Source organism: Schistocerca piceifrons, chromosome 5 (genome assembly GCF_021461385.2).
Source record: "Schistocerca piceifrons isolate TAMUIC-IGC-003096 chromosome 5, iqSchPice1.1, whole genome shotgun sequence".
NCBI lineage: Eukaryota > Metazoa > Arthropoda > Insecta > Orthoptera > Acrididae > Schistocerca > Schistocerca piceifrons.
In genome coordinates this window covers 74,216,290-74,504,647 of record NC_060142.1, presented here as the reverse complement: position 1 = coordinate 74,504,647, position 288,358 = coordinate 74,216,290, and the positions used below count along the sequence as shown (strand labels likewise).

The 288,358-nt window shown below is 42.5% G+C and overlaps 1 protein-coding gene and 1 pseudogene across 1 annotated transcript; both read left to right on the top strand.

Moving 5' to 3' along the window:
- The first annotated feature begins 85,420 nt into the window (after nt 1-85,420).
- On the top strand, nt 85,421-215,114 carry LOC124798276 (UDP-glycosyltransferase UGT5-like). Its single transcript, XM_047261597.1, has 6 exons — nt 85,421-85,672; nt 98,296-98,550; nt 147,649-147,969; nt 163,349-163,571; nt 172,736-172,955; nt 214,651-215,114. Exons 1-6 carry the CDS (start codon nt 85,430-85,432, stop codon nt 214,937-214,939), a joined length of 1,551 nt encoding a protein of 516 aa, XP_047117553.1. The 5' UTR covers nt 85,421-85,429; the 3' UTR covers nt 214,940-215,114.
- LOC124799494 lies at nt 198,999-199,115 on the top strand (annotated as a pseudogene).
- Nucleotides 215,115-288,358: the final 73,244 nt, after the last annotated feature.

The window sequence follows — 288,358 nt, the reverse complement described above, 5'->3', positions numbered from 1 at the left end:
GTGATAAATGATCAGGACTGTCTTTATGGACTGTGAGAAAATCTTTGCTTTTGACCAACAGTGTATCAATAAGTGTGTGCATTGGATATTTTTGTTATTGTAATTATGAAAAATTTTATCAAATCATTATTGGCCACTGCCCAAAACAATTTGTAAAACTTTTTTGTGGTTAGCATGGGGGCTATGTAAGTAGGCTGTTTAGGTTTTTATATTGGTAACACTACGTAGCGCTCTGTATGAAAATCACTGGCTGTGCTGTGTGCAGTCTGTGGCTAGTTTGCATTGTTGTCTGCCATTGTAGTGTTGGGCAGCTGGATGTTAACAGCACGTAGCGTTGCGCAGTTGGAGGTGAGCCGCCAACAGTGGTGGATGTGGGGAGAGAGATGGCGGAGTTTTGAAATTTGTAAGACTCCCGGAACCGTGCGACTGCTACGGTCGCAGGTTCGAATCCTGCCTCGGGCATGGATGTGTGTGATGTCCTTAGGTTAGCTAGGTTTAAGTAGTTCTAAGTTCTAGGGGACTGATAACCACAGCAGTTGAGTCCCATAGTGCTCAGAGCCATTTGAACCATTTTTGTAAGACTGGATGTCATGAACTGCTATATGTATTATGACTATTAAGGTAAATACATTGTTTGTTCTCTATTAAAATCTTTCATTTGCTGACTATGCCTATCAGTAGTTAGTGCCTTCCGTAGTTTGAATCTTTTATTTAGCTGGCAGTAGTGGCGCTCGCGGTAGTGCAGTAGTTCGAATAACGAAGATTTTTGGTGAGGTAAGTGATTTGTGAAAGGTATAGGTTAATGCTAGTCAGGGCCATTCTTTTGTAGGGATTTTTGAAAGTCAGATTGCGTTGCGCTGAAAATATTGTGTGTCAGTTTAAACACAGTCATGTATAATTTTTCAAAGGGGACGTTTCACCAGTTTTCAAGACAGTCTGTAGGAGAGATGCACCCAACTATTTGCCAATAATCGGTCTGTTTTGGAATTATGGAGCATGTTTCATACTCACTCATTACGTTGTTTCTGGAGAACGGAAAGCTCCACTAAAAAATTAACAAGGATTCAAAAACACAAATCCTGCGAAACACAGCTCGCTCCGTTCGTCCAGGAAATCCAGAATCCATAAACGAAGCAGCCCTGGTTCATGCTGTGTTCCTTGAGTTCCGAGAAGTATTCGATATGTTGCCATATCTCATGAACCCATAGAGTATCGGACCCTGTTTGTGACTGGACTGAGGAATTCCTGCAGACGGAAGTCATCACTTTGTTCGTAACGGGACGAAATCGACAGATGAAAAGCAATTTGAGGAGTAGTCGAAGGCAGTGTTATAGATCTCTTGCTGTTCACAATAGACAAGGAGAAAATGAAATGATAATTAAATCAAGATCTTAAGCTGACGACAGGCGTTGATAGATATCGACGGGGACAGTTGAAAATGTGTGCCTCGACCGGGACTTGAACTCGGGATCTCCTGCTTACATGGTAGACGCTTTATCCATCTTTTTCTTTTGTTCGGTGCAGACGTCGCAAGACACCCGTTTCAGTTGGTCGTTGATCCATTAACTCAGTTTTTTTATTACAGAGGGCAGCTAAACCTCTGACCGAACACACTGAGTTACCGTGCCGGCTAACCACCAAGAGCACAGCGGATACAGAGACTGCAGGGACTTATCCCTTGCACGCTCCCCGTGAGACCCACATTCCCAACTTAATGCTCACACACTACATTCGTTGTGCCCCTGCCCATTACACTCATTACTCGCGGCAGAAAATCTTACCGAGTCCCGTAAGAGTTCGGGCAATTCGTGTGCATCGGCACAGAAGAAGAAGGTCAATGGCCGGTTAGCCTTAACTATATGAAGATGGTATCTGTTCTTTCGGACATGACATAGGCAGGGAGATGCCGTGATGACGTTGCACTGATTCAGGGATGATGGAGAAGGGTAAATGTATCAGTTTGAGGTAGTGGACGTTGGTCTGGGAACGACCGAGTCAAAAGTTATAAGCGAAAATCGCTCTAATACCTCTGACAGTGGAATACTTACACTAGTACTGTTGTTAAGATTGTAGCTGGTATGGACCAAAGCAAGAACTAAAATGAATTCCTTATGAGCTATTAGCGCTTGATCGTCTTCGATACTGTGAAACACATTTCCTCTACTGCAAGCACTTCGATTTCCATACCTTTGGAGGAGATACTCTGGACTAAAACAAAAAAAGAAAAAGTAGTAAATATGAACTCTAGGATGTACACTTCAAGGGGTACGGGCACTACCCTTTCTTCAGTAGAAGAGATGTATTTTACGGTAGCGAAGATAACCAAGTCCTTATAGCTCTTGAGATATGCACCTTAGAGGACATGTTTACTAGACAATTTTTTCTTGTTTTGGTACATACCGCCACCTCTGAAATTTGTCTACTCTGCAACCATAACAATAACAGTAGCGGTACAAATATTCCGCTGTCGAATGTATCAGAACGATTTTCAGTTATAGCTTTCGACTCGACCAGGCCAGGATTCGTTACATCAAATAGATACAGCTAACCTTTCCCATCACCTGTGAAAGCTTGTAACACCATCACGGAATCATCCTGTATATAGGTGTTTCTGTGGATAACCTCCGTAGCTTAAGGCTGTATGAAAATACACTTCGGTGACAAAAGTCATGCCGGCCGCTGTGGCCGAGCGGTTCTAGGTGCTTAAGTCTGGAACCGCGCGACCGTTACGGTCGCAGATTTGAAACCTGCCTTGGGCATGGATGTTTGTGAAGTCCTTAGGTTAGTTAGGTTTAAGTAGTTCTAAGTCTAGGGGACTGAGGACCTCAGAAGTTAAGTCCGATAGTGCTCAGAGCCATTTGAACCCTGCAACAATACAGATGTTCGGAAATTCCCGTAACAGACTTGTAGGATTTGTGGAGGAGAGTGTGTAGACAATATTTTGAGCTGGAACCCATGCCCGGAAATGTACCCTGTCCGTGTTACAACCTTCAGAAAATGTAATGGTAACTGTCTACTTTTACAAATAATTGATAAGGTGTGGGACAGTCCGTCACTTGTTTTACATATCCACACATTAATATCAAAAGAAATTGCCCGTGTTCTATTTGACGGGTTCTCTTCAACGTGATGCAATACGGCCTCTTCCTATTCGGATGTGCGGCGTCTCCTTGGAACACCAGTCACACCTGCTGATGGAGAGTTGTACCTTTTCTTGAAGCCGTTGCAGAATTGTGGGGAAAAGCGTATGCAATGGGGTCGGACGTTGTGGAGAACGATCTTGATAAAGGCGACGAGCAGTTCTTCCATTACCGGAGCTTCACCATACAGGAGCATCATGTCGTTGTACTCAGTCATATTGCTCTAACACTTACAGGCACACGAATGAGGATCGATCCAAGTCCGGGAGGGTAAGCCGGCCGAAGTGGCCGACCGGTTCTAGGCGCTACAGTCTGGAGCTGCGCGACCGCTGCGGTCGCAGGTTCGAATCCTGTCTCGGGCATGGATATGTGTGATGTCCTTAAGTTAGTTAGGTTTAAGTAGTTCTAAGTTCTAGGGGATTGATGACCTCAGAAGTTAAGTCCCATAGTGCTCAAAGCCATTTGAACCATTTTTGAACCGGAAGGGTAAAAGTTAAATGACATCAGCCGATCCGACGTAAGCAGCCTCCATCCCCCTACTCCCCCCCCCCCCCCCTCAAGACGACACTGTTGCATACGTATTACCTACGTAGCGAACATCTTTTCAAACGGCTGTATCACTGAAACCCTGTACGTACGTCTCCTGACATGGGTTTCAATTAAAAATACTAGGCGTATTTTTTAAGTAAGTACCGTTTTGCCACAACGCGGCCGCAGCGCTGCAGTCGGCGTTCTGCGCATACGCACTGGGTACCTACATCTGTTGTCTACGCACTGACGCCATTACAGTCTGTTTCTTCCTTGTTTACGTTGTGTACTGAGTGTTTAAGATGCCTCCGATAATCGTGAGTCCCGCCGACTGTGAACTACGGGCTGTTATAAGATTTCTTAGTCCTAAAGGCCTAAAAGCGATCGTTATTCATCGTGAGATCTGTGCAGTTTACGGAGTAAACATTATGAGTGATGGAATGGTAAGAAAGTGGGTGAGAGCATTTAAAAATGACCGCACAAATGTGCATGACGAACAACAGAGTGGGCGTCCTTTGGTCGTTAATGAAAGTTTGGTTCAGGAAGTGGGCAATAAGGTGAGAGAAAACAGATGCTTTACGATTTCCTCCTTGTGGTATGACTTTCCTGGTGTTTCTCGTAGTGTTTTGTATGGCAATGTGGCCGAGCACTTGAATTACCGAAAATTGTGCACACGTTGGGCACCGAAAATGTTGACTGACGTGCACAAAACCAAACGTTTAGACAGTGCACTGACTTTCATTGAGCGGTAACACAACGTCGGTAATGATTTCTTAAGGCAAATTGTTACAGGCGATGAGACATGGGTGGCCTACGTCACACCAGGATCAAAGCAACAGTCCATGGAATGGCGGCATTCACCCAGAAAAGTGAAGTTTAAACAAACCAATTCTGCCCGGAAAATCATGTGCACAGTTTTTTGGGACAGAAAAGGAGTATTGCTTGTGGCGTTTCTGCCTCGTAATGAGACAATCAATGCAGCAGCTTACTGTAAGACATTGCACAATCTGCGCCATTCAGTTCAGAACAAAAGACGTGGCAAGTTGAGCAAGGGCATCGTTTTGCTGCAAGACAACGCCCGCCCGCATGTGGCGAATCAGACCAAAGATCTCATCACATCTTTTCGATGGGAAACTCTACATCATCCTCCGTACAGCCCCGATCTTGCGCCCAGTGACTACCATCTGTTCCTGCATTTGAAGAAACACCTGGGCGGTCAGCGTCTTCAAGACGGTGACGATGTCAAAACAGTAGTGATGCAGTGGTTAACAAGTCAGGCAGCAGATTTCTACGAGGAAGGTATTCAAAAACTGGTACAACGTTATGACAAGTGCCTCAATATTGACGGAAATTATGTAGAAAAGTAGATTTAGGTACAGGCATTCATGTAAAAATAAAATTATTGTGATATCTTAGCACGTCTTTTTATTAAATTTCAAAACGGTACTTACTTAAAAAACACGCCTCGTATTATGTTAACACTCCCCTTTGCAAGTCCTGGTTGTTTGTAACACGAATTTACTAACACGTGTACTGATCCATGCTGCCTCTATAGCTGTCCATAATTGCAGAAGTGTTGAGGGTGCAGGAATTTGTGCACAAACAAACCTCTCGATTATGTCCGATAAATGCTTCATGGGTCGCCAAATCATTAGCTCGAACTGTCCAGAATGTTTTTCAAACCAATCGCGAACAACTGTGACCGGGTAACATGGCACATTGCCATCCATAAAAATTCTATCGCTGTTTTGGAGAGTGAAGTCCATGAACGGCTACAGCGATATCCAAGTAACCGAACGTAACTATCTCCACTCAACGATCTGTCCAATTGGACCAGAGGACCCAGCCCACTCCGTTTCAACACAGCCCACACGGTTAGGGAGCCACAGCCAGCCTGCACAGTGCCTTGTTGCCAACTATGTGGGGTCTGCGCCACACGCCGACCCTAAATCAGCTCTCACCTGACCAGGTGACGGTTTCCCACAGGCCCCAGGTCCAACCGACACGTTCACGAAATCAGGAGAGGCGCTGCAGGCGATGTTGTGCAGTTTGTAAAAGAACTGGCGTCGTTCGTCTGCTGCCATAGCCCATTAATAGCAAATTTCACCTCACTGTCCTAATGGATACTTTCGTGGTGCATCCCACATTGATTTCTGCGGTTATTTCACATCGTGTTGCTTGTCTGTTAGCACCGACAGCTCTACCCAAACGCCGCTACTCTCAGTCGTTAAACTCAGGCTGTAGGCCACTGCGTTGAAACTGACGGTCTCGGAATGTTGAAGTCCCTAACGATTTCCGAAATGAAATATCCCATACGCCTAACTGGAACTACCATTCAGTGTTCAGAGTCTGTTGATTCGCATCGTGCGGCCATGGTCACGACAGAAACGTGTTCGCAAGAATCATCTGGTTACAAATGACAGCTCCACCAATGCACTGTCCTTTCATTCCTTGGTACGCGGTACTACCGTCATCTGTGTGTGTGCGTACCACTACACCATGATTTTTGTCATTTCAGTGTAATGCTGTTGGCTGCAATGCCAGAAGATGAAGAAAGACCTGCAGAGGTTCGGTGAGTGACCTTACGGCTTGCAGATGTCCATCAAAGTAAATAGTATGTGTAATCTATTGTGCATATTTTGTAACATCCCCTTAGAAAAATTATGAATGACGTTATTTGTTTTTCAAACAGCTGAGCAAAAACTGAACGTACTCAGACATTTCTCTCTTTACTTATTCCTGATCATCACTAAACTGACCCACAATATTTTTAGCGCAACGCAATCTGACTTTCAATAATCCCCACAAAAGAATGGCCCTGACTATACCTTTCATGAATTACTTACCTCACAAAAATCTTCGTTACTTGAACTACTGCAATCCAGTGAGCGCCAATACTGCCAGCTAAATAAAAGATTCTAACTACTGAAGGCACTAACTACTGATAGGCGTAGTTAGCAAATGAAAGATTTTGATAGAGAACAATGTTTTTACGTTAATAGCGTTTAAAAGTCATTGTATATATATATATATATATATATATATATATATATATATATATATATATATATATATATATATATAGCGTTCAAAAGTCATTATATATATACGTTAATAGCGTTCAAAAGTCTATAATTTTGTGACATCCAACTAAACAAATTTCCTTTTTCTGACGGACACACGTCCGCTCTAAACTCTGGCATCTCTCTCGACATCCACCACTGCTGGCGGCTCACCTCCAACTGCACAACACTACACAAGCGAATATTCCAACAATGAGTCCAACCAGCCACAGACTACGCACAGCACAGTCAGTGATTTTCATACAGAGCGCTACGTGGCGTTACCAACATAAAAAGCTAAACTGCCTACTTACAATATAAGCGAAGAGATGTGTTACTCGATTGTGCTCTTAGTAATAAATCATTAGAAAAAGTAACCACCATAAAATACGTGAGGTAACAGTCCGTAATGGCCTGAAGTGACGGTCATATAAAACGGGCTGTAGGAAAAGCTGAGATTCACTGGGAGAATCTAATGAAAATTAAATCTATGGACGAAAAAAATAGTTGAAATGGCTCTGAGCACTATGGGACTTAACATCTGAGGTCATCAGTCCCCTAGAACTTAAAACTACTTAAACCTAACTGAGGACATCACACACATCCATGCCCGAGGCAGGATTCGAACCTGCGATCGTAGCGGTCGCGCGGTTCCAGACTGAAGCGCCGAGCACCGCTCGACCACACCGGCCGGCCCCATGGACGAAAGTAGGGCTCACAAAACACTTGGCTGTTGCTTATGAGTCTAGGTCCTTATCAAGTTGGATAAATAGAAGAGCTGGAGGAGATCCTACGATGAGCGACGAGTTTCGTCACGGTAAGTTTTAGGAAGCGCAAGAGCCTTCGGGAGATACACAACAAACTCAAGTAGTAGACGCCGAAAGAGAGGCGTTGTGCATCACGGAGAGGTCTTCTGTTGAAATTCCGCGAGCTTATGTCCCAAGAAGAGTTGGGCAACACGTTATTTCTTTCCATGTATGTCTCGTAAAATGACCAAGATGAGGAAAACAGGAATGTTCGAATTCATACGGAGATTTGTAGCTAGTAGATGTTTATATTCAGCATTCGAAAATGGAACAAGTAAGGTGAAAAACGACAGGTGTACGAGAAATTCCTTACACTACACACCGTAAGATGCCTTGCTAAATGCCAACGTTAATATAACTCGCATCGTCAACCAGTGCGAGTACTCGTTTTCTGCTCTGGCGGTCGTCAGTGAAGGTATTATGAACGCAGCTTTTGCGATGTATAATGCGCCGTAACGCGTGAAGTTTCCCTGCCCGGCTGTTGAACTCCGCCCCCTCCGCTCAGAGCACACTGCATGCCAGTCGACCTTCGCTCTGCTGTGGCATGAGGCGGCAGCTGGCAGCTGGTATCGGCTGGTATCTCCGGACAGCTGATAAGACTAGTGGAAGCGCTACGCCGGTGGGAGTCGCACGCTGTCCACGTCCTCTGCAGCTCTCCTCTGTCGTGACGTGACGCGCTTCTCCTGTAAGTTGTAACACAGCCAGCTGTAGTTGTTTCCTTCCTCAGATTAACAGATCATCAACATCGAGAAAAGAAATAATATAGGGACACAGTTTTACAGATGAAACCTGGGCCTTACTTCCAACTCAACGCGCGACGGTAACAGCGTGTAATACGAGCCTAATCAAGACATCATTTTTCACTGTCAGTGTTAGATTTCTCGAATTTAGTGTATGGACTTCTCAACAGCCTTATTTCTTTTCGCAAAACTTTTTCACGAGACATTTCTAACTGTGCAAAGACTTCTGTTTAACAAGACTTTTTTTTGTACATTTTCACAATGTAAATTTTGATTCGTGATTGCTTGTTTGTATTATTTTAGAATTTTCCATGCTCTTCTTCACGTCGGTACACAGTAAAGTGCTTTTACTTATTTTATTTCAAATGACTTCAGACAATAGTCCTTTGAACAAAATTTAATTATAGTTATTGAAATTAAATGTTACATGATTACGATGAAATTTATAAAATTAATATTCTCCACTTTTCATGTATATATATACTAACATCGAACTTCGTGTCATTCAGTCAATTTTTAGCGTAAACAAACTGAAGACCCAATCGGGTAACAGCTGGAAACTATAGTGTTTTTTTAAAGACCTGACGAACTTATAAAGACGTTTCCAGTTTTGATAGTTCAAAGAACATAAAACTCATCGGAATGGGACGCAATCAACACTTTTAGTTCCTTTTATACATTTCCACCCTTTTTACGATTCGGTACCTCAATCTCTAAAAAATGAAAGCCTTTTACGATCACTATCTGTCCGTTTCTCTGCCTGTCCGCCCGTCTGCTAACACCCCTTTTTCTCTGGAACGGGCAGAGATATCAAGTTGAAATTTATATCCAGTGCTAAGGTCTATGCTCCCTTGGCGGTGTACATAATTTAAGCTTCTAAGTCAGTGCAATTAAAAGACACTACCATATATGCCACATAATTTGATATCCGTAAACTCACTCACCAAAACCTGTAGATGAATTATTTAAATACATTAAAATTGGAAATTGTGAATATGGACAACCATCAACTGTAGAAAGGAATGACGGCAGTGAAAATTTGTGCCAGATCAGGTGTCGGACCCGGACTACCCACGAACGTTTTTCTCGCCATTTTTTTCTCTTTTTTTTTTCGATCGCCTTACCATCTTTTTTCCCTAAAGGAACCTTTCTGGCTCCCAAAGGGGTGGGTGCTGACAAAGTGGGCAGGGGTCGTAACCTGAGGCCTGGCCACCATTTTCCATTCCCTCCCACAGGACACAAGGAAAGTTTAGGGAACATGGAGTAGCGTTACATAGAAAATCAGTTATTTATTTAGCATTTGCTTTGTTTTTTGTTATTGTTTTTTGTAAACATTCCGATGACAAAAAAATAACCTGATCTAAGAGTGGAAACGCCGTGGATCAACTCCTCATTGCAGTAACACCAAAACTCTGGGGTGGGTTAAGAAAAACACTACGAAAGAAATTCGAGAAAAATTGCCTGTATTTGGGTGTTTCCGGCAATTGCACAATGGCGTTATTTAAAGAAGTGCCAAAAGTCAAGGATATATTTCTCGCTGTCAGATAACAAGTAGTAAACTGCGTGTCCACAATTCCACTTCACAAAGTTCTCCACGCTTGCGGGAAGTATCCCGAGTCCCGAAAGAGAAGCAGTAGAGGAGTCATCTGATGAGGAGTCGTGTGGGTAATTAGGACTGGCACCTGTAGCACCAAGAACGGCACACCAGGCGATGCTCCTCTGTGTCCAGAACATCACTGGCGACACACAATGGGGTGTCTGCGAGGTGAATCCCGTAAACGTCTGATCGGTATACTTGCTTGCCATTGACCGTAAGTTACCTTGCAAACGATACGCCAGTCGACGTGGGGATGCTGCCCCTTAACCACATTCGATGACTATTGCGACTGAAGAAAGCCGTTGATCGCCTGCCTGGATATCAAGTGCGTTGGCAGTATGGCAGTATCGCTGTATGGACGTAGCCCAGTTCGAGGAAAAATCGGCGGAAGTAAAAGAACGGCGGTGGGACGTCCGAAAGCTGGGTAGGCGCCGAGAGACAGTGTGGTGCTAGGGCTGATAAGGGACGTAGGACAACGGCCTCACAGCGCCATGTGACGGCTGATGAAAAGGGCTATAGCTCTGCCAGGGACGTGATACAGGCCTAAACCTCCCCTGTACCGCGGGAGGGCGAGGGTCTCGTCCTCATGTTGAACAGCAAGCCGTGGCAAACATACGAACCCAATGCCGCCAGCATGCGGCGGTCCATGGACGGAAGAATAGGAAGTGTCTGCGTCAAGTGGAGGACAACCATTTGGATATCCGTGCACGACTCACGGCCAGATCCAAACTACCATATATCGTCAACCATGCGTCTACATCCTGTACTCGTACATCCATTCGTTTTTTGGTAGCGGTATGTCCTGCTCTTATACCGTTAATGGTGACAATCTCCTTTTGATCACGACCAGAATGATATGCTTTTCAACTTTTTATTGTCTTATACTTTTTTTTCACGAGGTGGATGATGTCACGATTAGGTGTATATGTGTAACAGGTACTTCTTGTGACTTTGGAATCGACAGGCTACCGACTTTTAAAAAAGTAATTGGAGGAAAACAGTCGTCGATTGAAAAATCAACAACGAAAATTTTGTTCGCCAGCTCCAACTATTATTTAAGAGATAAGTACAAATATAACATGTCTCATTCAATCGGATACTGTCTTGTTTCGTTGATAAACAGTACACAAAAGCTTTTGACCACAACACTGCCTGTGCATATGTAATTGTTATTGTTGTCGTTGCTGTCTTCAGTCCAAGGACTGCATTGATGCAGCTGTCCACACTAGCCTATCCAGTGCGAGACTCTTCGTGTCTTCATCTTTCAACACGTTGGTTCAGTTACAGCAAGAATCGACCAAACCCGTTCTAAGAATGATATCAGTCCCATATATCGACCATAAGGAACAATGAGGAACCTTTGACTCCATACACCTGGGTTCGATCGCATTCCATGTGAAAGTAGAAAATTTTACACCATTCAGACCTAGCGCTGTGACTCCCTACGTCCTGCTGAACATGTACGCAATGTGAGACTCACACAGGGAAATAAACCCGCTTTGCCAGAGCACAGCTTGACGGAAAAGCACACCCACACCTAAGTCTGTATCTATACTCAGCGAAACATTGTGAAGCTCAATGGCAGAGAGCTCTACCCCTTGTACCCGTTATTAGGGCTTCTTCCCGTTCCATTTACGTACGGAGCGCAGGAAAAATGTTTAATGCCTCTGAACATGCTGCAATTAATCGGATCTTGTCCTCACGATCCGTACAGGAGCAATATGCAGGGGTTATGCTATATTTCTACATTCGCTATGTGAATGCTGTGCAATATCAATTCATTTTTGATCCACTATTTTAAAATCACATATGTAGACACTGAAAATGTGTGCCAAAAGAAGAAGCTTATTGCGCTCCTAGTGTTACAGCTGGATCATAGTCCCAGTCTCCTTTGTCGGCAGAGGGCAGTCTGTGAGTCTCTTTAGATCGAGCACTCCTCCCTGCATTGTTGAGCACGCTGCCATTGTATGAGTAGGGGCAGTGTCGGTCCACGTACTGGAGGTGAACGCCTGGTGGGCCCCGGGAAATAACGAACACGGCATTTTTGCTTTCGCCGCTAACTTCAAAGACCCAGACACGGCTAAACCCCTCGGCTACCATGGGAGCGTCAGTTCCGTTTCGCTCCAAATATTTGGTTTATCCAATGAGACTGCGTAGTCCCACCAAGCGCATTGTGCACACAGTCCGACCAATCAATGCGACACCGCTTCAGTCCAGCGCCAACCTCGTGATGGTCAATTGTGGGTCTTGTACACAAAAAGTGGGAAGTTTGCTGTCCTTTCCCAAATTATTCGTAACTTTTGTTTCATTTCTCATCCGTCACATTTGCAATAGCTTGGAGATATCCCCTCCACACTCAATTTTTGAAAGTTTGGAAGTTGGGCAGATGGAAATAAAATCTTTTTTTTGGGAGGGCGGCGGGGATGTGTTCTGGGTTGGAGCGACGGAGGAGATAGGACCTGAGCACACTTTGCTGAGTTTGAGGAAATGTGAGTTTCTGCAATTCACTATAGCACGGTCTGCAATCTGAGCAGTTCGCTTCCCTTACGTTTCTGGCATGCAATTATTGTTACTAATCTAATTTCAGTTTGTATTATGTTTTCATATTCTCATATCTGTGAGCTGCACAGATAAGGATACCTTGGTGTTTCATTCTCCATACAGTCTTCCTTTCACGTTGGTATGTCCCATACGTCCCACAGTGTAAGCGTCAAGTTTTATTGATTGAATTTATTATTCAATTAATCTTATTCCTTTGACACCTTTTTAACTTTTGTGGAACTTACGAGTAAATAAAATTCAGTTAAAGGCAACCTTGATTTCCATTTCACGATCCTAAAATTGAAATACAACCTTGCTGGTCAGACGACCCATTAAAAAATAAATTTAACCAGATGTACTACCAAGTTGTCGGTTTCCTTGTCGGTGCTGTCCTTATGTATGATGCCGAAGCACAAGGATAATTTATCTGTTATTATGAACGGGAATTGTGTACGCTCAGATTATGTAGCACGATACTGCTACACAGCACTTATAAGAAATACAAACTTTCCACTACTTAAAGGTATTTGATACTTTGTAAGTATGCATTTCCAGGGTAGTTTGCATATATCCTCAAGTGTCAGCCAGTTCAGTTTCTTCAGTATCTCCCTGACATTCTCCCATAAGTAAAACAAACCTATGACACTCATGCTGCTCTTCTCTAATGTTCAATATGTTCAATACCCACTGCAGATGACGTTTGGTGCACGTCTTACAAAGTTGAGTAATATTATAAAATGAGTCTCACGAGTGTTTTGTATGCAGTCGCCTTTGTATACTTAGTGCTTTTCCTCAGTATTCTGTCAATGAACTGAAGTCTGCCACGTGCTTTGTCTACGTTGAGCCTATGTGATCCATCCATTTCATGTCCTTACGAACTGTTACAGCTGGGTGCTTGTACGAGTTGACTGATTCCAGTTCCAACTCGTTGATGATGTCGTCATAGAATACTACGATTTTTGGTTTTTTGAAGTTCACAATTTTACATTTCTGAGCGTTTAATGCAAAATTTCAATAAATGTAGCACTTTGAAATCTTATGAAGACCCGAGTCCATATTTGTGCAGCTTTTTTCAAACACTGCTTTATTACAGGTAACTGCATCACCCGCGAAAAGTCTGAGATTATTGTTAACATTGTCTGCAAGGTCATTAATATAAAACATGAACAGCAAGGGTCTCGTAGGGCATCCGAAGTTACTTCTGCTCCCGTCGATGACACTCCATCAAAGATGAAAATGAAATGTCGTGTGACGAGGGCCTCCCGTCGGGTAGACCGTTCGCCTGGTGCAAGTCTTTCGATTTGACGACACTTCGGCGACTTGCGCGTCGATGGGGATGAAATGATGATGATTAGGACAACACAAAACCCAGTCCCTGAGCGGAGAAAATCTCCGACCCAGCCGGGAATCGAACCCGGGCCCTTTGGATTGACAGTCTGTCGCGCTGACCATTTTTTTTCTTTTCTTTTTTTTTTTATGGAACTAAAAAAATAAATAAATAAAAAATAAGAAAATAAAAAAGAAACCTAAGTGCCACCGCCACTTGTCATCCTATAACAAAAAAAATCTGATCCACTTCAGGCGTTGGCTCCTGAGTAAGCCCACCCCAGAGAGCTGCTTATAGACCAGGGGAAGTATGGGAATCAAGGTTAGGGCTATTCGTTGCCACTTTTTCTTATTTTTTTATATGATTACATTTAGGGAGCGTGTACAAATGAGAATTCTAGTAACTAAGTGTTACAACCATTCAGCTACCGGGGGCGGACTCCATCAAAGATAACATGTGGCGTCCTCCCTATAAAAAAATCCTTCATCCAGTCACAAAATAATTTCGCTCGATACCCCACACGATTGAACTTCCGATAATAAGAGCACGTGTGGTATTGAGTCAAGCGCTTTTCAGAAATGAAAAAATACTGCATCTTCATTACTGCCTTGACCTATAACATTTAGGATTTCACGCGAGTTTGGTTTCACAAGATAGATGTTTTCGGTATCAGTGCTAGCTGGTAGGTAGGATATCATTCTGTTCCAGATATCTCATTACTTTTGAACTCATCATATGTTTTAGGAGTCTGTAACAAGTTGATGTCAAGATTACTAGGCAGTAGTTTTGTGGAGAAACGTTGCTGCCTTTCTAGTGTATGGGTGTGACCTGTGCTTTCGTCCAGCTTTTGAAGAACGAGGTTTTCTTACAGTCCATCTGGTCCAGCTCCACTGGCGCCAATTCCATCCTCAGCTTTCCACAACTAGATAGCGTAATTTCACGTGGTGTCTCTGAAATGACTGGCTAAGTCATTGCAAGCTTGCCCATTGCCTCGCGATACCAGATAATTAGGAAAGTTCATATGGCTGCAGCATTGCGCCAATACATAGTTTGGGGAGTATAATCACCTGTTGTAACTTTTGTGTCTCTGGGGATGGCCTCGAGGTCGTGAGTGACTACTGGCCACTAGCTTCTAATAGGTACCTTTTCATTTGATCAAACAGATAACACTGAGGTGACTAAAGTCATCGAACAGCGATATGCACACATACAGATGACCTATTATTCTCCAGACATCTACTCAATGAAGAACAGCGCACTTACTAACACCAGGTAGCAGCTCAGTTTGTTCTTTATTTATTTCACACAAAATCTCATGCATTCACGTGGATCATTCGATGCACCATCAACCTGCTAGGCTACGTCATTTTCTCGTGTGGTTACTCGATTCTCGAGTTAGTTGGCAAGGACTCTTTGACTGTTACTAATGCCTTTGACTTTCTCACATATTTCTTCCTGCCACAGGTTATCCAGTGCCAAATTTGACCTCTTTCCATACTTCCTGCGCAGTACCCTGGTTTTTTCCAATAATAACATCTAACTAATCCTTCAGATCCGTTGTTCGTCACTTTCTTATTCAGATTCGCATTCTGTTCGTCAATTTTCCTTCTGACTCGCACTCAGATAATCTTTTCTTATTTTGAGCTTGGAGCTGCTGCATCATTAGTGTCTGGAAATCGTTCATGTTGAATGCTACTGTCGATATGAGGCTCGCCTTCATCGCCATTGTTCAGGCACCTGGCGCCATGAGGGCAACATTGTCCTCCACTTATCCCGTCAGCTAGGCGCCGTGTAACGGTTGCTGTGAGGCGGGAGGGGATGGGGGAGGGCAAACCGTACTCATTCTTTGTGTAACGCCTCCATCTGTGTTCGTTTCACCCAAAAGTTCAGCCACTGGCTCATCTGTACTGCCGACCTGACTACTGGTCCATCTAAAGTATCTCCTACGAAAACATCCCCTTGCAAATCACTAATCTTTACTGAAAGTTTTTCGCTAGAGTGCGTAATCATATTCATCACCTACTTAATTGTCCGCCCCCGATAGTTGAGTGGTCAGCTTGAGAGACTGTCAATCCTACGGTCCCGGGTTCGATTCCCGGCTGGGTCGGAGATTTTCCACGCTCAGGGACTGGGTGTTGTCCTAATCAGCATCATTTCATCCCCATCGACGCACAAGTCGCCGAAATGGCGTCAAATCGAAAGACTTGCACCGGGCGAACTGTCTACCCGATGGGAGGCCCTAGTCACACGACATTTACATTTTAGCTACTTAACTCTATATCTTGAAGACCAGGGCAGCCCCACCAGAAATTTTGTGACATGAATTTATTCGGTGTGTTTTTTCGGAATTATATCAAACAGTTTGAGTATGATATGAGTTCGAAGTAGTACGAGTGTCACGCGCCGTAGGTTATGAGGCACGGTTTCCACATCTGAGTTGCAGAGACGCGATGTTACTCTGTGCTGCCTGCAGTCGGGAAGTGGCCCCTAGTCCCACCCCACCCCCAACTCGTACTTCAGTCGCAGTGACCTGGCCAAGGTGCTCTCCGCTTCACCCCAAGCCACATGGCTTGGGACCAGCTCGGGTGGATCCGCTGAAGGAACGACCTCGCGCATACACCCGCCCCCCTTTCCCCGCAAGCCGGAGAATCCTCTTGTCCTTCCTCCCCCCCCCCCCCCATTTGCACCCTGTCCACTCCTCTACACAATACTTGGGGCCAGCCGGCTAGGGGCAGTAGGCAGAGTGGAGGCGATCCTGCGTCCCTGGCAAAACTGTCAAAGCTCCACCATTCCACCCCTCCCCCCTTAGCATGTCATAAAAACTTCCTTTCTGCTATTATTTTCCACAGCTATAAGAATGTTGTAATTTTAAGGCAGGTTTAATAAAAGTGAAGCGTTATTGAAAAATATTATTTAAATGAGCTATATACACGAAAAATATTGCACACAACAAATTAAGTGTATCATTGTAGTAACTGCCGTCTGTGTCACGTCTGCTGTGCAGCGAGCAACGTTAATATAAGTATTAACTGTATTTTTCTTACTTGTCACTTCTTCTTCCGTGTGTTTTTGCTTTTAGGAAGCTTTAATTGTCGAGTGCTAGTAATAGTGTTCCATAGATTTCGTGTTTGTTTTGAATACAGTCAGAGTCCCTTTAGGCAGCCACAGTGCCAGTAGTGCTAGTGTTCGTTTTGAATACAGTCCAGAGACAGGTAGTGCTATTTTCATTGTTTTCTACAAGAAGTGTCTAGTAACCACAGTTTAGTCAACTATCAGCCGCCTTTAGTGAATTAGCAGTCTGGTTAAAGGTTGATTAACTCTCTACAGTAAATTGATTTCTTAGGATGGATAAGATGTGTGACTGCTGTGTACGCACGCAGGAGGAGCTGGCCACAGTTCGCGAACAGCTGAACGTGTTGATCGCCGCGGTCAGCCGTCTTCAGGCTGCGGCCTCGGAGTGTAGCGGCAGTGGGGAGTTTGGTGCGTCGCATGGTAGATGCTTCACCCACTGTCCCTGCTGTCGAGACATCTTCGCGGGTACCAGGCGCGGTTGGGCCACCCTCTCCCCAAGGGGAGTGGCGGGTTCAGCGGCGTTCGCGGCGCACGAGGCGGAGGGTCAATGTGAAGGCTGGCCGTGTGGCATCGCCCGCTCTGACTGAGTGGACACGTGGCTGCTCCTTCAGCAAGGTCCGAGCAGGCACACAGGGGGAGGGGTTTATTAGTGTTTGGGAGCTCCAACGTTAGGCGGGTGATGGAGCCCCTTAGGGAAATAGCGGAAAGGTCGGGGAAGAAGGCCAGTGTCCACTCTGTCTGCTTGCCGGGGGGTCTCATCCAAGATGTGGAGGAGGCCCTGCAGGCGGCGATAGAGAGCACTGGGTGCACCCGACTGCAAATTGTTGCTCATGTCGGCACCAGTGACTCCTGCCGTCTGGGTTCTGAGGTCATCTTCAGTTCGTACAGGCGGTTGGCGGAGTTGGAAAAGGCGGAAAGCCTCGCTCGCGGGGTAGAATCTGAGCTAACTACTTGTAGTATCGTTCCCAGAACCGATCGCGGTCCTCTGGTTTGGAGCCGAGTGGAAGGCGTAAACAAGAGGCTCAGACGATTCTGCGGAGATCTGGGGTGGAAATTTCTCGACCTCCGCTATCGGGTGGAGAAATGTAGGGTCCCCCTGAACAGGTCAGGCGTGCACTACACGCAGGAAGCGGCTACAAGGGTAGCGGAGTACGTGTGGAGTGCACATGTGGCTTTTTTAGGCTAGAGAATTCCCTCCCTAGGCTGGACAAGACGCCTCCTGAGACGCGGAAAGGTAGGAGTAGGCAAAATGCAGCAGGGAATAACATTATTAATCTGCTAATAGTAACCTGCAGGACCGTCAATAGAAAGGTCCCAGAACTGCTCTCATTAATAAACGGTCACTATGCCCACATAGTACTAGGGACAGATAGTTGGCTGAAACCAGATGTAAGCAGTAATGAAATTCTAGACTCAGATTGGAATGTATACCGCAGAGACAGGCTGGACAGTGAAGGGGGAGGCGTGATTATAGCGATAAGAAGTGCAATAGTATCGAAGGAAATTGACGGAGATCCGAAATGTGAAATCATTTGGGTGAAGGTCACGGTTAAAGCAGGCTCAGACATGGTAATTGGATGTCTCTATAGGCCCCCGGGCTCAGCAGCTGTTGTGGCTGAGCACCTGAAGGATAATTTGGAAAATATTTCGAGTAGATTTCCCCACCATGTTATAGTTCTGGGTGGAGATTTTAAGTTTCCAGATATAGACTGGGAGACTCAAACGTTCATAACGGGTGGCAGGGACACAGACTTCAGTGAAATTTTTTTAAGTGCTTTGTCTGAAAACTACCTTGAGCAGTTAAACAGAGAACCTACTCGTGGCGATAACATATTAGACCTTCTGGTGACAAACAGACCCGAACTATTTGAAACAGTTAACGCAGAACAGGGAATCAGCGATCATAAAGTGGTTACTGCATCGATGATTTCAGCCGTAAATAGAAATATAAAAAAAAGGTAGGAAGATTTTTCTGTTTAGCAAAAGTGACAAAAAGCAGATTTCAGAGTACCTGATGGCTCAACACAAAAGTTCTGTCTCAAGTACAGATAGTGTTGAGGATCAGTGGACAAAGTTCAAAACCATCGTACAATATGTGTTAGATGAGAATGTGCCAAGCAAGATCGTAAGAGATGGAAAAGAGCCACCGTGGTACAACAACCGAGTTAGAAAACTGCTGCGGAAGCAAAGGGAACTTCACAGCAAACAAACATAGCCAAAGCCTTGCAGACAAACAAAAATTACGCGAAGCGAAATGTAGTGTGAGGAGGGCTATGCGAGAGGCGTTCCGTGAATTCGAAAGTAAAGTTCTATGTACTGACTTCGCAGAAAATACTAAGAAATTTTGGTCTTATGTCAAAGCGGTAGGTGGATCAAAACAAAATGTCCAGACACTCTGTGACCAAAATGGTACTTAAACAGAGGATGACAGACTAAATGCCGAAATACTAAATGTCTTTTTCCAAAGTTGTTTCACAGAGGAAGACTGCACTGTAGTTCCTTCTCTAGATTGTCGCACAGATGACAAAATGGTAGATATCGAAAAAGACGACAGAGGATAGAGAAACAATTAAAATCGCTAAAAAGAGGAAAAGCCGCTGGACCTGATGGGATACCAGATCGATTTTACACAGAGTACGCAAACGAAATTGCCCCCCTTCTTGCAGCGGTGTACCGTAAGTCTCTATAAGAGCGTAGTGTTCCAAAGGATTGGAAAAGGGCACAGGTCATCCCCGTTTTCAAGAAGGGACGTCGAACAGATGAGCAGAACTATAGATCTGCATCTCTAACGTCTATCAGTTGTAGAATTTTGGAACACGTATTATGTTCCAGTATAATGGCTTTTCTGGAGACTAGAATTCTACTCTGTAGGAATCAGCAAGGGTTTCGAAAAAGAGGATCGTGTGAAACCCAGGTCGCGCTATTCGTCCACGAGACTCAGACGGCCATAGACACGGGTTCCCAGAGAGATGCCGTGTTTCTTGACTTCCGCAAGGCGTTTGATACAGTTCCCCACAGACGTTTAATGAACAAAGTAAGAGCATATGGACTATCAGACCAATTGTGTGATTGGATTGAAGAGTTCCTAGGCAACAGAACGCAGCATGTCATTCTCAATGGAGAGAAGTCTTCCGAAGTAAGAGTGATTTCAGGTGTGCTGCAGGGGAGTGTCGTAGGACCGTTGTTATTCACAATATACATAAATGACCTTGTGGATGACATCGGAAGTTCACTGAGGCTTTTTGCGGATGATGCTGTCGTATGTCGAGACGTTGTAACAATGGAAAATTATACTGAAATGCAGGAGGATCTGCAGCGAATTGACGCATGGTGCAGGGAATGGCAATTGAATCTCAATTTAGACAAGTGTAATGTGCTGCGAATACATAGAAAGAAAGATCCCTTATCATTTAGCTACAATATAGCAGGTCAGCAACTGGAAGCAGTTAATTCCATAAATTATCTGGGAGTACGCATTAGGAGTGGTTTAAAATGGAATGATCATATAAAGTTGATCGTCGGTAAAGCAGATGCCAGACAGATTCATTGGAAGAATCCTAAGGAAATGCAGTCCGAAAACGAAGGAAGTGGTTGACAGTGCACTACTTGAATACTGCTCACCGGAGTCGGATCCGTACCAGATAGGGTTGATAGAAGAGATAGAGAAGATCCAACGGAGAGCAGCGCGCTTCGTAACAGGATCATTTAGTAATCGCGAAAGCGTTAGGGAGATGATACATAAATTTCAGTGGAAGACTCTGCAGGAGAGACGCTCAGCAGCTCGGTACGGGCTTTTGTTGAAGTTTCGAGAACATACCTTCACCGAGGAGCCAAGCAGTATATTGCTGCCTCCTGTGTATATCTCGCGAAGAGACCATGAGTATAAAACCAGAGAGATTAGAGCCCACACAGAGGCATACCGACAATCCTTTCCACGAACAATACGAGACTGGAATAGAAGGGAGAACCGATAGAGGTACTCAAGGTACCCTCCGCCACACACCGTCAGGTGGCTTGCGAGTATGGATGTAGATGTAGATGTAGAAATTGCAAATTGGACAAACTTTCTAAGAGAATTTAAAGTAAAGCAAAATCTAGGTCTTACTGTTTGTGGTACCTACTGTACATTGATTTTATCAATTTTCTATTAAAGGAGAGGTTTTGTCTGCTCCTATTAAATTATTAACAGTGTATGAATCATTGATAGGAAATATGGCTTTGCGCTGAGAACACATTTCTGTCCAAGAACTGTGTTTTTATTATAACTTTACTTTTCGTTACCTTGCTTTGAGCCCAGCAGACTCACTGATAATGTCACTGAAGTAAAATGTAGCAGCTGTGTCATATTCCATGGTCAAGATTGCTAAATTTGACGGTCTTCTTCACCTGCACTCGACCACAAGTAGTTTCTCATTATCTTTAATTTGCTGAAATTGCGTTGAAATTGTCATAAATATCCTCAAAGTAATTTCGGTGTTTGGATAAGTGTCTCGTAAACCCAACATCGAAAACAAAAGTTTCAACATATGCAAATGGGAATGTGTTAGTGCTCTTCATCAGGTCTTTCTATTGGTTATCAGTGTTAGCATTCAACCGCGATTCTTATACATATATTTTAACAACGCGTTTCAAGAGACAATGCTCTCATCATCAGGTTGTAAAGTCTATGTCATGAAATTAAACGGACTAAAAAGACAAAATACCATCACAAATAGTTGGGAAGTCCATAGAGTAAAACAGAGTTAAAAATATATTGGACTGTGGGTCCTCGTCTTACATAGAATTTGTTGACACAAGTCGATGGCCGTCCCATAGCTACCAAGTATGCTGTCGCACTGTGCCGGCTCGGGAGCTGTTGTGGACTGACGTGCCTAGGTGTCGTGGCGCGGTTACAGCCGTGTGCTTGACGGTAACGCTATGCTATTGGGCGCCTTATTTCCTTATTGCATTGGTCTGCCATCGTTAGCCTCTCGCAACTCCGTCAGTGACATGCTACAATTTTAAAGTCGCATACCTGCCCTAAAATAATTCTAAAAACCCGCTAAGAAATCTCATTTCTTTAAAATTATCTTGTGCATTTAGAATATTGCTTTGTTTCTTTTCACGGATAGCTATCTCGAATTCCTCTAGTAAATCAAGTTTCCTCCCTTTCTTTTCTACATGCAATATTTCTACGTTATCTTCTATGCTATTAAGGGGATGGCATGTTTCATATATATGGTTCGCAACAGCTGATTTGCCATAATTTCCTAACCTGAACGCATCTTTATGTTCTTTATACCGGATCGCGAATGATCTTCCTGTCTGCCCTATATATTTTGCATCACAAGTTCTGCACTGAATCTTATAAACTCCCTATCTTTCAAACTTATTTCTCTTCTCGCCAATATCGTGCTTAAGGCTATACCTCACTAGGTTATTAGTCTGAAAAACTATTTTAACATCGTATGACTTAAAAATATTTGCTATGTTTTGTGTGAGTGTTCCGTAGTATGGCATCGTGATAATTTTCACTTTCTCTCCATCAGGTTTTTTCTTTTTGCGCTTATTACTTTTCCGTAACAGTTTTTTAACCATATCTATTCTGTAACCGTTATTCATCGCTATTCTCTTAACGGTATCAATTTCAGTCTCCATATCTTTTTCGCTCATAGGTATATTGACTGCCCTATGCACGAGACTACGGAAAGCAGCTTCTTTATAAGCCTGCGGATGGCATGAATCATTCAGGATCACGGCATCAGTCGTAGTTTGTTTTCTATAAACGGAGAACGCATGTTTGTTGCCCTGCTTTTTTATATTCAGGTCCAGGAACTGTAAACAATTGTCAGTTTCATACTCCACCGTAAATTCTATTTTATTATGTGCGTCGTTATATTAAATCTTTCTATTGAAATTTGAAAGCAGCTGTTTCATTAACTAGCAGTGCTGTATCGATACTTCTGTTATATTTGGCACCAAAATCTGCAGCATATTTTTCAAAATAAGATACAGAGCTTTCACTGAATTCTTTCCTGGCAGGAAATTAAACTGAGATGAAATGATGTGTTATATTTCAGATACATTTCCGGTTCACTGTTTAGTCCATCAAATATTTTGAAGCAGTCTAGCTTAAACAGTTTCAGTTCAGTCTTCAGTTGGCTGAAATCTGTAAAAATAGGTAGCCTACCTTTAAACAGGTGCAACATCCGGTGGCCAGACTTCGAGATCCTACAGTACCGTACCGAAGTACCAACAAAAACTCTGTTGCTGAAGTGAGCTAGCTGTGTAGGGACACACAACAGAAGTGACGCATGTTCGATCCTACATTCCAACCCCGTCCCTCCACTCTTACCGCCATTATCAACGAGAAATGTTGCAAACAGCAAACGGGCAGATCTCTCGGCAGTGTTCCGTATTCTGGACCTGTGTGGTTGAAACTCGAGTATTCTTACATTGATTTTAAAAAAAACTGAGGAAAATTTTTTGCTGAAAAGACCCTAGAAAAAAACCACTTCGGTATATACAGGGTGATTCAAAAAGAATACCACAACTTTAGGAATTTAAAACTCTGCAACGACAAAAGGCAGAGCTAAGCACTATCAGTCGGCGAATTAAGGGAGCTATTAAGTTTCATTTAGTTGTACATTTGTTCGCTTGAGGCGCTGTTGACTAAGCGTCAGCGTCAGTTATTGCTAAGATGGCGACCGCTCAACAGAAAGCTTTTTGTGTTATTGAGTATGGCAGAAGTGAATCGACGACAGTTTTCAGCGTGCATTTCGAACGAAGAATGGTGTTAAACCTCCTGATAGGTGGTGTATTAAACGTTGGTATAAACAGTTTACAGAGAATGGGTGTTTGTGCAAAGGGAAAAGTTCTGGACGGCCGAGAACGAGTGATGAAAATGTAGCACGCATCCAGCAAGCATTTGTTCGCAGCCCAGGAAAATCGACTCGCAGAGCTAGCAGAGAGCTGCATATTTCAGCAGGATGGAACGCCACCACATTGGCACTTATCTGTCCGTAACTACCTGAACGTCAACTACCCGAGGCGATGGATCGGCCGCCAGGCGGCCCGTGACAGAGCACTTCATCACTGGCCTCCAAGAAGCCCTGATCTTACCCCCTGCGATTTTTTCTTATGGGGGTATGTTAAGGATATGGTGTTTCGGCCACCTCTCCCAGCCACCATTGATGATTTGAAACGAGAAATAGCAGCAGTTATCCAAACTGTTACGCCTGATATGCCACAGAGAGTGTGGAACGAGTTGGAGTATCGGGTTGATATTGCTCGAGTGTCTGGAGGGGGCCATATTGAACATCTCTGAACTTGTTTTTGCGTGAAAAAAAAACCTTTTTAAATACTCTTTGTAATGACGTATAACAGAAGGTTATATTATGTTTCTTTCATTAAATATACATTTTTAAAGTTGTGGTATTCTTTTTGAATCACCCTGTACTTTATTATTAGCTTCAGTATTTCTTGGATTAAGCCTATATTTACAACTGTATATTTACTATTTTTCTAGTGTCTTTAAGCAGTATGATATAAATGAAGGTGATGTAACAAAGAATTCGCAGCAATTCCGTTATAAAGTGTACTGACTTTTTCTGGGCCCCATAAACGAAAATTATCAACAGCCTCCACTGCCCTATCATAGTAGCATTACGAGAGACTCATCATCAAAGGCACTTCTAAATTAAATTATAAAGTGAGAGTAACGAGACAAACAATGAAACGAAACATATTACGTCTCCCCTCAAAAGAAATATATTCCAAGGACACAAAAAAGTTATTTACCCTCCAAAACACACCATCATCAATAACAAAGAATACAACAGCGCCATTCTGCAGTGTAGTTAACTGTGTAAAAACAAGCAGAATTACATGCTCGCCGAAAAGAAGATTTGATTTATTTGGACCACTCATAAAACTAACTGCTTCATCAGAAAAACTACAGTAATTCGCATCATGGGAGGGCTAATTGCAAGAGAACTACTACTACTACAAAAAAAAAAAAAAAAAAAAAAAAAAACACCTTAATCTTGACTGAAGTATTTGCAAGCTTCTTGATTTGTTTACAGTGTGACAGGAGGAATGAAATGCTGGCTTACTGTTGTGTTGGCAGAAGAGCCACCACCGTGTTACTAGTAGATTGCCGAAATGCACGCGTTTTAGCTCACGCAGGCTGGCGTTAGGAGGGAAGGACTATACTGACGTGAGGTCTGGAACATGACAAGGAATTAGAATTCAGAAAGCAGACGTAATTAGTTTGATACTTAACTTTAATCCATTAATGATGAACGTCGCCCTTGACGGTACATGATTCACGATATTAACTGTTCAGAATACATTCTAGTAACTGAATATGGCGCCTTGCTAGGTCGTAGCAAATGACGTAGCTGAAGGCTATGCTAAACTGTCGTCTCTGCAAATGAGAGCGTAAGTAGACAGCGAATCTTCGCTAGCAAAGTCGGCTGTACAACTGGGGCGAGTGCTAGGACGTCTCTCTAGACCTGCCGTGTGGCGACGCTCGGACTGCAGTCACTGATAGTGGCGACACGCGGGTCCGACGTATACTAACGGACCGCGGCCGATTTAATGGCTACCACCTAGCAAGTATGGTGTCTGGCGGTGACACCACAGTTACTCTATTACTTTCGTATAACTTTGACCTCATTATACATGAACTGATTAATCCAGGAGGACTGCCTATTATTATGCATCGGTAGTAATGCAATTTGCCATATCCCATTAACTTTGATGCTTGTTCTGCAGTGCTGAAAGGCAGGAAGCAAGTAAACTGATGTAATTTTCGTTTCACCCTTGGCCAATGTGTGTGCGATTTCGATCGACTGGAACACTTTACAACCTTTATCTAGCCCCTAATATTAAACTGTGCAACAGTTAGGTCCCTGTACTATTGATCGACTGCATGGTGCCGGAGTTCACATTACACAAACCTCCACTATGCGTAAAATTCTTATTGGAGGTGGTTCTGAGTAGGGACTGACATGATCTCTTCATCTTTGAAGTAACAAACTAGAGGATGTGGGAGTGCCTGGTGACAGGCATTCTGATTAAACTGACGGTATATTAAAATGACCAATAAGCCACACGAAACACATTACGTAACATAAAACTAATATTAAAGTCGTACAGTCCCTTACTTGCAGGTAGCCAGTCTTAAATAGAATTACAGCAGAACAGCCAGCGTGAAAAATTTCAGAGACAAGGGCATAAAAGCTGGGAATTCACGCAAAGGTTGGGACAGAAACACGCAACGTAGTAATAAGAGGAAAAGTCCTTTCTCCGCCCCTACTGAACCACACTGGAGCAAGGGGCTGTGCTACAGAGTGACTTAAACTGATGTCAAAGCCTTCCCACCAAAATGAATAAATTCCATAATTATCATGGTATTTGAAAATCATCGCACAAATTGGATTCATTCTGCGTTGACTCATTTATCCCACTCATTAGGAAGCCCTCAGCGCCCGATATCTTCATTTGGTGCCGACATGGTGCTCGACCCGTGTAACGGTCTCTATGGCAGTAACAGAGGAACAATTTCAAATCTCATGATCGAAATCACGTAAACTACTTCAAGACAACGAATCACTCGCTGATGCTGATCGCTTTGGCTGTGCAGTTGAAAACTTCACCTTGCTTCTGCAAGAGGCCCATCAATTGCAATCATCAGTCCACTTCTTCCGAGAAATCAGTTTATGTTGCCAACATCCTTGCCGTGAACTGAGGAACGCGCTGCTTTTAAACAAAAGAGAGGTGAGTAAAGAAACATCACTGCTGATGGCACGTGGTCGATTTTGGTACAAACAAAGGGTGATAAAAAATTCGCTTGACTCCTTCTTGAGAGATAATCTCCACTCCTTCCAGATTAACACTGTCAGTGTAGACCAGATGTGGCTTCAATCAAGAAAATAATATCGACAGCAACTGAGAGATTTATATCAAACAAATTAACAAATGACGGAGCTAATATCCCGTGGTGCATACAACGGGTCAGAACACTTTTGCAGAAACAACGAAGAGGTCACAGTTCATAGTAATTGACGGAAAGCCTTCGAGTAAGAGAGAAGCAATTTCTGGCATTCCCCAAGGTAGCGTTATACACTCTCTGTCGTTCCCTATCTAGAGTAAAGTCGTCAGAAGATCAAAACCAATTGCAAAACGATGCAGAAAAGATACATGTATGGTGTGAAAACTGGCAGTTGACCCTAAATAATGAGAAATGTGACGTCATCCACGTGGGTGCTAAAAGGAATCCGTTAAACTTCTGTTAGACGATAAATTAATTAAATCTAAAGGCCGTAAATTCAACAAATTATCTAGGAAATACAATTACGAACAGCTTAAATTGGAAAGGACGAAAAGAAAATGTTGTGGGGAAGCCAAACCAAAGGCTGCCTTTTATAGACAGAACACTTGGAAGATGCAACAGGTCTACAGAAGAGACTGCCTACATTACGCTTGTCCGTCCTCTTTTGGAAATCTGCCGCGCGATCTGGAATCCTTACTAGACAGGATTAATGGAGTACATCGAGAAAGTTCAAAGAAAGGCAGTAGGTTATGTCTTATCGATAATCAGGACAGAGAGTGTTACGGACACGTTGCAGGGTTTGGGGTGGACATCATTAAAACAAAGACGTTTTTCGTTGCGATGAGAACTTCTTACGAAATTTCAATCGCCAACCTTCTCTCCGGAAAGCAAAAACATTTTGTTGGCGCCGACCTAAATAGGGTACATAGGGAGAAACGATCACCATAATGAAATAAAGGAAATCAGTGATCGCAGAGATAGATTTAAGTGTTCGTTTTCTCCGACGCTGTTCGAGATGGAATGACAGAATTATTGTGAAGGTGGATCGACAAACCTTCTGCCAAGCACTTAGTTGTAATTTGCAGAATAGTCATGTGGCTGGTGTTGCTGTAGACGAACTCAAATGCAGAAATCACTCGCGTGCGTTACTCGAAATAACTCCACGATTCGAAATGAAAAACGCTCCGGAACACTTAGTGAAATTAAGGAAGCAGTTTCCTAACAGAAAGACAAATTATGTGCCTTCACCAACCGAAACATAAAATGTACGAAACTAGGTTGCAAAGAACATCCATTTATGCCACATCGGCATCTAGACCAAGAGTGAGTTTCCAAAGATGTTAGCTGTAGCTGTTGCCCAGAGGAGAGACTGTTTTTTTAAGAGAATGGGGAAGAGGGGGTGGACAGCCAATGGTTCGGGGAGATGGAAGAGTGAGAAACACTCTAATTCCCAGAGAATTAACTTTGTCAACAATTCGAATAGGCCAACAAATAATAGTCACCGTGAAGGATGTGAAGGGAACGGGGGTGGTTCTCACTTCCAGTCTTGCAGAGAGACATAAATGGGAACGCTTTCACGCGAAAATAAGCCTTTTGCTCTGCCTCGTTGGAGAACTTGAGGAGGGTAGCACCTGCGACATGACAGCCACTTGTCACTGTGCGATATTTAGTTATTTTCCTGCTTATTTCTTGGCTATTTTTGAGGAGAGTAGAAGGCTTTCTAACTCAGGAAGAAGACACTGAAAGGAACACTCAAACAAAGAAAAATATATTGAGGTGCTGAATTGTTGGTAAAACTGATTGAGAGTCCAGTTGGTTGCGTTAGCTGTTTTGTTGCAGTCGCTCAGAGACCGGTACTGTCAGTTTCGTTACATGCTGTTACGTCCTCAGGTGTACTCGTATTTCTGTGTAAAAAATATTTATACCAAACATTATAGAGCCTTACTACCGACTTACTTACATCAGAATTCTTAATGCTAAAAAATTAAAACCAAGGAACGAAAATTAGTAACAGAAGACATGAGCCGCTATCATAAAATTACTTACATGGTCTAATGTTCCATATTATCTAAATGCGTGTTGTGTGAGTTAGTTCTCCTAACTGCACCAAGGTGAGGAAGGTCCAACAAGGGCTGTAAGTAAACCCAAATGAAAAAATAAGTAAAACAGTAATGTCGAAGTCACATGTGGTAACCTGAAACCGTGTAGACTGTTGAACAGCTGAGTTTTGAGATGACAGCGGAGAATACACCTGTGTCTACGACCCCCTTTTTCACCATACATGTGTATATCGTCAGAGTTGGTAGGTACGGTCCTAAAATGGAAGCCTATGTGAAGTGAAATTTCTCACCGTACTAAATAACAAGAAGGAAAGAAGACCCAAGGACGGCACTTACCAGAAAGTGATGCCATGCATGTGTGTGCGGAACGAAAATTCATTCAAAATGGCCGTCAAAATTGGCTTCCTGCGTTGTAGGACGACTTAGCCTCCGTGACGAACATGCGGAGACCAGGCAACAGCAGAACACTGAAACGGCAAGGCGTGCTCCTGCAATGACTGTGAGGTTCCAAGAGAGCAGTGCGCTGTTCTGCCTTGGAACTCGCTTACAGAATAGATAGAAAACGTCAACATATGTGTCGCCGTAGATAATGGTATAAATATAAAAGAGGATGCTGTTGACCCAAAACACATGACCACCTGCTTAGTAACTTGTTTTTCCATGTTTGGAACGAAATACATAGCTTAATCTGCGTATCGTGGATCAGACAGTTAGTTGTCAGGTTTGTGGAGCTATGTGGCATTAGATCTCTACGCCCAGGCCATGTAATTCGCGCAAGTAACGGGCCGCTGATTTGCGTACGCGGTGATGGCACCCGATAGCGACCCTGATAGGTTCCATAGGATTTACATCAGGCGAATTTGGTCGCCGAAACATGAGTTCACTGTAAAGCTCCTCAAAACACTGTAGCACGGTTCTGTTTCTTAGACACTGACAATTTATACTGCTGAAAGATGACATCGCCGTCGGGGAAGACGCCAACTTTGAAAGAACGCAAATGGTTCGCGGCTGTCTTCGATTACTACAAGTCCCGTGCTATGGGAGAATGTCTCCCATAACATAATACTGTTCCCACCATCCTATACCCGTGGCGCGCTGTATGTTTCAAGACGCCGTTCTGCTCGATGACGGTGTTTATGGAGACGACCATCGATCTAATGTGGCAAATATTTAATTCACCCGAAGAGCCGACACGTTTGCATTAATTGACAGTCGAATCCCGATGGTCCCATGCCCAGTGCAATCGTAACTGACGATGCCATTGGGTCAGCACGTGAACACGTGGGAATGATCTGCTGCGGTGCTCCGTTTCCAACAACGTACGATCAACGATGTGCTCCAAAACTCTTTTGTGTCCACCAGCAGTGAGCTCTTTCGGCAGAGATGCCACTGATAACCATGTATCCTACTTTACAGAGCAGACAAGCCTCCAACTATTCAGCGCCTTGTGGTAGTTCCACTGTCCTTCTACCTCTTTCCGTAGATGCTCACCACAGTAGAACGTGAACATTCATCTAGCTTCAGCGTTTTCGAGATACTCGTTCGCGGGCTCTGCGTAATAATAACATACCTTTTGTCAAAGTCACTTACCTCAATGGATTTCCCCATCTGCAGCACATATCTTGCCTAGGGTGATCCCCCGTCCGTGTCCGCTCCACTTACATACTTTTGCTACCTCGTCACGTGCCCACAGTGCCACAAGGTGGCATCCAACTTCGTGTTGGGCAGTGGTCTTCATATTCTGGCTTGTCAGTGTACATAAGATACGATCAATGGGAGCAAGGTTCTGACGTAAACTAGTAGTCCTAAGAGAAAGATAGAAGAGTGGAGAATAGGGGGAGAAAAAGGGGAGAGGAGGAAGAGGTGATGGTTTGTGAGAGGACTGGAAAGGAAAAAAGGTAAGAAGAGAGAGGAAGGGGAATAACGAGGACAGGGGAGGGTGGTACTGGAAAGAGGGGATGAGTGGATGAGCAGGCAGAATGTAACGGGTTATAAGAAATCTTCAGCCTAATTTTACAGCGACCCCATCATTAAAGTTAGTCGAAAGACCGTAAGTAACCAAAATTCAATAATGTTTCAGGACTGTTTGATTGTTCAGTTCTTGCGTAGGTGTCTGCTTACTCGATCTTATAATACATACCTCTCCTAAAATATTCAACACTGTTCCTTTTCTTTCCATGAGTGAAATCTCCATATTGTGTTCTACTTCATAATTGATTAGCCACAATCCTGTGGGTGCGTTGCCTTGGCAGATCTGGTATTGTTCAAATTAAGATTATCTTTGAACCGTGTCTCAAAACCCCTTCCTGTTTGCCCTATGCACTTACTCTGACGGTCGTTACAATTCATTGCATATACCCCGTACCCTTATAGGTATTGGCATTAGATCGTTCCCTGTGTCTACATCTAATTTCCTAACTCCAACGCTTTTTAATGTGAAAAATGGCGGCATTACGTTTTTTTTTTCAAATGGCTGCCTGTTTGCTCTGAAATTTTGCGTTGACACGGTAAACGGTGATACCTAACCGTGTTGGCTTGTACAGGTGTTAAAGTCATGAGAAAAAAAATACAGGATGGACGGAGGAAGAATACGGTCTCCCTTCTGATACCAGTATTTCTCTATAAATGTTCTGGACAAAGCTGACATTGTATCCATTTGCTATAGAAAATCTGTTCTATGATATTATATTACCGATCTAAGGCTGCTCGGTATAAGGGGACATTGTAAAGGTGAAGTAAAAAGGATCTAAAACTGGCTGTTTTATAGCTTGGGGTGTGACTAAAAGACTGATGAATGACGTAGTCAGTGGACGAAGGTTTACGGTAAATGCGAAAAGAAAATAAATACCGTTTGTCAAATAAATAAAAAAACCAAGGTAGAAGAGTGTATCAACAGACCTATGATCAACGGTAAACTGGATGTTAGTATGATGTGAATTAAGGTACGCAACAAAAGTGTCGCAAATTGTTTTAGGACCCTTATATAGTAATAAAACATCGTCATCATAACAAAACCATCCGACAATATTCTTACCATACGACGATTGCTGTTGTACATAATCACACTCTAATTTGGGCATATAGATATTGGCCAAACAATATGAAAGAGTCGATGCCATTGCCAGACCTCGTTTCTCCAAAGCAGAAATAATTATGTTGGTGTACTAGCGCCAGAAGCTGTAATACTTCATTTACAACGAGGGTGCAAATCCTGAGAGACTATGTGTACTATTTGGTCTGTTGGGATGTTGTACATATTCTTGATATCTAAAGAAGCTAGCTTGGACTTTGGTGGTACCGCCAGTTCAGTTAGGAAAGAAACTAAATGGGCACTATTGAATAGTGCAAACCACGAGGGATGGGCATATTGTTTCGTTAGGTACCGTACAATAATTTTTTTTCAAACCACATTCCACGCCATTTCTGGCATTAACTATCAGACGCGTAGGAAAATCCTTTTTGTGTACCTTTTATTACCACCCTTAAACGTGAAACTTCTAGTTTCATGAGTATTAAGGACCTCCTTCGGAAGGAATCTGGATAAGCGGTTGCGGTTTTTAAGTATTTTATTATCTGTGTCACGTATTTAGCAGTAGGGCCGTATCTACACCGCATCACATTGTTTTCAGTGAAAAAGTCATGTGCTTAACCATGTACTGGTCTTCTTTAGTAACGACTACAGCCTTATCCGACCTAACAATGATGGACTGATGGTCGTCAAGTTTTTTGTTGATATTACGTTCTATCATTACTTTGCATTAGTCCCTTATGTGCCCTGCTGTGTTAACGGACATGACCTTTGATGAATTTGTTGATATTAGTGACACCTTCATCCCGTTCTGGTGTAATGAGTAATATTACGTCCAAGGCGGAAACATTGTGAACTATGTAATACTCTAGTTGGTCCCAAGATAGAGACTGGTTTTCTACTGTCAAACGTAACATCCTTTAAATTACAAATATTTGGAGCAAACTGGAAAGAATTACTTACTGTAAACATTTCCTTTAGTTTTTAAAACATTCATCGATATGTTCTAAGGCCAAATCAAAGGATTCTGCACTTATTACACCTCCTAACCTTGAGTGGGCAACGTAAGGGGCTTTATTGATCATGTCCTTGCTGACACACGAGGGCTATTCGGACAGTAAGGTCCGATGGCGCGTGAAATGGAAACCACAGAGAAAATCCGGTGAAGCTTTGCACAGATATGTTGGCCGGTGTCTCTAGTACGGTCGTCGATCGTGTCACGTCAATTCTGAGAGCGCAGTGAGCATGTAAAGGAGCCCAGAAAATAGTTTCTCCCGCCAAGTATAAGAGCCTGGTAACTGTCATTCGTTCCATTCTTCGTGGCATTCTGCAGGGGTAATGAAGGTGATCCTGCTGCGTTTTCGATGGGAAGCTTTGATCAGCCACAATGCAGACCGTAACTGGCTTCTCGTGAGTTTCACCTCTGCTCATATGAACCGCTGGTTATGAACACAACGTTCTGACACAGACAAAGAGCTGTAGACCAGACCAGCGTAGAGATTTGGCTGAAAGCACAGGTGGCTGCCTTCTATGACGAGAGTATTGGAAAGTCGATACAACGTTACGACGAATGTCTTATGTTGGAGAGGCGACTATGTAGAGGAGAAGCTGGAAGGTGCAGCTAACTACCGCAAATAAACCCATTTTATTTTCACATGGTTTTCATTTCGCGACCGATCGGATGTCAGTTCCCAGTTCCCGAGTAGACCTCGCATAAATTACACATTTCATTATGTAAACAAAAGATCATGATGTGACTGCTCGACGTACTAGATAACGGGGCTCGAATATTAACTGTGTTTCTTATATACTTAAGGAACACACAATGCGTAAGGCAAGTCTTATTAAATCAGATGTGCATAGCAATTTTAAGCACAGTTTTCTTATAACTGAAAACTGATAAAATGCTCTCTTTGCCATACCAGGCAAGTTATCGCAAACAATCCTATAAATAGTCTTTCACAGCTGAAGTAATATACATACTGAAAGGAACACTCAAGCAAATTAAAATATATTGAGGTGTTGAATTGCTGGTAAAACTGACTGAGAGTCCAAATTGCCGCATTAGCTGTGTTATTGTAGTTGCTCAAAGACTAGAACAACTTGTTTCATGCCATGCAGGAAGCAGGCTGCAGATTGTCGTGTTAGAAACGAATTGGCCCCGGTGTTTGTCCTGTGGTCCGGCTAGACCACAGAGGATCAGTGAGAAAGGGTCTAGGGAAGGGGCGTGGGTACCAAACACACTACAGTTTGTGGAAGTCAGGTGCAGAAAGCCCCTGCTCCGTGCTTTCTTGACAAATGCGGTTTTTTTTTTCATTTGAAGGCAGTCCGCTAGTGTATCACTGAGTGTGACCAATTCACCTCTCTGCAGATCTAAGAACGACTCGCCGCAGTTCTGATCGGCCACCGTGAGGAAGTTCGTAGCATTACACTCCACGTTTTGTTATCCAATCAAATACGTCTTACCTGCCAACGGGCCTGGGTGTGAAGGTATCGACCAAAGAGTGGAACAAGGCTGGCGGCCGATGTCAAGGTCCTGCATGAGATAATGTGTTCTGCAAGCCAAGACTGGGAAATTTCTCCAAGGTTCCCCTGTATTCGCGAAACCAAAACGAAATTCTCGTTGGTCACTTTAGCAATGTCTGGCAGGTCCTCCTTATAGGAGAAATTTTGGATACTCTTTGTCCCGCCATAGAGGGAGAGCGGTCCAGGCGCCGAGTGGGGTACACGCTTACTGCGCCGACTTGGGCGGTCTTTAAACGGTGGTGATCAACGCGGTCTGGCGTACGTTTCCTGCATTAGAGCCATCCACTTCCTGAGTAGCTCACAATTTGCGGGATTTGCTACGCAACTTGTGTTTCCTGATTAAGGGGCTCCGGAACGCCCTATACTTGCAATGTTAAAATAACGCTTATAAATTACATCTTTCCTCACAAAGTATTTGAGGTAGGAAGTTGAACTTTTTACAGATTATTTATTGGAATATGGGCTACAACTTAACACAGGGATTTTACAAAATTTTAGTTCAGTTATTAAAGATGATTTTTTTTTTCAATTGTAATGAAAATTCACAACATTTGTTTGCAATTTTTTATTTATATATTCAAAAATATACAGTTTTTTTGGAAAAAGGCTGTGTTAAATTATGCAGAAGGTACTGTGTAACATTTACTGAAAGTTTGAAACAAATATGTATGGAAGATCCTTAGAAAACATGTAATTAGTATGAGAAAATAAAAGTTTTGGGAATCGAGCGACAAGGATTGGATTAACTTTTTAGTGCATTCCAGGTCCATAGGATGGATTATCTTCATCCTCTGCAAACTCCTCCTCCAGCTTCCTCTTGTTCCTCCTCCTGTTTACTCTTGCTTGTATTTCTAGACCCTTTACAGCCCTGTCTGCAGCCCGAAGGCGTTCCTTGTCTAAGGCGAGCATCGCTCGTTGTTGTGTTCGTAGATTTTGCTACCATTTTCTTCAGTTGCAGTTACTGCAACACTGTTCCAAAAGGTGGTCATGTATGAACACTTATCACATTTCAGTTGTATTTCACTAGCAAGTCCTACGTGCTTTATTATGGAGAGTTCCAGACCAACTTCACTACAATGAATACATCTTACACAGTTTGAAAAAATTCCTTTGAGAACCGACATATCAAATATTTCATTCACATCCGATTCGCCCATAAAACATTCATAGTTTTCACTCATTGAACCAAGCTTCTTCTGTGAAGTATTTTCTTTCCCACTTTGACTGCTATGGGCAGGTGTACTTGATAGTTTAGGTTCACTCACTTTGTTATCGTCTATATTGTTTACAGTAATAACACATACCTTTGGCTTTCCAACATTTCTCCTTTTCTTAAAAGCCTTCAGAGAATTTCTAATAACTTTACTTTTACTCATTATTACACTTCAACAAAACAGAGACTCAAGAAACAGAATTAATTACGAATATTTTCGAGATAACGACAGAGTAAATAAACATGAAACAATCGACAATCACACCAGCGATATATATTGAACCATCACAGGTTAGCCACAACACATACTTTATCTCACATCACTAAAATGTACGTGATGAACACGGACGTTAATAATAACACCATTTGACAGCAGTTTAACAGCGCCACAGTGGGTCACGCCCATGTAGAACACATTTCAAAAAAAATTTAAAAATAGTTGTAGTCTTCGGAATTGAGTAAATTATTTATCTATTAAAAGGTAATAGTCTGCAGATTCAGAAAACGCAAAAAAGTAAAAATTGAACTTTTCATGATTTTGAGCCTTTCCGGAGCCCCTTAACTGTGCACAGTGGTGACAAAAAGTCATCCTATAGCGATGACCAAATGTACATGTGGCGGTAGTATCGCGTACAGAAGGTATAAAAGACAGTGCATTGGCGGAGCTGTCAATTTCACTCGGATGATTCAAGTGAAAAGATTTCCGTGATTACGACCGCATGACGGAAATTAAGGGACTTCGAAAGCGGAATGGTAGTTGGAGCTAGCCGCTTAGGACATTCCATTTTGGAAATCGATAGGGAATACTGTTCAATATGCTGAGATCCACAGTCTCGAGAGTATGCCGAGAATACCACGTTGCAGGCATTATTTCTCACCACAGGCAACGCTGTGACCGACGGCCTTCGCTTAACGACAGAGAGCAGCGGCGTATGCGTAGAGTTGTCAGTGCTAACAGACAAGCAACACTGCGTGAAATAATCGCAGACGTCAGTGTGGGACGTATGACGAACGCATCCGTGAGGACAGTGCGGCGAAACTTGGGGTTAATGGGCCGTGGCAGCGTACGACTGACGCGAGTGCCTTTGCTAGCAGCACGACATTGCCTGCAGCACCTCTCCTTGGCTAGGGACCGTATCCACTCGACCCTAGACGACTGGGAAATCGTAGCCTTGTCAGATGAGATCCTATTTCAGTTGCTAAGAGGTGATGGTAGGTTTCGACTGTGGCGCAGACGCCATGAAACCATGGACCCAACTTGTCAACAAGGCACTGTGCAAGCTGGTGGTGGCTCCATCAAGATGTCGGCTGTGTTTGCTCAGGGCCGTTTGAGTCCGTTCATGAACTTCATGTTCCCAAACAATGATGGTATTTGTGGTGAGCGTACTGTAAGACCTTCAGTACACACACCATCAGATTATTTGACTTGTCGCTCTAACGAAGAAGGCGAGTGTTGGCAATATGTGTCGTGGTCTTATCGTGGCGTGTTTATTTTCTGCCGTTAGGTCAGACGGTAGAAATGCCACTTGCACGCTTAGTGTAGCAGATTGACGATGACCAACTTTAAACAGAACTTGATTAATTTTCACACATACTTATTAAAAGGCCCACATCTCGTGGTCGTGCGGTAGCGTTCTCGCTTCCCACACCCGGGTTCCCGGGTTCGATCCCAGTGGGGTCAGGGATTTTCTCTGCCTCGTGATGGCTGGGTGTTGTGTTCTAAGTTCTAGGGGACTTATGACCACAGCAGTTGAGTCCCATAGTGCTCAGAGCCATTTGAACCATTTTGAACTTATTAAAATAATAAAAATCATAGATATTACGTAACTTGATTCTGGATACTGTTTACAATTGACAATCAGAAGTTCCTTTGGTCTTAGCACGTTAGTCTTATTCTCACATATCTCTGATACTTGACAAAGAGTCTATACACATCTCATCATGGCTATGTACAGGAATATGATAATCTTATTAGGCGCAGACTGAAACTTGACTATAGACTAATGCAGAGTAATGCAGACTGATGCAGACTGACTAATCGGAGGTCTGTACACTCGTTATAACACCGCGCGCGTTCATGTATCACTGCGTGAGTGTGATCCGTGAGGAGAAAAGGTTCTACGTTAGCAGCAGTCTCATTGGCTGCGTTACATATTAATACGTGGCTCAGCGCAAGCAGAATTTGGTCTGTCTCTGTGGCAGCGCCATCTCGTAGTGCGGAGACGAACGAGCGCTGCGCCTGCGCTGTTGTGCTTAGCGGGGCGCACTCTAGTGGGAAAGTTGTGTACTCGCTGACGCTGACTACGTGGAACTACGTACACAACAGAATTTTTGCGGAGGACAATTTGCCATGTCAGCGGATCACAACTGTTCGCGCTTTGTTTGAAGAACATTCTGGACAATTCGAGGGAATGATTTAGCCATCCAGATCTTCCGACGTGAATCACATCGAACATTTACCGGACATAATCGAGAGGGCAGTTCCTTCACAAAGTCCTTCACCGGCACACTTTCGCAGTTACGCACAGCTATAGAGGCAGTAGAGGACTTCCAATGACTTGTTGAATCCATGTCACGTCGAGTTACTGCGAGTTACTGCACTACGCCGGGCGAAAAGAGGTCCAACACGATATTAGAAAGCATCCCATAACTTTTGTGCCCCCCCAGTGTACCGTTTCAAGGGTTTTGGACTCGTTTATTTTTCATTTGCGAGTTTCACAGACCAGGGAAGCTTTCAGCAATTCGCAAGCAGTCTTACACGTAAATGAGGTATCTTTCCACAATGCTTGCAGGAATTCTCGATTAAATTGAGCTTATAGAGAGCTTTGTGTTTCAATATCATATATCAATTTATGCTACTTGTGGTTTGGAGCAATTTCTCAGACAATTTTACGACACTTTATGCTAATTTCGATGGAAACTCATTCTTCGTTATTTGAAGGTGGTATGTGTCGAGATCTTAGGGTAAATAAATAGCTTATTAAACTCAAACTTGGCCGGCCGCAGTGGCCGTGCGGTTCTATGCGCTTCAGTCCGGAACCGCGCGACTGCTACGGTCGCAGGTTCGAATCTTGCCTCGGGCATGGATGTGTGTGATGTCCTTAGGTTAGTTAGGTTTAAGTAGTTCTAAGTTCTAGGGGACTGATGACCTCAGATGTTAAGTCCCGTAGTGCTCAGAACCATTTGAACCATAAACTCAAACTTGTTTTGAGTCTCAGAACCAAATTATTGCCCTACAACTGATCCTGGTGAGGTGACCCTCTAAATTTAAATATAAGTAGTTTAGATGCATTTGTAATTTTTTTATTTCATTGTGATTGTGTTCTGTTGCAGTATAGCGGCCAAACCTTCTAATACTTCAGTTTATAGACAGATATTGTGAACCGTTGTTTAATTACATTCCCTCGTTTAACATGCCACTTGTAAAGTTAGATATAATACCACATGCAACAGACAGAAACATGCGTCGCATACGGTTCACACAACACAATTAGAAACACAAGAAAACCTCTGTTTCTCCAAGATTTGAACTACACAACCCAAACATTTATACTTGCAGAAATTATTCTTGGATAAAGAGGGGATGAGGAGAGGATGCTGGTTGTTACATAAAATAAATATTGTTGTACAACTTGTATTCTCTTCCATGCGGGCTACAATACACAAGAAAACCATCTATGCAGTAAATGACCCAGTTTTCCAGACAACATATGCAGGAAAAATGAAAGTGGGCTTTAAGAGCTGTCTTTCAACGTTAGAAAAACGACAGTCTAAAGAAATAATTAAATTAGTGATAGTTAAAAAATTAATGTAGAGTCATCAGTAAACTATAATCGGACATTCTTTTTACAGTTCAGAAAGATTCATTTCACTGCCCAGCCCAGGTTGGAAACCACAGGTCTCAATGACGAAAGTTTCCATTACAGACTTGAAATGCTACGAGCGGCAGATCAAAACGAATACTTTCAAGATTGAATTGCACGATTTGCAGAATGTTTACGTACTCGAATGTGATATTTCTGCTTTTAGATTAGGTTCGTGTTCTGGCAAATATTTCTCCCTTTAGATTTGATTCGCGTTGGGGCAGTAGGAAATTCATGCGGCATCAGAAACGGTCACTCTTTGGACATAATGAAAATCATCCTACATAGATTAGATACAGAAGCTGCAATGGAATTGTGCAAACGAGGGAGACAGGAGTAGGTGGACGAGAGTGAGTATGAGAGATGGGAGAGGAAGACAGTGCGAGAGGAGGAAGAAAGAGAGGAAGAGAGAACTGTAACAAAGTAGTGGTCTGTTTACAAGAGAGCATAAATAGTCTACAAAAGTTGTTAAGTTGTGTTTCCGGAATCATTTGCAAGGTGATAATAGTTGCAGTTGCAATACATTCAGCGTCGATACAACGGGGGAACACCTCAAAGACCACATTAGTGGCCGGCGCTACTGTCTGGAATCGTGCCACCGCTACAGTCGCAGGTTCGAATCCTGCCTCGGGCATGGATGTGTGTGATGTCCTTAGGTTGGTTAGGTTTAAGTAGTTCTAAGTTCTAGGGGACTGATGACCTCAGAAGTTGAGTTCCATAGTGTTCAGAGCCATTTGAGCCATTTTTTGAACCACATTAGTGGTCGGAAATGAACATCTCAGGCGATATAAGGTGTTGAATGAGTGTTGAACGAGCCACGCCCGCGAGTTGCATGTTTGTAAGTCGCTAGTGTTATATAAGCCCACCGGACAATGCAGTTGTATTACGCACCCCATCAAAAGAGCTCACCGCTCGCTTTGGAGCGCGCGGATGGTCTGGAATCGGTGCCAGGCGGTCATGCCAGCCTGCACCGCTGGCTTAAGGTCCGGCAGTGAAGTAGTCTGTATGCGCCAGTCGGTAGTATCGAATCAGCGAGATCTGATGCGTCACGTGGAGACGTGACAAAATGGCAGAAAGGACCTGTTGTCTTTGGACGTGCCTATGACTACATCTTGAGTGGAGTTGCCCAGTTTGCTGGTGTGTCAACGCAAACTGTCGAAGTAACCGGAGGAAATGGGGTATCACGCACAGTCATGTGACAAGATGTAATGACGGTGGTCAGCAAGGACCAGAGACGACTGTTACGCCGTCTCAGTGACAATCGATTTCAAACCCGCCAGGAATTGTTGTTGCCAGTGAATGCAGGACTATGCCAACCGCCGCGAGGGGTAGCCGCGTGGTTTTGGGCGCCTTGCCACGGTTCGAGCGGTTCCTCCCGTCGGAGGTTCGAGTCCTCCCTCGGGCACTTATGTGCGTGTTGTCCTTAGCGTAAGTTAGTTTAAGTTAGATTAAGTAGTGTGTAAGCCTAGGGAACGACGACCTCATCAATTTGGTCACATAGGAGCTTACCACAATGTATAATGTACTACCTCAACCAGTCTCCGAATGAACACTGCAAAGGGAACTGCATGTGGTGCAGGCTACCTCGCGAAACGCCATTACTCACAACTGAACATAAAGTTACAGGTCTTCAATGGGCCAAACAACACAGCTAACTACAGGCATATAGAAATGCCTGATGAGATGCCATTTCGCCTCTTTCTCAAATGCAGTGTGCAAATGATCCAACACGGCGGTTAAATCGCAGTGTGTGGAAGGCGCATCTGAGACTAGAGGTGATCCCCTGGAATTTTGGGAGCGATGTTCGTACCATTACTCGGGCTCACCCACTCATGTTACCATGAACATGAACCAGGATGTATATTTCAAGATTATCACTGACCAAAGTTTGCCCTTTTTTTTCTACATCTTCATGACGAGTGTGCTGTGGACACTCGCGTCTTCCATGATGACTGCGGCCGTGTTAATAGGGCGTCATGCGCCCATTCCTGCTTTGACGAACACCTGTCACAGCTCGACTGGTCAGCTAAATCACTCGATCCTAATCCCACAGATAGGGCTAGGGACTATTTGGAACACTAAGTGATAACAGCGACCAACATATCTGCGATTTGGTGACTTACGACATCCAGTAATCAACGAGTAGTTTCCCCTGGATCCGGCATGCCAGAAGAAACTAATGTGGATTCTCTTCCTCGCAACATTTAGACGTTTATCAAGGCGAGAGGTGATGTCGCCCCCGTGTCTCACGTCTCCTGGGGAAGCGGCCAGTTTTCTCTCCCATCTTCCCCAATCCAAACTTGCGCTGATGACTCCGTCACTAGACGGATATTCAACCTTAAACGTAAAACACAGCACTGTGGAACAGCTCTGCTGTATAGTTATGGTTTTTAATATTGGAGTATTGCAGAGCGGACAGACCGATAGTAATGTGGCATATCCACAAGTAGGCTTGGTCAGCTATGCATACTGCTCCATTACACTACGCTTTGATTACCTAGCTGAAATTAGACACCTGTACTTCACGACGAATGAAGGAAGAACATAGGACAACACAGCAGCTTCTCTTTTGGGAAAATGTGAATCTGTAATTGCTGCTTAAGCAAACGTTTAGCCGATTTTTTTTAACAACGTGTGAAAAACCCGACATTGTTGACGATCTTGCAACTGTACTAAACGTATGAAATTTATTCTGACGTTAGCTGCTTAAGGTACGAAGATATTTCCTATTGGTGAAACACGAATGTTTGTTGGTTGATTGGGGTTGAAGGCACCAAACAGCAAGGTCATCAGTCTCTTGTTTCAAATGTGGTCCATTCAGACAGATTTACATCTCAGAAAAGTCAAAACGATAAAAGGTAAAAGGCTAAAAAAACGTAGAAGTGCAGTCGTGCTGTCAATGATGAAAACAAAATGAGGGAAGTCAAGAAGTGAGCAACCCCAAGGCTATGCTAGTGGCAGGGAATATCCTACATCTGATGCAGTACAGGCAAGACCACCTGCTACTCAAAAGCGTTCAACCTCTAGAATGTAGAAATGCGTATTGTAAAAGGAGACTAACCAATTCTAAAAAGTGATAAAAACAGAGTAAAAGGAAAAGAAAAGAGGATTTTGGCCAGGGAGCGGAGTCAGGAATCTCCAAACACAGCTTACAGTGGCAGACACCCCAACCCTCACCGCCCTGCCCCTACTCAAGAGTGAGATTAAAAACCTTAAAACTGAGAATAAAAACCACTTTCACAGAGGATCCTGAGAACCAGTTCAACCATCTGGGAATCGTCCGCCCATATTAAAGGTAAAGTGCGGGGAAGTCAGTACGCAGAGCCAAAACAAGGGGGCATTCCACCAAAATGTGGGCTACTGACTGGAAGGCTCCACAACCACAAAGTGGGGGCGACTCATTACGCAAACGAAAACCGTGGGTCAGCCTGGTCTGGCCGATGCAGAGACGACACAGGGTGGTCAAGTCCTTTCGGAAGAGGCGGAAGTAAGAACGCCACGGGACAGGTGGCACCTTAATCGCACGAAGTTTGTTAGATAGGGAAGTAGCCTCCCAAGAGTTGGCCCATGATTGTGCGAAGTGGAATATGATGTGAAACCGTAATTCCGCTGCAGGATGGGTTACAGAGAAGGGGGGGCGGTAAGTGACTGCTCCCTCAGACAAACGATCAGCATGCTCATTACCTGGGGTACCCACATGGCCATGGACCGAAAGGAAGTCAACGGAACAAGCAGCACGGTGAAGATCAGAGAGACGGTCATGGATGGCTGAGACCAAGGGATGGTGGGAAAAACAACCGTCAATAGCCTGAACACCACTCATTGAGTCTGTACATAGCAAAACGCGGTGGAGTTGGCCTTTGAAATTGCCATAAATTCTGCAGTAAACACCCCACATGTAGTAGGCAGGAGATAATTTTCCTTGCCAACAGAGGACATGAAGGCATATCCCACACGATCAGCAAATTTAGAGCCATCGGTGTAAAAAACAACAGCATCCCGAAACTCCCATAAAATTCGACGGAAAAAAATCACGGAACATCATCGGGAAACGGAATCTTTCGGACCTCGGCGGAGATCCATCCAAGTCCGGGGCCGAGGAACTAAGGAATTAACCAGAGGGGGGGGGGGGGGGGGTTGGGGAGGGAAAGTGGGAAACAAGACAAAGAAGAAAGCTGAAAATCACGGTCTGGGAACAGGATAGAATAGAATAGGAAGGATGAGTGGGAGAGGAATGGGCAGCGATTGCATAAGAAACCAGAAGCTGGGACTGCCGAACAGAAAAGGGGGGGGGGATCCCAGCTTCAACCAGGAGACTATCAACAGGGCTAGTAGGGAAGGCACTGGTGGCCAAACGTAAACCACGATGGTGGACTAGATCCAGGAGGTGCAGTGTGGAAGGAGCAGCCGAACCATAAACTTTGCAACCATAGTCCAAGTGAGACAGCACTAAAGCCCGATAAAGGCAGAGTAGGATGGAGCGGTCCGCACCCCAATAGGTGTGGGCAAGGAAGCAGAGGACATTGAGTTTACGGAAACATCCTACCTTCAGAAGTCTGATATGAGGCAGCCAAGTGTGCTTGTTGTCGAAAAGGAGACCTAGGAAGCGAAACTGTTGGACCACAGGTAATCGTTGCACATCAAGGTAGAGCTCCAGATCAGGGTGGACCGTAGTTTGGTGACAGAAGTGGACCACACGCGATTTTAAAGGAGAGAATTGAAACCTGTGTGAGAGGGTCCATGCAGAGGCACGACATATAGCTCCCTGGAGCTGCCGCTCTGCAGAGGCCATCGAAGAGGAACTAACCCAAATACAGAAATCATCCACATACAGAGCAGGAGTGACCAAAGGACGACGGACGCCACAAGTCCATCTATAGCAATAAGGAAAAGAAGTACACTCAATACAGAACCCTGTGGGATGCCATTCTCCGGGGTCCATGGAGAACTAAAAACAGTATCAATCCGAAACCTGAGCGACCGATGGAACAGGAACTGGCGGATAAAAATCGGGAGTGGGCCCTGGAGACGCCACTCATGAAGAGTAAGTAAGATGTGATGGCGCCAAGCCTTGTCATAGGCCTTATGAACGTCGAAACATACTGCAACCAAATGGCGGCGCTGGGAAAAAGCCTGCTGAACTGCAGATTCCAAACGAAGTAAATGATAGATCGGAGACTGTCCCTCTCGGAAGCCACTCTGGTAAGGGGACAATATATCCCGAGATTCGAGGACCCAACTGAACCGACGGGCTACCATCCGTTCAAGTAACTTGCAAACAACGTTTGTCAGATTAATTGGTCGATAGCTGTCCACAAACAGGGGTTCTTACCAGGCTTAAGGACAGGAACCACGATGCTCTCTCTCCATTGAGAAGGGAAGTCATCCTGGAGCCAAATACAGTTAAACAACTGGAGAAGATGTTGCTGCTGCGGAGCACTGGGATGTTGAAGCAGTTGCTTATGAATGGAGTCTGGGCCAGCGGCCGTATCATGAGAAGAAGAAAGTACAGACAGAAGTTCCCATTCAGTAAAAGGTTCGTCGTAAGATTATGACTGACAAGGGGTAAAACATAAGGCGGAAGCTTTGGCCTGCTGTTTTTTCTGATGAAGGAAAGCAGCCGGATAGGAGGCTGATGCTGATGCTGTTGCAAAATGGGTCGCAAGATGTTCCGTGAGAAACAATGGGTCCGTGCAAAGGCCATGCGGGAGGTGAAGGCCTGGGAGGGTAGACTGCTGATGGCAACCTTGGAGAGAGAAAAGTGTAGCGCATACCCATAACATAGGGAGAGTAGAACTGAGGGAAGAAAGAAACATCCGTTTGCTCTGTTTGATTAAATAACGATCTTTAGCGCGAAGGCGTTTAAAGGTAATAAGGTTGGCAACTGATGGGTGCCTCTTAAGGTGTTGCAAAGCTCGACGGCGATCACGGATGGCAATGGCAATGGCCGTACTCCACCACGGGACTTGCCGGCGGCGAAATGGTCCACATGAGCGCGGGATACCGAGGCTCGCAGCGCGAACAATCGGGTCAGACACGTCACGTAGAACGTCATCAATACAACCCGACAAATAGGGAGAAAAAACGACCTGTGCAGTATATAGAGGCCAATCGGCGCGTTGGAAAGACCAATGAGGTAACCTGTCAATTGGGGAGCGGGAAGGCAGCGACAGAATCAACAGGAAATGATCACTATCACAAAGGTCGTCGTCTGGCGACCAGTGTAATGAAGGGAGGAGGGAGGGAGTAGAAAGAGAAAGGTCAATGGCAGAAAAGGTACCATGACCGGCACTGAAATGAGTAGGGGGGCCATCATTAAGAAAACACAAGTCGTGGTCTGCAAGAAACTGGTCTATGAGAAGACCCCCACTAGATGGAAATGCACTGCCACACAAGGGATGATGAGCATTAAAGTCCCAAAAGAAGGAGGAAGGGAGGAGGAAGTTGCTTAAGAAGGGCAGTGACGACAGCAGGTGTAAGAGTCCTGTCAGGATGGAGATAAAGATTGCAAACCGTGAGCTCAGAGTCCAGGTGGACTCTAACAACAACCACTTCCAATGTAGTTTGAAGAGGAATCCACATGCTAGCAATGTCCATACGGACCAAAGTACCAACGCCACCAGAGGCCTGCAGGGGGCCAACCCAATTGCGACAGAAAGCACGGAACCCACAGAGGGTCGGTGAGTGATCAGTAAAATGAGATTCCTGTAGAATCACAGAAGCTGCAGAGTAAAACGAAATAAGGGATTTCAACTCTGGAAGGTGACAGTAATGTCCATTACAATTCCATTGGATAATCACAAGATGATGATTCAAATGGGGGGTGAACAGGCTAAAGTCAGTCATGCTGCCAGGTCACCACCTGTCACCGACAAGGAGGGGGCGACATCCATGAACAAGTCAGAATCAGGTTGCGAAGGTGAGGACGGGACCTCCGGCGACACCAGATGCTCCTTCTCCCAGGACTTGTGTTTCATTTTCTTTTCTGTTAGAGATCGAGGAGGGCTGTACGGCAAAAACGAGCCAGCTGCAGCAAGATCTGGGACAGAAAGAGATCAGGCGACCTGGGGGCCCACAGACCATGTTTCTCATGGTCATCGTGTGGCATCAGACCTTTGGCCTGGAAGGTGCTGGGAAGGGAGATCCCGGGAGAGGTTCCCTTGACCAGCAGAAGCCGAAGAAGTGGGACACTTCTCCGGCTGGGGAGAGGGAGAGTCGCCCAGTGGGGAGGGTGTGGGAACCGCAGGGGAGAGGGGTGGAGACGGGTTCGAGACTGGGGTAAGGAAGGTGGAGGAAGGGGTGAAGATGTAACTAAAGCATAGCTAGACGTCATGGACACAGTATGAAGACGTGCATACTTCTTACGAGCCTCAGTGTAGATTAGACGATCAAGGGACTTATACTCCTGTAACTTCTTTTCCTTCTTATAAACTGGGCAATCCGGTGAACGTGGAGAATGATCGCCATGACAGTTAACACACACAGGAGGGGGAACACAGGAACTCCCCTCATGGAGTCAAGGTCCACAGTCACCACAGAGAGGGGCGTGCGAACAGAGGGAAGACATGTGTCCAAAACACAAACACTTCAAACATCTCATATGTGGTGGGATGTACGGCTTCACATCACACCAATAAACCATAATCTTGACCTTCTCAGGGAGGGTATCCCCTTCACAGGCCAGGATAAAGGCACCAGTATCAATGTGATTGTCCTTCGGATCCTTCTGAACATTCCGAACAAAGTGAACACACTGCCATCCAAGACTGTCCCAAAGTTCCTCATCGGTTTGAAGGATTAGGTGATTGTGAACAATTACACCTTGAACCATAGTCAAAGACTGGTGGGGGTGATGGACACAGGAATTGTGCCAAGATGGTTACAGGCACAAAGGGCCGCAGACTGGGCAGCTGAGGCACTTTTGATCAACAACAAACCTGACCGCATCTTACTCAGAGAGCCCACTTCACCAAACTTGTCTTCAATGTGTTCCACAAAAAATAAAGGTTTGTTATTGGAAAAAGTATCCCCTTCAGTCCTGGTGCAAACCAGATAGCAGGGGAAAGATATTGACCCTACCCAAACGAGCATGACCCTCCTCCCAGGGGGTAGCCATGGAAGGGAAGGCCAAAGGGGCAGAAGAAGCAGCACTAAAAGAATCATTTCCATGCAAAGAGACGGCCGCAGAAGAACGGCCAGAGTTCTGGACCCATATGCGTTTCATTTGCATATCGTCCACCCTGGTACCACCCACTCTGATCATGGGCTCTCCCCATGGGTACCACCCAGCCACAGCAAGGGCCATCTGGCACGGTGGCCATTGCCGGGAGTACAGATGCTCCAGGACAACAACCAACTACTCCTAGGCTTACATGAGGAGGTCACAGCTCAGGTATCAGAAGTGTGACCCCTGTGTTTTCAGGGGGCTCAACCAAAAGAGTACATAGTGACCCAACCACACAGGCCGGCTACCGTGCTGGCTATGCACCCTGGCATCAGACAACGACATGAAGGAAAAGGTGGAAGGAACTAGGAGGGCACATGTTGGAGACACTATATAAGGTGCTCTTCCCCAAATGGCTCACACTACAGAATAGAAATTTAGTAATGGAGGTCAAACCCCAGAGGAGAACCAGAGAATGTCAAAACCAAATTGCAAAGCCAACATAACCAGGAGGATAGCGGGGCCAACATCAACAAGGACACCAAGAGAGTGAGAGAAGAGGGCGAAGGGGAAGGAGCAAGGACAGGAAACGAGGGGAAGGGCAAGGAAATGCCGCCCGGGAAAGAAGGAAGGCTGCAATAGCTCGGGGCCCCGTGCTCACCACACACGAACTTCGAAAGCACCGTGAGCTCCCTGGGGGAACGAATATTTGTGCTGGACCAGGATTAGAAACTGGATTTCCTGCTTGTCGCAGTCGCCTTAACAACTTCCACTATGCCAGTATGCTTCTGGGACTGAACTAAACTTCCACGTGTCTCACTGTCTACAACCCCATCGCCCGCACACAAGATTACTTGGAGTCCCACCATGGGGTTTCATGGAGACAAACATATTTAATGTCAGAATTACGACCATCATTTTGCCCGTAGAGGCTTATAATACGTATTTACATGTGTTATTGGTAGGTTACATCTTCATACCTATTGCAGCTAATGTCAGAAAAGAATTCACAATAGCGAATACATTTCATAAATTTAGCTAATTTTCAAATAATACCTCATTTGTGACTCTTACGCATCTGAAATCATCTTTCCGGAACGAATTTCTACACTGCAGCGGACTTGTTCTGTCACGATGTCAAGGTTGTTACAAAAAACCGTTCCATGTTATGAGAAGTGGTAGCATGGACCAAAATAAGACAAAAATGTCCAGTAAACATGGGCCCTGCAATGGGTACCTCACGAACTATGAGCACCTGCTCGGCCGGCCGAGGTGGCCGAGCGGTTCTAGGCGCTACAGCCTGGAACCGCGCGACCGCTACGGTCGCAGGTTCGAATACTCCCTCGGGCATGGGTGTGTGTGATGTCCTTAGGTTAGTTAGGCTGAAGTAGTTCTAAGTTCTAGGGGACTGATGACTCAGAAGTTAAGTCCCATAGTGTTCAGAGCCATTTGAACCATTTGAACCAAGCACCCGCCATCTTCGCTAAGGTGTAAACACACTCTTCTGTTGAGCAAGAGTTCGTAGCTCTTAGGTATTCTTTACTAAACTTTTTTTCTTGTTTTGCTTCATACTACAACCTGTCAAAGTATGGACTACTTTTTTAACACCCTGTGTATGAAAGTAGTCTGCAGAACTTCAGCGGAACTGTTTCTCTGGGAGTTGTACACCTTGTTACTGACATGATCACAAGAATCTTGAGCCGTTTCTAGAGCGTACTACCGAAACTGATAGCTCTATTACGATTGTGAGAACTGGGGCAGAGCAGTCGCCTATTTTACTGCGATGTAGGCCATGCTGAACGAATGAGAATTTCGTCAAGAAATTATGTTTTCATCTACTTAATGATGATTATTCCTCCATGAACGTCTACCTTATCTAGATATACGAGTGGGGAAAGTAGAAATAAGATTTCAAAATGGTTAGCATGGCGAATTTTCATAGCCAAATGACGAGTGGGAAATGGACAAATGGAGTATCAAATTGACCAGCACGAAGTCTAGAGTTGAAAAAAAAAAAAATTCTTCAAGTAATCATGATACTTAAGGAAAAAATAGTTAGTGATCTGAGGGAAAAATGAGGTATTTCACGAACAGTTGCTTCTGTGTATATGGAGTGTCAAAAAACATCAAATCACAGTACAAATTGAAACTTATCTGGTTTCTCTTGTACCGTATAGGCTACTCTCAGTACTTATGGAGTAGCAATAAATATCCAAATATATTATATTTCATCTGTACTGAAAAAAATTGAAAATGAGAAGAAATTTTGGAAAAAAAAGACAAATGTTAAATGATTTGTGTGTTACATTTTATTTTCATATGGGACATATGTTATCAATTTCTTGATATAAAGTGCCCACTTTCATCCATTGCTGAATGTGTAGATGTATATCTATCAAATTTGTTAACAAACAAGTAATTTTTTAACATTTAGGTACCTGTAGGTAGTTGCATAGCTCTGACTCGTAGTTGAGTTAATGTCAATAATGTGATGAAAAAATTTAAATTTGAATGTGAACTCGTCAGAAATGTCAGAGACCACAAATCTGTCTTCGCAAATTGTTCTGATTGTACAAGGTTTTTGCCTCCTCTAAAAAGGAGCTAACGAATGATCCTAGTGTTGAATTAATTTATCAACCAGCACTAGCAGTGCTCTGTTGTGAGAACAGAAACTCAGTGAACAAGCATTTTGGCAGCAGATGGTCCTCTGAAGAGTTCTGCTGCCAGAGCTGCGAGGGGAGGGGCAAGTTCGACGGCCAAGGTCTACCAAGTTTGGAGACTGAAAGTTAATTCGTCGCTAAAAAGAAAGAGCTGTTTTCAAATTTTACCCGCTATTATCGATCAGTTCAAAAGTCTTAAGTTACACATGCATAACACAGAAGTCTGGTTGTAGTCAATGTGTATACATATATAGGCTCTACCTATTGCATATTTGTGCTCAGCATATTGTTATAACACAAAATGTCTAAAATAGTATGAAAGGCAGCTTTCTTCCTAGTTTTCTTGTCGAATTCTTCCCCCCCCCCCTCCACCACCACCAATAAGAAACAAATAGGAATGAAGGAAAACTTATATTTTTGCATTATTAGTTTTTTTTATTATCATCGATTACTAGGATTGAATAGCAAAGAATTTCAGATTCCTGATATAAAAGTGCCGATGTCTAAATGGTTATTAAACTATCTATAGTGCGTAAAAATTTCACACTTCCAGTTTTAAGCAATTCTTAATTTGCTTCAAAAAATGTAAATGTCATGTCACCGCTGAGACTAATAACGAGCTGTAAAACTGAAAAAATAGCACAATCGTTCCGTTGATGTACAAATGCTATGTGAGAAATGTGGATGGTTTTGTCGCTATAGTGCTCTTTATTTCATAACTGGAACCCAATTTCGAACTATTTAAAGATCCGACGAGAGGCACGTTTGTTTTATTTCGCTTCATGAGGACGATGGTGATTCCGCAGAACAACAGGTGTGAGGTTGGCAGCGTGCAGGAGTGTTATTGTTTACATGCTTCTGCAGACGACATTTCGTCGCATGAGAATCAAGATTTGTGAGTGAAGAAAATTTCACATTGGTGATATGCACCATTTGTAACAGAAAAGTATTTATACCGCTAAAATAAAATCTTCGCCTTGATTTACAGCATCGAATATCAAATATTTCAGCTAATGTCGGAGTCGTGCAATACTGTTTGGATATTCACCGGGTACTGGTATAGGAAACAAACAAAATTCTGTATACTGATACATTTGTGTGAAATAACGGTAGTAATGTTTTTGAAGCATAGTTGCTAAAACTGAAGTATCGGAGAACTTGTTCAAAACGTAATGCGTACTGCAAAAAAGGCAAATTAATTTTTTTTGCGTAAGCATTGATCAGTGTTTGATAATAAGTTATTGTTATCGCAAAGTGCTTAAAGTGTGTAGTACTTAGTCTGGTAGTAACGTACAGCTTCGTTTATTCTTGGTCTTGAGGACCCGTTTAGGATTGCTGTTTTTCCTGTAATTCCTGAGCTGCTATTGGCTATCGTTAGGCTGATTAATTTTCTACAGCTACACTCTACAAACCGCATGGCAGAGGGTAAGTCTCATTGTGCCAGGACATCATTCCACCCACATATGGATCGCGTGAAGAAAGATTTTTTAAATGCATATGAGCGTGCTGTCATTAGTGTAATCTTGTCTTTGCGATCCCTATAGGCGCGACACGTAGGGAACAAATATGTTCCGAGAAACATCACTTGCAGCTGGTCCTAAAAACTTTGTAAGTATTAAGAAACTACCTACATAGGTTCTCACGGGATAGTTTGCGTTTGTATGTAAGCACCTGCTAGTTCAATCGATGTAAGATATTTATTTCTTCAGAATTCTAAAGGATTCTCATGGGAATAAATTAACAACACAACAGAAATTGGTATTTTGAGTGAACCATTCCTATTGGAGATGACTAGTGAATGGCTAGTGCGTGTCTGCATTCCTGGATTTGGGCTATGGTGACAGGCTGCTCTGCACCATAGGCCGAGATCTAGGTTTGTTTGGAAGGTGACAGCTTTTTTGCACTATTAATTTGTCCAAGTGTTTTGTCCGTTTTTTTTTTTTTCGCCATCAGTTCTTCGTGCTTTTGTGTGTGTTTCTGTGTCATGGTCATTGTATGATCAACAGCAGTTCTGCCTTACTTTCTACGTATTGATAATTTACGTACACTTTTTGTACATATTGTATTGTGTATATTGCTTAATTAAAATTTTGACTTGAATAATATTTTAGTGGCAATATTTTCCTGTTATTAATAATCTGGTTAATGTTTTTCATCTCATGTCATTCATTTGCCATGGTTCACATCATTTTGTGATGTGTGAATTCTCCATTGACATTTTTGCTGTTTTTCTAAATCTGGCAACAAAAAAGGTTTTTTTCACTGAGTAGGATGGACATCATCTTGGAGGAAATAATAATTCTATTGGTTAGTTGGACAGTTGAAGACCTATCTCATTATAACATTAAGATGAAGTAGCTAATTTCAAAAGAGAGAACACTTTTTTGCCTGTTTCACAAGAATTTGTGCAACATAGAAAAATGAGTTTTTTGTGTAATTATTAACAGTGTGTCACTAACAATGCACAATCAGATCATTTAAAGTATTAAACAACCTTTGGTATGAATAAAATCTTTCTTTAGTGAGAGCTAGTAATATCTTATTAACAATGTGATGTCATTCTTACCTGGTGTATAGTAAGCACTAGTTTATTTTAGCACATGTTTTTCGTTGGAGGCAGTCACTGTTTGGCAGATTTGTGAGGATTATTATACACCTAAAAAGCTATACTCTTAGAACTTGATGCTTTTTACAAGTCCAGTGTCCACTGACACCGGGATGCCGGGACATTCGTGTTACAAACATAAGCAGCAATTTAAAAATGCAGAACTGCCCTATTGAAAATAGCTCAGTCATAAACAGTAAGCTTAGTAAAGCTATTCTCTTTATGGGCATATATCTTGGGCTTACCACTTAGCGTATGTGTATCAAATGTAACCTTGATCATGTTCACTATTTTAAAGAAATATGTGTTGACTTCGGACAAAGACTGTGTTGCAGTGGTGGTTATCACTGATGGTCAGACTCCAACAGTCAGTAATATGTTGGACATTTATATGCCTATTAACTGCCTCACTACTAGCTGTAAGTGGAAAGCAATCTCTTTGTTGTGAAATGTTAATCCTGCTGATACCATCCATCTACTCTGACTTATGAAATCAAAATGTTGAACATAAACCATTCATCAAAATTCAGTATGTGTAATATACCCACCATAACAAGAATGGCTATTGTATCTCTGTACAAATGACATCACATCCCAATTCATCTTTATTTCACAGATCTGAGCCAATGTGTGGTTGATAGGTCAAATTCTTCCTTTTACTGAATTGTTAGTTACTTCAGGTTTCTTGAAACAGCAAAGTTCTCACTCCAAGGAAATGACCAGTAGCCACAAATAATACTGAGTGCTATGCACAGTAAATTTATGCTTGTGTGAATTCCAGCACCAATATGCTTTGTTACATTTTGGGAAATTTTATTATCTTTCTTTAGAGAGTATATAATGTTAAAAGACAGAGTTGTCAAACAATAATTGAACATCTTAAAAACACATATTACAGAGCTGTGTAGGAAGGGCTGCTTCTAGATCTGCGCAAAGACCTATGGTGAAGATAAGTAAGAAACTTGTTGAAATATCATTCCAAAATGAATATATTACTCACCTGCTTTCCACAGAAGGATTCATCAGTGCAACTAGGTGAGAACGCCTGTATTCACTCTCCTTTTAGGGTCACATTATGTTAAGCTCAGACAGAATATTGTGACTTAACAATAGTCAACTGTTAATGCCGTCTATGGAATTACTTTTTAAAAACTTGTTTCATCTGTACATGTATGCTTCAGTTTGTTTCATGTCTTTCACAATGGAAGACAGGCAATTGCTGAATAATAATTTTCAGTGGGAAACTGTACTAAACCAGTCACAAGGTTAAGAGAACAAAAAACTTATAATTTGTATTAGGTTGTGTTTGCAACCACAATAGATATTATGTTAGGATTTAGATATTTTGTTATGGTGATCACCCAGTGAGAAAAAGAAATATGATGAATTCCCAGAGTATAAGGAAGCAGCAAAATGTAATTTTGCTTCGGATGTTATTTAGTGATCAACTTCTTGTAAAATTAATTGCAAAAAGTCTTGTAGACCATAATATGCTAGAAAGTATCAAAGCAAGAAATAGATATTTCATTGTTATTGTCCATGTGTAACACCCAAAGTAAGGTGGCTTGGGTGGGGGCCAAAGGGGGGGGGGGAGGTTGCATGGGGGAGGATGCTAGTTCAAACCCCCTCAAGCCATCTAGGTCTAGGTTTTCCAGGATTTCTCTAAGTAACTTAATATGGATTCCAGGATAGTTCCTATGAAAGGGCATGACTGTTTTGCTTCTCCATGCTTTTCCAATTCTAACTTGTGTCCAACTCTAATGAACATGTTTCTGTCAGAATGAAAACCATAATCTTCTTTCCTTTCTGGTGTAACACTGTCATAATAAATTTTTCATTTTGACTAGTGGACAGTCTATGAAGAATTGGGTAACTTATATTTTCCTAGAAATATTGGCAGTTTCTTTGAAAACTTTTCCTCAACATAGTCAAAAGTATTATATTTAATGAGTAACCATCATGAATAATCAAGGAGAATAAGGAATTAATGATTATAGATGTAGTACGATAAAACTGTTAGAAACATTATTGCAGAGATCTGAAGGGTATGTGGCTACATGAATTTTTGTATAAAAGTAACATAACATATCATCAGAAAAGTCACTACTATAAGAAATGAGAATCAGCAATGAGCCACTTACACTTTCAGAATATATCCCTGAAGTTAGTTAAAACAGATTGTAGCTTGCAGAAAGCAAATGTAGAATCAATCTCCAGAGTAGAGTTGTATCAAAGCTCAGTCCTGTGTCGTTATGGAAAATGCTTTACCAACTGAACCATTTGTTTTTACCTTGCAGTTTATTCCACATCTTCAACCTGCCGTTTCTCTCCTGCATGCAGTGGAAGAGATACTGACTCCATACATACACTTTAACTGCTCTATATAAGGTAAGTTGTTGCAGAAATACCATTAGAATACAGAGAGCCAGTGTGACTCTTAAATTACATCAAAGTTTTGACAAGTGAGACCTTCAGGAAAAAAATACCAATCTGACCAACTATGAAATGTGGAGACATACTATTTTCATTAATACAAATGATCTGAAGATGGCCATTTAATTTCACTGAATCTAGCAATCATTGATTATATTTATGTGACCTGGTCAAATAGACTTCTGTAATAAGGAGAGCAGTTGTGTTTAGATTCTGAGATCACCTCCAATGCAGTTGATAGTATGAAGTAATCATCAGAATGTCCACAGAGCGTGGACTTTGCCATGATGGGGTGGTGTATGCATGTCAGTGATACAGGTAACCGAATGGTGGGTGCACCCACATTCAGGGATTTATGTGGAGAGGCCAGACTAACACATGGTTCCTGAAGAAGAAGAAGAAGAAGAAGCAGCAACCGACTTAAGTAGTTGCAGAGGCAATAGTCTGATTGACTGATCTCCTTAGCAACATGGCCTTCCTTTTTTCGTACAGCAGGCAGCTGAAAGCAAGAATGAACTACAGACGTTATACTCCCCAAGGACTTGAAGTGCCACTGTTCAGTTTAATTATGCTGTCATCTTCTTGTACAAAATTCTGGAGGTACAAAAAATTCTCCATGAGGATCTCCAGCTGGGACCTTTTCAGAAAGATATCACCTATCCCCATAAGCCATGGAGCTGGCCGTTGGTGGGGAGGATTGCGTGCCTCAGCGATACAGATGGCCGTACCGTAGGTGCAACCACAACGGAGGGATATCTGTTGAGAGGCCAGACAAACGTGTGGTTCCTGAAGAGGGGCAGCAGCCTTTTCAGTAGTTGCAGGGGCAACAGTCTAGATGATTGACTGATCTGGCCTTGCAACACTAACCAAAACGGCCTTGCTGTGCTGGTACTGTGAATGGCTGAAAGCAAGGGGAAACTACAGCCATAATTTTTCCCGAGGGCATGCAGCTTTACTGTAGAGCTGCATCAAACCAGTCTCAGGACTGAAGACAACAACAACAACAACAACAACAACAACAACAACAACATCACCAGAGAACTGGCAACCTATAGGTCATAGCATGGAATGTTGCATTCCTTAATTGGGGAGATAATTTAGGGAACTTGGATACAGAAATACAGAGGATGAAGCTGTAGGGGCAGTTCATGAAATGTGGCTGTAAAAAGAACAGAATTTGTGATGAGCTGAGTACAGGGTTATCAATGCAAAATCAAATAGTGGTAACACGAGTAGGTCGCATAATGGTTAAGAAAACAGCAATGTGAGTGAAATACTGTGACTAAACTATTGCATCCTACATCCACTTGACATCCAGTCAAGCCTGATCCTTTATTTAAGTCAACTTTATCCCCAGTTCAAATTAGTACCTTTTCATTAGTTATTCTAGCATTCTTCTGTAGCATCACAGACCAAAAGCTTCTTCAGGACTGCAGTGCTCATTGCTCACATTTCACTTCCGTATGAGATTGTATTCCAAACAAATACTTTCAGAAAAGACTTCTTAACACTTATAGTTACATTACATGTTAAAACATTTGTCTTTTACAGAAACTCTTTTTTTTTGCTATTGCCAGTCTGCATTTTGTATCCTCTATGCATTAGCCATTATCAGTTATCACACTGCTAGATAGCATATCTCATGTACCACTTTTAATGTCTGTTTCCTGATTTAATTCATTCAGCATTGACTGATTTAATTCGGCTGCATTCCATTATCCTTGTTTTACTTTTGTTACCATTTCCCATATAATCTCTCTAAGCCGACGGGAGGCCCTCATCACATGACATTATTATTATTATTATTATTATTATTATTATCCATTCTATTAAGATTAGGTCAGATTCAGTTTCTATAGACCCAAAAATGAGATGATTCTCATGGGTGTGGAACATGTCAGAAAGTATAACATAAAAATATAAAACATTTGAATATAATACTTAGTACCTTGATCATTTCTCAGTAGATTGTCAAAAGAGGTGAATACATTATAGTAAAATTGAACAGTTAATATTTACAGAATTAATACACTGTCAGAATGAAACATTGTTATGCACTTTTAGTGAATTTATCATATACAAAATACTTAATCTTGGCTGCTGTGACCAAGTGCTGTCAAAACTGTAATATAACAGACATTTTTACTTAATCAGGTCTAACAGTCCTTGTTAAGATATTTATCTATAGAGTAGAAGGAGTTGCCTATCAAAAAGCCTTTCAAACTCTGTTTAAACCATGCTTAACCTGAAACCGAGTTTTTAATGGTTTAAACTGATACTGTAGTCCTTTGCTATCGTGGAGAGAATTACAGTATCATTTCCGAATCTTAAAAGATTTTATTTATTTTCTTCAATCTGTAATTAACTTTATTAGTTTTTTTTCTTTGGTTGCTCAACATACAGTTCAAATAAACTGGGGGACAGGTTACAGTGCTGTCCCATGCCCATCTGAACTACTCTTCCCACACTCCCCCTCCCACCGCCTTCCCTTTCATGTGCTGTGACACTGATTCGAGCCTATCTTGTGTACAACTTGTAGATAACCTGTCACCCACGCTTGTGTTTATTCCTCAACATTGTTAAAATCTTTCTCTAAATCTACAAATGCTAAAATGTAGGTTTGCTGTTTTTAAATCCATCTTCTAACATAAGTTGTAAGGTCAGTATTACCTTGCATGTACTTACTTTTCTCTTGACACCAAACTGAACTTATCCAAGATTGGCATCTGCCAATCTTGCCATTCTTCACTAGATAATTTGAATTAGTATTTTCCAACTATGATTTATTAAGCTCATGATTTGCTAATGCATATACACTCCTGACTTGTTTGGTACCGGGATTATTACATTTTTCTCAAAGTTTGAGTGCATGTTGCGTGTCTCATATATCTTGGATACCAGGTGGAACAGATTTGTCATGGCTGGTTCACCGAAGGCTCTGAATAATTTTAAGGGCACATCATCTGCCCAAAGTGCTTTGACTTAAGTCTTTCAGTGATGTGTCACATCTTTCTCTCAGGGTGACTTCTGCTATCTCATCATCATTTACTTCATTTTCTTTCCACAATAAGTTTAATAAAGTGTGAGACAGATTTTCTAATTAGTAAGTTCTCAAATATACTTAAGAGGCATAATGTGTCAAATGAGACACATTAAAGTGATGCTCTTCTTAGCTTTTGGAGCAAGTAGTTGCTTTATTGAGGAGGAAACAGAAAGAAAAGGGTGGGCAAGTCACACTAATGTTAGGATGAAGGGACTCACTTGTGGATAGGATGAGGGAAGAGGGTAGACAGAGATCTGTCTCATAATTTACTAATTTTATGAACTGAATTTTCCTTTGATATCCATGTAAGTTTAATTCCCTTGTTTATCTCTGCTACAGCTTCCTTCCCCATTTCACTTGTACTTGTTTGCCATGTGAGATCTTGATATTCATGGAGCTGCATTTCTTTTCTACAAAGGTTTTTATAATTTTCTTGTACATGGCATTGTCTTTCTCATAGTCAGGCATACTACAGCATATTTATCCCACTGCCATGCCAGTTTTGCCATTTTACACTTTCTGTCAATTTCTTTTTTTAACTGCATTCTTTGCTGCCAGCTCCATTTTCTAAAAGTATTTTCTTCTGTCACCAGATATGTTCAGCATCTCATGTGTTATATAAGGATTTTTCTAGGATTTGTGTTTTTGTCTATCTGATCATCTGCTGCCTTCATTATTGTGTTTCTTAAACCTTTCCATTTGTCTCCTATTGTGTTTCTTCCTCCTGTGTCAGTCAATCATTTCTTCCTAGTCTGTTTGAAACTCTTGGTGACTACTGTTCTTTTAAATTTATCCACATCCCATCTCCTTAATTTCCCATCTTTCTGCAATTTCTTCAGATTTATCTGTACCTCATGACCAATAAATTACGGCCAGAATCTACATCTGTCCTGGTAATGTTTTTCAGTTTAATATCTGAATTCATAATCTCTGTCTCGCTGTTATACAATCCATCTAAAACCTTCTGGTGTCCACAGGCCTTTCCCACCTCTACAACTTTCTTTTCTGATTCTTAAACTGATTGTCTGCAGTGGTTAAATTGTGCTCTGTGCAAATGTTTACCAGGTGGCTTCTCTTCCTTTCTTCTTCCCCTCCAGCCCATGTCCTTGTTGTACTACTTCTCCTTTTCTTCTCATTCCCACTATCAAATTACAGTTGAATTGTCATCTCCTTTAGTGAACTGAATAATTTCTTAGATTTTATCATTATTTTACCCAATCTTTTCATCATCTGGGATGATTGGGGGGGGGGGGGGGGGCTTAGCTCTTTGTGTCTTCATTGGTTATGATAATGTGTTCACTATGCTTATCATAGTAGTTTACCAGCATTTCTGTTCTGTTATTCATTATGAATCCTGATTGTGTGTTTCCCCTATTTGCTTTATTGCTGTGGTAAAGTGCCAAACTATGGGTTGGAAAAGCTCAGCTTCAGTCTTTTGTCATTCCTAGGTTTTTTATATGTCCCTTTTAACTTCTTTCACCTTCGGGAGCACTTATCAATGTGAAAATTGCCTAGTTGCACATTGGTTTGAAATCTATATTAAACTGTAGGATCCCCATAATTGTGAGTACATCTGTTCAGAGATTAGAGGAAGGCAATGGTGTACCATCTCTCATGGGACCATACCCATTAAAGAACTGTTGTTTAAACCAATCTTTAGGACAATGACAACTACACCTTTCTTTTTATAATCTTGTACTCACATTACCACAAATCCTTTTCTTCCTGCTAGTGCATTTCTCTAATTCCCACTAAACCTAATTTCAATTATTTACTTCTCTTTTCAAATTCTAGAACTTACCTAGTTAAGTAATCTAACATTCCACACTCCTGCCCGTGGAATGCCAGATTTCTTTTTATGATAACAAAGTGAACAGCATATTGAAAGCATTATCACAGCCAAGACAGACAAAAGCCTAGACCCACCACAGCAAACTCACGTAGTTCAAGTGTATATCCTTATTTACATTGAAGATAATGAAGAGCTTTAAAGAATTTATGATGATCTAAACAAAGTTATTCAGTTTATTAAGGGAGATGAAAATTTGAACGTAATGAGAGACTTCGGTTGTAGGGAAAGGAAGGTGAGTAAAAATAATATGACAACATGGACTAGGTAAAAGAAAAGAAATCTGGACACACTCATTTCAGATAGATATATAATGATTGTTCAGAGATCTTAAACTGGTAAATAGTTCTAGGGGCAGATGTGCCATGTAATGATAGCAAGGAACAAACAACAGTCACTAATGGCATACACAAGGGTCACTATGCAGATGGATCCAGAACTTCACCTGGTAGATACCACACTTCACATTTCACCATATGTACACGTAATTGGTATAAAATTACACTGATAATTTTTTGGAATAACTATGACATTTATGGAATATGCTACTTCATACATTGTAGAACCATGTTAACACAAAATTGCTAAATTACTGTTTCAACGAGATATGCCAGCTTTCTCACTGTCTAGAAATGAGTTACATAGTAATAAAGTGTGACATAACATCTGCATATTTATAATGTACAATAATGACATAACACTCCAGCTAATATGTCAGAGAAAATAGTTTAATATTATTGGAACATATTGCAGTCTGTTGCTCTGCTGTAGTCAGTAAACACCAGAAATACATCACATTTATCCTCATCATATCTTCGGTTATCATCTCATACTGTTTCATTTGTCTGGAATCAACATTGTTTTATGCGACACAATTGGTAAACCATATGTATAAATAATAACACACAAAACAGCTCATTGGAGTGCTTTCAGATACAACATTCATGACTAACATTATTGACTAGTTAGAAAACTTAACTTTTTCAGTTGTCAAACATTTGCATTAATTAATGCATATGATTTGCAGTTAAAGCAGTAAGACACCTGATATGTGAAAGTGTGTGCTGGCTGCTGCTGGAGAGATGTTTCATCTGTATGAGTAGTGGGTTAATAATCAGAATTACATAAAAAAAGAAAAAGCCCATTGGTTGTAGCATTAGCGGTGCTGATAATACATTTACCAGCCAGTCACTGCAGACTTGAAGTAGATGCATTATTTAGAACATGGAATAATTAAAGGAAAGTAGTTCCAAGGAAAACAGGAGGGAAAATATGCAAATATGTGCAACCTCATTATGTATTAATCCTTTAGTATTTTTTTGTACAAAACTGCACAAAAACAAAGTATAAAAATGAAGTAAAGTTTACACGTTTGATACTGAAAATGAAGTGTGTGTGTATATATATTACAGGTTCTTTCTTTAACAATTATGGAAAAAGGTATATTATGATTATTAATTTCTAAGAATGCTTCAAGTGAGCAAGATTTTCTCCACTTTGGTCAGTTTTATAATGCTTTCTACTATTCAGTATTGACACTAAATGACCAGAGTATTTGCCTGTTTTCAAAATGTGGAAGTCTTATTGAGTGTTTAACCCACAGTATGTGGAATGTGTAGTTCAGCATGGAGATGTTTCTCTTACATTGTTGGGACCACTCCTTCAGGTATATTTATTTAAACAGTCTCATTGATATATTGCTGTATTCTAAAAGCCAGTTTCATAGGCCTCCATGTATCTGTTTCTGGTTTGACAAATGCTGGGCCAACGTATTGCAATATGACTGGCCTATTAAGTCACCCTGTCTTAATCCCATAGAAAACATATGGAACTATTTGGAACATTGAGTGAAATGTATTAATCAGTATCCCCACAATTTGGTAGCTTCATGGGCTCTAATCATTTATGTGTGGCTTCATCTCTATGTGGCATTATTAAATAAATTTGTTAACGCTCTTCACTACCACGTTGAGGCCTCCAAAAAATATAGAACTGGTGTTCCATAGTATTACTATGATTTCTGATGGGGGCGACAAATTTTTTTGTCCAGTCCACTTATGATTTTTATGGCCCATGAAGAAAGCAAATCCAGCAAGTTACTGTTTCTAGTAGGCTACTGTGTATATGCTTGTAACATCTCATGTTAAATATGTTCATATTTTTGTGTACCATATATTAAACAAAGTGCTGTCATTATATAAGACAATAGTTTCAAACTGCCCAGATAGCTGTGCTTTATAGTACACTGCATCTAGGATTCTGGTAGGCATGTGGGTCCCAGATTGAACCTACCTGGTGGATTAACAATGAGAGCTGTTGTGCTCGCTAGCCTGGATGTGGTTTTCAGGTGGCTTCTCGTGACTACATTTGGGGTCACAGACAAAGACAGTCGTGTTTAGGCTTGTTCTGTGCAGCTGATGTCATGCACTCACTCTCTGGCAGCCAGTGAGTAGTAATCTTAGCACTCTGCTGTGAACGTGACCATAGTGAGATATTTAGTGAATTTTTATTCCCTCTGCAGAGACATGTCAGTACTGATGATGTTGGTAGGCTACAGATTCTACATAAACATGTGAGAGATGTAATTTGCAGGATACATGATTTCTTCAAATGTAGAGCACCTCTATGTGCTTATAGCAACTGCCATTTGGAACCAGTTATGCTGCAACCCTGCCTGTGCCCTGACCTGACGTTTGTGAATCGAACACACTGGCTGCCACATCCCTCCTCAGTTACACGATCCACAAAATTTTCTAAAACTTTCTTCCACTTTCACATCTCCACTGGATGAAGACATACTATAGTACACAAATTTCCATTTGAAGGGGTGGAATGTGGTGGCAAAAGGAAGGGCATCCAGTCACCCTCAATTATTAACATTGCCAAATCCAAATTAACATATCAGTAATTTTCTGGGCTGTTTCTGGTGAAAAGTGTCATCGATGAGTAAAAGGATTTCTCCACCCCTCCACCATCCCCCCCCCCCCCCCCTTTAACTGTTTGACAAGGCCCCCCTTGCCCAATGTATAAAATGGCAGAAAATTAAAAAAAAAATCGTAGGAAATTAGAAAAAGGCAGGGTATTCAAAAATAGTGGCAAATTCAAAACCATGCCCTACTGTGCTAGTGTGTTTCTTATAGAAGCAGGGTTATCATCATGAATATAAACTGGCACAGAATCCAAGATGGTGCATTGTCACGCTGGCTGACCTGGAGTACTGACTCTGGTTTTTTGATCTCATAATCTGAAACTTGGAACAGTGGCACAGCCGTAGTATGATGTCAAAATCCAAGATGGCTGTGGAACATGACGACCATAGTACATTGACATAGCTTTATGACGTCAGAATCCAAAACTTGGAATACTATCAATGGCTGGGGCCAACAAGATATACAGGTCGTGTAACAAAGTTATGACATCATACTAGTTGGCTCGTCCACCATACTTCGTGAACGCTCAGCACCATGCAAAGCCCACAGGAAATCAATATGTAATTGAAAAGGTAACTGCCAGCCGCGGTGGCCAAGTGGTTCTAGGCGCTTCAGTCCGGAACCACGCTGCTGCTACGGTCGCGGGTTTGAATCCTGCCTTGGGCATGGATGTGTGTGAGGTCCTTGTGCTAGTTAGGTTTAAGTAGTTCTAAGTCTAGGGGACTGATGACCTCAGATGTAAAGTCCCATAGTGCTTGGAGCCATTTGAAAAGGTAACTACTAAATGTGTTATCTTTGTCTTTTCCAATTGAGAGCTTGTGTGCATTTAAATGTGCAGTCAAGAATTATTAAACTCGTCTGAAATAGTTACTCGCTCCTTGCCAGTATTGGCTGCTGGCACTTGTAAGATCTGCAGTTTCATGTGCTGTGACATACCCACCATGGCCTGTCTTTCTCATGGGCCTCGGGCAATGGCTCTATGATGTCATCATCCAGCTCAGACATGTCAGGCTACTTATAAAAGTGTAGAATGAAGATATACAAGTGCAGCTCTGGGCATACTGGCACTGACTCTATGATGTCAGAATTCAAGTTCTGGTATACTGGCACTCTGACATAAGTGGCAGAGGATGTTTATGCAGGTGCAGGTGTTTCTGCTGGACAAAGGATGTTCTACTTGACATGTTTCCCTGAAGTACTATTCACTGAGTGGGGTACAGTCACTGCGTACTGCTTCCCTTGACTCTTAATTTTGGATCTCTCACTTTGTGTCTTTAAAGAAACACATGCTGCCACTCCAACTTATTCCCCTAAGATAAGTCCACACTAGATGTACAGAGGTACCACATGTAGTGTTACAATAACGTACATAATTCCTACAACAAACCTGAAATCAACTCGGCAGTTGCAGCGTAAGATGTATTGGAGAAAGATGCAAAACTGGTTCCCGACAGTTTCTGTGACACATTGGAGGAGGACACATAGAAATGTTTCCAGACTTTGCTTTGATGAAGCATGCTATTTTTAGTCAACATCTCCTTATATCTTTACCCTATGGGTAGTGACCAACATGGGCCTGTCTAAACCAGAAGCACTATCCATCAGCAAGTTGTAGATGTCCTACTCCCACCCCAATAACTGTTTAAAGTCTACAGACATTTTTCAAGCACGTGGAATGTAAAACAGTAAAGCACATAGCAGTGTATTGGTTTTATATGATATGCCTCTGCAGGTATTAGCCGGCAATGGACCTGTCTCATTGAAGTGTGCTATAGCCCCAACAATAATGACAGTGACCAATGCACTTTATCTCGTAAGATAGATGAGTAGTACTCCCACGTGCCATGTAATATTGTAAAACAAATCTTCAAGTATTTTATAAATAATATGCAACACAAACACAGTACTTGTATTGTCATGAAATGAAAGGTCTAAGAGATAGGTTTCCTGGTACAGTTTCTGGCAGTTTATTCCAACATACGGCTATTACCAAGTATTTTCCTACCATATTTCTGCAGTGGTGGCAAGAGTCTGCAACAAATTCGACTGTCAAGAAGGTAGATTTCAGATGAGGCAGTGAAAAGATGTTTGAAATTGTAAGAAAAATAAACATAGCTTATAGAGGAAATATTGTAATAAATGAGATAGGCTATAGAAAAATCTGTCTGTGTGTGTGTGTGTGTGTGTGTGTGTGTGTGTGTGTGATATAAACTGCACTTTTGATTATCTTATCGGACTGTGTTGGAACATAAAGCTAGCATTCCTGACTTCTGGTCAGTTTTAAATACAGACCCGTGATGGCACCACATGAGCAAAATACAGAATATCATGTCTGATTTATGAGTGGATCGAATAGGGCACCTATATTTGTCAAAATGTGTGTGGAGCTGCCAGTTTCCTTGTTGTCATGGCTTTGGATCTATGTCATACATGGGAACACCTTAATGTGATAATTCAGTGGCTAGTACTGCAACACGTTACTTGGTATATGGTCAATGTTTTTCTCCATGCATGTCAGCTGTGTCCATTTACAAACCCTATGGGGACATCTGATGTCACATGCTCAGCATGGAGATGTAGACTGTGTAACAATGTCCATGAGGTGTTATGAGAAGCCCACATTGTGCATATGGAAGCTGGGAAGCAGTTTTCAGATTTTTTAAAAACTGGTGGAATAACTTAAATTAACAACAGTTTGTTTGCTATAATGGCTAACTTACATATAGATTGCATGGAACTCGATTACATAGACTACAAAACTACACTCCTGGAAATTGAAATAAGAACACCGTGAATTCATCGTCCCAGGAAGGGGAAACTTTATTGACACATTCCTGGGGTCAGATACATCACATGATCACACTGACAGAACCACAGGCACATAGACACAGGCAACAGAGCATGCACAATGTCGGCACTAGTACAGTGTATATCCACCTTTCGCAGCAATGCAGGCTGCTATTCTCCCATGGAGACGATCGTAGAGATGCTGGATGTAGTCCTGTGGAACGGCTTGCCATGCCATTTTCACCTGGCACCTCAGTTGGACCAGCGTTCATGCTGGACGTGCAGACCGCGTGAGACGACGCTTCATCCAGTCCCAAACATGTTCAATGGGGGACAGATCCGGAGATCTTGCTGGCCAGGGTAGTTGACTTACACCTTCTAGAGCACGTTGGGTGGCACGGGATACATGGGGACGTGCATTGTCCTGTTGGAACAGCAAGTTCCCTTGCCGGTCTAGGAATGGTAGAACGATGGGTTCGATGACGGTTTGGATGTACCGTGCACTATTCAGTGTCCCCTCGACGATCACCAGTGGTGTACGGCCAGTGTAGGAGATCGCTCCCCACACCATGATGCCGGGTGTTGGCCCTGTGTGCCTCGGTCGTATGCAGTCCTGATTGTGGCGCTCACCTGCACGGCGCCAAACACGCATACGACCATCATTGGCACCAAGGCAGAAGCGACTCTCATCGCTGAAGACGACACGTCTCCATTCGTCCCTCCATTCACGCCTCTCGCGATACCACTGGAGGCGGGCTGCACGATGTTGGGGCGTGAGCGGAAGACGGTCTAACGGTGTGCGGGACCGTAGCCCAGCTTCATGGAGACGGTTGCGAATGGTCCTCGCCGATACCCCAGGAGCAACAGTGTCCCTAATTTGCTGGGAAGTGGCGGTGCGGTCCCCTACGGCACTGCGTAGGATCCTACGGTCTTGGTGTGCATCCGTGCGTCGCTGCGGTCCGGTCCCAGGTCGACGGGCACGTGCACCTTCCGCCGACCACTGGCGACAACATCGATGTACTGTGGAGACCTCACGCCCCACGTGTTGAGCAATTCGGCGGTACGTCCACCCGGCCTCCCGCATGCCCACTATACGCCCTCGCTCAAAGTCCGTCAACTGCACATACGGTTCACGTCCACGCTGTCGCGGCATGCTACCAGTGTTAAAGACTGCGATGGAGCTGCGTATGCCACGGCAAACTGGCTGACACTGACGGCGGCGGTGCACAAATGCTGCGCAGCTAGCGCCATTCGACGGCCAACACCGCAGTTCCTGGTGTGTCCGCTGTGCCGTGCATGTGATCATTGCTTGTACAGCCCTCTCGCAGTGTCCGGAGCAAGTATGGTGGGTCTGACACACCGGTGTCAATGTGTTCTTTTTTCCATTTCCAGGAGTGTATTTATGACTTTGTAGTCAACTTACCAAATTTTTAAAGTGCCTGAGTAAAGAATGAGAGGGCCTCTAGATTAAATAATCAGGTGCCCTCTACATAAACATTATGTTAACAGAGTCTTCAGAAACGTTAGTGATAGTTGCAGGAAAGGAAGGAAGGGAGACTGGGTTTAATGCCCTGCCAACATTGAGGTCATTAGAGGTGGTGGGACAGATGCAATTCCTACAACTGCCTGATGAGGGAACGAATACCAAGGTTTTCCTATCCATAGAGTGGTTAGAGTTGAATTATTCTTCAGTTTCGTAAAGTACATGAGAAGTGGACAGAAGGCTTAGATTTCTGCAAAACATCAACAAGTGTGTTCGTAGTAGTTGTGGTTTTTGATCTGTAGCATGGATGGGAACACCTTAACATGACAGTTCAATGGATAATACTGCCACATGCTACTCAACATACATTCAACGATTTTCTGTATGCTGTCAGCTGTCTCAGTTTACAAATTCTAAGGACATGTCTGATGTCATGTGTGCATTGTGGAACGCATGGTGAGCTGGGAACCATTTGACATGAAATTCAATCATGTGATTGCTATCATGCGTCATTTGCTGAGTAGATTTGATATAGTGATGACATACATTTTGATGTGGAAATTCTCTGATTTATATGAAAATAGATTGTTTTGTAATATATTTGCAGATTTCAGAACAAGATTCAGTGTTGTCATTACAATATTCTTTGATACCGTTACTATATTCAATGGTTTAAAAATTGTTTCGGTGTCTTCCTAACCGATGTGATGTGGGGCACCCTTGTGTTCTCTAACTGCAGTCCACTGCGGCTGACATGCGCTGTGGGTTGTCAGAGGCGAGCTGTCCACAGCACAACTCTGGCAGGCCGGCAGTCGGTGGCGAGTCCCGTGAGCCGCAGAGTATGTACGAGGGTGGTTTGAAAAGTTCTTGGAACGGAATAGAAAATAGTACTTAAATCACTGAACCTCTTTTTTTTTTTTTATTTTTCAATGTAGTCTCCTTGTAGATTAATGCACTTGGTCCAATCTGTGCCTTGATCCCATCTCGATAATGAGTTTCCTCCAGACCTGCAAAATAGTGGTTAACTCCGGCTATCAGTTCTTCGTTTGAAGTGAATCTTCGTCCACCAAGAAAAATTTTCAATTGTGGGAAGAGATGGAAATCTGACGGAGCCATATCAGGCGAATATGGCGGGTGTGACAAAAATTCATACCTTAGTTCGTGTAATTTTGCCATGGCGACGGCACAAGTGTCTGAGCGCGCATGAAGAGTCGCGACACACATCTTGCAGAAATTTTTTTCATTTCTAATTATTCAATTAAAATGTGATATTCCCTTTCAGATGACGTCTGGCAAGCGTGAGCAGTTTCACGCACTTTCAATTGGCGATCCTCTATGACCATTTTATTCACTTTTGCAATGATTTCTGGAGTAGTGACACATCTTGGCCGACAACTGCGCAGAACATAATCTAAGCTCTTCCGACCAAATTTAAATTCATTTGCCCAGTTGCAGCCGGCTGGTGTGGCCGTGCGGTTCTAGGCGCTTCAGTCTGGAGCCGCGTGACTGCTTCGGTCGCAGGTTCGAATCCTGCCTCGGGCATGGATGTGTGATGTCCTTAGGTTATATTGGAACAAATAAGCCCTCGGTCACAAATATTAAGTCAAAATTGACCTGGTTTCGACGCTACTATGAGCATCGTCCTCAGAATTAGAGTAACTGTTCTAAAACATATTAGGTATATAGTACATTAATAAAATTAAAGTTTGTACTGACTGGAAAAGATGCAGTACTTACAAGTCGCATATTAACAAGATTTAAGCCGGAAAGGCTATCTATTTTAACAAGCAGTGTGAAAAAAGGGACTTGTCCCGACTTATACAAAAGCCTACATCAATTTTTCTCCATGTATGAAAAATCCAAAGTCCTTTATACCTATCATTAAGAACATTATTTGTAATAGGATAAAAGAGCTATACGCTAAAAAAGACAATCTTGACGAAGAAGCATACCATTTGTACTTACATATCACAAACACTTATCGTGTTAACTATAATTTTAATATTGACGACATGTGGACGCAAATTAACGAACATCTAGAGATTTGTAAAATAGGTATAATGCAGATACACGAGAATAAGCTCAGCAATCTTTTTTGTCTGCTTTCTATTGAAAAATGCCCTCAGAATACATTTCAAATAAGCAGTCACGTCTTTCACGAAAGAATTTTAAATAAAACCAACATCGTCTTTGCTGAGAATGAAAAAATCCTGTTAGGAAAAGGACTAAAATACAGTGTCAGGCCTAATCTGTCAGACATAAATGAGAGAGAAAATATGCTTGTTGATTTAAAAATCGGTCTCGATTATAATAAGAAAACACAAGAAACATGCTTGGTGGAATGAAAACTGTGATCATGCAATCAAAGCCAGACGAGAGACATTTAAAGCATGGAATAGCAACAAGACAGAAGACACATATGATACATTCCTGACAACTATGAGCATCGTCCTCAGAATTAGACTAACTGTTCTAAAACATATTAGGTATATAGAAAAGACACTTCAAAACTAATTAGACAAACAAAAAGACAATATGAGAATAGTCAACTCTTAGAAATTGAAGAAGATTTTCAGAAATACAATACCAGAAATTTTTATAAAACTTTTAAAACCAAAATAAAGGGGTACCAACCCCAGAATCTTTGCTTCAAGAAGCAAAATTGCAAAGAACTTTCTAAATATTTTAAGAATCTTCTAAATTGCCCCGAGCCCACAGAAAGATTTCCACCAAAAATTCCCCAACAATGCAATCCAGTTTCACTTGCACCAAATGAAGAGGAAATCATTAAAGAAATTCATAGGTTGAAAAACAACAAAGCATCTGGTGAAGATGGAATTGTTGCAGAACTTTTAAAGGCAGCTGGTCCAAAAACCGTTAAAGAAATTACTTCAATCATGCAAAACATTTGGCAAACTGAAAAAATTTCTGATGAATGGAAAACCGCCTTGATTCACCCACTTCATAAGAAGGGAGACAAAACTGATGTTAATAATTACAGAGGAATTTCTCTTCTTCCAGTCACATACAAAATCCTCTCTCAATGTCTTCTGAACTGAGCACAACAACAACTTGAATGGAAAATTGGCGAATATCAAGCAGGTTTCAGGCCAAATAGATCTTGCCCAGAACAGATTTTAGTCCTCAAACTAATTCTCAGACATCAAAAAATTTACAATAAAAACTAGTTTGTACCTTTGTAGATTTTAGAAAGGCTTATGACTCAGTGGATCGTGAATCTCTTTTCCAAATTGTGAAAGAACAAGGCCTGGATCCTAAAACCACGGCAATTATCAGAGACACGCTAACTGGTACAAAATCAAAAGTAAAGTTCAGAGGAGAAATTTCAGAATCCTTTGAAATAAAAACAGGCGTGAGGCAAGGTGATGGACTCTCTCCGTTGCTATTTAACTGCGTTCTAGAAAAAGTAATACAAGAGTGGCGCGAACGAAAATTGGAGTTCAAAATTGACCAACCAGTGAAATTAGGACGAACAAATATTCGAATAGACTGTTTGGCCTTTGCAGACGACTTGGTTATTCTAACGCAGGACATCCAAATTGCTCAGAAACAAATAGAAATTCTTAAAGAAACAGCAGAAAGAGTAGGTCTCCAAATCTCATTTGAAAAAACACAGTATATGACTAGCAACAAACTGACACCCAAACTTTTGGAAACTAAGTATGGAAAAATCAAAAGAGTTTCGCAATTCAAATATTTAGGTGAAACAATCTCAGAGACTGGTCTAGAAAAAATTGGAAATGAAATTCGTTGTCAAAAGATGGAGACAGCTTTTAGACTTACAAAAGACATCTACAACAAAAAATGTCTCTCGAGGTACTCTAAATTGAGACATTACAACACGGTCATAAAACCAGAGTGCCTTTATGGGGCTGAAACACTAATTTTAAACAGAAAAAAGGACATTCAAGAAATCCAAAAAAGAGAAAGAAAAGTAATCAGAAAAATTCTAGGTCCAAAATATACTGAAGAAGGAACATACAGGCTAAGAGCAAATAGTGAAATTCAACAATACACCAGCATATATTCGGATATGAAAAAACGCAGATTAAAATTTTATGGGCATATTAAAAGAATGGATGCTACCAGACTAACTAAACAAGTAGTGGAATTCTACGAAAATCGAAGTAAAGCTAAACTTGAGACAATAAAATGGATTGCTGCTATAAAAGAGGACATGAAAGAGGCAGATATAAAACAAGATGAAATTCAAGACAGAAAATTATTTGGGCAAAAAATTCATGACTGGGTAGTTGGTCAAGCTGAAAGACCAAAGAAAACTGGAACCACATGGTCTGATGAAAGGAAAAGAGCTCATTCCGAGAGAATGAAAACAATTTGGGCAGAGAGAAAGTCTAAAAGAAAATAACTGAATGCCCCGTGATTGTACTTCGCGTGGTCCAGTAGGGCCCAAACGTGAATAATAATAAGATAGATAATGCGTCTCAAGCCAGAATTGCGTATGATGTAACCCGCATGCTAGAGAAAAATGCAACTTTTTGTCTAATGCTACGCATAACGACAGAATTTTAGTAACTTCCATTAATAATAAACTTAAAACAGAAAATGCGTTAATAACTAAATCCGGTAAAGGTTGTTGTCTAGTCACTGCTTATATTTCTGAGTATATTTCTAAAACTGAAGATTTCTTCAGTGAAAACAACATATCGGAGCTGCATGATGATCCGACTCCTAAACTACAGAAAGAAGTAAGGTCAGCCATTAACAATGCAAAATTTCTTATAAAGCATTTCCAAAAGAAACTACTCATCAATATGAACCCTCAGCCCCCAAAACTTCAGCCCCCTAAACTTCGGTCCCAGTTCAAAATTTATAAACCTAATCATCCAATACGTCCAATCTCCAATAGCATGAATAGCGCATATCACGATTTGGCCCGATTTATACACGAAACTTCGAAAAAATCCTTCGTTTTCGAAAATAATTATTCCGTTCCTAACAGCCACGTTTTGCTCCAAAATATTAAAAACTTAGTATGCAGTTCAGACACCAAGCTTTTCTCCTTAAATATTAAAAATCTTTATACCAATGTCCCGGTACATGAGACGCTCATCATTGTGGAAGAAAACTTACGTCAATTTAAAAAAGATCTATCAGATGAACAGATACCGACTTTATGAATCTCATTAATGTCGTTGTCAAGTACAACTACTTTGAATTCAACGGACAACTGTACCAGCAGTCTGATGGGCTCGCTGTGGGCAACCCTGTAGCCGACATCCTCGCCGACATCTTTACCAATTAATTGGAAAAAAAGCTGTTTAACCGTGTCGCAGCCGCTTCACTAGGTATCCTTTCTTAAACAAGATAGGTTGATGATATTCTACTCATCTATAGCGGACCCGCCGATATAATTGATCATATATTTAAACTTTTTAACGACCTCCATGAAAAAATTTCTTTCACTATTGAACTCGAAAACGAAAACCGCCAATCACATTATTTAGACTTGACGCTTACAATAGAAGACAATAACATCACTTTCAATATCTTTCGAAAAGAAACGTATACTGACCAAATCGTGCCTGCTTCCTCTTTTCATCCACAGTCCCAAAAAATGGCCTTCTTTCACTCTGCCGTCCACCGAGCCACCTCCATACCACTTTCAACAGAAAAGTTTAATGAGGAGATTAATTTACTTAAAACCATAGCAGTCAATAATGAATATACGCCTAACATAGTGGACGATATCCTAAAAAAAGAAAACTGCAAGAACTACCACGCTCAACACCTCATGCACTGAAATTAACCCAAAGAAAACGTTTTTCTATTCCTTTCATAGGACCCATTTCGTATCAGATTCGGCGCATGCTTCGCAACAAATACAACTGCAATGTTGCCTTCTCTACTAATAATAATCTAAAGAGAAACTTCATTCATAATTTGAAATCCGTTCGCTCCACTACAAAAAGTCGGATCATCTTTATAAGATCATCTGCGGTATATGGTCTTCCTATTATATAGGGCAAACTGGACGTGCTTTCACCATCAGATATAAAGAACATCTTTTGAGAAAGAACGGCACCAGTCCCCTAAATTCATTCTTTGCCGATCATCTCTTAATTACTGGACACGTGCCTAAGGCCATAGGCGATAACAATATTATGCATACCGAAAATAAGGGGCGTAGGTTAGATGTCTTAGAGGAATTGGAGATTTTCAAACATCTCACTCGTCATGATGGCCTCATTCTCAACAGCTGCGAAATAAAAACTTTTTTGACTGTATAAAGCCATTGCTTGATCTTTGATTCAGACTTCCTCATGCAGTTTACCGAAATGTTGTTTTCCTGTCACACCTTTGCTGTTTTCTTGTATGTCATGGCTAACGTTTTCTACGTTACAAAATGTACCTCTATTTAAAACAGATAAATATGTAACTTCATCCTGTTATTATTAATGCTTACGTTATGCCTGAAACAGCTGCATCACAATTTCATGTGTGTAATTTTGAATGTACAGTAGCCTAGTTGTTTCTGCGGCTACTAGATGGCGCTCGTAGCAACACCATGTTTACTTGCCCACATTTTCTAAAGTCTTGTTGCAACCCTCGTTCACAGTACGAGCAGCCCTTAGCGGCTCGCCATCTCACAACTGTTCATGACGTCGCATTTCCGGCTTAAATCTTTTTTTAATATGCGACTTGTAAGTACTGCATCTTTTCCAGTCAGTACAAACTTTAATTTTATTAATGTACTATATACCTAATATGTTTTAGAACAGTTAGTTCAATTGTGAAGACGACGCTCATAGTAGCGTCGAAACCAGGTCAATTTTGACTTAATACTTGTGACCGAGGGCTTATTTGTTCCAATATAATTCTGACACGGTCACTGAATCTTAGCAGGTATGTTCAAAGTCCTTAGCTTAGTTAGGTTTACGTAGTCCTAAGTTATAGGGGACTGATGACCTCAGATGTTAAGTCCCATAGTGCTCAGAGCCATTTGAACCATTTTTGTCCAGTTGCAACAGTTGAATATGAAGGAGCAGAGTCCCCCAGTGTACTCTGATAATCGGTATAAATGTCCTTTGCTTTCGTACCTTTCTTTACGAAGTACTTAATCACTGCGTGAATCTCGATTTTTTCCATCTTCGCAAATCACTACAGGGGAAATAATAACAGAACCACGTCACCGCCACAGCTCTCTTCCAAGAGCACTGACGTGGCACGTGGTTACAGGCAACAGTCCAATGAATATCACGTGAACAACACGTTGCGCTAGCGCTGACCTCTCTTGGTGATTCCTTTCGCCAGGCGAAGGTAGCAGAGTGTGGTGTTTCGCTGGCGGTGCTACAGTCGTCAGGCATCATTTGGAGCTACATGGAGACGATAGATCCGTTTTTCTTCTTGAAATGTCGTGTACTAGTGTGATATTGAACACTGTTCTTGTGGGAAATATCATACTTTCCCATAATATTTATTTGCTGCGTTTTCGACGTGTGCGATTAGTCTTGTAAATAAATTTAAGCATGTTTCATACTGAAATGTTACCGTTACACGCCTGGTGCATGGAAGTTCGCGTGTTTGATGGCTCTGTGATGGTTGCTTATGTTACTGCCAATGAAATAACCACCTTCCATTCCACACACAAATTTTAGTAGTGAACTGTACAAGCGTAGTACTTCGATTTTGTACTTAAGAGCCATTGCACAGGTGTCCATTAATGACCATCTCTAGATTTTTCAGTTTCCATACAGAAAGTACGTGTGGGTTATAGGCCATTTCCAATTTATGTGAATTTTGACCCTCTCATATGCTTTAAAGCACCAGGATGGTTCCTGCATTTTTCATGTTTCCTATCATTTTAATTCGAATCATGCAGGCAGTAGCTGCAGTGCTCTCTCAAAAGCATACTAGCGCTCGGAATCGAAATTTCTGTACTCCACTTCACATTAGTTTCGAGTCGGCAGTACGCGTGTGGTTTCTCCTTGAACGGAGCTGTGACCGGTACGTGATGGCACAACTCAAGGGCGACTTGGCTCTTAAGAGGGGATCCCGCGGCTGGGGGCATTTGCGGACTTCTCGACCAATCTGGTGATCACGAACTTCGCGACCGCAGAGTAGGGAATTCTCCCTGGGAAGGTATTTGTTTAAATATAGACACAAGTGTTCCTACGACACAGCATACAGTTTGACTTTAATTTAGGGGAATAAGTAGGGTTGGCGGCACAGATGTGTGTCCAGAATGCACTATCCCTCCACCGTTTCTTTTAAGAAAGACTCAAGTTGAGAGATCCAAACTTAGAGTTAAGAGAAGCAATATGCAGTGATTGTACACCTCTGAATGAATAGTAGCTTGGGGAAACATGCCAAGTAGGTCATTCTTTGTCCAGCCTGGACCTGCACAAACATCCTTTGCCTCTTACAGCATAGTACCAGTATTCCAGAACTTGGATTCTGACGTCATAGAGTCACTGTCAATACGCCCAGAGTTGCACCCGTATAACTGAATGCTACACTGCTATAAATAGCTCAACAGATCTGAGATGGATTGTGACATCATACAGCCAGTGCCAGTGAATTGGATTCTGACGTCATAGAGCTACACAAGTATGCCATGGTCGCCATGTTCGATCGGCGTTTTGTATTCCAGGCAAGCCATCTTGGATTCTGATGTCACCAGTATCTCAAGTCTTGGACTGTGACATCATAGAGCCAGGACCATTATTCCAGGTCAGCCAGCATGACAATGCATCTTCTTCGATTCTCTGGCAACTTATACATAGGACGACAACCTTTCTTATGTAGGAAATACACTACCACAACTGGGCTATGTGTTTACTTTACTGGCATTTTTAATTTGTTGCATTTATTTTAATTTCTCGCCAATTTACACATAGGGTTCAAATGGCTCTGAGCACTATGGGACTCAACTGCTGAGGTTATTAGTTCCCTAGAACTTAGAACTAGTTAAACCTAACTAACCTAAGGACATCACAAACATCTATGCCCGAGGCAGGATTCGAACCTGCGACCGTAGCGGTCTTGCGGTTCCAGACTGCAGCGCCTTTAACCGCACGGCCACTTCGGCCGGCTACACATAGGGAAACTGACCTTTGTCAGGTAGGGTAATAAGAGGGTTTAGGGGAATCCCATTACTCATCGATACATGATCGACGATACTTTGTGTCAGAAATGACTTAGAATACGTACCCATACCAAACCAATGGAGATCATGGGATAAGTCAGGAAAATTATTTGTAAGTGGGATCTACAGGACTCTTTGATGCTTATCGTAATAAGCGTCTAATTTCTGTCCGCTGCCATCTGAAAATACACTTCGCTTCCGAGTGATTTAATTATAGCAATATTCCCTGCTACAGATGTGCTTGAAAGAAAACAAAAGAGCAATGTAATGACCACGTTTTGACTCTGCTACTTAATGAATGCAATTAAAAAATTGTGAGCAAGTTTTCTCTGCTAATAATACATGTATCCTTCCCAGCAGAGATTCTGTTGCTTGGAAATAGCTAATTGTTTTTTCCTTCTTTGCCTTTCTCTCGATATAGTCTTATTTTCATAGTTACCTCAGAGGCAGCTGTTGCTTCAGCAGTATGGGTGATTGGCTCACCGCACGTATGGACAACACAATCTTAGTTACCTCGCGCACCGCATGGTCAGAAAAGAATTAGTTCCAATAATTAATTAGAATTACTTCCAGTAATTTATTGCCTCATATTTACGTACAGGGTTGTCAGAAACATCTGAAAAGCTTGTAATGGTATTACAGGGTAGGCAGTGCTGGGAAATAATTGTTAAGAAAAAGACTCGATACGTTGCGCCGTTTCTGAGTTAATTAGCATTGAAGTTAGCCAGTGCGGCCGTTGCGCACACAAATTCAAATAGCTCGCCAGAGATGGTGTTGCTAAACAAGTTCGCCGTTTGGTTTCCTAAAACCGAATGACAGAGCGGTACAAAAGTTGGACGTGGGGCGGTAGTAAAGATCGAACCTGAGCTAAAGTCTGAGCAGCCTGGTGTGCCATCATCAACACTACAACAGCTTACACTAATTGTACGTGGCGGGCCTGATTGGTTAACTTAAATGCTAATTAACTCGGAAATGGCACAACGTATCGAATTTTTTTAATTCTTAACATTTATTTTTCAGCACAACCTACCCTGCAACAGCCTTATAAGCTTTTCAGACCGTTTCTGGTCACCTTGCAGATGAAGACGAGGAAAAGAATCATAGGCGGTAGTTTTTTTTTTTCTGACCATGTGCTGCGCGAGGTATAACCTTTAACAGAGGAAGGGACAGGTTAGTGGGACATCAGATACGTTGTCCAAGCCCTAGGACGAGCAGACTAAAATTATTATGTGCAGTTGTAGTTTAAATGTAGAGATGAAAATGTTAGCAGAAGATAGGGAAAGATGAAGGCCAGAATTAAACCAGTCAAAGACTGATAAGCTGGAAGAAAAGAATAAAACCGACGAATACGACTAGGAATCGCACTCTGAAGGTTCATCGCGAACTTTTATGTAGATAGCTCATCCGTATGGAGAATTGAGAATCTCGACGATTTTTGCCTGTTATCGATATTGATACTGGCAGGATACTGGTTGTGGGAATTCAAAGACTTTCAAGGATGTTTTAATTTCAGATTTTAAATATGAATTTTTTTGTGTTTTTCACATTCGCGATTTTCATTTATTTTTTTTAATTTTGGGGCTATATTAACGTCCTTTGCAATTTGAGATGTGTTGACTACATCTGCTATCGTCCCTGTTGCTATTGCAGGTAACGTTGACAGAAGTAGCAAGAGAAGAGAACGCACAACCGGCCATAGGGCTACTGCCGTTACGCAAAACTCAAATTGTTCAGTGGAATGCTTCAACGAATATTTAATGGAATGTCGGAGCTACATCCCAAACAATGGAAGTGCAATCCTGCAATATCACCAGTATTACTTTGACACATTACCAGATGCTGTACATGTCATGGGCATAGACTGTCAGGGAAGGTTTGTATGGGGAATGAGCAGTTCGTGAAGGACCCCCAAAGATAGTGTCTTATGCCTGTCATCGCCAGACGGTAGAGGCATCGCTTTCGCAGCGACAGGGCATTTCATTTCATCGTAGCTCAGGCGGTTAGTCCGAAATATTTGTGTATTACACACACAAACTTTCGTCGTGAATCACTCTACTTATTAATGAAAACCAGAATCAAAATCTCTACATCAGTTCCTGAGATATTTTACGAAATGCGAACACAGTGTAAGTTTGTTATGGCAAATAATATTTTTTATGTCATACAATTACAAATTAATTTTTTTTGTTGGACTTGTACTTCATGCAAATATTTATGATTCTAGTTAAACGGAAAATACCGTGTAGGTTGCGATTAGTCAGTCTGCGAATTTCAAAAAATGGCCGTATCTCATAGACTTAGAAGCTAAATTATTTACGTCGCCTAGAGGCCATAGACGTTAGTACGAGGGTCGTTCAATAAGTAACTCTCCATATTTAAAAAAAAACCATTAATATACACAGACAAACGTCCTTGTTGGTGCTTTACATTTGATGTTTGTTCTGTGCGCCGGTGAAATTTCGAACCGTTCTGGTAGATGGCAGAGCCGTAGTACAGCGTCAAAATGGCGTCTACATATGACTCACGTTACAAGCAGTGTGCTGTTTCTGAATTCTTTTATGCAGAAAAAGAGACCGTGGTGAACGTCCATAAACGTTTGTGTGCAGTGTAGGACCATGCTACAGTTGGGCGATGGATAAAGAAAGTTACAGCCTCAGGAAATGGAGAAACAGAGCTCACTGATCAGCCACGCTCGAGACGTCCTGTCACAGCTACTGTTCCAGACGTACTGAATAGTGCGGATGCCACTATTCGTGCCGACTACCTCTTTGGGCCGCTTAAAGGTTCTGTACGGGGAACACACTCTGAAGATGTCGAGAGTGCAGTGAAAACATGGCTACGCCTACAGAACAAGAGCTTGTACCAGAGGGGAATACATGCTCTTCCACAACGTTGGCGTACGGCTGCAGAACGTGATGGAAACTACGTGGAAAAATAGGACGTGGACAAGACATGTTGATATATATGACAAGACATACTGATGTATATTGTCACCAAATTGTGACACTCTGCAATAAATAAGTTCCGAGAAAAAAATGTGGGGCAACGACCCTCGATTTGTGACATAAATTTCAACTTTAGACATGTAGCCCTTCATGAGGAAAATGGGTCTTAACAGTCGGACAGACGTACAACAAAGTTATCGTCTAACGGTTCCGTATGTATCGATTGAGCTACGGAACACTGAAAAGAATTCTTCGTGTACTTGTGTCTATATACATATTTTTGACGCAAGAATACTAGAGTAATTCCGTTAGAACAATCTTACATTCTCAGTTTTCGAAAGACACTGGTCCTTCACGAGCACGATAACTTGTGACGAATAAGATCTGAAGTCCTATTTTACATCTCAAATCTCTCGTAAAATGGCAAAGAGTTTTAAATTTCAGTACGTCGAATGATATATGAAATTCGAACTGTTGTTTTGTTACTCCGTGCAAACAAAAAAGTCACTTGGAAACGTAAGGTGCAGAGGAGACTGCTTTTGTCATTTTGAGTTCTTCTGATATTGACAATAGTTTCCTTTTGTTGCAACACGCCGAGATCTTCACCGCCTGAACGTTCAGCTGAGTGATTTTTCCATGAAGGTCTAATTGAATTCCACTGTTGTGGTAGTTCTGGGAGTGGGCTCACATTCAGGAGGGATTGGGTTCAAATCCTCGTCTGGCCATTGGGGTTTAAGTTTTCCACAAGAAACAATGCGGAAAACTTTTGCGAAGTCCAGGGCCGATTTCCTGCCCGATCATCGGCCAATTCGATCATTAGACGTAGTGCTTCACCTGCAGTGATCTCGACGTCGACGGCACATTGGTATCTAACATTTCGTCTTCTCATATTTAATGGAATTCGTATTGGTGGAACGTCGTCTGTTATCGTTATTTCTTGTCACGTCTGTCAGTTAACGATCGGTGTTGACGAGATATTCTGTTCGCTTGTTTCCTCTGTGACACTGGAGACCTAGATATTTCTTTGATCAGAAAATGTTGCCCTTATTTCTTCTGTAGCCCATGTAATGTACACTGAAACATGGGGTCATGTATATGGTGGACTGTAGGCCGTCCTGTGGCGACGTGTCCAAGTACGCCGCGGCCAGCACAACCGCAGAGTTCACCTTTGGCCTCGGGATGTTTTCCCACTGTTTCCGTCTATGTGAGTGAATGTACTGTGGTACTCAGTCATTGCAATTGCATTCATTGTGTATTTTGTTACATGTAACAAGGTTTCTGACAATGTGATTGTTTAGTTTCCCCGCACGTATTCCTCTAGTACAATGAATCCGGCGTTGATTGAGTTGTTACAACAACAGCAGCAGCAACAGCTACACTCCCTTTGTCATTTGGTTACGACTTCGCAGCGTGCCACGGTCCTTCCGCAGTCAGCCTCGCTACACCCATCTCTTCCTCCAGCATTTCCACTGCTCCAGGAGGCGAAGGAAGAGTGGATCTCATACGTCCGACATTTGCAACAGGATTTCGCAGTGAGGGACCCTGCGAAATTGTCATTTCTTCGACTGTGGTAGTTGCTCAGTACTTATTTCCCTTATCAGACCTTCGTTGTGGCTTCCCATATGGGCTTTCACCAGCAACAAAAGAAACCGTGCCAGTCCTATCAGCATGGGTAGCCGACCTCTGTGTTTTAAGTCAGAGGTACGGATTTACTTGTGTTCATTGTCAACAGGCCTATGCCGACTCTGATATGCGACATCGTTGTCTGTTCTGCTCCGGACAGTGAGGTGTGTAAGGACGTGCTGCGTTTAAAAGATCCCACAGTCGAGGAGATCCTGATGATGACTCATGCGTTCGAAGTGTCACAGGCTGCATCTGAACAATTTGAGTACATAGTGGAAGTAGCGTTGGTGTGTTCAGTGCCCCAGTAATGTCATCGTTGCCTGGCACCCTCGTCGTTTTCTTCTTGCTTGCATCATTCGCCGTTGGACCGTGGCTCTTCCTGACAATTTCTCCTTGTTTCCCGATTACGTCCGACAAACGTCCGTAGTCGCTGCCAACAATTGCATGCACGGTCTGCGGCTTGCTGTAAATGAGGCCACCTGGTGACTGCTTCCATGGATGCCCACGCGGCCAGTCTTCAGACGTGGATGTGGAGTTCTGGAGGTTCATAGTGTCACGCCGGTGCTCAGCCAGAAGTTCAATATTACCATCAACATTTATATTTCGCTGCAGATTCGGCAACTGCCATTCCGTTTTCCAGGCTGTGTGTCTCTCGTCAATCTTGAAATGTGTCACTGTTGAGTCACCCTTCTTTTTCCTCCTCCAATCGTCATATGGTCATTGGCCAAGGCCAGTTCAGTCGACGTTCAGTATCAGCCTGTCACACATCTGTCATACTTTTGTCCACCGAAAGTATTATGCCAGTAAACATATGTGTCGACAAGTTCACAGTTCTCGGATTTCAGTTTCGGGATGTTGTGTACGTCATTTCTGACTCCATCCCACTTCAGGTGTTACACGATATCCGTCACGAGTTTGGGTGACTGTTTCCGCTGGGACTGGGTGCTGTAAAATACTAGCAGACTCACATCACCGTTAACCCGATAGTCGTTCCCAAATTTTGTCATGTCTTGCCTATTGTTTGCCAGCCTGTGGGCTACATCTCTGCTTGTTATCTGGAAGTGTACGGGAACGCTTCTTTTGTGTGGGGATTTTAAGTTACCATAAACGTCCAACCTGTAGCTATGCTATTCCTCACCCTGAAGAAATACTCATACAACTTTCTGGTAGTGAGTGTTTCTCAAAAACTGATTGGCAGAATCATCCCTACAGTTTCGGCTCGATACCACCTCTCAACCCAGTTTGCTCGTCAACACCCCCTTCAATTGTACAACGGACCATGCCTGCGGTTCAGCATCGTATGTTTCTGACCATTTAGCAAAGATTTTTTGAACCGTTAATGCAAGATGTTCTGTGCTATGCAAACTGTCTTGATGACATGATCGACATGACTTCCTCACCATAGCAATATATTGTCAATCTTCGAATTGTGTTCACTACATTTCAAGGGATGGGCCCTAAGTAAATCAGCAAAAGTCAAAGTTTTTCAGAAAGAAATGGACTATTTAGGCCACCTTCTTTCGAAGGACGGCATCAAACTTACGGGGCACCATGTAGCGGCGACCGATAACCTGTCTAAACCGCGAAAGCAGAACGAACTACAGTCGCTTCTGGACAAAGTTAGTTATTATTCGAAGTTTTCCCTAATGCAGTGGATACAATTCATCCACAGAACAAGTTACGAAAAGCAGATATTCCTTTCGTTTGGTCAGGAGTCTGCAATAGAATGTTCATCCACTCTTGCTACTTTTGCGCTGGGCAAAAGCTTGTACTAGCAGTGGACGCTTCCCAGTGTGAGGATGGAATGGGTTTAGCTCATAGAAGACTGATGGCTCTAAACAGCATATCGCAGCTTCAAAAAGGTGACAGCCTCTCGACACAGTTGTTATCATTTGGAAAAGGGTGCTTTAGTCACTATGTTCATAGTCCAAAAGTGCCATGGTTTCTTCTATGGCCCCAAATCCTATTTCATCATCAACCATAAGCCATTTGTAGCACTGTTTGGCTCCTGTTCGCAACTTCCTGACAGGACAGCAAAACGATTCCAGTTTGCGTTTTATCAGTGTGTACCACTATGAAATTCATTACAGATCCATGGCACAGCATGCTAATGTGGGCACATAGTCACACCTACTCGTAGGACCTGACCTGGCCTTCAAGGAAACCAAAGTGGTGTATGTCCAGATCTATCCTCAGTTGCAGCACATGGGGAATTGACATCTGGTGACAGTCCAGTACACTCAGCAAGATACCGCGCTCTGACAGGTTGTCAATTTTATGTGCAATGCTTGGCTCTAGTGCCTAACCACCAAGCAGTCTGGTCTATTCTGCTCCTATTTTCTCCACCGTTGGCTGACAGTAGTTGGCACACTCCTCCGTAGCACCAACTCGAGCAACTGCCAGATCATCACCCCTCTGGCCCTTGGGGTTTGTTTCTTTTCTCTCTAACACCATGGTCCCTGGGGTATGACCCGAATGAAGCTCCTTCCGCGATGTTTTATCTGCTGGCCTGGAGCTGAATTGGTGTTTGAAAAGATCGTCCACAAATGCCATACAGAAAGCAGTGGCGCCAAAAACTTTGGCTCTATGACATATGCCCCGTCAGCCATGGGGCTGAATTCACATCGATTTTTCAGACCCCGTCTGCCATTTTATGTGTGGTTTGTGGTGATTGATGCAGTGTCAAATTGCACGTATATCCTCCATGTGTGTTCCACTTCCACAGAAGGTATAGTGTGGGCTCTCACCCTGGTCTTTGTCATTGAAGGATTCCCCAGATGATCACTTCTGATAATGGCCTATGTTCACATCGCCGCTGTTTACAGATTTCTGCACCCACAGTGGTATTGCCGCTGCACGTTAGCGCCATTTCACCTGGAATCGAATCACCTGGAATCGAATGGGTAGGCAGAGCATATTACGTGAATCTTTAAGACACAGTTCAAAAAAATGTTTAGCGGATTCATTGACAGACTTGACATTGGTTATGTTTCTCAGCACCTACATGACAGCACTGCTGCATGGGAGAAGCCTGGCAGGGATCCTCCACAGCTGACAGGTCTTTGCTGCATCCGCTCTGCAGTCTGAGGTAAGCTTGCAGCCTTTGTGATGTACCCCAGGCACCTCTGAGTGGGCATGTATTTTGGTCAGTATCTGGTACAGTTATTGGCGAAGGTGTTAGTGATGTGTGGCTGGTGAATGTTCATCCTGGACCCTTACGACATATTGCTCTCTTACCATTAGTACCAGCTGCGACCTCAGTTGGGTACTGATCCGCTGCACCCACGAACGTGGCAGACACTGGCAGGGAGTCCATCTGCAATCACCGCACCATTACGTGTGCCGAGCACCAAAAGGGCACCTTGGCAGGGAGTCCACCTGCAAGCACCGCAACATTCCATGTTGTTCCTTCGTTTGTGGAGCTATTGAGCACTGACGACTTCAACACAACGCCACCGGCTGCGCCAGGCGCTCTGCCAATGATAGATGGTGGCTGCCTAGACGCCACCATCCCTAGTCATCAACTGCACCCATCTGTCGCCACCAATGACAGTTTCCATGCCACTGGAATCCACGATGTCTTTTCCCACACTGATTCAACACCGTCTGGGTCACTTAGTCTGTATGCTGCTACTAGGCTGGAGACACTGACTATCCAGTGCTGCAACATGATGAGGCAATGCAGGCCAACATTGTCAATATGGCCGGCCGAAGTGGCCGTGCGGTTAAAGGCGCTGCAGTCTGGAACCGCAAGACCGCTACGGTCGCAGGTTCGAATCCTGCCTCGGGCATGGATGTTTGTGATGTCCTTAGGTTAGTTAGGTTTAACTAGTTCTAAGTTCTAGGGGACTAATGACCTCAGAAGTTGAGTCCCATAGTGCTCAGAGCCATTTGAACCACTGTCAATATGCATCTGCTGTTGCAGTGCCGCCGCTGCCACTGCCGCTGTGTCACCTGGACAGACCCCACGGCCTCCTCAAGCACACCAGTCCACCTAGTTGCTTGCCTTTCCATGTTTCTGCACTGATGCCTGCAGCACTGGCTCCCTTGTGGGTGCGGGGAGGGGGGGGGGTTGGAGATGTGGTGTCGTGTCTATGTGTGCTGCTAGAAGTACAACTGCAGAGTTGACATTTGGCACTGCCGGTGAGAGAACAAAACCAGGGCGCATGTCTCACTTGCTGCCAGCACCATTACTGGACGAATGGGTAGGCTGCACATCGGCAGTGCTACCATTCTCTCTTACATCGTTCACGCTCTGTGAAGGTTCCACTTGCCAGTTAAGACGGTTCCGTGTTTTGTTTTATGACGAACTTCCTTGTTATTGGAGTTAGTCTCAGACTGTTTTCCGACTGTTTCTGTCCGTGAGTGTGCATGGACTCTGGTGCTCAGTCACTGTGATAGTATTCACTGTAGATGCTATCTACTCTCTTTGTGTTGAATGTAGGTGGGAGCTCACCATGCGCCATACTTTGCCGGTCGCCGTCCTGCTGCTGGGCAGCCTGGGCTCGCAGGGAGCCAACATCCTGGCGCCCATCTGGTTCTCGGCGCCCAGCCACTTCGTCATGTTCGACCGGCTGCTGTCGGAGCTTGCAGCCAGGGGCCACAACGTGACGGTGCTCAGCTACTTCCCCAGGAAGGCGCCTCTGCACAACTACCACGACATTGTGCTGCACAGGGACGAATGGCACCACCTCAAGGGGGTGAGTGTCTCGCTGGTGCCTAACAAATTTAAGAGTTTTGACACAGTAATATTCTGCACCAGTAATGCATTTTAAAAACTTTCATTGGTGAAACTTCCTGGCAGATTAAAACTGTGTGCCGGACCGAGACTCGAACTCGGGACCTTTGCCTTTTGCGGGCAAGTGCTCTACCATCGTCCCGGCCGAGTTCGAGTCCTCCCTCGGGCATGGGTGTGTGTGTTTGTCCTTAGGTTAATTTAGGTTAGGTACTGTGTAAGCTTAGGGACTGATGACCTTGGCAGTTAAGTCCCATAACATTTCACAAACATTTAAACATTTTTGCTCTACCATCTGACCTACCGAAACACGACTCACGCCCCGTCCTCGCAGCTTTACTTCTGCCAGTACCTCCTCTCCTACCTTCCAAACTTTACAGAAGCTCTCCTACGAACCTTGCTAAGCCATGTCTCCGCAATATCCTTTCTTCCAGGAGTGCTAGTTCAGCAAGGTTCGCAGAAGAGCTTCTGTAAAGTTTGGAAGTTAGGAGACGAGGTACTGGCAGAAGTAAACTTGTAAGGACGGGGCGTGAGTCGTGCTTGGGTAGCTCAGATAGTACAGCACTTTCCCGCGAAAGACAAAGGTCCCGAGTTCGAGTCTCGGTCCGGCACACTGTTTTAATCTGCCAGGAAGTTTCATATCAGCGTACACTCCGCTGCAGAGTGAAAATCTCATTCTGGAGCTTTCGTTGGTATCTGAGAACGTACCTTAAAAAGAGGGTGTATCCAGGGGAGAGGGGGGGGACGTCATGCACCCCTACTTGCTCCATCGCCAAGAACTGTAGAAGCGTTTGAATTGTTATACATCTGTCAATTTCCATATTTGAAAGGTAACTTTCAGAGAGTAAAGTATCTCTCTTTCTCCGAAACGGCAAAGAATTCGAGAAATAACAAGCGATGTTTAACACACAAAATTTGTAACTGCTTGTGTGAGGCCTGACTGAAAAACTTCCAGCCAGGTCGAGGCATTCACTGACAGTCTGACCACACATGCTGTCAACAGCAAACCAAGAACAGTTCGTGAGTCCACACGTAAAACCAGAGGAAGTTGAGCAACGTGCCACATAAGGGGGACATCTTCAGCTAAGAAAAATAAGTAAAAGGGCGCCTGTTTCTCCTCAGAACTGTCCCGTAATTAATATAAAATCAGAGTTTACAAGACTAATCGTATCAGAACAATTGATCGCTACCGAATAATGTGTGTGTGTGGTGGGGGGGGGGGGGGGGGGGGAGTGGAGGGGCGGGGACAGAGGCTGCCGGCTGTGTGTCTCATCAGGCTGGTGTCCCACCAGCTGATGGCAATACACTCACGTCACTTTAGTTATGCTGTAGACATGTATTCCTATGTGATTGTGTAACAGTGACACCGTCTGGATGCATAAGAGAAAATAGCGTGCTTTATCTAATAACGAAACTTTACAAATAATTTGCATTTTCACAGGAATACTATGTAACTGCCAACTTTTGTCGGTCTCATAATGAAAAATTACATTGTCATTCTTTATAACACCACCTGCTTTATTGATTCAAATGTACGTATGCGAACTCACATCCGACAAATTAGAAATCTAACAATAACAAATTATTCCCTGCTGGCGTAATTACAATGGATGGACTAGTTTCGGGTCAAGTTTTCTTCGTCCGTCTGAGACAACGTTCCAAACCGCGCTGGAATTTCTTTCGCTATTCACATTTGAGGCAGGAACGCACAACATTCTTCTCCCTAACTTTGATAGTTTGGGAAAGAGACTAAGTTCACGCTTTCATCTCTCAGACGGATCTTCGTCGTCACGACTACCCATTCGGGCTAAATATAAGTCATCTTGGTAACTGCTACTGTGAAATGAAAAGGTAGACAGAGGAGAGGAATTGGTGGCGGGCCGCATCATCAAACCAGTCTGAAGACAGAAGGATAAAAAAGGCAATCTTAACTACGAGTGGGAGGTAGGGTGTGCGGTGACGCCCGCTCAGTCAATGCTTTGATGGAAAACGCACGCTGGGTTGCTCCTGAACATCCACTAAGAGCGTCCGTTACGAAATGTCCTCTCTTTGTGATGAGAAGTTCGCGCTGAGTGCTTTATATTGCGACTTGTCAACTCGGCGTAATGCTGAATCAGAAGCCGAGGCAAAGCTTAAAGTTAGTTACAACTCAAGTTAGTGTGTAAACTGTGAGGCTGGAGAAATACCTTCATACTTCCCACACACTCTCCAAACAAGCCAAAAGTAGATAAATGTGCCCAGTCAGCATTATGGCTCAAGCACCTAAGTCGCTGACAAGAATAACATACAGAATAATGGAAAATAAAACTTAAGAAGCTGTTAAACGACCATTAGTTTCGCTTTAATATGGTAACAGTATCCGGAAGGCAGTTCGGAATTTAACATTTGATAGTGGAAGCAAGATTTAAGAAAACTCAATATACTTCCACTGGGTTTGTTCACCTACGGAAAGCGTTCAGCAGTGTAAAGTGATGCAAGATTTTTGTTATCCTCAGAAAAATGGGTATGCGCCACAGAGGAAACTGTCCGATGGACAATACACCGGATGGCTATAATTAAAGTGTGGTAACCCACAGACGTCCAGTGTGGGCTGTCCTCGTCGTATGGCAGCAAGACTTCGTAGATATTCTAATGCATAAATGCAGAACCAATCTACGCTGTAAAAAATTAGTTCTAAATTTGGCAACCGGGTGCAAATATGGCACCGTGAATACAAGAAAGATGTATAGAAATGTTTCCACATGTAATAGATTAGGAATGGGACATGGGAAGAGAAGGTCAAGCAAGTGATGATTAACTGCTGCTTAAACAATTTGTCCAATATGAGGACTGGAGATGACGACGAGATGCTATACAACGCCAGATTTGCACCTCGTGGCTAAAATTGGAACTAATTTTTTTCCAAGGGTAAATCGGTTCCTCATAACACTTTAGCACAGGGCTTAACAACTGGCCGGTTTTGAGCGCGAGTACTCGCGTCTGCTCAGGCACGTGCTCGCGAGCAGGTGCAAGGTCGCGGAGTGGGGAGGGAGGGGAAATGCGCGCCCACGTTTGAATAGGGCCGCAGCGTGCCTATTGAATTCGCACCGACTGTGTAACGTTTAAAGTACTACACTCTGCTCCAACAGTCACTTCGCTGGTTAAGAATCATGTCAAGTCGCCGTTGTGTAACCCCAACCATGCTTTCGCAGTTCAACCCCCATTGGGAGGAATTGTATCTGTTTACAGAAAAAGATGGTGTTGTAAAATGTTTAGTATGTCACAGAACGCTGAATTCTTTTAGGAAATTTAATTTGCAGCGACATTGTATGTCCTACCACGCGAAAGACTACGGAAGTGGAAAATGTGATGGACCAGATCGTGCACAGGAAGTTATTAAACTTAAAAGGAAGCTATCCGAAGAAGATCTGGACGACGAAGAAAAATCAACTGAGGCAGCTCTCAGAGTGAGTTACAAAATTGCTTTGCTTTTAGCAAAATCCCTGCCCCCCTTCACTGATGGCGATTTAATAAAAGAATGTTTGGTAGTTGCAGCGGAACATTTGTGTCCATCTCAAGTTGAACAGTTTCGGATTGTGCCATTATCTAACATGACCATTATGTGTCGCATACAGGACATGGCAGACAACGTCCAGAGCCAGCTTGCAAATATCTGTAAAGATTTTATGGCGTATTCTCTAGCTCTGGACGAAAGTGTTGATATCACTGGAACAGCGCAGCTTGCCATATTTATTAGAGGTGTTAATAGAGATCTTCAGGTGAGGGAGCAGCTCCTCGAAGTAGTAGCCATGAAGAACACTACAACCGGAGGTGAAATTTTAAGTAGTGTTGAAGAAAGTGTTGAAAATATAGGATTGTCGTGGAATTCTTTAGTTTCAGTGTCTACAGACGGTGCACCAGCGATGACAGGGAAAAAAATCAGGTTTTGTTGCGCTGTTGAAGGAGAAAATGCAAAAACTGACCGTGCCGAATGAAATAAGGGGCGTTCACTGTGTGATCCACCAGGAAAACTTATGTGCAAAGAGTATCACTCTAAAAAATGCGATGAGTGTTGTTGTTCGTACAACCAATTATATAAGGAAGCATGGGCTGCAACACAGACAATCTAAAAGCTGTGTGCCGGCCGGAGTGGCCGAGAGTTCTAAGCGCTACAGTCTGGAACCTCGCGACCGCTGCAGTCGCAGGTTCGAATCCTGCTTCGGGCATGGATGTGTGTGATGTCCTTAGGTTAGTTAGGTTTAAGTAGTTCCAAGCTCTAGGGGACTGATGACCTTAGAAGTTAAGTCCCATAGTGCTCCGAGCCATTTGAACCATTTTTTAAAGCTGTGCCTTATTACAGCGAGGTCCGCTAGCTTAGTCCTGGCGAATTATGAAATCGATTGGTTTGCCTATTAGATGAGATAAATATGTTCATAGAAATAAATAACATGTGCGTTCCTGAATTGAAAGAGCCTTCATGGAAATGTGATCTCGCGTTCTTAGCAGATTTAACTAGCCATCTGAATGCTTTGAACATTTCACTACAAGGTAAAGATCTGCTAATTACTCATTTCATAGATCGAATACGAGCTTTTAAAATGAAATTGACACTTTGGGTGAGTCAGCTGGAAACAGGAAATCTAGCTCATTTTCCTAAATTATCATACATGCAAGATGTTCACAAAGACTGTGAACGTTACTCACATAGTTTAGTTGCCCTTAAGGAAGAATTTGATCAACGCTTTCAAAATCTGACAGCACTAGACAGTGATTTTGATCTGTTCTCCTCTCCATATTCGGCGAATATTGAAGAGATTCGTCCTGAGCTGCAACTAGAAATTATTGACCTGCAGTGTGACAGAGAATATAGAGACAAATTTCAGAACAAGAAAAACATTTTGGAATTCTACAGGCACTTCCCTCAGGATAGATTTCCTCATTTGCACAAACTGGCGGCTACAATAATATCAATGTTCGGTTCCACGTATGTTTGTGAACAAGTGTTCTCTGCAATGAAATGTAACAAGACGCGCCTGAGAAACGCATTGTCTGATCGAAATTTAAACTGCACGCTGCGCCTACAATGCACAAGAACAATTACTCCGAACATAGACGCAATTGTAAAGGGCAAAAAGTACAAGATAACCGAGAATCCCACACTTCAGTACATTCTCCTTTGTTTCATTTACCGCAGTAATCATTCGTGAGTGATATCCCTGCAGGTGGCCGCGGATTTACATTGACTGGCGGCAGCTGTTGTGTGCCCCACGTGACTCTCCCCACTGTTCGCTTTCAAAATTATTCTATAGTAAGGGCAGACCGACTCGATGGGTGGGGCGGCGTAGCTATACTGGTAAAAACTTCGCTGCCGCATCGACCACACCCGTTACACGTACCTGTCACCAACCTTGAATTAGTTGCTGTGGAGATACGAACTGCCCACAAAACCTTTACAGTTGTCTCGTTGTATAACGCTCCCCACCACAGTATCGTGGAAGATGACTGGAGACAATTAATAAGTCAGCTTCGTCCTCCCTTTATCGTAGCTGGAGACGTGAATGCCCACCATGTAGCGTGGGGAGGAGACGTGACAGACAGGAACGGCAGGGCCTTGATATTGTTGTTGTTGTTGTGGTCTTCAGTCCTGAGACTGGTTTGATGCAGCTCTCCATGCTACTCTATCCTGTGCAAGCTTTTTCATCTCCCAGTACCTACTGCAACCTACATCCTTCTGAATCTGCTGGGCCTTGATAAGCGTTATCGAAGATAATAACCTAGTGATACTCAACGATGGCTCTCCTACTATGATAACTTCACCTTTCCGTAGACCCTCCGCAGTTGATGTAACTCTTTGCACCCCCTGCTTTACTGAAATATCTAATTGGTGCGTTAAAAAGGATTCAATGGGATCCGATCGTCTCCCAGTAGAGTTTCACATTAACATCAACGTCGATACTACGCACATCTGTTACTCTAATAGTACGTGGAAAATCAAGGAAGCCAATTGGGCCTCTTATGAGGAAACGGTTCGCCGGGCACTCGCATATACGAGACGTGACTTACGGGACGACGATGCATACCCAGTTTTACTCAATGCTATGAACGTCGCAGCTGGCATCAGCATCCCTAAGAAAAAAGAATTTACAGTAATGAAGCACCGTTCTCCTCCTTGGTGGAATTCGGAATGCTCTCGGGAAGTTGCGAAGCGACGACTCGCCTTGAAAACCTATCGTCAGAATCCTTCATTGGACAACTTCTTGGCTGTACAAAAAGTGAATGCGCGAGTTACCAAATTCCTGAAGAAAACCAAGAAGGACAGTTGGAAACAATTTTACCTGTCCCTAAATAATGAAACCAGTATGGCAAGCATCTGGCATAAAATAAAAGCTTTTAGAACAAGAAGACTGTCTTCCTCCCCTCCTGCTACCACGGCCTGGTTAGAGGAATTCATAGATACAATCGCTCCTCCCACGGTGCCATTTTTAAACCATCGGTTCCCTGCTGAAGAAGACCGCTACCATGTTCTCCTTCGTCCTTTCTCTATAGAAGAACTCAACGAAGCTATTAAAGTATCTAGCGACAGTTGCCCTGGCACTGATCACATACATTACTCTATGCTTGAACACCTGCCTATAGAAGCGAAAGACTTTCTCTTGAACATTTTTAATCAGTACTGGATGAAGAAAGACCTCATATCAACATGGACGACGCAAGTAATAATTCCAATTCTCAAATGTGGTAAAGATCCAAATGTCGGTACTAATTATAGACCTATTGCCTTGTCGTCGTGCGTTGCAAAAACACTGGAACGAATGGTAAAAAGGAGACTAGAATGGTGGCTTGAAAAAAGTAATTTGTTGCCTCGGAGTCAATACGGCTTCAGAAAAGGCAAAGGGACCATGGATAACCTGTTTTTGCTTAATATGGATATCACGTCAGCCTTTCAAACGAAAGAGACAGTAGTGGCAGCTTTTCTTGACATTAAGGGTACATATGATCACGTACAAATACCGATACTCTTGGACAAGCTGGCAGGATTCGGAATTCCTTCACGGATGATCTACGGTATCAGTATCCTGATTACTCAAAGAACGATCTACGTCCGTTTCAAAGGTACCATGATCGGACCTTTTTATGTCTCCCAGGGCTTGCTGCAAGGTGCAATTTTAAGTCCTATCCTGTATACTCTATATACGCACGACCTAGAACGCATACTTACTCCCCCCACAAAAATCCTACAATATGCTGATGATATATGTGTTTATTCTACTGCTGCTTCATATCTTCAGGCCAAAACGGCATTAACCACAACCATCGCACACATCGATGAGTGGCTCTCTATCAATGGGCTCGAGATCTCGGCTGAGAAATCAGCAGTCGTTCCCTTCTCCAAGTCGACGACAGCTCGCACTGAAGATCACATTACCTGTGGCAAGTACACCTTCCAAATAAAATCTCACGTTCGATTTCTGGGGATGATTTTTGACTCTCGGTTAAGTTGGGCGCCCCACATCCGATCCACCGTTACCAAGTGTGAAGAAGGTTTAAATGTAATCAGATCACTCACTCGTGTCTGGTGGGGAGCGCACCAGAGTGTTTTACTCACCATGTACCGAGGGATAATTCGATCTCGATTAGACTATGGCTGTCAATTCTACCACACTGCGTCAAAGATTCATCTCTCCAAATTAGATACTCTTCAATATCGAACCATTCGTACCTGTCTTGGAGTCATGCGATCGACGCCCACCAACGCCCTTTTAATAGAAGCAGGGGAGATGCCCTTGAGCATTAGGCGCCAAATGTTATCGGACAAATTCTACATTCAAGGCATGGCCATTATGGACAGTTCTGTCTATCAAAGTAGAGACTGCATTTATCGACTGTGGATTGCATCCCACAGAAGGAATAAAGTGACAGCCGTTTGTGCCAGCTTTGACACTTGGTCACCTGTCATACATTCTATACGGCGTTCAGCGCATCTACCTGTTTTTGAATATGATCTTCAAACGCTCTGCTCTCAGATCCCAGTCCATTATTTAAGTACGACCTGGCTGGACAGTACTAATGTCAACGTTGGCTTCAGTCGTCTCGTTCAAGCACAATGGCCGGGTTTTCTCTGTGTATATACTGATGGCTCCAAAATTCCGCAAGAAGAGTGTACAGGATACGCTTTTTTCTGCCCTCAGATCCAGATCCGCAAAACCTTCAAACTGCCTACGAGCACCTCTATTTTTACGGCGGAGACAGTGGCAGTTTTGGAAGCACTTAAGTTTGTCTCTAGCACTTCCTTCCCCAAGATATTGATAGTATCTGACTCGCAAAGCGTTCTTAAAAACATTCAATACAGTCGATGGAACAAAACGACCAACAGTTATATCTTGGATGTGATATCTGAATATATTCGCAGCGCACGCACGGGCCGGACGATCCATTTGTTGTGGGTACATTCCCGCTCTGGTATCGTTTATAATGATGAAGTCGATGCATTAGCCAAACAAGCGGCAACGTCAGGCACCGTCCTGGATCTGCAGCTTCATTATACAGACTACTTACGTGCAGTCAAGGATCACGCAAGACAACAATGGCAGGAAATGTGGAACGTTTCTCAACAGACAAAAGGCGGTTATTACGCAGTGCTACAACCTCGGATTCCTTCACAGCCGTGGTTCATGAGGACACATCTGGACCGATCCACGATTTCTACCATCATAAGACTCCGCTTCAATCATGCCTCTTTCCCACAGCATCTACATCGGATCAACGTTTACAGTTCACCAGCATGTGAGTGTGATCCTGAGTCGGAAGCTGATGTCAACCACATCTTATTTGTGTGCCCCAAATTTGACCGTGAACGGTTGGTCTTTTTGAAGATATTGCTGAGTATGGGCTACCATCTTCCTCAATCAGCTTCTTCTCTTTTGTGTACTAAAGACGTTCGACTATATAAAGTGATCGTTAACTTCATCAAGAGTACTGGTCACAATCTGTAGGTTTTAATGGTGTTCGTCAATTATAAATATGTCTTGCTGATGAAGATATTTCAGAATTGGTGTGAATTGTAAGCCAAGAGACTTTTAATTATTTTTCAATTCAATTCAAATTTTTAAAAAATTAAGTACAAAACTGTAACAGTTAAGCTTTTTATTCTTGTAAATATTCAATTATGTGTACATTGTCACTGTGTTGCAGATGGCTAAATTGAGTACACACTCAAAGGCCAAAAAAAAAAAAAAAAAAAAAAAAACTCTCCCCACTCTCCGCTCTGGTCCAGTAGTGGGGGTAGCGTGCTCGCGCTGCTCCGTGCTCGCACATTGCTGCTCACAGCTTGCTCCGCAAGCACGTATGTTGTGAAGCCCTGCTTTAGCATATCTACCAAGTTTTGCTGCATACAGTAATAAGAGCCCACGCTAGACCTCTGTGAGCTGCTGCATTTTATTTATAAACACCCAGTACACAAAAACCGAAAGGGGGAACAAGAGGAATGGACGAGTAGCAGCGAAATGCTGTTATTGAAACGAGGGCAAGGCAGGGATGCCGTCGTTCTCCTCTGATGTTCTCCGGCTGTAACGTAGGAGAAATGAAGGAAATTAAAACAAGGTTCGGAAGTAGTATTAAAATTCAAGGCGAGGAAATATATATAATAAGATTCACTGAGAAAATTAGAAAGATTTACAATACTTGTTGAATACAGTAAACAAATTATCCGTACAGATTGCAGATCAGAGGATGGCAGAAGTATTCCAGAGCTACAGAAAGGAGATTAAAGACAAACACTTACACCAAAATTGGGCGCCATTTAGTAGACTAAGTAAACCAAAATATAAAACATAAGGTTATCACCAATATTACTTTTATGTTCCAAAACAAACAAATCTGTCACCGTTTACAATAACTCAGACATTTCGCTCTTTCAGTTTTCATGGAAGTGCCGCTTAGAAGGGCTGCTTTAGTATTACAGTTGTCACACCTGCATATTGAAGTGTTGTTAACATGCTAGGCACACGAAATATCATCGTCGTCCTGTAAAGTTGTGTCGCTGGGGAGAGTGTTCGGGTGTACAGGGATGTTCTGTTAGAAGATGTGACGCATCGGCGGCACGACCAGCACCACTGATGTCATATTCGTACTGTTTCTCGTTTTCGCAGTCACTGGTCTTGCGGACTGTTAAAGTAAATCTGGATGCACGTTTACGTTTGCTATCTCTGCAGAGACTGATAAAGTAAATCTTGATGCACATTTGCTATCTCTGGAGAGTTCTTACTTGTGTTTTCTTTTCCTGATTAGTCTCTGCAAAGGAAGTACAGAGTTAGTTTAAAGTTTATTTGAATTTAGCAATTCACGGCAAACCTTTTTGAAATCTCAGCCACTCTATATACGTCCAATTGATAGGGTGCCCTTGTGCGTTCCCTTTCCTGTTAGTTATGGAGTTTTCCAAAGTTTTGGTGCTTAGAATTGATTTACAATCACTAAAACGACTGCAAATTTAGGCTTACTTCTCTTTACCGATTTTAAGGGTTTGATCCGTTCCTCTGGCACTTAAATGCATAGTTCTTTTCTCCTAGTTTTTTCGATTATACCGAAGTCATCACTGTTATGCAAGAATGAATTCTCGGACTCGACATACTTCACATTCATAGTTTCCGTTTTCAGGTGGAGAGTTAACGCCATTTTTGGTGTTGTCGAGCGCACGAGTCTGAAAACGAATCATGAAGTTCGGCGCATTCTCGGTTAAATGACGCTGATGCAAGATGCTGTTGGCGCTTTCTTTAAACTTTTACCATTTGATCAAACTATTAAAACTCAAATATAGGTTTCACATTCTCTTTACAAAATGTTAAACCTAAAAGATACGCAATGAATCTGTGAATGTCATAAAACAAGAGCATTGTGGACTAGGTTCACTATAGCTCTGCAGACAGTTGATTACATTTCTCATGGAAAGGGGTCTAATGCCGTATGGTAGATGAAAATTAAAGTACTGACTTGATTCATGCCAAGTTCTGTTCAGAAATAACCAAAAATAGGCTTCGTTCTCTTACATCTGATAACTCCATTCCAGTTTTTCTCCGAAGAACAACATAATTGACTGCTGCCCTCCATCTATCACTTTTTTTTAGTGATGGCTCTTCTGACCGCTAATCTCTGTCTTTCCCTGCAGCTTCTTCTTGTAGAATGGAAGTTATCTGGTGTTTTAATACATGTCCAATCATCCTGTCCTTCTTGTCAATGTTTCCCCCGCTTTCCTTTCCTCGCCGATTCGGCCGTATCAGTCCACCTAATTTTAAATATTCTTCTGGTGCACCACATCTCAAACTCTTCGATTATTTTCTTTTCCAGTTTCCACGCAGCCTACCATTCACTACCATGCAACGCTGCTCTCCAAATGTACATTCTCAGAAATGCCCTCCTCAGATTAAGGCTGATGTTGAATACTAGCAACTCATCCGGAAATGGCCCCTTTGCTAGCGCTAATCGGATCTGTATACTGTGGGACTTAACATCTGAGGTCATCAGCCCCGTAGACTTAGAACTACTTAAACCTAACTAACCTAAGGACATCACACACATCCATGCCCGAGGCAGGATTCGAACCTGCGACCGTAGCAGTTGCACGGTTCAGGACTAAAGCGCCCAGAACCTCATGTGTTATTTAACTTCAAAGAGAGCAGAGTTTCTTAGGTTCTTCTACTTTGTGTTCCACAATTTTTATGTTAAGTTTATGGCTAAGCTGTCATCATATGAAATGACTTTTTTTAAATATAAATATATATTGATGGAGATTTTTACTTTTAGTCGTAACTGGTACCTGGATTTTGGTTGCTGTCTCCTTGAATGATCAGCTTCTGTATCAGTTGGTGACGTATTACAATTTGGAGGAAGTTATTGTTCTTTAAGGTTTAAAATACAACTCTGTTAGTTACTTGGCCGTTTTGCGGATAGCTTTGAGCCCAAGTTTTCGTAGCTTTTCATACCTAAGGGACCACTGTTGTAAGTAAATAAGATCAAACAACAATCTACTTTTCGTGAGAAAAAAAGATTTCTGAGCACACATACTTCCTTCAAACTACACGTCCTGCTACATCAAAATTGGTCAGTGGAGTTCAGCACCATACTATTGTACAAGAACATAATCCAATTACTGTAAAATTTAAGAAATTATGAGAGATTGTTACTTATTGAATGAAAACTATAGAGAATGCATTTCTTTTCCTGTATTTTAGTGAACTTTGTACACTTACAAATCTGTCGATTGATAGATGGCAACGACAATGAAGTTCACCTCCTTTTCCAAAAACAAGATATTTCTGTTCTTCACTTCCAGAAAATTTGTATACATAAATGTTTGGCAACTCTTTTTTTTAGAGTCCATACTCAAAGATTCACCACTACTATCGTTGCAGGGATTGCGCGCTAAAGAGTTTGTTGCTGTCCAACTGCGCTTCACTTCACTTCAAGTACTCTTTGAATGAAATTTACATTTACGGTATTTACGTACATTACAGGGGTTCTCGGAATTAAATCGGGCACAAATTAGTTAAAAAAGAAAAGCAGTGAGGCTCACATAACAGTAGAATCACTAAGGGCTACTGTACTTTCCTCACGCAGATGTCGGTGGACATTATCCCTGTGTTGCGGTCCATCACGCTGGGCTACGCCTATGGCTGGATGGGCAACGTAGAAGGCTGCAGGGAGGCGTTCTCGCAACCACAGACGCGGCAGCTGGTGCGTTCTGCTGACCGCTACGACCTGGTCATCGCCGACATCCACTTTGCAGACTGCATGGTAGCCTTCGCGCACCACCTGGGCGTGCCGCTCATCAACGTCGCCACCAGCTTCCCGTTCGCCTGGACGCACGACAGGGTACGTCACTTCCCATTCACTATTCCGGCTATCACGGTGAGTAAGCAGTGTATGTTTCAGGAGAAAAATCTGGTGTTACCGACCCCGAAAAAGTTTCATCAGAGACAATCACACTGCTAATGGGCCAACATGTCAATGCTGAATAAGAATCTGGACTGAAATTTGTTTGGAATTGCAACAGCTCGTATAAATAGCCCTAATGAATCCAAATTTGGACGACGTATAGTAACCAGTATAGCAGACAGACACCTGCTGTGCAGCAGGAAAGGTCAGTGCTATACCGAGCTGACTGAATGAAAAGCCGTCAGATGGAGCGGAACTGCCAGCACACATCGTCGATGAATGGAATAGAATGGTGGATCTCAGGCGAATAGGTTTATCATAAATATCCCTGCTTGTGTGACAGAGAACCCTATAAGGATCCAAGGGAAATAAGTGGTACTGGACCAAGCAGAGAGAGCATCGAACGGCGCACCTGCCGTATGGTGTGCAACTGTATAGCCTCGCACTCAATTTTAGTTTAGTGCAGTGGAGGACCGTAGTGGGTGCGATGACACATGTTCGAAAATTTTCAAATCTGTGTGAATTCGAAAGGGGCCAAACTGCTGAGGTCATCGGTCTCTAGACCTACACACTACTTAAACTAACTTACGCTGACAACAACAACAACACGCACACGCGCGCACACACGTACACGCACACACACACACACACACACACACACACACACACACACACACACACACACACACACACACACGCACGCCCGAGGGAGGACTCGAACCTCCGGCGGAAGGAGCCGTCCAATCCGTGACATGGCGCCTCAAACCGCGCGGCCACTCCGCGCGGCCGATGACACGTGAATGGACCCGATAAATAGAAGAGATTTATGCACGAAAATGATCTGGTACAGGAATCTCTCCGATGTGGACATAGTAGAGATGACATGGCTTGTACATATATTTGTGATGGACTGTACAGCTTCTTATGCAGTGCTGGAGCATTGCAGCAGGTGTGATGATGCATGTATGGACGTGACAGATGGAAGAGGGTTGGGCACAGAAACGACCGCAGCATATGATCACAGTATGGGGATATCTGTCATCTTGTCCGTACGCAAATGACGAACCGTACAGCTTGACTCACAGTTTTGGTTTCGCGCAGGAGTGCTGCCTTTTAAAACACATCTGACTAAACGGTTCCACGCTGCAACCGCACATTCTATTGCCTTATTTAAAGCACGACGAATATCTCAGCTTCCATCGGCTGCACGTTTATCCTCACATCCTGATCGTCGAATAACTCTGGGGTATGTTGCTCGGCAACATATTCGTCACCTACTTTTGTAACCCATTGTTTGTGCTTGATTGACTCACTGGTATACTGCGTGGAGTGAGGTTTCCCAGAAATGTACCCGGATTCTCTTTGATCCCATGTCATAAAGATTAGAATAATTGGGCCTTCAACTGCACTGACTCTTTAAAGTAGAAGATCATATAAACTTGTGTAGTCCTGATAGTTTATCTGTTGTCAGGTTCTTAAACTATCAATCCAGGTGGTGCAGTGGGAAGATACTGGATTTTTATTTTGGAAGATGCTGGTTCAACCAGCATCTTGCTACAACACTTTTCGTTTTCTATAATTCCCCTCAATCGCTAAAGGTGAATGCACGCACGATTCTTTTGAAAGCGCACGGCTTCCTTCCCTGTTCTTTCCCAACCATAGCCTTTGCTCTTGTCTCTAATGCCTCAACGTCGAATCTTTCTTCCTTCCTCAGCCTTGATCTGTTGTCTATAGTTGGTTTCAGTCAGTTGGCTCTCTCCTGATATTGTAAGTCCCTCAAACGATGATGTGTAAGCTACGTATAATGGTCCTGGAGCAATGGATCTATAGCATAGATTTGTCAATGAGTTGTTCACTGTAGTTTCTCTTTCCCAGATAAATGTGTATAATATGCTAAAACTGCATCCCTACAAATTATTGAAAGTAATTTAATTCCGTATTTTTGGGACAGATGATACCATTGAATGTTTAGTCATTTGGAATCCTCGTACTCCAATGATCAATGAAGTCACAGACAGCTACTGTGCTGGAGAAATGGAGAAAAGGAGAGAGAGAGAGAGAGAGAGAGAGAGAGAGAGAGAGAGAGAGAGAGGGGGGGGGGGGGGGGGGCCCGTCGCTACGATAGCTGAACAATGACTGGGGTTACTTTTGTAGCCTTCGGTGTGGCGGTCGAGAGTAACATCGCATTTGACTGCCACTAGATCGTCAGCGCGCTTCTTGTGGGCCTTGAGAGTGGGCGTACAGGAAGTTAGTTTTAAATAATAAGGGAAGGGTTTGCGAAAAAGAAACCATATATTCCGTGATAAGGGTTACATGGTGCTCACCATGGGGAGGAAGTTCAGGTTGAATGCCAGTCTGGGAGACGTGAACCAAAATACAGTCGGACAGGAAGAGAGAGTTGGCGGTTCACAACAAGTTCTGCTGGTGGAGGGTCATGGAGCACAGAGCCGGAGACTGTCTTTCTGCCTGGAAGCTGGATACCGAGAGAGTTTCTCAACTGTGCTCAATGCTTCGCAACCACCTAGCAACTACGAACATGACTCCATCACATGTCTCTGCAAAGGCTAGCTGGTAGCATACGTACACAGCGCATTCAGCAGAGGGTTGAAAGGTTGGCGCGATGGTAACTATTGAAACCAACAGGAAATGTGGCTATCAGCACATGGGCACTGTGGAGACTGGTGCTGGAATTGTATTTAAAAATCTTAATGCAAAGCGACAGTTTAAAATTTAAAAAATTGTAAGCAGTTCTCTAAATACACTACTGGCCATTAAAATTGCTACACCAAGAAGAAATGTAGATGATAAATGGGTATTCATTGGACAAATATATTATGCTGGAACTGACATGTGATTACATTTTCACGTAATTTGGGTGCATAGATCCTGAGAAATCAGTACCCAGAACAACCACCTCTGGGCATTGAGTCAAACAGAGCTTGGATGGCGTGTACAGGTACTGCTGCCCATGCAGCTTCAACACGATACCACAGTTCATCAAGAGTAGTGACTGGCGTATTGTCACGAGCCAGTTGCTCGGCCAACATTGACCAGACGTTTTCAATTGGTGAGATATCTGGAGAATGTGCTGGACAGGGCAGCAGTCGAACATTTTCTGTATCCAGAAAGGCCTGTACAGGACCTACAACATGCGGTCGTGCATTATCCTGCTGAAAGCTAGGGTTTCGTAGGGATCGAATGAATGGTAGAGCCACGGGTCGTAAGACATCTGAAATGTAACGTCCATTGTTCAAAGTGCCGACAATGCGAACAAGACGTGTAACCAGTGGCATCCTATACCATCACGCCGGGTGATACGCCAGTATGGCGATAACGAATACACGCTTCCAATGTGCGTTCACCGCGTTGTCGCCAAATACGGATGCTACCATCATGATGCTGTAAACAGAACCTGGATTCATCCGAAAAATTGACGTTTTGCCATTCGTGCACCCGGGTTCGTTGTCGAGTACGGCATCGCAGGCGCTCCTGTCTGTGATGTAGCGTCAATGGTAACCGCAGCCATGGCTCCGAGCTGATAGTCCATGCTGCTGCAAACGTCGTCGAACTGTTCGTGCAGATGGTTGTTGTCTTGCAAACGTCCCCATCTGTAGACTCAGAGACCAAGACGTGGCTGCACGATCCGTTACAGCCATGCGGATAAGATGCGTGTCATCTCGACTGCTAGTGATACGAGGCCGTTGGGATCCAGCACGGCGTTATTACCCTCCTGAACCCACCGATTCCATATTCTGCTAACAGTCATTGGATCTCGCCCACCGCGAGCAGCAATGTCGCAATACGATAAACCGCAATCGCGATAAGCTACAATCCGACCTTTATCAAAGTCGGAACGTGATGGTAGGTATTTCTCCTGCTTACACGAGGCATCACAACAACATTTCACCAGGCAACGCCGGTCAACTGCTGTTTGTATATGAGAAATCGGTTGAAAACTTTCCTCATGTCAGCACGTTGTAGGTGTCGCCATCGGCGCCAACCTTGTGTGAATGCTCTGAAAAGCTAATCAATCATTTGCATATCACAGCATATTCTTCTTGTCGATTAAATTTCGCGCCTGTAGCACGTCATCTTCGTGGTGTAGCAATTTTAATGGCCAGTAGTGTATTTCTTGACTGGTTGTTGCCAGGTACAGTGCAATATCCAGATTTTTTGGCGATTCGGATGTGGCCTGATGTTCTACTGCTTGGAAACTAGAGGAAGGTGTACTCAGCATTGAGGTTTTGGTTCACGACATCTGAGCAGCACATGGAGGACCACGGTATTGTGTACAAGCACATCGTAACCCCTCCACATCAGTGTCTGTCATCAGAGAACAATAAATGGGCACCCTGTAACATTCTGTGACATTCTGCACAATTGGTCAGAGATTAGCAGCCCTCTGTATTAGAGAAATCATGTTCCATGATTAGATAGCCATTAACATAAAAACGCAAATGGTTGTGTTTGGAGTGGTGTCGTTACCGGGAAGCATGGATTGATATTGAATGGCGTTGCATTCTGTCAGTGATTAATTGGGGTTTCTCTATTATCCCAGATGACCTTCGTTGAGAGTATGGTGGCGACCTGGGTGTAGGTCCCATCTTTCCATTGCTTTGAAGAGGCAAAGTTACGCTTCTCCTAGCGTCATGCTGTGGGGAGCCATTTTGTATGACTTCAGACACCGCCGGTAGTGGCTCCAAGAAATCTGATGGCACAATCATGCATGAAAGATATCCTGTGTTCTCGTGTATTACCATACCTCTCGTGCAGTACTGTCGTAGTGCCATTTTCTAACAGAGCAATGCTCATCCACATATGGAACGTGCCAGTATTAACTGTCTGCATGATGTTGAGGTTCTGTGGTAACAAGATCCCCAGGTCTGTCTGTGACAATATAATGGGACCAGAGTGGACTTCAACTCTGTTCCAGTGCCAATATCTAGGATGTCAAGAACAAGTTACAACAGTTTCAGGCCCACTGACTTCTGTAGAGGATAAAATGACTTTGTGATACCCTTCCCAATCGAATTGTTGTATCCGTCCAGAGCAGAAGAGGTGTAACATCGAACTAATAATTGGTTTCATATTGTGAAATTTCTTTTGTAAACTTGAGTGGACTTTGTAATCACTGAAATAACATCACGTACCCTCTCAAACCATAAAGTTTCTTTTTGTTTTCTACTCCTCTTCTGGGTGCTTGATTTTGCTTGTCAGGCAGTATACGTTTGGTTGTTTGATATAACTCTTTTGGCTTAGGTAAACTTACGATGATGAGCATTTTCAACAGAAATTTGTCACTCTCTTAAGAAAAGTAGACGAGTAGATGGTGAAACAAATATTCTTCATAGTCATGTAAATTCAGTGGCTGGCGCAGCACTCGAACTTAATCGGAATAAGTAACAGAAGACTAGGATGTCAGAATGGCTTGGGGGCCACGCCGTTAAGGGTATGGTTCTGGGACTCTCCAAATCATTTGCCCTGTCACAATCTAGTGGACGAAGGACGCCACAGAGTGAGGTCTGTGCGCCAGTCTCCTCAGGTTGTGGTGCGTGCTGTGACGAGTGGCCATCGTTATCAGGTCATTACACTGTGCGATAGGTGTGAAGTATTCAACACTGAAACTGGTAAATACGCCGATTTATTCAACACATTTACAATACAACAAGTGGAATAGTTCGTAAACTGTTCGTGCCAACTAAAAGCCCACCTATTCGCCTGAGATCCATATTCTATTTCATTCAAACTCACTCACATGACTTTGTCACCAACAGTGTGTACTGGAACTTGCTTTCATGTTTACGCTCCATCTTATGGCTTTTCATTCGATCAGCTCGGAGTAGCACTGACGTTTCCCACCATACAGCAGCTGCATGTCTGGTATACTTGTTAGTATACATCGTCCAAATTTGGATTCAGTTGGGCTATTTTTACAGGTTTTGCAATTCTACACAAATTTTAGTGCCACTACACCCCAATACAGAACAAGAGAGATTAAGCAGAATGTCCAAAAATTCAAAGCTAAGTCATCACACACTATAACAGAGTCGTCCATTGTAGTTATGCAGTACGTATCCAAGGTCCAGAGGACCAGCAGGTTTCCTCAATCAGTTGAGGGGCTGTCACTAGTTCCTTGACGGTCTGAAGTGTTCTTCCACAGCCGATGCCAGTCCCCGTACACTGACCACGCATTGTATTTGAGGGCTCCACTTGATATGTTGTGAGTGCTTACTAGTGCGGACCGAGATGTCTTCTAGTGCAGGTTGCTGTCTATCTCAGTGATTCTGCTGTGTTGATACTGATGTCTGAGTCACAGTCTGACAAGGGGAAGGCCTTAGACATATTTGGCAGCTTGCTTGTGTACAACCTAAAATGAAAGACTCAAATACTTTTGCTCAGCACATCCATATTTTTGAGAAAACCACCCTGCAGGTTGATGATGCGCAGTCAGCTCAGAATTGATGGGATCGACAGACAACTGAGCATATTCCATCATCATATGAGAGGTCCACAATGTATATTGCCCTAGAACTTGAGGACAGTTACGACAGCCGGTAATGTACCCATAAGGAAACACTGTTCAACGACAGTGCCACTTGTTTCTTCAATTCATCTGCAACTGAGTCTATTTCGCTAGTGAGGCATGTAATCTCTGATAAAAAAAGAACACCAAAAAGTAAGCTACAGCTTGTTATAGCAGGCTAAGTAACTTCTATTGAAAGAGACACAAATACGTGACGTGAGCGTAGTCATCAAACCTCTGTGAGCAGCGATCAGAATGTTCTAGCAGTTGTTCAGACCCTCAACGGTAGAAATCTGCTCCTAATTCACCATTCATGTTGTTTCAGCTGTCCTGAAAGGTGGCAATCGCATGGTGCAAGACCATATCTGGACTGTATAGTGGATGCCTCCAAACTCCCCATTGAGAACACTGAAGCAAAGCTTGTGTTGTCTGTGGGTGGAGGCGGAGAGCCAATATGGGTGCACTCTGCATTGTTGCCAAATTTATTCAAGATGGCGTCTGTAAATGTTGCAACTTCGCACTAATGGTGTCACCGGGTGATGTTGGTTTTACACCCTCCCACTTCCCTCCCCTCTACAATTCCCTCTCTTCCCATACACCCTAGCGTCCCCTGGCGACTAGTAGAAAAAGCTCAGTCTGGACTGAGCTGTTGGTGTGGAATTATCTGTTCATTTCATCAGTTTTTGTGATGAGCATATGTTACCCTGTTGGAAGAATTTTTCAATACTGCTAGAAATTGGTGGGAAAAGCTCAGTAAGGTGCAAGTATTACCATGTCCAGTATTTATGTGCCCTGATTACACTGCTATAGATCATCAATCCTCAAAAATCATAATCACAGCTACAGATCCAATAATATATTGCAAAAAATGGTAACAAAAACTTCGCCTATAAAGATCCAAGCATATTGCAAGAAAGGTACCAAAAACAATGTATAAAGACACAACCATATTGTGAAAACTGATACCAAAAACATGGCCTAAATTCCACCTATAAAGATCTTGAAAACGAAACACTAACACCAATGACATGCACCATAAATGAAGTCTACGTAAAATTTTCGGCATCTCCTAACAGCTGTGAATAGATGCGTGGTGTTAGAAAACACTGTTGCTGCACTGTCCCACATGCCAAGACTGCTCACAGCTCCAAGCAGAAACATCATTACTGTACTGCACCATGACCACTGACAGGTTACTGCAGGGCTGCCCATCACCTGTGGTAACCACTGGGGTCTAGCTGTGCAAGAGGCGATTTGCACTGATCCAGCAGATAGGTAATATATTCTTAGGCACTACATTGTGTGGTGGACAGTACACTGATCGTAGCAATATGCTGAACTGATAATGGTTCTTCATGCCACCAAACATACAGGTTGCAACAACCTGTCCTCTTCCACAACCGATCTAGTTCACTATACCACCACCAGAGGACGCTCGAAATTGAGATGTAATGGGATTTTCCCACCAGCCCTCCCCTTTCACCATCCACCCACCCCTGCCTATGCCTCTCCTCTCCCTGCTACACCCCCACCTGGGAACTGGCAGGAAAGGTAAGTCTAAGCTGAGTTGTTGTTGTGGAACGACGTAGGTTGGTATTTTATTGCTTTCATCGTTTTTTGGGATGTGCAGATGTTATCCTGTTGCAAGAAGAATTTAAAATACCCCCACTTTTCGCCACCCCCTGCCCCCACTTTATTCCAATTGTGTGTGCTCGCTTTGACATGTGGAGGCAGACTGCCACCAGAGGGCTTTTGAAATTGTGGCATCATGGTATTTACCCCTCCCACCCTCTGCCTGAAAGGGGCCATTTGCCAGTAAAACTGTGTCAGTTACTTATATAATGGTGAGGAATTCCAGCTGAGACTTGAGCAGGGGCCAACTTAGTCACAATACCACCTTCAGCCCCTATTGTCCACTGGTTGCACAGGGAAACTGGCAGGAAACGTTCAGTCAATGCTGTGGAAGGACACAGGGTAGATTTTCCTTATTTGGGGGAGGTGCAACCGTTATCGTGTTGGAATAAGATTTCACAATTCCCCCCCCCCCCCCCCCCCCCCCCCACCTCTGCCCGTCACACTTTCCGCCATCTCCCGCCACCACTTCCACCACTTTTTTCCGATAGACTCGTGCGTGTATATCGAAGGATCTGTCTTTCACATTATCGCCACCAGAGGGCGCTCTAAATTGTGACGTCATGGGATAGCGCCTGCCTTCACACTCCTGACATACTGCAAATACAGTGAAAACTTCGTCTAAGCTTCATCCAGAGATCATAAACACGGCCCTACGTACTGCAAATGGCACTCTACAGGGTCTCTGGCTCAGAGCTACCCTTGAGGTAATCATTTTGTACCAGTTCGTTGTGTCAGGTACTCACACGGCTGTTGTGGCGACAGAACTGCTGCAGGAGGCTGCTCCACAATGCGGGGGTTTATGCACACACTGGCCCCTAACAGCTCCTAGCAGGAACACCTTTACTGCAGTGCTCTGGGGCTGCTGACGGGTTAACACAGATTGCAAAACACGAATACAAATAGATCGTGGAATAATCACATATAATTATGCGGCTACAGATCAACATCGTAAAGATATTTTACAAAGTGGTACATTTCACGTCCCTGGAAAAATCTTAAAATTCATCCAGTTTATTCTTTACTCTGCGGAACGGATTGTCATGTGATGAGCCTAAATCAGCAGACCTGTATTTTCTTTCCGACGTATTTCTCTCGCCCGCTGGCCGTGACTGCCAGATCTGTTGCGTGAGCTGCGGTGACAGTCCCGCCAGATACCACTCGACCTTTCTGCCGGGCACCAGTGCCGCAAGACATGAGGGCCTACCTGAAACACTTGTGGACGAGCTGTACGCCCTGGGGAGTTACATGTGAAGCGTAGTAAGCCAAGAGGCGGTGTGGAAATGCTGAGGCCGCAGCCGCCCACCCGCGACATCTGACAGCGGCCGAGCTATCAATCACTACACCGTAGCCGCGCCGCGCCACACCACTCTAGCTAGAGCTGCTTCGGGGACCTTGCGCAGGTCCACTCGTATGTCTGTCGTCAAGTGTGGTCGCATTTAACGCTGGTGTCGATGTCCATCATTACACACCGAACATTGTCCGCCACAAACCACGACACATCACCACTCACTGCCGACCATCATTCAGTTTTCACTCCACCTCTCTGGTGACACACTTTAAACAACTGTCGCCCCAAGTTTAGCCGTGAATCTCCGAGTTTAGAACCGGAGATGCCGAAATGGGTGGAGGCGATCCCTGACGACCTCAGGGATATGGTTTCATCATGGAGGCGGAGCAATATCGCTAATTTATATACTCATTCTGTTTGTTCCTTATTTTTTGTAGTAGCACTGATAACCAGTGTTCTTTCTTTGCATCAGGCGAGTTTAACGAATATCTGGATTGTTATACTTATTTTCGTTATTCTTTCTGTCTCTCTCTACAGCTGGTGGGGCGACAGTGGCTGGGGCATTTATATTTAACGCCTGTGAGCTACTGCACACTGTCGTGTTAACGAAAAAACCGATATTTAGTAGCAGGAACACTCCATACTTACACTCATTACAATAAACCCACCATTAGTTCGTCTACCAGTATAGATGTTTCGTGTAACCGATTTCCACGTTAAAACTACAATTACACATCACCTCTTCTTTTTAAACCGTTATATGGCCTGATTGCCTATTTTTTAAGTAAAGTATCAAGGTATTGCAGCCTACCATTATTGAGTAATCCTTTAAAACTACAGTCTTCAACAGCGTGTACCCATCCAGCTAAAAATATAAGATGTATGCGGATATTAGGGGTCATGATTAAAAAGATGTCATGATCAGTTGTGTCGGAGTTAGTACTGCTCACTTCTGGTTGACAAATTTCAGAATGTTGTTTGGATAAATAATCGGAAATTTTAATAGGTCGACAAACAGTGTCTCCAATACTTATCAGGAAGGCATAATTTACTGCATATCCCAACCAACCATACCCTCCAGAGCAGGTGATCAATTGTTCTTTGAATTTTCTGTTTTACTCGCACTAGAATTTTCCAAACTGGTTTGCTTACAATGAATAGACAGTCGTCTGGATGAACAGCATGTAGTGCTGCATACATAGCACATTGTGTTATAATCCATTCTAGTTCCTATGGTTTTTTTTTTATTCTTTGAAAGTAGTGTTTCGAGATGTTGCATTTTGCCATTACCAAATCATCCATTAAAACTACAGTCTTCCACAACATGTACACATCCAGCAAAAAACGTAACAAGTATGTATTCCACTAAACAAAAAAGACGGTACGGCCATTACCTTGTGACCTTGTCTTACTCGCACCCCAGTATAAAGTTTCAGAGTGATTATACGCATAATGATTATATAATCTCAAACACACGCACACGCACCAAAAATAGCTAATGGTCTAGCTCTTTTTACACAAGTAAAAACCGATTATCCGACCCGATCGTCTGGAATACGTGTGATTCTTTAAATATAACCCTTAACGTCCCAGAATGTTGTGTTTAGATCTCACATCGAACAGTCTTAGTATTTACAACTTCTGTCTTACATGTCTCATCTTTCTTATGTGTATGGTAAACACAGGATGACGATTATTGATACCGATGACAGAAAACAACATCTGTGTAAAGATGGAAGCAGTTTGTCACATAGGGCCGCTAAACTTTCAACTGCCTCACATACACCTGCTCGACATGACATTCGTTAGACATCTGTAAAACCACCAGTTATGCCCAGCGCCACATCCAAGAATATTATTCGGGCTGGATCTATCGTGTAATACAGTGGGGAATATTGGTCGGGGCTGGATCCAGCATCAGCATTCGGTATATCTGGGGGGGTGGGGGGGGTGGGGGGGGGGGGGGGAGGTTGGCCCGTACACTGTGCGAAGTGCGAAGTCAGGGGCATTGCCTGGGAGGGGTCACCTGCGTTAGGTCCAACGGTCCCACTGCAAGCCGCCCCCCCTCCCCCCCCGCCCATTTACCGGCACCTCCGACATCTTTGGGAGGAAGGTGTGGGATGTCTACGCATGAGATAGTGTGTTTTGCAGTAGTATAACCTCAACACACTACCTCTAACAGCAATCCATGTTTTTTAGCGTTAGTGTTGCCATTTGGAAGAGCGAGTATATATCCTGGCTGGATTGGGACGCTGTTTCAAAGTTGTATGGTATAGAAAAGTATAAAGTGAAATCTGATCTGTAACCAATAAGAGCATTTTATATTTGTAATTTTAACCCTTCTAATACCGAGTATTTTTTGTTACACTGAGTACCACTGGGGTCTTTAGTGACTCCAACTCAATTTATTTTTTATTAAGTGTAGTTTTAATTATGATTGAATAATATCACATTCCTTATTTTTGCCACATTCTAAAACATGTCAGTGACATTACATTAAATTAAGATGCACTTTTTTTAGATTATTTATTTCAGTAAAATTTACAAACGATTCTCATGAAACTACAGACGTTTTTGATTAAATTCAGAATTGACATTTATGACGCATTACACTTACAGCAATAAATTGCAAAGTGGTTTTTACACCCAGAACATCAACATTTTGAACATTTATCGGTGAATTTTCTATCCTCAGACCTTTTACAAAACGGATACCTTCCTCTTTTCTTTGTCTGTACTGTTGGTGGAAGTACTGTTGAAATAATTTTGTCTGGCTTTCTTCCGATGAGGTACTTTCCTAATTCTATGAGAAATACCCTTGTCTTGTAGTTGATCCTTTCTGCCCAGTCTGGTGTCAGATGCATCCACATGATAAAGGCATTCAGTGCACTGATATCTATCATGTTGTAAAATAATACCATTGGCCACCTTCTGCTCAACCTCTTTGTAGTGTACGTTCTAACCAGCTTGTCCATGGTATCTACTCCTGATTTTGTTTTATTATAATCCAGAATCATTACTGGCTTGCATTCTTCAATCTTCCACTTCCTTCCTTGAATACATTGTACTGAGCAAGGTTACAACTTTTCTCTTTTTTGGACAATATGAAACAATTGAAGCATGCTCTTGGAATCCAAATATACACGAATATTTGACTCGATCTTTGGTCTGAGTGAAAGCTTGTGGTAGTTTGTGGGGTGGCAGGTGGAAGCATAGAATAAATGTTTTGTATTTATGCTGTTTGCCGTTCTCAACACTGGCTCTCTAGCTACAATATTGGCAACCAGAAAGTGATTAGCAAAACGTGAAGCCTGTAATTAGAATTCCTAGTGCCCACTTCATCTGACAAATACATTTATAGCTACAGCTTATAGCTCAGAGGAATTACGATATTGTCTGGGATTCATAATCAAAAACCATTCTCTCTAAAATGTTCACTATATTCTGAAAGTCACAGACCAAAAAGAATCCACACAATCCAATTAACAGAGCAGTTCCGAGTCTAATGCGCTGATGCCACTATAACTGTTAAAAATAAATGTTTAAGTGAATGCTCGCCGTAATTTGATTATAATGTTCATCAAACGCCAAGCTAAATAATGGTAGAATGTCTGTTCTGCGGCGGCACGTGAAAATACGACATACGCAAACTGAAGATAGATCATGAAAGTCATCGCAGAATTAACACTTCACTCGAAAACGATTTCATGGTTACGCATATCAAGAGTAACTTATTACGGCATCCGAGGCTGTTTATATCAACGATACCTTCGCGACGCGACTCCCGGCACAGGAGGTGGGCTAATCAGCGTCTGGAGAGAACTGGGGCCTTCCTTTTCTCGCGCAGCGTTCTTACATATAAAGCCGCGGTGCGGACGGCTAAGGGAACGCCTGATCAAATCTGCTCTCCCGACTAGCCGCTGGGCTAGTAATGCACCAAATTAAGTTATCGAATAAATCATTGCTTCCTTTGCTGATGGCCGATGAAGCTTTCAATTTAATTGTGCAATCAGTACACAAGTAAGTAATCATAATAAAAGTCTGACGTGGCTAAGTCAAATTTTTGTGCGAGTGAATTAATTTAATTACACTACACGCAGTAGACGAGCTCTGAACTTGCTCTTTGGAGATACGCTATAGCTATAGTTTTATAGTTATTCTGTTGAAACTTCTCACATTTTTATGATTATAGCGGATCTCCCTTCTACTTAAATTTAAACATCCTAGCTTTATTTATTCGCCTACTTAATCTATCTTGCTTCTTTAATTTCTAAGACAAAAACGAGAAAATCATGAATTTCAACTAAAATTTTAATTTGTTAGAGCCAGAATACTGTTTTTACTAAATTGTAATGCAAAAGGAATCTAAATATAAATTTTTAAGTTTGTAGCTCTTTTCTGTTGCGCCAATGATTTCTACAGGAAAACATCCAAATTTCGAAAATGGTTAAAGTTATTGAACTGATATCCAACACATATTGATTTTGTATTACTCCTGACATGCTAGAAACGTTTCAAGTTATTTACTTCATTTTAAAGTATTGCGCAATATTTATGACGTCAGAGCTAGTTACAGCAGACTAGGCTGGCACATAATGGGAAGACTGATGTGAATTTTATAAGGCGTGAGTATGCTGCTTCCCTACATCACCCTCTACTTAATTTTTTTGAATGTAAATGAAAAAAAATTAATTAGAAAAAGGGAAGCAAGAGTACAGCTTAACTCCCTATGAAAATTAAAATTGAATGTAAACATATAGAAATATTAAAAGAAAACTTATTATCTACTTCAATTATTTAAATTGCTGACATGTTCACTGCCTCTTAAGCAACATTATCACTCAAAATTTAAGCAAAATCAATGAAACACTTTGGCATACATATTGCCTTAGACAGACAAACACACAAAAATATGAAAAATTATGAAAATCTTAAATTCATTAAATTGTCTATAAATATTTTTACATACACAAATTCAAAGAAAATAACACAGTTATTCATGATACATAAACAGATAATTATATCTTAGCAGTCTTTTCTAAACCCGAAAGAAAATTTCACAAATCATGACAATTTCATTTTTACACATGTGGTTGTAGCCACTTTGGCTGGCATTCCACTTCCATTCACAAGGGTAGAGGGGGGGAAGTTACTATGGTGTGCGTCCTTCACATCCACTCTAACTTACATGGGGAAAGGGGAGGGGTCATTATGAGTGGTGTCCGAGTCACTCCACGCTTTCACGCAACTACCAGGCTGCCATTATCTGGCTTGTCCTGTAGAACAAACAAAAAGAGTGCCGCAGACTCTGTTCACTTACTATCTAAGGGTGGGTCACAAGGAAATGGGGATATATACACATTTTATCTTTCAATATGTTGCTGGAACAAATTTAACAGAACTTTTTCAATTTTACTCTCGCGGTTACTTAACTGTCATAAAATCGGTAAACAATTGGCTCAAAACGCCGTTTTATTATTTCTGGGCCAGAACACTGAACCAATGCTCAGTACATTCTTGATACATTTGTATTTTATTTACTTAGCTGACTCATCTTCGATTACCTTATTGTTAGAGATAGTATGAGTATATTTGATTAGCCTCTTTGTACATGTGAGTAACTTGTCGTAATAGTATAGTTCTAAGTGTTCAAAACACACTACGTTTAGTTGACTACTAAACCCACTTGTTGGTCTTCTGCTGCTGTGTCAGTTCCACATCTGCAATTATGTACTTACTTCATTGAAGTGTATTTATGCAGAGCTATAAATAATGTTTCAGGTCTGCCATTACGTTACTCAATTATGTTGCTAGTGTATGTACTTATTTAACACTCACTTTATAAACATTTAACGCATAGGATAGCACGTTTATTTCATATCTATAGTGTACTGCAGCTGATCAGTATGCTCACATTGCAGTCCATTTCCACTTCATTGGTTGCTGAAATCACAGGTAGTCTCTTTCGACCTACCACTAAAGTGCATTAAGTAATTATGGCCGAGCGTAATGCCTAATTCCTTAAACCTATAGGACACCATGACCTGCTCTGTCTTATCTGACATAAGGGTACCTATGGTCCCATTCACGCCTCCAACTCATAACCTCAATACGTGTAGGTATGTCCTGTCACACACTACACCAAATAACAGCCAGCTCCAACCTTATAAATATTTCAAGGAGGTGTCCTTCACGTATCAACCACAAACACTGTTCAATTCTATTACACTGCCATTCCTTGCTACACAAGGTGAGTTCATTCTTACAACTTATCTGCATATTTTTCATAAGACTAAGCAATCTCTTTTACTATTAATTAGTTAGCTCTACAGCTCTAGGTTTCACTGCCACTTCAGATCCTGCTTGTACACGAATTTGTATATCTTTTTAAATTACTGTTGGTGGACCATTTACAATAAAACAACAACTTTGTACTTACAATATCACCAGGGTACAATACATACTTGTTACTCAAATACCTTTGTATCTTAATTACGTCATACTTCTCTGTTGTTTATGTCACTGTTAGGTTTGTCACATTAGGTATTTTCTTCACTAATCGGTGAATAGAATGGTTACAGAACTCATGGCTTGATAGCCATGACGGAAAATTTTTGTATTGCAAAGGAGGAGTCGAAACTTTGGTGGATAGGAAAGATGAAGATAGAGTGAGACCTGAAATGGGAAAGAAGATCTCACCCAGCTGGGAGTGCACAGCTGCCACACTGTGTAGAGGTTACAGAACAACCTCTCCCTACAGAACTCATTCACTACCTATGAACTTCTTTAGGTCGATCACGTTCCCGAGACCGAATAGCTTTTTACTCTTAGGGCACACTAGCCTATATGCATTGGCATGTGGTTTTCCTATGATCCTGAAAGGTCCTTGGTATACGAACATGAATTTCTTTGTTTCTGCATTTATTTTCTTTGATTTTTCCTTGGTTTTGACAAGGACTAACTGACCTATTTCAAAACTGGTGGGTACAGCTTTTGCGTCATGACGCTTCTTTCTTTCTTTCTTATGTTCTTTTCCTTATATTTGCCCTAGCCCTTAACTTCTTTTCGTCTGTGGATGTTTGCGTTAGAATAGGGAATTCTACCATATCTGCAATCACATTGTGTGGTTCTTGGCCAAACATCAATTCGCAAGGCGCAAAACCAGTTGCATCATGCCTTAAGTTGTTAATTACATTCTCAAAATACTTCATGTGCTCTGCCCAACTTGAGTGTTTCCGAGCACAATAAGTCCTGCAAAGCCTATTCAATTCTCTCATAATAATACGTTCACTCATATTTCCTTGGGGGAAATACGCAGATATTTTCAGATGTTTCACTCCGGCCTTATCCAGACATTCTTTAAATCTATCAGAAGTAAATTGAGGCCCGTTGTCTGACAGCAAATTCTTCGGAACGCCAACGTTCACGAAGAAATCTTTTTCCAACTTTTCTACCAACGTTTTTGCATTTGCTCTTTTAATTGGGTATAGCTTAACATTTTTACTAAATCCATCCACAACAAAAACATTGGTGCACCCACCTCTCGAAGCAGGAAGAGGGCCAAACAAATCACAAGCCAGTAATTCTAGGGTTTCAGTTGGCTCTACTGAATGCATATCCCCTTGTATTCTGGTGTTAGCTGCACGGACTTTCTGGCACACTACACAAGATGCTAAACGCTTGACAACACGGCGGTACATGTTCTCAAACACAACTTTCTCTTTTAATTTTGCAATGCACTTCTTTGCACCATAGTGCCCATACCTCAGGTGCACATAGTCGATTAGTAAGTCTACATGTTGTGAGGGAAGGCACAGCTTCCACTCAGAAACACCTACCTTTTTCCTCCTAAACAGAATACCTTTATGCAGACAGTAGTATTGAGAAACCTTATGATAGTTCGCATCTCCCAAATAGCTCTTTACTAATTTCAGCTGGTCATCTGCATTCTGCTCACGTCTCAAGTTCTTAATCACCCTCTTTATTGCACTTTCTTCCTTTACTTCGTGCAACGCAAACATTCGTACTTCACTTAGGTCTGTTGCTGTAATACCCGCGTCATCACAGAGCTCCGCACTTCTAGATAACCCATCAGCTACCAAATTATCTTTCCTTTGAATATATCTAACCTCAAGGTCAAACTGCTGGAGATACAATGACCATCTTACCAAACGAGCATTCCTCAACTTACAGGTCTGTAAAAAGGTCAACGCCTTATGGTCACTGTAAACAATTATCTTGTGACCTAATAGATACTGCTCAAATTTCTGTACCCCAAATACAATTGCCAATGCTTCCAGTTCTGAGATGCCATAATTTCTCTCTACTGCCTGAAAAGATCGACTTGGGAAAGCTATAGGCTTGTGCACTTCTTATTCGTTCTCTATTTCTACTTGGAATATCTCCACAGCTACACCATAGCCACTAGCATCAACACACATACAGAATGGTTTTTCAAAATCAGGATGATGTAAAAAAGGGCTATTAATTAAAGATTGTTTAAGCACCTCGAACGCCTGTTGGCATTCTGCTGTCCAAACCCAAGGGGTATTCTTTTTCAGCAGGAGGTGAAGAAAGGGTGCATTAAAGGCCTGATCACTAACAAAACGCCAATAGAAACCGAAAAGACCGAACATCGATCTCAACTGCTTCTTGTTTCTGGGAGCTTCAAATTTTTCAATGACTGCTAGCTTGCCTGGGTCAGGCAGAATACCTTTTCCACTTATCATATATCCCAAGAAACCTATTTCCTCTTTAACGCACTCTGTCTTTTCAATCTTTAGTTTCATGCCACCTCTCTCAATAGCCTCTAACACTTCCTCTAATAAAACTATGTGTTCTTCCCAGGTAGGAGTTGCTACTAACAGATCATCTACGTAGACTGTTATTTTCTTACTTAAGGCTGGTCCTAAAACATGGCACATCACACGTACGAAGGCACAAACAGAGATATTAAGTCCGAAAGGTACCACACGGTATTGGTAACAAACTCCTTCGTACAAGAAAGCTGTGTACTTCCTTGAACTTTCCGCCAGTGGCAAATTCCAATATCCACACGGGATGTCCATAGATGTTAAGAATTTTACTCCCCGGAATTTTTGCAATAACTCGTCCATGTTCTGCGGTCTATCACTTTCCCTAACCACTATTTCATTCAACCAACGAGCGTCCAAGACCAATCTGACACTCCCGTCTCTTTTTGGTACAACAACAAGAGGATTATTGTACTCACTGACCGCTTTTTCAAGCACACCCCACTCTAGCATTCTCTGTATCTCCTTTCGAACCGCCTCCTTCCTAGCTACATGTATTTGGTATGGCTTCCTGAAAAACACTTGGCCAGGTTTCACCTTTAATTGACATTCATAACCTTTGACCACGCCAGGTCGATTTGAAAATACCTTATGATGCCTTTTTAAAACCTGTCTCAGTTCTTCCTTCTGATTAGCTGAAATTTTATCGATTTCCTGCAATTTAGCTTCTATTTTATCCAAAATAATTGCTTCTTCTTCTTCTTCTTCTTCTGTGAAGAAGCTTACTTTTACTAAGATTAACATCTTCGTCCCAATATCTCCTATTTTTCAGAACTCGTATAGGCAGCTCCCAAGTTTCATCATTAGTTACTACATGTTTATCAATAAAAGGTACCGTAATTACTCCGGTTATCGGCAAGACCATTTTTAACTGACTTCTTTCAAAGTCAACACACTCTGATATTTTGACAAGAAATCTATGCCAATTAAAACCTCAATACTGAGATTATTTACAATTAAGCATGGATGATCAATTAAATTACCATTAATATTAAAAGGCAGCAAAGCTTCTTGTTTTACCGTTTTTGACACCTTGCCAGTAGCACCAATTATTCTTCGTCCTGATACCCTCATTACTGTAAGCTTGTCTTTAGTAGGTAATGCATCAAAGAAGGACTGAGATATCGCACTAACTTCACTTCCACTGTCTAAGAGACAACGTACATTGATACCCAATATATTCACTATTATTATAGGTTGGCTTATTCTAGGTTGTACAGATGGTTCCTCAAACTCATCCAATAGTTCCTTTTGGATTTGTCTCCAACTAAAGTGATCGACATCTGTCTTCATTACATTTAGGTCAAAGTGTGTAGGGGTTTCCTGAACTACATTTTCAGCTGCCTTTTCCAGTCAGTCTATTAATTTCAAATCGAAACACCGCACGACTTCATTACATTTAGTTTGCTGAACATGACCCAAATTACTGTAGTATGAGTGATTCTTCGCCTCCAGATCGGGCATAACACTAGTTACAGCTAAACCACTTTCACTATTATCGTCGGGTTCCTTCTCAAGTGACAACTGGTCACAGCTACTGGGTTCATCGACCCCCAACAGGCTATCCTCTACATTCTCACTTACCTCCTGTCCTAAATCTATTAGTAGAGTATCAACATCCTGCACAGGCACTTTAGATAAGAGCATATCATCCTCATCGTAAATATAAGCATGAATTTCTTCTGATTCTTCACCTGACAATTCAGTATTTTGTAGCTCTTCGCTACCGTTACACTGCTGCGCCTTCTCTTTCTCTTCCCACTTAGAAAGAGTCTCTAACACGGTATCTATCAAATACTGTGAGTGATCTAATATTTCTGCTGTATCCTTAGATGCTACCGACCCCTCATCCACATGTTCAGTCTGAGTATTCTGATCTGTCATACTAATTACTGTAATTACTGGCTTAGGAAAAACAACCGCCTGGTGAGCGCCAGTATCCTCATAGACGGGAACTAGTTTTCCAGCCTCTGCCTACTACTGTTACCTTTATTTGCATTATAGTTAACTGGCACAGCATTGCTTTCAACACTGTTGTTTACTTGCACATTTTTGTTAGGAACAAAATTACTATCATTTGGATGCCATTGTTGGTTCTGGTAATTATTTCTCCAATTCCTACCTTTCTTAGGATGGCGAACACCTACTGTTCTGATGTTTACATTGCCATTCTGCTCGTTCTTAAAATTACTACTAGTGTTATTATCATTTCTGTTATTACGTGCTTGCTCCTCATTGGCAGCCACACACTCTACACGTTCCAAATATTCAATGAAACGATCCAGATTGTCTCTAGGGGCAGATATAATCCTAGTTTGCCAATACCATGGCAGTTTGGCTTCAAGATCTGGTATTATCATTTCAGGTTTCAGCTTTTCCGCCAAATGTGACAAACGTGAAATCCATGACCTGGCAAACTCTTTAATGGGTTCCTTGCCTGCATTGAAGCGTTTTCCACTCCAAAATTCTCTCAACACTTCATTTTGCTTATTGCTAGACCGATACTCATTAATGAAAGCTGTTCTAAATTCCGCTAATGTTTTACACTTCAGCACAACATCAGCTGACTAACGCATGGCGTCACCCGCTAAGTGGCTTCTAATAAATGAGATTTTCTCTCGTTCAGACCAAGTTGGTGGAATCACATCTTCAAAATCGTTCCAGAAATCTAGCGGGTGGATATTTTTATCTGGGTCGAACCGCAAGAACTGCCGACACCCGATAAAAGCGGCATTTGCAGCTACAACTTGTTGCATACTACCATTACCAGAAGTTACTGAAGCTACTTTACTCTCAATGTTAGCAATGTTAGGACTAATATTTTCTACTCTCATTTCAACATTATCTACTCTTTGCACAATACGAGTAGTATCAGTTTTTAATGCGTCTACTTCTGCTTGACATATGTTTACTTTTATATTAACATCTTTAAACCTATCTGAGCACAGCTCAGATTCCGCCTCGATCTTTTCTGTTAACTTGTGCTCCAGCTTTGCATCTTCCATTTGGAAGTCTTTGCGAACCTCAGCAACTTCGGATTTTACTGTTTTATACATCTCAGATAACTGTTGAGCAACCTTTTTCTTAATATCCTCATGGTTGTAATCAATTTTATAATTTAAACTGTCCAGATCGTCTTTCAACTTATTGCAGCCAGTCTTGAAGGAAGTTTCTAATTCAGCTTTAGTGGATTCTAATTTATTGTCCATTGCCTCAAACCGTTTATTAAAATTGGTTTGGCTGGCCACAATCCTGTTATTTACCTCAGTTATATCAGATTTTAACACAGCTGTTATTCTAGCATTAGGGGCAGCTATTGCTTGTAATATAACATTTAAATCAATAGCCCCAGTATCTTTGGGTTGCTCACTAGCTGGCTTTTTATCACACTCAAGTGACGAAAAACTAGCTCCAACGCCAGAATCATCAAAACTAAATGAAACTTCTGAATGATCAGTCATATCTAACTTCTCACTTCTAACTTCTCTGATGACTGTTTCATTTTTAATTCATCAGAGAAACTATCATCCAATAACTTAATACTTTCTGATTTCTGCTTTACTACAGGGGTCTCTACTATTGATCGTTGCCCTTTTTCACACTACTGTCAGAAGACACTAGTTCGGTTTCACTTTAACATTACTATTTTCATGCATATTTACACTTAAACCGTTGTCTGTATTTGCAGTTCCTTCAACAGACATAGGTCCTGATTTAGGTTTAACTTCTGTTTCTTTTTACGGTTCCATCGCCGACAGTCTTTTAGTGCAGGTTAGTAAAAGTTTTAACAGCTTTTCACTTACCTCAGCTCCTTCTGCACGACGTATGGCGTTGTCGGCGCGGCGTACCAGGATTACTGATGCGACGCGGCGCGTTGAACTGCAGACAGCACTTCGACGGCTGCTGTGTGTTTGCGTGGCCCACAATTGCAGGCGCGGCTCCGGTTGCTCCTGCGGACGACTGCGGTGAGGCGAAACTGGCTTCTCGCAATGCCGGCAGCGCCGCTAGACTCGGTGCCAGCTCCATCAATCCAGATGCGTTGTTAATCCAATTGCGTCGTCCACATGCACGTGTAACACTGTCTATCACTGTTCCATTGCTCAGTTGCGTGTCGCATTTCACTTCTGAATCCGAATATTTAAAAATCACTTTCACTTTTACTCAGTTTGTTTCTCGTCCGATTAGCAATATATGTGGGGTGGCGGGTGGAATAATAGAATAAATATTTTGTATTTATGCTGTTTGCCGTTCTCAACACTGGCTCTCTAACTACAATATTGGCAACCAGAAAGTGCTTAGCAAAACGCGAAGCCTGTAATTGGAATTCCTAGTGCCCACTTCATCTGAGAAATACATTTACACCTGCAGATTATAGCTCTGAGGAATTAGGAGATTGTCTGGGATTCATAATCAAAAACCATTCTCTCTAAAATGTTCACTATATTCTGAAAGTCACAGACCAAAAAGAATCCACACAATCCAACTACCAGAGCAGTTCAGAGTCTAATGCACTGATGCCACTATAACTGTTAAAATTAAATGTTTAAGTGAATGCTCGCCATAATTTGATTATAATGTTCATCAAACGCCACGCTAAATAATGGTAGAATGTCTGTCCTGCGGCGGCACGTGAAAATACTACATACGCAAACTGAAGATAGATCATGAAAGTCATCGCAGAATTAACACTTCACTCGAAAACGATTTCATGGTTACGCATATCACGAGTAACTTATTACGGCATCTGAGGCTGTTTATATCAACGATACCTTCGCGACGCGACTCCCGGCACAGGAGGTGCGCTAATCAGCGTCTGGAGAGAACTGGGGCCTTCCTTTTCTCGTGCAGCGTTCTTACATATAAAGCCGCGGTGCGGACAGCTAAGGGAACGCCTGATCAAATCTGCTCTCCCGACTAGCCGCTGGGCTAGTAATGCACCAAATTAAGTTATCGAATAAATCATTGCTTCCTTTGCTGATGGCCGATGAAGCTTTCAATTTAATTGTGCAATCAGCACACAAGTAAGTAATCATAATAAAAGTCTGACGTGGCTAAGTCAAATTTTTGTGCGAGTGAATTAATTTAATTACACTACACGCAGTAGACGAGCTCTGAACTTGCTCTTTGGAGATACGCTATAGCTATAGTTTTATAGTTATTCTGTTGAAACTTCTCACATTTTTATGATTATAGCGGATCTCCCTTCTACTTAAATTTAAACATCCTAGCTTTATTTATTCGCCTACTTAATCTATCTTGCTTCTTTAATTTCTAAGACAAAAACGAGAAAATCATGAATTTCAACTAAAATTTTAACTTGTGAGATCCAGAATACTGTTTTTACTAAATTATAATGCAAAAGGAATCTAAATATAAATTTTTAAGTTTCTAGCTCTTTTCTGTTGCGCCAATGATTTCTACAGGAAAACATCCAAATTTCGAAAATGGTTAAAGTTATTGAACTGATATCCAACACATATTGATTTTGTATTACTCCTGGCATGCTAGAAACGTTTCAGGTTATGTACTTCATTTTAAAGTTCCATTTACTACCGTAAAAAAGACTACCCTCTTTGTTAGTCCACTTTAGAATTACATCAACAATGTTTCTCCTAAGAAACAACTGAAAAACTGATTCTATGCAGTCTACATTTTTCACTGCAAATTTTGTTGGACCTGTCTTTACTCGCACTATGTTCCATCTCTCTTCTCTTCCACAAGCTATTCTTTTTTGTTTTTAGACCTACACAGAACAAAAACAAAAAAATAAATACAAACGGTGTATCTTGGCGCCAGAACCTAACGCACATTTACAAAAATACAATGTGTACTTACATATAACACTCAGAAATGTGTGTTACTTGCTGTTCGGAATGGACATTTGCGCTGTCCAAATCTTCTTCTGAACTTCCATCTGATTGAGGAATATTCTCTTCTAATACGTCAATTTCTCCATCGCTGCATGAGACATCAGAAACTGTATCACTGATATCACTATTTGATTCTCCAGATAGAGGATATCCTGCAGTAATATTTCAAGCACTTCGTCTTCGGAAAGGTGACGAGACATTTTTCACTAAATGCAAACACACAATAGTAGTCTCCACTTGTATGGAACAAATAACTGTCGGCTTATAAAGTATTGGCAACAATCACATACTACAGCAATATTTACAAGAATAAAACAAAGGAAATACAGCAACAGTTACGGATTCAATGCAGCATTATTGGGTAATAATACCGCAAGAGAAAAATGGGGTCGCATCTAACCCCAATGGTATTCAGTGGTTCTCTCTTGATTTTCTGCAAAAGTAAATATTTTCAAAAAGTTTTATTAATATACACTCCTGGAAATGGAAAAAAGAACACATTGACACCGGTGTGTCAGACCCACCATACTTGCTCCGGACACTGCGAGAGGGCTGTACAAGCAATGATCACACGCACGGCACAGCGGACACACCAGGAACCGCGGTGTTGGCCGTCGAATGGCGCTAGCTGCGCAGCATTTGTGCACCGCCGCCGTCAGTGTCAGCCAGTTTGCCGTGGCATACGGAGCTCCATCGCAGTCTTTAACACTGGTAGCATGCCGCGACAGCGTGGACGTGAACCGTATGTGCAGCTGACGGACTTTGAGCGAGGGCGTATAGTGGGCATGCGGGAGGCCGGGTGGACGTACCGCCGAATTGCTCAACACGTGGGGCGTGAGGTCTCCACAGTACATCGATGTTGTCGCCAGTGGTCGGCGGAAGGTGCACGTGCCCGTCGACCTGGGACCGGACCGCAGCGACGCACGGATGCACGCCAAGACCGTAGGATCCTACGCAGTGCCGTAGGGGACCGCACCGCCACTTCCCAGCAAATTAGGGACACTGTTGCTCCTGGGGTATCGGCGAGGACCATTCGCAACCGTCTCCATGAAGCTGGGCTACGGTCCCGCACACCGTTAGGCCGTCTTCCGCTCACGCCCCAACATCGTGCAGCCCGCCTCCAGTGGTGTCGCGACAGGCGTGAATGGAGGGACGAATGGAGACGTGTCGTCTTCAGCGATGAGAGTCGCTTCTGCCTTGGTGCCAATGATGGTCGTATGCGTGTTTGGCGCCGTGCAGGTGAGCGCCACAATCAGGACTGCATACGACCGAGGCACACAGGGCCAACACCCGGCATCATGGTGTGGTGAGCGATCTCCTACACTGGCCGTACACCACTGGTGATCGTCGAGGGGACACTGAATAGTACACGGTACATCCAAACCGTCATCGAACCCATCGTTCTACCATTCCTAGACCGGAAAGGGAACTTGCTGTTCCAACAGGACAATGTACGTCCACATGTATCCTGTGCCACCCAACGTGCTCTAGAATGTGTAAGTCAACTACCCTGGCCAGCAAGATCTCCGGATCTGTCCCCCACTGATCATGTTTGGGACTGGATGAAGCGTTGTCTCACGCGGTTTGCACGTCCAGCACGAACGCTGGTCCAACTGAGGCGCCAGGTGGAAATGACATGGCAAGCCGTTCCACAGGACTACATCCAGCATCTCTACGATCGTCTCCATGGGAGAATAGCAGCCTGCATTGCTGCGAAAGGTGGATATACACTATACTAGTGCCGACATTGTGCATGCTCTGTTGCTTGTGTCTATGTGCCTGTGGTTCTGTCAGTGTGATCATGTGATGTATCTGACACCAGGAATGTGTCAATAAAGTTTCCCCTTCCTGGGAAAATGAATTCACGGTGTTCTTATTTCAATTTCCAGGAGTGTATTATGAACCCATTACTTAATTCAGGAAAAGTCCGAATGTTTCATAATTTTTAGGAATAGGAAATAAGGTATATTTTACAGAAAATTGCAGCCTGGGGTCATTATAGACCCCACGGTATTAGGAGGGTTAAATAGGGAACATGAAACAAATGGATAAGTTTGAAAAAATGTGGGAAATGTAAAAAAATTCTATAGGAAATCTCGATACTGTAAGATCACGTAGGATATATGCATTTGTACTTTGACAGTAGTCGGGATGTGACATAAGAAGTACATTCAGTTGCCTAGAAGAGAGCTCTTGGACACTTCCCTACAAAGCTATGATTTGAGTGATCTATTAGGATCACTGGTTAGTATGCCTCGTAACCGACTTAGATCTGTGCTAAAGGTTGAGAAAGGATTCTCATCGTAGACTTCTTTTGTTGTTACTTGCACAGAGTAAGTGATAGATACGGCATGACAGATGTATAGTATATAAAACAATCATAATCATTATACAGATGGGGTAATCGGTCGAGAGGAGCTATAACGAGCAGATATTGGGGAAGTGGTGACGCCACATAGACCGATTACGTCACATTAGACCACGACTTCTGGAAGGGAAACAGTTGTGTGATTGAAGACAACGATAAAACACTTTGAATAGACTGTTTACAGTGAATAACGTCCTATTGTAGAATATAGATATATACTAAATTTCTGTGACAAATCACAAGCTCATGCATGAACAAAGTTATCGGTAAAAGCGTCCAGAAATGTGACTATGAGGAGCTTTTGTGTATCCTTGGGTAAGGACCATTGTATTACCAGGCTGGAGGCTACAATACACAACTACAGAATGGGTCGTTTGTTTGACCCATTGCAAGACTGTTTGTGTATTTTGAACTGCAATAAACAGTATTTACAACGTGTTCCACTGTACTGTGTGGCAATTACATCCATTTGGTGTCAACTAACGGACAACTTGCAGAACAGCAGCAGTTTGTCTACTGGAGGCAGTAAGAATACTCGAAAATTGCCGTCCTGAGACTCAAGATCGATGAAAGCTTATTAGTTATGTGAGCATACAGTTTTAATTATCTACTACATGGAGATTCTTACCACTGACTCTAACAAAGACGACGTAAGTACTACTCAGAAGTGCTATATTAAAGCCGGCCGTGGTGGCCGAGCGGTTCTAGGCGCTTCAGTCCGGAATCGAGCGACTGCTACGGTCGCAGGTTCGAATCTTGCCTCGGGCATGGGTGTTTGTGATGTCTATAGGTTAGTTAGGTTTAAGTAGTTCCAAGTTCTAGGGGCTGATGACCTCAGATGCTAATTGCCATTGTGCTCAGAGCCATTTGAATCGTTTGTTATATTAAAGCGTGAAAAACATGTTTCTCTCAGTCCTGGACATGGTTCACCACGATTCCGGCAGAGGAAGATATCGCCCAATTAGGACTGGTACACAACAATACTGATGACAATAGTAAATGTGTGTGGTTGCTCACAGCTGCTGTTGTAACCGAAGCATCAGGGGCCCCGTGACTGAGCGCCACCCACCAGTCTGTACCTCACAGCTACAGGGTGCGCCAGGTCACTTCCAGCTCTGCTGAACCGTCCAGGGTCGACGACGGCTCCATTTGCCATCCTGCGAGCTCCTCCCGTCACAGTCCACCGATGGTACAATTATTTGAAAAATTATTGCATACGAAACAGATTTGTTTTTCCAAGCACTGCTGGATATTCTACGTAAATAAGTTAATATGCTGTGGAAACGTATTTCTTCCCTCTCTCAGTGGAGAAGGAATGGGATGATCGTGCATTCGCCAGACATATTACAGCTGGGGAGTCTGGTACACGCTATCGAAACAAGACTAGGAGACAGGGTATAGCTTCAGTGGGTTATTAATAATAGCAGGATGCAATATCTCGATACACAACTTAAGAAAAGATAATCAGGAACTGTAATGGTTTATAAAAGAATGTGCTCTGTCTGTGGCGTGTCACGCTGTACATGCATATGGCTTTCTATTCGTTGCAAGCAAATGAGTATTGAAAAGTTCAGTGAGAGCAAATCTGAGAATGCAAGGAACAACTAGGCATCTGCTCTAGAGGGTCTGGTTGGTTGCAGTAGGGAATAAATTAAGTCTTTCTGATATGTACTGGAGACATTGTTCGTCTAACACACCTATTAAAATGACCAAATATGTGTACCTAAGGCCGTTCCGCAGTTTGTCTATTTCCGATGGAGCTGATCGTCTTTTCTGATTAGGACTTCTCAAATTCAAAGGCATTAATATATTTAACTGGATGTGTACAGGTTGTGGAAGACTGTGGTATTAAAGGGTTTTTCAGTAATGACATGAAGCATTACCTTGATACTCTACTGAAAAAAAGACAATCAGCATCTATAATGGTTAATAGAAAATGCGCTGTGTACCTGTAGTTTTAACACGGAAATCTATCACACGACACATTTACGCTGGTAGCTGAAGTAATGGTGAAAGCCAGATCTACTCAGCCGGATGATTGAAATCGTCTTATCTACCCACGTTACTTCCTGTAGAATCAAGACAGGGAGACTAGCTTTCTTATGCACTTGCGGCCATTGTCGGTAGCAGTATAGTCTTTCGAGATGTCTCGTTCCATGGTAGTAGCTACGACTGGTCTTGGAATCGATAATTATTTATCAAGTACATAACGTGTGTTACGAGAAAATACGATAATTCATCAATATTCTGAGACCACTACGAGGTTGGTTTAACAGCTGTAGGCTGCAGTTATCACAAGAGCTGTTTCCACAGAAGTCTGTTTTTTACTGACACTTCAGTGTATCCGTGTATATAATTCGGAAGAAATATTAGACTTGGGACTAGTCATCCACTTAGTTAGGAGTGTATTACAGCGAGTAACGGGTCACTGCTACGAAGATGGCCACCAACCTTATAAAACACATTGGTTGATTATAGCCCTTTTCTTCTTCATAGGAACCACTGTATCAGTCTGTCGCAATTAACACTATGTACGTTGTCAAAAAGCCGTTTTTTTTTTTTTTTTTATACCGAACACAATGGCATGCAAACCCCAAGTTACTGCATATTTGTCTCCTTGTACAATCGACTTTATAAAATATCTCTGTGAAGACAGACTCTGAAACCGTTCCTCTCAGATATTTGGTTTGTGATCTGCCATCGATAACATTGTGTTGGTGCTCTAACGATAAATGAGAGGCTGAATCTTAAAGACCAACATCTACCGATACTATTGTAATGAGTACAAGTATGGAGTATTTTTGGTACTACATACTGCTTTTTTTTTACGAGACTCTACCAGTTAGAGAGAGAGAGAGAGAGAGAGAGAGAGAGAGAGAGAGAGAGAGAGAGAATAACTAAAATTAGTACAATGTTCCAGGCATTAATTAAAGTCGCACGCTGCAAAGAAAGAACACTGATTATATGCGCTACTACAAAAAATAAGGAACAAACAGGGTAAGTGTATAAATTACCGATATTTCTCTGCCGCCATGATGAAACCGTATCCCCGAGGTCGTCAGGGATCGCTTCCATCCATTTCAGCATCTCCTATTCTAAACTCGGCGATTCACGGCTAAACTTCGGGCGACAGTCGTTTAATCTGTGTCGCCAGAGAGGCAGAGTGAAAACTGAATGATGGTCGGCAGTGAGTGGCTGTGTGTAGTGGTTTGTAGTAGATGAAGTTTGATGTGTAATGATGGTCAATGTGTACTGACGAACATCGCCACCTGTATTAAATGCTCGGCCCCTGTCAGATGCCGCCCGTGATTTGCAGTTCTCGCGGTGAGCGGCTGCGGCCTCAGCATTTCCTCATCGCCTTTTGGCTTACTACGCTTCACAGGTAGCTCCGCAGCGAATACAGCCCGTACACAAGTGAGACCCTTATGTCTTGCGGCAGCGGTCCGTGGCAGAAAGAGTGAGCGATATTTGGCGGAACAGTCACTGCAGCTCACGCAACGGACCAGGCGGTCACGGCCAGCGGGCGAGAGAAATGTGTCGGAAAGAAAATACATGTCTGCTGATTTAGGCTCGTCACATGACAATCCGTTCGCAGAGTAAAGGATAAACTGAATAAATTTTAAGATATATTCTATTGGCGTGAAATGTACCACTTCGTAACACATCTTTACGATGATGATCTGTAGTTGCATAATTACGTGTGAGTATTGCTCGATATATTTGTCTTCGTGTTTTTCAACCTGTGGTAACCTGTAAGCAGCCCCAGCACAGTGCAGTAATGGTTTTTCTGCTCGGAGCTGTTAACGGACAGTGTGCGCAAAACCCTCCGAGATGGTGGAGCAGCCTCCGGTGGCAATTCGGTCGCTACAGCACCCATGTGAGTACCTGACACGACCAAGTGACACAAATAGGTTACTTCAGGGACAACTGAGCCAGATGCCTTGTAGTGTACCATTTGCAGTAGGAAGGGTGCATGTTTTGATCGCTGGATGGAGGTTAGACGAGGTTTTTCACTATATTTGCAGTTTGTGTGAGACTGTAGTTGTGCGTGTAGATGATGATGATTTTTTTGTGTGGGGTCCTGCCCGTTCGTCCCTTACAGGGCGCCTAACGGATGCTGATTTCTCCGATAGCTATACAACAATTCAAACAAATCATATTAATGGTTTTTATTACAATGAAGCAGATTGACAATAGTTAACTTTGGTTTACAATGAGCTGTAGAAAGCGATGGGAGACATGCAAAATGATCAAAGCTCTTTGCTGATTACAATGTCCATGCAAGTTATTCACACTCGCTCATAAGTCACTGCTATCGTTAACGTCACTGCTCTTCTAGTCCTCTCTGTCAGTGCCCTTCTACTACTGTCTGGCCGAAGTTGGCAGGAGCGGCGCTTATATTCTCTTCGGGCAGAGGCGGCTCCTGTCGTGGTGGCGTCATAGTCGGCGTACTATTGGCTGACGTCGTCTCACAGCCCCCTCTGCTCTTGCGTCCTTCATCTTCGTGCCAGCGCTTGTCGATATGACGTAACATTCTATGACATGTACCCCTCCCCCAACATAATAACACTTGGACCTGCCACACGAACAGCCCAGCCCATTTTCGAGGAGGGGGTGGGGAGAACCCATCACGCCGCAATTTCGAGCACCCTCTGGTGGCTGTATTGTGAAAGAGAGGTCCTTACACAGACACACACACACTCACTCACTCACTCACTCACTCGCGCGCGCGCAATGCATGCGATGCATGTTGACGCCGGTAGAATCGTTCGCCAGTCAGATTCAAATGTCGGTTCTCTAAATTGTCTCAACAGTGTTACTCTCCCAATAAACTGAAGTCGACCATTCGCCTTCTCTACCACAAACCTCACATACTTGTTCCATTTCATATCTACATCTATACTCCGCAAGCCACCTGACGGTGTGTGGCGGAGGGTACCTTGAGTACCTCTATCGGTTCTGTCTTCTATTCCAGTCTCGTATTGTTCGTGGAAAGAAAGATTGTCGGTACGCCTCTGTGTGGGCTCTAATCTCTCTGATTTTATCCTCATGGTCACTTTGCGAGATATACGTAGGAGGGAGCAATATACTGCTTGACTACTTGGTGAAGGTATGTTCTCGAAACTTCAACAAAAGCCCATACCGAGCTACTGGAGTCTATGTATCATCTCCGTAACGCTTTCGCGATTACTAAATGATCCTGTAACGAAGCGCGCTGCTCTCCGTAGCAACCCTATCTGGTACGGATCCCACACCGGTGAGCAGTATTCAAGCAGTGGGCGAACAAGTGTACTGTAACCTATTTCCTTTGTTTTCGGACTGCATTTACTTAGGATTCTTCCAATGAATCTCAGTCTGGCATTTGATTTACCGACGATCAACTTTATATGATCATTCCATTTTAAATCACTCCTAATGCCTACTCCCAGATAGTTTATGGAATTAACTGCTTCCAGTGACTGACCTGCTATACTGTAGCTAAATGATAAAGGATCCTTCTTTCTATGTATTCGCAGCACATTACACTTGTCTACACTGAGATTCAATTGCCATTCCCTGCACCATTCGTCAATTCGTTGCAGATCCTCGTGCATTTCAGTACAATTTTCCATTGTTACAACCTCTCCATATACTACAGCATCATCCGCAAAAAGCCTCAGTGAACTTCCGATGTTATCCACAAGGTCATTATATATATTCTGGATAGCAACGGTCCTACGAAACTCCCCTGCGGCACACCTGACATCACTCTTGCTTTGGAAGACTTCTCTCCATTGAGAATGACATGCTACGTTCTGTTATATAGGAACTCTTCAATACAATCACACAATTGGTCCGATAGTCCATATTCTCTTACTTTGTTCATTAAACGACTGTGGGGAACTGTATCGAACGCCTTCCGGAAGTCAAGAAACACGGCATCTACCTGGGAACACGTGTCTATGGCCTTCTGAGTCTCGTGGACGAATAGCGCAAGCTGGGTTTCGCACGATCGTATTTTTCGAAACCGATGCTGATTCCTACAGAGTAGGATTCTAGTCTCCAGAAAAGACATTATACTCGAACATAATACGTGTTCCGAAATTCTACAACTGATCGACGTTAGAGATATAGGACTATAGTCCTACACATCTGTTCGACGTCCCTTCTTGAAAATGTTTTGCAACGTTACGCCCAGATATATAACCAACGTCACTGTGTCAAGCAGGACGCTACTAATGCTAACCTGAACGTTACAGGTTTGCTTTTACTACACATCCGCATTAACATGTATTTTCTTACATTTAGAGCTAGCTTACGGTACACCACAGTCTTGTCAGCAAACAGCCGCAGATTGCTGCCCACCCTGTCCGCCAAATCATATATGTATACAGAGAACAACAGCGGTCCTGTCACACTTCCCTGGGGCACTCCTGACGATACCCTTGTGTCTGATGAACACTCGCTGTTGAGTGCCGGCTTGAGTGGCCGTGCGGTTCTAGGCGCTACAGTCTGGAGCCGAGCGACCGCTACGGTCGCAGGTTCGATCCTGCCTCGGGCATGGATGTGTGTGATGGCCTTAGGTTAGTTAGGTTTCATTAGTTCTAAGTTCTAGGCGACTGATGACCACAGAAGTTAAGTCGCATAGTGCTCAGAGCCATTTGAACCATTTAACCGTCGAGGACAACAAACTGGGTTCTGTTATGTAAGAAGTCTTCGAGCCACTCACATATCTGTAAGCTTACTCCATACGCTCGTACATTCGTTAACAGGCTGTGATGGGGACACCGTGTCAAATGCTTTCTGGAAATCTAGAAGTATGGAATCTGCCTCTTGCCCTACATTCATAGTTCGCAGTATGTCATGTGAGGCAACGCCAAGCTGAGTTTCGCACGAGCGATAGTTTCTAAAATCGTGCTGACATAGGCTTCTCGTTCTCAAGAAAATGTATTGTATTTGAACTGAGAATATGTTCAAGAATTCTGCAGCAAACGGACGTTAAGGATATTACTCTGTGATTCTGTACGTCCGTTGTTTTACTCTTCTTATATTTAGGAATCACCTGCGCCGTTCTTCCAGTCGCTTGGGACTTTGCACTGAGCGAGAGATTCGCGATAAAAGCAAGGGGCCAGTGCCGTATGGTTCTCTTTGTAAAACCGAATTGGGATGCCATTCAGACCTGGTGACCTGGTGGCTTATTTACTTACAAATCTTTCAGTTGTTTCTCTACGCCAGGGACGCTGCCAAATGGCAGTAGGGTTTTTTTTTACGGTTCTCCTGTGTGAACGATTTCTGACTGGTCAACAAGGGAGTGGATGGAAGTGTAGGACCAGCTTAGCGATTTTACGTAGGACCAGAATTCTCTCAGATTCTCTGCCAGATTTTTTGCTAAGGTACGACGTTTGTAGTCATAATATGATTCGGGCACGGGTCTCATTTGTGCGTTCTCTTTTGAACCGAGAGTGCAAGAGCCGCTGCTTCCTCACATTTTTCGAATTTCTTTATTAAACCATTTTAGGTCTTTTCCATTCTTAATCCACCTACTAGGCCACATAACTCTCCAGACCTTGATTTACTCTCTGCTTAAGCTTTGCCCATAATTCCTCTACGTCCATCTTATTGGAACTAAGTGTCACTGATTAATTGAGATGATAACTGTTTATGTTCTCTTTCTAACAGAAACATTCTACTAGCCTTCTTGACTGATTTATTAACTTTCTTAATCACAGTTGCTATAATGACATCACAATCGCTAATCCCCGTTTCTATACGACGTAGATAAGATCCGACCTGTTTCTAGCTACAAGGTCTAAGAATTGCCGCTGCGTTTGGGTTACCAAACTAGCTGCTCAAAACAGTGTTCAAAAAATGTATCAAAAGTACATCGTATGACTGTCTGTACCTTCTGCAATGAATCCATAGACATCGCAGTCTGTACTCAGTAGGTTAATGGAGCCTACAACTAGCTCTGGGTAATTACGCGCTACTAACCATAGACTTTCTTTGAATGACTCTAGAACTGTCATAGCGGAACCGGGTAGCCGGTATAAACATCGAACAATTCACTTGGGTTTCACGTAGAACAGTTATACGTCACCGGATAACTTCACTGTCACAATCAACTTCGCCCTCAATAAAGACAATATATTTGTGAACTGCAACGAACACCCTCCCCCCCCCCCCCCCCCCCCCTTTGTGGCCTCTAAACTGTATTTCGGATATACGTTCCACGACTCGCTAAATATCTCTGGGCCTTTCACTTTCGGTTTCAGCCAGTTCTTGGTCCCAAGAATAATTAAACTTCCCTGAAGGGCAGTAAATCTGGGAATTTTGTTACGAATAGTCCGATAGTTTACTGAAAAAAAATTAATATTCGAAGTGTCTTTACTCTGAACGCAGTGTGACTTCCCTTGCTGTGCATCGACTGGCGAGTGTTTATCGGTGTACTTCAAACTACCGTCTAGCCTAAAAAAAACCTCATGTGCACTCCACAAGTACTCTGCTATCCGAGTAGCCGTTTACTTCATGAGTGCACCCCTGACCTGTCATGGAGAGTCCTATAAATACCCGCCTGATGACGCAGGTGTGGAAATCTGCAGTCGAGACCATCACAGAGTCGACGAAGCCTTTGGTTGAGACACTCCACTCGGCTCCAAACCAGAGAACCCTCTCAACTCTGGGAACAATGCTGCAAACTGCAAGTTCTGCCAGCACCCCACATGTAGGGCCATCAGTCATCACCACCTGGACCAGTCGCCTGTATGAACTGGAGATGGCCTCAGGAGCCATGTACAGGTGCCATTGCTGCCAACATGAGCTACAACTTGCAGACCACTGCACCCTATACATTTACACTACTGGCTATTAAAACTGCTACACCAGTAAGAAATGATGATAAACAGGTATTCATTGGACAAATATATTATACTAGAACTGACATGTGATTACATTTTCACGCAATTTGGGTACATAGATCCTCAGAAATCAGTACCCAGAACAACCACCTCTTGCCATAATAACGGCCTTGATACGCCTGGGGATTGAGTCAAACAGAGCTGGGATGGCGTGTACAGTACAGCTGCCCATGCAGCTTTAAAACGATACCACAGTTCATCAAGAGTAGTCACTGGCGTATTGTGACGAGCCAGTTGCTCGGCCACCATTGACAAGACGTTTTCAATTGGTGAGAGATCTGGAGAATGTGCTGGCCAGGGCAGCAGTCGAACATTTTCTGTATCCAGAAAGGCCCGTACAGGACCTGCAACATGCGGTCGTGCTTTATCCTGCTGAAATGTAGGGTTTCGCAGGGATCGAATGAAAGATAGAGCCACGGGTCGTAACACATCTGAAATGTAATGTCCACTGTTCAAAGTGCCGTCAATGCGAACAAGAGATGACCGAGATGTGTAACCAATGGCACCCCATACCATCACGCCGGGTGAAGACGAATACACGCTTCCAATGTGCGTTCACCGCGATGTCGCCAAACACGGATGCGACCATCATGATGCTGCAAGCAGAACCTGGATTCATTCGAAAAAATGACGTTTTGCCATTCGTGCACCCAGGTTCGTCGTTGAGTACACCATCGCAGGCGCTCCTGTCTGTGATGCAGCGTCAAGGGTAACCGCAGCCATGGCTCCGAGCTGATAGTCCATGCTGCTGCAAACGTCGTCGAACTGTTCGTGCAGATGGTTGTTGTCTTGCAAACGTCCCCATATGTAGACTCAGGGATCAAGACGTGGCTGCACGATCCGTTACAGCCATGCGGATAAGATGCCTGTCATCTCGACTGCTAGTGATACTAGGCCGTTGGGATCCAGCACGCCGTTCCGTATTACCCTCCTGAACCCACCGATTGCATATTCTGCTAACAGTCATTGGATCTCGACCAACGCGAGCAGCAATGTCTTGATACGATAAACCGCAATCGCGATAGGCTACAATCCGACCTTTATCAAAGTCGGAAACGTGATGATACGCATTTCTCCTGCTTACACGAGGCATCACAACAACGTTTCAACAGGCAACGCCGGTTAACTGCTGAACTGCTGTTTGTGTATGAGAAATCGGTTGGAAACTTTACTCGTGTCAGTACGTTGCAGGTGTCGCCACCGGCGCCAGCCTTGTGTGAATGCTCTGAAAAGCTAATCATTTGCATATCACAGCATCTTCTTCCTGTCGGTTAAACTTCGCGTCTGTAGCACGTCATCTTCGTGGTGTAGCAATTTTAATGGCCAGTAGTGTAATAGCTGCAGGCAGGGCCACCTCCACATCTCAGATGAGACCCTCAGCAGACACCCCAAGCGCACATTGGCTTTCTTTCCAGCGTATTGCTGGAGTGTCTAATAACTAGTAAGCCCCTCCTTCCGTATGCCAGCTTGGACCCTGCTGAAGCAGTGGCCACGTGCCGACTCATAGGGTAAATGGGCGAGCTCATATAGCTAGTTTCCACATTGGCCCTCCACCTTGAGCTATGTGAACACGTTCTCACTCACCATTCACCGTGCTGTGAAGGCGGATCCACCATGTCGGGGACACTTGGAGGTGCCTCGGCAACAGAGCCCGTGTGCAAAACAAGTCAAGAGACGCCTGAGGTGCTCCATGTAGTGCAGCAGATTCTCCGCCATTGCTACACCCTGAAGGAGCAGTCTGAAGGTGACTAACCATAGCCAAAAACGCATTCAGCTGTTCACGAACTGTGGCAGGCTTCCCCCTGCATCCACCCACAGCAGGCACACATCCTACCCATTATAGCAAGTCCGATTGAAGAAGTAAACTGCAAATGCAGAGAGAATCCTAGAAATGCAACTTGCTACCCTCCTTATGTGTCAACAAAGAACACTTATGCCATAATGAGCTATGCTGCTGGCTGTTCAGAAGAAATGAAAATACAAAAACACAAGATTAAACCTCTAAAACAGAAAAACACGCACGAAATTTAAGAAATACACCATGAGGAAAAGACAAACACTGAACTTGGCTCTGTGTAGATGTGCATCAGGCGATCGCTGTGGCCTGACTGGTTGGCTTACTAATCTACATCTTTCCACGCCAGCAGCTCAGCACAGACTGTGGTTTCCTCGCCAGTTCCTAGGTGGGAGAGGGCAGTGGCGGTGAGACGAGAGGGGGGGGGGGGGGGGGGGAAGATGAGAAGGCAGATTGGAAAAAACCCATGCAGTCACAGTTTCAAGTGCTCTCTGGTGGCAGTACTGCGAACTAGGTCAGTCGGTATGGGGTTGTGGAAGAGGACAGACCACTGCAAGCATGTGTATTTGGCTGCAGGGAGAACTGTAATTAGTTCATATTACTAGTATTAGCATACTGTCCATGCGGTAACCTGTCAACGGTCTAGGGACTGGAGCTACCAGCAGTTCCGGCACTCGGCGCAGTGCAGTATGGGTATTTTTTAGCACCACGCCTCTGCTCGGAGGTGTTCACGTCAGCGTTATGTAGGAAGGCGGCCCAGTTGTCAGCCATTCTGCGCATTCTCCTCCACTAACCTCAGGCAGCCAATAAGATTAATTCTCTTTCCGAGCGGCTAGTCGCGAGTTTCAACCACAGGGAGAGAATCTCTCTCCTGTACACTGCACTGTTGCCGTACGTAGCGACAACAGAAGCATTCATTCAACTGTCGGTTTCTTTTTCTTGTAGCAATGTAGCCGCAAATGTGTACTGTGCATTTCTAAATTTTTTAGTGTGATTAAAAAAAGTCAGATGATGCCAAGAAACGTGAAGTGTTTCACAAGCATGCGAGTGGTATTTTTTATGGGATTTATAAATTTTAAACTAAATTTGAATTCAGGACTCCTGCTGTTGATATTTGAAGTCACTAGAATGAACTTGAAGAAGCATGGGGTGTCAGTAAGAGAACTGTAAAGAGAATTGCAAACGGAAGTGTCAGAGCTGCAGTAACCTTAGGAAAAGTTGGTTTCGTGCCACCTGGAAGGTATCGAATTCGCAAGAAACCTGTAACAGAAACGGATGATTTTGAAACGCTGTGTTAAAGCACTCCGCGTGAATGGTAAATCCTCGATGTCGCAAAAACTTGTTAAAGTTATACATGAGAAACTTGTGTTTAATGCTAGCGTTTCGTCAATGTAAAGAATTTTAAAAGACGTTGATTTAAGATATGTCAACAAGACTGTTTTTAGTTGAAAGAAGTGACGTAGGTGCAGCACAAAGCAAATCCCTTATAAAGATGGACGATACAAGGGAAGGAGGTGATTCAACATTGATGATGAAACTTAAAGTGAATCAGAAAGGTTCCAGGAATAGCTGCAGGAAAATGAGTGATGGTGCTGGCGGTTTTAAACTTCCCATAGCAATTGGTTCTCGGATAATTATTCTTCATGCTGGCCCTTCATCCGGATACGTTCCTGAGAGTAAATTTGTATTTAGGTCAACAAGTAAGAATATAAAGTACTTTGGAAAAAAATAGGAACTTGATTACAAAAAAATACCTTAACAGAAATATTCTCTATAAAATTATTGAAAACATAGTAAAAAATCAATATATTCAGTCATCAACTAGGAACTTGAGTGCTTTAGAAATTCTAAAGATAGGAACTAAATGAGAAAAATCTCTTACTAATTGTAGAAAATAATTATAGTGTCAGCAGTTTCGAAATATAAAGTTCTCAATAATAAATGTCTTTGTACACATAATGTAATAGGAACAAATAATAAATGTATAATGTTATCCTGGAAACGATCACATACAGCCCTGAAAATACATATTTGGTACAATTTATCACATCTTAGTTTCTTTACAGCCAGGGAATATAATAACTTTATGCTCCCCACATATAGAACGATTACACTTATTACAAAAAGCATTCCCCTTCCTATATTTTGATCTGTCACAAAAATCACATCTTCTTTTCTTTAGTGGCTGTGCTTGGGTAGACTTGTCTAATTCGATTGGTTCTTTTTCTAAAAATCTCCGAATAGACGAACGGAGCTCGCGGGGAAGATGTGTGTTATTCAACCTCTTTTCCATAAGAGGTTTTATCAAAGAGAGCGCAAGATTTCTGAGAAATGATTTTTCGCGTCATTTGAAAAGCTGTCCATTTTGCTATTGCTTTTTTAAATGATAAAACTATTCATAGCAGCGATGTCTAAAATAGCATAAAAGTACCGTGTGGGCCATCTTCTCGATTTTCTTTTTGTGGTCCTGCTGTGGCAAAGCATATCTAATACATCGACGCCTCCTTTAGTTAGATTGTAGAACGCCACAATTTCAGGCTTATTTGATTTTTCATTTATCTCTCCAGAGAAGTGCATAGGCGATATCAGTAAAACTTTTTTACTTTTCTTTGGGGTAAATGACACCAAAGTTTTGTCGTCCTGATACATAAATGCTGAAGAGCCTACTGGAGCGGAAAGCAGCACTGATGGTGGTATTTGCGGTTTGTTCCTCCTTCAGTGCACCTACAGATGTGAGTTTCTTTTGGAGGAGGGTGTCACTCACCTCCAGTGAGGAGAACCAATTGTCCGCTGTAATGTTTCTATTAGAACCCCTGATAGATTCCGTCAGGCGCAAAACATACTGGGCAGGTAAAGGCAAATCTCCAGGTCTCCTCTTTATTCTGTTGTCTTTGCCAGTGTATGGAATGCCACGCAAAAAATAGAATGTCCTTGCGTCGCATAGTGACATTATTTTCAACTCATATTTGTCGGGTTTCGATGGGATATACGTTTTGAATGGACAGGCAGCCCGAAAACTCAGTAGAGTCTCATCTACTGTGGCATATTCAGATGGACTATAATTTTTTTCACTGTTAGATTCAAACATGTTCCACACTTCTCTGAAAGCCGCAAATTTGTCGTTGATTTTTCTGGCCTCTCTGGTGGCTTTATCATCGAAGCGGAGGTTTTCTAGAAGAAATGAAAACCTTTTTTGCACATAGTGCAACGGAATACCGGAGGTCTATAGGTTGCTGAGAACATCTCATCTCCACTGAGCATAGAATTTTTTAGGACACCACTCGTGAAGAGAAGGCCCATCAACCCTTTTATTTCAACGCTCTCTGTTGGTGACTGAAACCACTGGACCGTATTGTACTTTTGTCTAGATTTCTCGATTTCAAGATTTGTGTACAAAACAATTTTTTCTATAATTTTCGAATCTATAAATAATAAAAATATTTCCAATTCACTAGTGACCCCTCTTGCTTCCCCACGTGGACCAGGGAGATGAATAATAATATTTGACGCTGCTGTCCTAGAAAATTTTGAATGGATGGGTTTGTTGGTCCATATTGTCTCTAGGTCTTTACCTAGCTCAAAATTTCTCTCATCATCTACATCTGACTGAGAATTATCAAACTCGACTGCTCTTGCCGCACAATGAAATACATCATCCTCGTCATCAGTATTAGATAATACATGATCCTCGGTTTCTGAACAGTTTTCTGCATCGATATTGTCGCCATCCTCTGACTCAGCCTCCTGTCGGAGAAACTTGTTGTATATCTCCTCAGGAGTTCTAAGGAGTTGATGTGCCATTTGAGTAAGATACTAGAAGAGAAAACAAAACTTAGGTGTAATATAAACATCAATACGGGGTTGAATCCTCCCCACAAAAGAAACTAATAAGTGTGACTTAAACAGTAAGGTGGGGTCGGATCCAACCCGAGCGCGGGTAATGTAGGTTTCGGATAGAGAGGGTAGCTGCAGGTCACTCACCAGACTGGCGTGGCCTCCTCGGTGTTCTCGGGACGACTGGCTGGTAGGGTAGCTGGAACCACAGCGCTCTCAGAAAAAGGAGTGGGGAGTTACAAACAAAACAGACTTGCTGGGGTGGGATCCAACCCCAGCCTTACCGTTAGAGGGCTAACTTGAGTCACCACGACGCGGTTGGTAGGGGCCAACCCAGACGCCGCGCGACGACCGGAGTGCAGCTCCACCAACAAAGAAACAAACCTCTGCTCCGGGCCCAGGGAACGGGAACGCGCCGTTTGCAGCCAAAGCCGCCCTGCCAACACACATCAAAAGGGAACAGTAATTTTCGCAAATAAACCTTCACAGAAGAATGGCCAGGGAGTACAAAAATGTATAAATTAATGACAAGCGGGTACCAATAGGTTAAATTGAACACTCCTTAAGATTACTAGTATTCACTACCGATCATATCAGCGCCTGCTGATTCAATAACACAAACGTATGCATATACCACTTTGCCTCACAGACAGATCGAGCCACAGCCTTCACAAAACCTATCACAGCGAATACTCTAACACTTGCATGAAATATGGCCTAGAACACAAATTAGAATTGTTATCACTGACTGATGGTCATGCGCTCAAACACTGGTAGGCGCGTTACTAGAGCAGGCCCCATTCCATACAACACAGGCATGGCCTTACAATATCAAGTACTCAAAATAGTAAAACAACACTTAACTTCACTTAGGTGAGAAGGAACTGCGGCTTGCAGGTGATCTTTCGAGGTGCCGTAGACCTTAAGTTTGCAGAGTAGGCCGGAAACCTGTCGACCAGGTTTCACGTGACGTCCGTCTCTCTTCGCGCGTCTGCTACCAATTCTTAAGCGAGCCGGCCAGGCTTACCTCTGACCGATTTAACCTTACGCTTTCCTGGAGACCCGCCCCCGAAAAGCCACAACTTGAGAGTCACGTGGCCCTCAGCCAACTGGTCTCTCTAGGTCCTGCCAAACCAACACACACACACACACACACACACACACACACACACACAACCTCGACCAAAGACCTTAGCTCGCGACACATGATCGACTCGACATTGGCAACCTAAGCAGTAAGTGGCGGCAGTGGAATCCCATACCGCCAATATTAGAGCCGCCACGGCTCAGTTATTCTTCTCATAAATCTGAACCGTAGGCAAATGAACCTGAGTGTTGTCCGCAGCAACTCAGTTCGGCAACGTGGACTTTCCATATTGGATATTGGTAACCACTTCAGCTGTATTTAGTCCTTTATTATTGGATCACTACCGGCTTCGTGACCAAAAAGCCACATATTCAAGTGAACATTCGACTGAAACATTAGAGCGGAAAAGCTCGGAACCTTTTTGCTCACTAAAAGGCGGTATGCCATAGAATAAAACAGCCGGATTCCAATATAGGCCGGCTGGTGTGGCCGTGCGGTTCTAGGCGCTTCAGTCTGGAACCGCGCGACCGCTACGGTCGCAGGTTCGAATCCTGCCTCGGGCATGGATGTGTGTGATGTCCTTAGGTTAGTTAGGTTTAAGTAGTTCTAAGTTCTAGGGGACTAATGACCTCAGACGTTAAGTCCCATAGTGCTCAGAGCCATTTGAACCATTCAAATACAGTGAACGGCTCCGCCTCTCCGATCTTTACGGAACCGCGACCAGGGGCGCGACGGCTTGCTGTCATACTGACGTCAAGAAAGTTTACTTCTTCTATTTACTTTCTTGCCTTCAGTATGACAGCAAGCCGTCGCGCCCCTGGTCGCGGTTCCGTACAAACTGGAGAACCAAACCCACCCGCTATAATGCAACCTGTCTGTTTTATTCTATGGCATAACGCCTTTTAGCAGTGCTTTGTTCAGACGGACAACGTATGTTTGGTCCAAAGGTTCCGAGCTTTCCCTCTCTAATGTTTCAGCCATATGTTCCCCTCAAGATATGGCTTTCACTACCACGAAACCGGGAGTGATCCGGTAGTAAAGATAAGCGTCGCGTTTCGTCGCAGCGTTATTTGGTAAGCGTGATAGCGTTACGGAGATGTTTAGCAAACTCAAGTGGCAGACTCTGCAAGAGAGGTGCTCTGCATCTCGGTGTAGCTTGCTGTCCAGGTTTCGAGAGGGTGCGTTTCTGGATGAGGTATCGAATATATTGCTTCCGCATATTTATACCTCCCGATGAGATCGCGAATGTAAAATTAGAGAGATTCGAGCGCGCACGGAGGCTTTCCGGCAGTCGTTCTTCCCGCGAACCATACGCGACTGGAACAGGAAAGGGAGGTAATGACAGTGGCACGTAAAGTGCCCTCCGCCACACACCGTTGGGTCGCTTGCGGAGTATAAATGTAGATTTAGACTAAACACGGCTGAAGCTATTATTAATACCCAAGGTGATTACCCAAAGCTGTGGTTGCCCTACCTACAACGTTGTCCGCCACGTGGACTTTGTTTGCCCACTCTCTGCCGCCACGTATGCGCGGGCCTCATCCCCTCCACACATCCCCTCCACATATCCTTACCGCTCAACCTCTGTGCACGGAAGCATCTTCCAGGTAACGGGGGTTTAGCAGACGGTGCAAAATTATTATAAACTCTGTTTGCAGCGTGTGTCAGCTGTGTTGCTATACTTTTTTCAAGATCTTTATAGGAAGAATTTAGGGGATGTTTTTGCTATCGTTTTTCACATTTTTTTTCTTAGATCTCTGTAGATCATCTTTTGGTACTGCTTTCTGCATTATGTTCGCTCACATCTTTATAGGTGAGTTTTTTGTTGCTTTTCTTTTCCAATTTGTTATTGGATCTGTAGCTGTGGTATATTTAGACTGGTGATCTGTAGCAGTGTAACTAGGGCATGCAGTTGCTGTACAGGTTAGTACTTCCACCTTCGTGAGCTTTTAGCACCACTTTCTGGTGGTACGAGAATTCTTCCAACAATATAGCACCTGCATATCCCAAAAAAATAGTGAAATAAAGAGATACTCCCACATCGACAACACAGCACAGACTGTGTTTTTCCTGCTAATTCCCAGGTGGGGAGGCAAAGGGGGGAAGGGAATGAGGGGAGAGGATGAGGTATTAAAGGGGAGGGAGGGATGAGGAGGAGTGGAGGGGGGAAAACTTGCAATGTCATCTGGTGTTGTTATCAGTGCAAAGTTGACACGTCTACTGACACCATCTAGAATAAATTTGGCAACAATGCAGACGGTAACTGTATCGCCTGTTCCTCTCTACATGTGTACTGTATAGTGTGTTGCACTGTCACACAGGAGATCAATGCCTCTGCTTTATTTTCGGAGTCTCTAGTTCTCTAGGGCATTGCTCAGCAATTTCAATGTTGCATAGTACGAATTTGATATTAATGGTTGTAACCTTGCCATGGCCAGGCACTTGACTGATGATGGCACAACTTTGCATTTGTCCATGGAGGCAAGGAGGTGTGTTCCCACTCCATGCACTCTCTCTTGGACGTAGGTGTGAAATGGTGGACCCATGTCTCATTGCCCATAATGATGCGGCGTACTAAATCATTACCTCCCATGCCGTGACGCTCAAGGAAGTCCAGATACGCCACAAAAATGACGCCTTTGTGTGCAGTTGTCAGTGATCGAGGAACCAACTGTGAGCGGAATTTCCGATTCTGCAGACGATCTCGAACGATGGCATGAGCACTGTCTATTGAGATTCGCATCTGCTGAACAATGTCCACAAGAGCTACTCTGCGATTGCTGTGAATTAGTTCCTCGAATTCCTGGCCATTGCCGTTATGGTCGATGTCGATGGACTTCCTTTCCGATCAGCATCAGCCACGTATGTGCGGCTATCGTCAAATTATTGACACGACTGCAATACCGCTGGATGCAACATAGCGTTTGGTCAATATACCTCCAGAATTTCATGGTGAATCGGTGTGCAGTTCAGACATTTTGCTCACAATAATCGTACTTCCCCGTGTACTTCAACTTTGGAGTACATTTACATTTGCTGCGCCATTACGCTAACACACTGTGATTAGATATGTTCCGATATCGTCAGAGTATCGATAGCTACTCAAATTAACAGTACTCAAGTTGTCCTGTGATGCTGCTCGTATGTGTACTCTGTAAGTATCTATATTTACTCATATCGACACTTTTTCACTTTTTTACTTGCATATATGATATTTTACTTGTGTGCTTATTTTCTGTAATATAATAAAACACATCAAACATTTTTATTTCTTTATTGTTTAAAGTGTCCTTTTGAAAGGTTTCTCAAAAAGATCAATTGCTCTAAATATTTAGTAGACAACTTGTATACATTCTGAATCATAGTTTTACCACCTTTTGAAAATAAAAACTCACTAGCAACAGCTGTTGCTACGACGATACGATATTGTTCAGCATCTTTGCATAAACACGTAAAGACGACTTTCATGTCTTCCCAATCTGCAAATGGATTGCTTCTTAAAGATACTGCAGCGTTTGACAAATAAAGAGAGTGTTCGTCACTCTCGTGGGTTAGCTTTTTTTGCGGCCGCTCACTAGCTGACTATAATGTTTCCAAAACTCGTATTCCTTTGCTACAGTAGACGAAACTGCAGCTTCTGCATTTCCGGCGTTACAAGCTGCCTCCGATACACACGGGCTACTTTGTTGCTCGTAACCGTACTTTTGAGCTGCTGTGTGGCTTGCTCGCATGATGCTGGGTCCTGAAAATGCAGGTTCTTAAAAGCTTGGATCCAATATGGTAGTACTGGCTGCATGGTCATTTAACTCACTTAACCTATACATTTTCTTCAGCCCTCTCTATAAAACATCCTTACATTCTTTGCCGGCCGTTGTGGCCGAGCGGTTCTAGGCGCTTCAGTCCGGAACCGCGCTACTGCTACGGTCGCAGGTTCGAATCCTGCCTCGAGCATGGATGTATGTGATGTCCTTAGGTTGGTTAGGTTTACGTAGTCTAGGGGACTAATGACAGATGTTAAGTCACGTAGTGCTTGGAGCCATTTGAATCTTACATTCTTTCACAATTGGTGAGACTGGTGTGACACTATTAAGCTCTGTTGGCGGAGAGTTAATCATCGTTCCATATTTTTAGATTTGCAGAAAGATTTTGACACCGTTCCTCACAAGCATCCTCTATTCAAATTGCGTGCCTAAAAGAGTTCCGCCTCAGTTGTGTGGCTGGTTTCGTGATTTCCTGTCAGAAAGGTCGCAGTTCGTAGTAACTGACGACAAGACATCGACTAAAACAGAAGTAATATCTGGTGTTCCACGACGAAGTATTGTAGAACCTCTGCTGTTCCTGAACTACAAAACCACATAAGAGACAATCTGAGCAGATTCTGTGCAGATAATGCGGTTTCTGACTGTCTTGTCAAACCCTCAGATGATGAAAACAATTTCAAAATGAATTGGATAAGATGTCTGTATGGTGAGAAAAGTAGAAACTGAATCCAAATAATGAAGAGTGTGAAGTTATCCATATAAGTACTGAAAGAAATCCACAAAATTTCCGTTACACGATAACTCGCACAAATGTGATGGCTGTAAATTCATCTAAATACTTAAGGATTACAGTCGCGAATAACTTAAATTGGAACGACCACATAGATGATATTGTTGTTAATGCAAACTAAAGACTGCGGTTTACCGGCAGAACACTTAGGAAGTGCAACGGGTCTACTAATGAGGCTGCTTACAGCACGCTTTTTCGCCCTCTTCTGGAGTATTCCTGTGCTGTGTCGAATCCACATCAGATGGGACTGACGGAGGATAGAGAAAACGTTCAAGGAAGGGCAGCTCGTTTTTTTTTTTGTTATTGCAAAAAAGGAGAGAGAGGGTCATGGGCATGATAAAGTATGTGAATTGGAGTGGTAATCGTTAAAACAATGGCGTTTTTCGTTGCGGCAGGATACTTTCGTGGAATTTCAGTCGCCAACTTTCTCCTACGACTGCGAAAATATTCTATTGGAGCCCACCTACAAAAGGAGAAATTATCATCAAGATAAAGTAAGAGACTCTTAGGGCTCGCACAGAAAGATTTAAGTGCTCGTTTTTTCCGCGCGCCGTTCGCGGTTGGAACGGTGGAGAAATAGCTTGAAAGTCGTTCAGTGAACCGCCTCAGAGGTACATAATTATGAGTTGCAGTGTAATCATATAGATGTAGATGCAGATTAGTATAATTATACACTACTGGCAACTAAAATCCATACACCAAGAAGAAATGCAGATGATAAACGGGTATTCATTGGACAAATATATTACACTAGAACTGACATGTGATTACATTTTCACGCAATTTGGATGCATAGATCCTAAGAAATCAGTACTCAGAAGAACCACCTCTGGCCGTAATAATGGCCTTGATACGCCTGGGCACTGAGTCAAACAGAGCTTGGATGGCGTGTACAGGTACAGCTGCCCATGCAGCTTCAACACGATACCACTGTTCATCAAGAATAGTGACTGGCGTATTGTGATGAGCCAGTTGCTCGACCACCATTGACCAGACGTTTTCAATTGGTGAGAGGTCTGGAGAATGTTTTGGCCAGGGCAGCAGTCGAACATTTTCTGTATCCAGAAAGGCCCGTACAGGACCTGCAACATTCGGTCGTGCATTATCCTGCTGAAATCTAGGCTTTCTCAGGGATCGATGAAATGTAGAGCCACGGGTCGTAACACATCTGAAATGTAATGTCCACTGTTCAAAGTGGCGTCAATGCGAACAAGAGGTGACCGAGACCGAGACGTGTAACCAATGGCACCCCATACCATCACGCCGGGTGATATGCCAGTATGGCGATGACGAATACACGCTTCCAATGTGCGTTCACCGCGATGTCGCCAAACACGGATGCGACCATCATGATGCTGCAAACAGAACCTAGATTCATCCGAAAAATGACGTTTTACCATTCGTGTACCCAGGTTCGTCGTTGAGTACACCATTGCAGGCGCTCCTGTCTGTTATACAGCGTCAAGGGTAACCGCAGCCATGGTCTCCGAGCTGATAGCCCATACTGTTGCAAACGTCGTCGAACTGTTCGTGCAGATGGTTGTTGTCTTGCAAACGTCCCCATCTGTTGACTCAGGGATCGAGACGTGGCTGCACGATCCGTTACAGCCATGCGGATAAGATGCGTGTCATCTCGACTGCTAGTGATACGAGGCCGTTGGGATCCAGCACGGCGTTACGTATTGCCCTCCTGAACCCACCGATTCCATGTTCTGCTAACAGTCATTGGATCTCGACCAACGCGAGCAGCAATGTCTTGATACGATAAACCGCAATCGCCATAGGCTATAATCCGACCTTTATCAAAGTCGGAAACGTGATGGTACTCATTTGTCCTCCTTACACGAGGCATCTCAACAACGTTTCACCTGGCAAGGCCGGTCAACTGCTGTTTGTGTATGAGAAATCGTGTGGAAACTTTCCTCATATCAGCACGTTGTAGGTGTCGCCACCGGCGCCAATCTTGTGTGAATGCTCTGAAAAGCTAATCATTTGCATATCATAGCATCTTCTTCCTGTCGGTAAAATTTCGCGTCTGTAGCACGTCATCTTCGTGGTGTAGCAATTTTAATGGCCAGTAGTGTAGATAGTGTAAAATACATAAAACCGATTCTATACAAGTACTTCGCTTTCTTCCAAAAGAACTCGGTATCGAAACAAAAGTATCGGATACTTATTTGTTTTTACTTTATCGGGATATTTCTAACACTGATGCTCCTGTTAACTATATCGCAGCAGAAATGTGTTTACAGGAAACCCGGAAAATGTAGTTTCTTCTGGCAGTGCACTACTCTTGCTACGCCACGGTCTTAGCGTAACTTACTTTCTGAAGCCCCCTTTTGATCTTTACAGAAGAGTGTTTTTGTTGCCAGAACAGGTGGGGAACCCGGATCACCCGGCGTACACGGAGCTGTTCAACTCGGAGGCGGTCGCGCCGTTCACGTTCTGGCAGCGGCTGAAGCACTCCGTGGCCTACGTGTACACGCGGCTCGGCAACCGCTGGCTGTCGGACTGGCAGGTGGACGCCGTGGTGCGCGAAGCCTTCGGGCCCGGCGTGCCGCCCACGCACGACCTGGTGCGCAACGCCAGCCTCGTGCTGCTCAACACCCACTGGAGCATCGACCAGGTCATCCCCAAGGTGCCCGCCCTCGTAGAAGTCGCGGGCCTGCACGTCGCAGACCCCAAACCTCTGCCGCAGGTAGGTAGCATGAGCTTCCACATACTCCGGATGGCTCACAGGGGAAACACGCCGTAGGACGCCCTCTCATACACTCGAAACGTGGCAGGGTAATAAGGATGAAAACAAAGCGACACCTGTTTTGTCTTTGGGGACAACACCCAATAGCTTCCCAGAAAATGACACTCAAGGTTTCGATGGGGCTTCATCAAGGTATTCCTGCAGCATAAAACTAAGTGCCAAGGCTGGGATACGAACCTGGGTGTCCTGCTCACGATTGGATTGGATTGTTTGGGGGAAGAGACCAAACAGCGAGGTTGGCTGTGAGCACTATGGTTCAAATGGCTCTGAGCACTATGGGACTTAACATCTATGGTCATCAGTCCCCTAGAACTTAGAACTACTTAAACCTAACTAACCTAAGGACAGCTCACAACACCCAGTCATCACGAGGCAGAGAAAATCCCTGACCCCGCCGGGAATCGAACCCGGGAACCCGGGCGCGGGAAGCGAGAACGCTACCGCACGACCACGAGCTGCGGACAACAGCGAGGTCATCGGTCTCATCGGATTAGGGAAGGACGGGGAAGGAAGTCGGCCGTGCCCTTTCAAAGGAACCATTCCGGCATTTGCCTGAAGCGATTTAGGGAAATCACGGAAAACGTAAATCAGGATGGCCGGATTGGCGGGATTGAATCGTCGTCCTCCCGGATGCGAGTCCAGTGTGCTAACCACTGCGCCACCTCGCCGGTCCTTCTCACGAGTCAGATGCACTAACTACTACGCCGACTGGCACAATGGCTTTGAAAAACTGCACGTACTACCACAGTGTGCCTCCTTTCCCAGTCCAAATTCCCATTCGAGCCTCAGCGCACTGGTATTCCTCATAAACTAGAACAACATTGCAGGGGATCTCCAACTAGATTGGAATAGCACCTCATCATCGATCGAAATGTGGGATCCTGCCTGAAAGCCAGGAATAAATGCTTTAATCAAATGAACAGGTTTCCAGAGAAAATTTCACTCATCGCTTCAGTCTGCATATATACATCGTAGATGTTTGAGACTTTAAAAGGCGCCTGGAACCCTATAGGTTCAGTTTGATTAAAGCACATACACTGATCAGCAAAAACACCTCCCTAGTAGCCACTTCGTCCACCTTTGGCATGATAACAGCACGGACGCATCATGGCATCACATCTGCAAACACACATCGCCTAATTCCCGTAAATTCCAGGGAAGGGGTCGATGGGCTCTGATCCAACCTTCAGTCACATCCCAGATGTGTTCGATCGGGTTCAGATCTGACTAGCTAGGGGTCCAGCACATCAACTGGAACTCGCCACTGTATTGCTCGAACCACACCGTCACACTCCTAGCCTTGTGAAATGGCGCATTATCTTGTTGAAAAATGCCACTGTCGTCGCGAAACACTGCTTTCAAGACGGGGTGTACATGGTCTGCAAACACTGTACGATACTTCTTGGCAATCATGGCACCTTGCACGAGATACAATGGACCCATGGCTGCCCACGTGAATGTTCTGCAGAACATAATGGAGGTGCTGAAAGCTTGCCTCCATCCTACAGTACAGATGTCAAGCAGCTGAACCTCTGGAAGACAATGGATTCGCGCCCTCCCATTGGCATGATGAAGAAGGAATCGGGATTCATCAGACTGTGCAACGCTCTGCCACTGCGCCAATGTCCAATGCCGACCGTCACGTGCCCATTACAGTCATAGTTGCTGGTGTTGTGGTGTTAACATTGACACATAAATGGTTCAAATGGCTCTAAGAACCATGGAACTTAACATCTATGGTCATCAGTCCCCTAGAACTTAGAACTACTTAAACCTAACTAGCCTAAGGACATCACACAACACCCAGTCATCACGAGGCAGAGAAAATCCCTGACCCCGCCGGGAATCGAACCTGGGAACCCGGGCGTGGGAAGCGAGAACGCTACCGCACGACCACGAGCTGCGGACGACATATAAATGGGTCATCTCCTGTAGAGGCCCGTCAGTAGGCGTGTTCGGTGCACTGTGTGTTCACACACATTTGTCCTCTGCCCAGCCTTAAAGTCTGATGTTAGTTCCGCCACAGTTCACCACCTGTCGTGTTTTACCAGTACGACGTCCAAAATCTGTAATGAAGTGTGGCCGCCCAACCCCACGATGTCTGCATGTGGTTTCACCTTGGTTTTGCCATGCATTCAAGGCACTTACCACAGCACTGCTCGAACACCTGGCAAGTCTTGCCGTTTCCAAAATGCTCATGTTGAGACTCCAGGCCATAATAATGTACCTTCGGTCAAACTCAGATAGATCACATACCTTCCCATTCAACACACAGCACTCTCACTACATGTGCCGTGCGTGTGGCTGAATAGCTGTCATTCCTTACCACGTGAAGTTGCTATCGCCCAGACTGATTCGTATCGATAGTAGATAGGTGGTCGTTATGTTAGTGTAGTGACTTAGCAGTCAGGCGCTGGCCTCCCATTGCCGAGTAGGGCTGTTTGTATCCACACCTATATTTTTTGTGTTTTGCTTAAATCTATCATGGTAATACCAATCTGACTGCTTCTGTCATATTTTTTTATCGTCAGCCCTAGTGTTTTTCAAGAAATATTTAGCTTTTTCACTTTTACCCTCATCCAGTTATTTCCCATATGTGGCATCAGTATTGCTATCAGTGCCTCATTGTTACCAGTACTACACATAATAACAATTAGATCATATTTCAGGCTAATGTCAGTGAGCGAGGTGGCGCAGTGGTTAGAACGCTGGACTCGTATTCGGAATAACGGTGTTTCAAATCCGCATCGAGGCATCCGGACTTACGTTTTCCAGCATTTCTCTAAATCGCTCCAGGTTAATGAAGGGATGGTTCGTTTCAAAGGGCGCAGCCGATTTCCTTCCCCGTCCTTGACACAATACAAGCTTGTGCTCCGTCTCTAAGGAGTTCGTCGTCGATGGGGCATTAAATCCTAATCTTCCTTCTTTTGTTCCAGCTAGTGTTAGTAACCAAGTGGACTAGCGTTTGAACGAGGGAGTGACGATGTGTTAAGTTCCTTAACCACTCTGCTCCCCTCCTAACCAACCAACCACCCACACTACCCCTCAACCAGCCGCTCAAGGTAAATACCAGGATGGGACGTTAAACCATAATATTGTTTCCGTCGACGGAGGGTCTTCAGTACAACTTCTAAAGAAGCTGTATGGTGTAAAATTCTGGGAAACCAGAGGTCACCGGACGGTAGGGTCTGACTGCTTTGCTGTCAGTCTGCCTGAGGCGTCGTTTGGAAGTCATTATGAGGATGACGAAGTCAGCAAATAGCTCTCTCAACTGATAGTCTCAGCCTCTCCCAATTGAAACCGCGGTTTATTGTTGAAGTATCTCTCCTAAAGACGATGACAGCACATCGGCGCTGCTCCCCTCTTCACAGTACTCGGGATCGAACCTGAGCTCCCTGTGTGGCACGCAGGCACACTGCATACTCACCTACATCACAAAATGGGTAAAAGAGACATCCAGTCCCATGTGCAGATTGCTTAACTGAAAAGTTCCAAAGGCAACAAATATTTAACGCGGTGAGTCAAGTATTGCCATAGGTCAAACGTATATCAACTGCATTTTTAAAATAGGAACCTCCATTTTTATTACATATTCGTGTAGTACGTAAAGAAATATGAATGTTTTAGTTGGACCACTTTTTTCGCTTTGTGATAGATGGCGCTGTAATAGTCACAAACGTGTAAGTTCGTGATATCACGTAACATTCCGCCAGTGCGGACGGTATTTGCTTCGTGATACATTACCCATGTTAAAATGGACCGTTTACCAATTGCGGAAAAGATAGATATCGTGTTGATGTATGGCTGTTGTGGTCAAAATGCCCAACAGGCATGTGCTATGCATGCTGCTCGATATCCTGGACGACATCATCCAAGTGTCCGGACCGTTCGCCGGATAGTTACGTTATTTATGGAAACAGGAAGTGTTCAGCCACATGTGAAAGGTCAACCACGACCTGCAACAAATGATGATGCCCAAGTAGGTGTTTCAGCTGCTGTCGCAGCTAATCCGCACGTCAGTAGCAGACAAACTGCGCGAGAATCGCGAATCTCAAAAACGTCGATGTTGAGAATGCTACACCAACATCGATTGCACCCGTACCATATCTCTGTGCACCAGGAATTGCATGGCGACGACTTTGAACATTGTGTACAGTCCTGCCACTGGGCACAAGATAAATTACGGAACGTTGACAGATGTTTGCACGCGTTCTATTTAGCGACGAAGCGTCATTCACCAACAGCCGTAACGTAAACCAGCGTAATATGCACTATTGGGCAACGGAAAGTCCACGATGGCTGCGACAAGTGGAACATCAGTGACTTTGGCGGGTTAATGTATGGTGCGGCATTATGGGAGGAATTATAATTTGCCCACATTTTATCGATGGCAATCTAAATGGTGCAATGTATGCTGATTTCCTACGTAATGTTCTACTGATGATACTACAAGATGTTTCTGTGCATGACACAATGGCGATGTACTTCCAACATGATGGATGTCCGGCACATAGCTCGTGAGCGGTTGAAGCGGTATTGAATAGCATATTTCATGACAGGTGGATTGGTCGTCGAAGCACCATACCGTGGCCCGCACTTCCACCGGATCTGACGTCCCCGGATTTCTTTCTGTGGTGTAAGTTGAAGAATATTTGCTATCGTGATCCTCTGACAACGCCTGACAACATGCGTCAGCGCATTGTCAAAGCTTGTGCGAACATTACGGAAGGCCAACTACTCGCTGTTGAGAGAAATGTCGTTACACGTATTGCGAAATGCATCGAGGTTGACAGACATCATTTTGAGCATTTATTGCATTAATGTGGTATGTACAGGTAATCACGCTGTAACAGCATGCGTTCTCAGAAATGATAAGTTCCGAAATAAAATATTCAAACGTACCTACGTTCTGTATTTTAATTTAGAAACCCTACCTGTTACCAACTGTTCGTCTTAAATTGTGAGCCATATGTTTGTGACTATTACAGCGCCATCTATCACAAAGCGAAAAAAGTGGTCCAACTAAAAAATTCGTATTTCTTTACGTACTACACGAATATGTAATAAAAAAATGGGTGTCCTCTTTTTAAAAAACGCAGTTGATATCCGTTTGACCTATGGCAGTGCCATCTAGAGGGCCAATCATAGCGCCATCTGGTTTCCCCATCCAAGCTAGACAAGTTTCGTTCTTTGTAGTTTTTTCGTTTGGCGCTTATTTCGTGAGATATTTGGCCCGGTCACGATCAGTGGACCACCCTGTATAGAAGGTGTAAGAGATATAACTGCGGATATTTATATTGGTGGCTGAGGACCATGTACTAAATAACATTACGTCAGTATTTACGTCATTTGCAAAGTAATGATTATAGCCATTATAACTAGTATGTTACTAGCTTGGTTCGTACCCTATAGCAGGCTGTTACTGTTAATTTTTCCCTGACCAGCAGAGCAGGGGTTTAGGTGCGGACAGCTTGACGCTAAACGGTTAGTCTATACTGACAGGCGTAATCCACTTGGTGGTGGAGTTACGACTGTGCAGAAAACATCAGTTCGTAAAGTTTATGACATGCTTATAGGAAGACTGTTCAGTCCAGAAAAAAACGACCAACACGCCGATGTGTGTATGTTATTAATGTACCACATCTCATAACGTCTGCACAGGTACCCGCTACACGCACCGTATCTTGGGGCAGCGAGCATATTATCGAAGCTGTAATCGTCCAGTACTTGAGAACTGCAGCACCTCTCGACCCTAACAAACTTTGCATACAATTTCAAAACCTTTCTCATTGACTCCGCCCAAAATAATAAAAGAGAGTTTATCGAACGTCAGAATTAGGCATGATATTTTCATTTATTACTTCTTTACTACAAACTCATTTCGCAGAGAGTATCTATATATACCACTGGATGTACTTGCAAAATTATATCATTGTAAGAAATGTAGTCCAGGAGATAATTCTGACTTCATAAACATGCGTGGAAAACTCTTTTATACGAGTAGATTGGAGTCTGATTCTTTAAAGAATCCGAGTGGCAGTCACTGGTCTTGTACTAAGGCAGACATCACCACGACAGCTGTCCAAATACAATCGAAAGAAGTGTCTGTCGTACAGCACTGTTGGCTCTAAGTGTTCGGGTGTTCAATCGGTAAAGTTTATCCTGTTCGCAGGCGTTGGGAACTTTTTCACCTGTGTCACTTTTGTGTGCTGCCTGTAGGGTTTAGCCGGCCGTTGTGGCCGAGCGGTTCTAGGCACTTCAGTGTGGAACCGCGCGACCGCTCCGGTCGCAGGTTCGAATCCTGCCTCGGGCATGGATGTGCGTGATGTCCTTAGGTTGGGTAGGTTTAAGTAGTTCTAAGTTCTAGGGGACTGATGATCTCAGGTGTTAAGTCCCATAGTGCTCAGAGCCATTTGAACCATTTGTAGGGTTTATCGCTCACCACTGTGCTGTGGAGTCGCATTCTGTTAATTGCCAGACACTGCTGATCTTCAAGTGCTTATCTTATAAGTTTGTATGTGTCTTAAACGTTTTTCATTCAGTTAAGTATGAGCGTTTAAAAGACGTTAATGGCATCCCGCGGCTGAGAGTGATCGTCACCCTGATAAAGTCCCTATCGTGCGCTGGTAAAGAGTGGAGGAAGAACACGTATCGTTGTGGCTGTAAGTGTGCAGTGTTATGCAGTACACTGAGGTAACAAAAGTCATGGGATAGCGATATTGACGTATACAGATGGCGGTAGCATCGCGTACACGAGGTATAAAAGGGCAGTGAACTGGCGGAGCTGTCATTTCTTCTCAGGTAATTAATGTTAAAAGTTTTCCGACGTGGTTATGGTCGCACGACGGGAATTAACAGGCTCTGAACGCGGAATGGTTGTTGGAGCTAGACTCAAGGGACACGTCATTTCGCAAATCGTTAGGGAATAAATTTCTTAGAGATCCACAGTGTCAAGAGTGTGCCGAGAATACCAAATTTCGGGCACTGCCTCTCTCCACCGACAATGCAATGGCCGACGGTCTTCACTTAACGACCGGGAGCAGCGGCGTTTAGATGTCAGCGCTAACAGACAGGCGACATTGCGTGAAATAACCGCTGAAATCAATTTGGGAGGTACGTCGAACGTATCCGTTACGACAGTGCGGCGAAATATGGCGTTAATGGGCATGGCAGCAGACGACCTACGCGAGTGCCTCTGCTAACAGGACGACATCGCCTACACTGCCTCTCCTGGGCTCGTGACCATATCGGTTGAACCACAGACGGGGAAAACCGTGGCCTGGACAGATGTGTCCCCATTTCAGTTGGTAACAGCTGACGGTAGGACTCGAGTGTGCCGCAGATCCCAGAAAACATGGACCCAAGTTGTCAACAAGGCATTGTGCAAGCTGGTAGTGGCTCCGTAATGGTGTGGGCTGTGCTTACGTGGAATGATGGACTGGGTCCTCTGCTGAAACTGAACCGATGATTGACTCGAAATTGTTGTGTTCGCTACTTGGAGCCAATTGCCATCCATTCACTGAATTCATTTTTATGGATGACAATGCGCCATGTGACTGGGTTACAACTGTTCGCAATTGGTTCTGCACAGCTCGATTTAATGATTTGGCCACGGAGATCGCCCGACATGAATCCCATCGAACATTTATGGGCCATAATCGATACCCACAAATGTTCGATGGTTCGTTCGTGCACAGAATCCTGCACTGGCAATAGTTTTCCGATTATGGACGGCTATAGAGGCACTACAGTTGCAGGGGACTTCCAACGACTTGTTGAGCTGTGCCACATCGAGGTGCTGCAATACGCAGGGCAAAAGGAGAGCCCACACGATGTTAGGAGGTAACCCACGACTGTCGGGCCGCTGTGACCGAACGGTTCTAGGCGCTTCAGTGTGGAACCGCGCGACCGCTCCGGTCACAGGTTCGAATCCTGCCTCGCGCATGGATGTGTGTGATGTCCTTAGGTTAGTTAGGTCTAAGTAGTTCTAAGTTCTGGGGAACTAATGACCTCAGATGTTAAGTCCCATAGTGCTCAGAGCCATTTGAACCGTTTTTAACCCACGACGTTTGTCACCTCAGTGTAAAGACTCGCGTCGTCGACGTGAAACTCGGTGGTGGCAAGTAACAGATCTGGAAGAGGAGCAGAGGGACCAGCATGAGCAATGTCTACATCCAACGAAGTGACCACTGACTACAGCAAGCCCTGGCAATCTTTGGTGACACGTGGCCCTGATTCACATACTTCCTTGAGATCGTAGGTCACGTCACGTGATGCGACAGCAGCACTCCTAGTGCAAAAAATCAAAACTATAGCGTGTGTAACAGTAATGTTTATCTGGTAACACACTGATATGAAGGGAGCCCCTTTCCCGACGCTCCAAGCCTAGATATTATGCCTGAAAACACGGGTTTTCGAGAGTACATTCGTTTTATGTTCACCTTGAATTTATTTCGCAGGCTGGATTGGAACCAATCAGTGGCCAAATGTGGCCCGCGGGCAGCCAGTTGCCCACCTATGATTTACAGAGTCACAATTCGTCACACCGTGAAACACTGTAGACATACAGATTTCTTATACTGTAAACGCAATAATTAACGTTTTCACAGCCTCAGCATTTAGCCAAGTTGTTATACATGGAGATGTTCGGACTTCAACCTTGGACTTGGTTCCACACTGTGGTGACACGAAACTCCTCCCTCCCCCTTGTCCTTCTCTAGAGTGTTTGTGTGATAGTTCCTTTGTAATGGCAGCACTGGTTTCGTCCCTATCAAATTATAAGCTAATATCATAATTAGCATCTATTGTATTTAGAAGGGATAATTTTTTCTTAATTACGTTTGGTACCACCATACAAATACCCATAACATTTACATACCCTCGTTGTTAATGATTAGTCTACATGAAAATTTCGTTAACCATCACTCAGAAAAAAGAAATGACTATATCCTCAAGCGAGTGGAACATGAGACCACTGTGCAACTGCACATAAAGAAACTTTATCATAAATATAAAAGACACATAGCTATAATACAAAATATCTAAACATGATGTCCACTATATGCAGAGACAGTCAGATAAATCGTACAAGGTGACACAAAAGTGCACGGCACAAATTACAGAATGCATTCTTCTCCTGTAGACAAATTATTTCATATTAGCATGGGTCTGGAAACACTTTGTTTCCATGTTATAACCACATTTTCCTCAACGAATTTCAATAAGATAATATCAGATTGCAAATTTTCACAATCGGCATGTATGGGCAGACGTCAATCCTCACGCAACTGTTGAAGCAAGTCATCAAAAAATATTTACTGTCACAGTTTGGAGCAGCATTGTCGGTGTTTCGTTGGTAGGGCGTCACTTTCTGCCACCAGGCTCAATGGGCCAAGTTATCATAATTTCGCAGAGAATGTTCTATCAGATGTTAGCAAATGTCCCTTCAGCTGTGCCACAAAACATATACTTCACGCATGATGGAGCACCTCCTCATTTTAGTGTTACTGTCTGTCGACTTCTAAATAACAGATACAGTGCAGATGACAGGTAGAGATGGACCAATTGGCTGGCCTTCCACGTTCTCCGGACCTAAACATACTGGACATTTATTTGCGGCGCATTTGAAAACTCTTGTGTACGAACCCCAGTACAAGACATTCAGAGTGCCCGTATTGTGGAAGCCTACGAAACCATACGCAATACTCCAAGGATAGATCACCGCATACGAGATTATCTACTACGGCGGATTAATGCTTGTCAATGCCGACAGAGGGCACATTGGACATCTCATGTGAGAAAGAGCTGCATGTGGGATGCTGATGCATTCTGTTCATGTGTATTTCCCATGATTAATGAGTTGGAGAAAATGAGTTCTAACATGGAAACAAAGCGTTTCCAGACCCATTTTCATATAACATAATTTCTTCGTCTACGTGTGAAGAATGTGTCCTGCAATTTGTGCCGTACGTTTTTGTTTCACTCAGTATTTTCTTCGTCCTAAGGGGAACATCTGCTGTTATTAATGCTCAGATAAAAGAGTTTTGTAATGACGTCTCTGGTGCTCGAAACTGCTAGATGGTTCACGACTTCTTCTTCATTACAAAAATCACATAATGGCGATTTCTTCCACCCTAATCAGAATAGGTAGGTTCCGTATGAACAGCTATTCCACAGATCCGTAGGCTTATACCTCCAGACGATACAAAGAAGCGAAATATTTCAGATATAAGTGCGAGACGCATAAAATCATGGATTTGTCCGCTTATGTGTTTACATTTGCGGTTGCTCGAAATAACTACCAACAAACAATAAACCGTTGATACATCAGAAACTTTTTACAGCTATCGTAAGATGTGAGAGAAGTTTCTTCGTAATAACGAATGTGTCAAATATGTAAATTAAGTTTCGTCGTCGTTCCTTTCATCCCATTACTCTGGTGACAGTTGCGGAAACGAAAAGAATGATACTGTGCTTCATGGACATGGGAAGAGCGGTGCTGTTCTTTGCCCCTTTCTGCGTTATCCCTGTTCTGCAACCTTCCTCTTGTCCTCCCACACACGTCTCTCACAGCGATTGCTGTCAGTGTCCTCAGTTTAAATCTACCTGCCTGTAACATGGATTCGTTGTTTCATGAACAAATAAACTACTTCTTTATATGCTGTAGCACCTACTGTTTCCACTATTTACGTCAAAGCTATTTTAGCTATTAGATACTATGTTTGGTGTAAGAATGCTTAGAAGATGTGGGTCGTAATGAATGTAATGCGAAGTATGTAGAATGCCTGATGGCCCTAATTTACCAGAATAAATTAGAGCTAATAAGTAAATAAAACTAAATTCACATATATAATCCGTGAAACGCTTACAGACTGTCATAAAACTAAAGTTCATGACATAAAATATAAGTGTAAGACAAGGTAAAGGCTTGTTCCAATCCTCTTTGACTGTGTCTTACAAAGGAGAGTAAGGAAGCGGTTCAAATGGCTCTGAGCACTATGGGACTTAACTTCTGAGGTCATCAGTCCCCTAGTACTTAGAACTACTTAAACCCAACTCAGCTAAGGACATCACACACATCCATGCCCGAGGCAGGATTCGAACCTGCGACCGTAGCGGTCCCGCAGTTCCTGACTGTAGCGCCTAGAACCGCTCGGTCACTCCGGCCGGCAGTCAGGAAGCGGAATAAAACTTAAATGAATGTCAAGGATCATCAATAAAACTGGGAAAGAAGGAACAGTGTATTGAAATACATTGCCTGGTAGTTGTAGATGATTTTTCTATACTATCTCTTGATCGGATGCGGAGGTACAAGTCAGTCTCTTGGGATGGGCGGATGGTGGAGCAGGTGGAAGAATCTCTAAAAAGAAAACTAAATTTATCACTAGTATTAAAAAAACACCTAAATTTTTATAATCGTACGAGGTGCATTCAAGTTCTAAGGCCTCCGATTTTTTTTCTCCGGACTGGAAAGGGAAAGAAACATGCGCATTGTTTTAAAATGAGGCTGCGTTCATTGTCAATACGTCCCAGAGATGGCAGCACCGTATGGCAGATGGAATTTTACCGCCAGCGCCGAGAATGAGAACTGTTTTAAATACTTAAAATGGCGACGTTTTCCTTACTTGAACAGCGTGCAATCATTCGTGTTCTGAATTTGCATGGTGTGAAACCAATTGAAATTCATCGACAGTTGAAGGAGACATGTGGTGATGGAGTTATGGATGTGTCGAAAGTGCGTTCGTGGGTGCGACAGTTTAATGAAGGCAGAACATCATGTGACAACAAACCAAAACAACCTTGGGCTCCCACAGGCCGGTCTGACGACATGATTGAGAAAGTGGAGAGAATTGTTTTGGGGGATCGCCAAATGACTGTTGAACAGATCGCCTCCAGAGTTGGCATTTCTGTGGGTTCTGTGCACACAATCCTGCATGACGACCTGAAAATGCGAAAAGTGTCATCCAAGTGGGTGCCACGAATGCTGACGGACGACCACATGGCTGCCCGTGTGGCATGTTGCCAAGCAATGTTGATGCACAACAACAGCATGAATGGGACTTTCTTTTCGTCGGTTGTGACAATGGATGAGACGTGGATGCCATTTTTCAATCCAGAAACAAAGCGCCAGTCAGCTCAATGGAAGCACACAGATTCACCGCCACCAAAAAAATTTCGGATAACGGCCGGTGCTGAAAAAATGATGGTGTCAATGTTCTGGGACAGCGAGGGCGTAATCCTTACTCATTGCGTTCCAAAGGGCACTACGGTAACAGGTGCATCCTACGAAAATGTTTTGAAGAACAAATTCCTTCCTGCACTGCAACAAAAACGTCCAGGAAGGGCTGCACGTGTGCTGTTTCACCAAGACAACGCACCTGCACATCGAGCTAACGTTACGCAACAGTTTCTTCGTGATAACAACTTTGAAGTGATTCCTCATGCTCCTTACTCACCTGACCTGGCTCCTAGTGACTTTTGGCTTTTTCCAACAATGAAAGACACTCTCCGTGGCCGCACATTCACCAGCCGTGCTGCTATTGCCTCAGTGATTTTCCAGTGGTCAAAACAGACTCCTAAAGAAGCCTTCGCCGCTGCCATGGAATCATGGCGTCAGCGTTGTGAAAAATGTGTACGTCTACAGGGCGATTACGTTAGTTTCATCGATTTCGGGTGAGTAGTTAATTAGAAAAAAAATCGGCGGCCTTAGAACTTGAATGCACCTCGTACATTGGGCAAATAGGAAATTCGAATATCTAGGAGAGATAACTTAAGGAAATGGGTTAGAAAAATCTACCGTTGTTCGAAGGATAAACAAAATGCAAAGAATGTACGAATAGGAAAACAGGTTCACAATAAAAACTGTACGTCAAGAAAGGAAAAAATCATGATTTACAAAATTCAAGTGAGTGCCTAGTACCAAATTATAGACAAACAGAAATAATAGAGGAAAGAATCATGAAGAAAATTTTTGGTACAATTGAAAGGAAAGGGAGCTTGAAAATTCAGAAGAAATGACGAAATTTAGAAAACTGTAGAAAAAAATAAAAGAAGCAGTAACGAAAAAAGATTGATATTATTTGGGTACTTATAAAGTGTGAACGGCAGTGGACTGACAAAACAGATCGTCAATTATGTTTGATGAAAGAAATTAACAACAATCTAGGTCAGAGATGTTAAAATATTTAGAAATAAACAAAATAAAATCAGAAGAGACATTTTCAGAAGGAAAGAGTTAAATGGGGTAGGATTTCAAGGCAGGAGCAGTAAGTGAACAGGTGTGAAGAAAGAAAAATGAGAAGTGGTGAAAAGATGTAAAATTACTGAAAGAAGAGAAAAGAACAAATGAGAAGGAATTGGAACTGCCACACTGCAACAGGGGAGATGCAGTTCGCCATCTGAATTCTACACACGTATGAGTATCTCATGAAACTTGTAAGCAACTGTACAGTTAGCAAATCAGCAGACTTTCGTATCAATGGGCTCTCTCTCTACAAGTAATGGTTCGACAAGTACAGATGTTCAAAGTCAATAGTTTCTCACTACAGTACCGAAAAAGAAATAGTTACATAAACAAAGCCTCAGCCAAAGCAAAACAAAGGGGTAACAAATGTAGCGAAGTGGGCATTGCTTACTACAGTGGCGACAATGTAAAACGAAGGACGTGTGTCACTTCGAAACTTACGAGCTTTTACTTCGTAACTGGAAGCTGCGTGTGTGCGCACCAAAATTTCTGGCTAGTAATGTGAAAGCAAGTACCTTTTAAAATTCCGATTACTGTGTGTGATCTAGAAAAGTCTTCGCTACCCTACTTTAAAACGCAAACATAACTGTGCAAATTATTTTTCATGTATGTGACACCAATTAATCTAAACTGCATCTGGCTGTCAGTAAATGCATGTAATACTCAGAATGGCTTTGCCACAGAACAGTCACAGACAATGGTTAACTGTTGGGTAACGAAGATATCCCTTCTTATAAAACGCATCTGTTGAATTCATATGAAATTTTGCAAATGAAAACGTTTCCTAATATTTTCACAAAAGGTTCGTTCAGCCCCTGCAATAGATTTCCACCATGGCATTGGATAACTCGGCTCTGTTCTATCTGATCTGCAAAAATGATGAGCTGAAATAAATCACTGTCGCGGCAGTTTGCCTCTTTAATTCTTTTACCGGGCACCCTTGGGAAATTAAACTATTTTTTCCTGTTTTTCAAAAATAATAATGGCTGTTCAGTCAGCGGTGCAAGGCAGGCAGTGCAAGTTTTTGCCAAACGCATTTTTCATTTAACTAGTCAGGATAATCTTCAGTAAAAATGTTCCGTAAATAAGTAACAGGTTATTTTGCAGTTGCATTGAAACCGTTTAATACTCCAGAAAAAACTCGAAATTAAATGAAATATTACTCTTTCTGAACATTACCTTCCTCAGCATAATCATACACCATACTGAATTCTTTTAACAGACATTGCTTTAAATCAAGTAAAATTTAATACTTTAGAGTCCTTACGAAATATCTTTAGAATTGGAAGGAAAATCAGCGTTGGCCGTATTTTGTTCTTTTATTGTCAGCAAAATCGATTTTCGGTCACTTAGTGGCCATCCTCAGTGCTGTAATATACGATTAAAATTGGTAGGCACTGGTATCAAGCTATAACCACAAACTTAGAGCGATCACATAAACTGTTAAGTGATCGATCTAACCTTGTGGTTATAGCTTGATACCAGTGCCTACCAATTTTAATCGTATATTACAGCACTGAGGATGGCCACTAAGTGACCGAAAATCGATTTTGCTGACAATAAAAGAACAAAATACGGCCAACGCTGATTTTCCTTCTCATTCTATCCACTGTTTGGTCGTGGTGCACGCAACACGCCATGGAGTCGCCAATCAATGAAATATCTTTTGTTAGTCCCCCCCTCCCCCCCAAATCAAGATTAAGTTAAAGTACTAAACGTATGACTGATAATTCACCCTGGATTTCAAGACGTAGGTATTCTTAAACACAAGTAAATCTTCACACTACACACCCTTCAACAAAAATTTTGATTGGTGTTACACATTATCGCATGTGCCTTATTAACAAGAACTGTACCACAGTAAATGTGATTGCGTGCCGCGTAGTCGAGAAACGGACACGAAACTCTCGAAGTGTCCACCCGGCAGGCACAGACGACATCATAACAATGGAGGGGAACAGTCCAGATTTCAGTGTGAGAATGTATACGCGCTCAACAGTCACGTAATGCTGCGTGAGCCCTACCTAAGGCCACACTCATTCTGCAGAGCTCTGGGTGCTGTTGTTTTTATTGCAGGACATTCAGAAATTCATGGACGACAGCCCTGCAGGTGTGGTGTATTTCTGCCTCGGCTCAAAGTTCCGACCCGACTCGTTCTCTCTGGAGAAGCTGCAGGCCGTGCTGGACACATTCTCCAGGCTGGAGCAGCGCGTGCTCTGGAAGGTGGACGCCTCCAGCATGCCGTCGCTACCGGACAACGTGAAGACGGCAGCGTGGGTGCCGCAGAACGACGTGCTCAGTGAGTCACATGTTTGTGTTTATATATTTATTATCGCTTACGATATCGACAACTGCCACCTCAAATCTAATGCAGGTCGAACTTCAGCACAGCTACGGAAAGTTTTATACAAAGTGCGACAAAAAAAAGTGGTGAAGAGTACAGAGTTTCTTGACTTCCGCAAGGCGTTCGATACAGTTCCCCGCAGTCGTTGAATGATCAAAGTAAGAGCACATAGACTATCAGACCATTTGTGTGATTGGATTGAAGAGTTCCTAGATAACAGAACGCAGCATGTCATTCTCAATGGAGAGAAGTCTTCCGAAGTAAGAGTGATTTCACGTGTGCCGCAGGGAAGTGTCGTAGGACCGTTGCTATTCACAATATACATAAATGACCTTGTGGATGACATCGGAAGTTCACTGAGGCTTTTGCAGATGATGCTGTGGTGTATCGAGAGGTTGTAACAATGGAAAATTGTACTGAAATGCAGGAGGATCTGCAGCGAATTGACGCATGGTGCAGGGAATGGCAATTGATTCTCAATGTAGACAAGTGTAATGTGCTGCGAATACATAGAAAAATAGATGCCTTATCATTTGGCTACAAAATAGCAGGTCAACAACTGGAAGCAGTTAATTCGATAAATTATCTGGGAGTAGGCATTAGGAGTGATTTAAAATGGAATGATCATATAAAGTTGATCGTCGGTAAAGCAGATGCCAGACTGAGATTCACTGGAAGAATCCTAAGGAAATGCAATCCGAAAACAAAGGAAGTAGGTTACAGTACGCTTGTTCGCCCACTGCTTGAATACTGCTCAGCAGTGTGGGATCCGTACCAGATAGGGTTGATAGAAGAGATAGAGAAGATCCAACAGAGAGCAGCGCGCTTCGTTACAGGATCATTTAGTAATCGCGAAAGCGTTACGGAGATGATAGATAAACTCCAGTGGAAGACTCTGCAGGAGAGACGCTCAGTAGCTCGGTACGGGCTTTTGTTCAAGTTTCGAGAACATACCTTCACCGAAGAGTCAAGCAGTATATTGCTCCCTCCTAAGTATATCTCGCGAATAGACCATGAGGATAAAATGAGAGATATTAGAGCCCACACAGAAGCATACCGACAATCCTTCTTTCCACGAACAATACGAGACTGGAATAGAAGGGAGAACCGATAGAGGTACTCAAGGTACCCTCCGCCACACACCGTCAAGTGGCTTGCGGAATATGGATGTAGATGCAGATGTAGATGTACAAAGAAACACAGCAGAAGAAAGGAAATACAGTACTAAGCTGATGTTAGCACATGTTGAAAGTGTGGTATCGATAGCAACGATGCTACGGATTAGGACCGGCCGAAGTGGCCGAGCGATTCTAGGCGCTATAGTCTGGAGCCGCGCGACCGCTACGGTCGCAGGTTCGAATCCTGCCTCGGGCGTGGATTTGTGTGACGTCCTTAGGTTAGTTAGGTTTAAGTAGTTCTAAGTTCTAGGGGACTGATGACCACAGCAGTTAAGTCCCATAGTGCTCAGAGCCATTTGAACCATTTTGAACCACGGCTTAGGAGCCAGTTAAGTTGGCACTACGACAGACGACGACGACAGCTTCCTCTAGCATGCGCTTTTCAGCTCTACGAGCACCACTCTAGATTCAGCCCATTTGATGAAGAGCAGACGGCCGAGACACTTCGCACCACATTGCAAAGTTATTACTCTTTTTGCTAAAGTAAAGGTGATTTTAATTCACACTGCAATACCGAGAGATTTTCAGCTTTTCCTGCTCCTACCCAAGTAGGGTAGTTGATGACGAGGATGGGATGCGACGCTGAGACCCGTCGTATGTAGAGCAAAGCTGAAGCGAAGTCTCGTCTACCTGTCGGTCCTGACGCAGTGTTTGATTCTTCCGAATTGTCATGAATGTTTAGTGATTTGCAAAGATAAGGAATTAGCTGATGGTTTTCCGGTGGATTTTCGTCGCATTGCTTCCGCGACAGCCGCCGATGCTTCTTTGCAGACTCTTTTTGCAGTATATTCGTACTCAATGGCCTCAATCTGCTACGCAGATTCGATATCCACTTGTTCGATGTTACTTTGTGTTACGTAACAACTTGTCTGTACATCACGGTGTTATCTTGTTACGAACTGACAGTGATCAGTCTCGCCCGTTGCAGTCTGAAATTCTCCGTTTACTGCACGCTGGTCATTGGGGTATAGTGCGGACGAAGCAATTAGCGCGTCGTCACTGCACTTGGGTCGGCATTGATCAACAAATTGAGAATTTGCTTGCTAATTGTCACTCTTGCGCGGAGCAACAATATGCTCCCCGCCAGCGTTTCTTTGCGTGGCCGACTCCTACTGCGCCTTGGCAGCGCGTTCATATTGATTTTGTGGGTCCTTTTTGGAACACCCGCTGGTTGATAGTAATTGTTACGTACAGCAACTTTCCCTTTCCAGAATGAGATTTTCTCTCTGCAGCGGAGTGTGCGCTGATATGGAACTTCCTGGCAGATTAAAACTGTGTGTCGGACCGAGACTCGAACTCGGGACCTCTTTGCCTTCCGCGGGGAGGTGCTCTACCAACTGAGGTACCCAAGCACGACTCACGCCCCGTCCTCACAGCTTTACTTCTGGCAGTACCTCGTCTCCTACGTTCGAAACTATACAGAAGCTCTCCTGCGAATCTTGTAGAACTAGCACTCCTGAAAGAAAGGATATTGCGGAGACATGGCTTAGCCACAGCCTGGGGGATGTTTCCAGAATGAGAGTTTCACTCTGCAGCGGAGTGTGCGCTGATGTGGAAGGTAGGAGACGAGGTACGGGCAGAAGTAAAGCTGTGGGGACGGGGCGTCAGTCGTGCTTGGGTAGGTTAGGTGGCAGAGCACTTGCCCGCTAAAGGCAAAGGTCCCGAGTTCGAGTCTTGGTCCGGCACACAGTTTTAATCTGTCCTTTTGTTGTACCTATGTCTTCTACTGCATCTGCCAGTACTATTCTGGCTTTGACGTCTATTTTTTTGCATTGAGGGCCTTCCTGAAGTTATTGTCTCCGACATTGGCCCACAATTTGTGTCCTCAGTTTGAAGCGTTCTGTGATGCTAATGGCAGCTTTCATCAGATAACACAACAGACCTCCACCCTGACCTCCAGTGAACTCTTGCTTGCCACCACTGAAGTCACAAATGGCGGTGGTTTAGGGTCAGTGGAATGCACGCTACAGGGCGTCTGTCTCGGAGCTGTCGAAGTAACCGATTTGTAACAGTTCGTTGTGACAATGTGGTGCCAACTGCTGCTCAAATAGCTGCTGCAGATGTAGTACGATGCGCCAGAGAGATACGCCGAACACGATGGTCTTTTATTTTGGTAGTGCCACGTGGGCCTTCTGAACCTGATGTTCTTGCGATCGTACATTCTCGTGACCGCTACTGCGAGCAATTATGTATAGTGGCTAAATTCGTGCCTAGTCTTCCTGCAGTATCACGGAAGGAACATCCATCTACATTTATACTCCGCAAGCCACCCAACGGTATGTGGCGGGGGGTACTTTACGTGCCACTGTCATTACCTCCCTTTCCTGTTCCAGTCGCGTATAGTTCGCGGGAAGAACGACTGCCGGAAAGCCTCCGTGCGCGCTCGAATCTAATTTTACATTCGTGATCTCCTCGGGAGGTATAAGCAGGGGGAAGCAATATATTCGATACCTCATCCAGAAACGCACCCTCCCGAAACCTGCACAGCAAGCTACACCGCGATGCAGAGCGCCTCTCTTGCAGAGTCTGCCACTTGAGTTTGCTAAACATCTCCGTAACGCTATCACGATTACCAAATAACCCTGTGACGAAACGCGCCGGTCTTCTTTGGATCTTCTCTATCTCCTCTGTCAACCCGACCTGGTACGGATCCCACACTGATGAGCAATACTCAAGTATAGGTCGAATGAGTGTTTTGTAAGCCACCTCCTTTGTTGATGGACTATATTTTCTAAGGGCTCTCCCAATGAATCTCAACCTGGCACCCGCCTTACCAACAATTAATTTTATATGATCATTCCGCTTCAAATCGTTTCGCACGCATACTCCCAGATATTTTACAGAAGTAACTGCTACCAGTGTTTTTTCTGCTATCATACAATCATACAATAAAGGATCCAGCTTCTCGTAGCCGTGTTACACGATCTCTTTCAAACCCACGGACCTGCTGATAATGGCGTCTTTGGTGCCTGTAAAGAATTCTTGCCTAACATCAGCTCACCGCGTCGAATCTCAAAGGTAACCAACACTCACGTTTATCATAGCGTGTGTTAAGCAAACCTGATTTGCATCCTCGTAATGGCGCTACTACCGTCACTCTTATTCGACTGACGTGAAACTGGAATAGACATCATCTTTCAGATGTAGAAACACGCCTACCAACTTTCGTTTGTCACAGAACTCCTTCTTGGAGTCGCGATATTTTTTCCGCCAGTGTAATTTTACGCAATGTTTTACACTGGAAGTTGGCCTTCAGCATCGTAGGAAACTGCACAGATGTCCATTTGATTTGTTATACAGCTTTTAATTCTGACACATGAGCGTGTTTGACGTCATAGGAATGACGTCAGAAGTCACCATAATAATAATAAAAAAAGAAGCCATCTCAGGTGAAAGGTGGCAACTGTGGGCAGTTTTCGGGTGTGTGTGTAGTTGCTTAGCAGGCCAGTTACTAGCGAAAGGCTCTGGTGATTCGATTCTATTACATAGTATGATGGCAAAACATTGACTACACGATATTGAAGTGGAGCTACGTGTAGTTCTGTACGATAATAGCCGAAAGAATTTTTTGTTTTGTTTTTCACACGCTTGAAATCATTACACACATTATATATATATATATATATATATATATATATATATATATATATATATATATATATATATATATATATATATATATAGGGTGTTACAAAAAGGTACGGACAAACTTTCAGGAAACATTCCTCACACACAAATAAAGAAAAGATGTTATGTGGACATGTGTCCGGAAACGCTTTATTTCCATGCTAGAGCTCATTTTAGTTTCGTCAGTATGTTCTTCCACCTACGCTCAATGGAGCAAGTTATCATGATTTCATACGGGATACTCTACCTGTGCTGCTAGAACATGTGCCTTTACAAGTACGACACAACATGTGGTTCATGCACGATGCAGCTCCTGCACATTTCAGTCGAAGTGTTCGTACGCTTCTCAACAACAGATTCGGTGACCGATGGATTGGTAGAGGCGGACCAATTCCATGGCCTCCACGCTCTCCTGACCTCAACCCTCTTGACTTTCGTTTATGGGGGCATTTGAAAGCTCTTGTCTACGCAATCCCGGTACCAAATGTAGAGATTCTTCGTGCTCGTATTGTGGACGGCTGTGATGCAATACGCCGTTCTCCAGGGCTGCATCAGCGCATCAGGGATTCCATGCGACGGAGGGTGGATGCATGTATCCTCGCTAACGGAGGACATTTTGAACATTTCCTGTAACAAAGTGTTTGAAGTCACGCTGTTACGTTCTGTTGCTGTGTGTTTCCATTCCATGATTAGTGTGATTAGAAGAGAAGTAATAAAATGAGCTCTAACATGGAAAGAAAGCGTTTCCGGACACATGTCCACATAACATATTTTCTTTGTTTGTGTGTGAAGAATGTTTCCTGAAAGTTTGGCCGTACCTTTTTGTAACACCCCGTATATATATTATTACACACGTTACATGCCTTTTATCAGACCACGCGAAACGTTCATGATTACTTGTTCTTCCTGTTCACAAAATCCTCTCTTCCTTTCTTCAGTCCACTTTGGCCTTTGGGCGCTGTTTTCTCATCATTCCCACTTGTACACCTCGTATCTATAGACGCCTTTGTCCATGACGTCCGCTGGATCTAACTGAGCTCTTTCCAGATCAATTTTGACTCGTGTCATGCAGGGTGCAGTCGTCTTGAGTCGCTGGATGTACCTGAGGCTTCTGTTGGTGTGTCTGGTCTGTGGGAGTCTGCTGACGTGTCCATAAAATTTTAGTCGCCTCTTTCTAATGTCCGCTGTGATGTTGGAGAACTTCTCTGTGATGTCTCTGGAGTGAAGCCTATATCCTTCGTCCGTGAGGTTTGGTGCAATAATTTTCCCAATGATTTTTATTTCCTGTGTGAGAATGTTCTCAAGGTCGGCCTTCGTGAGTAACGTCAGTGTCTCACTTGCGTATAGCACCTCAGGTTTGATTACAGTATTGTAGTGACGAATTTTGGTGCAGGCGGACAGACATTTCTTGTTGTAAATACCCTGTGTTTTGTATAAGGCTCTCTTTATTTTCAGTAACCTAGTGTTCTGGGCAATTTTCTCCTTTCCTGTCGGTTCGAGCACTTCAGCTAGGTATTAAACTGTATGACTCTGTTGATCTTGCCATACTTTGTGTTCAAATTTATAACTAACAAACGGCCACAAGGTAAATAAAAAAATAAATCTACGGAGGTTATGGATTTGAAAATATGATGGGGCCTCGACTCCTATATTCAAAAGAGCAAAGTTCAAGTTCAGTACAAATATAAGCTCTTGTCTGTAATATGTTAGTGCTCGCACCTACACTGCTCTAATCAGTCACTAGAGACTTAAATTTTTATAATCGTGCCAGACAGTGAAGATGATATAATTCGGAGCGTACTTAGTCGCGGTTCGCAGATAACATCGTCTTGATTGGTGCTCCGGGTTCGATTTCCGGCGGGGTCAGGGATTTTCACCTGCCTCGAGATGACTGTGTGTCAGTGTGGTCCTCATCATTTCATCATCATTCATGAAAGTGTTGAGAATGGACTGAGTAAAGGTTGGGAATTTGTACAGGCGCTGATAACCGCGAAGTTGAGTGTCCCACAAACCAATCATCATCGTTATTGATTGGTGCCGTCATTTCTTCACCAAATTGTGATTTGCGCTATTTCAGATATTGACTTTTGAAGCTGACTAGATAAAACATCTGAATGAAACAGATCTGCCGCTCGTCACGTTGTAACGCCGGAAATGCATATCCTCCTATTTCCATCTATTGCACTGCAAATTTTTTTCCTTATTTTGTTACCTGAAGATATAACATTTCTGTGTCTTTGTATATTGTAATTGTTTTACTATTTGTATATACAGGGTGAGTCACCTAACGTTACCGCTGGATATATTTCGTAAACCACATCAAATACTGACGAATCGATTCCACAGACCGATAAAAAGGTGTTAGCCTGTGGACGTAATGTGCTGTTCCTGACTCTTCTGTACCTAAGGTCCATCACCGTTCCCTTTGGATACCTACGTAATTCGGTGCTCTCCGATACACACAATCGAACAGCGGAGGAGTGGTACTCAAGCGTCAACTTTAGGTTACAATATCTCCGGATGTAATTAACATTTTACAATGCAACAAACGGCACTGATTACGTATTTGTTTATATGTTCAGATGTGCTAACAAAACTAACGGGGTTTCATTAAAAAAACGTAGGTTTGTGTTAAAAAACATACTTCCGTGCATTTTTTTATGGTTTGTATTAACCAGTTACACTAGCCCCTCTCCTCACGTTCGGTCTGTGGAATCGATTCGTCAGTATTTGATGTGGTTTACGAAATATATCCAGCGGTAATGTTAGGTGACTCACCCTGTATATGCATTTATGTCAATGTATAATTTGTTTGTTTTGTAAATATTATTTGTATTTTTACGCTGGGTCTGGCCTAGGGAAAACTATGCTATCGAACGATTACATCGATAGGTCGTGTGGAGGACGGAAGTCTTTGGTAGTGTTAACTCTGCCGCGTGGAGCGCGGGCAGAGGAGAGTTTAGGCTGGGGTGGTGCAGTGGAGCAGGTGTGTTGTGTGACGCTCCCGCGAGTTGCCGCGCTTTCGGGGTTGGGTAGCATGTAATTGCGCTCGACTTGCTATGATAGTTTCTGACATGGTGTCGCGGACGGGAAGCATTAGCTGGCGCACATCAAGAGCCCGTTTTCGGCTGGAGACCGTGTCGAGAAGGTGCGCCAACATCCAGATTCTGCAACAGCGACGGCCGACAATGAGTGACTGTCGCCACCTCCTCGATCGACGACTTCAAACCGTCAATCAACCAACAAGGAAGACTGGAAGCACGTAAAGTTTTAGAACTGTATGTTAGACCTCAGCTTTTAAAATTGTTCCATTCACAAAATTACAGCAACTTAGCATGAACCTTTGTTGCTCATTGTCCCAATTGCATTACCAAGCAGGGTCCCTTCCTTTTCCGGAATGAACCCGAGTGTCGTTGAAGTTCAAACGGCAGCATCATTCGATTTCACTGCTTTAATTTCAAAGTTCAGTTAAGGTATTCATAGCTGGCTACAATATTTAGATTACACAAGCAAAATTTAAGAGTGCGAGTATTATTACCATATTTTAGCTTACCTGTGACTGCAGCTCAGCTTGGTACGTACTAAATTTTACTATTGTTAATTGTTCAGAATCATTTAATTCAAGTTCAAAGTTAAATCTCTTGTTTCTAAATTGCGTAGATCCAAGTAGCTTTTGAAATGATTGTTGAGGTAGTCCAAGACTAACCGTATTTTACTGAATTTCGATGTGCTTCAGAAAGAAAGCTCACTATTAACTTCAGTCACTAAATTAACTTTCGATTTTCCGGTTTTATTAATTCTTTTGCTAAATTAAGTCAGAGTGTAGCGAAATTTATTACTTCTGACAAACTTTCAGTTTTCACACTACACGTGTCAACCTTCAGTTGCCACGCTTCTAGTGCTAATTATATGTGTAATAACCTTTTTTTTCAGTTACTATAGTAATTGTCCTTAGGACTGGCGATCGTAATTTCCCCCAAATCTCAAATATCTAATTACCGCTAGTTAATCGTTAACGTAGCGGTCGCACATTTACTTTCTTTATTAACTTTACCCCTTTTCTAAATTAATTTCCACCAGTTTCATTTGCATTTTTCCTTTCATTTAGATGTAACCCTTTCCTCCCTCTTTGCCGACAAATTAACTTCGGTGACGATTGCTTTTCCCAGATTTCCATTAGGTACACGCGGTTTAATTTTTCACTGTCATTAAGGTCGATAAGTGAGGGGGAGGTTACAACGTGTTGTTCATAATGAAGCAAATTAAGTGAAAGTGACGACAAGTAACCAGCGATGCCTTGCCCCTGTGTTCCAGATCACCCTAACACGCGTGTTTTCATCACTCACGCCGGTCAGATGAGCATGGTGGAGACGACGATGGCCGCCGTACCTGTGCTGGCCATTCCATTCGGCGGTGACCAGGTGGCCAATGCGGCGAGGGCGGCCAAGAGGGGCACCGGCCTCCTTCTGGAGTACCAGGACCTCACGTACGACACGTTCAGCAGCGCTCTGGACGCGTTGCTCAACGATGCCAGGTACTCCTCTCAGTCTGTATCACCAAATGGATGCACTCGTCACAAATCACAGTTGCAGGTTGCCGGTCTAGCGGCTTACAGGGGCAAAAAGATTGATTTACAATATTTCATACACTCTAAGACAAAAAGAGGTGCAACATGAAGGAATTATCCGAGCGGGATACAAGTCGGTAGATGTGACACACGTGTACAGACAAACAAATGATTACAATTTCAGAAAAATCGAATGCTTTATTCAAGACAAAGACCTTCGCAAACTGAACAAGCCAGTAACGCGTTGGTCCACCTCTGGCCCTTACACGAGCAGCTATTCTGCTTGGTATTGATTGATGCAGTTGTTGGACGACCTCCTGAGAGATATCGTGCCAAATGCTGTCCAATTGGCCCCTTAGGTCGTCAAAATATCGAGCTGGTTGGAAGGTGCTGCCTATGATGCTCCAAACGTTCCCAATTGGGGAGAGATGCAGCGAGCTTGTTGCCCAAAGTAGTGTTGGGCAAGCACGAATACAAGCTGTAGATATACCATGTGCAGGCGGGCATTAGCTTACTGAAATGTAAGCCCAGAATGGCTTGCCTTGAAGGGCAACAAATCAGGGCGCAGAATATCGTCGACGAATTTCTGTGCTGTGCTGTGTATGAAACCAAAGGAGTCCTGCTATGAAATGACATGGCAGCCCAGACCATCTCACGTAAGTGTCGGGCCATATGGCGGGTGACAGTCAGGGTGGCATTCCGTTGTTGTCTGAGGCTTCTCCAGGCACGTCTGCGCTGGTCATCGGTTCAATTCGTCACTGAAGACAATTCTTCTCCAGTCAGTGAGGCTTCAGGCCGAATATGCCTGACATCACTGCAAGTGGGCTTGTTGGTATACAGAGGTCAGTGGCAGTCGGTGGCGCAAGGGGCGCCGTGGCTCAGCTCCCTCTCTGAGAGCCGCCTATTACTTGTACTTGTGGTCACTGGAGAACCAGTTGCAAGGCATATCGATGTTGATGATGATGAATCCGGGGCTCTGAGTGCCCCCCTGACGATTGCTTGGTCGTCACTTTCTGTCGTCTCTGTAGGTGGACCGCTTCCCTCTTGACACTGTGTATGGCCGTGGTTCACCCATGCCTGCCAACATCGTCAAATAATGGCATCACCCCTATTCAAATGTAGAGCCATTCGCAGATTACTCCAACTGGCTTCTTTGAGTCCATTATCATATTCTTCCTCAAATGCTGACTGCATATATTCTTCACGCGCCTGTTTTCGAGGCGTAGTTACTGTCCCATTTTAGTACATGGAATGAAATTCGCAAAGACTTTATACCCTGGTATATCCAAACTGGTGAGCATGAAGGATACTTGGTACTTCCCCATCGTCCTATCAATCTGTCCGGTAGGTGTTCGTTAAGGTAGGCCGTTACGTCACGATGGTAGAGGAGAGGTCCTCCATTCTGCTGGAAACACCATTCTCAGCGCCGAAACATCTCTTCGATACGTGGCATGGCGTACTCTCGTAGTAAGGTCTGGTAATTTTCACCAGTTAATGTGTACTGAAAGAAATCCTGATAAATCATTCCACATTGTAACTCCAGGTAGATGAACATGGTTTCGAATGTCACTTGAGGATTCTCAAGTGACCAGTAGATACAATTGTGACGATTAACGGAATCATTTAACTTAAAAGTGGCCTTACCACTCCACACAACCTTGTATGGGAATTGGTTGACCTATGCGCTTCTTGCTCGATGCCACTCAAAGAACTCAATGTTCCGGTCATGATCACCCTTATTCAGAGCGTGAAGTTATGTAGGACACGCTTCAGAACGCGATGGACGCTCGGTTTTAGAACTACTTACTCACGAGCCGCTTGCTGCCGGACTTTATAGGAGATTCCTCAAACCTTTCGATAAATTCTGTTTCTCTTGTGGGACCGGCGATGATCGTGGTCTTTCGAAATGGCTTTACTGCCCATTCTGGACGGTTCCTTCTTCCTCAAACTAATCCCGCAGGCGAGTGATTGTGGGTCGCGTAGATGCACCTCATTGAAGCTTCACTCTGAACTCACTTTGCTCTTTAGGCCGGTATTACACTATCAAATTTCTTTGTGCAATGTCTTTATCAAATATCTCTTTCAAAGAAATTTGATGGTGTAATAGGGAACTTTGTCAAATGTCGCCAAATATTTGATCGAATCTAGGGGCTCGCTGTAGATTTGATCAAAGAAGTCGCTTGTCTTCTCTTCACTGTAATGTGACATGTTACCACGTGGAGCGCTAGCATCGCTGCAGCGTTCTGTCATCTGTAATGTTTTTATAAACATTGCCGCTAAATACAATTGGTGTGTACCGACAACAACAAAATTAATAGAGATGTATGAAGCTGATGAGGCGCTTTACAACGTGAGGCACCCTGAATCCAAAAATAGATTGAGAAGATCGGAGACCTGAACTGACCTAACCTAAGCTAACCTGACCTACCCTAACCTATGAAACGTCCCCTTATGAAAATTATACATGACTGTGTTTAAATTGACACACAATATTTTTAGCGCAACGCAATCTGACTTTCAATAATCCCTACTAAAGAATGGCCCTGCCTAACATTAACCTATACCTTTCACAAATCACTTACCTCACAAAAATCTTGATTACTCGAACTACTGCAATACAGCGAGCGCCACTACTGCCAGCTAAATAAAAGTTTCAAACTACTGAAGACACTAACTACTGATAGGCATAGTTAGCAAATGAAAGACTTTAATAGAGAACAAACAATGTATTTACCTCAATAGTGTTCAAAAGTCATAATGTATATAGCAGTTCATGATATCCAGTATTGCGAATTTCAAAACTCCGCCATCTCTCTCCCCACATCCACCACTGCTGGCGGCTCACCTCCAACTGCGCAACGCTACGCGCTGTTCACGTCCAGCTGCCCAACACTACAATGGCACACAACAATGCAAACTAGCCACAGACTGCACACAGCACAGCCAGTGATTTTCATACAGAGAGCGCTACATGGCGGCGGCGTTACCAACATAAGATCCTAAACAGCCTACCTACATAGGCCCCATGCTCCCCACAAAAAATTTTACAAATTGTTTTGGGCACTGGGCAATATATATTTGTTAAAAATTTTTCGTAATCGTAATTACACTAACAAAGAAATCAAATGCACACATTTATTGATACAATGTTGGTCAAAAGCTAAAATTTTCTCACAGTCCATAAAGATAGCCCTGATCATTCATCATAATAATAATTACAGTTTTTTTCACAAAGTCTCATTAGTAAAAGAAATTGCACACAGAAGTAGTGGATTTCCATGCAGTCTTGAAGTAGTAGTGTTGTACTTCCAAAGGAATGGCTTTACTGCCCATTCTGGACAGTTCCTTCTTCCTCAAACTAATCGCCTGCGAGATTAGTTTGAGGAAGAAGGAACCGTCCAGAATGGGCAGTAAAGCCATTCCTTTGGAAGGACAACACTACTTCTTCAAGACTGCATGGAAATCCACTACTTCTGTGTGCAATTCCTTTTACTAATGAGACTTTGTGAAAAAAAACTGTAATTACTATTATGATGCTGACTCTTGGCATGCAGACAGGTAATGGGCCACAACAGAGCAAACCCACAGCAGAGTCAGTCGAAGTTTTGAAGAATATTGGTAGGTAGGTCATCACAGAGTAGACCCACTGTAGTCCTGGTAGAGATTATGGTATTGGTGGGCCACCAGAGCTGCAGACCCACTGCAGTCCTTGTAGAAATAATTATATTGGTGAGTCATCAAAGATGCAGACCCACTGTAGTCCATGTAGAGACGGCCAGCAGCCATCTGTTGCAACTGTGCAGGTGCACATTCACCATCGAAGAGTCTTGCGGAGAATATAGCAAGTCCATAAACCACCACTTTTGCACTCACAAAGTTTTTGGAATTGTCCTTAGAACCAGCAATGCTGTTATCCAGTCCCTTGCTGAATTATTAACACACGTGCAAACACTAACAGTCCCTACTTCTCACATATTGTCCATATACTATGACCAACAGAAATGTGTGCAGTGAAATGAATGCTTACAAGTTACTTAATTTGATGAACTGGTGTCAATTACAACATTATAACATGAGAATACAATTACAGAAATACAGAAAACATCATTAAAGAACATAACAATACAGATAACATTTGTAGTACAAGCTTTACAAAAGAACAGAATTAACATATACATCAGTGTTACAGGAATTATGACATGAGTACATACATAAAAGATCAGAATAACTTTTGAAACATCAACTTTACACATGAGCATTAAAATAAAACAGAATAAATAATGTCTAAGCATATTTACAAGGTAAATAACATATTATTAATGCCAATTATATTTGAGGATAACAGTATTCCACATCATAGTGAATGTAGCTTAGTATTAGAAGAAGAAAAAATTCTGTGAAACTACACAGAGACAGGAAGAAAACAAATACACAAGGGTACACAAACACATAGTGGGATAACACAAAAGGAAAGGACAGGGTTCGTTTTCAGTGTAACATTTGGTACTGCAGTCCATCCCAAAACTTCATTCCATAGATCTTTCGTCTTATTTCAACATTTGCTTCCACCAAAAAAAATCCTATCCAAGCATGCTTTCTGTATTTTTCTCGTATAACCTCTCAGTGCATTTCTTCAAATTCATTGCAATTCATTCTCTTATAGGCTACCCTCTCTTGAGCTAACTTAAATCTACTGAGCTCAGATGCTAAACTAAGGGACGAGGCAATGCAGCAGCACAAAACAATTAACGCAACAACAATAAAAAAATGCAGATTTGCGAAGCAAGCAGCATTATAGAAATTAGCAAAGCAATTGCAATATTACAACTAATATAAGGCAATGTGCAGCAAACAAGAAAAATAAATCAGTATTAACTGGCTTAGAAGAGTAACACAAAGTCAAATTCAGTAACACTATGCATGGCAAACAGCAGCAGCAAATGAAATAACTTATATGTAAACATGACATAGCTCAAGCAGAAAAAAACATTACACTAAAGACAATAATGCAGACATGGGAAATGTATATTCACATCTTAATGTCTATGTAAATTAAGTGATGCATCACAAATTATTCTACAAAAGAAATTACCAAGTACTTGAAAAGAAAATTCTGTATGCAATTCCTGTGAAATGTTTTTGTGCTCCTTCGTTATTTTTTTTAAGTACATCATACAGTTATTTCTTTTTACTGGATCTGTAGGCATAAAATATTTATATTAGTACATCTATAAAATTTTATTTTAACCAATGCTGCAGTGCAGCTAGGAACTAGATATTAAAGAAAATGAGCAAATATGTACAAAGGAAGGCATGAAACATCATTCATTAGCCATATGGCATTTCATAAGGTAGTAAAAAAAATCTCTGAACTCTCGTAGAAAGATACTTGTCATAATCAGGTGTGCAGATGTAAGAATGTTTCCAAGTAATGAGCGTGTCCTATTTGCGGTGCTTTCTATAAAGGAATGTCAATAGCGAGGTTAATGGCCTCCCGTTTTTTTTCTACCTGTGCCTCTGAAAAGGCACACACTAATGGCTTTTTCTCCAGCTGTCTGACACAGCTGGGTGCCCATGACGCATTACGTGCAGGTGGTCACTTAACTTTCTTACGGAAATACTTACGACATCAGTTTCCGCTACAGTGACAGTCTCATATAAAAATATTTCACAGGTCAGAATTTGCGTTACCAAGCTGTAGAAACAAAATCCTATTGATATAACAGTGTCCAAAAATTTTCGTCGCCATTGTAATACATTCACGCATTTACATACATTTCATAACTCTTAAAGTACGATTCTTGGTTTCCAACATCCTTTTTCACAAATCAGAGTCCCTAACCACTACTACTATTCCTTACCTTATTACACATATACATATTCGTCGACACTTCTTCAATATTTCATCATAATAAATACATAGCATAATCAAATTCCTCATATAGCATCAGCTTATTGATCATAAACATACCTCAACAGCATAATACACATCATCATCGTAATAATAACATCATTACACCTCAGTCAACTCTCAAAATCGTCATAGCTTCCTCCAATAATTTCAAAACCTAAAAAAATTCTCTGCTCATGTCAAAAGTGTCATCTGCCTCAAACGTACTTTAAAAATCGTGATCCCATACCAAATATATCATTCAAAGCTCTCATAATATCACAATGGGTCCGAAAAAATATGAACAGTTCACAAAGTACAGACAAAATACAATTTTGTAAGTGTGAAGTAATCCAACTCTGTAATTGCATAAACATGTGTCACTGACGTAGTAAAAAAAAAGTTTGTCTCTCTCAGTTAAATGATCAGATAGCTGTGTAATTATGTGTTAGAGAAATATGGTACCGATGTGTAAAGTTGTATAAGCAAATACCATATTAGCTAGGGCTCCTTGTGCTTGCCAAACACATGGTACACAAAGTAGGCGTGTACCCCCTGAGGATTAATGTAATTATACCCTCAGGTGTTACAGATTACAACAATGGAATGAAATGTATTACGGAAAACCTTTGTATCATTGCACTTCAAATATCTTTAAAAATAAATGATTTAAGTACAAAATTAATCACTCAAATACGTGTACTGTAGCGCTAAACTGTGCGTCTTGTTGTAAGATAATCTCTGTGGAAGTGTCGTAGGTATCGTCCTCCGAAAGCTAAGATCTGCAGAAGTCAATGTACTTACCTCATGATAAACAAAAGTGAAATGCTTTGCGTATAGATATCTTAGATATTACGCTTATTGCCGTGATGAAGAAAGTACTGTGCTGTAATGTATTGTTGTGCTATGGAAAAGGCTGTCTCCTTGTAGCTATACCACAAAAGTTACTACTAAAACATGTTTTACTTTCCAGAAGAATTCAGAAAAACTGTGCAGATATAAAACAGAAACACCGCAAAGCAACATTGTAAATTGTCACTCATTAGTAGTGTCGTGATAAAATCGTGGAGCTGTCACATAAACTAACCACTGTGTCATCTGGTATCTCACAGAAAGCACCTCACATCCAGAATCCACTCTTAAGCAAACCAAAATGTTGCATCAAAATCTCATTAGCAGTGCCGGTATATGTTCCAAGTATGTGAGTCTCATAGTCGGTACGCGATCGTGCAACTAACAAGCAAGAATGTACAAACAACAACACTGCGTCGTCCGTTCACTATAACAATGCATTCGTAATTTCTTGTCTAAGTTACCTATGTTCTTGACTGGATAGTTAGTTAGCTTTAAAACATAGTTGCATGTTAACAGTTTGTAAGTGTGACAAAGAGTACTAGTAACGTGAAGTGAAAAATTTTGTAGCAAAGACTAAATTAAAAAACAGTTTATCTCTCAATAAACGGTTTTACATGTGAGATGTGGTGTAACCCTTTGCTCTTCTCAGTATGCAGAGTTTCAAATTGAATGCAATTATCATGCGGTATTCGTCCGTAAAGAATACTGGAATTTTGCTCAAGGTTAGCGTCAATGTTATTTTTCCCTGAGCCAGCGGGCGCAAGTGGCTGCCTGCGGTGTGAGTCATTGTCTGTTTCTTTGTTGGCGCGCGTCGTTATTGGGATTAGGAGACCTAACTTCTACAAATTCGCCTTGCCGAGAGGGCCCAGCCCTGTTTGAAGCTCGCCAGTTCTGATGGAATTCAGGTCTGTCGTTACGATCATATCGTCTGTCGTCATGTCGGTATATTCCATAGTTTCTTTCTTGTCGGTCACATGGTGGAGAATTTCTCCCTGAATTATCACTGCACGGTGGACCGTAGCGTCTGAAGTTATTCTGTCTCCCGTGATAATAATTGTTCTGGTTGCCAAATTGTCTGTTTCTATGAGTGTCTCTGTCATATTCATTACTACGGAAATGCGATCTCTCTCTGTAACTATTACTCTGCCAGTGGTTGTCATACGGGTGGTGTCTCTTTTGGTCACGATTTACGTTGTAAGAATAGAATTGTCGTGTCCAGTTATTGTTTCTGTCGTCACGGAATTGTGACAGATGTGACCTGTAGTGATTGTTTTCCTGTTTTCGCATCCCGCGACTGTCTGTGTCAATTTCTAATTCTTGTAAGAGTCCCTGAAAAGCTTCAATGTCGTCTTCGCAATGTCCTGCCAAAATAATGTTTCTTAAATGTTCAGGCAATTTGATTAAGCAAATGCGGATGAGTTCTGAAGGGCTGTATGGGTTTGAAAGATATTGATTCTTATGCAACATGTCTTCAAAATATTTGACAAGACTGGAAAATTCAGATTGTTCAAAGTGTTTCATCATCATGATGCTATGTTTTACTCGGTCTTGTGTAGCTTGAGACCAATATGCTGAGAGGAAGGCATGGTAAAATTCTCCTTCACTGTGGCAATCGTGAATGACCGATCGCATTCTTACAGCTGGTTCATTCTCTAAGTAGCCACACATAAATTCTAATCTGTGTTCTAATGACCAGTTGGTAGGAAAACAATGAGAGAATTGATGGAGCCACGCTTGTGGATGAATGTCGTTGGCAGAATTCCTAAACGTTTTGAATTTACGTATTGTAATGAACAGCTTATAGTCAAAATCGTCATGTCGGCGAGTCACATGTCGGTCATTGTTACGTCGTGTTGGCGGTTCCATCTCAAAATTCGGTGTGCCTTGCCAATTTCTTTCATAATTTCCGAAGTGCCCTGTGTTATTATTTTGTGGCTGTTCCGTATTTCTGTGTCCCTCTTCCCGTATTGGAGCGCGAATGTCCTCTGAAATACGTAATTCTTGTATTACCTGTGTCAGCTGATCTTGTACTTCCCGGATTTCTCTTTGGTGTTGCGTATTAATTTGATTCTGATTTTGTTTGAATTTCTTAATTTGTTCATACTCTTCTGTGTCAGTGATGGCTACAGGTCTTGTGTCATTCAGATCATCATCTACCTTTGCAGATAAGTTAGTGAACTGATCTGAAAGTTCGGCTACTTTCTCCGATAGTGTACTTATTTCCTCAGTGTGTTTTCTGAACCAAGTTTCAGAGTGTCCATTTGTGTTGAAATCGTATCTACTGTGTCCTTTAAGTTTTCTTGAGTTTTTGCAAGTTGCGTAACCGAATCGGTAGATGCAACTGAGTCAATTTTAGCTTGCAAGGTGTCGTGATTTTCATGAACAATAGTTTGCAGTTCTTTTATGGCTGTTTCATGATTCTGTAATGCATTTTCATGACGTGAAAAAATAAGTTGGAAATGCTCACAAATTTGTGTTTTTACGTCATTACAGACTTTTTGACATTTCGATTCGATGTTATGTAACTCAGTAGTTAAATCTTCACGTGTTTGTTCAAGCATGGTATCTAATGTTTTAAGATTTTGTTCCACTGTGTCTAACTTTTGAAGATTTTGTTCCATTGTGTCTAACTGTTGCTGTGTTTGTCTCTGGTGTTGTTCCATTGTCTCTAACTTTTGAAGATTTTGTTCCATTGTGTCTAACTTTTGAAGCTTGTGCTGTGTTTGTCTCTGATTTTGTTCCATTGTGTCTAACTTTTGAAGCTTTTGTCCCATTTGTTGCATTAATTGTAATAACAATGGACTGGTGTCTGAAACATGTTCCTCAGTGCTATTCGGCAATGCATTTGAACCGGCAATATTCGCAGTTTGAAAAGCAGAATATGTGTCTTGACTTATTTGAGAAAAGGATGAGGACGCCACACCTGAATCTACAGTATTTGCAAGATTGTGTCCTGTCATTTCGGATTCCTGAGGCAAGCTGTTGCCGACCGATCGATCGATAATGCTTCCCTGTTCACTAATTGTTTCACTGTCCACACCATTGTTTGGAGCCCGCTCCATTTCCCTATGTACAATTACCAAATTACTACTTTGAACATTAGTTAATTCATTACCCGGTGGCGCTAACACACTGCTTTCGTCTTCACTGTCATTTCACAGTTTACTTTGGAGCCTAGTGTTACGTTTTTCACACGCCATTATTGTCACAATATTTCACACGATAACACAGAAAGGCACAATTTGAAGTGCAAAAATAGGAGAACATATTAACATAGCATTGAAAATAATATCTAGTTAATTGCAAGCGCAGCTGCGAAATACTTGGTGCAAATCTACATGCATGCCACAACTGTTTTACTGTACAACAATGAAAGACTGCAACTACAAAGGAGATTCTCTCTACAATTACGCGCTAGCAATAAACAATAGCTACACTAATTACACAAACTACAAGAAAAAAATCAGAAGATTCCAGTGAGATATCCTCGGCTAAGGGGCGACATATGAAACGTCTCCTTATGAAAATTATACATGACTGTGTTTAAACTGACACACAATATTTTTAGCGCAACGCAATCTGACTTTCAATAATCCCTACAAAAGAATGGCCCTGCCTAACACTCACCTATACCTTTCACAGATCACTTACCTCACAACAATCTTGGTTACTCGAACTACTGCAATACAGCGAGCGCCACTACTGCCAGCTAAATAAAAGATTCAAACTACTGAAGGGACTAACTACTGATAGGCATAGTTAGCAAATGAAAGACTTTAATAGAGAACAAACAATGTATTTACCTCAATAGTGTTCAAAAGTCATACTGTATATAGCAGTTCATGATATCCAGTATTGCGAATTTCAAAACTCCGCCATCTCTCTCCCCACATCCACCACTGCTGGCGGCTCACCTCCAACTGCGCAACGCTACGCGCTGTTCACGTCCAGCTGCCCAACACTACAATGGCAGACAACAATGCAAACTAGCCACAGACTGCACACAGCACAGCCAGTGATTTTCATACAGAGAGCGCTACGTGGCGGCGGCGTTACCAATATAAGAACCTAAACAGCCTATTTACACCTAACCTAACCTAACTCTCTCCAGTAGCAAGGAATTGGAGTGTTACAGTGAGCCTGTCTTCTGCAGATGTAGCAGTTCTTAAGTGAGTATTGTGCTTTGTGATATGAGGATAAACTTCACTGAGCACATACAGAAATGTATGCTCATCCATTCTTAAGTAATTGATGTACGACTTGACGTCCTCCACTATAAGCTCACGTAACAGGTTTGGTGAATGCTTTTATCGTGTCGTACCCCAGGTACGTTTCCTTTTTCCCTCTGCTTCTCTTCCGCAATTGAGGTACATGCAACTGCTGCGGTTAATAACAAGTTGTTGTCAGCCATCTTGAACTTTAACGAAAAATATGATGACAGTGTAATACCCCTTTTTAGCGCCACATCAAAGATCTTTGTCAAATATATTTGACGAATATTTGATCACATCTCTGATCAAATCTTTGACAAAGAAACTTTATAGTATAATACCGGCCTTACTTACGTTCTCTGTCTTCCAGTAGCAGTTCGGAATGAACTTCCTTTGCTCAAGGTTCAGCCCGCATTCAGTCATTTTCAAGCTGTCATACCTAAAAAGGGAAAACAAGTGTACTGTAGTTGTGAAATGTAAAAGAGTGCATGAATTTTTTGTGACACAGTGTATGTTTTGAGAAGCTTAACTCGCAGCGGGCAAATTACCCAGACTGTTACGTCCACTGTATGAGAACGAGAGCACTTTGCGATTTGCAACTAACTATCCATCCCGTTAGGTGACCGAAGTTAAGCGCTGTCGGGCTGGGCTAGCACTTGGATGGGTGATCATCCGGTCTGCCGAGCGCTGTTGACAAGCGGGGTGCACTCAGCCCTTGTGAGGCAAACTGAGGAGCTGCTTGACTGAGAAGTAGTGGCTCCAGTCTCGTAAACCGACACACGGCCGGGAGAGCGGTGTACTGACCACGTGCCGCTCTATATCCGCATCGAGTGACGCCTGTGAGCTGACGATGACACGGCGGCCGGTCGATACCTTTGAGCCTTCATGGCCTGTTCGGACGGAGTGTAGTTTTAGTTTTAACTAACTATCCACAAAATATGAAAACTTTCCTAAACTTTTTCTTTCTGACATCCCCCACAAAATGATGAATGGAGAAACGTTTATCGCTTGCTGCATTTTCGCTGTTCATACAGTAAAATTTCGGAATGGGGCATGACTTTCAAATGTACTTCGTCTGTACTACTTACCCTCTTCGCAACACATTTTGCAGACAGTATCTAGTCATACCGCTGAATCTACCTGCAAGATTATATTTTTGTACGACACGTGGTAGAGGAGAAGTGACGTCATAAACATTGAGATACGTGAAAAACTAGATTTTCTCAAAACGGAGCAGTTGGATTATTTAAGAGAACGGGGAATGGTGTTACTGTAACTGCTAAACGGGTACGGCTACTGCCTTACTCGAGAACAATCAATCAGTTTATCTGCAGGCAAAGCGTGTACGACTACACTCAGCGCCAGCCACTGTGACCGAGCGGTTCTAGGCGCTTCAGTCCGGAACCGCTCTGCTGCTACGGTCGCAGGTTCGAATCCTGCCTCGGGCCTGGATGTGTGTGACGCCTTAGGTTAGTTTGGTTTAAGTGGTTCTAAGTCTAGGGGACTGATGACCTCAGATGTGAAGTCCCACAGTGCTCAGAGCCATTTATTTGACTACACTCACTTCCAGTTGCACGTGTAGGCTAGCAACTGTTACCAGAACTTCCTCCAGATTACTAATGGACCCAACATCCAGGACAAAAAAAATTCATCTTACTATCACATCTCAACGAACCTCAGTGCTCGATGTTGTTAAACCTTTATCTGTATATATATATCTATACTCCGCAAGTTAACTTATGGCGTGTGCGGAGGGTACTTCCGTCACCCGAATTTTATCTCCCCTTTACTGTTGCACTCACGCTCCTCTGAAGAACAGCAGTCGGTACACTTTTGTAAATTTATGTGATTTTTCTCGTCGTGATCATTTCGTGAGACGTATGTGGGAGGGTAATGTGTTACACGGCTCTTCCTCGGACATACACCCTCGCAATCTCAGCAGTAATTACACTCCTGGAAATGGAAAAAAGAACACATTGACACCGGTGTGTCAGACCCACCATACTTGCTCCGGACACTGCGAGAGGGCTGTACAAGCAATGATCACACGCACGGCACAGCGGACACACCAGGAACCGCGGTGTTGGCCGTCGAATGGCGCTAGCTGCGCAGCATTTGTGCACCGCCGCCGTCAGTGTCAGCCAGTTTGCCGTGGCATACGGAGCTCCATCGCAGTCTTTAACACTGGTAGCATGCCGCGACAGCGTGGACGTGAACCGTATGTGCAGTTGACGGACTTTGAGCGAGGGCGTATAGTGGGCATGCGTTAGGCCGGGTGGACGTACCGCCGAATTGCTCAACACGTGGGGCGTGAGGTCTCCACAGTACATCGATGTTGTCGCCAGTGGTCGGCGGAAGGTGCACGTGCCCGTCGACCTGGGACCGGACCGCAGCGACGCACGGATGCACGCCAAGACCGTAGGATCCTACGCAGTGCCGTAGGGGACCGCACCGCCACTTCCCAGCAAATTAGGGACACTGTTGCTCCTGGGGTATCGGCGAGGACCATTCGCAACCGTCTCCATGAAGCTGGGCTACGGTCCCGCACACCGTTAGGCCGTCATCCGCTCACGCCCCAACATCGTGCAGCCCGCCTCCAGTGGTGTCGCGACAGGCGTGAATGGAGGGACGAATGGAGACGTGTCGTCTTCAGCGATGAAAGTCGCTTCTGCCTTGGTGCCAATGATGGTCGTATGCGTGTTTGGCGCCGTGCAGGTGAGCGCCACAATCAGGACTGCATACGACCGAGGCACACAGGGCCAACACCCGGCATCATGGTGTGGGGAGCGATCTCCTACACTGGCCGTACACCACTGGTGATCGTCGAGGGGACACTGAATAGTGCACGGTACATCCAAACCGTCATCGAACCCATCGTTCTACCATTCCTAGACCGGCAAGGGAACTTGCTGTTCCAACAGGACAATGCACGTCCGCATGTATCCCGTGCCACCCAACGTGCTCTAGAAGGTGTAAGTCAACTACCCTGGCCAGCAAGATCTCCGGATCTGTCCCCCATTGAGCATGTTTGGGACTGGATGAAGCGTCGTCTCACGCGGTCTGCACGTCCAGCACGAACGCTGGTCCAACTGAGGCGCCAGGTAAAAATGGCATGGCAAGCCGTTCCACAGGACTACATCCAGCATCTCTACGATCGTCTCCATGGGAGAATAGCAGCCTGCATTGCTGCGAAAGGTGGATATACACTGTACTAGTGCCGACATTGTGCATGCTCTGTTGCCTGTGGTTCTGTCAGTGTGATCATGTGATGTATCTGACCCCAGGAATGTCTCAATAAAGTTTCCCCTTCCTGGGACAATGAATTCACGGTGTTTTTATTTCAATTTCCAGGAGGGTATATAGTGGTGCATAACGCGTCTCTTGTACCATCTGCCACTAGAGACGGATGTGCATCTCCGTTACGCTCTCGCGCTGATGAAAGATTCCGTGACGAAACACGCAGCTCTTCGTTGGATGTTGTCTAGTTCTTCTATCAGTCCAACTTGGCAAGGGTCCCAGATTGGTGAAAGTACTCTAGAATCGATCTAACGGGTGTTTTTAAGCCACTTCTTTCGTGGATGAATTATACATTGAACAGCCAAAACTCGTACACATGCCCAGTATCGTGTAGGGCCCCCGCGAGCGTGCAGAAGTGCCGCAACACGACGTGGCATGGACTCAACTAATGTCTGAAGTAGTGCTAGGCGGAACGGACACCATGAATCCTGCTGGGCTGTCCACAAATCCGTAAGAGTAGGAGGGGATGGATATCTCTTCTTAACACCACGTTGCAAGGCATTTCAGATACCTGTATGCTCAATAATGTTTATGTCTGGGGAGTTTGGTAGACAGCACAAGTGTTTAAACTCGGAATAGTGTTTCTGGAGCTACTCTGCAACAATTCTGGACGTGTGGGATGTCGCATTGTCCTGGTGGAATTACCCAAGTCCTTCGGAGTGCACAATGGACATGAATGGACGCATGTGATCAAACTGGATGCTTACGTTCGTGTCACCTGTCACAGTGGTACCTAGACGTATCAAGGTGCCCATATCACTCCAACTGCACACATCCCACACCATTACAGAGTTCCACCAGTCTGAACAGTCTCCTGCTGACTTGTATGGTCCATGGATTCATGAGGTTGTCTCCACACCCGTACACGTCCATCCGTTCGATACAATTTGAAACGAGACTCATGCGACGAGGCAGCAGGTTTCCAGTCACCGACAGTCCAATATCGGTGTTGACGAGCCCAGGAGAGTCGTAAAGCTTTGTGTCGTGCAGTCATCAAGAGTATTCGATAAGGTTTTCGGCTCCTAAAGTCCATATCGATGATGTTTCGTTGAATGGTTTGCATTCTGACACTTGTTGATGGCCCAGCATTGAAATCTGCAGCAGTTTGCGGAAGGGTTGCACTTCTGCCCCTTTGAACGAGTCTCTTCAGCCGTCGTTGGTCCCGGTCTTGCAGGGTCTTTTTCCGGCCGCAGCGGTGTCGGAGATTTGATGTTTTTCCGGATTCCTGATATTCACGGACACTCATGAAGTGGTCGTACTCCCTCCACACTTAATCGCTACCTCGGAGATTCCTTGTCCCATCACTCGTGCGCCGACTTTAACAGCACGTTAAAACTCACTTAATCTTGATAACCTGCCATTGGAGCAGCAGTAACCGATCTAACAAATGCGCCAGACACTTGTTTTATATAGGCGTTGCCGACCGCAACGTCGTATTCTGCCTGTTTACATATCTCTGTTTCTGAATACGCGTGACTATACCAGATTCCTTGGCGCTTCAGTGTATTTCCTTAAGAGTCTCGCACTGAATCTCTGTCTAGAATCTGTAATTCCCGCTGTTTCCTTTAATGTAGTCATTTCACCTTGATGCCGCTCCGGATGGTTACTTCTAGGTAGTTACTGTTTACGATGTCTTGTCGCCAGTACTGAGTCTTTTCGCCTTTTTGTGTATTATACGTTACGTTTGTCCAACTTCAGGGGCAACTGTTACTGCTACTGCACTAGTCTTCGACCATTACCAGGTGTCTCTACATATCGGTACAGTCTTGCGGCTATGCAGCCTTTCTATAATATCGACAACAGCCTCGTTCACAAATAGTCTCACGTCGCCGCCGACATTATCCCCCAGAATGTAGATCACTAAAAAAATTTGTAAATAGTAGTGACCCTACAACACTCCCTTCGGGTACTCTCGGCATCATCTTAGCAACTGTCGATTGTGTTTCGCCGAAAACGGCTTGTAAAGTTCTGTCTGCAAGGATGACCCAATATGCTCAGATTCTCAGTAAGGTTGTATTTTTGTTCACTAAACGGCAGTGGAGAATTGTGTCGGATGCCTTCCAGAAGTGAAGGAGCTCGGCAGCAACATGTTGCCACTCATACTTTCTGTGTTGAAATCGTGGTGGTGAAACATATTTTTACGCCTGATGTCAGCCACCAAGGAAAGGAGGGGTGTCAGCTTACATTATCTCGTCAAAAGATGTCCTACGTTACATCCTGAGGCTTCTTGCCCTACAGTGCTTAATTTCTAAAATTTTAGGTTCTGGAATGCACCTCTTCAATCATGCACCCCCCCCCTCCCCCACTCCACACACACACACACACACACACACACACACACACACACACACACACACAGTCATAAAAATCACAAGTTTTCTTGAAAGATGAGCGTCAATTTATTTTCCAACAACGTTGCTGGGCAGGGAAAGATATCGAGCGCCACTGCGGAAGGTTCAAATGGCACTAATCACTATGGGACTTAACATCGGAGGTCATCAGTACCCTAGACTTATAAGTACTTAAACCTAACTAACCTAAGGACATCACACACATCCATGCCCGAGGTAGGATTCGAACCTGCGACCTTAGCAGCCGCGTGGTTCCGGACTAAAGCACGTAGAACCGCTCGGTCACAGCGGCCGGCACGGCGGAAGGGATGTGACGAGAGGAGAAGAATATTTCCTTTCTTCTTCTTCTTTTCTCACGAATTTCTCTCCTGTGCCAACCTCTTCATCTCAGAGTGGCACTTGCAACATACGTCCTCAATTATTTGCTGGACGTATTCCAGCCTCTGTCTTCCTCTACAGTTTTTGACCTCTACAGATGTCCTATCATCCTGTCTCTTCTCCTTGTCAATGTTTTCTTCACATTCCTTTCCTCTCCGACTCTGCGCAGAACCTCTTCATTCCTTTCCTTATCACTCCATCTAATTTTCAAAGTTCGTCTGTAGCACCACATCTCAAATGCTTAGATTCTCTTCTGTTTCAATTTTCGCACAGTCCATGTTTCACTGCCATACAATGCTGTACTCCAGACGTACGTTCTCAGAAATTTCTTCCTCAAATTAAGGCCGATATTTGATACTAGTAGACTTCTCTTGGCCATGAATGCCCTTTTTGCCACTGCTAGTCTGCTTTTGATGTCATCCTTGCTCCGTCCGTCATTGTTTTTTTTACCTAGATAGCAGAAATCCCTATTTCATCCACTTCGCGACCATCAGTCCTGACGTTAAGTTTCTCGCTGTTCTCATTTGTGCTACTTCTCATTACTTTCTCCCTTCTTCGATTTACCCTATTCTGTACTCATTAGACTGTTCATTCCATTCAGCAAATCATGTAATACTTCTTCACTTTCACTCAGGAAAGTCATGTCATCGGCGAATCGTGTCATTGGTATCCTTCCACCTTGAATTTTAGTTCCACTTCTGAACTTCTCTTTTATTTCTATCATCGCATCTTCGATGTACAGATTGAACAGTAAGGTCGAAAGACTACATCCCTGTCTTACACCCTTTTTAATCCGAGCACTTCGTTCTTGGTCGTTCACTCTTATTAGTGCCTCATGGCTCTTGTTCGTATCGTATATTATCTGTCTTTCCCTATAGCTTACCGCAAATTTTTTAGAATTTGGAACATCTTGCACCATTTTACGTTGTCGATCGCTTTTTCCAGGCCGACAAATCCTATGAACGTGTCTTGGTTTATCTTTAGTCTTGCTTTCGTTATCAACCGCAACGTCGGGATGCCTTTCTGCTGCCTTTAACTTTCATAAAGCCGAACTGATCGTCATCTAGCTCATCCTCAATTTTCTATACCATTCTTCTGTATATTATTCTTATCAGCAACTTGGATGCATGAGCTTAACAGCTCGCACTTGTCAGATCTTGCAGTGTTCGGAATTGTGTAGATGACATTTTTCCGAAAGTCAGATGGTATGTCGCCAGACTCATACATTCTACACACCAACGTGTGTAGTCGTTTTGTTGCCATTTCCCCCAATGACTTTAGAAATTCTGATGCAATGTTATATATCCCTTCTGCCTTATTTGATCTTAAGTCCTCTAATGCTCTCTTAAATTCTGATTCTAGTAGTGGATCCCCTATCTGTTCTAAATCGGCTCCTGTTCCTTCTTCTAACACATCGGACCAATCTTCCTCCTCATAGAGGCCTTCAGTGTACTCTTTCCACCTATCCACTCTCCCCTCCACATTTAACAGTGGAATTCCCGTTAATGTTACCACCCTTGCTTTTAATTTCACCAAAGGTTGTTTTGACTTTACCATATGCTGAGACAGTCCTTCCGACAATCACTCTGATAGACCCGCTAAACCCGCTGGGCAAATCAGGTAATAAGATTGTGGAAAGGGCCAAGGGTTGAGGTCAGTTTCTGCTTCTGTCATTTACTGTAATTTTAATAACCTTTACAACCAAAGCGGCACATAGCCGAATCTTTACCGAATGCAACTCTTTCACAGCTGAAGGCCTCCAATAAGAAATCTTAACAAGGTAAAAATCCAATTAAGATAGCAATAAAATAATTTGAAACCCCAAAAGCAACATATACAAGGTGCAACACAAATGGCTGACGGCCACAATTAAATTTCAGAACTTCAGAATATATTACCATAGACCTTTAAGGGCAGAAGGCCAGCATGTTTAACAACAAGAAATCTTAAAAATCAACAAGATAAAAATCCAATTAAGATAGCAATGAAATAATTTAAAGAAGCAACATATGCAAGGTGCAATACCAATGGCTGAGGGCTGCAATTAAACTTCAAAATTTTAAAATATATTACTATAATCAATGTTTAAGCTTGAAAGATAAATTTAAATATTAATTTTGCAAAATTTTGAGAAAATCAACAAGTAACCATAAACCTAAAATTTAACATAGCTGACAACAGATAATTAAGCACCGGTGGCACTCAGAAGGCCTCCAGGGAGGTCGTGTGGGCAGCGGGTGGGATTATGTTATTTATATAAATGTAGAATTGTAATGTAACTGCAGAAACAGAAAAGATGCATTTCCCGGCCGATTAACCATATGTGGGGCGGCGGGTGGAATTAATTGTTATTTAAAATGTTCCTATTATTTATGCTGTTGTTTTGCCGTTCTCAACACTGGCTCTATAACTACAATTTTGGCAACCAGAAAGTGATTAGCAAAACGTGAAGCCTGTAATTAGAATTCCTAGTGCCCACTTCATCTGAGAAATACACTTACAGCTACAGCTTATGGCTTTGAGGAATTAGGAGATTGTCTGGGATTCATAATCAAAAACGATCGTGAACAAACGTTCGCTATATTCTGAAAGTCACAGATGAAAAAAAAGAATCCACACAATCTGACTAACAGAGCAGTTCAGAGTCTAATGCGCTGATGCAACTATAACTGTCCAAATTAAATGTTTAAGTGAATGCTCGCCATAATTTGATGAAAATGTTCATTAAACGCCACGCTAAATAATGGTAGAATGTCTGTCCCGCGACGGCACGTGAAAATACGACATACGCAAACTGAAGATAGATTATTAAAGTCATCCCAGAAATAACACTTCACTCGAAAATGATTTCATGGTTACGCGTATCCCGAGTAACTTAATACGGCATCCGAGGCTGTTTATAGCGATGATACCGACGCGACGCGACTCCCGACACAAATGGTGTGCTATTCAGCGTCTGGAGAGAACTGGGGCCTTCCTTCCTCGCGCAGCGTTCTTATATATAAAGCCGCGGTGCGGACGGCTAAAGGAACGCCTGATCAAATCGGCTCTCCCGACTAGCCGCTGGGCTAGTAATGCATCACTTTAAGTTATTGAATAAATCATCGCTTCTTTTGCTGATGGCCGATGAAGCTCTCAATTTGAATGTGCATTCAGCACACAGGTAAGTAATCATAATAAAAGTCTGACGTGGCTAAGTAACATGTTTTGGGCGAGAGAATTAATTTAATTACACTACACGCAATAGACGACTTCTGAACTTGCCCTTTGGAGATACGCTACCGCTATAGTTTTATAGTTATTCAATTGAAACTTCTCACATCTTTATGATTATAGCGGATCTCCATTCTACTTAAATATAAGCATCCTAGCCTTATTTATTAGCCTACTTAATCTATCTTGCTTCCTTAATTTTTAAGACAAAAACCAGAAAATATTGAATTTCAACTAAAATCTTAATTTGTGAGATCCAGAAGACTGTTTCTACTAAATTATTATGAAAAAGGAATCTAAATATAAATTTTTAAGTCTCTACCTCTTTTCTGTTGCGCCAATGATTTTTACAGAAAAACGTCCAAATTTTGAAAATGGTTAAAGTTATTGAACTGACATTCAACACACATTGATTTAGTATTACACCTGACATGCCAGAAACGTTTCAGGTTTTTTACTTGATTTTAAAAGTATTGCGCAACATTTATGACGTCAGAGCTAGTTACAGCAGACTAGGCTGGCACACAATGGAACGACTGATGTGAATTTTATACGGCGTGAGTAGGCTGCTTCCCTACAGTCGGTCTGCCCTCGGTCACTTAGGCGAGACAGGTGGTGAGCCCAACTACACTTGATCCGTCGGAACCCAACCAGGGGACAGCCACGGACCGACTGACACAACGACTTGCTTCCCGTCAATCAGTACCTGGGAACTCATACCTGCAATGTTACAAACGTAATAATCCACAATGGAGTATGTATTAGCCGTAAAAATTACACACCATATTGGACAGTGACAACAGGTGAGGAAAGGACGCTGCCTGAAATTACGTTAGTGGCCAGGGCAGGTAACCGGAACACTAACGGCCCTTAGGCAGAGAATTTCGCTGATACACTTGAATTTGAAACACGGTAGTAGATAACTTCGCTCAAAAGAACACTGCCTCAATGTACATCAGTGCCCAGAACACTAATGGCCACAAGACAGAAAATTTCACTGGTGCACTCAAATCGTAGTCGACGAAAGTAGTTAATTGCACCGCATGGCGGCTAAATCTCAGCAGTAGAACCACTCGGTGTTGCTCACCAGAAAACTCCCCAACAGCAAACCACCGAAGCGAACCACCACAACATGAATAGACGTGGCTTGGGTACTTGAAACCACTACTCAACTTTGACGTCCTGGGTCGGTGAACCATGAAGCTCCTGGCGATCGGACAGCTCCACACACGCTCCGAAAGTGCGCAGGGACTGCTAGCGGCCCCAGCCGACTGCACCCCGCGGAGATAACTTCCCTCGTCCGCAACAACCAACCGACTGCTTGCTGGGACGTCCACGACTGCTGCTCCGTTGCGACTGAACTGCTGGTGCGTCTCCCACTCACGGCGGAAATACTGGCTTGGACGCAACCATGCGGGGGAAACACGCCCACTGGCTTAACGACATCCCTGCACCAGGAAAGGAGCGACCCAAGTTCTGCAAGATGGTAACTGAAGGGGCCCAGAAGCACAGGGAGAACCAGTTACACGTCGCCCGATGAGACGACCAACCTCTCAGAGCCAATACGCTGACAAAATTTAAACTAGTCGTCAGTGTAAATAACGACAACAACACACACACACACACACACAACCTGACAAGACTGGCAGATCCGGACTGCGCTCCAGACACGTTCCAACTGACCGGTAGTCCCGAACTCGCGACTCGAACTGGCGATCCCAACTAACTTACAACAGACAATGAGCGGGAAGTAATGGCAGTCAAGCAAAGATACTACGAGAAGGGATATATCGATACGCGCTGCTAACGTCAGGCAAAGCAGCAACTCAGTGACAGTAGTAATTTAAATTAACATAGGGAGGTGGAAGTACGTTAAAAACAGTGTGTAAAATACATAATGGCGGGAACACGAGCCACGCACAGCTCACACTTCTTTTTCGATTTCTTCGCAATTTTCATGCAGCCATTTTATCTTAGCTTGCCTGCACTTCCTATTTATTTCATTCCTTAGCGACTTGTATTTTTGTATTCGTGAGTTTCCTTCAACATTTTCGTACTTCCTTCTTTCATCGATCAACTGAAGTATATCTTCTGTTACCCACTGTTTCGTTACGCCTTGCGGGTAGGGATGCCATGTCACGGATTGCGCTGCCCCAACCGCCGGAGGTTCGAGTCCTCCCTCGGGCATGTGTGTGTGTGTGTGTGTGTGTGTGTGTGTGTGTGTGTGTGTGTGTGTGTGTGTGTGTGCGTGTGCGTGTGTAGTTCTTAGCGTTAAGTTAGTATAAGTAGTGTGTAAGTCTAGGGACCGATGACCTCAGCAGTTTGGCCCCTTTGGAATTCACACACATTTCAATATTTTCTTCACAGTTACCCTCATTGTATCTATGTTTTTCTTTCCAACTTCTGTGCTTATCCCTTTTCGAGACATCCATTCCTCTTCAACTGAATTGCCTACTGAGGTATTCCTTATTTCTATATCTATAGCCTTAGACAATTTCAAGCGTATCTCGTCATTCCTTCCGTAACCCACTTCTTTGCGTATTGATTCTTCCTGACCAATCTCTTAAACTTTAGCGTACTCTCCACCACTGATCTGAACCTATATCTGCTCCTGGGTACGCCTTACAATCCAGTATCTGATTTCGGAATCTCTGTCTGACCAGGATGTAATCTAACCGAAATCTTCCCGTATCGCCCGGCATTATCCAAGTATACCTCCTCCTCTTGTTTTTTCCTTATCGGCTCGATAGGCTGCTAACTTTTAGCCAGAAGCTATGGCATAAATTAAGACACAGTAGATTCCGTTAAAGCACGTTATACAGACCTCACGTTCAAAGACTCTTCACATTATTTATTTCTCAGTGACATACGTAACACGAGTCGTCTCATGCTAGTAGGCCGCTGAGGTTGCTGGCTGTCTTAAACAAAAGGCGATATGAACCATTCACAACGTCTGAATAGAGACGGTAGTTATTGCTGAAACAATCGGTTGTCTGTTACACCGATTACTTTCATCTCCAGTTTAAGCTAACTGTTAGAACCGCTCAAAATAACCGGTTTTTGAAGTAACCGAATTTCGATTTTTTTGTTGCTATTATTTCCATAAATAAACGATAGTATCTGGCAGAGATTGAAAAATTCTACGACTGCCTCAGACTTTCGCCTCGTGCGTTTGAAGATGCCTAGAATCAAACTATCGAATAAAATAAGTAAATAAAAGAAAACATTCCGTCCGCCGTTCGCTTCATTTCTCGAGAAGCAATGAGGAACTATAAGAAATGCAGCAGTATTCACGTACAAACTTCTTAAATCTCTGTTAAAAAGTCTTGTTATAATCGAGGATCACACCACTATTTGGGCATCAACAGTATTCAGTGCCAATCAGTGAAAACTAAGGGTGGAGAACTCTGTTTTTCATCTTACAATGTCCGTTTCTCAAGGCTGCAAGCAGGTAAAGGCATATTACGCAGACACCGGCAGCATATTAACTGATTTCTGTTTTTATTATAAACTATGAATGAGTTGTTAAGTTTTTAATTTATTACTCATGCCACAAATTCCATTTTTTACTGCTACATATAAAAGGCAGACAAGTAGACTAATAAGCTTGTGTGTAAAATTTCTCGCGTTCTTTTTCTGTAACTATCGTATTTCGAATGAAAAGCCATCTTTTAGTCTACTTTGTAACGAGCATTTCCAGTGGAGCTTGATTTTTTGCTGACAAAATCAAAAATATTTTTTGAAGAAATTCAAGTGAAAAATTTAGATAGAGGGCAAACTACAATATTTACCAGGAACAATTATATGTTAATACTTAAAATTCCATAATGACTTAAACCAATGGCGAATATTTATTGTCCAGCTTGTTCATAAATACTTGTTCTATAATATATCGATTCGTAAGTCGAATCCTCCTATCAGAAACAATTCCATTCAAAGTCGATATAAGTCTTTCAGAAGCCACAGAACTCCCTACCGAACTGTTTTTTAAATAAAGGTTTATCTGAAACAAAGAATTTGAGCACCACTGCTACGCCAAATTGATACATCGGTTTTACACCCGCTTATCAGTAAAAGAGAAATATACCTGTTAAAACCGAGACCAAACAAATACCGGAAACTACTGGTTATTCAGAACCGGTATCGCTTTTAACTGGTCGAATTTTCCCATCCCAACTTCGGAACGAATCTCAACTCATCTTGGTTACACTACACATCTATCTCTCTAGGTTGCTGGCGGTCGTAAACAAGAGACAGTTGTGATTCTTCAGTGTCTCCCGGCATATTTCTTGCCCGAACAGTCCACGGGTGTACTGCCGGTCCATAGTGTCCAACGGGCACAATATTTCGGCGATCAGACATGTCGCCATCGTCAGGTGCGCTGACGAACTGCAGTTTTAAATCTGCAGTGCCGGCTTGTTCCAACGAGATTTAAAAAAATCCCTAGGAGGTGCTGGAATGCCGTTCAGACCGAAATGAAGCCCTGGTGCAATGCATCAAATCAGTGAGAGAACAAGGCTCTGCTTGTGATCTGTCGGGTCTGATTGTGATGCGATGCTGTGTGTCCGTCTCGTTATCATCGCAGAAAAGAAGGCTGAGCGCTGGTGCCAAGTTAGTCACGTGACACGGACACGCCGTCCACCTGTCGCAGAACGACGACGACCGTGTCTGCCAAGGCTTCGTCGAGAAAGTGCAGAAAATGCTGCGCCATTTAACGATGCGAAATTGTGAAAACAACATTCTAACAATGGGAAATTAATGTCTCTTTTTAAGCCTCGCAATATTGTATCACTAGCCCGAAGGGGGTAGGAAATACAAGGGAAAGGCAGAGATAATATATCCCGAGCTGTTGGATTCTCAAACAGCTATGTTGCGTAATTTGGTTTCACGTAAAGTGGACCAGTATATCGGCCGCCCTTGCAGCTGCTCTGAATTCGCGGTGATAAGGACAGCTGGTAGCATCTCGTCGATAAACAGGTCCAGTGAAACACGAATAATGGAAGTACGTCCGTGAACACGATGCTCTATAACACAGAAATAAATTAATTCCCTCAAAACCTATGTTAATTGTGGTATTCTGATAGGACAACTTCAGTAATGAACGCCGAACAACGGAATTCCCCTATGTTAATCCCATTCCCTTCCCTGTCCTGTCTGAGCCCGAAATCTTTGCAAGGCTATGGAGCCATATGCGTTGCTGCCGAAGTTATAGCCATTTTTCCGAGGGCTTGTAAGTTATTTCAGCCATATTGGAATTTTCTGCATAGCACTAATGCGATAACTGCAGTATCTTCGGTTTTTTTTGAATCTACATTTACTCCTCAATTCACACTTCCGTGCTTGGCAGAGGGTTCATCGAAATACTTCCACACTATTTTTCTGCTGTTCCACTCTCGGACACCGCGCAGGAGAAACGAACACTTATATCGTTCCGTGTCAGCGCTGATTTCTCTTATTTTATGACGATGATCGTTTCTCCTTGCGTAGGTGTGCGCCAACAGGATATTTTTGCGTTCGAAGGAAAGAACTGATGAATGAAATTTCATGAAAAGATTTCGTCTTTGTTTTAATGATTGTCACCTCGACTCGCAACCATATCCGTGACACTCTCTCTCCTGTTTCGCTACAGTAAAGGCCGAGGTGCCCTTGTTTGAGCTTTTGCCATGTCCTCCGTCAATACTGTCTGGTAGGGCTCTTACAACGTACAGCAGTACTCCAACCGATAACGGACACACGTAGTGTAGGCAGTCTCTTTATCGGATTTGTTGCATCTTTTAGGTATCCGCCAATAAAACACCGCGTTTTCCTCGACTTGGGCAACGGCCTTGCAGCAGTGGATACACCGGTTCCCGTCGGATCACCGAAGTTAAGCGCTGTCGGGCATGGCCGGCACTTGGATGGGTGACCACCCGGGCGCCATGCGCTGTTGCCGTTTTTCGGGGTGTACTCAGCCTCGTGATGCCAATTGAGGACCTACTCGACCGAACAGTAGCGGCTCCGGTCAAAGAAACCCATCGTAACGACCGGAAGAGTGGTGTGCTGACCGCGCGCCCCTCCTTTCCACATACTCAGCTTGAGGGTGACACGGCGGTCGGTTGGTCCCGGTGGGCCAATTGTGGCCTGAAGATGGAGTGCTTTGTTTCGCCTTGCCCGCAACATTACCTATGTGATCTTTACAATTGTAGTTGTTTGTAATTGTAATCCCTAGGTATTAAGTTGAACTTACATACTTGGTTTGTGTGATTTATTGCATAATCTACATTTAACGGGCTCCTGTTAGTCCTCATGTGGATGACCTCACATTTTTAATTATTTAAGGTCAATTGCCACTTTTCGCACCCTATAGATATCTCGTCTAAATCATTTCGCAGTTCTTCTAGTCACTTTACTAGATGGTAAATGACAGCACAATCTGCAAAAAATCTAAGGCGGCTGTTGAAATTTTCTCATAAATCATTTGTATAGATTAGGAACAGCAGGGGCCTATACCGCTTTCTTGGATTACGCCAGATATCCCTTGTGTTTTACTCGATGTCTTTCGGTCAGTTACTAGGAACTGTGAGCTTTTTGACAGGAACTGTCATATTCGCCATTTTTAATTTAGTGCAGGTGTCCTGTTTCTACATCTTTTTGTTTTTCTTGACGGAAATGTTGGTAATACTTCAGGGGTATCATGCAGGATGGATGAGGACGAAAGTGACTTGATGATCTGGCGGAACTGTATGTATGTTTTGGACAGTCGGTGGACATACTCTCCACCGCTGTTAGACAAGTCTGGTACTTTTATTGCAGTCACATCAGTAACAGTATTAATTAACACACAACATTCCACTGACGGTTATCAATAAACGCAACCTGTTGGGAAAGTAAAAGAGTTTTTCAACACCTCGACGAAGAACTTAGCGGAGGAGCTAAACGGAATTTCTCTGTTGTCCCAAAACTCGTGCCGAGCACTGAATTTTCCACTGAAGTGATTTCATGATGTGACAACCAAGTTTATGAGTGCGGGATTATATGCTGACGTTCGGCTCAGTGGTACCCGTTACGAGGAGTGCTGACGAAAGTACTTTTATCGTAGGCATTTGTGCGGCGTGGGGCAGGAGAGCTGGTGGAATGACAAGACTTTGTCCCAGTATGTTGTCACAGTGTCTCATAGAGTGAGGGCGTGTGACCCGTACGTCCGATGCGGGCGTTCAAGAGCAGTAGGCTGTGCCCCGGCATCGTTTTTCGCTCTTACCCTTGTCTTATCGTACAACATGAACACGACACCACACCGTATACACACAACCATTACTATCACCTAAACTTGACACACTGATACACTCTGATATTACGTGTGGAAAGGGGCCATAGTTTGTGAAGGAAGAAAACAAATTAAGCGATTGGCAAGGGGGCGCTAGCTGAGAGGCTAGAATGTTTAGGAATGCCAGAGCTTGTCAGGGAGCGCTTTGGTTCCTGTTCGTGGAACCACTTTATGCAGGCCGGAAATAAGCATTTTCGGGAGACGCATCCTGGAAAGAGACGTTTATGTAAATCTTTAAAATGTAAGCGTGGAGCCGAGGAAACGTATGCCACTGCTGAATATGTTGGTCACTTGCGGTTCAGAAACTCTTATTTATTGCCACGTTTCAGGCGCAGCCCAACATCATAACATCTTCCAAAGAAAAGAACAGAGGGATAGACACAAGCTTAATTCACGAAAGTCGCGAAGAGTTAATTTACAAAAGGTGTTACAAAGAACGCTCAGAAAGTTGCCCCCCCCCCCCGACCTCTTTCTTTTCCTTGTTTTCCTCTCTTCTCTTTCCTTACCGGCCCTAATTGTGTCTTGTGTGGTTTATGCGCTGTTGTAACACTCATATTTTTGTTATGTACTAGCGATCCGACCTTTTTTTGAGTGGGTAAAATTAAGTGTTCACGGCGAGACGACTTGGATGGTTAGTGAACTTTGTTTGCAGGCTGCTGCCTAGCGTTCAGCGTTAAGTTACTGGATATCATCACTTTCATATGTCGGCGGCTAGCGTTCCTGCCTCTGGATAACGAGGTCCCGGGTTCGATTCCCAGCCGGGTTGGGGATTTTCCCATCCCAGGGACTGGGTGTTTGTGTTGTCCTGATCATTTCATCATCATCATCATCATCATCACTCGTGACAGTGGCAATATTGGACTGTATAAAGAACGGACTGTGTAAAAAAATTATTTGAAAGTTGTATACGCCAGGAGAAACTCAGGTCTCAAATTGGGACTTTGTACGGGCGCTGATCACCGCGCAATTGACCGACCCACAAACCAAACATCATCATCACCAGAATGATTCAAATAGCTCTGAGCACTATGGGACTTAACATCTGAGGTCATCAGTCCTCTAGAACTTAGAACTACTTATACCTAATTAAACTAAGTCCATCCATGCCCGAGGCAGGATTCGAACCTGCGACTGTAGCAGCAGCGCGGTTCCGGACTGAAGCGCCTAGAACCGCTCGGCCACAGTTTCCGGCATCATCATCATCATCATCATCATCATCATCATCATCACTATCACTTTCATATATATAACTTTGGCGATGTAAGTAGCGCACGGAAGGAAAGTTGTCTTAAAGCACGAATTTCGGGCATTGCATACAGAATTGGCGTTTGGAGTTACACACAAACCATGGGTGTATATGTCAGTGATTCAATATGTATCAGATGTTGTCAGAGGTAGCACAGATAAAAGAAAAAAATAAGAAAATACACGTATGCTGCACATGTTCACCTCGTTTAGCTTGTGAAGTTGGGCACACACTGTGATGGATTGTTGGGACTCATTGCTACAAATCTGTGTCGTGGATTTTATATGGCAAACTTCGCCACCGTGGCCACGCAAAGAACCATGTTCACATCTAGGTTTGATTCAAGGAAGGCAGAAAGCTGAATGTTGAGTCATCTGCTGTGAACTGCGAATTTACTTTCAAAATCTTTTCTTAAAAAAATTAGTTTATTTACTGGCGATTCATCAAGAACATTGACACATTTAATCACACTAGGTGAGCGTGGAAGTAGTTGCCAGGAAGTACCTGTTGGAAAATTACCTTTAAGAAAGGTGAATTTATTCCTAAAAGGTTTTTCAAAACATATTTAAAATTATAAACAGAAAAGCACCCACGAAATATCAAGTTACAGTTTTATTTAGAGGCAAAGAACAATATTAACAGTAGGAGCCTTCGGGCTGAGAAGCTTGCCTGCTCCCTTTCAACACGGCCGTAGTCATGACCGCTCACAACAACCTCTGAAAGAGTACACTGGTGCAAATCTGCAACACACCAGATAACTTTAAACAAAAAAAATTTAACAACTCATACAAACATGTAAACTATGCACCCCGTAAGAGGAATGGAAGTGGTACAACCCGCAAATTATTTGCCACCGACAGTGCAATTTTAAAAAAAGTAAAAAATAAAAAAAATACTCTTACGGGCGAAGGGTGGCAAGCTTATAACCTAAAATGACTATTTAAATAAAACCCATAATATGCAAACTTACATAAAATGTACAACATGCTCTACATTACACGTATACCACCTCCCAAGATGATAAGCAAGATAGAAACATATTTCAAGAATTCGTCCTTTAAGCAATAAATTCGTTAACACCGAATCCGACAAACATGACAGAGGTAGCTATTAACGTATGGCAGATTGACAAGAGGGGAGGGAGGGGGGTTGCTTACTAAGCAACCCGAACCGCAGATTGCTCTAAACCACCCCAATTCCACAAGGGAAAAACGAACCACCCAATTCACAACAACCACCTTCCCGTGGGTGGGCAAACGGAGAAGAATGGTGGGACGACCCCAAAACAAAGCGGCTGGTGACCTCACCAAGAAAACAAGTAGAATTTAACAAGTAAATGAAACAACATATCTCCAATCACTAAACTTCTAATAAACTGCGATTTCTGGCGAAGACGTGGCGCAGCACCCCCAACGCTCTCCCGAACCGTCCGCTGCCATCTGCTTCAACGGACGCAGGAAGGCGCGCCGATCTCCCGTCTCACGGCGTCGCAGCTCGCCCCGGCCAGCCCGATGCCGTGGTTCCGCTCCCTTGTGAACCGCGAAGCCATTACCCCTTTCTATACGGTGCTGCCCACTGGACTCACGTGAGGACCTCACATGCGCCGACGCTCAAGGCGGACAAGTCATATCGTGTATCAGTGCGCTACCAACCAACCGACCAATCCAACCGCCCGAGCAACTCTAGCAGACTGGCGGCCTAACGCGCAGACTCAGATGCAGGGAACTCAGCCCCGACCGGGTGACCACTAGCTGAATTCTGTTACTGGCGGAGTGGCAAGACTCTCATTTTCTGGCCTTAAAGTTTGATCCAAACGACAGACATACTCGCACTCCGACGACAGACAGACACTGACTGCCCCACTCTGAGCCGGCTGACCAACTGACTAGACTCGCCTCGACTGACCGACTCCCCTCTACAGAGCTCATAGCGCCCCTTAAATGCACGTGAACAAGGCAACCTTTCCCCTTTCCCACCAGAGGGAGGCACCAAAGCTGCGATTACCACAGCGGCGCCACCGTCAGAAACGGATAGCGAGTGCGAACACAACGCGCTGCGGCTCGCTCTTCAAAGCAGCAGTTTTTTTACCACGGCTCATGCTGCCCTGCTGAAGCAATGTACTGTATGTGCACGAAGCAAAGTTCCTAAACTTGCTGACGCAGTTTTTCGGAATACGCTTTACTTGTGGCAAAAATAAATAAAAAAAATTCACATATTTTGGATTTTCTTGTTTTTCCGCTGTGCAACTGATTTCCGACGATTGCAGTGAAACTATAAGTTAAAAATTTTTGATTATTTCAAATTCTCTCACGTCACAGCTTTTGATGAAATGGTTATCGTCAAAGCTAAGTAGCTTACTGCCCTTTGTTCATGGAATTTGCAGTGAATTAAGAGTGCCAATCGCGATCGCTTATGTGAGGGAAGAAGTAGTTGGCAGTTTGAAGTTCTAGTCATAATCCGAAATGTTTGTATTCACAAGTGAGAGATCAATGCTAATTTGAAAGGCAGAGCGAAAAAAGTGAGCCAGCTAGGATTGGGTCTCACAACCTTTTGATTTCCAGCAACCCGTTCTACTGCTGGAGCACGACGCCAGATGGGTTCTTGAGACACAGCTGGTCTGTAGAGTTGAGGTAGGCGATGACATCGTTTTTACAGCTTAACTGGAATTCTACAGAATTCAGTCAGTTTGTATGAAATATTTATTTGGGTAGAACTACATCAAAATCCATACAGCAGTTCCTGAGATAAACCTGCATCTGCAGACAGACGCGAGTAGTGGCTTCAGTTTATGCATATGTAGAAGAAGAGATACTTAGGTTCCGTGTTAGGTCTCTGTTCATACATCTGTATAATTTTAATTTTATTATCAACTTGTTCATTTACTTACGTGGTCGCAAATAGCGTCATTTTACCATCTCAGAAAAGTGAAAACGCGTTCATTTGATTTGTCGATCTCGAAAAAGCATTCGACAATCTCAAATGATGCAAGATATTCGAAATTATGAGAAAAATAGGGGTAAGGTATAGGGAAAGACGGATAATACACAATATGTTTAAGAGCTAAGAGGGAGTAGTAAGAGTGGACGACCAGGTATGAAGTGATCGCATTAAAAAGGGTGTAAGACTGGGATGTGGTTTTTCGTCCCTACTGTCCAATCTATACATAAAAAAAGCAATGACGGAAACAAAAGAAAGGTTCAAGATTGAAATTAAAATTTAAGGTGAAATTTAAGGTGAAAGGATATCAGTGATAAGATTCGCTGATGACACTGTTCTCCTCAGTGAAAGTGAAGAAGAATACAGGATCTGCTGAATGGAAATAAGTCTAATAAGTGCAGAATATGGATTAACAGTAAATCAAAGAAAGACGAAAGTATTGAGAAGTAGCAGAAACAATAAATGGGAGAAAATCAGGATTGGTGATCACGAAGTAGATGAAGTTAAAAGAATTCTGCTTCCTCTACACGTACATCTACATGATTACTCCGCAATTCACATTTAAGTGCTTGGCAGAGGGTTCATCGAACCACAATCATACTATCTCTCTACCATTCCACTCCCGAACAGCGCGCGGGAAAAACGAACACCTAAACCTTTCTGTTCGAGCTCTGATTTCTCTTATTTTATTTTGATGATCATTCCTACCTATGCAGGTTGGTCTCAACAAAATATTTTCGCATTCGGAAGAGAAAGTTGGTGACTGAAATTTCGTAAATAGATCTCGCTGCGACGAAAACGTCTTTGCTTTAATGACTTCCATGCCAACTCGCGTATCATATCTGCCACACTCTCTCCCCTATTACGTGATAATACAAAACGAGCTGCCCTTTTTTGCACCCTTTCGATGTCCTCCGTCAATCCCACCTGGAAAGGATCCCACACCTCTAACAGAGGACGAACGAGTGTAGTGTAAGCTGTCTCTTTAGTGGACTTGTTGCATCTTCTAAGTGTCCTGCCAATGAAACGCAACCTTTGGATCGCCTTCCCCACAATATTATCTATGTGGTCGTGCATTATCGTGCTGTAACGTAGGGTTTCGCAGGGATCGTATGAAGGGTAGAGCCACGGCTCGTAACACATCTGAAATGTAATGTCCACTGTTCTAAGAACCGTCAGTGCGAACAAGAGGTGACCGAGACGTGTTACCAATGGCACCCCATACCATCACGCCGGGTGATACGCCAGTATGGCGATGACGAATACACGCTTCCAATTTGCGATGTCGCCAAACACGGATGCGACCATCATGATGCTGTAAACAGAACCTGGATTCATCCGAAAAATGAGGTTTTGCCATTCGTGCATCCAGGTTCGTCGTTGAGTACACCATCGCAGGCGCTCCTGTCGTTGGTGCAGCGTCAAGGGTAACCGCAGCCATGGTCTCCGAGTTGATAGTCCATGCTGCTGCAAATGTCGTCGAACTGTTGGTGCAGATGGTTGTTGTCTTGCAAACGTCCCCATCTGTTGACTCATGGACCGAGACGTGGTTGTACGATCCGTTACAGCCATGTGGATAAGATGCCTGTCATCTCGACTGCTAGTGATACGAGGCCGTTGGGATCCAGCACGGCGTACCGTATTACCCTCCTGAACCCATAGTTTCCATATTCTGCCCACAGTCATTGGATCTCGACCAGCACGAGCAGCAATGTCTTGATACGATAAACCGCAATCGCGGTCGGCTACAATCCGGCCTTTATCAAAGTCGGAAACGTGATGGTACGCATTTCTCCTCCTTACACAAGGCATCACAACAACGTTTCATCAGGCAACGTTGCTGTTTGTGTATGAGAAATCGGTTGGAAATTTTCCTCACGTCAGCACGTTGTAGGTGTCGCCACCGGCGCCAGCCTTGTGTGAATGCTCTGAAAAGCTAATCATTTGCATATCACAGCATCTTCTTCCTGTCGGTTAAATTTCGCGTCTGTAGCACGTTAGCTTCGTGGTGTAGCAATTTTAATGGCCAGTACTGTAACTCGTGGCGGATGGAGCATGGAGGGCATCAAAAGCAGACGAGCACTGGGAAAAAGGCATTCTCGGCTAAGACAACTTGTACAGGCCTTAATTTGATAAACATGCTTCTGAGAACGTTTGGAGCACATTATTGTGTGGTAGTGACACATGAGCTGAGCGAAAACCGGAACAGAAGAGAATCGAAGCATTTTAGATGTGGTGCTACACAAGAATGTTGAAAGTTATGTGGGCGGATAAGTTAAGGAATGAGGAGGTTGTCCGCTGGATTGACAAGGAAAGGAATATATTGAAAATACTAGCAATGCAGGGTCATGGTGGTAGGACATCTCTTAAGACATTAAGTTGTATTTCCATGGTGCTAGAGGGAGCTGTAGACGGTAAAAACTATAGAGAAAGAGAGAGATTGGAATACATCCAGCAAATAATTGAGGACATACGTTGTAAGTGACACTCTGAGGTAAAAGAGGTTGGCACAGGTGAGGAATTCCTCGGGAGCCGCATCAGACCAATCAGAAGACTGACTACTAAAAAAAAAAAAAAAAAAAAAATTGGAACGCCAGTAGTTGTTTATTGTATGCGCTATGCAGTGTTGTGTGTACTCTTGTTTTTATGATATGTTTTTAGGTTTGTATTTAGATCTTTGTACCTGTTCTGCCCGTTGTGTTTCAATATCAAGTTGTTATTTCTGAGGACAGAAATAACTCCACTGTTCTTATATATGCCCGCCACCTGGTGGTAGTTTCTGTTGCGTAACTTTTGCGTGTCATCTGTTTATGAGTTGACTACTTGCGCCGACGGCTGACGCATGTGACTCCGTACTGTGTACGGAGACATTTCTTTTCGATATGTCAGGTTTTTGAGCATTCTTTCTAACACCGCTTGTAAATTCACTCTTAGTGACTTTCGTTAATTACGCTTGCGTTTACGGCTCTGCACTTTTCTTTGGCATTTGTTCTAATGATGCGCTGTTCCTGAAACGCGTCAATAAATACGAATTTCTGAACAGCAAGCAACCAGTTATTCTAGGCAGTCATTCGGGAGTGGCATAAGTCTCCTCAAGTTTACTTCGTGGCTGCAGGCCTCCTGCGCAATTTTATGTCGCACTCAAGTTATGGAAGCGTAACGCACACCGACCGCAAGGCAGTAGGGTATCGATAACAAAGGTGTGTAATTTTACTGGCTTCGTCTATAGGCAGTATACATGAATGAGGCGATAATATGTCTTTCTGGACTCTTTTTGGAGAGTGGCTGGTGGAGTTGTGAGAATAAGTTCGTCGCGCCGCACAGCGGCTTCCTCGAAGTGTTTTCCATCGCAGTTTGTAGAGCGTTTCTGTGAAAACTCTCACGACAGTAAGTAAATCGTGACGAAGCGGCTTCTCTTTCTCTCTCTCTCTCTCTCTCTCGTTACTGTGATGCACTAAGGGTGTCGGTCCGTCGCACCATACTTTAAGATCTGGTCAACTTCCTCTTTTCCCGTTGCTAGATAGACGCTGATGACTATGACCACTGTCCAACGCGAGACAGAATGCTGCAGATGGCGTTCCACGTACGTGCAGATTTAACGAAAGTACACTCAGGGTGATTCAGTAGCCCCTACCGTTGTCGTTTTACGCAACGCGCGATATTGCATCTGGCCTTCATAAATCACTCGTTAGATTTTCATATTCTCCCGCTCGCTACGCGCGAACTATCAGTCGTACAGTGAAAATGAACAGGACATTTTTGTGTGAAATTTAATGTAGTTCTAGAAAGGAAATCAATAAAGACTAAGTGCCAAAAAAATTGTTTATTTAGTTGGATCCGAGAAGTCACGTCAAGTGCTGCTGCCAACTATCTGAAAAGCGGACTAAGCGCTACGATCATTTCTAGCAGTGCGTGTAAGGCCAAAAAGATAGCGTGAGCAGTATGCGCAGGCCCATTGACAAGGCTAAGGCTGGTTAAGTGCTACAAAACTTTGTAACTGTTCGCAGCGTGTGACAGAGATTTTGCCGAGGCTGAAAAACGCAAGAGACTGGAAGAATGTCCAGTACCTAGGAACTTTGTAAAACTTATGGAGAATTCGAACACCTAACAATCCTTCCATTTGTGGTTACAATGCTCCAGCCTGGAACTTTTTTATTTTAAAAAAACAGCTGATACACATATTAACACAACGGAAATAAATATTTCCTAATCTAGTTGGATTCCAGTGAAAAGAATTGCACCTGGCTCCGTGGAGATGAAAACAATGTGTAACGATCTTGAAGACTGCAGCACCTACAGGATGTTCAAGAAAGGGGTTGCCGTTTACATAATAAACAATTATGTTTTACCGTCACAACGAAAACAACTTGTCAGCTGAAAAGAAAAAGGGCCTGCACTAAATGCTAGCTCAACATTGTTAGAACAGTTAATCAATTAAAATTGCTTTGTGCTCTATAATATTAAAATAAGGATTAAAAATAATTTAATCACAGGATAGTGTATCTGTAAAATGTATCTGAAAAATGTTTATTATTAACAAAACTGACAAATGCTAGCCATTTCTTTCTTGCCACTTACCTGGTTTTGTCTATTCCCGATGACATTTACCGCGTTCTGCGCTTTTCAGAATAAAATATTTTTTCCGTTGATAAAAGGATGGGAACTTAACAAATTTGCAATTGTTGTGTGACTCTTACTGTAGAAAATAAACAAAAAAATATTGTTAAGGTTTTTTCACTAAAATATTTTTATATTTTTATAAAAACACAAAAAAACACTGAATAACACGGAACCAGTGTTTTGGCACTTAGCCTATTATTCATCTCCATTCCGTAGTTATATTTTGTACTGGGATACGTTTTTGCAAGAGGCCGTAATTTTCGAGTTAGTCAAGTAAAAGGTACAAACACATTACCATTTCCAGGCTCAGCTCCTATCGTTCAGGACTTCTGGTATGTTGTTCATTGCTCTCCTTCATACCACTGTACGTACAAAAATTTGCGACTGCACCAATTATTTGCCGCATTCGACCATTTTTGGTCTTCATTTATAAATATTTATAAGTAGATAAAAATATACTCCATCCGCTTAGTCGAGCACCTACACATTGTAAAACTGACGTCTGTGTAAATTTTATCTAACAATTTATTGAATTTTAACAGCATAAAATAAACAATTTCATAGTTCTATTCGTCAGGCCTTATGACTACGAAACTACTCTGCTTGTGAGGGCTAAATTTGGATCGAATTGTCAACGTAATTAATTTCAGAGTAAAGTTTACAAAACTCATTTCCACTTCGTTAGACTCATGGGCGCGTTTAAATTAGTAACGTTAACGAAACAGCTTACTACGCTGGAGGCGAATATCGGGAATAGTTCCTGTACTCGCATTGTTTTGTACTTCGGTAGCAAAGAACAACACACCAGAAATCTTGACTGGTGAGGTATGAGTGTGGAGGTGGATGTGCGGCTGAAGGTCGCTTTTGTACTTTTTTGTTAAATAACTCAAGAACCGTAGCCTCCAGCGAAAACGTACTACGGGTCAAAATTTAACTACAATACACTTCCAATTAAAAGGTCCTGTTCGGTTTTTCTGGATGACCAACAGTTTGCACGGTTCGAGCGAGAGAGTACGAAAATCTCTCGCGTGGTTTATGAAGGCCAGATATAACACTGCGGGTTGCATAAAACGGCGTCGGTACGGTCAGCTGAATCACCGTGTACAAGCGGAGCGGAGACGACTGGAGAGTCACCCAGGCCGCAAATGGAGAGATCCATGACATAGACGATTCTGCCAGAGGGCAGATTCTTGCTGCCCGACACCTGGCCGCGGACATCTTGGACACGGCGAAGCCACTCGGCTGTTTGAGCATTTACGCCAATCTGGTTGAAGAAGGATGAAACTATGGGCAGGTGACATGGTGTTGGACGTCGACGCCTCGTCACAGAACGTGGAGTAGACGCCAAACTGTGGCAGATCTGATGGCAGAGTACAACGATGGTGCAACGACCATTAGCTGTTCCCTTGTTAACCTGACGGCAACGCAGCAATGACTGCAGTAAGCACGTAACCGTCTTGTTTGGACCTCGATTAAATTTCAACTTCTCACTTGATCCGATGAATTACGTTTATTGGTAGACCCGGTCGGCTGTTGTTTGTGAATGCACCCAGCTGTGGACGCAGATCGGGGAAGCAGTAGGAGGCAGTATTACGCTGTGGGAGACATTCACCTGCGCAGCTTGGCACATGAGCTTCCGTGCCACCTGAGGTGGTAACCGAGTGCTCCATAACAGCTGTTGACTACGTGAACATTACTGCCGACGTCAGACTTGTGCTAGAATGGTTTGAGGAGCATGACAGTGAATTAACTTTGATGTTTTGGCCACCAAACTCGCTTGACCTAAACCCGATGATAGACATATGGAATGCTATCGGGTGCCATCTCAGCGTCAATAAACCACCGGGCCATAATTTACGGGAATAACGTGTTCTGTACTGAGCCGTGCTGGTCCCAGCTTATGCGTTGGTTTAAACCTTGACTGTTACTCTGCGTTTGGTTTCCCGCGGTTATTGCGGTTATGCCGTGTGGCAGCAGCGGTGTGTATCGATATTCGCTCTTTGGTCTGGTGCTTATAGTTTCCGGCTAGCCAGTATGCGGCAGTCCCAGTGAAATGCCTGGTTAAATCCACAGGACGGAATAGGTAGTTGGAATTGTGGAAAGGAGCCAAAAATGAGCGGCTGCCAGTTACACTCGAACACATATAACTTTATTTAGTAGCCCAAACATTACAGCACAAATTTCCGAGCTTAACTATCGACTGAATATGTCACACAATCATATGGCTTAAGGGGACAACCTCTTCAATTTTTAAAACTGCTGATAGCCCATGATTTAAAACACAACTATAATAAATTTTCAAAACGCAGAAAGCGCAAGGTTTTATTCTTAAATAATATTTCAAATGAGGCTGAAGGCCCAAACAATCTATGACTTAACAAGTAAGGAATTTTAATTTTAAGACGGCTGAAAGCCCATGTCTGAAAAACACAATTCAAAAGGCAGAAGGCCCATTATTTAAAACCCAACTAAAAGCATACAAATTCAAACCATCGGCTATGAGCCATTAAAATACACAAACAAACATCAATAAGAATAGGTAGTACAGCCAGCGGCGCACGGAAGTTTCCGGGGGTCGATCTGCACTTGGAATATTAACGTTCGCTTAAGGGAAACAGGAAGTCGGCCCAACTACATCCGATCTGCCGGCAGCCCTACCAAGAGGCAGTCAACGGACCCACCGACAAGACGACTTGCTTTCCACCCGAGCAGTACACAAGGAACTCCAAAGCCAAAACGTAAAAGGCGTAGCCGCCTACAACCAAATATGCATAAGCTGTCAAAACTACACACACGTGTCGGACCGCGACAACACGGTGAGGAAAGGACACTGCCTGAATTTTACGTCAGCGGCCAGGGCAGGTAACCGAAACGCTAACGGCCACAAAGCGGAAAATTCCGTTGGTGCACTTGGACTTCAAATAACCGAAATACAGTTAAAGTCCACCGGATGGTGGCCAAACTTTTCCCAACTCGAACACTCGCTGTTGCTCACGGGAATACCCCCAACAGCCAACCATGAAAACCAACTGCACAAAGTGAACAGACTCGCTTCGGTAATTAAATCACCACTCAACTTTGATGTCCTGGGTCGGTGAGCCACGAACCTCGTAGCAACCGGAACAGCTCCCACACTCTCCGACACTGGGTAGAGACTGCCAGCGAGCCCGGCCCACTGCGCCACGCGGAGATTTCCTGCCTGATCCACACCAACCGACCGACTGCCACACAACAGCTCGGAGACAGCACTAAAATAACTGAGCAGTCGACATCACAAGCTACACGCAGTTTCACGAACACTTGCACGAAGGGCTAGACAATACTAATGGCAGCGATTGTGCAATAACAAGGACGAATCACTAGTCGGCACACGCAGCCAACTCGTAAGCGATCGCCGGCCAACATACACGTCGTCCGACGAGACGACCGACCGACGACCAACCAAGGTGGTCCGCACTCATGTGATATGTGTCGGCAACTGTCGGACGAGTCATGGCTGTCCGGACCTCACTGCAGCCGCGCCCCAAGTCAGACACTGCTATGTCCGAACTGCACTGCTAGCGCCTCCCAACTCACTGACAGATCCCAACTCACTCCGAACACATGACAACCGAGAAGTAATAGCAGTCAGCAAAGATAATATGCCAGGGCTTATATCGATAAGCGCCGCTGCTGCCGCTCACGGGCAGGCAAGGCGGCAACTCAGTGACACCAGTAATTGAAATTAACATAACGAGGTGGCAGTACAGTGAAAAACAGGATGTCAAATGAGATACGGCACGAACACGAGCCACGCACGGCTCATGTACGTAATTGTCTGGTGCCACACAGCTCCAGAAATCTACTGTGGACTTGTCGAGATCGTGTCATGCAGAATCGCCGCTCTATTGCGTTCCAAAAGTGAAAATCGTTCCATGCTTATAAACGGTGAATATTAATAAGACCGACAAACTGCAATGACGGATTCCTGGCTGGAAATGGAGGGAAAAATGTCCTATGAACACCCGTCTGTAAATGCATCGTTCCCTCGACAGGTGATGCTGACGAATGACAGTTCCTTTGATCACGTGCCATGTGTTTCTTGTGTGTTGCAGGCTGTGGGATTGACTCAGCATACTGCAAGCAGCAGAATGGTCCGGTATTCGTATCAGGAACAAGCCGAGAAGGTGTTTGCGTACTGCCAAGTAGATGGAAACGGTCGAGAGGCAGCACGACTATACCAAAACAAGTACCCTCATAGCTACTTCATACAACATTTTTAGGCCTCTGTGTGGTCATGGGTCCTATCAGACAGACGAACGTGCAGGGAGCCGATGGACCGTGCATACACCAGATTTGGAGGATCTGGTTCTACAGAATACTGAGACGAAGCCTGGTACAAGCTCCAACTCATTTGTTAGAAAGAAAGTACTCATAACAGAAAAAGTAATAGTAAGGCACCAAGTATAGAATGTGGTGTTCGCCCACAATCATCTTGTAGGTACCTATTCAAGAAGTTAGGTAGTATCTGATACTTTAACTGCACCTTCACTATATATAAGAGGTTTACAGAAAACTTAATGAGAATACCCAGTGCAGATTTGAACGATGCTCATCCCAGCTGGCCCAATGGACCACGTCCTTCGGTAGTTACTTTGAAGGTATTCGGACGTATCAAAGTGGTATCATTTCAGTTAGCACATGTTTTGTTTCGAAGTTTCACTGAAAAGAATAATTTTATATATTTTTTCTGCGTCATGAATATTAAGTAGGAGGTCATTCTCGAATACAGGGAATAGGAGTAGATGCAAAATTGCGCCTTATGGGCCTTATTTCGTGATTTATCCCCATCACTAAACTTTCCTCAGCTTCCAACATTATTTGAATAATCCAGCAGATCGTTTTACATTTCTTTCATTAATTATTATTTAAACCTGTTGTTTGTAAAGCTATCTGCTCCATAAAACCTAAGGTTTTTGATAGATTAACGTGATGTACATAGTCAAGTGACCTCGACAGATCACGAAAAACGCCAGATGTAAATATGTTACTATTTGAAGTTTGTAAGTACCGTAGAAGACAAACTGTGCTTTGCTAAATAAATCGCTTCCACTTAAATATGAGACTGGCCGTATTTACTTTTAGCGACTCTTTTGGAGGCACATGTCTCACACCTGTTCTTATTACTCCACTCCTTGTATGTCCTTCTGGTCGTAACAGAGGAAGCATCTACTGATCAAATACTCGTATTATCAAAATAGTGGCAAGAATGCAGCAGGCGGTTGGCAAAAGCTGCTTTTAGCACTGATTTCTGAAGTGGCGGTGATACGTGGCTTACGATAGCGATGGAAAACAAACACAGTATGGATGTTTTGTTTTTAGGTACCGTGAGCGCGCCAAACAACTGTCGCAGCTGTTCCGGGACCGACCCCGACCTCCGATGGAGGAGGCTGTCTACTGGGTGGAGTACGTCATCAGGCACCGGGGGGCGCCGCACCTGGGGTCCGCCGCGCTGGACCTGGCCTGGTACCAGTACCTGCTGCTAGACGTCGCTGCCTTCGTGGTGGCGGCGGTCGTCTTCTCTGTGGCGCTGCTCTTCTTTGGTGCTCGGGCGCTGCTGAGGTGCTGCACGCCGAGGAGGGTCCCAGCTAACAAAAAGAAGACCAAATGAGTTGGCGAAGTGCTGTGCAAGTTGTAACTAGTCGAAAGAGCCAAGTTGGTCTGTTATTGCAAATAACAACAGATAGTGGGTTTACAGAGAACATAAGTACTATATATATTTGCTAGTATTTTTTATGGCATTTTGGAGGAGTTCGACAGACTACATTAAAAAAGTGTTTTCATCAGTTGTTGCAGTCATTATCAGTGGAATTTTTGCTGCTTCACACATTCAACCTACACTATATACGTTCCAGAAGGAATTTATAAGTCTCTCTCTCTCTCTCTCTCTTTTGCAAATAAGGGACATTTATGATGTTAGCATGTTTCATTTGTGCTAGAATAAAAGACCTTCGTTCTGTGATCCTGTGATAGCAGATGCTTGACCACTGCATGGCGGAACATATGTTTGTTTATACAAGTGTTCAACTTAGATTTCCTGCCTATAGACACAATGACTGACGATTCTCTCGATAGTATCAAACATACACAGATGGATTATTATTGAATTATTACACATCCACTAAATATCAGGGAATTTGCTTAAGAAGCAACTTGAAGTGGAACGATGACACAAAATCACTCTCAGGCAAGGCAGATGCCAAATCGAGATTCATTGGAAGAGTTGTCAGGAAGTGTAGTGCACTCACAAAGGAGGTAGCTTACAAAACTCCCATTCGGCCAATGCATGAATTCTGATTGTCAATCTGGGAACCGTACCAGACAGACCTTATAGAAGTATATACAGGGTGGCGCACGAAATGTGTTACCATTTTGTTTTTGAATATAAACTTTATTGTCAATACAATCTGAAAGGAATAGATACTACAATGAAGCGCCGTCCATGAAGATTTGTTCTAACTCAGCAGATGCTCAATATGTCCACCATTTCGTTTCCTAACTTCCTTCAAACGAACACTGAAGTTAGTGATTACCCTACGGCACATGTCTTCCATAATTTCACTGCAAGCTTGAAGAATAAGTCTTCTGACCTCCATTAAATCACGTGGACGTTTCGGGAATTTTTTTCTTTAGGTACCCCCAAAGAACAAAAGTCACATGGATTGAGGTCTCGACTATTGGGGGGCCAATTTTGTCCGTCATTCAAGCGACCTGGAAACCTGAGTGGAATGATCCGCATGTCGAAATGCTAGTGTAAAAATTCCAAGACAGTGTTTGCTGTATGTGGCCTTGCTCCATCTTGCATGAACCACTGCGTGTTGAAGGGCAAGGCAGTAGCAAGAAGCTGTGGAATGAAGCTATTGCGAAGCATGCTCAAATAATGCTCGCTGTTCACAGTTTCTTCAAAGAAAAAGGGTCCAATAAGTCCGTGACTGGAAATTGCTGCCCACGCTGTAATCCTCGGAGCATAATGTTGTCGTTCATGAAGCACTTGTGGGTTTTCAGGGGCCCAAAAGCGTACATTTTGTTTGTTAACCACACCGTCTAAATGAAAATGCGCCTCGTCTCAACACCAAACGTTGTTGAGAGTTTCTTCCCTATCCTCCGCCCACTGAGCAAACAGTAGTCTCTGTTGCTTGTGTTCTTCAGTGAGCTTCTGTGCACAGGTCATCTTGTATGGGTACAAATGGAGGTCACTTTTAAGAATGCGTTGAACGGAGCGTCTGGATATTCCCAGTTGCGCTGGTGCCTTTCTACACGATTTCCCGGGACTTCTCTGTACAGCAACTCGTACCGCTTTAATATTCTCCGGTGAACCAACAGGCTTAGGCCGAGGCCGCTTCGCTTCCAATACTGTTCCTTCCTGTACAAATTTATCGCACAACCTGTGGATGGTCTTCTTGCAAGTGACCCATCGTGTGTTAAACTGTTGTCGAAAACGCCTCTGAGTCACAACAAGGCTTCCGTTTCATGAAAAAGTAACACAATTGCCGGTCGTTGCTGTGTCGTCAGTCTTCCATTGTCAGCCATTGCTGCGTACTAGTCTCCTAGCGGCAGTATCGTGAATTTCACGTCATTTCGTAACTCATTTGATTTTCCAAGCTCTGCTGGTACTGTTGTAGAGATCCCAGCGGGATATCTAATGTGCGTCGTAAATTGTGAAAGAAACAATTGGTAACACATGTCGTGCGCCACCCTGTAAGATCCAAATAAGATTAGTGCGTTTCGTTATAGTTTCATTTAGAAAGCACAGAAGTGGCACAGAGATACTCAACCAACTCCAGCAGAAGTCTCTGCAAGAGAGGTATTCTGCATGTCAGAGTGGTTCACTGTTGAAATCCTGAGAGCATACATTTCTTGAAGAGTCAACATGTTCTGGCGTAAAGTCAAGCGCCGGCACGCAAGGCGGGAATATTAGAGCAGAGGGGGCCGTGAACAAAACGTCAGCCAATAGCACGCTGACCAACCCGTCTCTAGGACGACAACGCGACCGCAGCAGCCTCTAGGCGAAGGGAACATAAACGCCACTCCCGACTGGTCGCGGCCCAGTTATACACAAGCGTCAAGACCAGAGACCTGGATAGAAGCGTCCACTGTATTACTTCATTTGTATTGGAATCGTTATACTAAAGACTAAAGGACATTGTTTATACTGCATGTCGCCCTTTGCTTGCGACACATTGGTATTTTTCAAAGTTAAGTGTTGTCATTTATTCTCTGTAATAAAATTCATTAATACGATTTGCTTGAATTGTTGTCTAGCAATCTAGGAAAGCAGGTTTCCTAGGCACCCCATATTTGACGAGTAGGCAGGATACAGCACAACCAATATCTTGCTTTCTCTTTCGTACATCCCACGGAAAGACCATGAGTGTAAAATTACAGAGACTGCACCCCACACAGAGGCGTATCATTCTGCTATCACGATGCAGCTTAATTTTCTTAGTTGATTTCACATAACTAATGCACCTATAGGATATTCTATGCCGTTACAGAAAAACTTCGACCATCCCAAATAACTTTTTATCCTGAAGCAAAATAACAAACGTACAGTGACCAAAACAAATGTTGCATATCGCCTTATTGTCAGTACTGCACATAATAGGAACTAAAACTGATTTTGTTCTGTTAGGTACATTTGTAACAAAAAAAAATTAAGAAGATAAATACATTTCCACTTGATAAACAGTCTGTCCCTGGTAGCTCAGTGGTCAGCGCGACGGAATGTCGTACATAACGGTCCGGGTTCGATTCCCGGCTGGGTCGGAGATTTTCTCCGCTCTGGGACTGGGTGTTGAATTGCCCTTATCATCAGCCTTTCATCCCCATCGACACGGAAGTCTCAGAAGCGGCATCAACTTGAAACACTTGCACCAGGCGAACGGTCTACCCGACGGGAGGCCCTAGCCACACAGCGTTATACTTGATAAACACAAACAAATAAAAAAAACCAAAACATAACAGAAGATTCCATTATTTATTCTCGAATGGCAGGCAGGATACAAAAGGGTAATGATGCACTTGAATCACAATACAGCGACCCTCCCTTATGATGGCCAGCCATGGAAGACTAGAACCTTACCCTCACGTTCGCATGGAGTCCAACATCGGGCTACTGTCATACCTGAATGCCCGACAAACTGGGATACTGCACGATTTGACCAGAGGGCCAAATGGAGTCTAACAGTGAGACCCTTTTCAAATTCTGTCAGTTGCTGATAACGCTGTCTCACACGAGTACGCGACTTCTTGATATCCTTCACAATGATAACGTCTAACGCTGTTCACACCGTCTATAGAGTGGTCAAGATAAACGTCACATATTGATTACTTATCAATCATGGACATAATAAGCAACAAAACTGATTTTGTTCAGTCAGGTGCAGTCATAAGAAAACAAAAATTATGAATATAAACATATTTCCAGACGATAAACACAAACAAAAGAAAAAACAAAAATAAAATCTTACAAAAGATGCTACTGCAAAGGCAAGAGTTTCTTCTAACTTTCATTTTCCATGACACATTGTTTATCATCCAATTTTCCCTCCTCGTAATTGGTGACACTTTTGAATGTGGTTAGGCATACTCCTTACCAAAATGCCCAGATAAGCCTGGGAAATATTGTCCCATTCCTCTACAGCACACTCTATGAGGTTCTGTAAGGTCTCTGGTGGGACAGGACGATTGCAAATGGCACATTTTAGTATGGTACACTCATTGTCAGTGTAGTTGACATATGGAGAACAAGGAGCCCATTCCATCCGACTGATTTTGTGCTCCACTAGGTTGGTATTCAGAAATTTTAACGATGGGAGCAGACAGTGTCCGTCCATCAGCGTGAATCTCGCTTCAATAAGTTTATCAAATGGAGCCACAACGCGTGCAAGGATGCCATCCCCACACTTCATACCAGTCGTCCTCCCATGTGTAGTCACAAGTGGTGTCCTGCAGCCATACCTGATTCAACTCCAAAACATAACTCAACCGCCTCGATAAAGGTGGCGGTCTACGATACAGCTAGGGTGTAAACACTGTTCTCATTGCCTCCACACACGAATAGCAGTGTTGCTAGAATGGAGACTGACAGAAGTCTCGTCAGAAAAAAAGCGTTTGTGTCCCACAGCAGGCTGGCGCACAACGAGCGGTTTCGTGCACATGCGATACAAGCCTCTCTGCAAACCCTGTTTAGAAGAGGAGCCTCGAGAAGTGTTCCGGACGTGCAATCCCTGCTCATGGAGCCCATTTGGGATAGTTTGTGTTGACACCTGCACTCCTGTAGCTGTTTGGGTTGCCACCATACACGTGTAGCAGTGTGTTGAATGTTTCTGCTTGCTGTTGTACGCAGATACCGTTCTCGCACATCTGTTTTTTTTTTCCTTTTTTTCCCGTGGCCACTACCGTGACAATCTTCAGCTGACCCTCTCGTTAGAAACATGTTACAGATTCTAGAGACCTCGCTTTGACGCACAGCGACTTCCACCTGTCCTATTCCATTCACGATTACAGTGACTATACGAAAACTGATTGTATGTTATTGTTGTTCGGACCATTCTGAAGCAACACAACTATTGTAATGAAACACAGCACAAGTACTGTAGTGTTTGCAGGTGACACAGTTGCCATAGACTGCCCATACTGCTCCCTTACAGTGAAAGAATTACGTTACAAAAAAAAAAAAAAAAAAAAATGTATTGGTATCGTAACGTATTTCTGCATCACAATGTTCAATACTAGAGTTTCGGCAATATGCAACATTTACTTTGACCACGGTGTCAAGTAAAAGTTCATCTTGGGGTTCAAGTTCTTTTTTCACGTGTTTGCCTTAACAATACATATGTTTTTGGATAGAGTCCGCCTTTAGCAAAACACAATTTTGTTTGTTGATCCAAACAGGTTTCACTGCAGTTGCAACATCTTCAGTGGGCTTTTAGTTTATGGCTGTTTAAGGTAAAGAATGTTCGTTATTGTATACAAACAGTATACAAACTGTAAACAAACAGTAAAGAACATTCTTTATCTTTAACAGCCATAAAATAAAAGCCCATTGAACTGCAGTGAAACATGTTTGTGTTAAAAAACAAAATTGTGTTTTTCTAAAGGCGGACCCTATCCAAAAACACAAGTAAATGTTGTTTGGCTACCAGGACACATTAACCACCATTTCTTCTAGCTTTGTTCATTGTGAAGATATGAACAGCAGTATGTCTGTTTTATATAGCAACCTACATTGTTAATCAGCAATCCACTTCCTCTCCTTAAGAACTGTTCAAAAACATACCATATGTGCACATAAACACAACATTCATTTTAACATGAAACAGAAAAAGGATCTGTAATACCGTTTTCTGGTACTGTAATCCATTGTAGGGATAAAAAGGGAAGAACATGAGTAGCATTTCTACCTCCTCTCCGTTCGTTTGCATTGTATTCACACTACTCTTAAACTGAAGATGGTTGACTAAAACACCAGTCAGAATTGTCCTTGTCTATCCGTTTGTTTACCATCAATTTCATGTTTACGTGAAAGATACCCTATGATACGAGTTTGAACAGGTCTTGAAGAGAGGAAGTAGATTACCGAATAAACAAATACAGTGTGCTGCTTGAAAAAGACGTATTGCTACTTTTTCTTATTTCGCTCTGGAGAAAAAGTTACTTCGGGTGTGCAAGATAAATGGGACATCCTCTATATAACGAACTGTATGTACATGACGGATTTATTTCCTACATGGAGTCATTGTTGTGTGAAATCCCAATGTTGTTGTTGTTGTTGTTGTTGTTGTGGTCTTCAGTCCTGAGACTGGTTTGATGCAGCTCTCCATGCTACTCTATCCTGTGCAAGCTTCTTCATCTCCCAGTACCTACTGCAACCTACATCCTTCTGAATCTGCTTAGTGTATTCATCTCTTGGTCTCCCTCTACGATTTTTACCCTCCACGCTGCCCTCCAATGCTAAATTTGTGATCCCTTGATGCCTCAAAACATGTCCTACCAACCGATCCCTTCTTCTAGTCAAGTTGTGCCACAAACGTCTCTTCTCCCCAATCCTATTCAATACCTCCTCATTAGTTATGTGATCTACCCACCTTATCTTCAGCATTCTTCTGTAGCACCACATTTCGAAAGCTTCTATTCTCTTCTTGTCCAAACTATTTATCGTCCATGTTTCACTTCCATACATGGCTACACTCCATACGAATACTTTCAGAAACGACTTCCTGACACTTAAATCTATACTCGATGTTAACAAATTTCTCTTCTTCAGAAACGATTTCCTTGCCATTGCCAGTCTACATTTTATATCCTCTCTACTTCGACCATCATCAGTTATTTTACTCCCTAAATAGCAAAACTCCTTTACTACTTTAAGTGTCTCATTTCCTAATCAAATTCCCTCAGCATCACCCGATTTAATTTGACTACATTCCATTATCCTCGTTTTGCTTTTGTTGATGTTCATCTTATATCCTCCTTTCAAGACACTGTCCATTCCGTTCAACTGCTCTTCCAAGTCCTTTGCTGTCTCTGACAGAATTACAATGTCATCGGCGAACCTCAAAGTTTTTATTTCTTCTCCATGGATTGTAATACCTACTTCGAATTTTTCTTTTGTTTCCTTTACTGCTTGCTTAATATACAGATTGAATAACATCGGGGAGAGGCTACAACCCTGTCTTACTCCCTTCCCAACCACTGCTTCCCTTTCATGTCCCTCGACTCTTATAACTGCCATCTGCTTTCTGTACAAATTGTAAATAGCCTTTCGCTCCCTGTATTTTACCCCTGCCACCTTTAGAATGTGAAAGAGAGTATTCCAGTCAACATTGTCAAAAGCTTTCTCTAAGTCTACAAATGCTAGAAAGGAATCCCAATAGAAACGAAAATTGAACAGTGTGACAGGGCTCTAGCTGCTTGTCTCATTACAGAATAGAGAACAGGAGGGATATTTGAGAAAGTGTGTAAAACATGTTACCCACAGTTGTAATACATGCGTTGGGACTACTGACCGTCAATTACAACAGTTGTTTAAGTTGCTGCAGTATTTACCAAGATGCTTGTGTAAATAAAAGACAAAGTAATCAGTTTGGACCCTAAGCACCTCACTTACAGTACTCTTTTTATGGTTCTCATCAATCCACTTAGTTCACATTCTGTCAGAAGTTCTATCCCCTGCAGACTTACACTGTGTGATCAAAAGTATCCGGACACCTGGCTGAAAATGGCTTACAAGTTCGTGTAGCCCTCCATCGGTAATGCTGGAATTCAGTATGATGTTGGCCCATCCTTAACCATGATGATATTTTCTAGTGTCGTAGGCATACGTTCAATCAGGTGCTGGAAGGATTCTTGGGGAATGGCAGCCCATCACTCATGGAGTGCTGCACTGAGGAGAGGTATCGATGTCGGTTGGTGAGGCCTGGCACGAAGTCGGTATTCCAGAACATCCCAAGTAGGATTCAGGTCAGGTCTCTGTGCAGGCAAGTCCATTACAGGGATGTTATTGTCATGTAACCACTCCGCCCCAGGCCGTGCGTTATGAACTGGTGCTCGATCGTGTAGAAAGATGCAGTCGCCATCCCCAAATTGCTCTTCAACAGTGGGAAGCAAGAGGGTGCTTAAAACGTCAATGTAGGCCTGTGCTGTGATAGTGCCACGCAAAAGAACAAGGGGTGCAAGCCCCCTCCATGAAAAACACGACAACACCCTACCACCACCGTTGTCACTACATGTGCTGGCAGATGACGTTCACTGGGCATTCGCCATACCCACACCCTGCTGTCGGATCGCCACATTGTGTACCGTGATTCGTCACTCCACACAACGTTTTTCCACTGTTCTACGTCCAATGTTTACGCTCCTTACACCAAACGAGGTGCTATTTTGCATTTACCAGCGTGATCTGTGGCTTATGAGCAGCCGCTCGATCATGAAATCCAAGTTTTCTCACATCCCGCCTAACTATCACAGTACTTGCAGTAGATCCTGGTGCAGTTTGGAATTCCTGTGTGATGGTCTGGATAGATGTGTGCCTATTACACATTATGATCCTCTTCAACTGTCGGCGGTCTCCGTCAGTCAACAGGCGAGGTCGGCCTGTGCTGTTGTGCTGTACGTGTCCCTTCACGTTTCCACTTCAGTATCACATCGGAAACAGCGGACCTAGGGATGTTTAGGAGTGTGGAAATCTCGCGTACAGATGTATGACACAAGTGACACCAAATCACCTGCACACGTTCGAAGTCCGTGAGTTCCGCGAAGCGCCCCATTCTGCTCTCTCACGGTGTCTAATGATTACTGAGGTCGCTGATATAGGAGTACCTGTCAGTAGATGGTAGCACAATGCAGCTAATATGAAAAACGTATTTTTTGGGGTGTCCAGATGCTTTTGATCACATAGTGTATAATAGATTGAGTTAATGACGTTAGTCAGATAATGGTGATCAGAAACAGGCGAACTTACACGATGCATGAGCACTTTAGCAAGTGCTACTACCTAGTGGCCATTGAGGGAACTACTGGTGATGATACCCCCATATTGGGAGACTCTATTCAGCTCTAGAGCAGTGAAGCTGCATTTCAAAAATTTTCATCTAAGAAATAACGGTTTTTACACCAAGGTAGGTACTCAAATGACAACTTCGTTAACGAAATTGTAGTAACTGCACTACCCAGTACTACATTTGCTTTTAATGCCGAATATTTCCTTAGTTTGTATGAAGGCATCAGAAATAGCATATCGGTAGCTGTGGGGGTAACAGAGGTAACTGACATGAGGTAATGGCAGTCAGTTTCTTTCCAGTTGGCATCATCTTTACTTGACATGCGTTTTACATCTTTGTTTCACATGCCTAGAAATTACGTTAGACCAATTGATAAAGTTAAGTGAACTTCAGAACAACTGCAGCTGGATATGAAAACTGTTAATGAGTGATTCCCTATAAGGAACTAAAGAAAGCATCAAAACAGAAAATGTTGTATATCAAACAGAATATAACCTTCTCTTGAAATATAAGGCCTGTTCAACAGTCACCATTATTCTACATCTACATTCATACACCACAAATCACCATAGGATGCATAGTGGAGGGCACCTTGCACCACTATTAGTCATTCCTTTTCCTGTTACATTTGCAGATGCAGCGAGGAAAAAAAACTTTCTGTAGGGGTTCTGATTTCTCTTGTATTGCAGTCCTTATGCGAGATGTTTGTTGGTGGCAAGAGGATCGTTCTGCAGTGTGTTGCAAATGCAGGTTCTCTGACCTTTATCAGTGTCATTTCGCGGAAAGAAAATATTCACCCCTGCAAGGATTTCCATTCGAGTTCACGGAGCATTTCTTTCATACTCATATGTTCATCGAACCAACCAGTAACAAATATAGTAACACAAGCATAATCCTGAAAAATTCCCGGTCACATATGAGATGCCACTGATGGTTGTTTTGGCACCTCATCAAGACTTAGTACGGCACTACTGTTAACTGACCTAAATCTTGACCACATCACTTCACCTAGTCTCCAGTCTCAATTGGAGTTTGAAAAGAATAACCCGGCTGTTAGCAACTGTTTTGCAATGCCAGCAGAACTTCGTTTCACCATTTCCTGGTTACATGGATTGGGCAGGTAAAGTAACTCCAAAAGCATGAAGACCTAACCATCATTTTGACGTATTTTGTCTACACCAGTGAGGGGAAAACTTGAAATAAAAAATAAAAAAAACAGAAGAAAAAAAGGAATGAAAAGCAAGAAGGTAAGTGGGAGAAAGAAAATTGGCGTAAAATAATTTAAACTAAAATGAAAACTGAAAAGTGATGATATAGGAACTAACCTCAACGAAACAGTATGACTCAGATTCTGTCGACTCCAACGCAAGGGAAATAGTGTGTCAAGCAAGGTGAATTTGATGGTGACGATTTCAGTGCATGTTCCGTGGAATATGCGCCCATCTAGCATGGGACTGTTGGTACAGTGCTTGATGACTACAAATGTGACCTGTGTGATAAGAAATAAATAAATTACATTTAAGTTTGTGGGCATTAATGGCAATGAAATCCTTCTAGGTGTGAGACCATGTCCTGATGTGATACTGGAGCCTATTTCGTCACAATACATTACATAAGTTGATATGTTGCTAACAATGAGGTTGTAGCACACTATTATAAACAAATCAGGTATTTTAATGACTTTTAAATAAATGATGTAATTTAATGTGGTCTTAAAAGGGTGTAACTGTTGAACTTTACTATTATACCAAGATGAGGCTCGTGCTGGTGTAGAGTGCATATGTGTAAAATTTTTTGTTGCTGGTACAATAAACAAGAGGAGAAGTTTTTAAATCCAGTTTAACAAATAGATCATTCTTTATGAAAATGGAGTGCTATCATCAAAACATCTTTTTATCTCCGAGAACAATATCGATATTTCATGAGCGACCCCCACTATCCCTGTCTTCCCTTCTATCAACTACGTCTATGAGCTTCCATCGAGCATGAAGTCCATCCTGTGGCTTAGACCCTGTTCGCTGCAGCACTGTCATCCATGTGGAGATCAAGGAGAAGAGTACAAGCACCTTTGACCAGTCGTCCGCTGGAGGGCTCCACCACAATACAACTTCTGCCACCTTCCACTCTTAGGGTCTCTGGTTCCCATCCAGAGATGTGCAGCTGCTCTTCTGGCATCACTAGGGGTGAGCCATTTTGGCTGCCCAGCTCCTCTTCCTGAGGGCAGACTCTGTTGCTGGCGATTTCCATTCCTGTGTGCAGTCTACAGCAGGATTGTGTGTTCCCTGGTCATTCTCTTCCAAATTTGCTAACCGTCTAGGACAGCGCAGATGGCACCGCATGCTGACAGCATGGGGAGGAAGGCTTCACGGCGATACTTGAGGTGGTGCCATCACTGTGGCTGTGAGCCACGCACTGGTCAGCACATAATGGGCACTAACCTTGTGCAGAAACACCCACTAGTACTCCGCCCATTGTATTTTACTGTACAAACAGTAAACAGGAATCAACTCATCAAGCTGCTAATCGCCCACGCCTGAGGTGGTGGTCGGACAGCCTCCTGACTTCGATCTGACCTCGACCTGTCCTCAGCCACCATATAATCTGACGCCATGGGCATTGCGGAACCCATTGAAAAGTGCGTACAGGAGGCAGTGGAAACGATATTCAAGACCAAGGCACTTCACAGCCTCTTCAGTCATGTTATAACATATTTGTCACTGTTTAAATCCTAATTTTAAACATCTTAACCTTGCAAGACCACTAACTTATTAGCTACACTGTTATTTAATCTATGAGATGGGTGTTGAGAGTTAGTTTAGTTATCTTGTGAGCAGTTGGTGTCAGTGGAAGTTATGGGAACCTGTATTATGGGTATCTAACTGGACACAGAAGTAGGTACAAAGGGAAAATAGGAGGGGAGAATCAAAAGCAACGAGTACTCTTTTCCTCTACTTCGAGGTCCTTTAAAGAGCAATCGTATTGCGATGAGGATAAATAAATCAGGCGGGAACCGTTAAAAAATTGTAGCAAATCGTGTACTTCGTGTTTTGCAAATACACTTTGTCTTATTATATGTCGAACACAAGTGATGGTGTAATACTGACCTTACGTTAACAGAGTTTCATGTTTTTCTTTCTACAGGAGATGAGTGTGGAAATTACAATGTAACGTTGTTGGTTTAATTTGTGGTGTAAGCGGTGCTGCTATTCACGACCATAAAAGTGGGTTAAAAGCTGTGAGCTGTCTGCGGAAGTTAACCTTGCATTACTGAGCAACTGTTTCACCAGGTATCCAGTCTAGCTTACCAAATTCCCAACCAGACTAACATTAATGATAATCTTTTAATAGTCATACGACAACTGGTGATATATATATATATATATATATATATATATATATAAAAGAGAATTTAAATAAAAAGAAATAAATCAGTTTATTTTTGGAAATTTATTTTAACATTGTTCATTGAAATTTCAGCATATTAAACTTGATTCATAACTAAACTGGTGCCCTATTTAGGATTGTGAAAATGTGAGTTTGTAATCTTACGGAACACATCAAATATGGAGCCAAGATTGGGAACTGCATACAACACTGCATTCATAAAATGACACACGAAGAACATTGAAACATATGCAAGAGGAAATTAACCACAACCAGCCGATTCAATTGTCTACCAAAGAATTTACGTTCGTAGCGCAATCCTGTCCGTCATGTAATTACCACACACTGGTATACTAAATTCATACTAACTCTCTGTGTCTTCCCGAGGAGAATAGCTGAGGGCTACTTTGATGATTACACCACATGCTTCACGTGGTCAACTTGGTTTACACAAAGAGTGTAACTCCACAATAATTTTGATAATTAAAACAAATTAGGTCGAAAAGCAATTTACAAAAGAAAAACCTCAAAGTGGTTACTATCGTCTTGTTATTAACCTGATGAGTCAAACAATTGTATAAGCACGTGGTACTGGTCTCACAAAGTACATCCCATGTGGGTTGAACATAAAGAAAAGTTGCCATATTGAAAAATACTGTCAAGACGAGATGTTATAATCTCACGCACATTCGCATTGAAGATCGATGATGCTAGTTAGAGTTACTGATCAACACGTGGTTCCACTTTACTCACAAAGTAGTGCCAAAGCAACTACCGGAATATATTCTGAACTTCACACTCGAATTACACTGCGTTGCAATTTAAGATAACATTAGATATTTTAGAGCTAAACCTGAAATAAAGGTGATTAAATTTTCAGTTAGGCTGAACTTAAGAAATCCATTGTCCTACAGACTTAGCAGACACGCGCTTAGCTGGAGATCTTACCACTTCAGATGCTCGCCGTGGACAGACTGCCATGGTCCCTTCCTGAGGGTGGCTCACAAATACAAAACGGAAGTGGCCAGAGGGGCAGCTTCCTATACCAACATGACAAAGGACGGACAGGACCATACTAAGCATAGAAACCTCTCTGCTTTTAGAAAGCGTAGCTACCTGTTCCGGCGTTGGTCCTACTGTTCTCTAGCAGACAGGCTTGTCTGCTACCCTCAAGCATGCAACTAGAAATACATTTGCTCATTCATCCTCTCACACAGAAGGGAAGGGGGATGACAGTATCTTATCATATACAGTATATAAAAGAAAGCGGATGTAGATTCTAATGAGACTGTGTGACATGAATTACACACAAACTGTGTTTTAAAGTGTAGTAGTGTGACAGATCGTTCTTGTTTATGTGTAAAAGTAACACGTTCCACTTCTCAGTCTCCTCCCAGATAGTCAGAAACGCCACAGTAAATTTAGAAGATGAATTTATGCCGTAAATGACAACAGATTTAAGAAATTAACATGAAAGGAATCCAGCAGAGACCTTTCAACAAGTGCTTCGAAAAAAAGGAAAGTATGCACAGAAAACGGGAAATAAAGCAAAAACTAATGGCTGGTGAGTACAGAACCATCGAGCCTGCCCGGCCGTTGTGGCCGAGCGGTTCTAGGCGCTTCAGTTCAGAACCGCACTGCTGCTACGGTCGCAGGTTCGAATCGTGCCTTCGGCATGGCTGTGTGTGATGTCATTAGGTTAGTTAGGTTTAAGTAATTCTGAGTATAGGGGACTGATGACCTCAAATGTTAAGTCCCATAGTGCTCAGAGCCATTTGAACCATCGAGCCTGATCCAAATCTCAAGAGATGAATTTCCTCAGTATTTGAGCCTATAGTAGATGGCGATGGTAACAACGTTAATTATGTATGTTGTGTGGAATGAAATGAATTTTATGTGCACGCTAAAGTAACATGTGACACTTCGCATATTTCATGCCATTCGTGTGTGTCTAACAATCAAGTGACAAGCGTTGACCAGAAACGTCTTTCCAAATCTGTTCAAAACAAGATTACTGACAAATATATGTCCATGTGTGCACGAGACCTCAGATCATGTGAAGCTATTGGAGGTGAAGGATTTGTGAATCTGGCTCAAACATTAGTTGACACTGCAGCCACTTCTAGAAAACTGTCCGAAAGCACTATTATGCATCAGCCGACAACTGTCTCACGACATGTTACGAAAGAAGCGAAAAATCTTAGGAATGAAATTATGCCTGAGGTAATTTATTACGTGAACAGAGGTGAATGTTCAGCGGCCATCCTCATTTTGGGACATGATTCTTGTCGACTCACCTGATGGAGGACTCTATAATGATCTCCTTAAGCTTAAGAACCCTTCCCTGGATACATGTCTTCCCATCCTTAGGGCCTTTCAACAATATTAGATGCCCGGCAGCCTTGCAGCGCCACTCTCAGATGGTTACCACCCACCCGACTCATTGGATCTAGCCCCAGTCTGAAACACTCGCAGCAGGCAAAAGCACAATGGACAGGTGACGCCATCAACAGCTCTCTTCCTGTAGTAATTGTTTCTTGAAGCATTAACATCTACAGTTGCCAAGCCAAATGCTCAGCCTGTGGGAAAACAGGACTCATTGAGGAAGTTCGTTAGTCATCCCTCAAAATAAATATGTATTGCTCTCGCCTGAATCCTCCACATTCCAGATCAGATGCGTGCCTGATGTTTTTCCTCCTGATGCACTCCATGTCCAATCCATTCTCCCTAGCTATTTGTCATCTCGGAAAATGAACGTGGATTGCGCTGACCTGGACCCTTTATGGAACCATTTGCACTCGAGCACAGACAATATTTAATTTACTGCACTCAGAGTATATGAATCAATTTTTTAAGACAAGAGAAAGCAAAATAAAGGAATTAACACCGCCCTCTTGTCACAGCCAGTAGGCATCAGCATACTCTGATGTCATTCGTTGACTTAGAAGGACATAATATTTTGTGCGGCTCCACGGTTAGCCATATTGATATTTATTAGCAGAAAAGAGGCGCAGAATTAATAAGTCGCTCTCATTTGTGAATGATCTGCCATTATTTATCTAGAATTTTACATAAGTGTCAGTTATATCGTAATGTACAAGTTAAAATGAATATATGTTTTATTTAATCGTATGCTTTTCTTTGTTTTAGTAGTTTTAGTCACTCCATTTTCATGATTGAAGCTGAGGTCAGATAGCAGACTTTGTCTACAAAAAATATATATAATGAGCCCTGGCTACGTTCCGTACATTTTTGGACGTGCGAAGCTCGATAAATTCACGGCGTAAATTTTAATCTCTCAATTACTTACTTATCCAAAACAATAATTACAATTATTATATATTATTATTACATATTATTAGTATAAATTATTATATTATTACTTTATTTTTTATTTGTTAAACTGGCGACTATGTGCCAGGACTCATTATTGTATCTGTACTACAACTAATTGTTCTTTTTCATGTACATCCTGACCGGCAACAACCTATGTGGCGAGAATATTGAAGAAAACGAATAAAATCTGGAGACAATTTGCACTGGAAATGCAATCTTCGCATCAAGACGACATGTACTGTAAGACGCAGCACTCGCCCATCCACAATTTATTCCAAGCACATTTTTCATTCAAAATTATTTTTCTCAGCATTAAATTCAATATTCAGTTTCCATTCAGTAATTTTTTCCAAATTCCGCGAAATCTCATTATTCAGACGATTACATTCCGATCCAACAATACGCAAGTTACATTGCACAATATGGCCGACATTGCACAAGATTCAAGCAGCATGGCTAGTCACCATTAACACGTATGCTACTTTCGAAGTTGAAATTCATCTCTCAATCATTCTCAGTCATTTAAACAAACACATTAGCAGTACATTTTCACACTACGCGTTTAAACAATTTTTCTTGCACACAATTTATTGACGATATGGTAAAAACTCGACACCAGTACACAATGGAACAACAATCAAGTAATGCAAACATGGATACACACACACATTCAGACACAGAAATTAATGTAGACACGCAAACACATCAAAATAACCCGATACACACACAAACACAAACGCCGAGAGGAGCAATTCAGAACCAAACGTGAGAGACCACGTCACGTCTAATGACGCGGCGGCGGCAAGCTCATTTTGCAATCAAAATTTTGCCGCTATACTGAATTCAATTTTGGAAGGCATATCCAATATTAAGCAAGATAATGAAGAAAAATTCACACAATTAATGACAGACAATGCAGCCTTCAGAAATGAGATAAAATCAGACTTCGCCACACTGACTCAAAAGGTAGATGAAATTAATACACGTCTTTCCAAACAGGTCGACGATCTTACGGAAAAATTTGAAAATTTAGAGTTACGACAAAGCGACAATGCCAATCACATCCATGAATTGACAAAAACCTGTGACACTATTAATTGCAAATTAGAATCAAACACGCACGCATATGGCGAAATTAATTTAAAGGTGAATACAATAGAAACAAACGTAGCTGACATTCACAAACAGATTCACACAACAATACAGAGAGAGGCAGAACCCCATTTCTCTCGCATTAATTCACAATTTAAACAATGGACAGCACACAAAGACCAAATTTTTGAAGAATGTATACAAAACAAATTGCCACATATTGTGCATGATTATGTAGTGGAATACATGAACAATAGGCAAGTAATCGATGACGATATGCAAGCAAAGACAACTCAATGCCAAGCACAACAGAATAGTACACCCGCAGCACATTTTAACACACACAGAAGAAAATCTCGATTCGGAAATGAACACATGTACACACACGAAATTCAACACTCAAATACACAGTACACTGACGCGCATAGCAACAGATACCCATCTCCAGAAATACAATACAATTAGCATTTTGATGAAGAACCATATATACACAGGGAAGAATTCAATGATTACACGGAAAGAAACAGACGAACACGTAACGAAGAATAAGAAAGTCTATTCAAGTACTGTAAATTCCAACCTTTTATACCAGGCAAAAACGCTGTACACCCTGTCATCTTCTTAAAAGCTTTTAGGAACGCATTCCCACGTTCGTGGAGCGACCACAAACGCATTGCGTACGTTGTGGATTACATTCAAGGGGACGCTGCTGTCTGGGCTTACCATGAAAGTGACAGATGTGTAACAGACGAGCAGTTTGAACGCGCCTTCTTGAATAAGTTTGGGTCACCCACTGTGCAGGAACGTATCCGCAAAAAAGTCACTGAACCCGAACACTTCAATCCTAAAAGCGGCAACCTGCGCAGATATTTCGAGATGTACCTAAACATGATACACTTCCTTAATGAACCAGTGAAAACAAAAGATGTGATCCGATCACTGAAAGCAAGACTTCCTTTTAATATTAAAGAGAAATTACTGTACTTACCGGACGACGATCCTGAATATTTTTTGGAAAAGTTAGATGCTGTTGATTTACTGTATGAAGAACACGAACCAACACACAACTCACGCAGTAGGAATCAACATGTCTACATTGCTACATTACCAAACACGCAGCAAAATTCACAACACACAGTAAACGTGCAAAACAATCACCACAACTCACAGCTGCACACAAACAATAACTGTAACTATACACAGGGAGATAACCCGTACAAAAAACGAAGAAACGATAATTTTAATTCAAGTAGGAATAACAGAAACAACAACGGACACTGAGCCAAACAGAAACACTGGCAAAGAAACAACAACACAGATTACAAAAGAAATGGAACACCTACACCGCACTTTAACCAGAACGACAACCAGTATTATGTGAGACAGTGGCAAACACAGCAACTGCCACCACAAAATCATACTCAGATGCCACAAGGGAATTTTGCACAAACAAGCAACACAAACCAACAAGTGACTTCAGCCAGCCGAAAACAGACAGGCGATTGGCAAAGACAATATCCTAATGTAAATATTATTGAGGTAGCTAATGAAACTACAACTACACTTGCCAATGACCAGACAAACCAGGTAAACTAGAACCAGTCATTACTGAGCCCCAGGTTGTGACTGAGGAACATTTGGGGGGCAACTTCAATTTAGAAACTGTGTTTGAATACACACTTGCTAGTGAAACTGTGAAACAAGAAAAATTAACATTTACACAACAAGAGTTGCCTACACTGTTCTTAAGATATAATGAAAGTGGAAACTTAGCTGATGATCTGATAAATGACAACACACACTGTCACAATGTAAAGAAAAGATTTGTACTGTCTTCCACCTCAGGCATTGTAGGAGGTATACCCACTAACATAATTATTGATACAAGAGCTGCTGTTAGTGTGATTTCTCACAATTTTTATACTATGATGAAGAAAACTTCTAAGATACCACAGTTCCCAGTTCAAAACTGTTTAATATTAACTGCATTAGGTAATAAGTCAAATAGAGTTAATAAGCAGGTATTTGTGACCGTTAATATGGGAAATGGAATTGTACAATGGCTTTTCCTAGTTGTCCAAAACCTTGCTGCCAATTGTATATTGGGTATTGATTTTCTTTGCGAGAAGGACTGCACTGTAGACTTCTCCAAAGGCATTTGTTATTTTAAGTATGAAGGCAGAGACACAGTTTTGAACTTGGACTCTCAACTAGTAGACCATAACAAGCACTGTTCTGGCTACAAGATACAGATTATACGTGAGACTGACATAGATTCCACATGACAACCTGTATCACACAGTGAGGTAGTGAATGATGTACTTACACAAATTAATTATAAGTTATCAGAATGTGATGCTATTAATGAAGAGGAGAGATCCCAGCTTAAACATATTTTACTTAAGAATAAGGATGTTTTCACTAGTAAGCCAGGTAGGATCAACACATATATGTATACGATTGAAGTCAAGCCTCACCAAATCTATTACCACAAGTCATACAATGTACCTCTAGCTCTGCGACCTGCGGTTTCGGAAGAACTAAACAAAATGATTACATGGAATGTTATAAAACCATCAACATCTCCATATTGTAGCCCTAGTGAAAAGACACAATGGAAGTATCAGGTTAGTATTAGATGCAAGAGCTATCAACCAAATTATCTTACCTGTGAGGACACAACCAGAAAATCTTGACGAACAGTTTCAGAAATTCTTGGATGCAAAATATTTCTCTACAATAGACCTTAAAAATTCGTTTTGGCAGGTGCCAATAAGCAAAGAATCCAGAAAATATACAGCCTTTATGTTTGGTGGCAGAACTTATCAATTTTGTGTATTACCATTTGGCCTAAATGTAAGCTCAGGAGTATTCATTACTGCACTAAACTCTGTACTCAGTGATGATTTACTAGAAACTGTTACACACTATGTAGATGACATACTGATTGCCTCAAAAACATGGAAGGAACACACTGATACCCTGAACACTTTATTATGCAGATTCACACAAGCTGGAATCACTGCCAATCTTTGTAAATCTAGATTTGCTTGTTCTGAGATCAAATACCTAGGACACATCATCAACACACAAGGCATTAAACCTGACCCTTCAAAATTATATGCTATCAGACATTTCCACAGTCCCACTACAAAGAAACAGTTAAAATCATTTCTCGGTCTATGCTCATTTTTCAGACGATTCATACCTAAACAGTTCCTCAATAGCAGATACTTACTAAACTTATTAAAGAAGAACCAGGTATGGATTTGGAACCAAGACTGTGAAAATGACTTTACTAAAATCAAAGAAGCCTTAGTAAATTCTAACATGCTGGAACATCCAGACTTCAATTTGAACTTTTGTATTGCTTGTGATACATCAAACATTGGTTTGGGATGTTGTTTATTCCAACTTGTTAAAACATAAACTTCCGAACATATTAAGATCATTGGTTTTGCCAGTCGGACTTTAACGGAATGTGAGAGATCTTACTCCACCACAGAATTGGAAACATTATCTATTATATGGGCATTTAAAAAGTTTAATTATTATCTGTATGGAAGAGACACCATTATATACACTGACCATGAAGCACTTACCTTCCTTTTGTCATGTAAACTCATTCATCCTAGACTTACACGATGGGCACTTGCATTACAGAATTACTCTTTTGAAATCAAGCACATCAAGGGAAAAGACAACATAATAGCTGACACACTTTCAAAACTACTGCAAGGATTACACCATAACAATACAGACTTTGAGAACACACACGACTACAGAATACTACTCATACAAGACAAACAGTTTACACAATACTACAAAGACCTATGCAAGAACATGGCAACACTACAAGATTCATATCCACACTGGTTCAAAATAAAACAAATCATAGCACAACAATACAATGACACTTTACAAAACAGATACATGTTACACAACAACATACTTTTCTACAAAAGACCCACAAATGCTACTAACTGGTGCGTTTGCATACCACAAGATTCTGTACACAATCTCGTTGCACACACTCACACACTTTGGGGACACTACGGAACAAAGAAATGTCTAAACAAGTTACATACATATTGCTATTTTCCAAACATGAAAAGAAAAATACATGATGTTATCAGCAAATGTCTCGTATGTCAAAAATCCAAGCCACAAAATCAATCCACCAAAACAGATTTGCACTCTACCTTACCCACTGTACCTAGAGAGATACTTTGTACAGATGTTAGCGGACCTCATCCAACGAGCATCGGAGGTTGCAAATACATTCTAGCATTTTATGACATATTTTCTAAGCACATTAACTTTTTGCCATTAAGTCACCCACAGCAAACACCATCATCAGAAGATTCACAAATGATTACATGCCATACTGTGGAAAACCTAAAGCCATTCTATCAGATAACGCCACGTATTATGTAGGTTTCGCCTCGAGAAAATTTCTAAAGGACAACATTAAGAGTATCTTTATTTCAAAGTTTCATGCATCATCCAACCCTTGTGAGAGAATTTTTAGAGAATTAAATAGATTCATGAGAACTTATACCTCAACACAGCACACAAACTGGATACATTACCTTGCACTTTTTGAGGAAATACACAACAATTTAAATATATACAACACACCCTATACTCCCAGAGAAATCATGTTTGACACAAAGGAAACTAATGAATGGAGCAACCCACTACCAAAATTTTCTGACACCAAACCTTCACATGAGGAAAAGGTGAGGGAAGTACTCATTGCAATTACTGAACAAGCTGACATTAGAAATAAGAACTATGGTGCTAATATGAAAAGAAGGCTAAACTTTACAATAGGCATGCAAGTTTTACTTAAGACTTACTACAAATCGTCATCACCTCTAAAACGTAATGTCAAGTGGCGTCCATTATATGAAGCTCCTTACACAATCATTGGTATACCACACCCTGGAGCATATCTGTTACAAGACCCCAAGAATAAGGGAATTTTAGGTTTGTACCCTCACAAAGATTTGAAAACTTTTAGCGCTTAGCAGAGTATGCTGATACAACAACAAGGTAAGTCACATCTGCTACTTCAAGCTGGAAGAAGAAGAAGATATAAGCTATAATCTTAAGTATCTACATTTTACAGCACCAGCAATAACAGCAGCAGCAAGAAGATAAGACACAAGAAGAACTAACAATTTTCATGCAAAGCACAGTTACTGATTATATTTATTAATACCCTGCAGACAAGCTGACAGACTAAATGACTGGAGATAATCGCTGCCCTGAACCTGATATATTAATTGACATGATAGACACTCACACCACAATCCACATGAACACAACATGCACAAAAAACACTCTATAGGAAATGACAAATGAGATTAATTGAGCAAGGCTATATACTTTATTTTATTTGTAAATGATACTTTGTGCATGTGCTAATTTGGAATTGATTGTGGATGTGACGTGTTGTGTCTTATTGTAATCATGACTTTTCAGGAAAGATCATCTCCAAGACGTTTTCTAACCTACTATGAAAGTTTATGTTGCAGGAAACATTTAATGAGGAAGAACACTTATTGTGTAGTGCTGACGTAAAGGAAAATATACTTAAAAGTAAAACTTTATTAAAAATGGGGGTCTAGTTTAGCAGGGGATACAACCCGTCGGCTTTGACCAATGACGTCAGAATTGCCCAGAGAGCATGTATTACAAAGATGAAAGAGCTGAGAAGAATGTTGAGAAACAAAGGAATGCAAGAGAGAAAAACTATACTTCACATATATAAGGGCCAGTAGTATTTTCATGTTAACGATATCGCGTGTTTGTATCTTAGTATTTCTCCGAAAAATACAATGGAAATAAATGAATGAAATATATTACTAGCAAAGAATACATCACGTCACATGTATGTCAGTTGTATCTCGAAACTCTTTCGAACTGTATTGCTTAAGTGCAGTACGGGATACAAGTTCAGCGTACGTCGATTTCTTAGTTTCAACTAGCATTGCTGTCCTGTTGTTCACTTGAACTATGTATCCCCTGCTTCACTAAACCGTAAATGAAACACCGGATACAAATTAAAAGCTCATTCGAAGTGTGTTGCTTAAGTACAGTTTGAATAGGACTTTGTCGTAAGTCGATATCTTCGTTTTCACTAGCATTACTGTCCTGTTCTTCTGTCGAACGATGTATCCTCCGCTTCAGTAAACCCTAAGTGGAACACGGGAGACAAATTGTAGATGTGTTGTTTATTTCGTCTCCGCTATTACTAACAGTCTTTTCTTACGTACGTATTACAAGGGGAGGCCGCCAATTGTGAAATTCAGATTCGATTCATACTGCGCATAATAAAAGCTCATGGCCAGAGGAGTAATGTGGCAAAGCACCAAGATGCACTTCTCAGCCGTTGTCGAGAAAATCGACAGTTAAAAGAAACCGTTGCGGTGAAATTCTCTCTACGATTAATAATTTTCTAGAGCGTTCTGTCGCAGCGGTAAGCGCTCGGGTTCGTAATTTGAAGGTCGCCGGATCGAATGCCGCGCCATGCAAGTTTTTTTATTATTAGTTTTTTGTAATTCATATATATATATATATATATATATATATATATATATATATATTGCTTATGCATGATGGTGAAGGCGGATCGCTCTCCAATTGTACCGCCTCCATTTTTCCGTTTGTTTAACAGGGTGTACCAAAGCTCTCCCGTCCGCACTGATTTTCGACGATGTTATAAGTTGCGCTAGGGACCGCATCTACCTTCTTTCGAAATTAGCAGGCAACTACGCTGTTATGCGGCGGCTCGTTTCGGCCCATTCAACATCTGTCCTTCAAGAGTAACGAGCGAGTAACGGAGTTTATATTTCATACCTGCCACAGCAAATTTGTGTTCGTGGGGTTTCTATTCTAATTCGAACGTTTGACTATACGTATTCGTTTCGGAATATCGTTTCTACGTCTTCCGTTAACTATACGTGGTTAACATTATGAAGACAATTAATAACATTTGTGAAATACAACTTTGTTTGCAGAAAACATAATGATGTTCGAAGTCGCCAGTTTTTCCACGACAAACGACTTTCAACAACTTATTATACGCATAATTGTTGCAACTGATTCCCGGGAATTATATATATATATATATATATATATATATATATATATATATGAATTACAAAAAACAAATACTAAAAAAAAAAGTTTGCATTTCGCGAGATTCGAACCGGCGACCTTCGGATTACAAACCCGACCGCTTAACGCTGCACCACAACGCTGTCGAAAATTATTGATCGTAGAGAGTATTTCACCGCAAAGGTTTCTTTTAACTGTCGATTTTCTCGACAACGGCTGAGAAGTGCATCTTGGTGCTTTGCCACATTACACCTCTGGCCATGTTGCTTTTATTATGCGCAGTATGAATCGAATCTGAATTTCACAATTGGCGGCCTCCCCTTGTTAGTACTACTGATGACAGAAGGGCCTACGTATGTAATATATGTATACCAGATTTCCGTTGACCTCTATATATGTACACTGATAACGAAAAGGTGGAAACAGACGTAAGATACATTTGCAACCTGTACCTCAATTGAACTACACGGAGACAAGAAGACGACACGTGTACAATTTCTATCCCGTACTTCACTATGGGATACAGTTTTCTTGTTGTCTTGTACGCTAATAGTATCCCATTCGTTACTTAAGCTATATAGGTATATGCAACATTTATATCTTGCTCGCCAATTGACATATATTGTGTCAGTGTAAAGGCGAAGTGAAGGACGGGGTACAAATTTTAGTTGTGTCGTCAGTATATAGGCGAAGTGAAGAACGAGATACAAGTTGTAGTTGTGTCAGGGGTTTCGCCTGTAATATAGCAAGTAAACATTCGAAAATGTCGTACTGATGCTAGTGCTGGGAAACGAAAGAAGATCGACAGCTGAGAAATTTCTGTTACGTACTTCACAACACTAAAATACACACATTGGTGCAAACATGAAACAGTGAAATGTGTCAAAATAGTGAACTACAGTGAAAGAAGCTAATGGGAATGTGAACTTATCACACGGAAATATCGAGGAATAACCGAAGCTCGCCTAGACAGACAGTAACGAAAATTACATACCCACAAACAGACAAATCCATTCCTATAAACGAAAATAAGACACTAAAAATTGTTCTACAATAACAAACTAATACTCCAAATTACCTCAATATCATTACGAATAATTATTTTAATGTGCGATGATAGCGCTTATCCAGAACACAGAACTGCTTTATTATCTATGCCTCGAAGTGAAGACATTATTATCTGTGACTAATGTATGACGTCATTTATCAAAGCCGACGGGTTGTATCCCCTGCTTCACTAGACGCAAATTTTCTTCACTCGGAGCAATTTTTAGCCACAGTTTCAGAAATGGAGTTAAAGTCGGGAAAAAAACCGAAGTGATTGATTTTCAGTTGCTACCGTATACTATCACCAGACTGGCTACGACGTACGACAACGGTTTACCATCAGGAACGGATGAGTTGCACACGCTATAAGTTCACGCCAGTTCAACAAATTAAACTCAAAATAGATACAAAATGGAAACTAGAGTGATTTAATCCTTGCACTTCGAAATGTGTATCAACGATAAGGGAATTTCGATAGTCATACACAACGTCTTTTACATTTCGTCTATTTACGAACTGCATAGCACACAAAACCACGCAAATCGACCCGCATTTCAAGTAAAGAAATAACGACTACACTGTGTTGCAGTATCTTTGTCTTTCATAATCAGTAATATCGTTGGACGTGACTTCCAAAGTCGCTGAGTCCGTATTAAAGTAGTTTTATGAAAGAGGAGCGCTGCACACTGCATCCGAATTCTGTAGCTTCTAGTCTGTGCACTCTCCACTGCTACGGATCTTACCTGAAACCGTGTGCAACATATCACTTACCTTTCTGTACTCGTGCCACGGCACGTAGTACGGCTTCCTCTTCGCCTCCGGCACAGAGACAGGAACACTTCCGACGCGCTGCGACATCTTGAAGTGAATGAAGGGATGCGTTTCCGCGGATATAACCTTAGCGATCGTCAACTGTCGTTCATTGTTGCGTGTGGCGTCTCTTTTGCAATATCGATGTTATTGTTTTTGGAGGATTTAAGTCTAGGCGTCAAACGGACTGAATGCACAAGAATAGCTCCTGAAATAATTCAGTGTGTTAAACCCGAGTGGAGATTCTCGCACAAGACATGCGAAACGCACGCAGAAAGTATTTAAGGCTTCTTTTACACTGTTTGTCTCACTTGTTTATGGGAATAACTAACCACACCCGTTAGCAACATGTGAGCTTCGTGCTTAATTCACATCTAACTGTGTGTGTCGAAAACTGAATTTAACTTTGCCGTAAACAGAGTCGATCTAAAATTGTTACCACCCTCTGAGAAATTATTAGTTGTCTTCTATCCGACGCGTAAAACAGCCTGTAATATTTAGTAGAACCGTGTATGTAAATGGCTTTCAGTTCGATATTTATATTTAATGCAGATAGTTTCTGTATAACTGAAGCTGTTCATTGTTTTTTTTTGTGGTAACCACGTGTTTCATCTCACTTACTTGATGTTTTCCCTTTGAGAATGCTATATGTCTACATCATCACCTAGAGAGAGACGCCACGGCTTAGGAATAGTTTGAGGTAAAACCATGAAACTTAGTTTTTGAAATGATTTTCACTCAAAACAGTATGTGACCAGAAAGAGGTGGTAAATAAATTTTACATATAATGCAAGTTCTGAGTAAAAAGTAACAATAATTCCATTTTTCCTTTCACATGAGAAACGTACCATACTCTAAAATTCGTACTAATCATTCTACTAACGACGACCTATAAGTGAAGATAGTTTTAAGTACAGCTATTCCAGTTAGAATTTCCAATTCGGGAATATTGAGCTGAATGGTTGTAGCGCACAACAGAATGGTTAAAGGTGGTTGTATTGTTAAAGTAAACACAGGTTTTTTGACTATACAAAGGCAAATCAATGCTACAGCCAGGCAAAACACCAAGTGCAAAATTTTCGTAACCAATTGTGCAGTCGCCCTGCAGCAGAAGAAGTGTAAATACCAATGAAACGGTAATCCTTTATGATTTGTGTTTAATGTCGCACCACACGCGTAAAAGTTTTTAGAGTACCGCATGTGTAGAGTTATGGAAAATTGTCTTGTTTAAGTAGTAACCTTACCACTAGTTTCGTACCAGATTAGAATCCAGAAAAGTGTTGGTAATTGTACAGCGCCGCTCCTTGTTGATACGACTCACTTAAATTACGGGTGGACTATAGCTGTGATAACATTGTCGGCCAGTCAGTCACTTTCTGTTAGTGAATGCGCAACCTGTTCATTTATCCACATGATTAGCGATTTTCACACACTACCAAGATATGTCTTACATTCTACCAATTCACGTCTTTCACATATTTATTGTTAGATCTATCGTGAGTATGCAAATCTGGGTAAGGAAAATAAACTGGAGTGACTCAGATTGTTTTTCATTCTGATGCTAATTCCCTACTATACGCTGAAACCGTTCAGGATAACTTTTTATGTGAATTCTCTAGGAACGTCATCATTTACATCGAATGTAACGCTACGTGTTTTGTGTTGTTGTCTTCGATAGCTGCCGAATTAACTGAGTCACTATGCTCTGAAAAAGAGCAATTCTATTAAAAAAAATAAGAAAATCAGAATGACCAATAGGCACAGCGCTTCATAACGCCCCCATATTAAGTAAGAAAAGGCAGCGGGCAGCAGCTTTCAACGGCGAGTCATGGTCATCGTTACGTCTATGGTCGAAAGGCATCAGCTTCTTATGGACTATGAAATTATCAGGTAGTTAAAACATAATTTTTAAACAAAACTGTGGTTTTTAGGCTTATTATGACTGTCATTAATTATTGCTAATTTGCTTAATAATTTGAAACCACTCAGTCTGCAAGATTCAGGCAATCATTTTATTGTTGTTGTTGTGGTCTTCAGTCCTGAGATTGGTTTGATGCAGCTCTCCATGCTACTCTATCGTGTGCAAGCTTCTTCAACTCCCAGTACTTACTGCAGCCCACATCCTTCTGAATCGGCTTAGTGTATTCATCTCTTGGTCTCCCTCTACGATTTTTACGCTACACGCTGCCCTACAGTACTAAATTGGTGATCCCTTGATGCCTCAGAACATGTCCTACCAATCGATTCCTTCTTCTCTTCTAGTCAAGTTGTGCCACAAGCTCCTCTTCTCCCCAATTCTATTCAATACCTCCTCATTAGTTATGTGATCTACCCATCTAATCTTCAGCATTCGTCTGTAGCACCACATTTCGAAAGCTTCTATTCTCTTCTTGTCTAAACTATTTACCGTACAAGTTTCACTTCCATACATGGCTACACTCCATACAAATACTTTCAGGAACGACTTCCTGACATTTAAATCTAGACTCGATGTTAACAAATTTTTCTTCTTCAGAAACGCTTTCCTTGCCACTGCCAGTCTACATTTTATATCCTCTCTACTTCGACTATCATCAGTTATTTTGCTCCCCAAATAGCAAAACTCCTTTACTACTTTAAGTGTCTCATTTCCTAATCAAATTCCCTCAGCATCACCCGACTTAATTCGACTACATTTCATTATCCTCGTTTAGCTTTTGTTGATGTTCATCTTATATCCTCCTTTCAAGACACTGTCCATTCCGTTCAACTGCTCTTCCAAGTCCTTTGCTGTCTCTGACAGAATTACAATGTCATCGGTGGACCTCAAAGTTTTTATTCCTTCTCCATGGATTTTAATACCTACTCCGAACTTTTCTTTTCTTTCCTTTATTGCTTGCTCAATATACACATTGAATAACATCGCGGGGATAGGCTACAACCCTGTCTCACTCCCTTCCCAACCACTGCTTCCCTTTCATACCCCTCGACTCTTATAACTGCCATCTGCTTTCTGTACAAATTGTAAATAGCCTTTCGCTCCCTGTATTTTACCCCTGCCACCTTCAGAATTTGAAAGAGAGTATTCCAATCAACAGTATCAAAAGCTTCCTCTAAGTCTACAAATGCTAGAAACGTAGGTTTGCCTTTCCTTAATCTATTTCCTAAGATAAGTCGCAGGGTCAGTATTGCCTCAATTGTTCCAACATTTCTATGGAATCCAAACTGATTTTCCCCAAGGTCGGCTTCTACCAGTTTTTCCATTTGTCTGTAAAGAATTCGTGTTAGTATTTTGCAGCCGTTTCTTATTAAATTGATAGTGCGGTAATTTCCACATCTGTCAACAGCTGCTTTCTTTGGGATTGGAATTATTATATTCTTCTTGAAGTCTGAGGGTATTTCGCCTGTCTCATACATTTTGCTCACCAGATGGTAGAGTTTTGTCAGGACTGGCTCTCCCAAGGCTGTCAGTAGTTCTAATGAATGCTGTCTACTCCGGGGGCCTTGTTTCGACTCAGGTCTTTCAGTGCTCTGTCAAACTCCTCATGCAGTATCGTATCTCCCATTTCATTTTCATCTACATCCTCTTCCATTTCCATAATATTGTCTTCAAGTACATCGCCCTTGCATTGACCCCTCTATATACTCCTTCCACCTTTCTGCCTTCCCGTCTTTGCTTAGAACTGGGTTACCATCAAAGCTCTTGATATTCATGGTTCTCCTTTCTCCAAAGGTCCCTTTAATTTTCCTGTAGGCAGTATCTATCTTACCCGTAGTGAGATAAGCCTCTACATGATTATATTTGTCCTCTAGCTATCCCTGCTTAGTCATTTTGCACTTCCTGTCGATATCATTTTTGAGACGTTTGTACTCCTTTTTGCCTGCTTCATTTACTGCATTTTTATATTTTCTCCTTTCATCAATTAAATTCAGTATTTCTTCTGTTACCCAAGGGTTTCTACTAGCGGTCGTTTTTTTTTTTCTATTTGAGCCTCTGCTGCCTTCACTGTTTTATCCCTCAAAGCTACCCATTCTTCTTCTACTGTATTTCTTTCCCCCATTCCTGTCAATTGTTCCCTTATGCTCTCCCTGAAACTCTGTACAACCTCTGGTTTAATCAGTTTGTCCAGGTCCCATCTCCTTAAATTCCCACCTTTTTGCAGTTTCTTCAGTTTTAATCTACAGTTCATAATCAATACTACTGCACCTGGAAATGTCTTTCAATTTCAAACCTGGTTCCTAAATCTCTGTCTTACCATTATATAATATATCTGATACCTTTTAGTATCTCCAGGATTCTTCCATGTATACAACCTTCTTTCATGATTCTGAAACAAAGTGTTAGCTATGATTAAGTTATGCTCTGCGCAAAATTCCACCAGGCGGCTTCCTCTTTCATTTCTTAGCTCCAAACCATATTCATCTACTATGTTTCCATCTCTCCCTTTTCCTACTCTTGGATTCCGATCACCCATGACTATTAAATTTTCGTCTCCCTTCACTACCTGAATAATTTCTTTTATCTCATCATACATTTCATCAATTTCTTCGTCATCTGCAGAGCTAGTTGGCATATAAACTTGTACTACTGTAGTAGGCGTGGGATTCGTGTCTATCTTGAGCACAAAATGCGTTCACTATGCTGTTTGTAGTAGCTTACCCGTACTCCTATTGTTTATTCATTATTAAACCTACTTCTGCAATACCCCTGTTTGATTTTGTATTTATAACCCGGTATTCACCTGACCAAAAGTCTTGTTCCTCCTGCCACCGAGCTTCACTAATTCCCACTATATCTAACTTTAACCTATCCATTTCCCTTTTAAATTTTCTAACCTACCTGCCCAATTAAGGGATCTGACATTCCACGCTCCGATCCGCAGAAAGCCAGTTTTCCTTCTCCTAATAACAACGTCCTCTTGAGTAGTCCCCGCCCTGAGATCCGAATGGGGGACTATTTTACCTTCAGAATATTTTACCCAAGAGGACGCCATCATCATTTAATCATACAGTAAAGCTGCATGCCCTCGGGAAAAGTTACGGCTGTAGTTTCTGCTTGCTATTCAGCTGTTCGCAGTATCAGAAGAGCAAGGCCATTTTGGTTAGTGTTACAAGGCCAGATCAGTCAATTAGTCAATTATCCAGACTGTTGCCCCTGCAACCACTGAAAAGGCTGCTGCCCCTCTTCAGGAACCACACGTTTGTCTGGCCTCTCAACAGATACCCCTCCGTTGTGGTTGCACCTACGGTACGGCTATCTGTATCGTTGAGGCACGCAAGCCTCCCACCAACGGCAAGGTCCATGGTTTTAGGGGGGGCCGGGGACTATGAAATTATCTGATAGTTAAAATATAATTTTGAAACAAAACTGTGGTTTTTAGGCTTATTACGACTGTCATTAATTATTACTAATTTGTTTAATAATTTGAAACCACTCAGTCTGCAAGATCCGGGCAATCATAGAGGGTGGGATAATTGGTAGTTGGGGGCTGTGTTGGGAAAATACCAGAGCCCCAATTACTGATGGAAAGCACTGATGCTCAAATCTTTAAAGGCACTGAAAGCTTGCTAAAGTTGGATATAAGCTCAGCGGAAATTTTTTCGAAGAACCTAACAGTGTTCCGAAAGGATGGGATAACACTGTTGGCGGTGGCGTGTTTGTTCCTGTTAGAAGTAGTTTAACTTGTCGTGAAACTGAAGCAGATACTTCCTGTGAATTAGTATGAGCAGAGGTCATTATTAGCAACCGGAATAAAATAATAACAGGATCCTTTACCTACCTACCAATTTAGATGATACAGTTGCTAAAAGGTTCAAAGGACACTTGAGTTTGATTTCAAACACGTACCCGACTCATAGGGTAACATTTGGTGGTGACTTTAATTTATCCTCGATATGTTGGCGAAATTCCGAAGGTGTGCATAAAATGATTTCGAGCACTTAGTTCATGAGCCCACGCGAATAGTAAACGGTTGTGAAAACATACTTGACCTCTTAGCAACAAATAATTCTGAGTTAATAACGAGTATCAACTCCGATACACCGATTAGTGAACACAGGGTTGCCGTAGCGACATTGAGTTACTACACACAGCCTTCCGAAATGCCTTCACAAAAGAAGACGAAGTAAACATTCCAGAATTCGAATCGAGAACAGCTACCAACATGAGTAACTACTACTACTACTAGGCCCTGTGGGACGCACTCATCTACAAGTTTCCTCATCAATTGTATTCTGTCCATTGCTGCTATCCACCATCCGTTTACATCTATTGACACTTGGTTTAAATCTTCATGGAGTCCATCCCTCCCAACGCTTCTTGGGTCTCCCTGGCGGTCTCTTTCCTGCAGGTGTGAAATCCAGGAGCTTCCGAGGCCATCTGTGATCTTCCATCCGGGCCACATGGCCGGCCCACTGCATTCGTTTGGCTTTGACAGTTCCTGCTATGTTGGGCTGCTGGTATAGTTCCTCAAGCTCTTGGTTGTATCTGATCCTCCATTCCCCTGTATCTGCATCCAGAACCGGACCGAAGGTCTTCCGAAGCACTTTTCTCTCAAATACAAGGAGCTTATGGAAGTCCTGTTTCCGGATACTCCATGTCTCACAGCCATATAGAACAACAGGGTGGATCAGGGTTTTGTACAGTCGAATCTTGAACTGTCTGGAGAGATATTTGGACCGAAGCAGTTGTGCTAGGCTGTGGTAAGATCGGTTTCCTGTTTGTAACGTAGAAGTAAATATCCTCGGAGTAGTGAAGCAACTTAAATCACTTGATAAAAGCAAGTCTTCTAGTCCAGACTCTATACCAATTAGATTCCTTTCGGAGTAAGCTGACGCATTAGCTCCATACTTAACAATCATATACAACCATTCGCTCGACGAAAGATCCGTACCCAAAGACTGGAAAGTTCAGGTCACACCAATATTCATGAAAGGTGGTGGGAGTAATCCACTAAATTACAGACCTAGATCGTTAACGTCGATATGCAGCAGGATTTTGGAACATATAGTGTGTTCATACACTATGAATTACCTCGAAGAAAACTGTCTATTGACACACAGCCAACATGGGTTTAGAAAACATCGTTCCTTTGAAACACAATTAGCTCTTTATTCACATGAAGTGTTGAGTGCTATTGAGAAGGGATTTCAGATCGATTCCATATTTCTTGATTTCCTGAAGGCTTTTGACACTGTACCACACAAGAGGCTTGTAGCGAATTGCTTTCTTATGGAATATCGTCTGTTATGTGACTGGATTTGTGATTTCCTGTCAGAGAGGTCACAGTTCGTAGTAACTGACAGAGTCACCGAGTAAAACAGAAGTGATTTCTGGTGATCCCCAAGGTAGTGTTATAGGCGCTTTGCTGTTCTTTATCTATATAAACGTTTTGTGAGACAACCTGTTGTTTGCAGGTGACGGCTAATAAAATCAACGGATGTTCAAAACAAATTGCAAAACGATTCAGAAAAGATATCTGAATGGTGCAAAAATTGGCAATTGACCGTAAATAACTAAAAGTGTAAGGTCATCCACCTGAGTGTTAAAAGGGATTCGTTAAACTTCGTTTACACGATAAATCAGTCAAATCTAAAAGCCGCAAATTCAACTAAACACTTTGGTATTTCAGTTACGAACAACTTAAATTGGAAGTAACACACAGAAAATGTTGTGGGGAAGGCTTACCAAAGACTACGTTTTATTGGCGGGACACCGGAAAATGTAACAGATCTACTAAGGAGACTGCCTCCACTACGCTCGTCCGTCCTCTTCTAAAATACTGCTGCGCGGTGTGGGACCCTTACCCTTTAGGACTGACAGAGTACATCGAAAAAGTTCAAAGAAGGGCAGCACGTTTTGTATTATCGCGAAATATAGGAGAGAGTGTCACAGAAATGATACAGGATTTGGCCTTGACATCATTAAAAGAAAGGCGTTTTCCGTTGCGGCGGAAACTTCTCACGATATTCCAATCACCATATTTCTCCTTCGAATGCGAAAATATTTTGTTGACACCAACCTACATAGGGAGAAACGATCGCTACGAAAAAATAAGGGAAGTCAGAGCTTGTACGGAAAGATACAGGTGTTCTTTCTTTCCGTGCGCCTTGCGAGATTGGAATAATAGAGAATAGTGAAGGTGGTTCGATGAAACTTCTGGCATACACTTAAATGTGATTTGCAGAGTATCCATGTAGATGTAGATGTAGAATAAGGATGTGAATGGGAAGTAAGATATTAAATGGTTATTATTATACCTATTGACGAAGCACACATGAGCCTGAGAACTGTGATTGTACAGAAAAAAAGTAAATTATAATCTCAAAGATATTTTATAATGTACAACAAGCCAGGTTATGAAATTGAGAAAACAAGAAATACATTTCGAAAATTCTGTTATTTAACCCTCTTTTAGAGAGGTGGATACTATAACACCAACAGAAAGGAGGGCTGGGGGATGCATTACATTGTTGGAAGTGTGTGAGCACTCGGATGTAAGGAGTTTATATAGTTTGAAACTGAAATGAGGGAAAGAAAACAGACAGACCAAAAGTGCATGGTAAAATGGTTATCACAATGAAAGCTTCGAAGTATACCATCACACTTGAGATCCATGTAAACCAATTCATAGTTGCATTAATTAAACGCTAGTGACGCTTCGGCATTGCAGTCTATTCCACAATTAAAATTTCATGGATATAAGGGAGAATATGACACAGGAAAATTAATACAAGCTGACCTACTCTCTCTTTCTTTCCAAGCATTAATACCGACTTGCTGGGTCTGCTGTTTTTCTACATCTCCTCCATTTCTCCCTGTCGTTGACATCTTCTGCTCTTAAGTCAACAACGTGCATGTCTCCCCTGACGTTGTCAGTCCATCTCTTTGCCGGTCTTCCTCGTAGTCTTGTTCCTCCTGGGTTGATGTGGAGCGCTGTTTTTGCGATTGAGTTGTCGTGCTTCCTCATGACACAAGCTAACCTATTGCACCAGAAAAAAATTTCACTTTTGTTTACGGAAAGTACTGGGACTAAGGAAGTTTAGAATAAATTAAATTTTAGCATTGGCACCGATGCAACGCTATGGTATCAAACCAAGAACAGGAAAAATATAAAGCATTAATTCCTTGTACACTTCATTCAGTGCATTCTTCCCAAATGCAAAAATAGCATACAAAGAACACATATTGTACAAGTACAGTTTATGAGGATACAACCCTTGTACAAGCACTTTGGTCCAGGTAAGTGTAGCTATGTCATGTACAAGATGTGTAAGAAAAGTAATGAGAATGATTTTTTTTATCATAGTTACAATATTTTCAAACAAGAATTTTTTCCACTCCAAAGTATTTCCCTTCAGGAGGTGCACTCCAGTGGAGTTGTTTGCAGTATTGGTATCAGACTTGAAAGACTTCATTTGGTAGATCCTTTAACATGTCTGTCACACTCTTTTGAATGTTCTTCAGTGATCTAAAATGATGTCGTTTTCAGATATTTTTCAGTTTCGAGAAAACAAAAGTGACAGAGACTCATATCAGGTGAATAGTGGGACTATGGAAGAACAGAATTACGTTTGAGGTCAAAAAATTCGTGATAGATGTGACCACTTGAAGTGGAGTGTTGTCACAATGCAGTATCCACCTGCCTGTATTCCCGGCCTCACTCGATTCACCCTTTTCCTGGCTTTTAAAGGACATCTTTGTAAAACTCTTGCTTGACGGTTTTGTCGTGGAGAAAGAATCTCGCAAGAGCCCACACACGTTCGATGTTCTGACCGGATTTTGAAGTTGAAGTCTCTCTCTGAGCACAGTTCTGCTTCAACGCGTTGTCGGCCTTCCTAAATCTATTTGCCACAGTAAAAACTTGTGCCCTTGATAGAAATGATTCTTAAGGACCGGTTTCTAGTGATCTAATGTCACACACGCTTATTCCCCAATTCAACATCAAACTTGGTGGCATAACTTTGCTCTAAATTCCGCTGTTCCATTTTCGTAACAGAGAATAAGAACCCCACATTACTGATGGCGTTCTCAGAAGTCACAAAATGGGTGTTCAGAGGTAAAACTCAGACTGAGTATCAAGAATGGATGAAAGCACTGGTTTGCCCAAGAAGAACAACACAGCGTTACCAGATCCCTCGCATTGTTGGCCGTCTCGATACTTTTCTCACACGCCTCGTGCATTTCACGTATTCTCTTCTGCCCTCTCTGTTTTTACACCTCTGTCTGTCTATCTATCTCGCCTTGTCCCCTCTCCTGGGCAGAACGAGCGTTGTACTTGCTTAACGCTGCGTGCAATACGTTTTCATACTTGGTATACCAACTTCTATGGATAACGCAACCATACTGTTACAAGTTTATATCAAAAACTTCCGTGCTTTCGAAGATGTAAATTTTTACCTAATACACACAATATCCGTGCTGGCATTGTGAAACCGTATTACGGTTCAAATGGCACTGAGCACTATGGGACTTAACATCTGAGGTCATCAATCCCCTAGACTTAGATTTGTTAGGTTTAAGTAGTTCTAAGGACATGACACACATCAGTGCCCGAGGCAGGATTCGAACCTGTGACCGTAGCGGCCGATTGGTTCCGCACTGAAGCGCCTAGAACCGCTCGGCCACAGCGGCCGGCCCCGTATTAGGGACTGTAATGTATTCATCTGTAGAATCAATTCAAACTTCACCCAAGAGTATGGGTTCGTATAACCTAATTTTATGGAATTTCTCTAGTTTCATTAACACAGATTTCTGACGTAATTAGAAGTACGTTTGAAAATTATTATTTCATTGTACTTTGGTTGTGTGACTGCTTTGGAGAGACAGAGAGTAAATGAGGGACATACGTAGAGTGATAATGTGACATTTTACTAAAAGTATATAAATGCAAGGGTGAGAAAGTTGCTGCGCAATAGGGCAATTTGTGACGTAAGTCCGAGTGAGCTTGATTTTGTAAAAGGCAGTCAGAAATGGCATAGAGTATTAAATTTATTAGTAATGTCTTTTGTGGAAGGAAATCGCATTTTGTTTTCGTTAAATATTATTTAGTATTGAAATTACGACATTTCTAGTCTAAATTACTTGTGCTAATCTGACTGGCCGGCATTAGAAATACCGCGAGTATAGAAGTGCTGGGGATGACCTGATTGGCTTCTTAACATACTAGCCGAAAAGAGTTTAGCATTTCCCGCCCGTTTGAGCAGGATGGTAAACGCCCTGTGTATACGTTTGATGATGAAATGATTGCGATGATAATACTGGTGAGAACTGCGGTTGGTGACCGATAATAGGATTTCCCCAAGTGCAGTGTGTGCTGGAGCAATCACACAGTTGGGAGTTCACTCTGAGCCTTACTTAACTGTATGTGGCCAGGTTGCGTGTTCATTGGTATATTGATGACATAAATCGACTGACTGCTGATTCGTTGCTAAAGTCACGATTGAAGGCGGATTAGGTGGCTCACCAGGTCAAGAGGACACAATAGGTGATGCGAGACTATTTCATGGAAGAATTTGTTGGAAGTTTGTAAAGTGGAAGCTATTCATATGCTCCACGTAATTAATTGACGGTGATTTTTGGGGATGGTGGTGAGGTTGCGACCTCGTTCGATTTTAGAAGACGACAGCACTGTTACTGGTGACAGGAAGTCGACTTCGACAAAGAGACTATAATGCTGAATAATATTCAGAGATCCCCATAATAGCGAAGGTCTTTCTGGAACTATTTATCAATAATTTTTTTCACATCGTACGTTCTGTTATGCATTTTAGGATTGCCGAGTGGTCCAGCGGAGTCAGAGTAGATTACTGGGGTGTCGGTAGATTTTGCTAGCCATTGCCTGAGGAGGCTGAGTTGTTGTTTGCTCAGTTATAATTTCAAGTAGTTAATGTCAGGGTCCAAAGAGGTGATGGCGATCTTGTTTTTATTTTTTTATAAATGGGGTTCTGTGTAGAGAAATGTTTGGAGGACACTCGTGACAAATCTTTGGTAAGCACCCTGCAGTAGTGTTTGTTTCTATTGAATAAACCCGTTGTTACTTGTTGGAACAAAAATAAGTTCGTATTCTAAAATTATAGTTCCCTACCTACACATATCTTACCCATAAAATAAACCAGATAAAGAATGAAAAGTCTCAGTAAGACAAAGCACTGAAGAAACTTACGATTTAACAGAAGGAGGAAGAATTGTTATAAAATATCGGGAAGCTTCTTTCTATAAAAACATTAAAGGCAAAATTTTTATTTTCCTCAAAGACAGACAAATAAGTTATGTTTGCAAATGGACTCATGTTGTCATTACAAAAATTGGTAGAAACAACATGAGTTCTGGATTGCATGGTGATGTCAGTTTCTGTCATATAACATTGATAATCATGTACTGATATGTTTCAGGTGTATGAAACTGTATCGAAATGTGATTTCTGATCACGAATAGATCGAAATATTCCGTAAATTTCATGAGTTTGATAGTAAGAGGACGCATAATGGATACCTTCCGCGGCTGATCGAGAAAGAAGGCGTGGTGCACAAAAGACCCCGGAAAAAAATTGTCGATATCGCGTGTTAACTACAAAAGCTGGGACTGTCAAAGTGTGCAAACCGGAATTTTGCAGCCTTTTTGGCATTGAAAATGAACGTGTGCGACGATTTTTGGTATTGTGTGAAAAACAATGTTGAATCCTATGACAGATAGGATGTGCTACTGCAAGCAATGCGGCACCCCAGACCTGCAGATAACTGAGAAGCATATTAAACCATCCCCTATGAATATCACGCATAACTCTACCGAAGAAATGTGTTACTTAGATGCTGAGTTGTTTGTAAAAACTATTTGTGAAGTACTCATAAAGCTACATTTGCACGTCATATGAAATATATTTCAGGGGTTTCACTGAGTGTTTTAATTATGCTCTGAGCAGCCACTAACCGAATTTGATGTTCTTTTGAGTCACTTACAGCGAAAACTGAGAGGCAATCGTTCAACGATATAGCATATTCTACAGCTATGAGGAATTAATGGTACATAAAAAAGGTAGTAGGAAAATTCAGTTCAAAGATGGATGCAGTAAAGAAGATGTGTGCAGAAAATGAGCATGTGGTGTCATTATGTTTCTGTTACATGCAGTATCTGCAGATTCCTGAGCTCGCAGTGGAGGAAGAATTAAATTTGCGTCGACTTAACGTTAATGTATTCTGTGTTACATACCTAAAAAGTAACAGATCCAAGTTATATCTGTACCATGAAGATACAGCCGACAAAGGACACAACGAAATGTGATCGTTGTTGGTTGATTACATCAGGACAGTGATTCATATATGTGTTTCTGAATAGCGCGTGTTCTCTGCCGTGTCCCCAGCATAATACAAGAACGACTCAGTGATTAAGCAAATGCTTCGAAATTCCGGCAGATTCCAATGTGTGTTCCAGCGTTCTGCCGTGCGTGGACATTTAGTTTTAGCATGTCATCGTAAACCTGCTTGCGTAAAACGGGTGATGGGAAAACAAGACAGAATATACTCCTTGTAGTGTTATATCGGAAAGATGGTCACTTGGTCCAAACATCAAAATATTCAAGTATAGGTTGTTAACACAGAAGGGATTTTGGTTTACAACAAATCGTGGCCCAAATTTTATGAGCAATACTGTTTGTCTGATTACACTTACGTAAACTGTACGGACCAGAACAGTACAGTTTAATTCACGTGACCCTCATTTATGAGCTTCCATCGCAGTTCATAGGGCAAATTGGGTGTTACTATCAAACTGATGGTATCAAAAAACTTCTTTGCGACTCTCGTTATAGGCACAACCAAAGTTGCCTTCATAAATGGCACATAACAACATAGTTCCAGTCAATGTCAAAATACTGAAAGACGTCGGACGACTAATGCTGTATACTCCTGAAGAGTACAAAACATTTTATCTGGATCTGGCTCAGTGGCCTCTGTGGACATTCCTGGAGATGATTCATAGAGAAATCTGTCGTTTACAACAAGCTATGCGTAGATTTTTGTCAATGTCTTTTTTTAAAAAAATAAACATTTGGTGTGAAGCTATCCTAGAAGTAATACTGTATATTAAATTTATATAATAAACTAATATTTTGTAACATTAACAAACTTTGATATTAAAATGTTAGTGTAAAATGTTCTCCCTCCGATACCACATAATAAGTTCATAATTTAAAAAAAAATGCTACAAGCAACGTGGTAAATTTACAGTTCATTATTTTATTGTTAAAATTTAGCTAACAGACATAGCTGATTTTTAATTGAATGCACGCAACCTACATTTCATCATACAGCTAGTATACAGTTTCTTCTTCTTTTGTAAAATTTGCATTTTTGGACTAATGGTGTTTTCGCAATTACTAATTCATACTTAATTTTCATTTCGGCAGCAGATAACACCGCACCGCTGTAAGCATAAAATCCAAGTATCTCAAATAATTTTTCATTATGAGAGTGGGTGTTGTTGTATTACCGAGTGATTGGACTATGGTTACTGACACAGAAATAGTAATGCTTTATTTTCTTTTTCTTCCGAGTTTAACCAACAGTACACGTGAAGTGATGTGTGTATTGGTGATTTCTGACCTTTAAAAGAAAGACTGCTAACAAATCGCTAAAACTTGCATTAAATGTGGACTAATCTTAAAAGTTCACAGTTTACTGTGAATAGAGAGCTGCTACTGTCTCATGTAACTATGTTACTGTATTCTGCTTAAAATGTACACCTAGGACAGCGTTTAATAAAAACATAAATAACCTACATTCTGGATCGTGATATATACAGACAGTCCATTGCGCGAATAGTCTAAAAATGGTTCATATGGCTCTGAGCACTATGGGACTTAACATCTGAGGTCATCAGTCCACTAGAACGTAGAACTACTTAAACCAAACTAACCTAAGGACATCACACACATCCATGCTCGAGGCAGGATTCGAACCTGCGACCGTAGCAGTGGCGCGGTTCCGGACTGAAGCGCCTAGAACCGCTCGGCAACCGCCGCCGGCGGGCGAATGGTCAGCTGCTTTGTCTTGAGCTAGGGCTAATGCCTGTTTCTTGATATTCTGAGCTGTGTATCTTGCTGAGTGTGACAGGTTACCGAGAAACAATACACCTGGGTTTAAAAGAATAGCTGGAGGTAACCAATTTGTCCTCTACTAAATAAACAGGTTTTGAGTGACTGTTGGAAGTAAATACTCGCTAGTCATATGGCCTTTGAGATTCCGGAACGCATTTGCCTTAGTTGCAGTCCATCTGGACAGGAGAGAGGTTGTCCCTTTTGTCTACGGTACAGAAGATGCAGCGAAACTTCGCAGCTACCCAAAAAACTGTTTCTTTCCAGAAACCTACATCTACATCTACATTGATACTCCGCAAGCCACCCAACGGTGTGTGGCGGAGGGCACTTTACGTGCCACTGTCATTACCTCCCTTTCCTGTTCCAGTCGCGTATGGTTCGCGGGAAAAACGACTGTCTGAAAGCCTCCGTGCGCGCTCTAATCTCTCTAATTTTACATTCGTGATCTCCTCGGGAGGTATAAGTAGGGGGAAGCAATATATTCAATACCTCATCCAGAAACGCACCCTTTCGAAACCTGGCGAGCAAGCTACACCACGATGCAGAGCGCCTCTCTTGCAGAGTCTGCCACTTGAGTTTATTAAACATCTCCGTAACGCTATCACGGTTACCAAATAACCCTGTGACGAAACGCGCCGCTCTTCTTTGGATCTTCTCTATCTCCTCCGTCAGACCGATCTGGTACGGATCCCACACTGATGAGCAATACTCAAGTATAGGTCGAACGAGTGTTTTGTAAGCCACCTCCTTTGTTGATGGACTACATTTTCTAAGCACTCTCCCAATGAATCTCAACCTGGTACCCGCCTTACCAACAATTAATTTTATATGATCATTCCACTTCAAATCGTTCCGCACGCATACTCCCAGATATTTTACAGAAGTAACTGCTACCAGTGTTTGTTCCGCTATCATATAATCATACAATAAAGGATCCTTCTTTCTATGTATTCGCAATACATTACATTTGTCTATGTTAAGGGTCAGTTGCCACTCCCTGCACCAAGTGCCTATCCGCTGCAGATCTTCCTGCATTTCGCTACAATTTTCTAATGCTGCAACTTCTCTGTATACTACAGCATCATCCGCGAAAAGCCGCATGGAACTTCCGACACTATCTACTAAGTCATTTATATATATTGTGAAAAGCAATGGTCCCATAACACTCCCCTGTGGCACGCCAGAGGTTACTTTAACGTCTGTAGACGTCTCTCCATTGATAACAACATGCTGTGTTCTGTTTGCTAAAAACTCTTCAATCCAGCCACACAGCTGGTCTGATATTCCGTAGGCTCTTACTTTGTTTATCAGGCGACAGTGCGGAACTGTATCGAACGCCTTCCGGAAGTCAAGAAAAATAGCATCTACCTGGGAGCCTGTATCTAATATTTTCTGGGTCTCATGAACAAATAAGGCGAGTTGGGTCTCACACGATCGCTGTTTCCGGAATCCATGTTGATTCCTACATAGTAGATTCTGGGTTTCCAGAAATGACATGATACGCGAGCAAAAAACATGTTCTAAAATTCTACAAGAGATCGACGTAAGAGATATAGGTCTATAGTTTTGCGCATCTGCTCGACGACCCTTCTTGAAGACTGGGACTATTTGCGCTCTTTTCCAATCATTTGGAACCCTCCGTTCCTCTAGAGAATTGCGGTACACGGCTGTTAGAAGGGGGGCAAGTTCTTTCGCGTACTCTGTGTAGAATCGAATTGGTATCCCGTCAGGTCCAGTGGACTTTATTGAGTGATTCCAGTTGCTTTTCTATTCCTTGGTCACTTATTTCGATGTCAGCCATTTTTTCGTTTGTGCGATGATTTAGAGAAGGAACTGCAGTGCGGTCTTCCTCTGTGAAACAGCTTTGGAAAAAGGTGTTTAGTATTTCAGCTTTACGCGAGTCATCCTCTGTTTCATTGCCATCATCATCCCGTAGTGTCTGGATATGCTGTTTCGAGCCACTTACTGATTTAACGTAAGACCAGAACTTTCTAGGATTTTCTGTCAAGTCGGTACATAGAATTTTACTTTCGAATTCAATGAACGCTTCACGCATAGCCCTCCTTACGCTAACTTTGACATCGTTTAGCTTCTGTTTGTCTGAGAGGTTTTGGCTGCGTTTAAACTTGGAGTGGAACTCTCTTTGCTTTCGCAGTAGTTTCCTAACTTTGTTGTTGTACCACGGTGGGTTTTTCCCGTCCCTCACAGTTTTACTCGGCACGTACCTGTCTAAAACGCATTTTACGATTGCCTTGAACTTTTTCCATAAACACTCAACATTGTCAGTGTCGGAACAGAAATTTTCGTTTTGATCTGTTAGGTAGTCTGAAATCTGCCTTCTATTACTCTTGCTAAACAGATAAACCTTCCTCCCTTTTTTTATATTCCTATTAACTTCCATATTCAGGGATGCTGCAACGGCCTTATGATCACTGATTCCCTGTTCTGTACATACAGAGTCGAAAAGTTCGGGTCTGTTTGTTATCAGTAGGTCCAAGATGTTATTTCCACGGGGTACAAACTAATCGTTCAGTACTTTTAGTGTGATAATAGTATAGTTGTCCGTTATGAGGACATATAGCAGTAAGTATTAGTACAGGTGTCCATAGCCAATGTGGTACAGGCTGTACTGTTGACTGTACATAGTAAAGTTGGTACATTCTGAGGGCGTTAGGTGATAGAAAAAACTATTTTCCTGAAAATGGTACAGAACATACCTGAAGGAGAGAGTGGATCTATTCACAGTGGAACGTTCGATATAATTAAATAAAAGAAAAGAATATTGGTTTGATTAGTTATAGTACTTCAAATCACTCTATGACAAATGAGACATAGTCGAGTACAGATAAAGCGTAACGAGGATGCAGCCTGATTGTACTTCGTGCTGCGCCTCTGATGTCTTCGCTGCGCCTACCAACGGCGAGCTATTTGTAGCCACCTCGAAAGGTTCCGGAGAATGGAGAACAAATAACGTTAAGTAATAAAACAAGAGTTATTTGTTTATCTGATTAGAGGAATGTTTTTGGGATTGTTGTCAAGACAGCTATTCCTTTTCAATAGCGAATAGAGTTAAGGACTGTAGGGAGTTATTTTGTACCAAGTGATAACCCAAGCGGACTGTGACTTGTTTAAGTGTGGTTACGAGAATTTAACGCTCGTGAAGTAAAGTACGGATACTTAAAGGAAATACTAGAGTCTTTTTTAAAATGACAGAGCAGTATCCACTCCTCTTAGCAGAAATTCTAGAGGAGATTAAACAGTTTCGTAAGAAGACTGAGGAAGATACTAAACATTCCGTGGGGAGACAAAACAGAGTACTGAAAATCTGTCACAAGGTCAACAATGTTTCAAGGAATGAGTTAGTTGGAGCAAAACATGACTTAAGCAGTTTTAAATAATACGATAATCTTGAGTTTACAGATGTTAGTACAAAAATAGGAAATATTGAGGAAAAATTAAATGAAGCAAAAGAGGAACAGGAAACATCTATTAGGCCCTCGCTTTAGGATGTGCTGACCAGATTAGTAGCAACCATGTTAAAGTTAATTCCGGGATTAATAAATTAAGTACTAGTGTATAAGACTGAATAACTAAGGCACACAGATAGGTAGTAGAGAATGTGAAAAATTCTAACCTTTTAGCATCTGAAGGCAGTTTTAACCAGAATAAAATCAGCACTAACCGAAAACCTGATGGTGGTAATCGGACTTGTGTGTCTTCCACTCCATGTAGTAGTACAGATAGTGTGCTGATGGTGGATCGAAGGAAATCTGAGAAGGATTATTGGGATTTTCACACACCTTTAGTAAAAGTAAGTCTCACTGTAGTGAGTATGTTCGCGTAGTGGAACTGAGAGACAGTAGTAACCATTTTCCTACATTCGACACTATTGGTTGTGTGCATCCCTTAATTTTTCTTAAAGCGTTTGGAGGTGTTATTCCAGAGTCATGGGGTAATAATATAAGTGTGATGTTAAATTTAAATGTATTTTCAACTATTCATCAATTTGTTAAAGCTTTTAAAGCAAAGTATTCGTCATAGAGTACCCAACACAAACTAAGACTAAAGTAGTTTGGCCCACAGAAATACAACGAGAGTTGGGGAGGCTACCGCAATTTTTATGAACTACCATTCAAATGAAGTAATCGAGTTGCATCTCGTCGAAGAACTTGTTACTTGACCACCAGATGGCGTTAGAGAATGACTGGTAGAGGAGTGAGGGACTCAGGTCCAACGCCTCTTGGAAATATTAGATAAGTTACATTATTTGAACTGATGTAAAGAGGAAACGGTACAGGGCGACCTAACTGGGTGTCTGTAAAGTACATATATAAGTATAGTTGGTTTCATGGCCGGCCATTGCCAGGTTATACTCGCTGTGGAATTGCGAAATTACACGACTCTTCTATTTAACACGCGAAATTATCAGTTTAAAGTTCTACCATTTGGATTGAATTGTGTGTATCAGAGTTCATTCAATTATTAGATATTTCCGTAGGAGATTAATTATTAAGTAAAGTATTTGTGTATGTTGATGATGTATTAGTAGTGTCTAGAACATGGAAGAAACACACAGACATGTTATTTAAAAGTTGAAAATCTTAGGGAATTTTTAAGAAACATTGTAAGTCAGGAGTCAACATTACCTAACCCAAGGAAATTGTTGGCAATTAAATGTTGTCCTTTCCTTAGAAGTTGGTAACAGCTGAGGGCTTCTCTAGGTTTTACAGAAGGAATATTCCTCGTAATATAATGAACTGTGTGCATCTTAATATGTTGTCATAAATGACTACATCTTGGAGAGGGGATGAGAGTTGTCAACAAGAGTCTGATGCTTTGGTACGAGAACTTAGTGATCCTATATTGTTAGGGCATCCAGGTATGACCAAAGAATTTTGTGTGGTTGCTGACGTTTAAAGATTTGGATTGGCTAGTCAGGTGGTCAAGGAAACGGTAAATGACGGAAGAACAGTGACGTTAGCATTTGCCAGTTGTATGTTAACCAGCTGAGAGTGGAATTACTCAGTTACTGAAAAGGATACTTTAGCAGTGGCAAGGGCTATAAAAAATTTATGTGTATCTCCAATAGGAGAAAGATTGGATTTCATACTGTACTAAGTCCATTGATATTTTTAAGGACGAGGAAGCTTTTGCGCAATTGTTTGATGCGATGGTTTCTTTTTCATCAGGAGTATGATTTAGAAACACAATGTATTATAGGAAAGGACAATTGTGCGTCAGATGCACTATCTCGCCTGTCTGTGGAATGGAAAGCGAATGGAGTTGTGAACTGGGGAAGGAGTTCAGTTTCCAAAGTTCGTCATTTGGAATATGAGAAAGAGTTAGAGACATTACTAAAAAATCTTAGTAGAGAACAAAACAAGGATAAATATCTTACAAAAATCAAGGAAGGGTGTCAAGTAGGGAAACCAGTGAAAGGGAAGTGGATTTACTGTAATGACGTTTTATTCGTTAGCAACTTACAACGACCTTTTAGAGGAAGAGTCGCAGTACCAACTTAATTTGTAACAGAGTTTATGGGTATTTTGGTATAAACAAGTGTATGGAAAACTTACATAACTATTATTTTGCATGCAAAGAGTAAGCGTAGGATAGCTAGGAAGGAATAGAGAATTTGTGAGGTGTGCCAATAAACGAAGATTAAGAATCAGAAAGATAAGAGTGCAGCATGTTGCAGTAGTACCCAAGGGTTTGTGTGAGATATTTCAGCAGTTGATATTCTAGGACTATTGTCAAGAGAGGTTGGTAGAGAGATTTTTGCTGTGCATGTGTTGGAGGTTTAGTCCAAATTTGTGAAATTGTGTCAAGTGAAGGTGGCGACCAGTAATACGGTTATGCATATCCTGGAGAGTCGTATTTCCCTATCGTAGGGACACCATCGCGACTCTTGTTAGACAATGAAGGGCAATTTGTGTCTTACGAATTTCAAGAGTTCTTGAAACAGAACAAAGTACAACAGTTGTTAATAGCCAAACGTCACCCTAATCGAATCCTTGAGCGAGCATTATCCGCTTGATTGGGAGGCCTGAACATACTTGTTCTGCGGTTAGGCATTTGACTTGGCCTAAATTTATTCGAGAAATTGAGAGGGTACTGAAAGATAACCCTCCCGCTAATATTGAAGTGTCGCCTAGAGAGATAACAGGAGGCAAGATACAAATGTATCGTCTTTTTGACAAGATTAAATATCCACCTGTAATACCTAGCTTTAGATATGAAGTAATTAAGCGTGTAGATACCAATTTAAAGAAGAGTGCTGAAACCAGACAAAGAAGATTTGGAAGAGAAGGGAAAGTAAACTCTTACAGAATAGGAGATTTAGCGCTATGAAGAGGACATTATGTTAGTAAGAAATTAAATAATAATAAGAAAAAGTGTTTCTACCTGTTTGAATGACCATTTATTGTTAAAAGTATTCCTCATGCTATGGCAGTAGTGCTGAAAGACGTTAATAATGATAAGGAAGTAGGGAAACGTAATGTTCACCATATTAAGAAGTACTTGGTGGCTAATGTTGCTAAAAGTAATGGTAAACATAATTCTGTGGGAAAGACGGTGTAGAGAAGGACTTGTACCCTGCGTTGTGGTAAGAATGAACGTATGAATGTGGGTGAAGTAGAAAGGTTATCAACAGAACTGAATTTATATTGCTAAATGAAGTAGCGAAGAACATAATTGTAACAGCGGTAAGATTATTACGATATGATAAGAACATGTAACCTGTATATGTATATTAAGAAGTGGGAATGAACTAAAACTAAAGAAAGAAAAGAAGAAAAATACAAAAAAATTCACTGAGAAGGCAGACGGCCTCAGGATTATCACAAGTATTAAGAAAGCGTGAAGTTTGTGGGAGATGTAAACTAGTGGTTATCGTAGAGTACAACGTATTGTTCGATATGTTGTAAAATGATTGTAACTAGAGGACTGGGAGTTTGGACGGGCCTTACTACACATTTGGCAGGGCAGTTTTTGCTCGGGCGGCAGGGAATTTCTTCATGTCGGGAGCTGTAGTTGCTACGAATCCCCGCTCAACCCCACAGCCGAGCAAATGCAAATTTTATATTATTGTACGAATGTAGTGGTGTTCCTTTGGCCCAGTAAATGGTTCTACGTCGGTTTAGATCGTAATAAGGGCAACCTTCACATCCGAGATCCCGAGGCGGAAATTAGAGCTCAAGGAAAGGCCAGGTGGATGTATAGCTACAGGTATTTGTGGTCTGTAGACTAAAGAAGAGTCATTAAAATGGTACCAAAGAGAATAGTTGTAGCGCCAGAGATAGACTTACAAAAGTGTTTGGTAGCTGGCCTCTGGTGCTGTGAATTAGTACTTAGAGGTTTAGAACGACATTGGTGAAGGTTCTGTGTATGTGGTTATTGATGAAATATTTCGGATGATAATATTGGTAAACATTGCGGTTCTTGACCGATGTTAGCGTTTCACAAAACGCAGTGTATGCTGCAGAGATAACGTAGTGGAGAATTTGTCCTTCGTTCCCAAGCTTAAACAACTGTATGAGGGCATGTTGTCCGTTTATCCGTTCACTGGTTTACTGTTGAGAGAAATTGGTTGATTACTAATTCGTTACTAAACTCAAGATTGTAGGCATATTAGATGACTGGTCTGGTGGAGACACAAAAGGTGATTCACGACTGTTTTATGGATGGAATTGTTGGAAGTTTTTTATGTGGAAGCTATCGAAATGCTGCAGAGAATTAATTGAAGGTTTTTTTTACTTGGAGGGGGGGGGGGGGGGGTCAGCGCTGTTCCGTCTTAGAAGAGAAAAGAACAGTGATTGATGATACCTCGACCAAGAGGTATAATATTTTTTTAAATGGGATTCTGTATGGAGAAGTAACAGAACACTCGCCACAATCCTTCGTCAAGCAACACGCAGTTTCTCCTCGCTTTAGATTAGTAAAGCAATGGCTGTTTATTGAAAATAAAACAAACCCGTGTTCTAAACTAGAAATTTGGATCCCTACCTACTCACACTTTAACCCTAAAATGAACCCTTTAAAGACTGGAACGTCACAATATGGCAATGTAGTAGTATTGTGAAATGTTACTATGTCGCTAAGGAAGAAAGAGTTATTACCAAATATAGCTAAGGTTCTTTCTATAACAACACAAAATAGAGTTTTTTCTTTATTTTTCTCGAAATCAGGCTAATAACCTTCACCCGCGACTAATTATGCTCATAAACGTCAGCAAGGTGATAGTTAAGTTATATGGTACTGTCGTTCGGAATAGAGCTCTAAAAGATTATTATATCGTTGAGTCACGACGACAGAAATACTAACTATCAATAATGAAAGTAGTTGCTTTAGGTATCACACATAATCTGAAGTAATAACCACAAAAAAACAGTATTAATATTTTTGAAAGAAAGGAACAATAGGAAAGATACATTTTAGTTATGTGTGTGAGGAGAACGACCGTGGCAGTAATCACTGAGCTTGTCGCTGGTATTGTTAAAACTGTGTTGGATACAAGGAACATCTCTGCTCTAAGGTGGCGTATTTGTTTCATTCAAAGAAATAAATTGAAGTTAAACACAGAAAAAAATTTAAGATATTCTTGTGAGAGGAGGGATAACCTACAACTTCAAGCTAATTATTTCTAGGTACGACTCATAAGGCAGCGAAAGCAGTCGTATCATTTAATTATCAATAAAATTCGAGCTGTAGCAAGCACTACTGTGGTGTGTTCACGAAAGCTCTGATTATCTATCGAAATAAACTACGTGAATAATTAAGCGGAAGGTTATGTTAACACATTGGTGGATGAAAATATATTTATGTTTCTGTAATATACGACACCCACTGGATAGAGAGACCCTATTGCCCTTTTATGAGCGTATAAAATACATGTACTTTTGGTTTCACCACCTCAGGACACTACAGCGCTATCGGCATAAAACCCTATTACCTAAAATAATTTGTAACTATTAAAAGTGGCTGTTGAAGTATTCTCGAGCGATTAGACTCAGGTATTAACTGAGAAATAGTAATTCTCTATTCAATTTTTTTTTTACTTCCGAGTGGAAAGAACAGTACACTTGAAGTGAAGTGCGTATTGGAATGGTTCATAAAAGAAAGACGGCTGATGACTAAATTTGTAATAATCATTAAGTTCAGAGAGATGATAAATAAACTACATATGGATTTTTTTCTGTGAATAGACAGCAGCTACTGGCTCGTAGGACTACACTGTTGTATTCTGTAAAATGTACTCTTGGGACAGAGCTTAAAAAAAGCATAAATAACCTATATCCTGAATCGTGATATATATGGATAGTCCACTGCAGGAATATTCTGTCACTGTGTCTTGAGCTAGTGCTAATCTCTGTTTCGTGGTATTCTGCGCCGTGTGTGATGTTGAGTGTGATAGACTACTGCGAAAGCATTATCTGGGCTAAAAGAATAGCTAAGGTAATACGCTCGTCCTCAACTAAATAAAAGAGCTTTGAGTGATTGTTAGGAGCAAACACTCTATAATCACACAGCCAGTGGTGTTCGGAAACGCATTTACCTTAGTGGCCAGTCCATCTGGACCAAAAGGTGGGTTGTCTCCTTTGCCTATGGTCTAACAGATCCACCGAGACCTAATAGCTATCTAACAGGGTAATTCTTTTCCGAAGCAGTTTCCAAAATGATCCGTCAATAACGGCAGTGAGAGGATAGTAATGTTTCCCACTATCACATCAAATCACCCTGACAAGGCACAGAACGAAGGGGTGGTTTCATCGACGCCGTTATGACACACCCTGAACCATTTTGTGTCGATTCTCAGCGTAGGGACGTCTGAAATATATTTTCCCGGCCACCCATTAGGAAACCGTGTGATTGCAGCCCTGGGAGTCGCGGTTCTGACGTCTATCGCAGACGCATCAATAGACGGGGTGAAATTTGGGTAAGAGGGGGTGTGTCACCCTCCCCAACGTGTGCTGCGTCCACGGTGGTACGGGGCACAACTGTGGTGACTCTTTGGTGCCAACGTGACGTCATTAATACAAATGACAGCTCACTTGCACGTCTGAGCTGTGGCCTTCCTTCAGCGTGTATCAACACCTTGCTGTTTCAAAATGGTTCAAATACCTCTAAGCACTATGGGACATAACATCTGAGGCTGTCAGTCCCCTAGACTTTGAGCTACTTGTACCTAACTAACCTAAGGACATCACACGCATCCATGCCCGAGGCAGGATTCGAAACTGCGACCGCAGCAGCAGCGCGGCTCCGGACTGAAGTACCTAAAACCGATCGGCCACAACGGCTGACTGACCAACTACAATTGCGGTAAAGTTATGCTAACGAATAATGGTTCTGCAATAAAGCTGGTATTAGTCGAATGTGCATTTAGCGAAAAGATCTCAAATCATTGTCTTAACACTCGCAATACCAAGGATAGATAGGGGCGGGGGCACTTCATGCTCACCATTTGGAAATATTGTTATCTAATCATTCACACTAAATTTTAAAATTTGGAAAAAATGCTTACTGGTTTTAATGAATTATTCTTCCAGATCCCCTATTTTAATTCTTCAGTTAAAGTTAACACAAAAATTTAAGCCTTAAATGTAGAAGTTACTTCCATGATGAGTGTCGTATTCAGTATTTCCAGGTTCAGGACTTCACTTACACATCAACATCTCTTTAACTAGTAAGTTGTCAGTAAAATTCAAATCTGCGTCTCTTAAATATTTTTTTGCTTGGACGTAAAGTACTCCGACATCCCGTTGGTATTACACATTACTCTAGGTGTATTGTTGTTGGTAAGAGTATGCTAAGAAATATTCTCACATTGCGGTCTCTACTAACACATCATTATGTCTTCAAAAACTATGTTGTTGATGTAAGACAAAAATAAATAACGAATTTTATATTTTTTAAATTCTGTTTTAGGATGGGCATTAAGTATGCCTCACACCCCACCGTTGATAATCCGCACTATGAAAATGCATTGGTATTAATAAAGCTAATTTTCTCAATAAATGAGTATTGTCATTTGGTCGGTAGCCAGTTGAAAGTGCGAGTTGTGATGATGTATTTTTTTTGTCATTGAACCTACTATTAGTTCTTACAATAATCCTTTGTAAGATATCCCAAAGAAAAGAGTCAGAGTTCTATCGACCACTGACATAAGATAATGTTATTGGCAGTTAGGGTTGCATCTGTCATGTCCGAAATATACGTCATCTTTACGTAATGCCTCTTGTCATCAGTCTGACAAATTAACGTTCGGACTTATTCTGAGTTCGGCTACTTCCGTTAGAAGTTTCAAAATTATTTTTCTTCCTTATATCAGAAAGATTGTAACAACTTATCTTCATTATATCTTTAAAGCAGAAAATATCTGTAGCGGGCACATTGATGTGTTAGATTAGTCAGCGTGTCTGAAAACTGTAGAATGCATTGTAGCATACAGAGGACTGATTTTAGTGTGTCAGGGTTCTATATCCTTCTGCATCGGCATGTTTGCTACATTTTGCACGTATCTTTTTTTCATATTGCTTGGCGTTACTGCTATATTATGGGAGCTACTGCTGGTTAAACCATCTACATCATTTAATTTAATCTCTGCCCACTGACAATGACTCTTTAATTTTGATAGTCGTCTTTGTCTCATGTGTGCAGCGCCATAGCACAGTTCAGTGTGTGAGATTCGCTGCACTGCGCTCATGTGACACATGTGTGTTTAGAAGTAACTAATTCAGTGTAGTTACTCCAGCCAAGCTTTTATGATCTAAATTTTCTGTTTGAAGTGGTTATTGTTATAGTGTGGCGACAGGGACCTTGCTAAAACTGACTGAAGTTGAACTGGTTGGGACCGCATCATAAGAACTGAAAAATTGTGCGGGTTTGATCTGTCAGTTCTTGTTTGGCCAAATTGTTGTAAACGCTTTATCAACTTGAATACTTTAGTTACTCCATGTCTTTGCGCACATACGGGTAAAAATGCTCTGCGGAGTTGGGATGCCTAGGTGCAAACTGAATTCAGTGGTGTGAAACAGGTTCTTCTTGAGGCTTCTCTCCTAACATAACTTGATTTGAGTAAGGATTTTTCTCTCTCTTTGAACAGTTGTAGAACTGGCCTTACTGCAGAGCTGTTTGGGGAATTTGAAGTTGATTTTATGTGCCATCTAACTATTGCTTTGCGAGCTGAATCCTCACAATATGTGAATGTTACTATTCAATTAATAAACTGGTACATTGTGTCACAATGTGTGTTTAACTGATCATTCTCTGTTTGCTTGATCTACATGAACAACTACAATTAATATGCTTGCAAATTAACAGTTAAGGAATGGCATGAGTAGAATGTGGACTAATACTGATTAACAATCCATTAAACCCAAATTTCAACAATGATAAACCAGCATGATGCCATCAGCAGAGCTGACATTCAATTATAAAGTCACTAATAAGAAAGATTTTTGTGAAAATTATGTAATTTCTGACTTTGTAAGGAATTCTCTAGGTTTTGTATTGCTTACCATTACTCTCGGATGTAAAGGCATGGTCAATGTTTTCATTTACTGCTGTTACAGTCACTCCTTGAATGGAATGGAGAGTGTTTTGAAAGGAGGACATACAATGAACATCAACAAAAGTAAAACGAGTGTAATGGAATGTAGTCGGATTAAGTCAGATGATGCTGAGGGAATTAGGTCAGGGAATGAGACACTTAAAGTAGTAAAGGAGTTTTGCTATTTGGGGAGCAAAATAACTGATGATGGTCGAAGTAGAGAGGATATAAAATGTAGGCTGGCAATGGCAAGGAAAGAGTGTCTGAAGAAGAGAAATTTGTTAACATAGAGTACAGATTTAAGTGTCAGGAAGTCGTTTCTGAGAGTATTTGTATAGAGTGTAGCCATGTATGGAACTTAAACATGGACGATAAATAGTTCGGGCAAGAAGAGAATAGAAGCTTTCGAAATGTGGTGCTTCAGAAGATTGCTGAAGATTAGATGGGTAGATCACATAATTAATGAGGAGGGATTGAATAGAATTGGGGAGGAGTTTGTGGCACAACTTGACTAGAAGAAGGGATCGGTTGGTAGGACATGTTCTGAGGGATCAAGGGATCACCAATTTAGTATTGGAGGGCAGCGTGGAGGGTAAAAATCGTAGAGGAAGACCAAGAGATGAATACACTAAGCAGATTCAGAAGGATGTAGGCTGCAGTACGTACTGGGAGATGAAGAAGCTGGCACAGGATAGAGTAGCATGGGGAGCTGCATCCAACCAGTCTGAGGACTGAAGACCACAACAACAACAACAACACAGTCACTCCACATTTGCGAAATCATTTTCTTAGAGACATTTATTAGCTTATATTTGATACTGTAGTGGATCAGTGTACTGAGTCTGGTCTTGAGGACTGTGCAGAATGACACAAGGTGGGGAGGTGAGGACGCTGATGCTGTAGAGGAGAGGAGGGGCAGGCGGCCAGTCAGCTGGTGGCGGCTATTGTCAGGGTCACCCAGCTGGTGCAGGCAGACCACCTTCACCGGTGAGTCAGAGGGATTCCTGTACACTATGGGAACCCTCAGGACAAGGGATGGCGGTCATCCATGAAACAACAGGTTTTCAGTTAGACCAATACTTTTTGTGTCCAGTTTAACATGAGTATTAAAACCGCTCAAAATAACAGGCTTCTGAAATAATCCATCTTCAGTTTTTTTTGTTGCTGTTGCTGCCACTAATAAACGTATACGTCAAACATAGGTCGAAAATTTCTAATCGAGATGAAGGACTAGCCAATCATGATCGATATTGGGGTTGAGGCTGCCACATATATTGGTTGCATTGTCACCGGCAAACATTGTGAAAGTGAAGCGGACAGGCACAGCGACAGCAAATGCCAAAGTAAGAAAGCATTGTCACATTTGGATGGCGTCAATTTTTCTACCTGAAGCAATCTCAAAATTAAGGGCATGTATATCATTGCTACAGCACTTCGTGAAGATTTCCTTTCCACAGGTGGTGGCATACCGCACGTACACACTGGCCGTCTAATAGGCCTTGCCACATGGCAACAGGTGCGTTATTTCCTCTGAAATGCTGCACCTATCTTTATGTCATCTCTTTGTTGTTAGTTTCTAACTATAGGCGTCGTTATTAAAATAGTGTTTGTCGCTTTTGGCAATTTCTGTAATAATAAAACATTTCAAAGCAGTCGAAATTTTATGAATAAACATTACTCTATCAGAAATATTAAAAACTAACAGTTTTAGCACTGCTGCTATGGCAAACTGATATACCGATTTTACCGGATATTACAGAGAAATGAAAAAGTACCATGCTATAAGTCAGACCAAAGAAATACCGAAAAACACCTGTTCCCCAGAACAAAAATACCAATATTGGTTTTAATCGGTCGGTTTTTTCCATCCCTACTAAGGATTAGTAATGATGGCGCTGTACCAAAACATACTTTAACTTTGAGAATTCATGACAGAAAGAGTCTTCTCTACCGTAATGCAACGAACTTTTTCTCATGTTGGTGATTTTTATCCATTAGCCAGTCTGTACCACAACATATTAGTGTGCTACATAACTATTACCTGCTAAAATATTTCTGTTCTCACAGAACGAAAATCCTGATACTATCTGCCATTGCACTGTGTATCGATCAGCACAATCTTTCCAAGTAAACCCTTTGATAGCGAAAAGCGACTGTCCACGCCTCCGCAACTGTATATTGTTCAGCTCTAGCAAGCTGGTTAGCAACACACATTCATGTTACAGTCAAGTTGCCAAATAAATGACCAGCATCAGTCACAGCACCTCTGCTCCATGAAAATTAAAAACACCACAGAGTGTATATTCCACCAATCTTTTTTCCATGTGACTGACACAATGGGGAAATGAATCTTATGTCATCGATTAGCAAGGTGATGCCACACCCAGTGTACCTATCTCCCCAGTCTTTATCATATTTGAGCAGACTGGAAGGTGAGCCACAGCTGTCCATTGTACTGACGGAATCTACCCAATGCACCAAACCCACGCTGTGAGTGACAACCAGGGGGTGATGCAACGAACTGATCCACTTACCTCCCACCATATGATGTGAATCAATGAATCCCCACAACACACATGTGGAAAACCTAACCTCAGTGCATGTGTGATGATCAGAATAATACTACCACAATACCAGATTCATGTTCAATGATTTGTGTTCATAAAATTCGTGTTCACATAATTCCTGCAGAATGTCAATGTTTTGTGTGTTAATTGTCATGCATTTTGTCCTATTGCTTTGCTGTCACATGCCTTACCAATTAATTGTTGATCTGATAAGTTTACACATGGTTGTCCTTAAGACTGCTATGCTCACACATAGATTCATTTTAAATTTGATTGGCGTTGTCACATTATATATAATATTCATACCATATTCTGACATGTAAAGTATTTAGTAAGTTGAAACATTGTGCTGCTGTGTGCAAAATGTCATTTAGGTTCAAAGCAATTGCTGACGCATTTGCAAACATGACTAAATTTAAACATAGTGTTGGACGGTTGATATTTTATGTTTTTTTCAATGTTACTCAACTTGTTCTATGCCTCACTGTGTATAAAAGAGCTCCATTTTTATAAACGTCTCTTGTGAATTTGTGTGTTCATGACATCTCTAACATGTTTCAGTATTTCCAGAACGTGATTAATATCAGTATGTTTTCAAGATGATATGTACTGTCCATATAATTTGCATTACTATAGATAATTTTTTAAGTATGTCATATGAGTCGACCTCCTATCACAAATCTTGAACCTGAATGAAGTGAATGGACAGGGAACCACAACTGATGAATGGCAGAGTCACAGATTTAGTTTTATAACGTAACTTTGACACCGATCTTAATAAAGAGATTGTTGAGTTTTGATCAGCTGCATGCGCAGCTTCACTATTTGGCGGTCCAAAGGCGCCCCCTCTCACAGGCCTTATAAACCGACCGTCGGCCGCAAACTACCCTCTCCACACCTTGCAACGGCCGTCTGCCTGTTAGAAAGCGACATGGCGCAGGGCTCTGCAAGCCGCCTCAAACCAATGTGGGCTCGATTTAAGGGTCATAAAATGCTATTTCCGTCGTCGACGCGTGAAATCGCTGCTCAGCTCATGGCCATTTGTCAGCAAACAACATCATGGCCAATTTAAATTGACTTCATGCACAAACCGAAACCAGAAGTCAACTATTGTCAATAGCTTGTTGTAGTATGCACCTAAGCGTGCAGCACAATTAACACGAAATGACTAATGCCTTACTAACTAAACTGTGATCTTTATAAGTACAACGAATTCAAGTCTAACTGACTTGCTATATTTCATCCTTTGTAATTCACAAATTCAGAATTCATAGGTAGGGCCATAACTTCTTCACGTTATCATTTCCATAGTGTACAATAGTTACAGCATGCATCTATAAGGCTCGTCTGGCTCATAAGATTTGCAGCGCCTGTTCCCGTGTGTGGGTGGTGCTAAGCTTGGCCTTTTGTTGTTTAAATGTGAGCATGATGCTACTTCTCCTTAGGACTGGGGTTGAAATGGAGCACTTGTTAGAAGACGAATGCCGTTTCGTTCACAACAACGTTCAAAGTGAAGTGAACTGTGATCCGTTGTATAACACATGTGCTTCTGGGAAACCTTCTATGCAAAATATGGACGACAACGCTTGAATGGTGCTACGTGATGTGGTAGAAGCCACAGGCACAACAAATGGGAACTTTCTACAAGAATTTGCCACTATCAGACAATGAGCGTTCCGAAATGATGCTGCAAAGCCTATGTTCACTCACTGCCATGGGGATTGAGTTGCACGCAAAACTGCGAATGCCTGTCGTGAGGTGGATGGGCTTTCCGCGAATGCCCGACACTGTGGCATCATCCTTTCTATGTGGCCGTCCATGCTCTGCCAAGTACAGTCCATGGTGTACCATTCGCAATACATCCTTTTGCAACAATTTGGGTATGAGATCACGCGATTGTCCACTATCAGAGTGCACTAAGGTCATGCCTTGTTGTACTGAAAGGTTATGCCGACGTGCAAAATATCGGCGCACAACTGAGTTCTGGACACTGTACAATCAACGACGCCAAGACGAGCGAACGCAATGCAACAAAATCTTCATATCTGGATCTGCTTCCGTGGTGTGTGCTATTTTTGTGTAGTGTAAGGAAAAATATTCCAGCAATTCAGAGTCCTGCACATTGATTTGGCAACAAGATGCGGCAGATGCATCAAAACCAGAATCTGGGCCAACTGGAAGGCGAGAGGAGGGTTCTACACTGCCATGCTTTGCCGTGGGTCTGTACGCAATTTCATACTGATGCTTCAAAAGCAATAAAGCCCAACGTTGGAATTTTTGACCAGTGTGTGTAGCAACCGGTTTGGACGGATAAAACAAGGACTGCAAAGACTTCTGATCTGTCACTAGAAAGAACTTGCAATGGAATTTGCTCACGCCGTACGCAATAGCGAGAGCCCCTTTTTCTATTTGAGAATAATTGCGCTGAGCTTGAGGCAAAAACTTTTGAACCAAAAGCAATAGGTCTGTCTTGTGCACCAATTCTCTGCCAAAGCACAGCACTATTCGGTAACAGGAAGCGTCTACTTGAAAAACTGCCGACTTTGCAGAGTCAGAATGCACCAAACATCTGTCACTGAGCAAGGCATTCTTGACTTTCTGAAATGTGTCGTGACAGTCATTAGTCCACACAAAAGGTACATTTTCGCGACGCAAGCGGTGCAATGGAGCCGCGATCTGAGCAGCATTCGGTATGACCCGAATGGAGTATGTCATCTTGCCTAGTACTGACTGGAATTCTGACACATTGCGGGGTACAGCGGCAGGTCACGGATTGCTAGCGAGTCAGATTGGAGGGGAAGCACACCCTGACTGTTTATCACATGACCTCAGTCGGTTTGAAGAAAGTCACACTTGAGTCGAGCTACTGAAAAAAATCGAGAGGGTACGCAAATTGGCAATGTGTTCCTCTAGAGTACGACTTGACACGACAATATCGTCAAGCAGTTTGAACAAAATGACACTTTTGTAGTCAGCTGTTCCAAGTAACGTTGAAAAATGGAGGGTGTGGAAGCACTGCTGAAGGCCAAATGCAAATACTTGAACATTCCTAAGTGTAGAATTAAGGCGCCAGCAAAACACACAAGGAATTCTCTTGCAGCTAGGCCCTGGTTTGTCGCTATGGAATGCGTTGACCACCTCATCACCAATGTTGTATCCTACCTACTCGTCGAATATGGTGTGCCTAGGAAACCTGTTTTCTCGGATCGCTAGACAACAATTCAAGCAAGTCATATTAATGAAGTTTATTACAAAAGGAAATGATTACAATACTTAACTTTGTGAGATACAGACGTGTCGCGAGCAAAGGGCGACAGACAAACAAGAAGTACCTTCAGTATATACAAATCGTAATACAAGAGAAGTAATACAGTTCCTAAGCCGCTGTTAAACAAGTGCCTATTCTTAATGCCGCAGTGGAAGTCACCGAATGCTAGTCTTCAGCTGGGCCGTGGCCAGCCGGCTCAGCGCTTATGTCCTCTTCGTGTCGACGGCGCTGCCGTTGGGTTTCCGTCCTGGAGAGGGCTCGGTCCACCTGCAGTTGGCTGACGTTCTCTTCACAGCCCTCTCTGCTCTAACGTTTCCCCCTGTCGTGCCGGCGCTTGACTTTATGCTGGAGCGAATTCCATACTTGTTACGGGACCACATTTCCGGAAACAGTCACATAGCTAATGCGGATTCATAATAAAAGTCCCATTTGATCGGAAAATTTAATTCATACCAAGGTATACAATAAAGAGCGGTGCTATTTATTGTCGGTTACTCACTAAAGCAGTCTGGAACTGCGCGACCGCTACGGTCGCAGGTTCGAATCCTGCCTCGGGCATGGATGTGTGTGCTGTCCTTAGGTTAGTTAGGTTTAAGTAGTTCTAAGTTCTAGGGGACTGATGACCTCAGATGTTAAGTCCCATAGTGCTCAGAGCCATTTGAACCATTTCACTAAAGCAACCATACCATTCTTTTACTATTAATTGGAATTTGCATTATGGGTCCCTGGTAGAAGTGAGAAAATTTTGAAAGTGAGAACGCACAGAAATCCCCAGAGGCAGTAGAGTCGACTGCCTCAGAGCCAGTTCACAGATGGACCGTCGAGGGAGTGACATCTCCTGTGCTGCCATCCTAGGGTGGTGGGGTTTCGGGGTCCACTTAATAGGCCATGTTTCAACTACATGCAGGAGGCAGCTACATGGATAGCGAGGGGTGTGTGAAATGGACTGGGTGACTTTAGGTTAGACGTTCTCGAACGACTGTAGGACGAACATAGCAAGACGGTAGACATAGCAACGCCGGTCCCTGTGGCCGAGCGGTTCTAGGCGCTTCAGTCCGGAACCGTGAGACTACTACGGTCGCAGGTTCGAATCCTGCCTCGGGTATGGATGTGTGTGATGTCCTTAGGTTAGTTAGCTTTAAGTAGTTCTAAGTCCAGGGGACTGATGACGTCAGATGTTAAGTCCCATAGGGCTCAGAGCAATTTGAACCATCTGACATAGCAATGTGACATAGCAACAGTCAACACAGCAAATGTAAACTGTCAAAGCTACTTTGGGGAAGAACTGTCATAGCTGAGTTGGGGAAGAACAAGACCTCCACGAACAAATAGAAAGTATTGAAGTTCAAATAGTATGTAGACTACCGAAAGTTGGCTAAAGTCGGAGATAAGTTCAGCTGAAATTTTAATAAAGGGCCTAACTGCGTTTGAAAAGCGTAGATTAAATTCAGTTTTAGGCGACGCCTTTTACGCTTTTAGCAGTAGTTTATCCCGTAGCAAAGTTGAAGTAGATTATGCCTGTGAGTTAGTATGGGTAGAGGTTACACGTAACAGCAAGAATAAATTAATAATTGGTTCCTTTTATCACTCTCGACTAGTATGAGACAGTTACTAAAGAGTTCAAAGATAACTTCAGTCTCATCACAAATAGGTACCCCGTTCATACGACAGAAGTTGATGGTGACTTGGATGTGCCCGCGATTTGTTGGCGAAAATACGTATTCACTGCCTGTGGTAGGTATAAAACATCGTCAGAAAATTATTTTGCGCAATTGGGTCAGGAGAGCACTAGAAGTGGAAATGAAATTACAGTGAAATCCAGTCCATTAGCTTCTTACAGGGGTTGATAAATGTCAACGGGGACAGTTGAGAATGTGTGCCCCGACGAGGTCTCGAACCCGGGATCTCCTGTTTACACGGAAGACTCTCTATCCGACTGAGCCACCAGGACACAGGCGATAGTGCGACTGCAGGGACTTATCTCTGACACGCTCCCCGTGAGACCCACATTTCCAACTTACTGTCCACACACTACATGTGTACTGCCCCTCCTTAATATACACATAACTCGCGGCAGGCAATCTACCGATTCCCGTGAGAGTTTGAGCAATGTGAGTGCATCCGTGCTGAAGAAAATCATTGGCCGGTAAGCCCTATCTATATGAAGATGGTATTTGTTCTTTCAGACATTTCCGAAAGAACACATACCATCCTCATATAGAAGTTTAAATGGTTGCGATAACATACTAGACCTCTTAGCAACAAATAATCGTGAGCAAATAGGGAGCACCATGAGGTGCATTGGGATCTGTGATCACAAGATGGTTGCAACGAGTCTGATATCATCCAAATCCACTAAAAGCAAACGAAAATATATCTGTTAAAACAATCAGGCTTCAAGCCTTCCTAAGAGAAAGCCTCCATTCCTTACCAACCAACAATGTAAACTTAGATGATATACGGCTTAAATTCAAAGAAATAGTATCTGAGGCAACTGAGAGACTTACACAAAATAAATTAATATAAGATTGGCGATTTTTACTTAAGCTCCAAACTTTGCTCAGCCTTCAGTGCGTGATGTTTTAAACTGCAACGACAATAAGACTTTCTCGAAATCAGAAGATCCTAAGAGATTCTGATCGTATTTGAAGTACACCAGCAGCAACACGCAATAAATACCTTTTTTTCAGTTTCCGTATTTTGTTGGCGGAAACCAGAAACTTTATTGGCTTCCTTAAAAAGTTTATTAGTGATTCTGTCTGCAGTTGCAGTATTTATATTAGGCGACTAGTTCGAAATCTGAGTTTGGTGTGCAGTTTTAGGTCTTTCTTCACGGACATTAAAGACATTTTATAGTAATCTGGTTGCTTCAAGCATCAGTCGGGAGTCTTGTATTTTAACGCCAAAGAACAGTTTCGTTCACCTCTGATCACAGGTGTGACATACCGTTCTGTCGTAGGATCTGTTTGCAATTAAAATCTTGACAGTCATTGGGCACTTCATGATTACAATTAAATCATTATTATCATATTTCCTCCCAACCCCTTTTGTCACCAGATATGCCAAGGTCTTGTTATTAATGTTGCCACAGGTTGCCATTTGTTTTGTTTATAATTGTGCGGGAATAATAACTTCGCAACAGGCTGTCATTTGTCTACCAATTATTTTATTGGAATAAATCGAGTAACTGTAATTAGTGCCTCATTTAACAGCCGTAATTTTCCTTGCCATTTCATTTTGGAGGGTACCCTTGCACTCCTTTGTGACGCCTCCGTGGATTCCAGTTCGCTAACCTGGAGTGTCAAGACACATATTTTAGAACGTCACCAGGCATATTCTGGCCACACCTCCCTAGGATTCGCTGATGTGCGACCTCCTGACGCAGCAGTTAGGTTGCACAACAGAAGGATACGTGTCACTATCTTAAAAACAATTAAATTCACAAAATGTAAAGTAGTTTTGGGTGCTGGTACGTAACCATTTATGTATTTTCTCAATGATATTGTTCGGTTTGTAGTGTCTGTGTTGTCGAGAGGGAGATTTCTCGTTGAAATTTAGGAGTGGCTATTATTGTTTTGTGTGCATCTCTGCTGCATGTTAGTAGAGGAAAAAATATTAGAGTGTATGTGATGATTGACAAATGTAGTGTAAAAGTGATCAGGTTTGCTTTGAAAGTCAGGTACGTTTAGAATTTAATATCTTTGTTCTGGTACGCCACGGTTTGCGAGAGCGAGGGTGAAAAGTTTAGCACGTCAGGGAATAGTTGACAGTAAACTGAACGAAGTAGATACTCAGGATGAAATCAACACGATAAATAAAGATCAGGGACAAGACAGCGATGAAATATCTGAGGGAGAAATTAGCGGAACAGAGGCTCACCAAACTTGACCCGAGACAGAAAACGAGGGAATTGCTGGCTGTGAAAAGGGCAGCACAGACTGACGCTGACTGCGAGCCCACACCACCATCACCACCACCACCACCACAACCACCACCTACGGTATTCGATCTGCGGACCTTCCAACACGAGCAGTTTAAACAGAGTTGAGGAAACAAATAACAAATGTAGCTAGTTATAAGAAAAGCGAAGAGAAGAATGACACACAATTCAGACAACTGGGGCAACGGCTTGAGAAGGGCTAGAATCTCTTAAGGGAGATTGAAGAGACGAGTCACGCACGATTTCATGAGAAAAGATGTTGTGGTTGGCAGGAGAGCCAACACCGGTTTACTAGAGGAAGCCGAAAGGCACGCGTTTTAGCTCACGCAGGCTGGCGTGAGGTCTGGAACAGGGCAAGGAAATTAGAATTTAGAAAAAAACGGACGTAGCTGGTGGAATACTTAACTTTAATCTATAAATGGTGAACGTCGCTCTTGACGGTACATGATTCGGTATCAATAGTAACTGGTACTGGGGCCTTGCTAGGTCGTAGCAAATGACGTAGCTGAAGGCTATGCTAACTGTCGTCTCGGCAAATGAGAGCGTATTTTGTCAGTGAACCATCGTTAGCAAAGTCGGTTGTACAACTGGGGCGAGTGCTAGGAAGTCTCTCTAGACCTGCCGTGTGGCGGCGCTCGGTCTGCAATCACTGATAGTGGCGACACGCGGGTCCGACGTATACTAACGGACCGCGGCCGATTTAAAGGCTACCACCTAGCAAGTGTGATGTCTGGCGGTGACACCACAAAAGATACAAATTTTCAAATTAACTAAAAAATAGGCAAACACATAAGAGCTATAAACCAGAAATCTGATGACGACGTCAAGAAATATGGGGAGAAGGCAGAAAACCCTTGAACAAAACGATGCTCCGTCCGGAAGGTGGTAAGATTTGAAATGCAGTACATCATATTAGATACCGTTCGCAGGCCAACTTTCCCTCTTCCGCTCGGCTCACTTGAAAATGATCTGCTCAAGCATCTCTGTGGGTAGCTTCCCAGCTCTGTGCGGTCGCCCTTCTGATTTTAATTTATATAGTAGCGGCATTTCGCATAGTGTTTCGCTGTGTACTTCAGCGTGGCGAGGCATGGAAGGGTTGTGCCCTGGTGTGTGATAGTGAATTCCTCTCAGTCTCGCCATGGTGAGACCAATAATTGGCTCATAATACGACACCAATTAGCTACTTCAAGACTTGTCAGCACAGACAGTAGTATCGAGATGATGTTCAATCATAACATCTAAATTTGTAATAAAATTTCAGTCCCCTTAAAAAAAGTGTTAGATATTTCAGAAAATTACCTCTCGTCCCCGAAAGCTCAAATCGATAATTGCAAGAGCAAGGAACCTCTTGTTAGCTGCTGGGCGGGGTAGCCGCGCGGTGAGGGGCGTTTTGTCACGGTCCGCGAGCCTCCCCCTGTCGGAGGTTCGAGTCCTCCCTCGGGCATGAGTGTGTGTGTCGTCCTTAGCTTAAGTTAGTTTAATTTAGATTAATTAGTATCTAAGCCTAGGGACCGATGACCACAGCAGTTTCGTCCCCTAAGACCTTACCACCAATTTTTTCCTTGTTAGCTTTCTAAATAATGCCAAATCAACCAGCATTCCCATTTTCCCCTTTTGATAAGCCAGTAGGAATAGGGGCGTGGGCCTTAAAAAATGCTAGCCGTTATCGCCACCGTTACTGAGTGCGTTGGTTGTGTGTATGTGTCTTGTTATCCGTTGCGTCCACTAGAGTTTTATCAATAATTTAAAATCAGGGTCGTACTCACACGAAATATTATCACGCACATTCAACCACAGCATGCGGTACGCGAGATAAGAATACTGTGCATACTAGTGTGCGAGCACCAAACGACCAAGCAGGCAAGCAACAGAGGCCAGCAACGCAAACGAGAAAGACGGTCACCACGCACTTGATGCCAATGTGCAGGAAACCATAAAATCGCCAGAGCAAGGAGACACTGGAGCACAACCGATAGAAATAGAGAAGATTAAGTTTTCGACAAGAGACAAGCGACAAGATAGTGTAGCGATTCAGAGCGAAGAATAACACAACAGGGAAGAGATCTAATCGAAAGGTTATGCCAAGTCAGAGAAGAGCCACGACGCTCTGAACCATCAATAACTTCCACTATGACTGCCGATACGGTATCTTGTGGCATGGAGGAAGAGGAGCTGGGGAACCAGTTTGTGTTAGTTCAGAAATTTTCACCGTTCGCGGACATCGCGAACCGTCTACACCCGTAGTTGTGGGCCAAAGACTTCCGCGAGACGTTATCAAAATCTTGGCCGCCTGTTCTGAAAATTAGATTTCTCCGTGCTCGCTTCGCATAGAAAGCGGCGACGAAAATGCGAAAGATCGCAGGACAATGTAAGACATATGAATAATTTACCCCCACATTTTTGGAATAATACTGGTGCAAGGGAAAACAAGAACAAGTGAAATTAGAAATCGTGACGACAAAACTACGTAGAATCGAGAAGACAAGATCCAGTGCCATTTTCCAAACATGTGGTAGGAAGCGACATATGAACCATCCGAAATCATACAACTTTGGGTGACGAAACTTTCACGTCAGATTCAAAAAGAAGTACGAATCGCTACACGGCGTCAAAGAATTCTAGCACCTACTGTGTGAGCTTGGATATCACAGGAGCAAGGAAAACAGGGTGTCACTAAATTTCATAGAGAGAATTTGTCACCAGTACATCAACCAGCAAACAACCAGCATTGGGGAAGGCGCCATCCACCAATAAAGTATGCAAATGAATGAGGAAGAAGGAATGACAAACCTCGTCGGAAGCCGCAGTATCGACCCTATGGTGGAATAAATAAATGGAGGAACGCAGACAAAATAAACAGTGATAACTGGAAATACGACGACAGGAGAAATAATGACTGGAGAGAAGACAGACGAAAGGGAAGAGTGGAGATCGTCCACGTTAGAAGGCCTTGAACCCCAACAGAACTCCTGGAATGAGGGAGTTGACTGGAGGGATCTGCTCAACAACGAACGGTTTGATGTAACAGAACAGCTGGAGCTTTGAATACAGATTTTGAAAAAATTAGAAATTTGTTATTGGGAGAGGAAGAGGAAGTAGGGATATGCGAGTATCCTGTTGTAAATATAGATCTTAATATTGGTTTAATCCAACCTGTGCACAAAGACTGAAATTATAGGCGATATTAGGGCTTGACTTGTTAAAAAGTACGAGATTGTTTTGCATTTGAGAGAGTTTCACCACTGTGAATTTGGCAGGGAAGACTGCCGGTTTGAATTTTGATAATTGTGTGGAAAATGGTAGAAGGCAAGGAGTCATGGCACACAGGTTAGTGGAAGCCCATAAGGACGAAACTCGGGCTATTTATGAAGAGGTAGGGGTGGAGCTATGAGATTTTGAATCGCATGAACTGGACCAGACATGTTTTGAAATCGTACGTGGAAGTGCTTCATATGCACCGGGGACGAGTGTGGATCTTCTTATATAAACTGAGGGTGAAGAAACGTCGCAAGTTTTTTGTCAATCCTCACCAACTGCGAGTAATGTAAAAGCAAAATATCCAGAACAAAGTGAAGAAAATGTCGGAAGAAGGGGTAATAGAAGAAACTGTCAGCTGGTACACAATCCACTATGGTGTATGGAGAGAAAAGACGGATCCATGAGGGTCTTGCTTAATTACCGGTAAATAAATATCGTAACAGAGCCAGCAAGGGACAGACCAGAGACAATAAAGGAAGTCTTGCTGCGCTTCCATGGAGTAGGAAGTCTTGCTGCACTTCCTTTAGCTGTTGGCAAACAGAACTTTACCCAGATTGTCGCCAGTACAGAGCTTTCTTGTGGTGTGGACGTTGCTTCCAGTTTCAGAAACCTTCATTTACCTGAACGTCTGATCATCAGCATATATCACAGGACTATGATCTGAAATCTCAGAGACGCTGAAAGGCAAGATTACGATGCATGTTGATATACTGATCCTAGGAAAAATGTAGGAAGAGCATTATGAAATTTCACAGCAATTACTGTAAGCTTTTGGCGATTATGGATGAGATAAAATTCAAAATTTGGACATAAGATGGCGGGCTACTTGGGATACATAATACCCACAGACAGAATCCGGTGAAGGCGTTTAGTGACTGTATGAAGGTACAAGACGACTTAGACAAAATTTCCAGTTGGTGCCATGAATGGCAGCTTGCACTAAATATAGAAAAAAATGCAAGGAAATTCAGATGACTAGGAAAACAATCTGGTAATGTTCGAATACAGCATTACTAGTGTACTGCCTGATATAGTCGCGTCGATTAAGTATCTAGAACTACACTGCAGATCTGAAATGGAACGAGAACGGAAGGACAATAACAGGGGAGGCTAACGATCGAAATAGGTTTGTTGGGAGGATTTTAGGAAAGAGTGGTTCACTTGTAAATGGGACCGCGTACAGAACACTAGTGCCACCCATTCTTCAGTATTGCTCAAGTGTTTGGAATTCGCAACAGGTCGGACTAGAGGAAGACATCGAAGTATTTTCGAGGCAAGCTGATAGATTTATTACTGGAAGGTTCGATTCACTGAAGTGCTTCTTGAACTCAAATAGGACCGCGACTGAGAAAATTTAGGGAAACGTATTTTCTAACTGACTGCAGACCATTCTACTGCCACCAACGAACATTTCCCGTAAGACTTATAAAGACAAGATGAAGGAGGGCTTGCACACACGCATACGAGAGAGTGCCTTTTATCTCTCGCACTAATTGCAAGTTGAATGGGAAAGGAAATGGCAAGTAGAGATATACAATGTACACTTCGCCACTCACGATATCGCGACTTACAGAGTATTTACTGCATGAAGATGTTCGTAGTAGGCTTTACGCGGAAATAGTACTGTGCAATTAGACCCAAACCTCAACATCGAAAGTAAAAGCTTCCCTCCAGATCCCAATTGCTCTGTACAGTCCACATATTGTTTGGTAAAACGTTACACCATTTAAAGCGTCGGGTTTGGGGTTGTCGCAGATGTTGTTAAATTAGTAGATTTATCAGTTTTGATCAAATATTTCGAGAACTATACAGTTTAGCGCGTAAAGTACTATTTACAAAAATAATCTACATTAAATTGCGAACAAAAACGGCTCAGTGCATAATCTTGCTAAGAACCGTTCCAGAGGGTGTAAAAATAGAAATTTTTCGTATTTTTTTAGAATTTTTGAATAAATATGACAGAATAAATATGACATTAACACTAAGGAAACTAATCTTTTATACATGACTGTGTTTCTAAAAGCAAAAGTAAACTGCGATTTTAGTGGCCGGTGGTATGTTAGTGATAAGCCCTTGAAGGAACGACAACCTCACCACCTTCTCAAGGGGCGCTACTTTTTAAGGGAAAAGAGGCTTCCACAGGCCTAGGCCATATAAACCTGTGGTACGGAGAAACCCATTCTGAACTTTCTCTGGACATTGTCACATTAAGAATGAATACCTTTGCAACATAAATGATTTTGAATTATAAAAATATTACCTGTATAATAATTATGATACATAATTGTATCATTTTGATTCCTATTATTTTTAAAACTGCAGCTTTTGGAGGCTTTTCTTCAAAATATAAGACATTTTGGCTGTATATTGCACCATATTTTACAAAAATTTTTGAAGTTCATAAACTGCGTTCAGCATTAATACTGAATAAAAATGTAGAATGTTAAATGCGACCTTAAATAAATGTAAAGTTTTTCATCAGTATTGAGTCCTCATCTAGATCTTGATGTATGATATTCGTGTCCCTGATAACACATCTTAGGGCTGAACAATTACCACACATGCAGTTTAGACCCCTCTTTCTGCACTCTCAGTTACTGAAGTATACGTCTTTGCAAGCTCAGACTACGAGGGATAGTAATTCCCAGGAAGCTGTAGGACGTACTGTTGTAATTGGTCTGAAGTGTTCGCCAGTCTTCTTCCACCCCCACTCGTGTGGATTCTTCTTCTCGATCCGCCACTGCTGCACCTTGTGGTAGGCTCAAAATGAATGCTGCCTGGAAGCTGCTGAAGTGGGGGGAACTGCAGCCAACTTGAACAATTAGTGTATAGGCTGCATGCAGTAGCATGCAAGTAACATTGGTAGCCAAAACAATCTAGACCTTTTGTGTTCTTGGCTCCAAATATCGCAAGAAGGAAATTCTTTCCAGCGTCAGACACTGCACTGGGGTCAGCTTTGGTATCGTTGAAGACTGGAGGTTTCGTACAAAGAGCATTGTTGGCTTGCACTTTCCACTTGTTGTAGGTAGTTGTTACATTGTTACATCCTGTGAAGACGTATATTGCTAAGAGTACACCTTTCATATTCCCAATGCCTCGCAGAACGTCAGAAATAGTCTATACTTTTTCATGCTGATTGCCTTTCTTTTGTACCACGATTTTCAGTTAGTTCTCTGATAGTGTGTGGACAGTCAACAGGACTGGTAATCCCATGTCATCACCAACTGAACCAGCTTCAACTCGTTTCTTCGCTTCATCAATCGCTTTTGAAACTATCAATAAGTTAGCATCACCCGATGCTTGATGAACTGTGAACCACCTCTTTGCATGTGCACTGCAAGGAGAGAAATAAGGCTGATTTTGTTCTTAGCGTTAGCTAGAAATTTGCTTTAATTAATATTTGTATGGACTGAGTCTTCTACTTTCACTTCAGTGTTAGTGGTATAACGTGATCTGGGTACGTGTTCTTCATCTTTTGTGTTTTCTTGCTTGTATCCATCAAAAACAACAGTTGTTTGCCCATAACGACTAATTATGTTTTCTGTGTATATCAGAAGATAGCTAGGCGTTGCCAGACAACAGGATAAAGGAGGTGACTCCATCAATGATATAGGTTACTTTCTCTGAATCTGGGGTGATCGATGATTCATTTCAATCTGAAACCAATACAGTCACCATTGAAGATTTGCTTTCCTTCCTCATCAAGCCAGATTCGTCGAAAGGATAAGCACATAATTCAACTTCAAATATTTTTTCAAGTCTCTCATCATTCTTTACTATGGACACCCTCCGATGTAAGAGAGTGTTAAGGTTCACACATGCAGTGTTGTTGTTAATTGTCATGGACGTGGTTACAGAGGCTAGAAACTTAACAGGTGACGTTCTTTTCAAGTGTATCTCATTGAATGTGTTGTTCTCAATCTGCTTCAAGGCTAGTGTACCAATTTAAAATGCTTGATCACAGTTTACGTTTTCATCTGCTTCAACCCCTGCTGACAAGGAAGAGAGTTACAGATTGTGTTCCTCAAACCAAGAAACAAAAGTTTGCAATTCCTTGCAGCTTCTTTTATGCCTTGCCTCTCGTATCTCCACGTGCTGCTCTGAAGAGACGCTGCACACACCTGCGTATTCTTCCATTGCTTCACACGCCTGAGAACAAACTGGCATGGTGTTGATTCAAGTTGCAGTAGTTGCCGCTGTTATTCCTCTGCCTCCAGTCAATGCACCAATGCTACTCAAGGATGTCATCGAAACCTGTTCAACGGTAATATCATCCCAGACTCCAGACCAAAGCTTTTCAGAACGTCGGATGGTGAAATAACACAATTAACGAACAAATCGTTTTCTGGGCTCATTGAGTTGAGAAGTTCCAGCGAATCTTGTAGGTAAACTTGTGCAGATTTAGCGTAGTTTAAGTGACCAGACGCATGTAAAATGGGGAGCATTTGATGTACACAGTGAAGGTAAAGAAGAAAGTCCTCACTTCTCTCAGCTCTAATATACGATCGAACAAGTTGAACCATTTCTGTGAAGTGCATCCACAGTCTTTGTGTTCGTTCTGATTCTTCTGAACGTTGAAGTTGGTTTCCCAAAATGTTTACAAAACTCTTCACTACAGATGCCTTCGTAAATTCTTCAGGAGATGTATTACTATGCTTGCAAGTTGAGTAGACAACATTAAGCTAATCTTTAACCACACGAAAGAGAGCTTCAGTAGTTTTCAAAAATATAGCAATTAGTGCCTCTTCGACTAGGAAGAGAGCACGAATAAGCTTCGTGTCAGCTTTCACGTTCATCATTTGTTGAACACTATTTTTGGCATAGACAGGACTGTACAACTCCTCCAAATCATTTCCTGCCATGATGAATCCAATTGCTGACAAAAAGGGCATTAACAAGTGAGAACCTCCTAGTCGAATGAAAAGTGACTTCAAAAGGCTGTCTACATGTGCTGTTCCTACTATTTCACGAGCTTTATCGTACAAAGGCTGATCAAAAGTCACCATTGTTATTCTTTCTCCATTGCTGGTCCCTTTTGTGGCAGCTTGAAGAACAGCTGTATAAATTGTTGACGGGTGTGAAGGAGCCAAGTTGATGAATGTAAGAGGGACTACAGCGGAAGTTTGGAACTCTCTCATCGCATACAGCATTTCCATGCGGCCGTCACAATCAGCTTTACGTTCTTCTGGGCCTTCTAACCAGGTACCAGTCAACCAAAACAAATTAAGTATTCGGCCATATTCATATGACAGTGGTTTTACTTGCGGCGAAGCCATTTTTGTAGCAATTATTTTACAATCGCCAGAGATACTTGGGTCTCTGTAAGTTTGCAAATCAAACATGCCTCGTTTTTCAACAGCATGAGCAGTAACATACTTTCGAGGTACGTTGTCCTCTACCTGAAGAGCGGTTTTAGGTGTTAGGCAAGCAGTTCTACCCACGACACGAAACGTGTTATGGCCGCCCACAGTGCCGACATTGTAGTCTGCATTGTCGAAATCAAATTGCACGTATCCGTTCTCAATGTTTATATGTTGGTGTATTAGAGTAACTGTCCCTAATTATCTGATTTCATAGCGGACATGAACATAATGATTACTTACCTATAATGCAATGTCTGCAAATGCCTTTTCTTCACAAAAGTCAGTGCTCATTACTCAAATTTTAGATGCTTTTGTTTCATCTCTTATTCTAACGACACAGACAATGAACTACTAAAGTTAGTTTGTTATTCTTGGTTTGGAGTATCAAAACATATGAAATTGCTTTTCTTTGAAGGTGTAGAAAAGCCGGTTCCATAATTACAGAATTGATAACGAAAGTTAAATTTCCTGCTTCCGGTATGAATTTTTTTTTCTTTCCAAGCATGTTTCCTGCATTCGTATTTCTGATTTCCACACGCATTTTCAACCAGAATTAGAATGGATGGTAGTAGCTACACATTTATATCGTATTTATAAATATATTTGAAATATTCATTGTATTTAATTATAATAATTTCGTAGAAAGGAAATACTTAGTATGTACTAAGCGGCAGTGCCCATTAGCCAGTGTACTGCATTTCTCCTCATTTTCGGATAAGAAATGTCGTTAGGGTAAAGTAAAGACGTCACTGAAATCGCGAGGCGTTGTGTTGGATGAAGGCGACAGGCGCAGAACAAACCAGTCGGTGGATGTCTGTATCGTCCTTGTGGCAGGTCTGGCACAACGGCATTGCTGCGAGATGCGTGTTGTGCTGGCGTTACGGTGTCGGGTACTTGTAGTTCACACGATAAGGCCATGTAGTCCGCGCCGACGTCGATAAATTGGGGACTGTATTCAAATCACAGTCAACCGTAGGAGATTTGCTTTCGACCACGATCCGTAGCTGCCGCAACATGAGAGAGAGAGAGAGAGAGAGAGAGCCTGAACAATATTGTGAGGTGCAGCTGTCGTGCGGCGTTGTAGAATTCCGCAGGAGTAGCAAGTGGCGGAGCTGACTGTTGAAGAGTTGACAGCAGCGGCTTATATAGTGGAAGATGGCGTTTGGAAGACGCCGATGAGTGCGGCTCCCGGCATATTCGCGACGTGGTCTACAGCCAGCACCTGTATACTGGGCACCGGCGGTGGTAACAAGACATGTTATACATGATGCAGCACTTCTATATTCTACAAATAGTAGTCTTTAGAAACAGCTACTAATAACAGAAAAATGCCGTCTGCTTCACATCTGCCGTAAATTTAAGTATTAACTGTGTTTTTCTTACGTGTCACTTCTTTTTCAAAATGGCTCAAATGGCTACGAGCACTATGGGACTTAACAGCTGTGGTCATCAGTCCCCTAGAACTTAGAACCACATAAACCTAACTAACCTAAGGACATCACACACATCCATACCCGAAGCAGGATTCGAACCTGCGACCGTAGCAGTCGCGCGGTTACGGACTGCGCGCCTAGAACCGCGAGACCACCGCGGCCGGCCTCACTTCTTTTTCCATGTGTTTCTGCTTTTAGGAAGCTTTAATTTTCGAGTACTAGTAATAGTGTTCCATAGATTTCGTGTTTGTTTTGAATACAATCCAGAGACAGTTA

Bases quoted from the DNA above. Each gene is read 5' to 3' on its own strand.
- LOC124798276 (XM_047261597.1), top strand. From the start codon at position 85,430: ATGCGCCATACTTTGCCGGTCGCCGTCCTGCTGCTGGGCAGCCTGGGC. The intron at 85,673-98,295 runs GTGAGTGTCTCG...TTCCTCACGCAG, and splicing joins AATGGCACCACCTCAAGGGG to ATGTCGGTGGACATTATCCC. The intron at 163,572-172,735 runs GTGAGTCACATG...CCTGTGTTCCAG, and splicing joins GCCGCAGAACGACGTGCTCA to ATCACCCTAACACGCGTGTT.